A 288,358-nucleotide genomic window follows, 5' to 3' on the forward strand; every position below is an offset into this window, starting at 1 on the left:
CAGTGTCCAGCCAGGCGGAAACACAGGCTGCACAATACTACCTAGACATCAGTGTCCAGCCAGGCGGAAACACCGGCTGCACAATACTACCCAGACATCAGTGTCCAGCCAGGCGGAAACACAGGCTGCACAATACTACCTAGACATCAGTGTCCAGCCAGGCGGAAACACCGGCTGCACAATACTACCCAGACATCAGTGTCCAGCCAGGCGGAAACACAGGCTGCACAATACTACCCAGACATCAGTGTCCAGCCAGGCGGAAACACAGGCTGCACAATACTACCTAGGCATCAGTGTCCAGCCAGGCGGAAACACAGGCTGCACAATACTACCTAGGCATCAGTGTCCAGCCAGGCGGAAACACAGGCTGCACAATACTACCCAGACATCAGTGTCCAGCCAGGCGGAAACACAGGCTGCACAATACTACCCAGACATCAGTGTCCAGCCAGGCGGAAACACAGGCTGCACAATACTACCCAGACATCAGTGTCCAGCCAGGCGGAAATACAGGCTGCACAATACTACCCAGACATCAGTGTCCAGTCAGGCGGAAGCACAGGCTGCACAATACTACCTAGGCATCAGTGTCCAGCCAGGCGGAAACACAGGCTGCATAATACTACCTAGACATCAGTGTCCAGCCAGGCGGAAACACAGGCTGCACAATACTACCCAGACATCAGTGTCCAGCCAGGCGGAAATACAGGCTGCACAATACTACCCAGACATCAGTGTCCAGTCAGGCGGAAGCACAGGCTGCACAATACTACCCAGACATCAGTGTCCAGTCAGGCGGAAGCACAGGCTGCACAATACTACCTAGACATCAGTGTCCAACCAGGCGAAAACACAGGCTGCACAATACTACCTAGACATCAGTGTCCAGCCAGGCGGAAACACAGGCTGCACAATACTACCCAGACATCAGTGTCCAGCCAGGCGGAAATACAGGCTGCACAATACTACCCAGACATCAGTGTCCACTCAGGCGGAAACACAGGCTGCACAATACTACCTAGACATCAGTGTCTAGCCAGTTGGAAACACAGGCTGCACAATACTACCCAGACATCAGTGTCCAGCCAGGCGAAAACACAGGCTGCACAATACTACCTAGACATCAGTGTCCAGCCAGGCGGAAACACAGGCTGCACAATACTACCTAGACATCAGTGTCCAACCAGGCGGAAACACAGGCTGCACAATACTGCCTAGGCATCAGTGTCCAGCCAGGCGGAAACACAGGCTGCACAATACTACCCAGACATCAGTGTCCAGCCAGGCGGAAACACAGGCTGCACAATACTACCTAGACATCAGTGTCTAGCCAGTTGGAAACACAGGCTGCACAATACTACCCAGACATCAGTGTCCAGCCAGGCGAAAACACAGGCTGCACAATACTACCTAGACATCAGTGTCCAGCCAGTCGGAAACACAGGCTGCACAATACTACCCAGACATCAGTGTCCAACCAGGCGGAAACACAGGCTGCACAATACTGCCTAGGCATCAGTGTCCAGCCAGGCGGAAACACAGGCTGCACAATACTACCCAGACATCAGTGTCCAGCCAGGCGGAAACACAGGCTGCACAATACTACCTAGACATCAGTGTCCAGCCAGGCGGAAATACAGGCTGCACAATACTACCCAGACATCAGTGTCCACTCAGGCGGAAACACAGGCTGCACAATACTACCTAGACATCAGTGTCCAACCAGGCGAAAACACAGGCTGCACAATACTACCCAGACATCAGTGTCCACTCAGTCGGAAACACAGGCTGCACAATACTACCTAGACATCAGTGTCCAGCCAGTCGGAAACACAGGCTGCATAATACTGCCTAGACATCAGTGTCCAGCCAGTCGGAAACACAGGCTGCACAATACTACCCAGACATCAGTGTCCAGCCAGTCGGAAACACAGGCTGCACAATACTACCCAGACATCAGTGTCCTGCCAGTCGGAAACACAGGCTGCACAATACTACCCAGACATCAGTGTCCAGCCAGGCGGAAACACAGGCTGCACAATACTACCCAGACATCAGTGTCCAGCCAGTCGGAAACACAGGCTGCACAATACTACCCAGACATCAGTGTCCAGCCAGTCGGAAACACAGGCTGCACAATACTACCCAGACATCAGTGTCCAGCCAGGCGGAAACACAGGCTGCACAATACTAATAAATTATGTTATTCAATAGGATGTGTTGATAAGTAATAATGTTTTATAGTTTATTTGAAATATACAAAAATTAGTTTTCAATCGTTTAATTCAATGATTCATTATGATTCAATGTTCATTATGATTCAGTCTGAGATTATAATTATGATTCATTCTCACAAGTGAATTTTATTGAAGGTACCAAAGAACTAATAAGTTCATTAAGAAAAACTGTTTGGTCTTGTTCACACGGCCATAAGCACAAAATACCATCAACATTCCTAAACCAAACTACATTAGCAGGCATAATCCTAGATAAGATTTTTGTTTCAAAGAACTCCATATTTGTTTTGTTTTGAACAATTTGTATAACTTTAATTTATATAATTGAATTTGTATATTCTAACGCACTGTCACACAAAATAATTAAATCAAAATTAATATAAACTGATATATATGAAAATTCAATATAATCAATGAAATCAGAAACATTGAAATGAAATCGTAACATATTTAGTATAGCATGTGTTGCTCTTATGTTCAACAGATGGCATTGTTTAAAAAAAAACATGTTTTTACCTGTCACAGTTGTGGCATCTATACACATACTCACGAAATGAACGGTATAGTAAACCGCACAGCTCAATTCCAATGCAATGTCACACAAAATAATTAAATCAAAATGCAAATAAATCGAAATTTATACAAATTTCATTTGTCAATGCAATCGGAAACTTTGAAACAGAATCGTAACATATTTAGTATAGCATGTGTTGCTCTTACGTTCAACAGATGGCTTTGTTTCTTAAAAAAATAATGTTTTTATCATTCACAAAATTTCATGCTCTGCCAAAGCTTATATTCACTTGGGGTGAGGTGGAACAAGACGTGATTGAGATGAACAAGTGGATGAATGGCATAATGGGTATTAATAGGACATTAAATCCCTATGTTCTTGCATCTACTGTCTCTGGTTAGGTACGGGGTCTTGAAGTGGGTAGAATGTAATTATGTGTTAACTGGCTGTTGAGTGCTGGTCTTGACTTTTTGATGTGTTGGTCCTCACTGATGATGACCTACACATCAAAAAGTCGAGACCAATGGAGTGCCAGTGGGTACACTGTTGGTCTTATACAAGGCCAGCCAGTGAAGTGCAAGTTTGTTCAGTGTGGGTCCTATACAAGGGCAGTCAGTGGAGTGCCATTGGGTACACTGTGGGTCTTATACAGGGCCAGGCAGTGAGTACACTGTGGGTCTTCTACAAGGCCAGCCAGTGGAGTGCCAGTGGGTACACTGAGGGTCTTACAGAAGGGCCGCCAGTGGATACAAAGAGGGTCGTAAACAGCACCATCGAACATCCTGTGTAACAAGGCGTGAGCTGGTGTGGATTCCGGTATTCACAGTCACTTAAAACTGGTGACGCACTGTACCAGTTGCGTTACAGTTGGCCTGAGTCACGTACCACCCGTAGAAGTCATGGATAATATTGTGGTGATAGAAATGTGGGTCGTGGAGTCGTACACAGAGGTCACATAGAACACGACTTCCACCAACAGTGGAAGGTTGGTAGTGCCGCCTCCACTCCAACATCTTCATGTACTCCTGCAACATAGAACAACCAACATAGATAATATTAATAACCCTCCTCAGTTATTCTCAACGTACTATATGAACTCGGCTGTGAGTACTTTGTTACAACACACAAAGAAATAAATACAGTATTAGTACTAATTAGAAATACAAATAAATAAATATAGTTTACATATAGAGTTTTCACAATAACTTGATGGGTTCTTTTGACCATGTCGTGGCCTAGTTGACTTGGGCGTGTGCCTGGTACCCCCCCCCCCACCTCAGTAAACATTTTCTCGTTTTCAAAATGAGATAAGTACCACATTTAATTGTTTTAATTACGTTTTAAATTATGTTTTATACACGTGTTTTTGAGAAGTTGTAAATACGATTATAAAACGTGAGGTCATAAGGTTTTAATAAAACGTATTTTAATGTTATGATATAACGTTTTAAAATTATGATATAATTATATAACGTATGATAAAACAAAGAGTTTTAAAACGTTAATATAATTTAATAATTATTGAAAATATTAAGCATAATTATTTTTATTGCATTAAAAAAGATAGAGACAGACAAGGAGAAAAGAGGAGAGATGCAGAGACATACAGACAGAAAGAGGTAAAAAAAAAGGGAGAGAGAGACGGAAAGAAATAACTAATAAACAAAGAGAGAGTAAAGAGAGAGAGAGAGAGAGAGAGAGAGAGAGAGAGAGAGAGAGAGAGAGAGAGAGAGAGAGAGAGAGAGAGAGAGAGAGAGAGAGAGAGAGAGAGAGAGAGAGAGAGACAGAGAGAGAGAGAGAGAGGAGGAGAGGGAAAATTTGTGGGATGGGAGGAGTGAGGGAGAGGGGTGCCAGTAGGGGGATGGGGGTGTTTGCTTGTGTGCGTGCGTGCATGTGCGTGTGTGCGTGTGTGTGTGTTTGAAGGGGGAGGCGTGGGAAACTGAGAGGTGGGAGAGGGATGGGGATAGTCACTTCACACCTAGTGAAGGAGGGGGGGGGGGTCATAGGGGAAGGGGTGTTATGGGGGGAGTGTGAGGGCATGGAAAGCACTAGGGGGAGGAAAGTGTGTGTGTTAGAGGGTGATTAGGAGTGAGTGTGTATGAGGGAGTATTCATCTAGTTGCGCTTGCGGGGGTTGAGCTCTGCTCTTTCGGCCCGCCTCTCAACTGTCAATCAATCAATCAATCAACTATTACTACTAACTACTAATTAATTTTTAATTTTTTTCCACACACACACACACACACACACACACACACACCCACACACACACACACACACACACACACACACACACACACACACACACACACACACACACACACACACACACACACACACACACACACACACACACACACACAGGAAGCAGCCCGTAGCAGCTGTCTTACTCCCAGGTAATTATTTACTGTTAGGTAACAGGGGCATCAGGGTGAAGGCTACTCTGCCCATTTGTTTTTCCGGTGGTGCCGGGGGATCGCACCCCGGACCCTAGGTCCATGAGTCTAGAGCACTGTCCACTCAGCCACCACCCACCCAGCGTGTGTGTGTGTTTACTAGTTGTGTTTTTACGGGGGTTGAGCTTTGCTCTTTCGGCCCGCCTCTCAACTGTCAATCAACTGTTTACTAACTACTATTTTTTTTTTCCCCACACCACACACACACACACCCCAGGAAGCAGCCCGTGACAGCTGACTAACTCCCAGGTACCTATTTACTGCTAGGTAACAGGGGCATTCAGGGTGAAAGAAACTTTGACCATTTGTTTCTGCCTCGTGCGGGAATCGAACCCGCGCCACAGAATTACGAATCCTGCGCACTATCCACCAGGCTACGAGGCCCCCGTAGTGTGTGTGTGTGTGTGTGTGTGTACGAGGCCCCCGTAGTGTGTGTGTGTGTGTGTGTGTGTGTGTGTGTGTGTGAGTGTGTGTGGCACTCTATGGTCATCCCCTTGAGTACAAAAATGCCACGAAGCTTTAGGGGTTATTCTTTGACACTCGTTTGTCTTGGTCTCCCCATATCTCTTACCTCCATGTTGAGTGCTCTAAGGCCCTTACACTCCTTCGGGTATTGTCCCATACTTCTTGGGGAGCAGATAGGCTCATACTCTTCGCTTTACATTCCTCTCTAGTTGTGAGGGAATGGAAATTCCCTCGGCTAGTTTTTCTAGTTTTCTAGATTAGGCTAGAGTGTAGGGTGCACTCTAGACAAGAAGTTTTCACAGTACCAGCACTTATGTGGTGTTGGATGGAAGCTTATGCTAAGGACCATCGTTTAAGACTAGCCAGGAGTCTGTGACACTCTGTAGAGAGAGTTGCAGAATTTAGTCTGTTTTCTGGGAAATGGGACTTGGTAGAGTGTGAGGTGCAGGTGGGTACTTCACTAGCCAACGGTTTTTAGAGGTGGGGGGGACAGAGGGGGTGAACGTGGCCTTCCCCACCCTGTGAGGTATGACGTCACACTCCTAGGCCTCACCGCCTAGTGACGTCACTGGACACCTCAGGGTAGGGTCGTCTGTAGTTCGTCTAGGCACCACAGCCTCGTGGTGATATTTAGGCGCGAAAGGCGGAGATTCGTAGCGGCACGATAGGCTGTGCTGGCTTTGTTCTGATTGGTCAAGACAAGGTGGGGGGGAGACGGGCCTTTTCCCTAGCCCACCAAAGGCAGTCTAGAGGCGGCGACCAAGCGGCTGGATGCCCAGGGGTAGGTGTGGCGTGTCTGCCACCTCCACCCACCTTTAATCGTTGTATCATCCTTATTACTCATCACGCACGGTAATCCTGCCATCGTGGATCGTGTCGGGATCCAATTTGCGTGATCTTGGGCAAAGGAGTAAAGAAGGAACTGTGTAAGACTAGACATGTGCTCACCCATACGGCACCAGGCAAGCCTCGTGATGTATCTGGTCGTATAGCTCACATCTGATGAGTTGTCTTGTCTATAATAACTGGCAAGTGGTGGAATTGGGTAGGGCTTCTCAGTGTTCATGGGACCGTAATATTCAGGAGATTACTGGCCCCTGTTGGACTTTGAAATTCCACCTTGCCATGTCCGCCAGTTGTGCCTCCCGCCATTGTCACACCCGGTGTACGAGCGAGCCATGCTCGTGGTGTGGGTGTGAGTGCATCTTCCACCATCGTTGTGTAGGCCTGAGCCCGCCAGCCAGCCTGAGGCAACCCCATGTGCGCGCCGCACCGTTCCGTGGCCAGACACGGGGCCACGAGATGGCCACACCCTTGCCAAGCCGCCTGTGGGCCACTCCAGCCACCTCGCTCGCCATCTCATCCTGGGTAGGGCGCTACGACCACCTCGCGCTACTCCATGGCCACTCCTTAGCGCCACGCTGTGGCCACTCCTTAGGGCCACACAGTGGCCACATGTCTTGGCCACCCCCTTGGGCCACGCTTGACCACATGCCCTGGTCACACCCTAGGGCCACACCTAGTCGACGCACATGGGAGCGAGCTAGGTGTTCTTCTGCAAGTGAGGCTGTGACTGGGGGAATGAAGGTAATGAGAGTGGTAATCGTGAGTACTCATTATATTGTAGTGTATGCAGTGTCTCTGGACTAATGTTAATTCCGGCACCAGCTGTGTTGTTCCATAGCGCCTGCCAGGCGAGGGAAACAGCTGAGAGGCAGCTTTCTGTAGTGATGTCAAGGTGACCGTCTGTGAGGGTGTATATTATACACAGAACCACACATGTAGATGTATATAGATATGTTGTGTGTGAAGACTGACTCGAGTATGTAAACTGGTCAGTGTAGATATTTCTACCATGTAAGTGATCGTTGAACTGTCGATTAAATGTATATATCGTTCAGAGTCAAGATTAATGCCATGTTGCCGCATGTTAATTATATTTACAGAGATAGGCAGGCCAGTGTAGTAGGGTTGTCAGTGGACACCGTGAGGTCTCTATAATTATGTATAATTTCTCTAGTGATATTGTTATTATATGTAAATTTATGTGGATGAATGATAGGTAAGCTATTTGATTTATGATCATTGATTAGTGTGTACCATTTCCATGTGTTTCATTTGCATGTATATTATTACGGTGTTGTGTGGTGAGTCAAAAATTGTGATTGCTGACTGATTGCATAGTGATGTCATTAGCATGTGGGGTATGCTGACAGCATCATTATGTTTGTGTGTTTGGGCAGTGTTGTTGTTTGGTATACGTTATATTACTGCCCTAGCAGCTGTGTTGATGATTTAAGGAGGTCCCTTTAATTACTCAGTGGAATTCACAGTACTTAATGAGAGAGCAAGCAATTGATTGGTTAATCTGCCTAATTAAGAGAATTAGTACCAGCTGTCAGTGTAGCGACAGTGTCTTATATTAACGTAAATTGTTTTGCTAGAGTAGTGATTCCACACAGTAGTTCCTTGCAACTGTTGCAAGATTAGAGGGGGCAGTAATGTAGGTATACTTTAGTTGTTGCCAAACCGTGTGTGTCATTACTGTGTGGGTGCAGTAATATTCGTGTTGCAGAGACGCTGCAATCGTATGTGGGCTGTACATTTGTTTTGTTATGCCACTGTAAGTGTGACCTATGTAACCTGGGGTTACTTTGTGATCTTTATGTTGTGTTGATGACTTAAGGATTCAGTGAGAGTTAATTAAGTGGTAATTAACGACATAAAGGGTTGCACATTACTTAATGAGAGAGAGAGAGCTGTTAAGGGAAATAGTGTTGAGCTTGTTGAGATATGTTTCAGGTGCAATTAATTGCCCGAGTTGACTAATTGACCACTCTAGCTAATTATGTAATTAACATTCTCATCATGAATTTCCATAGTAGGGAGGAACTGTCAAAGTCTGACAGTATTTGTGTTAACGTAATTTGTTTGAGACTAATTACCTTTCTGGGGTATAGCAATTAGTGGCTCATGATAATTAGTGGAGTAATTAACGTCAAAGTTTTTGATGATTCGGTAAAGCGAGGTCATTGAGCTAGCATAACTCGTTATATTAATAATATCCTGTCTGGTGACAGTGGATTAAGATGCTCATGTTAATTAGGGTAATTAACATCTCGTTCGTGAATTCACAGTGTTTGATAAGACCTGCTTAGGCAGTGCGGAGTGAGACGTATTTATGTATGATTAATTATCGGTCCTGGTGACAGTTAATTAATTGCTCGGGGTTAATTAGAGTAATTAACGTTCATTTATGTAAAAGTTTGACATAGACTGTTGAGAAGCTACCAAGATAGTGGTAGGCTTAGTTAACGTAACTCGACTGGGATTTAATTAGTTGTCCGTTTGACATTAATTAGGAATTACTCAGTGAATACTTGAAAGGAGTCAAGTGTGATGTAATTTAAGAGACTTTGAGTTATTGTTAACAAGATGACTTGTGTTAAGAGAGACAAGTGTTGGTGATTAACGTAGAGTACCATCATGTTGTTGTCTGAGGGAGACAAGTGTTGGTGATTAACGTAGAGTACCATCATGTTGTTGTCTGAGGGAGACAAGTGTTGGTGATTAACGTAGAGTACCATCATGTTGTTGTCTGAGGGAGACAAGTGTTGGTGATTAACGTAGAGTACCATCATGTTGTTGTCTGAGGGAGACAAGTGTTTGTGATTAACGTAGAGTACCATCATGTTGTTGTCTGAGGGAGACAAGTGTTGGTGATTAACGTAGAGTACCATCATGTTGTTGTCTGAGGGAGACAAGTGTTGGTGATTAACGTAGAGTACCATCATGTTGTTGTCTGAGGGAGACAAGTGTTGGTGATTAACGTAGAGTACCATCATGTTGTTGTCTGAGGGAGACAAGTGTTGGTGATTAACGTAGAGTACCATCATGTTGTTGTCTATGAGAGACAAGTGTTGGTGATTAACGTAGAGTACCATCATGTTGTTGTCTGAGGGAGACAAGTGTTGGTGATTAACGTAGAGTACCATCATGTTGTTGTCTGAGGGAGACAAGTGTTGGTGATTAACGTAGAGTACCATCATATTGTTGTCTATGAGAGACAAGTGTTGGTGATTAACGTAGAGTACCATCATGTTGTTGTCTGAGGGAGACAAGTGTTGGTGATTAACGTAGAGTACCATCATGTTGTTGTCTATGAGAGACAAGTGTTGGTGATTAACGTAGAGTACCATCATGTTGTTGTCTGAGGGAGACAAGTGTTGGTGATTAACGTAGAGTACCATCATGTTGTTGTCTGAGGGAGACAAGTGTTGGTGATTAACGTAGAGTACCATCATGTTGTTGTCTGAGGGAGACAAGTGTTGGTGATTAACGTAGAGTACCATCATATTGTTGTCTGAGGGAGACAAGTGTTGGTGATTAACGTAGAGTACCATCATGTTGTTGTCTGAGGGAGACAAGTGTTGGTGATTAACGTAGAGTACCATCATGTTGTTGTCTGAGGGAGACAAGTGTTTGTGATTAACGTAGAGTACCATCATATTGTTGTCTGAGGGAGACAAGTGTTGGTGATTAACGTAGAGTACCATCATATTGTTGTCTGAGGGAGACAAGTGTTTGTGATTAACGTAGAGTACCATCATATTGTTGTCTGAGGGAGACAAGTGTTGGTGATTAACGTAGAGTACCATCATGTTGTTGTCTGAGGGAGACAAGTGTTTGTGATTAACGTAAAGTACTTTGTTGCTGACTGCTGTGAATAGTCAATTAACGTAATTAATCACATAATCAATTTTGTAATTAAGGCAATTTCTTTTGTTTATCGTCTGGTGACGAGTAAAGTAACTTGGGGATTCCTGGAGAAGTGTCTCAGAATCCCACCGTGCCTGGCTTTGTTTACTGTTTACATTTGCAACTTCTTGCAGGGAGTTGCAAAGAATGTTCACATTAGGTTGTGATAAGGGGGGTCAGTGTTGGACTACCCGCCTAGTTACGTGGGTATCTCGCCTGGAAGGTTGGAGGACCCATAAGATTGTGATTATAGTATCTGTTCACCGTGAAGCCGTGACAATATTGATAGCAAGCTTGTGTCGTCAGTGGGCATCTTTTTTCAGTTAGTTCAATTAGTCAGCCCGAAGTGTCAGCAAGATGGAGACTGCTGTTATTTCTCGAGGGGCTGTTGAATAGCTGTGTTACAAGTGCCACTGGATGGACATTAACGTAACGATTCACTCACTGTGGTTTAAACTAGGCTTGTGAATTATTTGTTTACAATATTGCGTCGTCAGTGGGCACACCTGTGTTCAGGTTAGTTCAGTATGCAGCCGCACAGCAATGAACCGGAGTCGTTTCTATTTAGCTGTTGTTATAGTGCCATTTGATGGACATTAACGTAGCATTAATTCGATGTTGTAGTAGTTTAGTCTCTTGTAAATAAATTGTTATGTTATAGAAAACGGTCTTTGATGTCAACCTTTCAACCATTCTTTTCCACCCATGTTCTGCTTTATACGAATGTTGCAATGTGATTTTTTTAATGATGGCTGTTCTTGGGAAATTCGAATTCCAATTTATAGCACCACATCAAATACAAATATTTGATTGTGAGAACCCGTCGGTTACCGTTTATTGGTTTTAACGTCCTTTTTTATTAACTAGGAGGAACCAGCGGCCTAAGTGGACAGATTTTCACCCTTGTGGTGGAAGCCTGGCAGTTCGCTCCCGCTTTTCCTTTTTCTATTGGTCTCATGCTTAGAGTAGAAAAATCTGCAGTGTGCAGTTCTTTATGCACTCATCCTGTCTAAGCTCGATTATGGGTGCCCTGCTTACTCGTCTGCTTCTCCTTCTACTCTTCGCCATCTTGATGCTTTGCACCATACTGGGTTGCACCTCAGCTCTGGTGCCTTTCGTTCGACTCCCGTTCTCAGCTTGTATGCTGACACTGGCTTCCTATCTCTCTGGGACCGCCGTGATGGCTACTGTCTTCGCTATCTTGCGCGGTCCTTAGTTAAAGTTAAAGCACGACAGAGGCGAGAGGAACATCTTTCCTCTCGCCTCTGTCGTGCTTTAACTTTTACCCCTCCTGCAGGTCCTGTTCCTCTTCACCACCTCCCTCTTTCTGTCCGGTTATCTCCTTTACACGATTTTCTTTCCGTTCGTATTTTTAATATTTCTCCTCATGTTGTTCCATCTTTGCCCCGTGGAGAGTCCCCCATCCGCTGTTTTGTACATCCTTGACCCGCATCACTAAAACTTTTACCCCTCCTACGGTTCTAAAACGCATTTTCCTTGAGCACTTTTCTTCTCACTCCCGCTCTGTTTCCGTCTTCACCGATGGGTCTAAGTCTGCGGATGGTGTAAGCTACTCTCTTGTTTATCTTGATCGCACTTATATGTGTCGCTTACCTTCGGACACTAGCATCTTCCCAGCGGAGCTTTATCCTATTCTCCATGCTCTTCGTCTCCTGCTTTCTCGTTGTCAATCTTCCTGTGTAGTTGTTGACTCTCGTAGTGCCCTCATGGCTCTCACTCTCAGGTCCTTTAATCTGGTTCATCCAGTGGTTGTCGAGATCCAGCATTGGCTGTTTCTTGTTCTCAATAAATTTAAGTCGGTTGAGTTTTGTTGGGTTCCCAGCCATATTGGTGTGTCTTTAAATGAGCGTGCGGATGCTGCCGCCAAGGAAGCTGTCCGCTCTTGTCCCATCTCTCGTAAAGGTATTCCTTATTCCGACTTTTACCCGGTTATCTATTCCTCCATCCTTACCCGTTGACAGGCTTGTTGATCGTCTGTTACTGGTAACAAACTACATACTCTTAAAAGTTGTGTGTCCTCGTGGCCGTCCTCCTACCACCGTAACCAGCGATGGGAAACGGCTTTGGCGAGGTTGCGTATTGGCCATACTCAGCTTTACTCATGGTCACTTGATGGAGCGCCGCCCTGCTCCTTATTGTCCTAATTGCATTCTCACTCTTACGGTCGTGCCCATCTTTGTTGAATGTCCTGACTTCCGGGACGAACGTGTGTCTTGTTTTCCGACCGTCCCTGGCGGTCGCTTGTCTCTCAATAGTATTCTTGGTGACTCGGATACTTTTGATATCGTTCGTCTTATGCGTTTCTGTTCTTGTATTGGCATCCTTGATGATATTTAGCGCCCTCTGATTATTCTGCACATTTGATGGTGCTACATAGCCTTCCCGGTTTGGTGCCTTCTTTTGATAATTACTTACTTACTTGATGAATGTATTATTTTCTTTTTAAGATGAAAAACTTTAAACTAAGCTAAAAAATGTACACACAAGAAATGATTCCACATTCAGTAACCACCTACTGACTTCGCTGACTAACTGAGACCACATATAGACGGTGTTGATGATTGTGTTATTTCCTTAAAGATGAAAAACTTTAAAATAAACTGGACATGTACACACAAGAAATGATTCCTACATTCAGTAAACACTTACTGACTTGGCTGACTGACTGAGACAACATATATGATTGTCTCAGTCAATATATCTTGATATTGCTTGATGATTGTATTATTTTCTTTTTAAGATGAAAAACTTTAAACTAAACTGGAAATGTTCCCACAAGAAATGATTACCACATTCAGTAAACTCTTCCTGACTGGACTGACTGAGACAACATACAGACCGACTAGACAGATTTACTTTAAAATGGTATTTGGACGAATAAAGTATTAAGAATGGTATATATTCAGTTTTACTGTAGCGAACATAACCTCCCACATTGGGTTATTGTAGGTCTAACCCCTTAATGTCACTGTTAACATGTGAGGGGGGGGGGGGTTAGGAGAGACAACCCCATGATTAGTTGATGATGGCAAATCCTTGACGCCAGGCACTGATGAGACAAATGCCACACAAGGCGCTAAACGTCTCAAGGTTGTCTTGCCCATCATCATCGGTTTCAAGGTCAGACGGTCTGAAACTGTCTGTCTAATAGAGAACATATACGGACTTGATGATCGTATTATTATTATTACTAACTTTCAAAAATGGAAAAAACTTAAAATAAGCTTGATGGTAGAAGCTAATTAAAGAACGCTAAATATCTGATTAGTTCGCTCTACCACTAAGATGATGGAAACGATCATAAGTTCTTATAACTCAGCTAGTGTTGTCTAAAGCACGGACACGCGTGAGAGTGTAAACAGTGAGAGTGTAAACATCGTGATGTGTTGTGTGGTGAGTTTTGCCATACATGGAATATGATCTCCGTTATGATTCAGTAATGTTTGTTCTACTTCAATAAAATAAAAATATTTACCAACATTATGTTATGTTTAGCAGTTATTGAATAAAGTATTAAGAGTGGTGAATATTCTGTTTTCATTGTCCGGCTATGATAACAATAGTCGCTGTTTTTTTGCTTTTTTTTGCTGACCTAATGAGGGTTAATGGCTGGTGAAGCGAGCTGTCATCTCGCGAGAGAGAGTGTATGTCTGAACGTGTGTCGTTAACGAGCTGACAATGACACACAGCACTAAATACCTCAAGGTTGACCTGACGAAATAGTGGCAGAACCCAAATCCTTATTCTCATTCTGGTTGTACATAAAGCTGATATACGCACAGTGATAAACTGACTCAGGTTTTTTTTAAATATGTGTTGATCCTAACAAATTGAAGCTGACTATTACACTAATGTCTCAGCTGGAGAGAAGCAATGTAAATACCTGCTTCAAACTAATGTTGGATGTTACATCGGTTACTGAATACATTTTTGGATAATGTAAACCTTAGAGTGTTCCTTGAACTACAACCAAATAAATGGCTTGTACTCAGTGATAATGAACAAGCTAAATTTAAATATAATATCAAGTCTATGATTTTCACCATTATGTTACATTGTGTATTACAAGGTCTAAAACAGTCACACAGTAATAGAACGAACGAATGATGTTTGCATGTTGGTCACGTTACGTTCCGAGGTGAAAACACACACTAGCATTGATTTGATTTGATTTGTAATAATAAGAAGAATGAAGACTACCTTATAACTGTTGTTGAAGCTACTCTTAGCCTGTTACTGGGAAAGAAGGATGTTTGCATGTTGGTTACGTTACGTTAGGTAGACACACTTTACATCAGCAGAGCTTATTTTCCACATTAAGTTACATTGTGTGTTACAAGGTCTAAACAGTCACACAGTAATAGAACGATGTTTGCATGATGACCCCGTTACGTTACGAAGTGTATAACACACACTAGCATTGATTTGATTTGTTATAAGAAGATTGAAGACTGGTATACGATGAGGCTTGTTACTCTTAAAAGTTATTTGGGGAAAGAACGATGTTTACACATTTAAAAATATTTGTATTATTGTCGTTGTAAATGTCTCAGTGTTTAATAAAGAATAACAATTTATATAAAATGGGTATTTACCCTTAACTACTTATTTGTTCTGAATACAGAGACATGCATGCTAGTGCCAAAACCTGAGGGGTGAGAAGTAAACAGAGCATGCTAAGTGTAAGGGTAGCGGGTAGGCGGGAGCTGCCACTTCCCTTAAGAAGACACGCAAGACCCTCGTCTCGCCGCCTCCACACACCTGGTGATGAACTCCCGTACCTCAGAAGAGGAGATCTCTTGTGACTGATAAGGTGGGCTGACAGGGAACTATGAAAGCTGAGGGGGCGAGAGGGGCGGATACACACACCTCCTTCTTTACTGAGAAAAAACCTAACTAAAACATATATATGGTACTGCCCTCCCGACATCCCTATTTTTTAAACTAACGCAAATAAACAGAATGTGTGTGATCTTATCTTATTATTATTAATATTATTATTCTACTCAATGGTAAGGTGCTGGAGGGAGCGCGCGAGGGGTTATGGTGGGGGCTATTGTCGACATAATACTCCCCTCCCCCCCCCCTCCCACACATTTACCTCAGTCACACGACCGCTATCAAAGGGGTAGGCCGTCTGAACACTCACTCTCTCACCCATGTGGTATGTGGTGTGCCTCAGGGCCTGTGCGGTGTGACATGGGCCATGTGGTAGGTATATGGCACTCCATTCCGGTCTAGGCTGATGGGTAGGGGTGGTGAGGGGGGGGGGGGACCTCCTTTGTTTACAAAAATATTATGAGTGCTTCGATCACAGCTCAGTTGCCAGCGGGACATCCCACTGTGAACACACTCGTGTATGACACGAAATTAATGACTCCTCTTAGACCCAGTGTTGAAGACTTAGGACTAGAGGCTGAGGCGATAGCAGCGGCAGAGACTATGGAGAGAAAATTATACGTTTTTCGTAAAATATACACACTTCACTCTGCCATCTAGCCTTTCCTACATACAACAGACATATTGTTTAAAAAACACGAAAGTGTGAGGCGCACTACCACTCCCAGCCAAGGTTCCTGGGTGGTCCTCTTCTCTCCCTTCACCTCTCCCCTCACCTGCTTCACACGCCCTTCCCTAACCGTACACTTAAATAAACTCTATCTCCTGGATATGCCCCCCATGGGAGGGCCTCCCCTCTTCGCTCTCAACATTTTCTATTTCCTACATACTATATTTAATAACTATATATCTCCACATGGTTAACTCTATGTTACATACTCATACACATTCATCTTACAACTACTACTCCTGCTCACCTGTTCCTATACATACACTTTTACCTCCCACGACACAACCCCCCACGAGACAATGACCTGGCATGCCCAGCCACCCCACCGCATCCCACAAACAATCCACGCGACGACGCACGCGCACCTATGGGCACCCCCCACCCCTGAGACAACGGACGTGTGCAACACCTCTGCAGGGGCCTAATTGACTCACCTGCCCAGGTGATGCACATGGTCAGTCTCAATTTACCCTACTATGGTTGTCCTGTAGTAATCTCGAATCTTTCCTCCCTCCGCAATAAGTTCAGCTTGCAATGTGTCTTTAGTGGTAACCTTCTTTTGCTTCTCGAGGTCGAATATGTCGTCCAATAGGATCTCCGATTTCACTTTCTGGGCCATCTCACTTGGTCTGGACATAATGTGACTATTTATTCCCAGATTTAAGAGAGTGATTTGGTCCTCAGTGCGGTTGATCCCAGCAAGGTTTAAGACGCCATTTCTAGGTCGAGGAACTGCCATAGGTCCTCCGAATAATGTCAGTTTCAGCAAAAGAAGGTTACCACTAAAGAGTATCCAATACTTTTGAATAGTCTGTGTGGTCATGTGGTCAGAATACTCGACTTGCTAGTGGGTTATAAACTCCTGACAGTCTTAGGTTTAAGACCTTTCCCGGGAATGAGTTTTTCTGATTCATTCGGCTTGTTGTTTATGCAAGTTTGTCTGTACAATTGAAGCTCGAGTTTTCCTTTATAGTGAATCATTTGATGAAAATGATTTCTGAAAACGAAAATAAATAATGCAATTATTTGTATTTACAGAATGTGAATGAGGCCCTGAGAGGTTCGATTTGAACAGAGGATGTGAGCGATGCATTGCTCAAGAAAAATTTGAATGTCATCAGTTGTAAATCTTCTGTAAAATATTTGTTATTCATAAACCTGCTTGTCCTCATAAACCAAGGCCAAAGTCCATTCCATGAACCCGCCAAACCCCCTGTTTATGAATGAAAAACGGTTTACACACGACTCACAACTGATGACGTCCGAACACATCCGGAACTAGTGCTTCGCTGACGACTTTTGTTGGAACCACAATGCTATTAATGCTTCACCCACGTACTGCAAATACAAATAATCCTCAATGGAACCTAAACAGCTAACTTAACCAATGCCTAACTATGCACAGTATGCTAGTATATAACAATATTAATTTATCTCTGAGAAAATTCCTATTTTGAATGAACAGCATGTTAAAATTGTTGAATATGTCTTTGGGGTCGACCGCTGGACGGACGAATCGTGAGATTTGACAGAAACGGACATACGTCATTGCCTCCTAATGAAGAAGGAAGTCTGTAGCTCATGATGAAGAAATGGTGAGAGACTTTGTTAACAGCGTATGAAGAAGCTGTTGGAGGACGATGTTTAGTGTATTCTTAGTTATTATGGTAATGACATAGGGGCGACCTGAAGCCTATTGAGTGGTCGTGTCTTTCAGGACCCTAGTGTGTGTAAATCCTTTAAGTGAATAAATTGGGCAGGTGTTTCTGTGTGGCACCTGTTACACGACTTCTCACGCTTAAGTCAAAACGGGCAGGTGCACGTCCAAGAGAAATTTATACACGACCGGGAAGAGCGCTATATTTGGGCGTCATTGAACAGGCGTTGTCGCGACATCCTTTTGTGATATGAGACCAGTATTCTGTCATGTAGAGCTTGTTATAGTTAGATCATGTGCCCAGCGATTTTATAGGACGTTTGTGAATGTAGGTTAGAGAGTTTATGAAAATAATGAGACAATGTGAGGAGTTTGCGATGATTTGTTATTATGGAGGTGGGAGCGACATATGATCACTCAGACGAGTGCAGTGTACGACTGAGGGACTGCACGACTGAGGGGAGGAAGCCTAACTGGGTGGACTCGTCCATTGTGGGGGAGCACACTTTTAGTGTAGATGCGGCAGTTGGACATTGTAGGATGAAATTTAGTTTATATTATTTGTTATTATTTGTTTGATAGAAGAACATGTAATTATTATATTTTAATGGAATTACAGGGTTTGTGTATGGTAAAGTTCGTGTATGGGGAACTTCGTGTATGAGCTTCAAGTCTGGTGAGGTTCGTATCTGGTGAAGTTCATATGGTGCATCTTCAAGTGTATAGTGGAACTTCAATGGTATAGGAGAACTACGTGTATGGTGAAGCCTATGTAGAGGATCTTCAGGTATATGGTGGAACTTCAAGTAGCAGTGGTACTTGGTGGACGTGTTTGGTCATTGTTAGACGCAGTAGTAATATTGAAGAGACTGTAGAAGTTCACACTTAATTTGAGGACCCATTGATGGATTGTACTAGTGGTGGGCCTCAGGACCCAATACATAGAATTATATAGAAATAATTATTGTTTGAGGGAGTTCATGAATTCATGTTATGAATGGCGCAGTGTAAGGTGAGAACGTTAATATTTTCCAGTTTCAGTTAATTTATATGCAAGTTGCCTAACCCTGACGTCGAGGAGGCAGGAGGTTGCGGGCGAAGATTAAGCAGCAGCCTAGCATAGTTTACTTGGTGGAACACTGATATTATATAGGCGTGAAGCTAGTTTGTTGGACCTGATGATACTATGCGGGTATTTATCATTCTTTATATTATTCTAATAAATGTTTGTCTGTAGACAACTTGTTCTGCATTTGTCCTAGTGAGAATTTCTAGAATGAGAGAGAGAGAGAGAAATAACTGTGGCCGGTCGACAGGGTGCATGTGGTGTGCAGCAGGAATAATATCGTAAAGGGGAACTAGAAAGAGGTCATCCCAAAGCAAGGAGAGAGAAGGTAAGTCATGTCGGCTCCGTGGGGTGTGTACTCGTAATAATAGGTTGAGCCGATTCCCCAAACAGTATGACGGTGAGCCTCTTTCTCCATAGTTTAGATCACTAAAGGGTGACTCTCCAGTGTGTATTCACCTAGCTGTGATTGCGGGGGTTGAACTTTGCTCTTTTGGCCCGCCTCTCAACTGTCAATCAACTGTTACTAACTAACTACTCCCCCCCCAACACACATCCAGGAAGCAGCTCCGTAACAGCTGCCTAACTCCAAGGTACCTATTTACTGCTAGGTAACAGGGGCATTCAGGGTAAAAAACTTTGCCAATTAGTTTCTGCCTGGTCCGGGAATCGAGCCCGGGCTACAGAATTATGAGTCCTGCGCACTGCCCACTCATCTACTAGACCCCTATCTGGTAGCTGAGTAGTGTGTGTCTGGGAGTGTGTGTTCCATTGGTGGTGGTGTTAGTAGTAATCATTTGTGGGTTTATTAATATTTTTACCGGGGGTCTCTGATAAAAGTAAGGGCACCCCTGATAATAGTCAGACATTGTTCCAAGTTAGGAAGGGGTTGCTATGTAAAGTTGGGTGTTAGAAAATTAAGAGTATAGGAGGTGTGTGGGTTTGATTATTAGAGGGAAAAGAGAGGGCACAAAATTGTGTTTTGGCCACGAGCGGCAGACATTTCCAATGCATGTTTGAGCCTACCTGAGGGTGATCGGCGAGGTACTTCATTTTGTAAGCCAGTTGTTGGGGTGTGTAGTGCAGGGCGTTGATATAGGAGCCAGGAGGCATCAGGGCGCTGTAGTTGGCCGCCCCAAGCACCACAGGAATTAGTGGATAGTAAAGAAGGTTGTACAGCTTCTCCGTTACATAGTCCGTACATAAGGCGTTTTCAAACGCCATATAAAACAGGTAACTGTCGCCAGCCATCCTCATGCAGGGATCCGTTGCAGGTTTGTATGCGTGCTCAGCATATCGAGAACTTCCACACTTATGGCCGCCGCATCTGCCATACACATCGACCCGGGCGTATTTCTTCAAAGTTCGGATATATTGTAACCTTCCACTGTTGTCCTTACAGTTGGAAACGAACGCCACAGCCAGTTTCCTCCTGGTTTTGTTAGGAAACAGTACCGGATCTTGACGCCAAGATGGAGGCAGGAAGGATGCGTCCCGGCCACGCCCCACAATAAACCCGTGGAGCACTAGGATGTCTGAATCTCTCCGGTGGTGCATCGTGCGGTTGAAGAACCCGTCTAGCAACTTATAATTCGTATGGAAGAGGACGTTAGACTGTAAATGTGTTTCTGGCTCAAACATAACCCAGGGCTGAGAAGGGTCGCGTGGACCTAGGTCCACCAGCACCTTCTCTCTACTTGCCACACTCCGTAAGTGTATCAATACCACGTCTGCCGTCGACACCTGACAAGAGGTGGGAAAATCAGTTAAAATTTAATATTTTGGTCATATAAATAGGCAATTGTAACCATTCACATGATAACAAAAGTAAATATATCAAGCGAGTTATTAAGAGACTAGATAAACCTCTTATGTGCACCATTCTCCGTGGTATGTTTCTTAAAGGCTCAGGAAGAATGTTCCCTGTGATGCTGCTGACTGCTGAACATAGAGCAGCCTTCTTGCTGCTGAATATAGAGCTGCCTGCTGACTGCTGAACATAGAGCAGCCTGCTGACTGCTGAATATAGAGCAACCTGCTGAACTGTCATGATCCCAGGCAGCCGAAAAACGAGTCTCCCCTTTGAGAATTATTCTATCAAGCCTGACCGGACTAGAAGGTCTAGGAAATATAGAGGTGAAGACACAGATGTAAAATAGTTGGTTGGATTTGATAAACAATTTGAGATTATGGGCAGTGATAAGAAATTAGATAAGTGACTGGTTATGAGATGTGGATAATTTGCTGGAGGTGTGAGGCTCGCTTAGAGAGGAGCTTAAGTCACTTGAGTACCAAACATCGCAAGGGGAAGCTGTGCTTCGTTTGGGCTCCCGTTAGAAAGAAACCCCTGTGATATACCTTCAAGAGGAAGGAAGTGTGCAGATGTTCCAGCTGTGGAATCGAGCTGGGTAATGTGTGGTCTCAAGTCCTGGATGGCAAGGAGAGTTTGTTAAGCCGCCCAGAGACATTATCGTGGGCCGTGGGACCGCCCTGATCAGACTCAGTCAGAGGGGAGAGTGCCCTCGACTAGACAAGCTGTGGTAAGCACGATTTAAGCCAGTTTATAGTGATTACTTGTAGTTGGTCGTGTGCCCAGCGACAGTAGCGAATGTTTATGGATAAGTTAGACATGTTTTGGTAAGGCAGGAAGCCTAAATAAGAGGACGGAGATGAGAGAGGCAGCTGGAGGGACGAGCAGCACGTCCTCTCCCATCGACCGCCTAAAGCCAACTGACTGGCAGCGGAGGACAGAGCATGGACCAGCCCAAACGGGGGAGTCAATTCTCACAGTATGTAGAGAGCAGATAGATGTTGGATTCAAACATATTGTGTGCATTATTTCGTCTATGTGTTTATAAGGAAACATTTTTATTGGAGTGTCAATGGGTTGCAGGTTTGTCTTTGGGGAAGAAGTTGCTGAGAACTTCGAAGCCAGCATAGAGTGAGTAGATGATGAGACTTTAAGGTAGTGGAAGAGTAGAACCTCGAGCTGTGAGGTGAAGCAGTGAAGAGGAGTGTCACGTGCTTCTGAAATACCAGTGGCGAAACTCCAGTTCTGTTTGAGGAAACTTCATGGTGTAGCAGCCAGGAGAGCTGTGGAGGACTCTAGTAGAAGTGGTGAAGCACCATAGTTGATCAAGGAAGACTTCATGGTGTAGCAGCCTGGAAGAGCTGCGGAGGATCCTGGTAGATAAGCCCGGAAGGACCTGAAGATGTCAGGGTAGTGAGCTTCCAGATGTGGAAGGGAAGTTCAGGTTGATTACTGGTAGGGAGTTGGTAGAGTGTTTGGTTGTCATTAGCGTGCAAGACGCAGTGAAAGGTGAGCGATTGTTTGCAATTTTTGTGCCGAGGAGTACTTATACTGAAGCATAGAGTTACAGTCGTAGGCTGGATTACCTACAGAGACATACATATGTGTTCTAGGACTCATAGGGTGATCGAATGATCATTGTTGTATATCAAGGAACATTTATACTAACATTTATGTTATGGCAGTCATACGCTGGTCTTCCTTGTACATGTTTATGTTTATATATATATATATATATATATATATATATATATATATATATATATATATATATATATATATATATATATATATATATATATATATATATATATATATATATATATATATGTTTTCTTTCAAACATGTTTCATTGAATATGACCGCATATTCTGTATTTATTATTTTCTGGTTTAGGGCTTCTATCCCTCTAACTATTTTCTTAGCATCAGGGCTTAATTGGAATAGGAGTTCTCCAAAACTCATTTTCGTACTTTTAAGGTGAAGAAAAGAAGTGATTTACTATAGAGTGTATTACACTTATATGTATAATTTGCACGACGTTTCGAACCTCCATGGTTCATTCTCAAGTGAACAGATCTTACAATACTAGTTGATTTTATACCCGCATTAGGTCAGGTGATAATACAATGAAGGTGAAAAACATGGGGGGATACATAAGGGATAAACATAGGGGCAGCAGAAGGCGTATTGGCCCATACGAGGCATCTCCTATCTAAACACAAAGATTAATCCAGTGTAATTGGCCTGTTATGTTGGACATTGTCTTCTGTGTTGGCATCGATATGTTCTTGTCTTGTCCTTACTCTAATGGTGGGTAGAGTAAATAGTTCCGTGATTTGGGTGTTCATGGTAGGTCGCTCTATTCTTATGTGAATTGCCTCAAGAATTTGTAATCTTCTTGAATCTTGGGTTTTGTCTATTATGCAAGTATTCTTGTTCAACATTTCTCTTGTTAGAGTAATGTCATGGGCTTGTCTCATGTGATTCCTAGGGGCACCAGATTGAAGATGGCATGTCAAACGCCTCGTCAGCTTGGTCGACGTCATACCTATGTACTTACATTGAAGGTTACATCCTTCGTGGGGGCAAGTGTACATGTATACAACGCTTGACTGCTGTAGAGGGTTCTCCGTCGGCTTCGGGCTGTTTTTGATAAGGAGTTCGGAAGTCTTCTTGGTTTTGTAGAATATTATCAGGTTTATGTTTTGGTTAGGAGTAGTGCTTTTTACTCCTTTACGGATTATTTCTTTCATTATTCTTTCCTCTTTTATATGTTCACTGTGCATGGTTGATTTGTAATATAATTTTATTGGGGGTGTTGTGGTTTCTGTTCTAGGTTCTGAATTATACCAACGGTCCAAGTGTCTTCTTATAGCAGCGTTTATTTCCGCGTTGCTATATCCGTTGTTCACCAATACCTGAGTTACTCTTTCAAACTCTCTACTCACGTTGCTCCATTCAGAGCAGTGGGTAAGCGCTCGACGAATATAAGCATTGAGAACACTGGTTTTGTATCTTTGGGGGCACTCACTTCTACCGTTCAGGCATAATCCTATGTTGGTGGGCTTGGTATATACGTTGGTGCTTAAAGAGGTTCCTGTTTTTGTTATTAGTACATCCAAGAATTGCAGACTGTTATTTTCACTATTTTCATGTGTAAATCGGAGTACTGACTCTCTCTCTAGGTGTCTTTTTAGGTCAATTAGTTCATCTGAGTCTTTTACTATTACGAATATGTCATCTACATAACGGCAGTATACAGTTGGTTTTTGTCTGCTACTGAAGACCCTATCTTCGATGGTTCCCATATAAAAATTAGCAAAAATAACTCCTAAGGGGGAGCCCATTGCTACTCCGTCTATTTGTAAATACATGTCTCCTTGTGGACTGATGAAAGGGGCTTCCTTTGTACATGCTTCGAGAAGACTTTTCAAGTGTGGCTCAGGTATGTCTAATTTGGGGGTGCTCTCGTCTCTGTATACTCTGTCCAGTATCATTCCTATGGTTGTGTCGACTGGGACGTTGGTAAAAAGGGATTCAACGTCCAGGGAAGCGATGATTCCATCGGGCTGGGTAGATTTGATCAATTCTAGGAAAGAATTGACAAAATCAATTCTTATCTAAACCAAAGATGCATCAAAAACGCCTGGAAATCGAAATGCTTCTGGACGATATCCATAAGCTAGAAGACAACAAAAAAGTCATCACCACTGACACACTTCAAGCTGAACTACTTGCAGAAGCAGGGAAAAAACGAGGAACATATTCATCTACAATCTTAACCCCACGACTCAAAGAAGCAGCGAAACAACTAAAAAATCTGAAAGACGTAACAATAAGAAAAGCCGACAAAACAGCAGCATATGTATTGATTCCTACCCATGAATACATGAACAAAATTAGCGACATCCTAAGTGACGACTCCAAATTTCAACGAATCACGAGGAACCCCGTAGAAGACCTTAAGCGGAAAGTAAACAAAACAATTACAGCAATCAACGCAAAGAAAGGTAGTGTGCATTTCAATAAACTTCAAGGCGACTATGGCTTAGGATATGCCTACGGCAATGTTAAGACGCATAAACCAGGTAACCCACTACGCCCTATAATCAGCCAAATACCAACCCCAACTTATCACGTGGCAAAGAAACTCAATGAACTCCTAACTCCATACACTCCAAGTAAGTTTAGTCTACAATCATCAGCAGATTTCCTAGAATTGATCAAATCTACCCAGCCCGATGGAATCATCGCTTCCCTGGACGTTGAATCCCTTTTTACCAACGTCCCAGTCGACACAACCATAGGAATGATACTGGACAGAGTATACAGAGACGAGAGCACCCCCAAATTAGACATACCTGAGCCACACTTGAAAAGTCTTCTCGATGCATGTACAAAGGAAGCCCCTTTCATCAGTCCACAAGGAGACATGTATTTACAAATAGACGGAGTAGCAATGGGCTCCCCCTTAGGAGTTTTATTTGCTAATTTTTATATGGGAACCATCGAAGATAGGGTCTTCAGTAGCAGACAAAAACCAACTGTATACTGCCGTTATGTAGATGACATATTCGTAATAGTAAAAGACTCAGATGAACTAATTGACCTAAAAAGACACCTAGAGAGAGAGTCAGTACTCCGATTTACACATGAAAATAGTGAAAATAACAGTCTGCCATTCTTGGATGTACTAATAACAAAAACAGGAACCTCTTTAAGCACCAACGTATATACCAAGCCCACCAACATAGGATTATGCCTGAACGGTAGAAGTGAGTGCCCCCAAAGATACAAAACCAGTGTTTTCAATGCTTATATTCGTCGAGCGCTTACCCACTGCTCTGAATGGAGCAACGTGAGTAGAGAGTTTGAAAGAGTAACTCAGGTATTGGTGAACAACGGATATAGCAACGCGGAAATAAACGCTGCTATAAGAAGACACTTGGACCGTTGGTATAATTCAGAACCTAGAACAGAAACCACAACACCCCCAATAAAATTATATTACAAATCAACCATGCACAGTGAACATATAAAAGAGGAAAGAATAATGAAAGAAATAATCCGTAAAGGAGTAAAAAGCACTACTCCTAACCAAAACATAAACCTGATAATATTCTACAAAACCAAGAAGACTTCCGAACTCCTTATCAAAAACAGCCCGAAGCCGACGGAGAACCCTCTACAGCAGTCAAGCGTTGTATACATGTACACTTGCCCCCACGAAGGATGTAACCTTCAATGTAAGTACATAGGTATGACGTCGACCAAGCTGACGAGGCGTTTGACATGCCATCTTCAATCTGGTGCCCCTAGGAATCACATGAGACAAGCCCATGACATTACTCTAACAAGAGAAATGTTGAACAAGAATACTTGCATAATAGACAAAACCCAAGATTCAAGAAGATTACAAATTCTTGAGGCAATTCACATAAGAATAGAGCGACCTACCATGAACACCCAAATCACGGAACTATTTACTCTACCCACCATGAGAGTAAGGACAAGACAAGAACATATCGATGCCAACACAGAAGACAATGTCCAACATAACAGGCCAATTACACTGGATTAATCTTTGTGTTTAGATAGGAGATGCCTCGTATGGGCCAATACGCATTCTGCAGCCCCTATGTTTATCCCTTATGTATCCCCCCATGTTTTTCACCTTCATTGTATTATCACCTGACCTAATGCGGGTATAAAATCAACTAGTATTGTAAGATCTGTTCATTTGAGAAAGAACCATGGAGGTTCGAAACGTCGTGCAAATTATACATATAAGTGTAATACACTCTATAGTAAATCACTTCTTTTCTTCACCTTAAAAGTACGAAAATGAGTTTTGGAGAACTCCTATTCCAATTAAGCCCTGATGCTAAGAAAATAGTTAGAGGGATAGAAGCCCTAAACCAGAAAATAATAAATACAGAATATGCGGTCATATTCAATGAAACATGTTTGAAAGAAAACCTGCTGCCAGTATACACCAATATAAACCCACATGACCCAGCAGTCCGCAATACAGAGTTTACCTATAGGTATAGGCAAGAGCTCATTCGGCATCAACTAAACAAGAAGAAGGAAGCCCTCCAAACCTTTATAGAGCAGGCGGAGCATCTGTTAAACAAATGGACCCAGTACGATATATATATATATATATATATATATAACTGAAAACTCACACCCCAGAAGTGACTCGAACCCATACTCCCAGAAGCAACGCAACTGGTATGTACAAGACGCCTTAATCCACTTGACAATCACGACCGGACATAATGAGGTGATAGCCGAGGCTATATGAACCACCCCACCGCCGGCACTCGGATAGTTATCTTGGGCATAGCATTTTACCAAATCACCTCATTCTTTGGGGCACACGTGAGGAACACAAATGCGAACAAGCCTGAATGGTCCCCAGGACATATGCAACTGAAAACTCACACCCCAGAAGTGACTCGAACCCATACTCCCAGAAACTTTCTGGGAGTATGCCATCCATACTCCCATACTTTCTGGGAGTATGGGTTCGAGTCACTTCTGGGGTGTGAGTTTTCAGTTGCATATGTCCTGGGGACCATTCAGGCTTGTTCGCATATATATATATATATATATATATATATATATATATATATATATATGACTGAAAACTCACACCCCAGAAGTGACTCGAACCCATACTCCCAGGAGCAACGCAACTGGTAACTACAGGGCGCCTTAATCCGCTTGACCATCACGGCCGGACAAAGGAAGTGATAGCCGAAGCTATTTGAACCACTTCCCCGCCGGCAACTCGGATGGTAATCTTGGGCATAGCATTTCACCAAATCACCTCATTCTTTGGGGCACACGTGAGGAACACAAATGCGAACAAGCCTGAATGGTCCCCAGGACTATATGCGACTGAAAACTCACACCCCAGAAGTGACGTGATGGTCAAGCGGATTAAGGCGCCCTGTAGTTACCAGTTGCGTTGCTCCTGGGAGTATGGGTTCGAGTCACTTCTGGGGTGTGAGTTTTCAGTCGCATATAGTCCTGGGGACCATTCAGGCTTGTTCGCATTTGTGTTCCTCACGTGTGCCCCAAAGAATGAGGTGATTTGGTGAAATGCTTTGCCCAAGATTACCATCCGAGTTGCCGGCGGGGAAGTGGTTCAAATAGCTTCGGCTATCACTTCCTTTGTCCGGCCGTGATGGTCAAGCGGATTAAGGTGCCCTGTAGTTACCAGTTGCGTTGCTCCTGGGAGTATGGGATCGAGTCACTTCTGGGGTGTGAGTTTTCAGTCGCATATAGTCCTGGGGACCATTCAGGCTTGTTCGCATATATATATATATATATATTCTCTTGCTGATAGTGCAACATTGTGTTATAAGACTTGTCTTACTTGAGAAGGTTGGTAGTATTAGGTGGTGAATCAGGAGATAGGATACCACTTGATAAGCCGATGATAGAGTTCTGATGATGTTGGAGTGCAACCTGATTGAAATAGTATAGAGTGTAGGGTTTATTATTATTATTATTATATGTGTGTTTGTATTGTGTATGTGCTTTGTCCAGTAAACATATTCAAATTTGCTGGTGTTTGCTCTAGACCTATTGAGGCTTCCCAGGAAGTAGTAAAGAAGGAGCGAGAGAGAGAGAGAGAGAAAGAACCAAGAACCACTGTACCTTACCTCACTAAATTTAGTAATGACCTTACAGGGCAGTGGGGTGGTACCTTACCTCATTAAGGTTAGTGGTGACCTTACAGGGCAGGGGGTCGTACCTTACCTCACTAAGGTTAGTGGTGACCTTACAGGACAGGGGGATGGTACCTTACCTCACTAAGGTTAGAGGTGACCTTACAGGGCAAGGGGGGGGGGGTACCTTACCTCACTAAGGGTAGTGGTGACCTTACAGGACACGACAAGGGAGGGGGGGGGTACCTTACCTCAAAAAGGTAAGTGTTAAATTTGCAAGGCAGGGGGGTGGTACCTTACCTCAATAATGTCAGTGGTGACCATACAGGGCAGGGGTGGTAGTACCTTACCTCACTAAGGTTAGTGGTGACCTTACAGGGTAAGGGTGGTACATTACCTCACTAAGGTTAGTGGGGACCTTACAGGGGAGGGGGGTGTCGTACCTTACCTCACTAAATTAAAAGTGACCATACAAGGCAGGGGGGAGGTACCTTACCTCACTAAGGTTAGTGGAGACCTTACAAGGCTGGGGGGTGGTACCTTACCTCACTAAGGTTAGTGGAGACCTTACAGGGCTGGGGTGTGGTACCTTACCTCAATAAGGTTAGTGGAGACCTTACAGGGCTGGGGGGTGGTACCTTACCTCACTAAAGTTAGTGGTGACATTAAAGGGCAGCGGGGAGGGGGGGGTGGTTCCTTACCTCACTAAGGTTAGTGGAGACCTTACAGGGCTGGGGTGTGGTACCTTACCTCAATAAGGTTAATGGAGACCTTACAGGGCTGGGGGGTGGTACCTTACCTCACTAAAGTTAGTGGTGACATTAAAGGGCAGCGGGGAGGGGGGGGGGTGGTACCTTACCTCACTAAAGTTAGTGGTGACCTTACAAAGCAGTGGGGTGGTACCTTACCTCACTAAGGTTTGTGGTGACCTTACAGGGCAGGGTGGTGGTTCCTTACCTCACTAAGGTTAGTGGTGACCTTACAGGGTAGGGGTGGTGGTACCATACCTCCCTAAGGTTAGTGGTGACCTTACAGGGCAGAGGGGTAGTACCTTACCTCATTTAGGTTAGTGGTGACCTTACAGGGCAGGAGGGTGGTACATTACCTCACTAAAGTCAGTAATGACCTTACAGGGCAGGGGAGTGGTAATTACTTCACTAAGGTTAGTGGTGACCTTACAAGGCAGGGGGGTGGTACCCTACCTCAATAAGGTTAGTTGTGAAATTAGAGGGCAGGGGGGGGGTGGTCCCTTACCTCACTAAGGTTAGTGGTGACCTTGCAGGGTAGGGGGGTGGTTCCTTACCTCACTAAGGTTAGTGGTGACCTTACAGGGTAGGGGTGGTGGTACCATACCTCCCTAAGGTTAGTGGTGACCTTACAGGGCAGGGGAGTGGTACCTTGCCTCACTTAGGTTAGTGGTGACCTTACAGGGCAGGCTGGGTGATACCTTACCTCACTAAGGTTAGTGGTGACCTTACAGGGCAGGGGGTGGTACCTTACCTCACTAAGGTTAGTGGTGACCTTACAGGGCAGGGAAGAGTACCTTACCTCACTAAGGTTAGTGGTGATCTTACAGGGCAGGGAGGGGGTGGTACCTTACGTCGTTAAGGTTAGTGGTGACCTTACAGAGTAGGGGGATGGTACCTTACCTCACTAAGGTTAGTGGAGACCTTACAGGGCGAGAGAGGGGTGGTACCTTACCTCCCTAAAGTTAGTAATGACCTTGCAGGGCAGGGAGGGTGGTACTTTTCCTCACTAACGTCAGTAATGACCTTACAAAGCAGAGGGGTAGTACCTTACCTCACTAAGGTTAGTGATAACCTTTCAGGGCACGGGGTGGTACCTTACCTCACTAAGGTTAGTGGTTACCTTACAGGGCAGGGAAGGTGGTATCTTACCTCACTAAGGTTAGTGGAGACCTTGCAGGGCAGGGCAGGGTGGTACCTTACCTCACTAAGATTAGTGGTGACCTTACAGGACAGGGTGATGGTACCTTACCTCACTAAGGTTTGAGGTGACCTTACAGGGCAAGGGGGGGTACCTTACCTCACTAAGGGTAGTGGTGACCTTACAGGACAGGAAAAGGGGGTGTGGAACCTTACCTCAAAAAGGTAAGTGGTAAATTTGCAGGGCAGGGGGGTGGTACCTTACCTCAATAATGTCAGTGGTGACCATACAGGGCAGGGGTGGTAGTACCTTACCTCACTAAGGTTAGTGGTGACCTTACAGGGTAAGGGTGGTACCTTACCTCACTAAGGTTAGTGGGGACCTTACAGGGCAGCGGTTGTCGTATCTTACCTCACTAAATTAAAAGTGACCTTACAGGGAAGGGGGGTGGTACCATACATCACTAAGGTTAGTAGTGACCATACAGGGCAGGGGGGAGGTACCTTACCTCACTAAGGTTAGTGGAGACCTTACTGGGCTGGGGGGTGGTACCTTACCTCACTAAGGTTAGTGGAGTCCTTACAGGGCTGGGGGGTGGTACCTTACCTCAATAAGGTTAGTGGAGACCTTACAGGGTTGGGGGGTGGTACCTTACCTCACTAAAGTTAGTGGTGACATTTAAGGGCAGCGGGGAGGGGGGGGGGGTTCCTTACCTCACTAAGGTTAGTGGTGGCCTTGCGAGGCAGGGGAGGGTGGTACCTCACCTCATTAAGGTTAGTAGTGACCTTACAGGGCAGTGTGGTGGTACCTTACCTCACTAAAGTTAGTAGTGACCACACAGGGCAGTGTGGTGGTTCCTTACCTCACTAAGGTTTGTTGTGACCACACAGGGCAGGGTGGTGGTTCCTTACCTCACTAAGGTTAGTGGTGACCTTACAGGGTAGAGGTGATGGTACCATATCTCCCTAAGGTTAGTGGTGACCTTACAGGGCAGGGGGGTAGTACCTGACCTCATTTAGGTTAGTGGTGACCTTACAGGGCAGGAGGGTGGTACATTACCTCACTAAAGTCAGTAATGACCTTACAGGGCAGGGGAGTGGCAATTACCTCACTATGGTTAGTGGTGACCTTACAAGGCAGGGGGGTGGTACCCTACATCACTAAGGTTAGTTGTGAAATTAGAGGGCAGGGGGGGTGGTCCCTTACCTCACTAAGGTTAGTGGTGACCTTGCAGGGCAGGTGGGTGGTTCCTTACCTCACTAAGGTTAGTGGTGACCTTACAGGGTAGGGGTGGTGGTACCATACCTCCCTAAGGTTAGTGGTGACCTTACAGGGCAGGGGAGTGGTACCTTGCCTCACTTAGGTTAGTGGTGACCTTACAGGGCAGGGGGGGTGGTACCTTACCTCACTAAGGTTAGTGGTGACCTTACAGGGCAGGGGGTGGTACCTTACCTCACTAAGGTTAGTGGTGACCTTACAGGGCAGGGAAGAGTACCTTACCTCACTAAGGTTAGTGGTGATCTTACAAGGCAGGGAGCGGGTGGTACCTTACGTCGTTAAGGTTAGTGGTGACCTTACAGAGTAGGGGGATGGTACCTTACCTCACTAAGGTTAGTGGAGACCTTGCAGGGCGAGGGAGGGGTGGTACCTTACCTCCCTAAAGTTAGTAATGACCTTGCAGGGCAGGGAGGGTGGTACTTTTCCTCACTAAGGTCAGTAATGACCTTACAAAGCAGAGGGGTGGTACTTACCTCACTATGGTTAGTGATGACCTTTCAGGGCACGGGGTGGTACCTTACCTCACTAAGGTTAGTGGTTACCTTACAGGGCAGGGCAGGTGGTATCTTACCTCACTAAGGTTAGTGGAGACCTTGCAGGGCAAGGCAGGGTGGTACCTTACCTCACTAAGATTAGTGGTGACCTTACAGGGCAGGGTGGTGGTACCTTTCATAAATAAAGTTAGTGGTGACCTTACAGGGCAGGGGGGTAGTACCTTACCTCATTAAGGTTAGTGGTGACTTTACAGGGCAGGGAGGGTGGTACCTTACCTCACTAAGGAAAGTAATGACCTTACAGGGAAGGGGAGTGGTACCTTACCTCACTAAGGTTAGTGGTGACCTTACAGGGCAGGGGGGGTGGTACCTTTCCTCACTAAGGTTAGTGGTGACCTTGCAGGGCAGGGGGTGGTACCTTACCTCACTAAGGTTAGTGGTGACCTTACAGGGTAGGGGGGGTGTTACCTTACCTCACTAAGGTTAGTGGTGACCTTACAGGGCAGGGTAGTAGTACCATACCTCACTACGTATAGTGGTGACCTTACAGGGCAGGAGGGTACCTTACCTCACTAAGGTTAGTGGTGATCTTACAGGGCAGGAGAGTGATACCTTACCTCAGTACGGTTAGTGGTGACCTTCTAGGGCAGGGGGTACCTTACCTCAATAAGGATAGTGGTAACCTTACAGGGTAAGGGGTGGTACCTTACCTTAAGAAGGTCAGTAGTGACCTTACATCGCAGGGGATGGTACCTTACCTCACTAAGGTTAGTGTTGGCCTTACAGGGAAAGGGTGGGTGCCTTACCTCATTAAATTAGTGGTGACCTTACAGGGCACGAATGGGGTGATAACTTACCTCACGAGGGTTAGTGGTGACCTTACAGGTCAGGGGGGTGGTACCTTACCTCACTAAGGTTAGTGGAGACCTTACAGGGCAGTGAGGTGGTACTTTACCTCACTTAGATTAATGGTGACCTTACAGGGCAGGGGAGAATACCTTACTTCACTAAAGGTTAGTGGAGACCTTACAGGGCAGGGGGGTGGTATCTTACCTCACTAAGGTTAGTGGTGACCTTACAGGGCAGGGGGTGGTACCGTACCTCACTAAGGTTAGTGGTGACCTTACAGGGCAGGGAAGAGTACCTTACCTCACTAAGGTTAGTGGTGATCTTACTGGGCAGGGAGGGGGTGGTACCTTACGTCGTTAAGGTTAGTGGTGACCTTACAGAGTAGGGGGATGGTACCTTACCTCACTAAGGTTAGTGGAGACCTTACAAGGCAGGGGGTTTTGGTGTTTACCTCACTAAGGTTAGTGGTGACCTTACAGGGCGAGGGAGGGGTGGTACCTTACCTGCCTAAAGTTAGTAATGACCTTGCAGGGCAGGGAGGGTGGTACTTTTCCTCACTAAGGTCAGTAATGACCTTACAAAGCAGAGGGGTGGTACCTTACCTCACTAAGGTTAGTGATGACCTTTCAGGGCAGGGGGTGGTACCTTACCTCACTAAGGTTAGTGGTTACTTTACAGGGCAGGAAAGGTGGTATCTTACCTCACTAAGGTTAGTGGAGACCTTGCAGGGCAGGGCAGGGTGGTACCTTACCTCACTAAGATTAATGGTGACCTTACAGGGCAGGGGGGTAGTACCTTACCTCATTAAGGTTAGTGGTAATCTTATAGGGCAGGAGCGTGGTACCTTACCTCACTACGGTTAGTGGTGACCTTTTAGGGAAGGGGTGGTGCCTTACCTCACTAAGGTTAATGGTGACCTTACAGGGTAGGGGGGTGTTACCTTACCTCACTAAGGTTAGTGGTGATCTTACAGGGCAGGGTAGTGGTACCTTACCTCACTTCGGTTTGTGGTGACCTTACAGGGCAGGAGGATACCTTACCTCACTAAGGTTAGTGGTGATCGTACAGGGCAGGAGAGTGGTACCTTACCTCACTACGGTTAGTGGTGACCTTTTAGTGCAGGGGTACCTTACTTCACTAAGGATAGTGGTGACCTTACAGGGTAAGGGGTGGTACCTTACCTTAAGAAGGTCAGTTGTGACCTTACATCGCAGGGGATGGTACCTTACCTCACAAAGGTTAGTGGTGGCCTTACAGGGAAAGGGTGGGTACCTTACCTCATTAAATTAGTGGTGACCTTACAGGGCACGAATGGGGTGATACCTTACCTCACATGGGTTAGTGGTGACCTTACAGGTCAGGAGGGGTGGTACCTTACCTCACTAAGGTTAGTGGAGACCTTACAGGGCAGTGAGGTGGTACTTTACCTCACTAAGATTAATGGTGACCTTACAGGGCAGGGGAGAGTACCTTACCTCACTAAGGTTAGTGGTGACCTTACAGGGCAGGGTAGTGGTACCTTACCTCACTACGGTTAGTGGTGACCTTACAGGGCAGGAGGGTACCTTACCTCACTAAGGTTACTGGTGATCTTACAGGGCAGGAGAGTGGTACCTTACCTCACTACGGTTAGTGGTGACCTTTTAGGGCAGGGGGTACTTTACTTCACTAAGGATAGTGGTGACCTTACAGGGTAAGGGGTGGTACCTTACCTTAAATTAAGAAGGTCAGTAGTGACCTTACATCGCAGGGGATGGTACCTTACCTCACTAAGGATAGTGGTGGCCTTACAGGGAAAGGGTGGGTACCTTACCTGATTAAATTAGTGGTGACCTTACAGGGCACGAATGGGGTGATACCTTACCTCACAAGGGTTAGTGGTGACCTTACAGGTCAGGGGGGGGGTGGTACCTTACCTCACTAAGGTTAGTGGAAACCTTACAGGGCAGTGAGGTGGTACTTTACCTCACTAAGATTAAAGGTGACCTTACAGGGCAGGGGAGAGTACCTTACCTCACTAAGGTTAGTGGTGACCTTACAGGTCAGGGGGGTGTGGTACCTTACCTCGTTAAGGTTAGTGGTGACCTTATAGGGTAAGGGGATGGTACCTTACCTCACTAAGGTTAGTGGAGAACTTACAGGGCAGAGGGGTGGTACCTTACCTCACTAAGGTTAGTGGTGACCTTACTGGACAGGGGAGAATACCTTACTTCACTAAGGTTAGTGGTGACCTTACAGGGCAAAGGGGGGGGGGTGTTACCTTACCTCGTTAGAGTTAGTGGTGACCTTAAAGGGCAGAGGGGGGGTGGTTCCTTACCTCACTAAGGTTAGTGGTGGCCTTGTGGGGGGAAGGGGAGGGTGGTACCTTACCTCACTAAGGTTAGTGGTGACCTTACAGGGCAGGGGGGTGGTACCTTACCTCACTAAGGTTAGTGGAGACCTTACAGGGCTGGGGGGTGGTATCCTACCTCACTAAGGTTAGTGGTGACCTTACAGGGCAGGGAGGGGGTGGTACCTTACGGTGATACCTTTACTCACTAAGGTTAGTAAAGACCTTATAGGGAAAGGGGGGTGGTACCTTACCTCACTAAAGTCAGTGGTGACCTTACAGGACAAGGGAGGGGTGGTATCTTGCCTCACTGAGGTTAGTGGTGACCTTTCAGGGCAGAGGTTGTAGTACTTTATCTCACTAAAGTAGGTGGTGACCTTACAGGGCAGGGGGGGTGGTATCTTACCTCATTAAGGTTAGTGATGACCTTACAGGGCAGGGAGGGTGGTACTTTTCCTTATTAAGGTCAGTAATGACCTTACAGGGCAGAGGGGTGGTACCTTACCTCACTAAGGTTAGTGATGACCTGACAGGGCAGGTGGTGGTACCTTACCTCACTAACGTTAGTGGAGACCTTACAGGGCAGGAGGGTGGTACCTTACCTCAATAAGGTTAGTGGTGACCTTACAGGGCAGGGGGGGTGGTACCTTGCCTCACTAAGGTTAGTGGTGACCTTACAGGGCAGGGGAGAGTACCTTACCTCACTAAAGTTAGTGGTGACCTTACAGGGCAGGGACAGGGTGGTACCTTACCTCGTTAAGGTTAGTGGTGACCTTACAGGGAAGGGGGTTGGTACCGTACGTCACTAAGGTTAGTGGAGACATTACAGAGCAGGGGGGTTTGGTGATTACCACACTAAGGTTAGTGGTGACGTTACAGGGCGGGGGAGGGTTGGTACCTTACCTCACTAAAGTCAGTGGTGACCTTACAAGACAGGTGAGGGGTGGTATCTTACCTCACTAAGGTTAGTGGTGACCTTACAGGGCAGGGGTTGTAGTACTTTATCTCACTAAAGTAGGTGGTGACCTTACAGGGCAGGGGGGGGTGGTATCTTACCTCATTAAGGTTATTGATGACCTTACATGGCAGGGAGGGTGGTACTTTTCCTCATTAAGGTCAGTAATGACCTTACAGGGCAGAGGGGTGGTACCTTACCTCACTAATGTTAGTGATGACCTTACAGGGCAGGTGGTGGTACCTTACCTCACTAAGGTTAGTGGTGACCATACAGGGCAGGGAAATGGGTACCTTACCTCAATAAAGTTAGTGGTGGCCTTACAAGGCAGGGGGGTTGTACCTTACCTCACTAAGGTTAGTGTTGACCTTACAGGGCAAGTGGGTGGTACTTTACCTCATTAAGGTTATTGGAGACCTTCTAGGGCAGGGGAAGGTGGTACCTTACTTCACTAAGGTCAGTAGTGATCTTACAGGGCAGGTGGGTACCGTACCTCACTTAGGTTAGTTGTGACCTTACAGGGGCAGGGAGAGGTACCTTACCTCACTAAGGTTAGTGGTGACCTTACAGGGTAAAGGTGGTACCTTATCTCACTAAGGGTAGTGGAGACCTTACAGGGCAGAGGGGTGGTATCTTACCTCACTAAAGTTAGTTGTGACCTTACAGGGCAGGAGGGGGGGACGTTCCATACCTTACTAAGGAACTGAGGTTAGTGGTGACCTTGCAGGGCAGGGGAGGGTGGTACCTTACCTCACTAAGGTTAGTGGTGAACTTACAGGGCAGGGTGGTGGTACCTTACCCTAATAAAGTTAGTAATGACCTTACAGGGCAGTGGGGTGGTACCTTACCTCATTAAGGTTAGTGGTGACATTACAAGGCAGGGGGGGTGTGGTTGTACCTTTCCTCAATAAGGTTATTGGTTACCTTACAGGGCAGGGGGGTGGTACCTCACCTCACTAAGGTTAGTGGTGACCTTACAGGACAGGGCAAGGGGGAGTGCTTCACTAAGGATAGTGGTGACCTTGCAGGGCAGGGGGTGGTACCTTTCCTCAATAAGGTTAGTGGTGACCCTACAGGGCAGGGGTGGTGGCACCTTACCTCACTAAGGTTAGTGGAGACCTTACAGGGCAGAGGGGTGGTACCTTACCTCACTAAGATGAGTAGTGACCTTACAGGGCAGGGGGGGTGGTACCTTGCCTCATTAAGGTTAGTGGTGACCTTACAAGGCAGGGGGGGTTACCTTTCCTCAATAAGGTTATTTGTGACCTTACAGGGCAGGGGGGTGGTACCTCACCTCACTCAGGTTAGTGGTGACCTTACAGGGTAAGGGGGGGGGGTCGTATCTTACCTCACTAAGGTTAGTGGTGATCTTACAGGGCAGGGGGGTGGTCCCTTACCTCACTAAGGTTAGTGGGGAGTTTTCAGGGCAGGGGGGTGTGGTACCTAACCTCACTAAATTAAAGGTGACCTTACAGGGCAGGAGGGTGGTACCGTACCTCACTAAGGTTAGTGGAGACCCTACAGGGCAGACGGGTGGTACCTTACCTCAATAAGGTTAGTGGGGACCTTACAGGGCCGGGGGTGGGACATTTCCACACTAAAGTTAGTGGTGACCTTACAGGGCAGGCGGGTGGTACCTTACCTCACTAAAGTTAGTGGTGATCTTACAGGGCAGGGTGGTGGTACCTTACATCAATAAAGTTAGTGGTGACCTTACAGGGATGGGGGGTAGTACCTTTCCTCATTAAGGTTAGTGGTGACCTTACAGAGCAGGAGGGTGGTACCTTACCTCACTTAAGTTAGTGGTGACCTTACAGGGCAGGGGGTGGTACCTTACCTCACTAACGTTAGTGGAGACCTTACAGGGCAGGAGGGTGGTACCTTACCTCACTAAGGTTAGTGGTTACCTTACAGGGCAGGGGGTGGTACCTTGCCTCACTATGGTTAGTGGTGACCTTACAGGGCAGGGGAGAGTACCTTACCTCACTAAAGTTAGTGGTGACCTTACAGGGCAGGGATGGGGTGGTACCTTACCTCGTTAAGGTTAGTGGTGACCTAACAGGGAAGGGGGATGGTACCGTACATCACTAAGGTTAGTGGAGACATTACAGAGCAGGGGGGTTTGGTGTTTACAACAATAAGGTTAGTGGTGACCTTACAGGGCAGGGGAGGGGTGGTGCCTTACCTCACTAAGGTTAGTGAAGACTTTACAGGGCAGGGAGGGGGGTGGTACCTTACCTCACTAAAGTCAGTGGTGACCTTACAAGACAGGTGAGGGGTATTATCTTACCTCACTAAGGTTAGTGGTGACCTTACAGGGCAGAGGATGTGGTACTTTACCTCACTAAAGTTAGTGGTGACCTTACAGGGCAAGGGGTTTTACCTTACCACAATAAAGTTATTGGTGACCTTACAGGGCAGGGGAGGGGTGGTATCTTACATCATTAAGGTTAGTGGTGACCTTGCAGGGCAGGGAGGGTGGTACTTTTCCTCACTAAGGTCAGTAATGACCTTACAAAGCAGAGGGGTGGTACCTTACCTCACTAAGGTTAGTGATGACCTTTCACGGCAGGGGGTGGTACCTTACCTCAGTAAGGTTAGTGGTTACCTTACTGGGCAGTGAACGGTGTACCTTACCTCAGTAAGGTTAGTGGAGACCTTGCAGGGCAGGGGAGGGTGGTACCTTACCTCACTAAGATTAGTGGTGACCTTACAGGACAGGGTGGTGGTATCTTACATCAATAAAGTTAGTGGTGACCTTACAGGGCAGGGGGATAGTACCTTACCTCATTAAGGTTAGTGGTGACTTTTCAGGGCAGGGAGGGTGGTACCTTACCGTAACAAGGTTAGTGGTGACCTTGCAGGGCAGGGGGGTGGTACCGTACCTCACTAAGGTTAGTGGGGACCTTACCGGTTAGGGGGTGTGTTACCTTACCTCACTAAGGTTAGTGGTGACCTTACAGGGCAGGGTAGTGGTACCTTATCTCACTACGGTTAATGGTGACCTTACAGGGCAGGAGGGTACCTTACCTCACTAAGGTTAGTGGTGATCTTACAGGGCAGGAGAGTGTTACCTTACCTCACTACGGTTAGTGGTGACCTGTTAGGGCAGGGGGGTACCTTACCTCACTAAGGATAGTGGTGACCTTACAGGGTAAGGGGTGGTACCTTACCTTAAGATGGTCAGTATTGACCTTAGATCGCAAGGGATGGTACCTTACCTCACTAAGGTTAGTGGTGGCCTTACAGGGAAAGGGTGGGTATCTTACCTCATTAAATTAGTGGTGACCTTACAGGGCACGGGGGGGTGGTACCTTACCACACGAGGGTTAGTGGTGACCTTACAGGTCAAGGGGTGGGGTGGTACCTTACCTCACTAAGATTAGTTGAGACCTTACAGGGCAGTGAGGTGGTACTTTACCTCACTAAGGTTAATGGTGACCTTACAGGGCAGGGGAGAGTACCTTACTTCACTAAGGTGAGTGATTACCTAACAGGGCAGGGAAGAGTACCTTACCTCACTATGGTTAGTGGTGATCTTACAGGGCTGGAGGGTGGTACCGTACCTCACTAAGGTTAGTGGAGACCCTACAGGGCAGAAGGGTGGTACCTTACCTCAATAAGGTTAGTGGGGACCTTACAGGGCCGGGGGTGGGACATTATCACACTAAAGTTAGTAGTGACCTTTCAGGGCAGGGGGGAAGGGGTGGTTCCTTACTTCACTAAGGTTAGTGGTGACCTTGCGGGGCAGGAGAGGGTGGTACCTCACCTCACTAAGGTTAGTGGTGACCTTACAGGGCAGGGGGGTGGTACCTTTCCTCACTAAGGTTAGTGGTGATCTTACAGGGCAGGGTGGTGGTACCTTACATCAATAAAGTTAGTGGTGACCTTACAGGGATGGGGGTAATACCTTACCTCATTAAGGTTAGTGGTGACCTTACAGAGCAGGAGGGTGATACCTTACCTCACTTAAGTTAGTGGTGCCCTTACAGAGCAGGGGGAGGTACCTTACCTCACTAACGTTAGTGGAGACCTTACAGGGCAGGAGGGTGGTACCTTACCTCAATAAGGTTAGTGGTGACCTTACAGGGCAGGGGGGTGGTACCTTGCCTCACTAAGGTTAGTGGTGACCTTACAGGGGAGGGGAGAGTACCTTACCTCACTAAAGTTAGTGGTGACCTTACAGGGCAGGGACGGGGTGGTACCTTACCTCGTTAAGGTTAGTGGTGACCTTACAGGGAAGGGGGATGGTACGGTACGTCACTAAGGTTAGTGGAGACATTACAGAGCAGGGGGGTTTGGTGTTTACCACACTAAGGTTAGTGGTGACCTTACAGGGCGGAGGAGGGTTGGTACCTTACCTCACTAAGGTTAGTAAAGACTTTACAGGGCAGGGAGTGGGGTGGTACCTTACCTCACTAAAGTCAGTGGTGACCTTACAAGACAGGTGAGGGGTGGTATCTTACCTCACTAAGGTTAGTGGTGACCTTACAGGGCAGGGGTTGTAGTACTTTATCTCACTAAAGTAGGTGGTGACCTTACAGGGCAAGGGGGGGGGGTGGTATCTTACCTCATTAAGGTTATTGATGACCTTACATGGCAGGGAGGGTGGTACTTTTCCTCATTAAGGTCAGTAATGACCTTACAGGGCAGAGGGGTGGTACCTAACCTCACTAAGGTTAGTGATGACCTTACAGGGCAGGTTGTGGTACCTTACCTCACTAAGGTTAGTGGTGACCTTACAGGGCAGGGAAAGGAGTACCTTACCTCAATAAAGTTAGTGGTGACCTTACAAGGCAGGGGGGTTGTACCTTACCTCACTAAGGTTAGTGGTGACCTTACAGGGCAAGTGGGTGGTACTTTACCTCATTAAGGTTATTGGAGACCTTCTAGGGCAGGGGAAGGTGGTACCATACTTCACTAAGGTCAGTAGTGATCTTACAGGGCAGGTGGGTACCGTACCTCACTTAGGTTAGTGGTGACCTTACAGGGGCAGGGAGAGGTACCTTACCTCACTAAGGTTAGTGGTGACCTTACAGGGTAAAGGTGGTACCTTATCTCACTAAGGGTAGTGGAGACCTTACAGGGCAGAGGGGTGGTATATTACCTCACTAAAGTTAGTTGTGACCTTACAGGGTAGGAGGGGGGGACGTTCCATACCTTACTAAGGAACTAAGGTTAGTGGTGACCTTGCAGGGCAGGGGAGGGTGGTACCTTACCTTACTAAGGTTAGTGGTGAACTTACAGGGCAGGGTGGTGGTACCTTACCCTAATAAAGTTAGTAATGACCTTACAGGGCAGTGGGGTGGTACCTTATCTCATTAAGGTTAGTGGTGACATTACAAGGCTGGGGGGTTGGGGTTGTACCTTACCTCAATAAGGTTATTGGTGACCTTACAGGGCAGGGGGTGGTACCTCACCTCACTAAGGTTAGTGGTGACCTTACAGGACAGGGCAAGGGGGAGTACCTCACTAAGGTTAGTGGTGCCTTGCAGGGCAGGGGGTGGTACCTTTCCTCAATAAGGTTAGTGGTGACCCTACAGGGCAGGGGTGTGGTACCTTACCTCACTAAGGTTAGTGGTGACCTTACAGGGAAGCGGGTGGTACCTTACCTCACTAAGATGAGTAGTGACCTTACAGGGCAAGGGGGGTGGTACCTTACCTCATTAAGGTTAGTGGTGACCTTACAAGGCAGGGGGGGTTTACCTTACCTCAATAAGGTTATTGGTGACCTTACAGGGCAGGGGGGTGGTACCTCACCTCACTCAGGTTAGTGGTGACCTTACAGGGTAAGGGGGGGGTCGTATCTTACCTCACTAAGGTTAGTGGTGATCTTACAGGGCAGGGGGGTTGTCTCTTACCTCACTAAGGTTAGTGGGGACCTTTCAGGGCAGGGAGGTGTGGTACCTAACCTCACTAAATTAAAGGTGACCTTATAGGGCAGGAGGGTGGTACCGTACCTCACTAAGGTTAGTGGAGACCCTACAGGGCAGAAGGGTGGTACCTTACCTCAATAAGGTTAGTGGGGAACTTACAGGGCCGGGTGGGACATTACCACACTAAAGTTAGTGGTGACCTTACAGGGCAGGCGGGTGGTACCTTACCTCACTAAAGTTAGTGGTGATCTTACAGGGCAGGGTGGTGGTACCTTACATCAATAAAGTTAGTGGTGACCTTACAGGGATGGGGGGTAGTACCTTACCTCATTAATGTTAGTGGTGACCTTACAGAGCAGGAGGGTGGTACCTTACCTCACTTAAGTTAGTGGTGACTATACAGGGCAGGGGGTGGTACCTTACCTCACTAACGTTAGTGGAGACCTTACAGGGCAGGAGGGTGGTACCTTACCTCACTAAGGTTAGTGGTGACCTTACAGGGCAAGGGGTGGTACCTTGCCTCACTAAGGTTAGTGGTGACCTTACAGGGCAGGGGAGAGTACCTTACCTCACTAAAGTTAGTGGTGACCTTACAGGGCAGGGACGGGGTGGTACCTTACCTCGTTAAGGTTAGTGGTGACCTAACAGGGAAGGGGGATGGTACCGTACGTCACTAAGGTTAGTGGAGACATTACAGAGCAGGGGGGTTTGGTGTTTACAACAATAAGGTTAGTGGTGACCTTACAGGGCGGGGGAGGGGTGGTGCCTTACCTCACTAAGGTTAGTGAAGACTTTACAGGGCAGGGAGGGGGGAGGTACCTTACCTCACTAAAGTCAGTGGTGACCTTACAAGACAGGTGAGGGGTGGTATCTTACCTCACTAACGTTAGTGGTGACCTTACAGGGCAGAGGATGTTGTACTTTACCTCACTAAAGTTAGTGGTGACCTTACAGGACAGGGGGTTTGACCTTACCACAATAAAGTTATTGGTGACCTTACAGGGCAGGGGAGGGGTGGTATCTTACATCATTAAGGTTAGTGGTGACCTTGCAGGGCAGGGAGGGTGGTACGTTTCCTCACTAAGGTCAGTAATGACCTTACAAAGCAGAGGGGTGGTACCTTACCTCACTAAGGTTTGTGATGACCTTTCACGGCAGGGGGTGGTACCTTACCTCAGTAAGGTTAGTGGTTACCTTACTGGGCAGCGAACGGGGTACCTTACCTCAGTAAGGTTAGTGGAGACCTTGCAGGGCAGGGTAGGGTGGTACCTTACCTCACTAAGATTAGTGGTGACCTTACAGTGCAGGGTGGTGGTACCTTACATCAATAAAGTTAGTGTTGACCTTACAGGGCAGGGGGATAGTACCTTACCTCATTAAGGTTAGTGGTGACTTTACAGGGCAGGGAGGGTGGTACCTTACCTCACTAAGGTTAGTGGTGACCTTGCAGGGCAGGGGGGGGTGGTACCTTACCTCACTAAGGTTAGTGGGGACCTTACAGGTTAGGGGGGGGGTGTTACCTTACCTCACTAAGGTTAGTGGTGACCTTACAGGGCAGGTTAGTGGTACCTTACCTCACTACGGTTAATGGTGACCTTACAGGGCAGGAGGGTACCTTACCTCACTAAGGTTAGTGGTGATCTTACAGGGCAGGAGAGTGGTACCTTACCTCACTACGGTTAGTGGTGACCTGTTAGGGCAGGGGGGTACCTTACCTCACTAAGGATAGTGGTGACCTTACAGGGTAAGGGGTGGTACCTTACCTTAAGATGGTCAGTATTGACCTTACATCGCAGGGGATAGTACCTTACCTCACTAAGGTTAGTGGTGGCCTTACAGGGAAAGGGTGGGTATCTTACCTCATTAAATTAGTGGTGACCTTACAGGGCACGGGGGGGTGGTACCTTACCTCACGAGGGTTAGTGGTGACCTTACAGGTCAGGGGGGGGGGTGGTACCTTACCTCACTAAGATTATTGGAGACCTTACAGGGCAGTGAGGTGGTACTTTACCTCCCTAAGGTTAATGGTGACCTTACAGGGCAGGGGAGAGTACCTTACTTCACTAAGGTTAGTGGTGACCTTACAGGGCCCGGGGGGGGGGTGGTACCTTTCCTCACGAGGGTTAGTGGTGACCTTACAGGTCAGGGGGGTGGTACCTTACCTCACTAAGATTAGTGGAGACCTTACAGGGCAGTGAGGTGGTACTTTACCTCACTAAGGTTAGTGGTGACCTTACAGGGCAGGGGAGAGTACCTTACTTCACTAAGGTTAGTGGTGACCTTACAGGGCACGGGGGGGTGGTACCTTACCTCACGAGGGTTAGTGGTGACCTTACAGGTCAACGGGGGGGTGGTACCTTACCTTACTAAGGTTAGTGGAGACTTTACAGGGGACGCGGGTGATAACTTACCTCAATAAAGTTAGTGGTGGCCTTACAGGGCAGGGGGGGTGGTACCTTACTTCACTAAGGTTAGTGGAGACCTTGCAGGGCAGGGTGGTGGTACATTGCCTCACTAAGGTTAGTGGTGACCTTAAAGGGCAGGGTGGTGGTACCTTACTTCATTAAGGTTGGTGGTGACCTTAAAGGGCAGGGGGGGGTGGTACCTTACCTCACTAAGGTTAGTGGTGGCCTTCCAGGGAAATGGGGGGGGGTACCTTACCTCACTATATTAGTGGTGACCTTACAGGGCAGGGGGGGGGTGGTACCTTACCTCACGAGGGTTAGTGGTGACCTTACAGGGCAGGGGGGTACCTTACCTCACTAAAGTTAGTGGATACCTTGCAGGGCAGGGGATGGTGGTACATTACCTCACTAAGGTTAGTGCTGACCTTAAAGGGCAGAGTAATGGTACCTTACTTCATTAAGGTTAGTGGTGACTTTACAGGGCAGGGGTGGTACCTTACCTCACTAAGGTTAGTGGAGACCTTACAGGACAGAGGAGGGGGTACCTTATCTCCGTAAGGTTAATGATGACCTTACAGGGCAGGGGGTGTTACCTTACCTCACTAAGGTTAGTTATGACCTTGTAGGGCATGGGGCCGATGGTACCTTACCTCACTAATGTTTGTGGTGACCTTACAGGTAGGGGTGGTGGTACCTTACCTCCCTAAGGTTAGTAGTGACCTTATAGGGCAGGGGAGTGGTACCTTACATCACTACGGTTAGTGGTGACCTTAGAGGGCAGGAGGGTACTTTACCTCACTAAGGTTAGTGGTGAACTTACAGGGCAGGGGGAGTGGTACCTTACCTCACTACGGTTAGTGGTGACCTTTCAGGGTAGGGGGGTACCTTACCTCACTATATTAGTGGTGACCTTACAGGGAAGGGGTGTTACCTTACCTGAAGAAGGTCAATAGTGACTTTACAGGGCAGGGGATGGTACTTTACCTCACTAAGGTTAGTGGTGACCTTACAGGGAAAGGGGGGTGGTATCTTACCTCACTAAATTAGTGGTGACCTTACAGGGCAGGGGGGTGGTACCTTACCTTACCAGGGTTAGTGGTGACCTTACAGGGCTGGGGGAGAGTACCTTACCTCACTAAGGTTAGTATTGACCTTACAGGACAGGGGGGTGTGGTACCTTGCCTCGTTAAGGTTAGTGGTGACCTTACAGGGGTAGGGGGATGGTACCGTACCTCACTAAGGTTAGTGGAGACCTTACAGGGCAGAGGGGTGGTACCTTACCTCTCTAAGGTTAGTGGTGACTTTACAGGGCAGGGGAGAGTACCTTACTTCACTAAGGTTAGTGGTGACCTTACAGGGCAAAGGGGGGGGGTGGTACCTTACCTCGTTAAAGTTAGTGGTGACCCCACAGTGTAGGGGGATGGTGCCTTACCTCACTAAGGTTAGTGGAGACCTTACAGGGCAGCGGCGTGTTACCTTACCTTACTAAGGTTAGTGGAGACTTTACAGGGCAGGGGGGTGGTAACTTACTTCACTACAGTTAGTGGTGACCTTACAGGGCAAGGGGGTGATACCGTACCTCACTAAGGTTAGTGGAGACCTTGCAGGGCAGGGGATGGTGGTACATTACCTCACTAAGGTTAGTGGTGACCTTATAGGGCAGGGTGGTGGTACCGTACTTCATTGTGGTTAGTGGTGACCTTACAGGGTAGGAGGGTGGTACCTTACCTCACAAAGGTTAGTGGTGATCTTACAGGACAGGGGAGGGGGTACCTTATCTCACTAAGGTTTGTGGTAACATTACAGGGCAGGGGGGTGTTACCTTACCTCACTAAGGTTAGTGGTGACTTTGTAGGGCATGGGGGTGGTACCTTACCTCACTAAGGTTAGTGTTGACTTTACAGGGTTGGGGTTGTGGTACATTACCTCACTAAGGTTAGTGCCGATCTTGCAGGGCAGGAACGGTGGTACTTACCTCACTAAGGTTAGTGGTGACCTTACAGTGTTGATGATGGTACCGGACCTCAAGAAGGTCAGTGGTGACCTTACAGGACAGAGAGGTACCTCACCTCACTAAGGTTAGTGGTGACCTTACAGGTCAGGGTGGTGTGGTTCCTTACCTAGTTAAGGTTAGTGGTGACCTTACAGGGCAAGGGGATGGTACCTTACCTCACTAAGGTTAGTGGAGACCTTACAGGGCAGAGGGGTGGTACCTTACCTCACTAAGGTTAGTGGTGACCTTACAAGGGCTGGGGAGAGTACCTAACTTCACTAAGGTTAGTGGTGACCTTTCAGGGCAGGGGGGGTGGTACCTTACCTTGGTAAAGTTAGTGGTGATCTTACAGTGTAGGGGGATGGTACCTTACCTCACTAAGGTTAGTGGAGACTTTACAGGGCAAGGGGTTGTAACTTACCTCACGAAAGTTAGTGGTGACCTTACTAGGCAGGGGGGTGCTACCTTACCTCACTTAAGTTAGTGGAGACCTTACAGGGCCGCGGCGTATTACCTTACCTTAATAAGGTTGGTGGAGACTTTACAGGGGAGGCGGGTAATAACTTACCTCACTAAAGTTAGTGGTGACCTTACAGGGCAGGTGGGTGGTACCTTACTTAACTAAGGTTAGTGGAGACCTTGCCGGGGAGGGGATGGTGGTACATTACCTCACTAAGGTTAGTGGTGAACTTAAAGGGCAGGGTGGTGATACCTTACTTCATTAAGGTTAGTGGTGACCTTACAGGGCAGGGGGGTAATACCTTACCTCACTAAAGTCAATAGTGACCTTACAGGGCAGGGGATGGTACCTTACCTCACTAAGGTTAGTGGTGGCCTTACAGGGAAAGGGGGGGGCGGTACCTTACCTCACTAAATTAGTGGTGACCTTACAGGGCAGGGGGGGTGGTACCTTACCTCACGAGGGTTAGTGGTGACCTTACAGGGCAGGGGGGGGTGGTACCTTACCTCACTAAGGTTAGTGGAGACCTTGCAGGGCAGGGGATGGTGGTACATTACCTCACTAAGGTTAGTGGTGACCTTAAAGAGCAGGGTGGTGGTACCTTACTTCATTAAGGTTAGTGGTGACCTTACAGGGCAGGGAGGTGTTACATTACCTCACTAAGGTTAGTGAAGACCTTACAGGACAGAGGAAGTGGTACCTTATCTCACTAAGGTTAGTGATGACCTTACAGGTCAGAGGGGTGTTACCTTACCTCACTAAGGTTAGTGGTGACCTTGTAGGGCATAAGGGTGGTACCTTACCTCACGAAGGTTAGTGGTGGCCTTACAGGGTAGAGGTGGTGGTACCTTACCTCACTAATGTTAGTGGTGACCTTATAGGGCAGGGGGAGTGGTACCTTACATCACTACGGTTAGTGATGACCTTACAGGGCAGGAGGGTACTTTACCTCACTAAGGTTAGTGGTGACCTTACAGGGCAGTGGGAGTGGTACCTTACCTCACTACGGTTAGTGGTGACCTTACAGGGCAGGGGTTACCTTACCTCACCAAGGATAGTGGTGACCTTACAGGGTAAGGGGTGGTATCTTCCCTGAAGAAGGTCAATAGTGACCTTACAGGGCAGGGGATGGTACCTTACCTCACTAAGGTTAGTGGTGACCTTACAGGGCAAAAGGGGTGGTACGTTACCTCACTATGGCTAGTAGTAACCTTGCAGGGTAGGGGGATGGTACCTTACCTCACTAAGGTTTGTGGAGACCTTACAGGGCAGGGGGGTGGTACTTTACCTCACTAAGGATAGTGGTGACCTTACAGGGCAAAGGAGTAGTACCTTACCTCACTAATGTTAGTAGTGACCTTACAGGGCAGGGGAGAGTACCTTACCTCACTAAGGTTACTAGTGAACTTACTGGAGAGGGGGGTGGTACCTTACCTCGTTAAGGTTAGTGGTGACCTTACAGGGTAGGGGTATGGTACTAAGGTTAGTGGAGACTTTACAGGGCATTGGGGTGGTACGTTCCCTCATTAAGGTTAGTGGTGACCTTACAGTGCAGGGGGGGTGGTACCTTACCTCACTAAGGTTCCTGGTGACCTTACAGGGCAGGGGAGAGTACCTTACCTCACTAAGGTTAGTGGTGATCTTAGAATGTCGTTCCTTACCTCACTAAGGTTAGTGGAGACCTTGCAGGGTAGGGGGGTGGTACCTTATCCCAATAAAGTTAGTGGTGACCTTACAGGGTAGGGGTAGTGGTACTTTACCTCACTAAGGTTAGTGGAGACCTTACAGTGCAGAGGGGTGGTACCTTACCTCTCTATGGTTAGTGGTGACCTTACGGGGCAGGGGAGAGTACCTTACTTCACTAAGGTTAGTGGTGACCTTACAGGGCACAGGGGGTGGGACCTTACCTCGTTAAAGTTAGTGGTGACCTCACAGTGTAGGGGCATGGTGCCTTACCTCACTAAGGTTAGTGGAGACCTTACAGGGCTGGGGGGTGGTAACTTACCTCACTAAAGTTAGTGTTGAACTTACAAGGCTGGGGGGGGGGTGGTACTTTACCTCACTAAGGTCAGTGGTGACCTTATAAGGCAGGGTGGTGGTACCTTACCTCACTAAGGTTAGTGGTGACCTTGCACGGGAGGGGAGGGTGGTACTTTACCTCACTAATGTTAGTGGTGACCCTACAGGTCAGGGTGGTGGTACCTTACCTCACTAAACTTAGTGGTGACCTTTCAGGGCAAAACGGGTGGTACCTTACCTCACTAAGGTTAGTGGTGACCTTACAGAGCAGAAGGGGGGGTGGTACCGTACCTCACTAAGGTTAGTGGAGACCTTACAGGGCAGGGGGGTGGTACCGTACCTCATTAAAGTTAGTGGTGACCTTTCACGGTAGAGGGGGGGGGGTTGGTTCCTTATATCACTAAGGTTAGTGGATACCTTACAGGACAGGGAGGAGATACCCTGCCTCACTAAGGTTAGTGGTGACCTTACAGGGCAGGGAGGGTGGTACCTTACCTCACTAAGGTCAGTAATGACCTTTCAGGGCAGGGGGGTGGTACCGTACCTCACTAAGGTTAGTGGTGACCTTATAGAGCAGGGGGGTGGTACCTAAGGTCACTAAGGTTAGTGGTGATCTTACATGGCAGGGGGGTGGACGTGTCTTACCTCATTACGGTTAGTGGAGACCTTACAGGGCAGGGGGCGGTGATACTTTACCTCACTAAACTATGGGAGTAACTATGACTTTCGCCCACGGTATCTGCACTCTGACGCTCCTCGCTTCTGACTGTATATACTTCAGAAAGTACGTAGTGCACAGCTATCGTTCGTTTGCGGTAGCTGTGTGAAGTCCCTGGCTGGCCTTCACGAGGCGCTCCTGTTTCCACAAACAGCCAGGGCATCCCCCCCCTACTGCTCCTCTAAGGGGACCTTCCGTCTACCTGCAGTAGGGGCCATTTGTCAGTGACACTTGGTTTGAGCAATCCTGAAGGACGTCTGCCCCTGTCAAGGGTTTTCGCGCCTTGTCACCCATAAACTTTTGTGAGAACCATTACGGAGACGTACTGACCCCTGTCAGCACGATGGGTGACCTACATGACGATCCGGCTATGAATGACCGGTCGCCAGACTGTCCTAATTGTGGCAGATCCTTTCGTGACTATAGAGCTATGCGCGTTCACGTAAGTCGCATGCACAAGGTTCAATATCATCAAGAACTTGAAGAGGCCGCGAGTAGAGCGGGTAGGCCCAAAGCAAGGTGGACCGATGAGGAGAAACGCCTCCTGGCAATGGAAGAGGTAAGGCTGGAGGGTAGACCCCAGGCCGGCCGGGAAGGTATGAACCAGCGGCTGCAACAGCGCTTTCCTTCGCGAACTCTTGAGTCCATTAAGAGCCAAAGGAAGAGGCCCGAGTACAGAGAGTTGGTGGCGGAGTACAGAAACCGAGCGGAGGGCGAGGGCTCAGAGTCATCACTGTCTAACTCAGACAGGGAGGACGAACAGCCTAGCCCGTTGAGGAACCGTGGACGGAGAGGTAACGTTAGGGCGGCGGTGGGCGCCCCCGACGGAGCTGATCCCGACATGCCCCCCCCTGACGGGACCCCCCTGGAAGCTGCTTGGAAGGAAACTATGGTCGAATTCCTTGCAGCTATCGCACCCAGGGGCCAGGAAACCGGATAGGGGGAGGAACTCCTCGACGAGGCAATCACTGACCTGGTCAGTGGTAACGGCCATAACGTGGATAGGATCCTCGAGCGCCATGCTCGGGTGGTTACTACAGCCAAAAGATCTGGTGACCACGCACTGCGCCCCCGCCCTGCGCGTCGGCAGAGACCCCCCCCAATAAACCGTGCCGATCCAACCCAACCTCCGATTGGACGTAAGAGGGAACGAAGGGCACAGTTTGTTCTGTGCCAGAGCCTGTACGAGAAGGATCGTTCAAAAGCTGCTGCGCGCGTCCTTTCCGGAGACTGGAAGGTTACCCCCACGGAGGTGGAACCAGCCCGTCTCTTTCCATTCTGGGAAGTATTATTCTCTAGACCCACATCGCCGGACCGCCGCCCAATTCGCGACCGTGACCCAGTTAATCAGCAACTAGGGAACCCAATAACACCAGAGGAAATCCTTGTTGCTCTCAAGGCAAGTAGCAGTGCTGCTCCTGGCCCAGACGGTATCACTATACGTTTACTTAAAGCTATACCAATCAGAGTGTTTGCAAAACTGTTTAATCTGTGGTTGGTAAACGAATCCCTGCCACATCCGTTTCGCAAGAACAAAACGGTGCTTATACCTAAGAAACCTAACCCAGACTCTCCTTCCCATTATCGCCCCATAACGATGTCATCAACGATAGTAAGGCTGTTCCATAAGATTCTGAGCAGCAGACTCTCTGAGGCAGTCAGGATCGACAGGCGGCAGAAGGCATTCATCCCCGTTGACGGATGCCCTGAAAACCTGGTGATCCTGGATGCCCTCCTTGCTGAGGCTCGTGCGCTTAAACACAACACGCACCTGGCGTTTCTGGATATGGAGAAGGCTTTCGATAGCGTCTCCCATCCGGCCATCCACCGGGCCATGAAACGTAAAGGCATCCCGAAGCCTTTAAGGACATATATCATGTCGGGCTATGACAGGTCCTCAACCATTATAACCAGCCAAGGTGAGAAGTCGAAGGACATCCTGATCACTAGGGGGGTGAAACAGGGTGACCCCCTGTCTCCATTTCTTTTCAACCTGATAATTGATGAGGCAATTACCAGGGCTAAAGACCTGGGGCTAGGGGTTGGTCTGGGCGGCGAAAAGGTATCAGCGCTGGCGTTCGCCGACGACCTGGTTGTGGCAGCGGAAACGGCTGCCGGACTACAGACACTCATAACCAGTATTTGCCGCACGCTGCGCGGCTCTGGTCTCAAAGTAAACGCCGCAAAATGCCGGACGCTGAGCATAGCGATTGATGCGCATCGAAAGACATGGCATGTCCCCACCAGGAAGGCATATTATGTCGGAGACGATGCAATCGGTACTATGAGTGTGGCGGACGAGTACAAGTACTTAGGGATACTGATCGGAGCCGGGGGCAGACGCTTATCCTATGGTTCCCTGTTTGAGGACGGCCTGACCAACATCACCAAGGCGCCGCTCAAACCCCAACAGAGGTTATACCTACTAAAGCACCACCTAATCCCCAAAATGAACCACCGCCTTGTCCTCGGACACGTGGCTAAAACGGAGTTGGCGAGGTTGGACCGGCGGCTGCGACACGCCACTCGTGGCTGGCTGCGGCTGCCCCATGACACCCCCAACGCCTTTATCCACGCCGACGTCAAGGACGGTGGACTAGGGATACCCGACTTTGCCACATCGATCCGGCTACAAAAGAACAAGCGGCTCGGGGCACTGACCGGATCAGCGGACCCAGTGGTGGTGGCAGCGGCTCTCCTACCCGCATTCCAAGCGAGAATGCGCCGGTGGGTAGACCCGACCACGGCCGCTGGAACGCCATCCAGCAGGACGACCGAGTGCGCTAGAAGATGGAAGGCAAAACTGTACAGCATGGTCGACGGCGCCGGCCTCGCTTCCTCTTGTGAGGTCCCATCCTGTCACAAGTGGGTTGCGTCCGGTACCCGTTTGCTAAGCGGGGGAGATTTTGCCCACGCCGTCCAAATTAGGGCAAACGCTGTAGCCACGCCGTCTAGGGCGGCTAGGGGTAGACCCGAGGCTTCTGGTCTCTGTGACGCTTGTCGGAAACCAGGAACCCTGGGCCACATATCCCAGGCCTGCCATAAGACACACGGGGCTCGGGTGAAACGTCACGACGACATCACCCGGTTCGTAGCTGGCCGATTGCGGCAAAGAGGCTTTGAGGTGGAGCGTGAGGTCCGTATACCAGACGGAGGGACCTTCTGCAAGCCAGATATTATAGCTTGCAAAGGTGATGAGGCCTTCATATTAGACACCCAGGTCTCAGCTGATAACTTCCCACTCTCCCGTCCACATCAGAGCAAGTGCGACAAATACGGCACCCCCGAGATCCTGCAGAAGGTCCGGGAGTATACCGGTAAGCCTACAGTATCCACCTCCTCAATAACCCTTAATTGGAGAGGTGGATGGTGCAAGGAGAGTGCGCGTGGTCTACAAGGTATGGGTCTCACCAAGAGCGATCTCGAGATTTGCTCCGTGAAGGCCCTGACCTGGACATATTCTATATACAGAATATGGTCCAAGGCCACGTCAAGGGGCAGGCCCCCCTAGCCCCGGGGTCACTGTGCACAGGGTGCATAAGGGTAACTATAGTCACGCTTAGGTGAACCGCAGCCAAGTCAGCTGGTAGCCAACTATCTAAGCAGTTTCGTCATCTGGAGTACCACTTCTCCTAATGGCGTCTCACAAGAGGGTGGATGACCTGGCAGAGTCCGCGAGTAGATAAGGCGGCGTCCGGAGGGACCCCATGCGCATACATGATAACCCTCCCGCTCCGGGGCCTAGTTAGGAGCATCCACTGTGTCTAGTTTTCCATGTATGCCGACGTCAAATCATCATCCCTGCCGATTGGGCAGCCTGCTGCTTTGGCCTTCAGCGTTTGTTTGTTCTTTTTTACATGTTATACTGTGCACCCCTACCTATGTGTGCTGTGTCCCATATAGAAAAAACCAAATACAAAAGAATTTTCCATTAATGTTTTTGTTTATTTTCAGGTTATTATTATGTATTATTAGTATCATCTTAACTCTTGTGGGTGTGATGAGATCTGCCATATATGTTTATTTTAGTTTGTGTGTGTTAGGGTATTAGGTATGCTTAGGGGTCCGTCTCGCCATGCCCTGTGGCTGGGGGGATCGGGCTCCGAAGCTACATAAAAACCCTATACCCCCCCGAAGTGGCAAGGGGAGTTAGGGGACAAAAAAAAAAAATTAGTGGTGACCATACAGGGCAGGGGAGGGGTGGTATCTTACCTCACTAAGGTTAGTGGTGACCTTTCAGGGCAGGGGGTGTGGTACCCTACCTTACTAAAGTTAGTGGTAACCTTACAGGGCAGGGGGGTGTTACCTTACCTCACTAAGGTTAGTGATGACCTTACAGGGTTGGGGTGGTGGTACCTTTCCTCACTAAAATCAGTGGTGACCTTACGGGTTAGGGTGTTGGTACCTTACCTCACTAAGGTCAGTAGTGACTTTACAGGACAAAGGGGTGGTACCTTACCTCAGTAAGGTCTGAAGTGACATTACAGGGCACGGGGGGGGGGGGTGGTACTTACCTCACTAAGGTCTGTAGTGACATTACAGGGCACGGGGGGGGGGGAAGTGGTACTTTACCTCACTAAGGTTAGTGGTGACCTTACCGGGCAGGGGGGAGGGTGGTACCTTACCTCTCTAAGGTCAGTAGTGACCTTACAGGGCAGGGGGGTGGTACCTTACCTCACTAAGGTCAGTAGTGACCTTACAGAGCAGGGGGTGGTACCTTACCTCACTAAGGTCAGTAGTGACCTTACAGGGTAAGAGGGGTAATAACGTATCTCACTAAGGGCAGTAGTGACCTTACAGGGCAGGGTGTGGTACCTTACCTCACTAAGGACAGTAGTGACCTTACAGGGCAGGGGGGGTATCTTACCTCACTAAGGTTAGTGGTGACCTTACAGGGCCGGGGGGATGTGGTACCTTACCTCACTAAGGCTAGTGGTGGCCTTACAGGGAAAGTGTGGGTACCTTACCTCACTAAATTAGTGGTGACCTTACAGGGCAGGGGGATGGTAGTGTTACGGACCCGGATCCAGCGTCCGAGCACGGAGCAGTGACGACCACGCCATCTGTGGGTCGGCTCCCGAAACCCCCTCCAAATGGACGACGACACCTGGTGAGGACGATGTGTACTGGCCACAAGGGCCAGTTTCCAGTCCTGTTCAGCACACAACACAGCCGTTGCTGACCCTGGTGAGGTGGTGCTCAGACGACAACGCCATCTATGGAGTGGATATGTTGGGCGTTTGTGTCTGAGCCTGTAAGTGAGGTGCTTTAGTGTGTCCCTCTTATTGATGACGTGTTTGCTTACAGAGTCGACCTGGGACTGCTGTGATGGAAGTTGAGTCAGTCTACCCAAGGCAGCCGTCCCCATACCTTGTGCTTTGCTGCAGCAGCTGTGAGTCGACTCTCGGAGGAACACTGTGGTGTTACCCTGCCTGTGAAGCGGCAGTGAAGGATTGTCTTTCCCGGGACCGACTGCTGGAGACGATTGACCACTGGGGTATTGAGGACAGGAGAGTGATTTGTGGTATCACACGAGGCTCCTGACCAGGGCGCTACCCTAGTATCGCTCGTGGAGTGGCCTGACCAGCGTTGCTGATCCGGAACCTGCCAGCTGTTCTGCTGGACTTGTGGTTGACGGCCTCCACGGCGGTGCCCCAGTGGAACTGTGTTTTGGCTGGCCTGTGTCTGGGGTAGACTCAGCTTGATCGAAGGATTCGTCAAGAGACCACGAGAGCACCGAGAGTTTGGCATCTAGAGTCTTCAGGAGAAGACGATTGAATTGTATACAATTCCCTTGTGCAGTGTTAATACCCCTCCCCCTGAGTAACCTTTTATATATTATTTATTTGGTGATGGTAATAATTATAGTATTAAGTTCTTGACTTTATTTTCCTTCCCCTTTAAGTTACTTGCGTCACGGATCTCATCCCTTGAAAGCCACTACTGGCTTGGGGCCGGATACCCTTCCTCTAATAACATCAGAGTACGAACCCAGTTGCGACCCGAGAGGGCCGTAACAGGTAGCTTACCTCACTAAAGTTAGTGGAGACCTTTCATGGCAGGGGTTTGGTACCTTACTTCACTAAGGTTAGTAGTGATGTTACTGGGCGGGGGTGGGGTGGTACCCTACCTCCCTAAAGTTAGTGATGACCTTAAAGGTCAGGGCTAATACCTTACCTCAGTAAGAATAGTGGTGACCTTACAGGGCAGGGAAGGGCTGGTATCTTACCTCACTAAGGTTAGTAGTGACCTTACAGAGCAGAAGGCGGTGATACCTTACCTCACTAAGATTAGTGGTGACCTTACAGAGCAGGGGGCGTTGGTACCTTACCTCACTAAGGTTAGTGGTGACCCTACAGGGCAGGGGGGTAATACCTTTCCTCACTAAGGTTAGTGGTGACCTTGCAGGGCATGGGGGTGGTACCTTACCTTAGTAAGTTTAGTGGTGACCTTACAGGGCAGGGGGGGCGGTGGTACCTTACCTCACTAAGGCTAGCGGTGACCTTACAGGGCGGGGAGGTGGTACCCTACCTCACTATGGTTAGTGGATACCTTACATAGCAGGGGTGGTGGTACCTTACCTCACTAAAGTTAGTGTTGACCTTACAGGGCAACACTAAGGTTAGTGGTGACCTTGCAGGGCATGGGGGTGGTACCTTACCTTAGTAAGTTTAGTGGTGACCTTACAGGGCAGGGGGGGCGGTGGTACCTTACCTCACTAAGGTTAGCGGTGACCTTACAGGGCGGGGAGGTGGTACCCTACCTCACTATGGTTAGTGGATACCTTACATAGCAGGGGTGGTGGTACCTTACCTCACTAAAGTTAGTGTTGACCTTACAGGGCAGGGGGGTGTTACTTTACCACACTAAAGATAGTGGTGACCTTAGAAGGCAGGAGAGAGGTGGTATCTTACCTCACTAAGGTTACTGGTGACCTTACAGGGCAGCGGGTGGTGGTACCTTACCTCACTAAGGTTAGTGGAGACATTACAGGGCAGGGGGTGGTAACTTGCCTCTCTAAGGTTAGTGGTGACCTTACAGGGCAGGGAAGGGGGTACCTTGCCCCACTAAAGTTAGTGGTGACTTTACAGGGCAGGGGGGAGTGGTACCTTACCTCACTTAGGTTAGTGGAGACCTTACAGGGCAGGCGGGTGGTACCTTACCTCACTAAGGTTAGTTGAGACCTTGCAGGGCAGGGGAGGGTGGTACCTTACCTCACTATGGTTAGTGGTGACTTTACAGGGCAGGGTGGTGATACCTTACCTCACTAAAGTTAGTGGTGAACTTACAGGGCAGGGTGGTTGTACCTTACTTCATTAAGATTATTGGTGACCTTACAGGGCAGGGAGGTGGTACCTTACCTTACTAAGGTTAGTGGTGACCTTACAGGGCAGGGAGGGTGGTACCTTACCTCACTAATGTCAGTAATGACCATACAGGGCAGGGGGGGTTGTACTTTACCACACTAAGTTCAGTGGTGACCTTACATGGCAGGGGTGTGGTACTTTACCTCATTAAGGTCAGTGGTGACCTTACAGGGCAGGGTGGTGGTACCTTACCTCACTAAGGCTAGTGGAGACCTTTTAGGGCAGGGGGGGGGTTGGTACTTTACCTCACTAAAGTTAGTGGTGACCTTACAGGGCAGGGGAGGGGTGGTATCTTACATCACTAAGGTTAGTGGTTACCTAACAGGGCAGGGGGGGGGGTGGTACCTTACCTCACTAATGTTAGTGGTGACCTTACAGGGCAGGGGGGTATTACCTTACCTCACTAAATTTAGTGGTGATCTTACAGGGCATGGGAGGGGTGGTCCCATATCTCACTAACGTTAGTGGTGACCTTACAGGGCAGGGGGTGGTGGTACCTTACCTCACTAAGCTTAGTGGTGACCTTACAGGACAGGGCCGGGGTGGTACCTTACCTCACTAAGATTAGTGGTGACCTTACAGGGTAAAATGGTGGTACCTTACCTCACTGTCAGTAGTGACCTTACAGGACACGGAGGTGGTACCTTACCTAAGGTCAGTGGTGACCTTACAGGGCAAGGGGGTTGTACCTTACCTCACTCAGGTTAGTGTTAACTGTACTGGGCAAGGGGTGTGTACCTTACCTCACTAAGGTCAGTAGTGACCTTACACAGTAAGGGGGTGATAACGTAACTCCCTAAGGTCAGTAGTGACCTTACAGGGCCGGGGGGTGGTACCTTACCTCACTAAGGTCAGTAGTGACCTTACAGGGCAGGGTGGGTACCTTACCTCACTAAGGTTAGTGGTGACCTTACAGGGCAGGGGGGTTGGTACCTTACCTCACTAAGGTTAGTGGAGACCTTTCAGGGCAGGGGTTTGGTACCTTACCTCACTAAGGTTAGTAGTGACCTTACTGGTTGGGGGTGGGGTGGTACCTTACCTCCCTATAGTTAGTGATGACCTTACAGGGCAGGGCTAATACCTTACCTCAGTAAGAATAGTGGTGATTTTACAGGGCAGGAAAGGGCTGGTATCTTACCTCACTAAGGTTAGGGTGACCTTACAGGGCAGGGGGCAGTGGTACCTTACCTCACTAAGATTAGCGGTGACCTTACAGGGCAGGGGGCGGTGGTAATTTACCTCACTAAGGTTAGTGAAGACCATACAGGACAGAGGGGGGTGGTACCTTACCTCACTAAAGTTAGTAGTGACCTTACAGGGCAGGGGAGGGGTGGTATCTTACCTCATTAAGGTTAGTGGTGACCTTACAGTGCATGGGTGGTGGTACCTTACCTCACTAAAGTTAGTGGTGACCTTGCAGGGCAGGGGTCTGTTACCTTACCACACTAAAGTTAGTGGTGACCTTACAGGTCAAGACAGGGGTGGTATCTTACCACACTAAATTTAGTGGTGACCTTACAGGGCAGCGGGTGGTGGTACCTTACCTTACTAAGGTCAGTAATGACTTTACAGGGCAGGAGATGGTACCTTACCTCACTAAGGTTAGTGGTGGCCTTACAGGGAAAGTGTGGGTACCTTACCTCACTAAATTAGTGGTGACCTTACAGGGCAGAGGGGGGTGGTGCCTTACCTCACGAGGGTTAGTATTGACCTTACAGGGCAGAGGGGGTGGTACCTTACCTTACTAAGGTTAGTGGAGACCTTGCAGGGCACGGGATGGTGGTACATTACCTCACTAAGGTTAGTGGAGACATTACAGGGCAGGGGGGTGGTAACTTGCCTCTCTAAGGTTAGTGGTGACCTTACAGGGCAGGGAAGGGGGTACCTTGCCCCACTAAAGTTAGTGGTGACTTTACAGGGCAGGGGGGAGTGGTACCTTACTTCACTTAGGTTAGTGGAGACCTTACAGGGCAGGCGGGTGGTACCTTACCTCACTAAGGTTAGTTGAGACCTTGCAGGGCAGGGGAGGGTGGTACCTTACCTCACTATGGTTAGTGGTGACTTTACAGGGCAGGGTGGTGATACCTTACCTCACTAAAGTTAGTGGTGAACTTACAGGGCAGGGTGGTTGTACCTTACTTCATTAAGATTATTGGTGACCTTACAGGGCAGGGAGGTGGTACCTTACCTTACTAAGGTTAGTGGTGACCTTACAGGGCAGGGAGGGTGGTACCTTACCTCACTAATGTCAGTAATGACCATACAGGGCAGGGGGGGTTGTACTTTACCACACTAAGTTCAGTGGTGACCTTACATGGCAGGGGTGTGGTACTTTACCTCATTAAGGTCAGTGGTGACCTTACAGGGCAGGGTGGTGGTACCTTACCTCACTAAGGCTAGTGGAGACCTTTTAGGGCAGGGGGGGGGGTTGGTACTTTACCTCACTAAAGTTAGTGGTGACCTTACAGGGCAGGGGAGGGGTGGTATCTTACATCACTAAGGTTAGTGGTTACCTAACAGGGCAGGGGGGGGGTGGTACCTTACCTCACTAATGTTAGTGGTGACCTTACAGGGCAGGGGGGTATTACCTTACCTCACTAAATTTAGTGGTGATCTTACAGGGCATGGGAGGGGTGGTCCCATATCTCACTAACGTTAGTGGTGACCTTACAGGGCAGGGGGTGGTGGTACCTTACCTCACTAAGCTTAGTGGTGACCTTACAGGACAGGGCCGGGGTGGTACCTTACCTCACTAAGATTAGTGGTGACCTTACAGGGTAAAATGGTGGTACCTTACCTCACTGTCAGTAGTGACCTTACAGGACACGGAGGTGGTACCTTACCTAAGGTCAGTGGTGACCTTACAGGGCAAGGGGGTTGTACCTTACCTCACTCAGGTTAGTGTTAACTGTACTGGGCAAGGGGTGTGTACCTTACCTCACTAAGGTCAGTAGTGACCTTACACAGTAAGGGGGTGATAACGTAACTCCCTAAGGTCAGTAGTGACCTTACAGGGCCGGGGGGTGGTACCTTACCTCACTAAGGTCAGTAGTGACCTTACAGGGCAGGGTGGGTACCTTACCTCACTAAGGTTAGTGGTGACCTTACAGGGCAGGGGGGTTGGTACCTTACCTCACTAAGGTTAGTGGAGACCTTTCAGGGCAGGGGTTTGGTACCTTACCTCACTAAGGTTAGTAGTGACCTTACTGGTTGGGGGTGGGGTGGTACCTTACCTCCCTATAGTTAGTGATGACCTTACAGGGCAGGGCTAATACCTTACCTCAGTAAGAATAGTGGTGATTTTACAGGGCAGGAAAGGGCTGGTATCTTACCTCACTAAGGTTAGGGTGACCTTACAGGGCAGGGGGCAGTGGTACCTTACCTCACTAAGATTAGCGGTGACCTTACAGGGCAGGGGGCGGTGGTAATTTACCTCACTAAGGTTAGTGAAGACCATACAGGACAGAGGGGGGTGGTACCTTACCTCACTAAAGTTAGTAGTGACCTTACAGGGCAGGGGAGGGGTGGTATCTTACCTCATTAAGGTTAGTGGTGACCTTACAGTGCATGGGTGGTGGTACCTTACCTCACTAAAGTTAGTGGTGACCTTGCAGGGCAGGGGTCTGTTACCTTACCACACTAAAGTTAGTGGTGACCTTACAGGTCAAGACAGGGGTGGTATCTTACCACACTAAATTTAGTGGTGACCTTACAGGGCAGCGGGTGGTGGTACCTTACCTTACTAAGGTCAGTAATGACTTTACAGGGCAGGAGATGGTACCTTACCTCACTAAGGTTAGTGGTGGCCTTACAGGGAAAGTGTGGGTACCTTACCTCACTAAATTAGTGGTGACCTTACAGGGCAGAGGGGGGTGGTGCCTTACCTCACGAGGGTTAGTATTGACCTTACAGGGCAGAGGGGGTGGTACCTTACCTTACTAAGGTTAGTGGAGACCTTGCAGGGCACGGGATGGTGGTACATTACCTCACTAAGGTGAGTGGAGACATTACAGGGCAGGGGGTGGTAACTTGCCTCTCTAAGGTTAGTGGTGACCTTACAGGGCAGGGAAGGGGGTACCTTGCCCCACTAAAGTTAGTGGTGACTTTACAGGGCAGGGGGGAGTGGTACCTTACTTCACTTAGGTTAGTGGAGACCTTACAGGGCAGGCGGGTGGTACCTTACCTCACTAAGGTTAGTTGAGACCTTGCAGGGCAGGGGAGGGTGGTACCTTACCTCACTATGGTTAGTGGTGACTTTACAGGGCAGGGTGGTGATACCTTACCTCACTAAAGTTAGTGGTGAACTTACAGGGCAGGGTGGTTGTACCTTACTTCATTAAGATTATTGGTGACCTTACAGGGCAGGGAGGTGGTACCTTACCTTACTAAGGTTAGTGGTGACCTTACAGGGCAGGGAGGGTGGTACCTTACCTCACTAATGTCAGTAATGACCATACAGGGCAGGGGGGGGTTGTACTTTACCACACTAAGTTCAGTGGTGACCTTACATGGCAGGGGTGTGGTACTTTACCTCATTAAGGTCAGTGGTGACCTTACAGGGCAGGGTGGTGGTACCTTACCTCACTAAGGCTAGTGGAGACCTTTTAGGGCAGGGGGGGGGTTGGTACTTTACCTCACTAAAGTTAGTGGTGACCTTACAGGGCAGGGGAGGGGTGGTATCTTACATCACTAAGGTTAGTGGTTACCTAACAGGGCAGGGGGGGGGGTGGTACCTTACCTCACTAATGTTAGTGGTGACCTTACAGGGCAGGGGGGTATTACCTTACCTCACTAAATTTAGTGGTGATCTTACAGGGCATGGGAGGGGTGGTCCCATATCTCACTAACGTTAGTGGTGACCTTACAGGGCAGGGGGTGGTGGTACCTTACCTCACTAAGCTTAGTGGTGACCTTACAGGACAGGGCCGGGGTGGTACCTTACCTCACTAAGATTAGTGGTGACCTTACAGGGTAAAATGGTGGTACCTTACCTCACTGTCAGTAGTGACCTTACAGGACACGGAGGTGGTACCTTACCTAAGGTCAGTGGTGACCTTACAGGGCAAGGGGGTTGTACCTTACCTCACTCAGGTTAGTGTTAACTGTACTGGGCAAGGGGTGTGTACCTTACCTCACTAAGGTCAGTAGTGACCTTACACAGTAAGGGGGTGATAACGTAACTCCCTAAGGTCAGTAGTGACCTTACAGGGCCGGGGGGTGGTACCTTACCTCACTAAGGTCAGTAGTGACCTTACAGGGCAGGGTGGGTACCTTACCTCACTAAGGTTAGTGGTGACCTTACAGGGCAGGGGGGTTGGTACCTTACCTCACTAAGGTTAGTGGAGACCTTTCAGGGCAGGGGTTTGGTACCTTACCTCACTAAGGTTAGTAGTGACCTTACTGGTTGGGGGTGGGGTGGTACCTTACCTCCCTATAGTTAGTGATGACCTTACAGGGCAGGGCTAATACCTTACCTCAGTAAGAATAGTGGTGATTTTACAGGGCAGGAAAGGGCTGGTATCTTACCTCACTAAGGTTAGGGTGACCTTACAGGGCAGGGGGCAGTGGTACCTTACCTCACTAAGATTAGCGGTGACCTTACAGGGCAGGGGGCGGTGGTAATTTACCTCACTAAGGTTAGTGAAGACCATACAGGACAGAGGGGGGTGGTACCTTACCTCACTAAAGTTAGTAGTGACCTTACAGGGCAGGGGAGGGGTGGTATCTTACCTCATTAAGGTTAGTGGTGACCTTACAGTGCATGGGTGGTGGTACCTTACCTCACTAAAGTTAGTGGTGACCTTGCAGGGCAGGGGTCTGTTACCTTACCACACTAAAGTTAGTGGTGACCTTACAGGTCAAGACAGGGGTGGTATCTTACCACACTAAATTTAGTGGTGACCTTACAGGGCAGCGGGTGGTGGTACCTTACCTTACTAAGGTCAGTAATGACTTTACAGGGCAGGAGATGGTACCTTACCTCACTAAGGTTAGTGGTGGCCTTACAGGGAAAGTGTGGGTACCTTACCTCACTAAATTAGTGGTGACCTTACAGGGCAGAGGGGGGTGGTGCCTTACCTCACGAGGGTTAGTATTGACCTTACAGGGCAGAGGGGGTGGTACCTTACCTTACTAAGGTTAGTGGAGACCTTGCAGGCCACGGGATGGTGGTACATTACCTCACTAAGGTTAGTGGTGACCTTAAAGGGCAGGGTGGTGGTACCTTACTTCATTAAGGTTAATGGTGACCTTATAGGGCAGGGGGGTGTTACCATACATCACTACAGTTAATGGTGACCTTGTAGGGCATTAGGGTGGTACCTTACCTCACTAAGGTTAGTGGTGGCCTTGCAGGGTTGGGGTGGTGGTACCTTACCTCACTAAGGTTAGTGGTGACCTTATAGGGCAGGGGAGTGGTACCTTGCATCACTACAGTTAGTGGTGACCTTACAGGGCAGGAGGGTACTTTACCTCATTTAAGGTTAGTGGTGACCTTACAGGGCAGGGGGACTGGTACCTTACCTCACTACGGTTAGTGGTGACCTTTCAGGGCAGGGGGTACCATACCTCACTAAGGATAGTGGTGACCTTACAGGATAAGGGGTGGTACCTTACCTCAAGAAGGTCAATAGTGACCTTATAGGGCACGGGATGGTACCTTACCTCACTAAGGTTAGTCATGACCTTACAGGGAAAGTGGGGGGTACCTTACCTCACTAAATTAGTGGTGACCTTACAGGGCTTGGGGGGGGGGGTGGTACTTTTCCTCACTAACGTTAGTAGTGACCCTACAGGTCAGGGTGGTGGTACCTTACCTCACTAAAGTTAGTGGTGACCTTTCAGGGCAAAAAAGGTGGTACCTTACCTCACTAAGGCTAGTAGTGACCTTACAGGGCAGGGGGGTGGTACCTTACCTCACTAAGGTTAGTGGAGACCTTACAGGGCAGGGTGGTGGTACTTTACCTCACTAAAGATAGTGGTGACCTTACAGGGCAGGGGGGGTGGTACCTTACCTCGTTAAGGTTAGTGGTGACCTTACAGGGTAGGAGTATGGTACCTTTCGATCACTAAGGTTAGTGCAGACCTTACAGTGCAGAGGGGTGGTAGCTTTCCTCACTAAGGTTAGTGGTGACCTTACAGTGCAGGGGGGTGGTACCTTACCTCACTAAGGTTCCTGGTGACCTTACAGGGCAGGGGAGAGTACCTTACCTCACTAAGGTTAGTGGTGACCTTAGAATGTTGTTCCTTACCTCACTAAGGTTAGTGGAGACCTTTCAGGGTAGGGGGGTGGTACCTTACCTTAATAAAGTTAGTGGTGACCTTACAGGGTAGGGGTAGTGGTACTTTACCTCACTAAGGTTAGTGGTGACCTTACAGGGCAGGCGGGTGGTACCTTACATCACTAATGTTTGTGGTGACCTTGCAGGGCATGGCAGGGTGGTACCTTACCTCACTAAGGTTTGTGGTGACCTTGCAGGGCAGGGGAGGGTGGTACCACACCTTACTAAGGTTAGTGGTTACCTTACAGGGCAGGGTGGTGGTACCTTACCTCACTAAGGTTAGTGGTTACCTTACAGGGCAGGGTGGTGGTTCCTCACCCCATAACGTTAGTGGTGACCTTGCAGAGCAGGGGGGGTGGTACCTTACCCCAATAAGGTTAGTGGGACCTTACAGGGTAGGGGTAGTGGTTCCTTACCTCACTAAGGTTAGTGGTGACCTTACAGGGCAGGGGGCGGGGGTGGTACCTTACCTCATTACGGTTAGTGGTGACCTTACAGGGCAGGGGGCGGGGGTGGTACCTTACCTCACTAAGGTTAGTGGTGACCTTACAGGGTAGGGGTGTTACTTTACCTTAAGAAAGTCAGTAGTGACCTTACAGGCAGGGGGTTACCTTACCTCACTTAGGTTAGTGGTGACCTTACAGAACAACGGGTGGTACCATACTTCACTAGGGTAAGTGGTGACCTTATAAGTCAGGGGGGGATGGTACCTTGCCTCACCAAATTAGTGATGACCATACCGGGCAGAGGGGTGGTACCTTACCTCACTAAGGTTAGTGGAGACCTTACAGGGCAGAAGGGGGTGGTTCCTTACCTCACTAAGGTTAGTGGAGACCTTACAGGGCAGGGGGTGGTAACTTACCTCAGTAAAGTTAGTGATGACCTTACAGGGCAGGGGGGGGGGTGGATCCTTACCTTACTAAGGTTAGTAATGACCTTGCAGGGGAGGGGAGGGTGGTACCACATCTTACTAAGGTTAGTGGTCACCTTACAGGGCTGGGAGGGTGGTACCTTACCTCACTAAGGTTAGTCGTGACCTTACAGGGCAGGGGGGGGGGGTACCTAACCTCACTAAGCTTAGTGGTGACCTTAGAATGTGGTTCCTCACCTCACTAAGGTTAGTGGTGACCTTGCAGGGCATGAGGGTGGTACCTTACCCCAATAAGGTTAGTGGTGACCTTAAAGGGTAGGGGTAGTGGTTCCTTACTTCACTAAGGTTAGTGGTGACCTTACAGGGCAGGGGGCGGGGGTGGTACCTTACCTCACTCCGGTTAGTGGTGACCATACAGGGCCGGGGGCGGGGGTGGTACCTTATCTCACTAAGGTTAGTGGTGACCTTACAGGTTAGGGGGTGTTACCTTACCTTAAGAAGGTCAGTAGTGACCTTACAGGCAGGGGGTACCTTACCTCACTTAGGTCAGTGGTGACCTTACAGAACAGGGGGTGGTACCTTACTTCACTAGGGTAAGTGGTGACTTTATAAGTCAGGGGGGATAATACCTTACCTCACTAAATTAGTGATGAACTTACCGGGCAGGGGGGTGGTACCTTACCTCACTAAGGTTAGTGGAGACCTTACAGGGCAGGGGGGGGGGTGGTTCCTTACCTCACTAAGGTTAGTTGAGACCTTACAGGGCAGGGGGTGGTACCTTACCTCATTAAAGTTAGTAATGACCTTACAGAGCAGGGGGGGGGGTGGATCCTTACCTCACTAAGGTTGGTGGTGACCTTGCAGGGGAGGGGAGGGTGGTACCTTACCTCACTAATGTTAGTGGTGACCCTACAGGTCAGGGTGGTGGTACCTTACTTCACTAAACTTAGTGGTGACCTTTCATGGCAAAAGGGGTGGTACCTTACCTCACTAAGGTTAGTGGTGACCTTACAGAGCAGAGGGGGTGGTACCGTACCTCACTAAGGTTAGTGGAGACCTTACAGGGCAGTGGGGTGGTACCTTACCTCATTAAAGTTAGTGGTGACCTTTCACGGTAGAGGGTGGGGGGTTTCCTGATATCACTCAGGTTAGTGGATACCTTACAGGACAGGGAGGAGGTACACTGCCTCACTAAGGTTAGTGGCGACCTTACAGGGCAGAGAGGGTGGTACCTTACTTCACTAGAGTCAGTAATGACCTTTCAGGGCAGGGGGGTGGTACCTTACCTCACTAAGGTTAGTGGTGACCTTACAGAGCAGGGGGGTGGTACCTAAGGTCACTAAGGTTAGTGGTGATCTTACAAGGCAGGGGGGTTTTACCTTACCTCACTAAAGTTAGTGGTGACCTTACAAGGTAGGGGTGGTACCTTACCACACTAAGGTCAGTGGTGACCTTACATTGTAGAGGTGTGGTACTTTACCTCATTAAGGTCAGTGGTGACCTTACAGGGCAGGGGGGGGGGTGGCTTACCTCACTACGGTTAGTGGAGACCTTACAGGGCAGGGGGGGGGGGTGGTACTTTACCTCACTAAAGTTAATGGTGACCATACAGGGCAGGGGAGGGGTGGTATCTTACCTCACTAAGGTTATTGGTGACCTTTCAGGGCAGGGGGTGGTACCTTACCTCACTAAAGTTAGTGGTGACCTTTCAGGGCAGGGGGGTTTTACCTTACCTCACTAAGATTAGTGATGACCTTACAGGGTTGGGGTGGTAGTACCTTTCCTCACTAAAATTAGTGGTGACCTTACGGGGTAGGGTGTTGGTACCTAACCTCACTAAGGTCAGTAGTGACCTTACAGGACAAAGGGGTGGTACCTTACCTCACTAAGGTCAGTAGTGACCTTACAGGGCAAGGGAGTGGTAACTTACCTCACTAAGGTCTGTAATGACATTATAGGGCACGGGGGGGGTGGTACTTTACCTCACTAAAGTTAGTGGTGACCTTACCGGGCAGGGGGGAGGGTGGTACCTTACCTCTCTAAGGTCAGTAGTGACCTTACAGGGCAGGGGGTGGTACCTTATCTCACTAAGGTCAGTAGGTACCTTACTGGGTAAGGGGGGTAATAACGTATCTCACTAAGGGCAGTAGTGACCTTACAGGGCAAGGTGTGGTACCTTACCTCACTAAGGACAGTAGTGACCATACAGGGCTGGGGGGGTATCTTACCTCACTAAGGTTAGTGGTGACCTTACAGGGCAGGGGGGGTGGTACCTTACCTCACTAAGGTTAGTGGTGACCTTACAGGGCAGGGGGATGGTACCTTACCTAACTAAAGTTAGTGGAGACCTTTCATGGCAGGGGTTTGGTAGCTTACTTCACTAAGGTTGGTAGTGACCATACTGGGCGGGGGTGGTGAGGTACCTTACCTTCCTAAAGTTAGTGATGACCTTACAGGGCAGGGCTAATACGTTACCTCAGTAAGAATAGTGGTGACCTTACAGGGCAAGGAAGGGCTGGTATTTTACCTCACTAAGGTTAGTAGTGACCTTACAGAGCAGAAGGCGGTGGTACCTTACCTCACCAAGATTAGTGGTGACCTTACAGAGCAGGGGGCGTTGGTACCTTACCTCACTGAGGTTAGTGGTGACCTTACAGGGCAGGGGGGTAGTACCTTTCCTCACTAAGGTTAGTGGTGACCATGGAGGGCAGGGGTGTGGTACCTTACCTTAGTAAGTTTAGTGGTGACCTTACAGGGCAGGGGGGGGCGGTGGTACCTTACCTCGCTAAGGTTAGCGGTGACCTTACAGGGCAGGGGGGTGTTACTTTACCACAGTAAGGATAGTGGTGACCTTACAGGGCAGGAGAGAGGTGGTATCTTACCTCATTAAGGTCAGTGGTGACCATACAGGGCAGGGGGGTGGTGCTTTACCTCACTAAGGTTAGTGGAGACCTTACAGGGCAGGGGGGGGTGGTACTTTACCTCACTAAAGTTAATGGTGACCATACAGGGCAGGGGAGGGGTGGTATCTTACCTCACTAAGGTTAGAGGTGACCTTTCAGGGCAGGGGGGGTGGTACCCTACCTCACTAAAGTTAGTGGTGACCTTACAGGGCAGGGGGTGTTACCTTACCTCACTAAGGTTAGTGATGACCTTACAGGGTTGGGGTGGTAGTACCTTTCCTTACTAAAATTAGTGGTGACCTTACGGGGTAGGGTGTTGGTACCTAACCTCACTAAGGTCAGTAGTGACCTTACAGGACAAAGGGGTAGTACCTTACCTCACTAACGTCATTAGTGACCTTACAGGGCAATGGGGTGGTAACTTACCTCACTAAGGTCTGTAGTGACATTACAGGGCACGGGGGGGGGTACCTTACCTCTCTAAGGTCAGTAGTGACCTTGCAGGGCAGGGGGTGGTACCTTACCTCACTAAGGTCAGTGGAGACCTTGCAGGGCAAGGGAGGGTGGTACCTTACCTCACTAAAGTTAGTGGTGACCTTACAGGGCAGGGTGGGTTTACCTTACTTCATTAAGATTATTGGTGACCTTACAGGGCAGGGAGGTGGTACCTTACCTTACTAAGGTTAGTGGTGACCTTACAGGGCAGGGAGGGTGGTACCTTACCTCACTAAGGTCAGTAATACCCTTACAGGGCAGGGGGGTTGTACCTTACCACACTAAGTTCAGTGGTGACCTTACAGGGCAGGGGTGTGGTACTTTACCTCATTAAGGTCAGTGGTGACCATACAGCGCAGGGTGGTGGTACCTTACCTCACTAAGGTTAGTGGAGACCTTATAGGGCAGGGGGGGGGGGGTTGGTACTTTACCTCACTAAAGTTAATGGTGACCTTACAGGGCAGGGGAGGGGTGGTATCTTACCTCACTGATGTTAGTGGTGACCTTACAGGGCAGGGGGGTATTACCTTACCTCACTAAATTTAGTGGTGACCTTACAGGGCATGGGAGGGGTGGTCCCTTATCTCACTAAGGTTAGTGGTGACCTTACAGGGCAGGGGGTGGTGGTACCTTACCTCACTAAGCTTAGTGGTGACTTTACAGGACAGGGCCGGGGTGATATCTTGCCTCACTAAGATTAGTGGTGACCTTACAGGGTAGGGTGGTGGTACCTTACCTCACTAAGGTCAGTAGTGACCTTACAGGACACGGAGGTGGTAACTTACCTAAGGTCAGTGGTGACCTTACAGGGCAAGGGGGTTGTACCTTACCTCACTAAGGTTAGTGTTGACTGTACTGGGCAAGGGGTGTGTACCTTACCTCACTAAGGTCAGTAGTGACCTTACACAGTAAGGGGGGTGATAACGTAACTCACTAAGGTCAGTAGTGACCTTACAGGGCAGGGGGTGGTGCCTTACCTCACTAAGGTCAGTAGTGACCTTACAGGGCAGGGAGTTGGTACCTTACCTCACTAAGGTTAGTGGAGACCTTTCAGGGCAGGGGTTTGGTACCTTATCTCACTAAGGTTAGTAGTGATCTTACTGGGCGGGGGTGGGGTGGTACCTTACCTCCCTAAAGTTAGTGAGGACCTTACAGGGCAGGGCTAATACCTTACCTCAGTAAGAATAGTGGTGACCTTACAGAGCAGGGAAGGGCTGGTATCTTACCTCACTAAGGTTAGGGTGACCTTACTGGGCAGGGGGCGGTGGTACCTTACCTCACTAAGATTAGCGGTGACCTTACAGGGCAGGGGGCGGTGGTACCTTACCTCACTAAGGTTAGTGGTGACCTTACAGGGCAGGGGGTGGTACCTTTCCTCACTAAGGTTAGTGGTGAACTTGCAGGGCAGGGGGGTGGTACCTTACCTCAGTAAGTTTAGTGGTGGCCTTAGAGGGCAGGGGGTTGGTACCTTACCTCACTAAAGTTAGTGGTGACCTTACAGGGCAGGGGAGGGGTGGTATCTTACCTCACTAAGGTTAGTGGTGACCTTACAGAGCATGGGTGGTGGTACCTTACCTCACTAAAGTTTAGTGGTGACCTTGCAGGGCAGGGGTCTGTTACCTTACCACACTAAAGTTAGTGGTGACCTTACAGGTCAGGAGAGGGGTGGTATCTTACCACACTAAAGTTAGTGGTGACCTTACAGGGCAGCTGGTGGTGGTACTTTACCTCACTAAGGTTAGTGGTGACCTTACTGGGCAGGGAGGGTGGTACCTTCCCTTACTAAGGTCAGTAATGACATTACAGGGCAAAGGGGTGGTACCTTACCTCACTAAGGTTAGTGGAGACCTTACAGGGTAGGGGGTGGTACCTTACCTCTCTGAGGTTAGTGGTGACCTTACAGTGCAGGGAAGGGGGTACCTTGCCTCACTAAAGTTAGTGGTGACCTTAGAGGGCAGGGGGGAGTGGTACCTTTCCTCACTAAGGTTAGTGGAGACCTTACAAGGCAGGGGGGTGGTACCTTACCTTATTAAGGTTAGTGGAGACCTTGCAGGGCAGGGGAGTGTGGTGCCTTACCTCACTAAGGTTAGTGGTGACCTTACAGGGCAGGGTGGTGGTACCTTATCTCACTAAAGTTAGTGGTGACCTTACAGGGCAGGGGGGTGGTACCTTACCTCATTAAGATTATTGGTGACCTTACAGGGCAGGGAGGTGGTACCTTACCTCACTAAGGTTTGTGGTGACCTTACAGGGCAGGGAGGGTGGTACCTTACCTCACTAAGGTCAGTAATGACCTTACAGGGCAGGGGGGGTGGTACCTTACCTCACTAAGATTAGTGGTGACCTTGCAGAGCAGGGGGGTGGTACTTAAGCTCACTAAGGTTAGTGGTGACCTTACAGAGCAGGGGTGATACCCTACCACACTAAAGTCAGTGGTGACCTTACAGGGCAGGGGTGTGATACTTTACGTCATTAAAGTCAGTGGTGACCTTACAGGGCAGGTGGATGGTACCTTAGCTCACTAAGGTCAGTAGTGACCTTCAGGGTTGGGGGGGTGGTACCTTAGCTCACTAAGGTCAGTAGTGACCTTCAGGGTTGGAGGGGTGGTACCTTACTTCACTAAGGTTAGTAGTGACCTTACAGGGCAGGGGGGTGGTAACGTACCTCACTAAGGTCAGTAGTGACCTTACAGGGCAGGGGACACAGGTTGTGCTCCACGTCCAACATGTGGTACTTAACCCACCCGTTATGGACGAACTGTCGCTCAATGTAAACAAAAGCCTTGGGAGTGGTGCCAGATCTGAACCTGAAAAATGGAGAGAACTAATGTCGCACACATTTACACATTGGAGGAATTTGACCTTACCATTGATGAGGTCAAAAGGAATCTGTTGGAGCTGAATGTGACAAAGGTCCTGATAGAATCTCACTGTGGATACCAAAAGAAGGTGTTGAAGCACTTAGTGTTCCACTCTCTACGGTGTATAACAGCTCACTGGAAATAGGAGACCTACCGGAATGTTGGAAGACAGCTAATCCCAATATACAAAAAGGGAGACAGGCAAGAGGCACCGAACTGCAGGCCAGTTTCCCTGACTTGCATACCATGCATTGCGATGGAAAATCGCAATGCATGATCGTGAGGAAAAGGCTCGTAAAAAATCTGGAGGGAAATATCTTTGTAACACATCACCAGCATGGTTTCAGAGATGGAAAATCGTGCCTCACAGGTTTATTAGAATTCTTTGACCAAGCAACAAAAATTAGGCAAGAAAGAGAAGGGTGGGCGGACTGCATTTTCTTCTGTCTGGACTGGACTGTCAGAAAGCCTTTGACACATTACCCCTTAAAAGGCTGTTACAAAAGTTGGAGCAACAGGCAGGAGTGAAAGGTAAGGTGCTCCAGTGGATAAGGGAGTATCTAAGCAATAGGAAACAGCGAATAACTGTGAGGGGGAAGGTAGACATCAGAGTGGCGAGATGTCACCAGCGAAGTCCAGCAGGGCTCTGTACTAGGACCCATCCATTTTCTAATATATGCAAACGATCTTCCAGAGGGTATAGACTCATTTCTCTCAATGCTTGCTGATGATGTAAAAATTATGAGAAGAATCAAGATAGATGAAGAGAGACAGAGATTACAGGACGAACTGGACAAACTGAAGAAATGGTCTAGATAATAGCTTCTAAAGTTCAATTCCTGAAAGTGTAAAGTAATGAAATTAGGCGAAAGGAGCAGAAGGCTGAACACAAGGAACCATCTGGGAGGTTAAATTCTGCAAGAGTCAAATAGAGAGAAATATCTGGGGGTTGATATCACACCGAACCTGTCCCCAGAGGTTCACAACAAAAGGATGTAATCAGTGGCATATGCTTGATTGGCCAACTGCCTTTAGAAACTTGTCTAAGAAATCGTTCAAGATCTTGCATACCACCTATGTCAGACCAATCCTGAAATATGCAGCTCCAGCCTGGAGTCTATACCTTTATAAACGCAAGACAAGGTTAGAGAAGATTCAGAGGTATGCCACCAGAATAGTCCCGGAACTGAGAGGTATGAGCTACGAGGAAAGGCTAAGGGAGCTGAACCTCACGTCCCTGGAAAACAGAAGAATAGGGGAGACATGATAGTCACCTACAAAATTCTCAGGGGAAATGATAGGGTGGACAAAGACAAACTCTCTAGAAAGGATGGAATACAAACAATGGGACACAGATGGAAACTTAGTATCAAAATGAGCCACAGTGACATTAGAAAGAATTGTTTCAGTGTCAGAGTAGTTAGGAAATGGAAGGCATTAAGCAGTGATGTGGTGGAGGGAGACTCCATACACAGTTTTAAATGTAGATTTGATAGAGCCCAGTAGGCTCAAGAATCTGTACACTAGTTGATTGGCGGGAACAAAGAGTCAGAGCTCAACCCCCGCAAGCACAACTAGGTGAGTACACACATACACACACACACACACACACACACACACACACACACACACACACACACACACACACACACACACATGATCCTGTGGTCCCGGGTTCATTCCCGGGCGTCAGCGAGAAACGATGGGCAGGGTTTCTTTCACACTATGCCCTTGTTACCTAGCAGTAAATAGGTACCTGGGAGTTAGTCAGCTGTCACGGCTGCTTCCTGGTGTGTGTGTGTACTCACCTAGTTGTACTCACCTAGTTGTGTTTGCGGGGGTTGAGCTCTGGCTCTTTGGTCCCGCCTCTCAACCGTCAATCAACAGGTGTACAGATTCATGAGCCTATCGGGCTCTGTCATATCTACACTTGAAACTGTGTATGGAGTCAGCCTCCACCACATCACTTCCTAATGCATTCCATTTGTCAACCACTCTGACACTAAAAAAGTTCTTTCTAATATCTCTGTGGCTCATTTGGGCACTCAGTTTCCACCTGTGTCCCCTTGTGCGTGTTCCCCTTGTGTTAAATAGACTGTCTTTATCTACCCTATCAATCCCCTTCAGAATCTTGAATGTGGTGATCATGTCCCCCCTAACTCTTCTGTCTTCCAGCGAAGTGTGTGTGTGTGTGTGTGTGTGTGTGTATGGTGATAAAAAATAATTGTAGTAGTTGAAACAGTTGATTAACAGTTGAGAGGCGGGCCGAAAGAGAAGAGCTCGACCCCCCGCAAGCACAACTAGGTGAATACACACACACACACACACACACACACACACACACACACACACACACACACACACACACACACACACACACACACACACACACACACACTTGAGAGGCAGGCAGTAGTAAGCGGAAAGGCCCTAGCATGGGTGAGGAACTACCTAACAGAAGGAGCCAGAGGGTAATGGTAAGGGACGAGAAGTCGGACTGGCGAACAGTAACAAGTGGAGTACCTCAAGGATCGGTGCTGGGCCCAATCCTCTTTCTAATTTACGTAAATAATATGTTTACAGGAGTGGAATCATACATGTCAATGTTTGCGGATGACGCAAAATTAATGAGAAGAGTTGTGACAGATGAAGATTGTAGGATCCTCCAAGAGGACTTAAATAGGTTGCAGAGATGGTCAGGGAAATGGCTACTGGAGTTCAACACCAGTAAATGTAAAGTTATGGAAATGGGATCAGATGATAGACGACCAAAAGGACAGTACACAATGAAGGGGAACTGCCTACCTGTAACGATTCGAGAAAGATACCTGGGAGTGGATGTGACACCTAATCTATCTCCTGAGGCACATATAAATAGGATAACGACAGCAGCGTACTCTACACTTGCGAAAATTAGAACTTCATTCAGAAACCTAAGTGAGGAGGCTTTTAGGGCGCTTTACACTGCCTACGTGAGACCAGTCTCTGAGTATGCCGTGCCATCATGGAGCCCCCACCTGAAGAAACACATAAGGAAACTAGTGAAGGTTCAGAGGTTTGCGAAGAGGCTTGTCCCAGATTTACGAGGGATGGGATATGAAGAACGTCTGAGGGAACTGAACCTTACGACACTAGAGAAAATAAGGGAGAGAGGAGATATGATAGGAACATATAAAATACTCAGGGGAATTGACAAAGTGGAAATAGATGAAATGTTCACACGTAATAATAACAGAACGAGGGGACATGGGTGGAAACTGGAAACTCAGAAGAGTCACAGAGATGTTAGGAAGTTTTCCTTTAGCGTGAGAGTAGTGGAAAAATGGAATTCACTTGGGGAACAGGTTGTGGAAGCAAACTCTATTCATAATTTTAAAATTAGGTATGATAGGGAAATGGGACAGGAGTCATTGCTGTAAACAACCGATGGCTGGAAAGGCGGGATCCTAGAGCCAATGCTCGATCCTGCAAGCACAAATAGATGAGTACAAATAGGTGAGTACACACACTCACACACACACACACCCTCATACACACACACAGCAGCAAGATGCACTAGTCAGCTGCTGGAAAGAAAGATCAGTGGTAGCTGTGGGTAATAAGGAGCAGGATGGCTCCAACAGGAAAGAATGGGATGATAAGGACAGAGCAATGGTAAATAAAATACTGAATGGGCTAGAGATGGAGAGGCAAAACATAGCATTGATTTCAGGTTAGGCTGGTACAACAAGGACAAAGACTTTGTGTTAAAGATTGTGTTTGCAAACGAGACAACAAAGGAGAAGATTTTAACAAGGAAGAGCCAACTGCAGTATATGGGAGAATTCAAAAAAGTATTCCTCCAGAGGAACATGACGAGGGAAGAGAGGGCCATGGCGGTAGAAGCAAGGAAGAAGCGCAATGCAAGAGGAGAAAACCAGGAAATCACAACCCCCCAACACAACATCCTCAGAGGTGAGGGGAACCCAAAACCAACAACCCAGTAACACCAGAGGGGAGGGCAACTCCACAGCCCTCGTCTGCATAGAATCCACCCATACCCCCAATCAAATGCTCAGCCAACTCTCCCTCCCCCTCACCCCATTCCCACCATGTCCTGCCTCCCCCCTTTCCCAGTCCACCCTCCCTCTTCATCCCTTACCCTCTCTGTACCCCCTTCACTTGATCCCCCTACCCCTCACTCCAGTATCCTCTGAGACCCTATTATCCACCACACAAATCCTCACACCCATGGAACAGCTCCCTCCATCAGCTGAATGTGCACCAAGAAAGGGAATGAGATGGGACAGAAGAAAGTGAGCTTCAAAGCAATTCACACTAACATAGATGGGATTACAAATAAAACAAGTGAACTCGGAGAATGGGCATTAAAAGAAAACCCAGACATAATAGTACTCACAGGAACAAAGATAACGAAAGCCATAACAAATGCAATGTTTCCACCGGACTACTATGTAGTGAGGAAAGAAAGAGAAGGGAGAGGAGGAGGTGGTGTAGCTTTGCTGATAAGAAAAGGTTGGAGTTTTGAAGAGATGGTTAATCTGAGCTATGAAGGTTTCAGTGACTAATATGAGGCATGATAGCAACTGGAGGACAGAAAATTATAGTAGTAGTCATATATAACCCCCCACCAAACGACAGAAGGCCCAGACAGGAATATGATAGAAACAACATGGTCACCATCAACATAATAGAGAGAGCAGCTTCTGTGGCTAGCAGGAACGGATACATACTACAAATCATAGGAGACTTCAACCACGGGATGATAGATTGGGAGAACAGAGATCCACATGGAAGACCAGACACATGGAGAGCTAAGCTGCTGGACGTGGCAACAAGAAACTTTCTAAGTCAACACGTCAAGGGACCGACAAGAATGAGAGGAGTGGATGAGCCAGCTTTGCTTGATATGATATTTACCCTAAATGAGTCGGATATAAGGGAAGTTAAGTTGGAAGCCCCCTTGGGAATGAGTGATCATAGTGTATTGAGCTTTGAGTACCTGGTTGAGCTAGGAATTATCTCTCCCGAAAAAGAACTGGGAAACAAAGGGCTGGCGTACCGAAAGGGAAACTATGAGGAGATGAATAAATTCCCAAGGGATATACCATGGGACACAGAACTTATAACTAAGTCCGTACAAGACATGATGGACTATATCACCCAAAAGTGTCAGGAGGCGGTAAACAAGTTTATGCCGGCTCGAATGGAAAAAAAAAACAAGAGCAAAAGAAGAATTCATTGTTTAATAGGGAATGTATGAAAGCAAAGTAGCCGAACAAAAGAGCGTGGAGGAACTTCCATAATAACCGAACATCAGAAAGTAGAGATACCAGAGAACCAGGAATGAGTGTGTTAGTGTGAGAAGAGCAGCTGAGAAAAGGTATGAAAATGATATAGCTAATAAAGCCAAGACCGAGTCAAAGCTGCTGCACAGTCACATCAGGAGGAAAACAACAGTGAACAGGTGATGAAACTTAAAATGGGTGAGGACAGGTACACAAAGAATGACAAAGAGGTGTGTGAAGAACTCCACAAGAGATTCCAGGTCTTTACAATAGAACAAGGAGAGGTCACGGCGCTAGGAGAGGTGGCAGCAAACAGGCGACCTTGGAAGGGTTCGAAATTACAAGAAACGAGGTCTAGAGGCACCTATTAGAGCTGGACGTGAGAAAGGCTGATGGGCCGGACGGAATCTCACCATGGGTATTGAAAGAGTGTACAGGAGCACTTTGTTTGCCACTCTCCATAGTGCATAGTAGGTCACTGGAAACGGGAGACCTACCAGAAATATGGAAGACGGCAAATGTAGTCCCAATATACAAAAAGGGCGACAGACAAAAGACACTGAACTAGAGTCCTTAACTTGTATATCATGCAAGGTGATGGAGAAGATCGTGAGAAAAAACCTAGTAACAAAATCTGGAGAGAAGGGACTTCGTGACAACCCATCAACATGGGTTCAGGGAGGGTAAATCTTGCCTTACAGGCTTAATAGAATTCTACGATCAGGTGACAAAGATTAAGCAAGAAAGAGAAGGATGGGCGGACTGCATTTTTCTGGACTGTCGGTAGCCTTTGACATATTACCCCATAAAAGGCTGATGCATAAGCTGGAGAAACAGGCAGGAGTAACTGGTAGGGCGCTCCAGTGGATAAGGGAGTACCTAAGTAATAGGATGCAGAGAGTTACAGTGAGGGGTGAGACCTCAGATTGGCGTGAAGTCACCAGTTGAGTCCCGCAGGGCTCTGTACTCGGACCTATCCTGTTTCTGATATACGTAAATGATCTCCTGGAGGGCATAGACTCATTCCTCTCAATGTTTGCTGACGACGCCAAAATTATGAGAAGAATTAAGACAGAGGAGGACAGCTTGAGGCTTCAAGAAGACCTGGACAAGCTGCAGGAATGGTCGAACAAATGGTTGTTAGAGTTTAACCCAAGCAAATGTAATGTAATCAAGATAGGTGTAGGGAGCAGGAGACCAGATACAACGTATCATTTGGGAGATGAAATACTTCAAGAGTCAGAGAGAAAGACCTGGGGGTTGATATCATTCCAGACCTGTCCCCTGAAGCTCATATCAAGAGAATAATATCAGCGGCATATGCCAGGATGGCTAACATAAGAACGGCCTCTAGAAACTTGTGTAAGGAATCTTTGAGAACATTATATACCACATATGTCAGACCAATCCTGGAGTATGCGACTCCAGCATGGAGTCCATATCTAGTCAAGTAAAAGACTAAACTGGAATTGGCTCAAAGGTTTGCCACCAGACTAGTACCCGAACTGATGGGTATGAGCTACGAGGAATTAAACCTCACATCACTGGGAGACAGAAGAGTTAGAGGGGACATGATCACCACATACAAGATTCTCAGAGGAATTGATAGGGTAGATAAAGAGACTTTTTAACACAAAGGGCACACACACTAGGGGACACAGGTGGAAATTGAGTACCCAAATGAGCCAGAGATGTTATAAAGATTTTTTTCAGTGTCAGAGTAGTAGACAAATGGAATGCATTAGGAAGTGATGTTGTGGAGGCTGACTCCATACACAATTTCAAGTGTAGATATGATAGAGCCCAGTAGGCTCAGGAACCTGTTCATTAGTTGATTGACCATTGAGAGGCGGGACCAAAGAGCCAGAGCTCAACCCCCGCCAGCACAATTAGGTGAGTAGAATTAGGTGAGAACACAGACACATGCATTTCACTCTGAACGACTCCGACATAAGGAAAATCGGTTTCGAGAACCCAATAGGAATGAGCGCCCACAGTGTACTGACGTTTGAGTAACTGGTTGAGGAAGGGTTATTGAACTCGAGGAGGGGAACTGAAAACAAAAGGCTGGCATCCCGAAAGGGAAACTATGAGGAGATAAGAAAATTCCTAACAGATATAACATGGGAATCAGAGCTCAGGGGAAAGACGGCCCAAGACATAATGGACTACATCAAGCAGAAGTGTACGGAGGCAGCAAACAAGTTTGTCACGGTCTAAAAGGAAAACAACGAAATTAAGATGAGCAACTCATGGTTTAATGAGAGATGTAGGCTAGCTAAGCAGCAAAGTAAAAGGGCATGGAGAAACTTAAGAAATAACAGGACACTTGAGAGCAGAGAAAGATACCAGAGTGCCAGGAATGAATATGTCAGGTTGAGAAGAGAGGAAGAAGGGCAATACGAAAACGGCATCGCAAGTAAGGCAAAGACTCAACCTAAATTGCTTCACAGCCACATCAGGAGAAAAACAACAGTAAAGGAAAGGGTAATGAAATTGAGGGTAGGGACAGACAGACTCACCACAAACGACACGGAAGTGTGCCAGAAACTGACCAAGACAGGCGACCTTGGAAGGGTTCGAAAGAACCTTTTCAAGAACCTCCAGGAGGTCTTCATATTAGAGCAAGGAGAAGTTCCTGAGACAAGAGAGGGAAAAGATAGTTAGGAACTACTAGAAGAGTTTGAGATTAGCAGTGGGGATATAAGGAAGCTTTTGCTAGAGTTGGGTGTGACAAAGGATATAGGCCCAGTTAGAATCTCCCCTTTAATACTAAAGGAAGGAACAGAAGCAGTGCCTTCCACTCTCCATAGTGTATAACAAATCACTGGTAACAAGATAACTGCCAAAAATTTGGAAGACGGCTAATGTAGTCCCGATATACAAGAAAGGGGATAGACAGGAGGCACTGAACTACAGGCAAGTGTCTCTAACCTGCATACCATGCAAGCTGATGGAGAAGATTGTGCGATAAAAGCTAGTGGAACATCTGGGGCGAAGGAACTCTTTAACACAGCATCAACGTTGGTTCAGGGATGGCAAGGCCTGCCTCACACGATTTATTGAAATTTATTACCAGGCAACAAAACTCAGGCAAGAAAGAGAAGGGTGGGCAGACTGCATATTTTTGGATTGCCAGAACACCTTTATACAGTACCACACAAGAGTGTAATGAAAAAACTGGAGATGCAGGCAGGAGTGAAAGGGAAGGTTCTCCATTGGATAAGGGAGTACCTAACCAACAGAAGACAGACAACTGTGAGGGATGAGGTCTCATATTGGCGAGACGTCAACAGTGGAGTCCCGCAGGGGTCAGTCCTTGGACCTATACTGTTTCTGATATATATAAATGATTTCCTAGTTGGATATAGAATCGTTTCTCTCATTGTTTGCTGACGATGCAAAAATTATGAGGAGTATTAAAACAGAGGAAGATAGTAGGAGGTTACATGATGACCTAGACAGACTAAATGAATGGCCCAACAAATGGCTACTGAAGCTCAAACTGAGTAAATGCAAGGTAATGAAACTAGGCAGTGGAAACCGAAGGCCAGACACAGGATACAGAATAGGAGATGAAGTACTTCGTGAAACGGACAGAGAGAAAGATCTAGGATGTACACTAAACCACACACTAGAAAGTGAAGGGACGACGACGTTTCGGTCTGTCCCGGACCATTCTCAAGTCGATTGTAACTTCACAATCAACTTGAGAATGGTCCAGGACGGACCGAAACGTCGTCGTCCCTTCATTTTCTAATGTGTGGTTTGGTCAACATATTTCAGCCAGGTTATTGTGACTACTCGTCTGCAAAGATCTAGGAGTTGATATCACACCAAACCTGTCTCCTGAAGCGCACATAAAAAGAATAACGTCTGCGGCATATGCGAGGCTGGCTAACATCAGAATAGCGTTCAGGAACCTGTGTAAGGAATCATTCAGAACCTTGTACACCACATATGTAAGACCAATCCTGGAGTATGCGGCCCCAGCATGGAGCCCGTACCTTGTCAAGCACAACACGAAGCTGGAAAAAGTCCAAAGGTATGCCAATAGACTAGTTCCAGAACTAAGAGGCATGAGTTACTAGGAAAGGCTGCGGGAAATGCACCTTACGACACTGGAGGACAGAAGAGCAAGGGAAGACATGATCACAACCTACAAAATCCTCAGGGGAATCGACCGGGTAAACAAAGAAAAACTATTTAACACTAGTGGTACGCGAACAAGGGGACACAGGTGGAAACTGAGTACCCACATGAGCCACAGGGACGTTAGAAGGAACTTCTTCAGTGTCAGAGTAGTTAACGGATGGAATGCAATAGGCAGTGATGTGGTGGTGGCTGACTCCATACACAGTTTCATATGTAGATATGATAGAGCCCAGTAGGCTCAGTAACCTGTACACCAGTTGATTAACAGTTGAGAGGCGGGAACAAAGAGCCAGAGATGAACCCCCGCAAGCACATATAGGTGAGTACAAATAGGTGAGTACACACACACACACACGCGCGCGCGCGGGAGAGAGCACTCATGGTAGGAAACTTGTCACACACACACACTTACAGGCCTTCCCCTCACACACAGGTCTACCCCCCACACACTTATAATTCTCTAGCACACACACTTACAGGACTTTCCCACACACTTACAGGTCTCCTCCACACACACTTACAGGTCTCCTCCACACACACTTACAGGACTCTCCCACACACACACACTTACAGGTCTCTCCCACACACACTTATAGGTCTCCCACACACACTTACAGGTCTCCCCCACACACTTATAGGTCTCCCCTGCACACACACTTACAGGTCTCTCCCACACACACTTACAGGTATCCCTCACACACTTATAGGTCTCCCCCCCCACACACACTTACAGGTCTCTCCCACACACACTTACAAGACTTCCACACACATTTACAGGTATCCCCCACACACACTTACAGGTATCCCTCACACACACTTACAGGTATCCCCTACACACACTAACAGGTCACCCCCACACACATACTTACAGCTCTTCCCCACACACACTTACAGGTCTCCCCCACATACACACACTTACGTGTCTTTCCCAAACACACTTACAGGTCTCCCACAAACACTTACAAGATTCACACACACACTAAGAGGTATCCCCCCCCACACACTTACAGGTCTCCCCCACACACACTTAAAGGTCTCCCCCAAATACACACACTTACAGGTCTCCCCCACACACACTTACAGGTCTCCCCCACATACACACACTTACGTATCTTTCCCACACACACTTACAGGTCCCCCACAAAAACTTACAGGTCTCCCACACACACACTTACAGGTCTCTCCTACACACACTTACAGGTCTCCCACACACACAGATCTCCCACACACACACACTTACAGGTCTCCCCCACACAGTTACAGGTCACCCCAAAACACACTTACAGGTCTCCCCCCACACACACTTACAGATCCCCCCCACACACTTACAGGTCACCCCCACACACACACTTACAGGTCTTCCACACACACACTTACTGGTCTCCCCCACATACACACACTTACAGGTCTCCCCCACATACACACACTTACGACTCTTTCCCCCACACACTTACAGGTGTCTCCCACACACACTTACAGGACTCCCACACACACTTACAGGTATCCCCCACACACACTTACAGGTCACCCGCACACACACTTACAGGTCACCCGCACACACACTTACAGGTCTTCCCCCACACACACTTACAGGTCTACCCCACATACACACACTTACGTGTCTTTCCCACACACTTACAGGTGTCTCGCGCACACACTTACAGACCTCCCCCACACACTTACAGGTCTCCACCCAAATACACTTACAGGTCTCCTCCACACAATTACAGGTCTCTCCCACAAAAACTTACAGGTCTCCCCCCACACACACTAACAGGTCCCCCCACACACTTACAGGTCACCCCCCCACACACACTTACAGGTCTTCCACACACACACTTACAGGTCTCACCCACATGCACACACTTGCGTGTCTTTCCCACACACACTTACAGGACTCCCATAAACACTTACAGGTCTCCCCCACACACACTTACAGGTCTCCCCCACACACTTACAGGTCACCCCCACACACACACTTACAGGTCTTCCACACACACACTTACAAGTCTCCCCCACATGCACACACTTGCGTGTCTTTCCCACACACACTTACAGGTCTCCCACAAACACTTACAGGTCTCCCACACACACACTTATAGGTCACCCCCACACACACTTACAGGTCTTCCCCACACACACTTACAGGTCTCCCCCACATACACACACTTACGTGTCTTTCCCACACACACTTACAGGTCTCCCACAAACACTTACAGGTCTCCCACACGCACATTTACAGGTCTCCTACACACACAGGTCTCCAACACACACTTACAAGTCTCTCCCACACACACGTACAGGTCTCCCACACACACAGGTCTCCTTCACACACTTACAGGTCTCTCCCACACACACTTATAGGTCTCCCACCCACACATACAGGTCCCCCCCACACACTTATAGGTCTCTCCCAAACGTACTTACAGGTCTCCAACACACACTTACAGGTCACTCCCCACACACTTACATGTCTCCCACAAACACTTACAGGTCTCTCCCTCACACACTTACAGGTCTCCCAAACACACTTACAGGTCTCTCCTCACACACTTACAGGTCTCCCACAAACACTTACAGGACTCTCCCAGACACACTTACAGGTCTCCCACAAACGTTTACAGGTACCCCCCTCACACACTTACAGGTCTCCCACAAACACTTACAGGTCTCCCCCTCACACTTACAGGTCTCCCACACACATATACAGGTCTCCAACACACACTTACAGGTCTCCCACACACTTACAGGTCTCACACACACTTACAGGTCTCACACACACTTACAGGTCTAACACACACTTATAAGTCTCTTCCAAACACACTTACAGGTCTCCCCAAACACACTTACAGGTCTCTCCCAAACACACTTACAGGTCTCTCCCAAACACACTTACAGGTCTCTCCCCCACACTTAAAGGTCTCTCTCACACACACTTACAGGTCTCCCCCAAAGACACTTACAGGTCTCTCCCACACACTTACAGGTCTTCCCCTCACACATTTACAGGTCACTCCCACACACACACAACGGTCTCCCCCACACACTTACAGGTCTCCCCCCACACACACACCTAAAGGTCTCCCCAACACACACTCACAGGTCTCCTCCTCACACACTTACAGGTCTCTCCCACACACACTTACAGGTCTCCCCCCTCACACACTTACAGGTCTCCCCCACACACACTTACAGGTCTCTCCCACACACACTTACAGGTCTCCCCCTCACACACTTACAGGTCCCCCACACACACGTACAGGTCTCTCCCACACACACACCTACATTTCTCTTCCACACACACTTACAAGTCCCCTACACACACTTACAGGTCCCCCGCAAACACTGAAAGGTCTCTCCCACACACACTGACAGGTCTCCTCCAAACACACTTACAGGTCACCCCACACACTTACATATCTCCCAAACACTCTTACAGGTCTCTCCCACACACTTACAGGTCTTCCCCTCACACACTTACAGGTCTCTCCCACACACACACACACAGGTCTCCCCCCACACACTTACAGGTCTCCCCCCCCACACACACACTTAATGGTCTCCCCAACACACACTTACAGATCTCCCCCTCACACACTTACAGGTCTCCCCCACACACACTTACAGGTCTCTCCCACACACACTTTCAGGTCTCGCCCTCACACACTTACAGGTCTCGCCCACACACACACTTACAGGTCTCTCCCACACACACTTACAGGTCTCCCCCTCACACACTTACAGGTCCCCCACAGACACGTACAGGTCTCTCCCACACACACACCTACATATCTCTTCCACACACACTTACAAGTCCCCCCCACACACTTACAGGTCCCCCGCAAACACTTAAAGGTCTCTCCCACACACACTGACAGGTCTCCTCCAAACACACTTACAGGTCACCCCACACACACTTACATATCTCCCAAACACACTTACAGGTCTCTCCCACACACACTTACAGGTCTCCCACACACAATTACAGGTCTCTCCCCCACACACTTACAGGTCTCACACACACTTACAGGTCTCACACACACTTACAGGTCTCCTACACACACTTACACGTCTCCCACACACACACAGGTCTCTCCCACACACACACTTACAGGTCTCACACACACACGTACAGGTCTCCCTCACCCACTTACAGGACTCTCCCCCACACATTTACAGGTGTCACACACATTTACGTGTCTCCTCCAAACACACTTACAGGTCTCTCCCACACACACACACTTACAGGTCTCTCCCCCCACACACTTGCAAGTCTACCCCACACACACTTACAGGTCTCCCCCACACACACTTACAGCTTTCTCCCACACACACTTACAGGTCTCCCCCAAACACACTTACAGGTCTCCCCCACACACTTACAGGTGTCTCCCACACACACTTACAGACCTCCCTCACACACTTACAGGTCTCCACCCAAATACACTTATAGGTCTCCTCAACACAATTACAGGTCTCTCCCACACACACTTACAGGTCTCCACCCAAATACACTTATAGGTCTCCTCAACACAATTACAGGTCTCTCCCGCACACACTTACAGGTCTCCTCCCAAACACACTTACAGGTCCCCCACACACACTTACAGGTCACCCCCATACACACACTTACAGGTCTTCCACACACACACTTACAGGTCTCCCCCACATACACACACTTACGTGTCTTTGCCCCACACACTTACAGGTGTCTCCCACACACACTTACAGGACTCCCACTGTTGGGGTTTACGTCTTACTCTTACTCTGGTGTGAGCAACAGTTATCTTCAAGGTCACTCACCGTAGCCCTGCGGGTCTTCACTCTATCCTCACGGCGCCACTGCACGCCAGGAGGGTATCCCAGTCAATCCCAACCGGCCTCTGATTGAGAAGGAGTGGGAACACAACACGTTCCTTTAACTGTCGTGTGCCCGCCCCAACAATTGGGCTTTACTGTTAACCACAAGGTCGCCAACTGGTGTTTTCGGTGTCCAGTAACACCTCAGTGGACTGGTTGGATTGTGGTAGCCTTGGCAAGGTCACACTCAATAGATCGGGGATCAGGCAGGTACTTACTCTTATCACTCTTTGCTTTCAAGTATAATATAGCCACAAGATAAATGGAGGGGATGATATAAACACAAATGTATTTTGTATTTTACTAAAATTCGTTCAAAGATATCACAAGGTCATCTCAATAAATAATCAGCTGATCCAGGCAGGAGTCGGTCGTTCCCACGTATATCATACACTCACTACGGTGGCAACACTTCCCCCCTCTCGGCAATGTCACGATCAGCTGAGCTCCCCCTCCGCGCGAAAGTTTTATTGCTTGTTTTCCTGGCGTCACGCGCGGTGTTTCTTTAAGTTCTCCACTATTACTAGAATCTCGCACACTCGATATTTGCAACAATAGAACGTATTACTTAGCTACACTGTACTCGGGCTTAAACAGTCGTTTCTATAATCGCTGCGACAATAATTCAGTGTAACGGTTTTACACTGCCCTTCATTCAATGATATCTTATGGATTGTTTAACACTGGAGTTCTCAGTACTTCCTTTCGTGGGCGATAACACAATAAATCACTGCACCCACAAATGGTTATTCAATGCACGAACATAGACATATATAATATAAATAAATCAGACATCAGTAAATGGTAAATAAATAGATACTGGGCACTTAGCCTAACTTCCAAATACTGGCATAATATTATATATAATTTCTCACTATATGTTCACATCAAAGTATCATGAAAGATATTCAAACACAGTAAATTCACCAATTGTTCCTGGTGCCTGTACACACCAATAATAATATATATAAGTATCTTGAGTACTCTTGATAGTACTGTCCTGCACACTGATGCCTTACTGTGACATTGGTGAGCCTTGCTCACGACATACAAAATCCTCAGGCTGAATAATATAGCCGAATAATATAGCTGACTAAGGGGAATGGGGAGGGAAACTAGAACCACCTACTTTCACCTATCCTCCGATGAGAGTTGAGTTGTAGCTCCTGGTCCTGGTGTCGGGAACGCCCCCACACACACGTTGTCGTGTCCTCCAGGAACCACTCGCTGTCCCACTGTTTAGCGCGTCGTCTCCGTGCCTCCTTCCCAGCAGGGTCCGTGCTCCTCCTCGACTTCTTGTAGGGTTGGAGTCGGTCTCCTGGCCGTCGACTTCTCCCAACTACGGCTGTCCGCCTACTTCTCGGCTGCAGTCGTACGGATTCCCAACTAGTCCTCTTCTTCCTCTGCTACCCAGTGGCTCTGTTCAGCCACTACGCCGTCACGAATGGGTGAACTGCCTCAGACGTCGCCTACGTCACTGCACAGACTTCACTTCTTCTTGCACAGTACCTGACTGGAGCACTTGTTGCTCAATAACCGTCGATTCCCTCTCTGGTTCAACACATGAACTAGGGAAGACCTCACAGAGTACTGGCAGACTTCAGGTGACGCGTAAATCCACGGGTGCGGGAAACAACTGTCAAACTGACAGGACCAATCGTCGCACGTCCGACCTCCTTGACGTATTGTGTCTGACTGATGGCGCCAACGCGGCGCGCTTCCCGGACCCCCTTCCTTCGTGACGTCACTTTCGCCACGGGAGGTTTGCATTGGCTCCCTGTGCCACATTGCTGTCGGTGACCAATCCGGTGTCACTGACGTCACACAGTTTTGGCGGGGAATCAGGAGAGCCAGCGCCATCTTGGCTTCCTAAAGGGCCTAAACCACAGGCCAAAATCTTATTGTTTCACAAATTTCTCGGCTCTCCGAGAACACTCCACTCTCTCCCATCTATCAACTTGATGCCTGCGACGTAGAGAACGCTTGGGTAAAGTGGACATGACTCTTACTGCAGGCGTGGGAGAAATATAAGGGGGGGGGAACACCGTCACATACCCCTCCCCTTAAAATAAGAGTCATGTCTGGTTAGTGAATGCGGGACAGGGCATCCGCTACTACGTTATCCTTCCCCTTGATGTGCTTGATTTCCAGCCGGTATTCTTGCAGTAACAACGCCCACCTCGTCAGACGTTGGTTGGAGTTCTTCATTTTATACAGAAAGGTGAGAGGGTTGTGATCTGTGAATACCAGAACAGGTCTTGCCCCTCCTCCCACGTACACATCAAAGTGCTTCAGGGCCATAACTAGCGCCAATGCCTCCTTCTCAACGGTGCTATAGGCCCGCTGGTATTTTACAAACTTCTTCGAGTAGAACGCTACTGGCCTATGTACTTCACTCCTTTCTTGAGCCAACATGGCCCCTATCCCAACGTCGCTGGCGTCCACGTACAGGATAAAACCGGCTGAAAAATCTGGAGATATTAATACCGGGGCCTCCGTCAACAATTTCTTGGTCTTTTCAAAATACTCTTGGCAGGCCTCTCCCCATCTCCATCGTACATTCTTGGAGAGTAGCTCGGTTAGGGGATGCGCTACCGTGGAGAAATTCCTGCAGAACCCACGATAGTACCCTATCATCCCGAGGTACCTTAGCAACTCCTTACGCGTTCTGGGCACGGGATATTCCTTGATGGCTGCTACTTTGTTATCAACAGGAGTGACTTCACCTTGGCCGATGACAAAACCAAGGTACTCTAAGTGAGCTTTCCCAAACTCGCTCTTGGCCAAATTTACAGTCAAGTTAGCTTCCTCTAGCCTTCTGAACAATTCCCCAAATCTCTCCAGATGTGTCTTCCAATCGTCGGCGTACACGACGATGTCATCAATGTAAACTGTGCAGCCTGCGGCACCCCTTAACAGCTCATTCATCATACGCTGGAAGCAGCTGCCGCTGTTTTTCATTCCAAATGGCAATACCTTATACTGGTACAGCCCGTCAGGAGTTGCAAAAGCTGATATCTTCCTGGCCTCAGGAGTCCAAGAGATCTGGTAGTACCCCTTGAGAAGATCGACCTTGGATACGTACCGTGCACTGCCCACCTGGTCAATGCAATCGCTCACTCTCGGCATGGGGTGAGAATCAGCCACTGTGATGGAGTTGACCCTCCTGTAATCTGTACAAAAGCGGTATGTTCCGTCGCTTTTCCTCACCAACAAGCATGGGGAACTCCACTCACTTTTACTGGGCTCCGCAAGGTCGTTCTCAAGGAGATACTCCACCTCCTTTCTCATCAGCTCTCGCTTCTCTGGGCTCACCCTATACGCGCTCTGTTTGACGGGCCTGGCGTCCCTCACCTCTACCTCGTGCGTCACACTCCTGTGTCGTCGGGGCACGTCGGTGAAGAGGGAGGCATTCTCTCTCATTAAGTTCGTCAGGTCCGCTCTCTGTTGCCTTTCCAGATGTAGTAGCTTGTCCTTGATCTTTGGTAGACTCTCAGTGTTGGTGAGACGGGTGCCATCCGCCCTGGACCACTTTCCTTCCTCCTCCGGGAGTTCTTGGTTCACCTGTACGCACAGAACCGTCTTCTGCTGGGGTTCTCGGGTTACCGTTCCGTCCTGCCTGGCGGCTCCTCCTTCCACAGTGAAGAAAGGTTTCAGGCGGTCTACGTGACACACCTGCTTCTTGCGGGGTCTATCCGGCTTCCCAATTTCGTACAACACAAAACCCAACCGCCGCAGCACCTGATATGGTCCCTCGAACCGTGACTCGGTCACCCTACCTTTACCTAGCAGCAAAACCATCACCTTGGATCCGACCTGGAACTCCCTCTGCGTAGCTCTCTTGTCGTACCACTCCGACATCTTACGCTGCGCCTCCTTCAGGTGTTTTGCAGCTAGCTCCTTCGCTAGAGTGAGACGTTCTTTGAACTTCTGGACATATTCATTCACCGTTCCCACGGTCGCTCCTGGTGTCCATTGTTCCCTCAGCATGGACAGAGGACTTCGCACCTCGTGTCCACATACTAGCTGGAATGGTGAGAATCCTAATGATTCTACCACCGCGTTACGTATGGCAAATAACGCGGGGTATACAGCCTCATCCCACTCAGCCCCCTGTTCTGTGCAGAACACTCTCAGCACGGTCTTCAATGTGGAGTGGAATCTTTCGATCGCCCCCTGCGACTGCGGTCGGTAGGGTGACGACCGAATCTGAGTCACTCCCCATCCTGCCACCGTCTGTCGGAACCACTTCGACTGAAATATACTTCCGCAGTCTGTCTGAATTTCTCTGGGCATCCCCACCCAAGAGAAAAATCGTTGTAGTTGGCCGGCTACTCCTTTCGACGTCAAACGTCGCATCGGGATGGCTTCTGGAAATCTGGTGGACGCACACATTATCGTCATTAGGTAGGTGTTCCCTCTCTTCGTCCTTGGCAAAGGACCCACCCCGTCGACTAGCAGACGCTCGAATGCAGGCCCAAACGCTGGAACAGGGATCAATGGGGCCTTCGGTATCGCGGATTGGCTCTTGCCGGCCCTCTGGCACGGTAAGCACGTCTTACAATAGCGCCGCACCTCGGCGTCCATACCTGGCCAGTAAAAGTAATCCCTGATCCTTCGCAGCGTCTTGGTCACCCCCACGGTGACCTGCAGAGTCCACGGAGTGTGATAGGTCCAACACGGCCGCTCTGCACTGGGCCGGCAACACTACCTGGTGCCTCGTACTCAGAGACTCTTCTCCGGCCTCCATCCTCACAGGTCTCCACTGTCTCATCAGCATGCCGTCTTGAAGGTAAAAATGAGTAGCCTTCTCAGGACCAACACGTCCTCCTTTGGCCTCGCTAATCAATTCGGGGAACTCCTCCTGCTGCAACTCACCAAGACGAGTGCGGTCTACCCCTAGAGAACTGGTGAGGGTCACCTGCAACTCACCATCTGGGCTGTCTTCGCCCTCCGCTCGTTCTCCGGGTCCTACGAAGAGGTGATCTATTCCCAGGCTGTCGGACGTCTCCTCAGTCCCATCAGATCCACAACCTCCTTGTTCTTCGCGTTGTCTCGGTATCACAGCACAAACTGGGAACGCCACCGGGGCGATTCCCTTCTCGTCCCCACAGGCGTCTAACACTCCGCCCGTCTCCTTGTAATGTTCTAGGCACTCTTCGCCTTTCACGAGATTCGGAAGGACATATCCTCCACATGCGTCATTTCCCAAGATGACCTGTGCCTCCATCTTGGGCATTGATGTACAGACCCCCACCACAAGGGTCTGGCAGCCATAGTCAGAATTCAAAATTACCTGGTGCAGGGGCATCCTCACTGGGCCTCCCACAGTGGTCACACTTGCCACCCCCACACTGGTACTCTTGTAACCCTCGGGGAACAGGGTTTCACTCACCAGGGTAAAATCGGCCCCAGTGTCTCTTAAGATCTTCACTGGGATGGGGTCTGCGTCCCCCATCCTTACGGTTCCCTGACACACGAATGGGTGAACTTTCTTCTCCCCACTCAGTACGGGTTCATCCCGCACTCTCTCGGCCATCTGGTCCTCGAACCTCACTAAAGCAACGTGTCCCCGCTGCTTAGGGCGTCTGCATTCCCGCGCGACGTGTCCGATTATTCCGCAGTTGTAGCAGCGGACCCTCGGCGGAGACCATCCGCCACCGCTCGCCTTAGCACTGCCTCCAGAGGCCGTTGCTCCCTGTGTCTTTCTCGCACCACTTGTTGACTCCTTCGTTGCAGCAACAGCTCCCGAGCTCTCAGCTTGGTTCTTCTTCATTGGCTCTACAGCACCTTTTGATCCTCGGGTGTCCCAACTCGAGAGGTGGGACTTGGGGGAACTCGCTCCTGCCCTCCATCTATCCGTCCTCCTATAATTCCTACTGCTTCCGGAGTAAACGGGTGATCGGTGTCCCTCTCGGCGTGGGCGTAGGGCTTCTTCTAACATGTCGGCTCGGTTGGCTGCGGCCCTCAGGTCCTTTATGTCCGCCTCCTTTACTCTCACCCTGATCTCAGGAGAGAGCATGGACATAAACTTTTCCATGACCATTAGCTCCTTGACCTCTTCAACCGACCTCGCTCCTTCAGAGTCCAGCCACTTAAGGAACTTTCTTTCCATGTCCCTCGCCGTCTCCGCATAAGACTTTCCTGGTGAACGGGTACATTCCCTGAACCTCTTTCTGTAACACTCCGGTGTGAGCTTGAAGGAATGGAGCACAGCTCGTTAAACCGCATCGTAGTTGGTGCATTCTTGGAAGTCGAGCATAGTGTAGGCTTCACGAGCTTCACCTGTGAGCCTCCCTTGAACCAGCTCCGCCCACTCCGCCCTCGGCCACCTCTTCAAAGCTGCAACCCTTTCAAAGTGGTCAAAGAAACTTTCGGCTTCATTAGGCACAAAGACCGGCAGATCTCGTTCCCTCACTCGTCGGTCTTCCTGTTGCGGCGGAGCAGGTGCACCTAATCCTAGTTCAGCTCGCTTCAGCTCCACCTCCTTGTTGGCTTCTATTTCCTGTTGTCTCATTCTAGCCTCTCGCTCGTGTTCTTCCCTGCGTAGCTGTGCTTCTCGCTCTTGTTCTTCCCTGCGTAGCTGTGCTTCTCGCTCCTCACGCTTCTGCTGTGCTTCTCGCTCCTCACGCTTCAACTGTGCTTCTGCTTCTCGCTCTTCACGCTTCAGCTGTGCTTCTGCTTCTCGCTCTTCTCGCTTCAGTTGTGCTTCCAACTGCAACTTCATTATTTCCAGCTTAACGCTGTGCCTGCTGCCGCTGGATTCCCTGCTGCTTCCACCAATGCTCAGGTGTTCTCCCACACTGGCAGGTGTCTGTGGTCGTTCCTCCCCCAAAGCTTCGTCTCGTGCCCTGAGCTGTGCCATTATCTCTAATCTTCTTTCACCCACTCTGGCAGATCTCAGCTTTATTCCAAAATGATCTGCTATAGCCTGTAACTGTGCCTTGGTTCACTCTTCCAGCACCTGTTCATCTCTCGTGTCAATAAACCTTGTTACTTTATCATCCTCCATCTTGTGCTATGAGTGATAACCTGCACCTGATCTCTAATACCACTGCCAAGTACCACCACTGCAACCTTTATTCCGATCGATATCCTGGCAAGGTCGCCAATGTTGGGGTTTACGTCTTACTCTTACTCTGGTGTGAGCAACAGTTATCTTCAGGGTCACTCACCGTAGCCCTGCGGGTCTTCACTCTATCCTCACGGCGCCACTGCACGCCAGGAGTGTATCCCAGTCAATCCCAACCGGCCTCTGATCGAGAAGGAGTGGGAACACAACACGTTCCTTTAACTGTCGTGTGCCCGCCCCAACAATTGGGCTTTACTGTTAAACACAAGGTCGCCAACTGGTGTTTTCGGTGTCCAGTAACACCTCAGTGGACTGGTTGGATTGTGGTAGCCTTGGCAAGGTCACACTCAATAGATCAGGGATCAGGCAGGTACTTACTCTTATCACTCTTTGCTTTCAAGTATAATATAGCCACAAGATAAATGGAGGGGATGATATAAACACAAATGTATTTTGTATTTTACTAAAATTCGTTCAAAGATATCACAAGGTCATCTCAATAAATAATCAGCTGATCCAGGCAGGAGTCGGTCGTTCCCACGTATATCATACACTCACTACGGTGGCAACACTTCCCCCCTCTCGTCAATGTCACGATCAGCTGAGCTCCCCCTCCGCGCGAAAGTTTTATTGCTTGTTTTCCTGGCGTCACGCACGGTGTTTCTTTAAGTTCTCCACTATTACTAGAATCTCGCACACTCGATATTTGCAACAATAGCACGTATTACTTAGCTACACTGTACTCGGGCTTAAACAGTCGTTTCTATAATCGCTGCGACAATAATTCAGTGTAACGGTTTTATACTGCCCTTCATTCAATGATATCTTATGGATTGTTTAACACTGGAGTTCTCAGTACTTCCTTTCGTGGGCGATAACACAATAAATCACCGCACCCACAAATGGTTATTCAATGCACGAACATAGACATATATAATATAAATAAATCAGACATCAGTAAATGGTAAATAAATAGATACTGGGCACTTATCCTAACTTCCAAATACTGGCATAATATTATATATAATTTCTCACTATATGTTCACATCGAAGTATCATGAAAGATATTCAAACACAGTAAATTCACCAATTGTTCCTGGTGCCTGTACACACCAATAATAATATATATAAGTATCTTGAGTACTCTTGATAGTACTGTCCTGCACACTGGTGCCTTACTGTGACATTGGTGAGCCTTGCTCACGACATACAAAATCCTCAGGCTGAATAATATAGCCGAATAATATAGCTGACTAAGGGGAATGGGGAGGGAAACTAGAACCACCTACTTTCACCTATCCTCCGATGAGAGTTGAGTTGTAGCTCCTGGTCCTGGTGTCGGGAACGCCCCCACACACGTTGTCGTGTCCTCCAGGAACCACTCGCTGTCCTACCGTTTAGCGCGTCGTCTCCGTGCCTCCTTCCCAGCAGGTCCGTGCTCCTCCTCGACTTCTTGTAGGGTTGGAGTCGGTCTCCTGGCCGTCGACTTCTCCCAACTACGGCTGTCCGCCTACTTCTCGGCTGCAGTCGTACGGATTCCCAACTAGTCCTCTTCTTCCTCTGCTACCCAGTAGCTCTGTTCATCCACTACGCCGTCACGAATGGGTGAACTGCCTCAGACGTCGCCTACGTCACTGCACAGACTTCACTTCTTCTTGCACAGTACCTGACTGGAGCACTTGTTGCTCAATAACCGTCGATTCCCTCTCTGGTTCAACACATGAACTAGGGAAGACCTCACAGAGTACTGGCAGACTTCAGGTGACGCGTAAATCCACAGGGGTGCGGGAAACAACTGTCAAACTGACAGGACCAATCGTCGCACGTCCGACCTCCTTGACGTATCGTGTCTGACTGATGGCGCCAACGCGGCGCGCTGCCCGGACCCCCTTCCTTCGTGATGTCACTTTCGCCACGGGAGGTTTTCATTGGCTCCCTGTGCCACATTGCTGTCGGTGACCAATCCGGTGTCACTGACGTCACACAGTTTTGGCGGGGAATCAGGAGAGCCAGCGCCATCTTGGCTTCCTAAAGGGCCTAAACCACAGGCCAAAATCTTATTGTTTCACAAATTTCTCGGCTCTCCGAGAACACTCCACTCTCTCCCATCTATCAACTTGATGCCTGCGACGTAGAGAACGCTTGGGTAAAGTGGACATGACTCTTACTGCAGGCGTGGGAGAAATATAAGGGGGGGGGGAACACCGTCACACAACACACACTTACAGGTCTCGCCCACACACACTTACAGGTCTTCCCCCACACACACTTACAGGTCTACCCCACATACACACACTTACGTGTCTTTCCCCACACACTTACAGGTGTCTCGCGCACACACTTACAGACCTCCCCCACACACTTACAGGTCTCCACCCAAATACACTTACAGGTCTTTTCCACACAATTACAGGTCTCTCCCAAACACACTTACAGGTCTAACCCCACACACACTTTCAGGTCCCCCCACACACTTACAGGTCACCCACACACACACACGCACTTACAGGTCTTCCACACACACACTTACAGGTCTCCCCCACATGCACACACTTACGTGTCTTTCCCACACACACTTACAGGTCTCCTACAAATACTTACAGGTCTCCCACACACACACTTACAGGCCTCCCACACTCACAGGTCTCCTACACACACTTACAGGTCTCCCCCACACACACTTACAGGTCTCTCCCACACATACTTACAGGACTCCCACACACACTTACAGGTATCCCTCACACACACTTACAGGTCACCCCCACACACACTTACAGGTCTTCAACACATACACTTACAGGTCTCCCCCACATACACACACTTACGTGTCTTTCCCACACACACTTACAGGTCTCCCACAAACACTTACAGGTCTCCCACACACACACTTACAGGTCTCCTACACACACAGGTCTCCCACACACACTTACAGGTCTCTTCCTCACACACTTACAGGTCTCCCACACACACAGGCCTCCCACACACACATACAGGTCCCCCACACACACTTACAGGCCTCTCCCAAACATACTTACAGGTCTCCAACACACACTTACAGGTCTCTCTCCACACACTTACAGGTCTCCCACACACACATACCGGTTTTCCTCACACACTTACAGGTCTCCCCCTCACACATTTACAGGTCTCCCACACACATACAGGTCTTTCCCCCACACACTTACAGGTCTCACACACACTTACAGGTCTCACACATAATTACAAGTCTCTTCCAAACACACTTACAGGTCTCCCCAAACACACTTACAGGTCTATCCCGAACACACTTACAGGTCCCTCCCACACACACTTACAGGTCTCTCCCCAACACTCTTACAGGTCTCTCCCACACAAACTTACAGGTCTCCCCCTCACACACTTACAGGTCTTCCCCACACACACTTACAGGTCTACCCCAAACACACTTACAGGTCTCACCCACACACTTACAGATCTCCCCCACACACTTACAGGTCTCCCCCAAGGACACTTACAGGTCTTTCCCACACACTTACAGGTCTTCCCCTCACACATTTACAGGTCACTCCCACACACACACAACGGTCTCCCCCACACACTTACAGGTCTCCCCCCACACACACACTTAAAGGTCTCCCCAACACACACTCACAGGTCTCCCCCTCACACACTTACAGGTCTCTCCCACACACACTTACAGGTCTCCCCCTCACACACTTACAAGTCTTCCCCACACACACTTACAGGTCTCTCACACACACACTTACAGGTCTCCCCCTCACACACTTACAGGTCCCCCACACACACGTACAGGTCTCTCCCACACACACACCTACATATCTCTTCCACACACACTTACAAGTCCCCTACACACACTTACAGGTTCCCCGCAAACACTGAAAGGTCTCTCCCACACACACTGACAGGTCTCCTCCAAACACACTTACAGGTCACCCCACACACTTACATATCTCCCAAACACTCTTACAGGTCTCTCCCACACACTTACAGGTCTTCCCCTCACACACTTACAGGTCTCTCCCACACACACACACACAGGTCTCCCCCACACACTTACAGGTCTCCCCCCACACACACACTTAATGGTCTCCCCAACACACTTACAGATCTCCCCCTCACACACTTACAGGTCTCCCCACACAGCCTTACAGGTCTCTCCCACACACACTTACAGGTCTCCCCCTCACACACTTACAGGTCCCCCACACACACTTAAAGGTCTCTCCCACACACACTGACAGGTCTCCTCCAAACACACTTACAGGTCACCCCACACACACTTACATATCTCCCAAACACAATTACAGGTCTCTCCCAAACACACTTACAGGTCTCCCACACACAATTACAGGTCTCTCCCCCACACACTTACAGGTCTCACACACACTTACAGGTCTCACACACACTTACAGGTCTCCTACACACACTTACAGGTCTCCCACACACACACAGGTCTCTCCCACACACACACTTACAGGTCTCACACACACACGTGCAGGTCTCCCTCACCCACTTACAGAACTCTCCCCCACACATTTACAGGTGTCACACACATTTACGTGTCTCCTCCAAACACACTTACAGGTCTCCCACAAACACACTTACAGGTCTCTCCCACACACACACACTTACAGGTCTCTCCCCCCACACACTTGCAAGTCTACCCCACACACACTTACAGGTCTCCCCCACACACACTTACAGCTTTCTCCCACACACACTGACAGGTCTCCCCCAAACACACTTACAGGTCTCCCCCACACACTTACAGGTGTCTCCCACACACACTTACAGACCTCCCTCACACACTTACAGGTCTCCACCCAAATACCCTTATAGGTCTCCTCAACACAATTACAGGTCTCCCCCACACACACTTACATGTCTCTCCCACACATACTTACAGGACTCCCACACACACTTACAGGTATCCCCCCACACACACTTACAGGTCACCCCCACACACACTTACAGGTCTTCAACACATACACTTACAGGTCTCCCCCCACATACACACACTTACGTGTCTTTCCCACACACACTTACAGGTCTCCCACAAACACTTACAGGTCTCCCACACACACACTTACAGGTCTCATACACACACAGGTCTCCCACACACACTTACAGGTTTCTCCCTCACACACTTGCAGGTCTCCCACACACACAGGCCTCCCACACACACATACAGGTCCCCCACACACACTTACAGGTCTCTCCCAAACATACTTACAGGTCTCCAACACACACTTACAGGTCTCTCCCCACACACTTACAGGTCTCCCACACACACATATACCGGTTTTCCTCACACACTTACAGGTCTCCCCCTCACACGTTTACAGGTCTCCCACACACTTACAGGTCTTTCCCCCACACACTTACAGGTCTCACACACACTTACAGGTCTCACACATAATTACAAGTCTCTTCCAAACACACTTACAGGTCTCCCCAAACACACTTACAGGTCTATCCCGAACACACTTACAGGTCCCTCCCACACACACTTACAGGTCTCTCCCCAAAACTCTTACAGGTCTCTCCCACACAAACTTACAGGTCTCCCCCTCACACACTTACAGGTCTCCCCCACACACACTTACAGGTCTACCCCAAACACACTTACAGGTCTCCCCCACACACTTACAGATCTCCCCCACACACTTACAGGTCTCCCCCAAACACACTTACAGGTCTCTCCCACACACACACCTACAGATCTCTTCCACACACACTTAGAGGTCCCCCTCCACACACTTACAGGTCCCCCTACACACTTAAAAGTCTCTCCCACACACACTTACAGGTCTCCCCCTCACACACTTACAGGTCTCCCCCACACACTTACAAGTCTCCCCCCACACACATACTTAAAGGTCTCTCCCATACATGCTTACAGGTCCCCCACACACACTTACAGGTCTCTCACACACACACCTACATATCTCTTCCACACACACTTAAAGGTCCCCAAAACACACTTACAGGTCCCCCTACACACTTACAGGTCTCTAACACACATTTACAGGTCTCCCACACACTTACAAGTCTCTCCCCCACAAACTTACAGGTCTCACACACACTTACAGGTCTCACACACAATTACAAGTCTCTTGCAAACACACTTACAGGTCTCCCCAAACACACTTCAGGTCTATCCCAAACACACTTACAGGTCTTTCACACACACACTTACAGGTCTCTCCCCAACACTCTTACAGGTCTCCCCCCACACAAACTTACAGGTCTCCCCCTGACACACTTACAGGTCTCCCCCACACACACTTACAGGTCTACCCCAAACACACTTACAGGTCTACCCCCACACACTTACAGATCTCTCCCACACATTTACACGTCTCTTTCACACACACTTACAGGTCTCCCCCACACACTTACAGGTCTCCCCCACACACTTACAGGTCTCCCCCCACACACATACTTAAAGGTCTCTCCCATACACACTTACAGGTCCCGCACACACACTTACAGGTCTCACACACACACACACCTTAATATCTCTTCCACACACACTTATAGGTCCCCAACACACACTTGCAGGTCCCCCGCAAACACTTACAGGTCTCTCCCACACACACTTAAAGGTCTCCCCCAAATACACTTACAGGTCTCTCCCACACACACTTAAAGGTCTCCCCCAAATACACTTACAGGTCACCCCACACACAATTACATATCTCATACACACACTTACAGGTCTCTCCCACACATACTTATAAGACACCCACACACACTTACTGGTATCCCCCCACACACTTACAGGTCACCCCCTCACACACTTACAGGTCACCCCCACACACACTTGCAGGTCTTTCCCACACACACTTAGAGGTCTCCCCCACATACACACACTTACGTGGCTTTCCCACACACATTTACAGGTCTCCCCCAAACACTTACAGGTCTCCCACACACACACTTGCAGGTCTTTCCCACACACACTTACAGGTCTCCCACACACACTTACAGGTCTTTCCATACACACTTACAGGTCTCCCACAAACACTTACAGGTCTCTCCCACATACACTTACAGGTCTCTCACACACACTTACAGGTCTCTCCCCCACACACACTTATAGGTCTCCCACAAACACTTACAGGTCTCCCACACACACTTACAGGTCTACCCCAAATACACTTACAGGCCTCCCCCACACACTTACAAATCTCCACCACACACTTACAGGTCTCCCCCAAACACACTTACAGGTCTCTCCCACACACACCTACAGATCTTTTCCACACACACTTAGAGGTCCCCCTCCACACACTTACAGGTCCCCCTACACACTTAAAAGTCTCTCCCACACACACTTACAGGTCTCCCCCTCACACACTTACAGGTCTCCCCCACACACCTACAGGTCTCCCCCCACACACATACTTAAAGGTCTCTCCCATACACACTTACAGGTCCCCCGCAAACACTTACAGGTCTCTCCCACACACACTTAAAGGTCTCCCCCAAATACACTTACAGGTCACCCCACACACAATTACATATCTCATACACACACTTACAGGTCTCTCCCACACATACTTATAAGACTCCCACACACACTTACAGGTATCCCCCCTCACACTTACAGGTCACCCCCACACACACTTGCAGGTCTTTCCCACACACACTTAGAGGTCTCCCCCACATACACACACTTACGTGGCTTTCCCACACACATTTACAGGTCTCCCCCAAACACTTACAGGTCTCCCACACACACACTTGCAGGTCTCTCCCACACACACTTACAGGTCTCCCACACACACTTACAGGTCTTTCCATACACACTTACAGGTCTCCCACAAACACTTACAGGTCTCTCCCACATACACTTACAGGTCTCCCACACACACTTACAGGTCTCTCCCCCACACACACTTATTGGTCTCCCACAAACACTTACAGGTCTCCCACACACACTTACAGGTCTACCCCAAACACACTTACAGGTCTCCCCCACACACTTACAGATCTCCCCCACACACTTACAGGTCTCCCCCAAACACACTTACAGGTCTCTCCCACGCACACCTACAGATCTCTTCCACACACACTTAGAGGTCCCCCTCCACACACTTACAGGTCCCCCTACACACTTAAAAGTCTCTCCCACACACACTTACAGGTCTCCCCCTCACACACTTACAGGTCTCCCCCACACACTTACAGGTCTCCCCCCACACACATACTTAAAGTTCTCTCCCATATACACTTACAGGTCCCCCACACACACTTACAGGTCTCTCACACACACACCTACATATCTCTTCCACACATACTTAAAGGTCCCCAAAACACACTTACAAGTCCCCCTACACACTTACAGGTCTCCAACACACATTTACAGGTCTCCCACACACTTATAGGCCTCTCCCCCACAAACTTACAGGTCTCACACACATTTACAGGTCTCACACACAATTACAAGTCTCTTCCAAACACACTTACAGGTCTCCCCAAACACACTTACAGGTCTATCCCAAACACACTTACAGGTCTTTCACACACACACTTACAGGTCTCTCCCCAACACTCTTACAGGTCTCCCCCCACACAAACTCACAGGTCTTCCCCTCACACACTTACAGGTCTCCCCCACACACACTTGCAGGTCTACCCCAAACACACTTACAGGCCTACCCCACACACTTACAGATCTCTCCCACACACTTACACGTCTCTTTCACACACACTTACAGGTCTCCCCCACACACTTACAGGTCTCCCCCACACACTTACAGGTCTCCCCCCACACACATACTTAAAGGTCTCTCCCATACACACTTACAGGTCCCGCACACACACTTACAGGTCTCACACACACACACCTACATATCTCTTCCACACACACTTATAGGTCCCCAACACACACTTACAGGTCCCCCGCAAACACTTACAGGTCTTTCCCACACACACTTAAAGGTCTCCCCCAAATACACTTACAGGTCACCCCACACACAATTACATATCTCATACACACACTTACAGGTCTCTCCCACACATACTTATAAGACTCCCACACACACTTACAGGTATCCCCCCACACACTTACAGGTCACCCCCTCACACACTTACAGGTCACCACCACACACACTTGCAGGTCTTTCCCACACACACTTAGAGGTCTCACCCACATAAACACACTTACGTGGGTTTCCAACACATTTGCAGGTCTCCCCCAAACACTTACAGGTCTCCCACACACACACTTGCAGGTCTCTCCCACACACACTTACAGGTCTCCCACACACACTTACAGGTCTCTCCATACACACTTACAGGTCTCCCACAAACACTTACAGGTCTCTCCAACATACACTTACAGGTCTCCCACACACACTTACAGGTCTCTCCCCCACACACACTTATAGGTCTCCCACAAACACTTACAGGTCTCCCCCTCACACTAACAGGTCTCCAACACACATATACAGGTCTCCCCCTCACACACTTACAGGTCTCCCACACACACTTACAGGTCTCCCACACACTTACAAGTCTCTCCCCCACACACTTACAGGTCTCACACACACTTACAAGTCTCTTCCAAGCACACTTACAGGTCTTCCAAAATACACTTACAGGTCAATCCCAAACACACTTACAGGTCTCTCCCACACACACTTACAGGTCTTCCCCTCACATACCTACAGGTCTCACCCACAAATTTCTAAAGGTTTCTCCCACAAACACCTAGAGTTCTCTCCCACACACACTTTCAGTTCTCCCCCCACACACTTACAGGTCACCCGCACACACCTTTAGGTCTCCTTCACACACTTACAGATCTCCCACACACAGTTACAGGTCTTTCACACACACTTACAGGTCTCCCCACACCCTTACAGGTCTCCCACACACCCTTACAGGTCTCTCCCACACACACTTTCAGTTCTCCCACCACACACTTACACGTCTCCCCTCACACACACTTACAGGTCTTCCACATACACACTTACAGGTCTTCCAAACATACTTACATGTCTCCCCCATACACTTACAGGTCTCCCCCACTTACTTACAGGTCTCCCCCACACACACTTACTGGTGTCTCTCACACATACTTACAGGTCTCCCATACACACTTACCGGTCTCCCACACACACTTATAGATCTCTCCCACACACACTTACAGGTCTCCCCCACACACACTTACAGGTCTCCCCCACACACACACTTACAGGTCTCCCCTACACACACTTTTAGGTCTCCTCTCACACACTTGCAGGTCTCCCACACACACTTATAGGTCTCTCTCACACATACTTACAGGTCTCCCACACACACTTACAGGTCTCCCACACACACTTACAGGTCTCCCCCACCCACACTTATAGGTCTCTCCCCCCACACACTTACAGATCTCCCACACACACTTAAAGGTCTCCCACACACACTTACAGGTCTCCCTAAAGCACACACTTGCAGGTTTCCCACACATACACTTCCAGGTCTCTCCCACACACACTTACAGGTCTCCCACACACACACACTTACAGGTCTCCCACAAACACTTACAGGTCTCCCCCAAACACAGACTTGCAGGTCTCCCACACACACACTTACAGGTCTCCCCCCCACACACTTACAGGTCTCCTCCCACACACACTTAAAGGTCTCCTCCATACACATTAACAGGTCCCCCACACACACTTACAGGCCTCTCCCACACACACCTACAGATCTCTTCCACACACACTTACAGGTCACACACACACACTTACAGCTCCCCCTTCAAACACTTACAGGTCTCTCCCACACTCACTGACAGATCTCCCCCAAACACACGTACAGCTCTCCCCCAACACACTTACAGGTCTCCCACACACACACAGGTCTCTCCCACACACTTACAGACCTGCCCAACACACACACTTACAGTTCTCACACACACTTACAGGTCTCTCTCACACACACTTACAGGTCTCCCATACACACTTTCAGGTCTCACACACACTTACAGGTCTCTGCAAACACATTTACAGGTCTCTACCAAACACACTTACAGGTCTCTCCCCCACACACTTACAGGTCTCCCCCACACACACTTACAGGTCTCCCCCACACACACACTTACAGGTTTCTCCCACACACACTTACAGGTCTCCCCCAAACACACTTACAGTTCTCCCCACACACACTTACAGGTCTCTCCCACACACACTTACAGACCTCCCCCACACACTTACATGTCTCCCCCAAACACACTTACAGGTCTCATCCACACAATTGCAGATCTCCCCAACACACACTTACAGGTCTAAACCACACGCGCTTACAGGTCTCCCCCCCCACACACTTACAGGTCTCTCCCCCACACACTTACAGGTCTCCCCCATGCACTTACAGGTCTCCCCCCACACACTTACAGGTCTCTCCCACACACACTTTCAGGTCTCCCCCTCACACTAACAGGTCTCCGCCAAACACACTTACAGGTCTCTCTCATACACACTTGCAGGTCCACCTCACACACTTACAGGTCTCTCTAACCTACACTTACAGGTCTCTCTAACACACACTTACAGGTCCCCCCCACACACTTACAGGTCTTTCCCACACACACTTTCAGTTTCCCACCCCCACACTTACAGGTCTCCCACACACACTTACAGGTCTCCCACACACACTTACAGATCTCCAACACACGCTTAGTGGTTTCCCACACACACTTTCAGTTCTCCCACCACACACTTACAGGTCTCCCCTCACACACACTTACAGGTCTTCCTCACATCCTTACATGTCTCTCCCATACACTTACAGGTCTCCCCCACACACACTTACTGGTGTCTCTCACACATACTTACAGGTCTCCCACACACACTTACGGGTCTCCCACACACACTTATAGATTTCTCCCACACACACTTACAGGTCTCCCTCACACACACTTACAGGTCTCCTCCACACACACACTTACAGGTCTCCCACACACACACTTATAGGTCTCCTCTCACACACTTACAGGTCTCCCACACACACTTATAGGTCTCTCCCATACATACTTACAGGTCTCCCACACACACTTACAGGTCTCCCACACACTTATAGGTCTTCCCTCCACACACTTACAGGTCTCCCCACACACTTACAGGTCTCTCCCCCCACACACTAACAGGTCTTCAACACACACTTACAGGTCTTCCCTCCACACACTTACAGGTCTCCCCACACACTTACAGGTCTCCCCCACACACACTTACAGGTCTCTTCCACACACACTTACAGGTATACCACACACACTTACAGGTCACCCCAACACACACTTACAGGTCTCCCCCCCACACACGTACAGGTCTCTCCCACACACACTCTCAGGTCTCCCACACACACTTATAGGTCTCTCCCACACATACTTACAGGTCTCCCACACACACTTACAGGTCTCCCACACACACCTTCAAGTTTCCCCAACGCACACTTACAGGTCTCCCCCACCCACACTTATAGGTCTCTCCCCCCACACACTTAGAGGTCTCCAACACACACTTACAGGTTTTCCACACACACTTACAGGTCTTCCCTCCACACACTTACAGGTCTCCCCACACACTTACAGGTGTCCCCCACACACACTTACAGGTCTCTCCCACACACACTTACAGGTATACCACACACACTTACAGGTCCCCCTGACACACACTTACAGGTCTCTCCCACACACACTTACAGGTCTCCCACACACACTTACAGGTATCCCCCACACACACTTACAGGTCTCCCACACTCACTTATAGGTATCCCCCACACACACTCACATGTCTCCCACACACACTTACAGGGCTCCCACACACATGTACAGGTCTCCCACGCTTACTTACATGTCTCCCCGCCACACACTTACAGGTCTCCCCACACACACACTTACAGGTCTTTAACACACACAGGTCTTCAACACACACCTACAGGTCTCCCACACACACTTACAGGTCTCCCACATACACTTACCGGTCTACCACACTCACTTATAGATCTCTCCCACACACACTTACAGGTCTCCCCCACACACACTTACAGGTCTCCCCAACACACACACTTACAGGTCTCCCTCACACACACTTATAGGTCTCATCTCACACACTTACAGGTCTCCCACACACACTTATAGGTCTCCCACACACACACTAACAGGTCTCCCACACACACTTACAGGTCTCCCTAACACTCATTTACAGATCCCCCAAACACACTTACAGGTCTCCCCCAAACACACACTTACAGGTTTCCCACACACATTTACAGGTCTCCCACACACACTTACAGGTCTCTCCCACACACACTTACAGGTCTCCCACACACACTTACAGGTCTCTCCGACACACACTTATAGGTCTCTCCGACACACACTTACAGGTCTCCCACACACACATTTACAGGTCTCCCCCACACAATTACAGGTCTCCCACACACACTTACAGGTATCCACCAAACACTCACTTACAGGTCTCCCCCACACACTTACAGGTCTCCCCCACACACACTTACAGGTCCTCCCACATACACATACAGGTCTCCCTAACACTCACACTTACAGGTCTCTCCCACACACATTTCAGGTCTTCCCCACACACACTTTCAGGTCTCTCCCACACACACTTACAGGTCACTCCCACACACACACTTTCAGTTTCCCACCCCCACACTTACAGGTCTCCCACACACACTTACAGGTCTCCCACACACACTTACAGATCTCCAACACACGCTTAGTGGTCTCCCACACACACTTTCAGTTCTCCCACCACACACTTACAGGTCTCCCCTCACACACACTTACAGGTCTTCCTCACATCCTTACATGTCTCCCCCATACACTTACAAGTCTCCCCCAAACACACTTACTGGTGTCTCTCACACATACTTACAGGTCTCCCACACACACTTACGGGTCTCCCACACACACTTATAGATCTCTCCCACACACACTTACAGGTCTCCCTCACACACACTTACAGGTCTCCTCCATACACACACTTACAGGTCTCCCCCACACACACTTATATGTCTCCTCTCATACACTTACAGGTCTCCCACACACACTTATAGGTCTCTCCCATACATACTTACAGGTCTCCCACACACACTTACAGGTCTCCCACACACTTATAGGTCTTCCCTCCACACACTTACAGGTCTCCCCACACACTTACAGGTCTCTCCCCCACACACTTACAGGTCTTCAACACACACTTACAGGTCTCCCACACACACTTACAGGTCTTCCCTCCACACACTTACAGGTCTCCCCACACACTTACAGGTCTCCCCCACACACACTTACAGGTCTTCCCTCCACACACTTACAGGTCTCCCCACACACTTACAGGTCTCTCCCACACACACTTACAGGTATACCACACACACTTACAGGTCACCCCGACACACACTTACAGGTCTCCCGCCCACACACGTACAGGTCTCCCCCACACACACTCTCAGGTCTCCCACACACACTTACAGGTATCCCCCACACACACTTACAGGTCTCCCCCCCACACACTCACAGGTCTCCCACACCCACTTACAAGGCTCCCACGCACACTTACATGTCTCCCCCCCCACACGCTTACAGGTCTCCCCACACACACACTTACAGGTCTTTAACACACACTTACAGGTCGTCAACACACACTTACAGGTCTCCCACACACACTTACAGGTCTTCCCTCCACACACTTACAGGTCTCCCCACACACTTACAGGTCTCCCCCACACACACTTACAGGTCTCCCCAACACACACTTACAGGTCTCCCACACACACTTACAGGTATCCCCCACACACACTTACAGGTCTCCCCCACATACACTCACAGGTCTCCCACACACACTTACAGGTCTCTCCGACACACACTTACAGGTCTCCCACACACACACTTACAGGTCTCCCCCACACACTTACAGGTCTCCCACACACACTTACAGGTCCCACCAAACACTCACTTGCAAGTCTCCCCCACACACTTACAAGTCTCCCCTACTCACTTACAGGTCTCCCCCACACACACACACTTACAGGTCCCCCCACATACACATACAGGTCTCCCTAACACACACACTTACAGGTCTCTCCCACACACACTTTCAGGTCTTCCCCACACACACTTTCAGGTCTCTCTCACACACACTTACAGGCCACTCTCACACACACTTTCAGTTTCCCCCCCCCACACTTACAGGTCTTCCACACACACTTACAGGTCTCCCCCACACATTTACAGGTCTCTCATACACACTTACAGATCTCTCCCACACACAATTTAGATCTCCCCAACACACACCTACAGGTCTCCCCCACACAAACTTTCAGGTCTCTCCCACATACACTTACAGGTATCCCCAACACACACTTTCAGGTCTCCCCCACACACACTTACAGGTCTCCCCCACACACATCTACAGGTCTCACCAACAAATTTCTACAGGTTTCTCCAACAAACACCTACAGTTCTCTCCCACACACACTTTCAGTTCTCCCCCCACACACTTACAGGTCTCCCGCACACACTTATAGGTCTCCCACACACTTACAGGTCTCCCACACACCCTTATAGGTCTCTCCCACACACACGTTCAGTTCGCCCACCACACACTTACAGGTCTCCCCTCACACACACTTACAGGTCTTCCTCATATCCTTACATGTCTCCCCCACACACAGTTACTGGTGTCTCTCACACATACTTACAGGTCTCCCACACACACTTACAGGTCTCCTACACATACTTATAGGTCTTCCCTCCACACACTTACAGGTCTCCCGACACACTTACAGGTCTCTCCCCCCACACACTTACAGGTCTTCCCTCCACACACTTACAGGTCTCCCCACACACTTACAGGTCTTACCCACACACACTTACAGGTCTCTCTCACACACACTTACAGGTATACCACACACACTTACAGGTCACCCCGACACACACTTACAGGTCTCCCCCACACACACTTACAGGTCTCCCCCACACACACTCTCAGGTCTCCCACACACACTTACAGGTATCCCCCACACACACTTATAGGTCTCCCCCACAAACACTCACAGGTCTCCCACACACACTTACAGGGCTCCCACGCACACTTACATGTCTCCCCCCCCACACACTTACAGGTCACCCCACACACACACTTACAGGTCTTTAACACACACTTACAGGTCGTCAACACACACTTACAGGTCTCCTACACACACTTACAGGTCTTCCCTCCACACACTTACAGGTCTCCCCACACACTTACAGGTCTCCCCCAAACACACTTTCAGGTCTCCCCCACACACACTTACAGGTCTCCCACACACACTTTCAGGTATCCCCCACACACACTTACAGGGCTCCCACACACACTTACAGGGCTCCTACACACATTTACAGGTCTCCCACGCACACTGACATGTCTCCCCGCCACACACTTACAGGTCTCCCCACACACACACTTACAGGTCTTTAACACACACAGGTCTTCAACACACACCTACAGGTCTCCCACACACACTTACAGGTCTCCCACACACACTTACCGGTCTCCCACACTCACTTATAGATCTTTCCCACACACACTTACAGGTCTCCCCCACACACACTTACAGTTCTCCCCAAAACACACACTTACAGGTCTCCCTCACACACACTTATAGGTCTCATCTCACACACTTACAGGTCTCCCACACACACTTATAGGTCTCCCACACACACACTAACAGGTCTCCCACACACACTTACATGTCTCCCTAACACTCATTTACAGATCCCCCAAACACACTTACAGGTCTCCCCCAAACACACACTTACAGGTTTCCCACACACATTTACAGGTCTCCCACACAAACTTACAGGTCTCTCCGACACACACTTATAGGTCTCTCCGACACACACTTTCAGGTCTCCCACACACACATTTACAGGTCTCCCCCACACACTTACAGGTCTCCCACAGACACTTACAGGTCTCCACCAAACACTCACTTACAGGTCTCCCCCACACACTTACAGGTCTCCCCCACACACACTTACAGGTCCCCCCACATACACATACAGGTCTCCCTAACACTCACACTTACAGGTCTCTCCCACACACATTTCAGGTCTTCCCCACACACACTTTCAGGTCTCTCCCACACACACTTACAGGTCACTCCCACACACACTTTCAGTTTCCCACCCCCACACTTACAGGTCTCCCACACACACTTACAGGTCTCCCACACACACTTACAGATCTCCTACACACGCTTAGTGGTCTCCCACACACACTTACAGGTCTTCCACACACACTTACAGGTCTCCCCCCACACTTTTACAGGTCTCTCCCACACACTTATAGATCTCTCCCACACATTTACAGATCTCCCCAACACACACCTACAGGTTTCCCCCACACACACTTTCAGGTCTCTCCCACATACACTTACAGGTATCCCCAACACACACTTTCAGGTCTCTCCCACATACACTTACAGGTATCCCCAACACACACTTTCAGGTCTCTCCCCCAAACACTTACAGGTCTCCCACACACACACTTGCAGGTCTCTCCCACACACACTTACAGGTCTCCCACACACACTTACAGGTCTCTCCATACACACTTACAGGTCTCCCACAAACACTTACAGGTCTCTCCAACATACACTTACAGGTCTCCCACACACACTTACAGGTCTCTCCCCCACACACACTTATAGGTCTCCCACAAACACTTACAGGTCTCCCCCTCACACTAACAGGTCTCCAACACACATATACAGGTCTCCCCCTCACACACTTACAGGTCTCCCACACACACTTACAGGTCTCCCACACACTTACAAGTCTCTCCCCCACACACTTACAGGTCTCACACACACTTACAAGTCTCTTCCAAGCACACTTACAGGTCTTCCAAAATACACTTACAGGTCAATCCCAAACACACTTACAGGTCTCTCCCACACACACTTACAGGTCTTCCCCTCACATACCTACAGGTCTCACCCACAAATTTCTAAAGGTTTCTCCCACAAACACCTAGAGTTCTCTCCCACACACACTTTCAGTTCTCCCCCCACACACTTACAGGTCACCCGCACACACCTTTAGGTCTCCTTCACACACTTACAGATCTCCCACACACAGTTACAGGTCTTTCACACACACTTACAGGTCTCCCCACACCCTTACAGGTCTCCCACACACCCTTACAGGTCTCTCCCACACACACTTTCAGTTCTCCCACCACACACTTACACGTCTCCCCTCACACACACTTACAGGTCTTCCACATACACACTTACAGGTCTTCCAAACATACTTACATGTCTCCCCCATACACTTACAGGTCTCCCCCACTTACTTACAGGTCTCCCCCACACACACTTACTGGTGTCTCTCACACATACTTACAGGTCTCCCATACACACTTACCGGTCTCCCACACACACTTATAGATCTCTCCCACACACACTTACAGGTCTCCCCCACACACACTTACAGGTCTCCCCCACACACACACTTACAGGTCTCCCCTACACACACTTTTAGGTCTCCTCTCACACACTTGCAGGTCTCCCACACACACTTATAGGTCTCTCTCACACATACTTACAGGTCTCCCACACACACTTACAGGTCTCCCACACACACTTACAGGTCTCCCCCACCCACACTTATAGGTCTCTCCCCCCACACACTTACAGATCTCCCACACACACTTAAAGGTCTCCCACACACACTTACAGGTCTCCCTAAAGCACACACTTGCAGGTTTCCCACACATACACTTCCAGGTCTCTCCCACACACACTTACAGGTCTCCCACACACACACACTTACAGGTCTCCCACAAACACTTACAGGTCTCCCCCAAACACAGACTTGCAGGTCTCCCACACACACACTTACAGGTCTCCCCCCCCACACACTTACAGGTCTCCTCCCACACACACTTAAAGGTCTCCTCCATACACATTAACAGGTCCCCCACACACACTTACAGGCCTCTCCCACACACACCTACAGATCTCTTCCACACACACTTACAGGTCACACACACACACTTACAGCTCCCCCTTCAAACACTTACAGGTCTCTCCCACACTCACTGACAGATCTCCCCCAAACACACGTACAGCTCTCCCCCAACACACTTACAGGTCTCCCACACACACACAGGTCTCTCCCACACACTTACAGACCTGCCCAACACACACACTTACAGTTCTCACACACACTTACAGGTCTCTCTCACACACACTTACAGGTCTCCCATACACACTTTCAGGTCTCACACACACTTACAGGTCTCTGCAAACACATTTACAGGTCTCTACCAAACACACTTACAGGTCTCTCCCCCACACACTTACAGGTCTCCCCCACACACACTTACAGGTCTCCCCCACACACACACTTACAGGTTTCTCCCACACACACTTACAGGTCTCCCCCAAACACACTTACAGTTCTCCCCACACACACTTACAGGTCTCTCCCACACACACTTACAGACCTCCCCCACACACTTACATGTCTCCCCCAAACACACTTACAGGTCTCATCCACACAATTGCAGATCTCCCCAACACACACTTACAGGTCTAAACCACACGCGCTTACAGGTCTCCCCCCCCACACACTTACAGGTCTCTCCCCCACACACTTACAGGTCTCCCCCATGCACTTACAGGTCTCCCCCCACACACTTACAGGTCTCTCCCACACACACTTTCAGGTCTCCCCCTCACACTAACAGGTCTCCGCCAAACACACTTACAGGTCTCTCTCATACACACTTGCAGGTCCACCTCACACACTTACAGGTCTCTCTAACCTACACTTACAGGTCTCTCTAACACACACTTACAGGTCCCCCCCACACACTTACAGGTCTTTCCCACACACACTTTCAGTTTCCCACCCCCACACTTACAGGTCTCCCACACACACTTACAGGTCTCCCACACACACTTACAGATCTCCAACACACGCTTAGTGGTCTCCCACACACACTTTCAGTTCTCCCACCACACACTTACAGGTCTCCCCTCACACACACTTACAGGTCTTCCTCACATCCTTACATGTCTCTCCCATACACTTACAGGTCTCCCCCACACACACTTACTGGTGTCTCTCACACATACTTACAGGTCTCCCACACACACTTACGGGTCTCCCACACACACTTATAGATTTCTCCCACACACACTTACAGGTCTCCCTCACACACACTTACAGGTCTCCTCCACACACACACTTACAGGTCTCCCACACACACACTTATAGGTCTCCTCTCACACACTTACAGGTCTCCCACACACACTTATAGGTCTCTCCCATACATACTTACAGGTCTCCCACACACACTTACAGGTCTCCCACACACTTATAGGTCTTCCCTCCACACACTTACAGGTCTCCCCACACACTTACAGGTCTCTCCCCCCACACACTAACAGGTCTTCAACACACACTTACAGGTCTTCCCTCCACACACTTACAGGTCTCCCCACACACTTACAGGTCTCCCCCACACACACTTACAGGTCTCTTCCACACACACTTACAGGTATACCACACACACTTACAGGTCACCCCAACACACACTTACAGGTCTCCCCCCCACACACGTACAGGTCTCTCCCACACACACTCTCAGGTCTCCCACACACACTTATAGGTCTCTCCCACACATACTTACAGGTCTCCCACACACACTTACAGGTCTCCCACACACACCTTCAAGTTTCCCCAACGCACACTTACAGGTCTCCCCCACCCACACTTATAGGTCTCTCCCCCCACACACTTAGAGGTCTCCAACACACACTTACAGGTTTTCCACACACACTTACAGGTCTTCCCTCCACACACTTACAGGTCTCCCCACACACTTACAGGTGTCCCCCACACACACTTACAGGTCTCTCCCACACACACTTACAGGTATACCACACACACTTACAGGTCCCCCTGACACACACTTACAGGTCTCTCCCACACACACTTACAGGTCTCCCACACACACTTACAGGTATCCCCCACACACACTTACAGGTCTCCCACACTCACTTATAGGTATCCCCCACACACACTCACATGTCTCCCACACACACTTACAGGGCTCCCACACACATGTACAGGTCTCCCACGCTTACTTACATGTCTCCCCGCCACACACTTACAGGTCTCCCCACACACACACTTACAGGTCTTTAACACACACAGGTCTTCAACACACACCTACAGGTCTCCCACACACACTTACAGGTCTCCCACATACACTTACCGGTCTACCACACTCACTTATAGATCTCTCCCACACACACTTACAGGTCTCCCCCACACACACTTACAGGTCTCCCCAACACACACACTTACAGGTCTCCCTCACACACACTTATAGGTCTCATCTCACACACTTACAGGTCTCCCACACACACTTATAGGTCTCCCACACACACACTAACAGGTCTCCCACACACACTTACAGGTCTCCCTAACACTCATTTACAGATCCCCCAAACACACTTACAGGTCTCCCCCAAACACACACTTACAGGTTTCCCACACACATTTACAGGTCTCCCACACACACTTACAGGTCTCTCCCACACACACTTACAGGTCTCCCACACACACTTACAGGTCTCTCCGACACACACTTATAGGTCTCTCCGACACACACTTACAGGTCTCCCACACACACATTTACAGGTCTCCCCCACACAATTACAGGTCTCCCACACACACTTACAGGTATCCACCAAACACTCACTTACAGGTCTCCCCCACACACTTACAGGTCTCCCCCACACACACTTACAGGTCCTCCCACATACACATACAGGTCTCCCTAACACTCACACTTACAGGTCTCTCCCACACACATTTCAGGTCTTCCCCACACACACTTTCAGGTCTCTCCCACACACACTTACAGGTCACTCCCACACACACACTTTCAGTTTCCCACCCCCACACTTACAGGTCTCCCACACACACTTACAGGTCTCCCACACACACTTACAGATCTCCAACACACGCTTAGTGGTCTCCCACACACACTTTCAGTTCTCCCACCACACACTTACAGGTCTCCCCTCACACACACTTACAGGTCTTCCTCACATCCTTACATGTCTCCCCCATACACTTACAAGTCTCCCCCAAACACACTTACTGGTGTCTCTCACACATACTTACAGGTCTCCCACACACACTTACGGGTCTCCCACACACACTTATAGATCTCTCCCACACACACTTACAGGTCTCCCTCACACACACTTACAGGTCTCCTCCATACACACACTTACAGGTCTCCCCCACACACACTTATATGTCTCCTCTCATACACTTACAGGTCTCCCACACACACTTATAGGTCTCTCCCATACATACTTACAGGTCTCCCACACACACTTACAGGTCTCCCACACACTTATAGGTCTTCCCTCCACACACTTACAGGTCTCCCCACACACTTACAGGTCTCTCCCCCACACACTTACAGGTCTTCAACACACACTTACAGGTCTCCCACACACACTTACAGGTCTTCCCTCCACACACTTACAGGTCTCCCCACACACTTACAGGTCTCCCCCACACACACTTACAGGTCTTCCCTCCACACACTTACAGGTCTCCCCACACACTTACAGGTCTCTCCCACACACACTTACAGGTATACCACACACACTTACAGGTCACCCCGACACACACTTACAGGTCTCCCGCCCACACACGTACAGGTCTCCCCCACACACACTCTCAGGTCTCCCACACACACTTACAGGTATCCCCCACACACACTTACAGGTCTCCCCCCCACACACTCACAGGTCTCCCACACCCACTTACAAGGCTCCCACGCACACTTACATGTCTCCCCCCCCACACGCTTACAGGTCTCCCCACACACACACTTACAGGTCTTTAACACACACTTACAGGTCGTCAACACACACTTACAGGTCTCCCACACACACTTACAGGTCTTCCCTCCACACACTTACAGGTCTCCCCACACACTTACAGGTCTCCCCCACACACACTTACAGGTCTCCCCAACACACACTTACAGGTCTCCCACACACACTTACAGGTATCCCCCACACACACTTACAGGTCTCCCCCACATACACTCACAGGTCTCCCACACACACTTACAGGTCTCTCCGACACACACTTACAGGTCTCCCACACACACACTTACAGGTCTCCCCCACACACTTACAGGTCTCCCACACACACTTACAGGTCCCACCAAACACTCACTTGCAAGTCTCCCCCACACACTTACAAGTCTCCCCTACTCACTTACAGGTCTCCCCCACACACACACACTTACAGGTCCCCCCACATACACATACAGGTCTCCCTAACACACACACTTACAGGTCTCTCCCACACACACTTTCAGGTCTTCCCCACACACACTTTCAGGTCTCTCTCACACACACTTACAGGCCACTCTCACACACACTTTCAGTTTCCCCCCCCCCACACTTACAGGTCTTCCACACACACTTACAGGTCTCCCCCACACATTTACAGGTCTCTCATACACACTTACAGATCTCTCCCACACACAATTTAGATCTCCCCAACACACACCTACAGGTCTCCCCCACACAAACTTTCAGGTCTCTCCCACATACACTTACAGGTATCCCCAACACACACTTTCAGGTCTCCCCCACACACACTTACAGGTCTCCCCCACACACATCTACAGGTCTCACCAACAAATTTCTACAGGTTTCTCCAACAAACACCTACAGTTCTCTCCCACACACACTTTCAGTTCTCCCCCCACACACTTACAGGTCTCCCGCACACACTTATAGGTCTCCCACACACTTACAGGTCTCCCACACACCCTTATAGGTCTCTCCCACACACACGTTCAGTTCGCCCACCACACACTTACAGGTCTCCCCTCACACACACTTACAGGTCTTCCTCATATCCTTACATGTCTCCCCCACACACAGTTACTGGTGTCTCTCACACATACTTACAGGTCTCCCACACACACTTACAGGTCTCCTACACATACTTATAGGTCTTCCCTCCACACACTTACAGGTCTCCCGACACACTTACAGGTCTCTCCCCCCACACACTTACAGGTCTTCCCTCCACACACTTACAGGTCTCCCCACACACTTACAGGTCTTACCCACACACACTTACAGGTCTCTCTCACACACACTTACAGGTATACCACACACACTTACAGGTCACCCCGACACACACTTACAGGTCTCCCCCACACACACTTACAGGTCTCCCCCACACACACTCTCAGGTCTCCCACACACACTTACAGGTATCCCCCACACACACTTATAGGTCTCCCCCACAAACACTCACAGGTCTCCCACACACACTTACAGGGCTCCCACGCACACTTACATGTCTCCCCCCCCACACACTTACAGGTCACCCCACACACACACTTACAGGTCTTTAACACACACTTACAGGTCGTCAACACACACTTACAGGTCTCCTACACACACTTACAGGTCTTCCCTCCACACACTTACAGGTCTCCCCACACACTTACAGGTCTCCCCCAAACACACTTTCAGGTCTCCCCCACACACACTTACAGGTCTCCCACACACACTTTCAGGTATCCCCCACACACACTTACAGGGCTCCCACACACACTTACAGGGCTCCTACACACATTTACAGGTCTCCCACGCACACTGACATGTCTCCCCGCCACACACTTACAGGTCTCCCCACACACACACTTACAGGTCTTTAACACACACAGGTCTTCAACACACACCTACAGGTCTCCCACACACACTTACAGGTCTCCCACACACACTTACCGGTCTCCCACACTCACTTATAGATCTTTCCCACACACACTTACAGGTCTCCCCCACACACACTTACAGTTCTCCCCAAAACACACACTTACAGGTCTCCCTCACACACACTTATAGGTCTCATCTCACACACTTACAGGTCTCCCACACACACTTATAGGTCTCCCACACACACACTAACAGGTCTCCCACACACACTTACATGTCTCCCTAACACTCATTTACAGATCCCCCAAACACACTTACAGGTCTCCCCCAAACACACACTTACAGGTTTCCCACACACATTTACAGGTCTCCCACACAAACTTACAGGTCTCTCCGACACACACTTATAGGTCTCTCCGACACACACTTTCAGGTCTCCCACACACACATTTACAGGTCTCCCCCACACACTTACAGGTCTCCCACAGACACTTACAGGTCTCCACCAAACACTCACTTACAGGTCTCCCCCACACACTTACAGGTCTCCCCCACACACACTTACAGGTCCCCCCACATACACATACAGGTCTCCCTAACACTCACACTTACAGGTCTCTCCCACACACATTTCAGGTCTTCCCCACACACACTTTCAGGTCTCTCCCACACACACTTACAGGTCACTCCCACACACACTTTCAGTTTCCCACCCCCACACTTACAGGTCTCCCACACACACTTACAGGTCTCCCACACACACTTACAGATCTCCTACACACGCTTAGTGGTCTCCCACACACACTTACAGGTCTTCCACACACACTTACAGGTCTCCCCCCACACTTTTACAGGTCTCTCCCACACACTTATAGATCTCTCCCACACATTTACAGATCTCCCCAACACACACCTACAGGTTTCCCCCACACACACTTTCAGGTCTCTCCCACATACACTTACAGGTATCCCCAACACACACTTTCAGGTCTCTCCCACATACACTTACAGGTATCCCCAACACACACTTTCAGGTCTCCCCCACACATACTTACAGGTCTCCCCCACACACACCTACAGGTCTTACCCACAAATTTCTACAGGTTTCTCCCACAAACACCTACAGTTCTCTCCCACACACACTTTCAGTTCTCCCCCACACACTTACAGGTCTCCTGCACACACTTATAGGTCTCCCACACACACTTACAGATCTCCCACAAACAGTTACAGGTCCTTCACACACACTTACAGGTCTCCCCACACCCTTACAGGTCTCCCACACACCCTTACAAGTCTCTCCCACACACACTTTCAGTTCTCCCACCACACACTTACAGGTCTCCCCTCACACACACACACACAGGTCTTCCACATACACACTTACAGGTCTTCCACATATACTTACATGTCTCCCCCATACACTTACAGGTCTCCCACACACACTTACTGGTCTCCCACACACTCTTATAGATCTCTCCCACACACACTTACAGGTCTCCCCCACACACACTTACAGGTCTCCCCCACACGCACACTTACAGGTCTCCCCCACACACACTTAGAGGTCTCCTCTCACACACTTACAGGTCTCCCACACACACTTATAGGTCTCCCACACACACTAACAGGTCTCCCACACACACTTACACGTCTCCCTTACACACACACTTACAGGTTCCCCAAACACACTTACAAGTCTCCCCCAAACACACACTTACAGGTTTCAAACACACACTTACAGGTCTCCCACACACACTTACAGGTCTCTCCGACACACACTTACAGGTCTCCCACACACACACACTTACAGGTCTCACCCACACACTTACAGGTCTCCCACACACACTTACAGGTATCCCCCACACACACTTACAGGTATCCCCCACAAACACTCACAGGTCTCCCACACACACTTACAGGGCTCCCACGCACACTTACATGTCTCCCCCCCACACACTTACAGGTCTCCCCCACACACTTACAGGTCTCCCCCACACACACACACACACTTACAGGTCCCCCCACATACACATACAGGTCTCCCTAACACACACACTTATAGGTCTCTCCCACACACACTTTCAGGTCTTCCCCACACACACTTTCAGGTCTCTCTCACACTCACTTACAGGTCACTCCCACACACACTTTCAGTTTCCCCCCCCCACACTTACAGGTCTTCCACACACACTTACAGGTCTCCCCCACACATTTACAAGTCTCTCACACACACTTTCAGATCTCTCCCAAGCACAATTTAGATCTCCCCAACACACACCTACAGGTCTCCCCCGCACACACTTTCAGGTCTCTCCCACATACACTTACTGGTATCCCCAACACACACTTTCAGGTCTCCCCCACAGACACATACAGGTCTCCCCCACACACATCTACAGGTCTCACCAACAAATTTCTACAGGTTTCTCCCACAAACACCTACAGTTCTCTCCCACACACACTTTCAGTTCTCCCCCCCACACACTTACAGGTCTCCCGCACACACTTATAGGTCTCCCACACACTTACAGGTCTCCCACACACCCTTATAGGTCTCTCCCACACACACTTTTAGTTCTCCCACCACACACTTACAGGTCTCCCCTCACACACACTTACAGGTCTTCCTCACATCCTTACATGTCTCCCCCATACACTTACAGGTCTCCCCCACACACACTTACTGGTGTCTCTCACACATACTTACAGGTCTCCCACACACACCTACGGGTCTCCCACACACACTTATAGATCTCTCCCACACACACTTACAGGTCTCCCTCACACACACTTACAGGTCTCCTCCACACACACACTTACAGGTCTCCCCCACACACACTTATAGGTCTCCTCTCACACACTTACAGGTCTCCCACACACACTTACAGGTCTTCCCTCCACACACTTACAGGTCTCCCCACACACTTACAGGTCTCCCCCACACACACTTACAGGTCTCTCCCACACATACTTACAGGTCTCCCACACACACTTACAGGTCTCCCACACACACTTATAGGTCTTCCCTCCACACACTTACAGGTCTCCCCACACACTTACAGGTCTCTCCCCCCACACACTTACAGGTCTTCAACACACACTTACGGGTCTCCCACACACACTTACAGGTCTTCCCTCCACACACTTACAGGTCTCCCCACACACTTACAGGTCTCCCCAACACACACTTACAGGTCTCTCCCACACACACTTACAGGTATACCACACACACTTACAGGTAACCACGACACACACTTACAGGTCTCCCCCACACACACTTACAGGTCTCCCCCACACACACTCTCAGGTCTCCCACACACACTTACAGGTATCCCCCACACACACTTACAGGTCTCCCCCACACACACTCACAGGTCTCCCACACACACTTACAGGGCTCCCACGCACACTTACATGTCTCCCCCCCACACACTTACAGGTCTCCCCACACACACACTTACAGGTCTTTAACACACACTTACAGGTCGTCAACACACACTTACAGGTCTCCCACACACACTTACAGGTCTTCCCTCCACACACTTACAGGTCTCCCCACACACTTACAGGTCTCCCCCACACACACTTACAGGTCTCCCCCACACACACTTACAGGTCTCCCACACACACTTACAGGTATCCCCCACACACACTTACAGGTTTCCCCCACATACACTCACAGGTCTCCCACACACACTTACAGGTCTCTCCGACACACACTTACAGGTCTCCCACACACACACACTTACAGGTCTCCCCCACACACTTACAGGTCTCCCACACACACTTACAGGTCTCCACCAAACACTCACTTACAAGTCTACCCCACACACTTACAGGTCTCCCCCACACACTTACAGGTCTCCCCCACACACACACACTTACAGGTCCCCCCACATACACATACAGGTCTCCCTAACACACACACTTACAGGTCTCTCCCACACACACTTTCAGGTCTTCCCCACACACACTTTCAGGTCTCTCTCACACACACACTTACAGGTCACTCCCACACACACTTACAGGTATCCCCCACACACACTTACAGGTTTCCCCCACATACACTCACAGGTCTCCCACACACACTTACAGGTCTCTCCGACACACACTTACAGGTCTCCCACACACACACACTTACAGGTCTCCCCCACACACTTACAGGTCTCCCACACACACTTACAGGTCTCCACCAAACACTCACTTACAAGTCTACCCCACACACTTACAGGTCTCCCCCACACACTTACAGGTCTCCCCCACACACACACACTTACAGGTCCCCCCACATACACATACAGGTCTCCCTAACACACACACTTACAGGTCTCTCCCACACACACTTTCAGGTCTTCCCCACACACACTTTCAGGTCTCTCTCACACACACACTTACAGGTCACTCCCACACACACTTTCAGTTTCCCCCCCCCCACACTTACAGGTCTTCCACACACACTTACAGGTCTCCCCCACACATTTACAGGTCTCTCACACACACTTACAGATCTCTCCCACACACAATTTAGATCTCCCCAACACACACCTACAGGTCTCCCCCACACACACTTTCAGGTCTCTCCCACTTACACTTACAGGTATCCCAACACACACTTTCAGGTCTCCCCCACACACACATACAGGTCTCCCCCACACACACATACAGGTCTCCCCCACACACATCTACAGGTTTCACCGACAAATTTCTACAGGTTTCTCCCACAAACACCTACAGTTCTCTCCCACACACACTTTCAGTTCTCCCCCCCCACACACTTACAGGTCTCCCGCACACACTTATAGGTCTCCCACACACTTACAGGTCTCCCACACACCCTTATAGGTCTCTCCCACACACACTTTCAGTTCTCCCACCACACACTTACAGGTCTCCCCTCACACACACTTACAGGTCTTCCTCACATCCTTACATGTCTCCCCCATACACTTACAGGTCTCCCCCACACACACTTACTGGTGTCTCTCACACATACTTACAGGTCTCCCACACACACTTACGGGTCTCCCACACACACTTATAGATCTCTCCCACACACGTACAGGTCTCCCTCACACACACTTACAGGTCTCCTCCACACACACACTTACAGGTCTCCCCCCTACACACTTATAGGTCTCCTCTCACACACTTACAGGTCTCCCTCCACACACTTACAAGTCTCCCCACACACTTACAGGTCTTCAACACACACTTACAGGTCTCCCACACACACGTACAGGTCTTCCCTCCACACACTTACAGGTCTCTCCACACACTTACAGGTCTCCCCCACACACACTTACAGGTCTCTCCCACACACACTTACAGCTATACCACACACACTTACAGGTCACCCCGACACACACTTACAGGTCACCCCCACACACACTTACAGGTCTCCCCCACACACACTCTCAGGTCTCCCACACACACTTACAGGTATCCCCCACACACACTTATAGGTCTCCCCCACACACACTCACAGGTCTCCCGCACACACTTACAGGGCTCCCACGCACACTTACATGTCTCCCTCCCACACACTTACAGGTCTCCCTACACACACACTTACAGGTCTTTAACACACACTTACAGGTCGTCAACACACACTTACAGGTCTTTAACACACACTTACAGGTCGTCAACACACACTTACAGGTCTCCCACACACACTTACAGGTCTTCCCTCCACACACTTACAGGTCTCCCCACACACTTACAGGTCTCCCCCACACACACTTACAGGTCTCCCCCACACACACTTACAGGTCTCCCACACACACTTACAGGGCTCCCACACACATTTACAGGTCTCCCGCACACACTTACAGGTTTCCCTCACACACTTACAGGTCTCCCCACACACACACTTACAGGTCTCCCCCCTACACATTTATAGGTCTCCTCTCACACACTTACAGGTCTCCCACACACACTTATAGGTCTCTCCCACACATACTTAGAGGTCTCCCACACACACTTACAGGTCTCCCACACACACATATAGGTCTTCCCTCCACACACTTACAAGTCTCCCCACACACTTACAGGTCTTCAACACACACTTACAGGTCTCCCACACACACGTACAGGTCTTCCCTCCACACACTTACAGGTCTCTCCACACACTTACAGGTCTCCCCCACACACACTTACAGGTCTCTCCCACACACACTTACAGGTATACCACACACACTTACAGGTCACCCCGACACACACTTACAGGTCACCCCCACACACACTTACAGGTCTCCCCCACACACACTCTCAGGTCTCCCACACACACTTACAGGTATCCCCCACACACACTTATAGGTCTCCCCCACACACACTCACAGGTCTCCCGCACACACTTACAGGGCTCCCACGCACACTTACATGTCTCCCTCCCACACACTTACAGGTCTCCCTACACACACACTTACAGGTCTTTAACACACACTTACAGGTCGTCAACACACACTTACAGGTCTTTAACACACACTTACAGGTCGTCAACACACACTTACAGGTCTCCCACACACACTTACAGGTCTTCCCTCCACACACTTACAGGTCTCCCCACACACTTACAGGTCTCCCCCACACACACTTACAGGTCTCCCCCACACACACTTACAGGTCTCCCACACACACTTACAGGGCTCCCACACACATTTACAGGTCTCCCGCACACACTTACAGGTTTCCCTCACACACTTACAGGTTTCCCCACACACACACTTACAGTTCTTCAACACACACTTACAGGTCTTCAACACACACTTACAGGTCTCTCCCACACACACTTTCAGTTCTCTCCCCACACACTTACAGGTCTCCCACACATGCTTACAGGTCTCCCTCACACACTTACAGGTCTCCTACACACACTGACAGGTCTCCCACACACACTTACAGGTCTTCCCTCTATACACTTACAGATCTCCCGCACACACACTTACAGGTCTCTCACACACACACTTACTGGTCTCCACACACACACTTACTGGTCTCCCACACACACTTACAGGTCTCCCACACACACACTTACAGGTCTCCCCCACACACATCTACAGGTCTCCCTTACATATACCTCTCTCCAACACACACAGTGTCTGTCTTCTCCAACACCTCCCCACCTCCTGTTCCAACCCAAGAAAACCAGCCTCCCAACACACCACCCAAGGCGTTTCTCGACGTACATATCCTCCCTATCATCATCCCACTCACACCCCACAGCATCACAATGTCCTAGCACCCGATCTTCCCCAACACAGTCCCTCCACACACTGCTTAACACCTTCCCACTCTCGCCACATCACTGTAACCATTGTATTTATACACCTTGGTCTTCACTGTAAATATCTTCACATGCTCTCCCTTTGTGTCCACTCAGACCTGCCTTGTCTCCCACACTTGCGCTCTCTCAGTCGTCCCACACAGTCACCCACTCCCAGTCTCCCGCCTGCACATCCCTCTCCCTCCCACACATCCCGCCCATCTCACTCCCACACATCCTGCCTATCTCACTCCCACATATCCTGCCCATCTCCCTCGCACACATCCTGCCCATCTCCCTCCCACACATCCCGCCCATCTCCTTCCCACACATCCTGCCCATCTACCTCCCACACATCCTGCCCATCTCCCTCCCACACATCCTGCCCATCTCCCTCCCACACATCCCGCCCATCTCCCTCCCACACATCCTGCCCATCTCCCTCCCACACATCCTGCCCATCTACCTCCCACACATCCTGCCCATCTCACTCCCACACATCCTGCCCATCTCCCTCCCACACATCCTGCCCATCTACCTCCCACACATCCTGCCCATCTCACTCCCACACATCCTGCCCATCTACCTCCCATACATCCCGCCCATCTCCCTCCCACACATCCCGCCCATCTCCCTCCCACACATCCTGTCCATCTACCTCCGACACATCCTGCCCATCTCACTCCCACATATCCTGCCCATCTCACTCCCACACATCCTGCCCATCTCCCTCCCACACATCCTGCCCATCTACCTCCCACACATCCTGCCCATCTCCCTCCCACACATTCTGCCCATCTACCTCCCACACATCCTGCCCCTCTCCCTCACACACATCCTGCCCATCTCCCTCCCCTCACATCCTGCCAATCTCCCTCCCACATATCCTGCACATCTGCCTCCCACACATCTCCCTCCCTTCACGTCCTGCCCATCTACCTCCGACACAACCTGCCCATCTCACTCCCACATATCCTGCCCATCTCCCTCCCACACATCCTGCCCATCTCCCTCCCACACATCCTGCCCATCTACCTCCCACACATCCTGCCCATCTCCCTCCCACACATTCTGCCCATCTACCTCCCACACATCCTGCCCCTCTCCCTCACACACATCCTGCCCATCTCCCTCCCCTCACATCCTGCCAATCTCCCTCCCACATATCCTGCACATCTGCCTCCCACACATCTCCCTCCCTTCACGTCCTGCCCATCTACCTCCGACACAACCTGCCCATCTCACTCCCACATATCCTGCCCATCTCCCTCCCACACATCCTGCCCATCTCCCTCCCACATATCCTGCCAATCTTCCTCTCCTCACATCCTGCACATCTACCTCCCACACATCCTGCCAATCTTCCTCTCCTCACATCCTGCACATCTACCTCCCACACATCCTGCCAATCTTCCTCCCACATATCATTCGCATCTGCCAACAATGTAATTCTCACCGTTTGCTGCTTTGAACATGGTAATCCTTTTAAGCCATGTCGTGAATCTTTTATTAATATACACTTTTTGAGGGAGAGAGTTATCAGGAGAACGTGCCAAGCTGTTACGACTATAAAGTACTTGGGAGATTAAGGATTTGTGATGGGACGGGAGCTGAATATAAAAGAGATTTGCTGTTATCACAGCAAATATGTAATGTTATAATAATTGGGAGGTAAGTTGATGCCTATCTATCCAACTCTTTAACAACAGGGATCATATTCGCCACTCTCCAGAGCCTTGGGTTAGATGGTCAGTTTGAGTGGTTTGAGGAACCACTGAACCACTAACTCTCCATTGAGGAACCACTGACCCGCTACTTCGCTCTACATTTTATATTTAGTTACTAACTTCTTTTTTTAGTAACTATTAATTTTCTGGTTGTTTTCAATACATCGATACTTTTAATCAAGTGTCTGTGTATTGATGTGTTCTTCTATAGTAAAGGCTGACATTAAATACTCGCTTAGAATATTACCCATTTCATCTTTCTTATATGTTAGCTGGTTTGAAACTTCAGGAAGAACACTCACTTCACAACTCTGCTCGCTTCTTCGGTTTAACATCATCTATACAGTCAGCAAATTAAAAATAAGCCAGGATAAGCACCTTTGAGACGGCACTGGGTAAGACCCTTCAGAAGCCGCCCTGAAGGCGTTCAACTCCCGGGCGAAGAATTCGTCTTTAAAGCCACCAACCACATCTGCAAATCAACAAAATAATCACAGAATGACAATCTGCTGCAGAAGAGACTCTAGCATAGATAAATAACTGAAAACTATTCTGATTATAAATTAAGTTGCACAAAAGGTGAACAAACGTGATGGCTCACCATTCTGTTCATTAAGTAGCATCCAAGATCTCATCCTGGTCTCATCTCAAGATAAACCATCTCATTGTATACTGACTTTTTCCCAAGTGTGAAGATAAATGTAAACATCCTGTGAGTTATCGACAAGTATGTTGTAACATAATGAGACAACCATGATCCTCCTTACTGTAAACCTGAGTGGTTTACAGTCAGAAGGTACAGATCAGGATCCACACCTGAGTAGTCTTCTATCAGAAGATCTGGATCTACACCTGGTAGTAAATGCGGATTAACATGTGATAGTTGGTCCAGGTCGAGGTCCGAGAGCAGCTGATGATCGAAGTCTAACAAGAGGTTAGGATTCCCAGCTAGGAGAAGGTCTTCATCTGCCGTAGAGCCTTCACTAGCCAGAAGCGGCGTCCTCGCCTCCCAGCACCACTCCACCATCACACACACGGAGAACACACTGAAACAAATATATACCAGTCCAGTAACATAATGGTGTCGTAAAACATACTTATCAAGGAGCTTCGAAAGTTTACTGTCGGTCACGAAGCTCTTTGAGTCGAAGCTGACAATGGCGTATAATTACACACATTTTATTAAAGTTATGTGGGAGTGAAACTTCTATAGTTGCTGACCCTATTCCTGCTACATATGCCTCCTGTTACGAACCCGGATCCAGCGTCCGAGCCCGGAGTAGTGACGACCGCGCCATCTGTGGGTCAGCTCCCGAAACCCCCTCCAAACGGACGACGACACCTGGTGAGGACGGCGTGTACTGGCCTCGAGGGCCAGTTTCCAGTCCTGTTCAGCGCTCAACACAACCGCTGCTGACCTCTGGTGAGGTGGTGCTCAGACACCAGCGCCATCTATGGAGTGGATAGGTGGGCGTTTGTGTCTGAGCCTGTAAGTGAGGTGCCTTAGTGTGTCCCAGTTATTGATGACGTGTCTGCTTACAGAGTCGACCTGGGACTGCTGTGATGGAAGTTGAGTCAGTCTACCCAAGGCAGCCGTCTCCATACCTTGTGCTTTGCTGCAGCAGCTGTGAAGTCGTCCCCCGGAAGAACACTGTGGTGTGTTACCCTGCCACTGGAGTGGCAGTAGAAGGATTACCCGGGACCGACTGTTGGAGACGATCATCCACTGGGGTATTGAGGACAGGAGAGTGATTTGTGGTGTCACACGAGGCTCCTGTCTAGGGCGTTCCCCTTATATCGTTCGTGGAGTGGCCTGACCAGCCTTGCTGATCCGGAACCTGCCAGCAGACCAGCTGGACGTGTGGTTGACGGCCTCCACGGCGGTGCCCCCAGTGGACCTGTGTTTTGGCTGACCTGTGGCCAGGGTTGGCTCAACTTCTCAGAGGATTCGTTGTGAGGCCACGAAAGCACCGAGGACTCAGCACCGAGAGAGTTGAATCAGAGTCTTCAGGAGAAGACGATTGTGCGATCCTTCAGTACGAAGATGATTCCCTTGTATAGTGTTAATACCCCTCCCCCGTGTAATCTTTTTATATATTATTTATTGGTGGTGGGCAATATATTATATTAAGTTTTTGCCTTTATTTCCCTTCCCCTTTGAGTTTCTTGCGTCACGGATCACATCCCTTGAAAGCCACTACTGGCTTGGGGTCGGATACAACTTCCTCTAACAACATCAGAGTAAGAACCCCGTTGCGTCCCGAGAGGGCCGTAACACCTCCGGAGCCACATGTGACTACACAACCCCGGGTGGCTGCCCGCCCCAAGCTGCCTCCGGAGCCACATGTGACTACACATCCCCGGGTGGCTGCCCGCCCCAAGCTGCCTCCGGAGCCACATGTGACTACACAACCCCGGGTGGCTGCCCGCCCCAAGCTGCCTCCGGAGCCACATGTGACTACACAACCCCGGGTGGCTGCCCGCCCCAAGCTGCCTCCGGAGCCACATGTGACTACACAACCCCGGGTGGCTGCCCGCCCCAAGCTGCCTCCGGAGCCACATGTGACTACACAACCCCGGGTGGCTGCACGCCCCAAGCTGCCTCCGGAGCCACATGTGACTACACAACCCCGGGTGGCTGCACGCCCCAAGTTGCCTCCGGAGCCACATGTGACTACAGAACCCCGGGTGGCTGCACGCCCCAAGCTGCCTCCGGAGCCACATGTGACTACAGAACCCCGGGTGGCTGCACGCCCCAAGCTGCCTCCGGAGCCACATGTGACTACACAACCCCGGGTGGCTGCACGCCCCAAGCTGCCTCCGGAGCCACATGTGACTACACAACCCCGGGTGGCTGCCCGCCCCAAGCCACCTCCGGAGCCACATGTGACTACACAACCCTGGGTGGCTGCCCGCCCCAAGCCACCTCCGGAGCCACATGTGACTACACAACCCTGGGTGGCTGCCCGCTCCAAGCCACCTCCGGAGCCACATGTGACTACACAACCCTGGGTGGCTGCCCGCCCCAAGCCACCTCCGGAGCCACATGTGACTACACAACCCCGGGTGGCTGCCCGCCCCAAGCCACCTCCGGAGCCACATGTGACTACACAACCCTGGGTGGCTGCCCGCCCCAAGCCACCTCCGGAGCCACATGTGACTACACAACCCCGGGTGGCTGCACGCCCCAAGCCACCTCCGGAGCCACATGTGACTATAAAACCCAGCCTTTTGTATATAAAAGGCTGCCTGTATAAGCAACCCTATACAGACTTTTTGACTGACAATCTTTATGTATACTGGATTTTTTTATTCCATCTTCAACTTTGTCTTTTCCAATTTTGCTGATTTATTTTAAAAATTATTGTTATTATTTTGAATTGATTTAAATATGTAAATAAATACATTGAACTTTAATTAACAAAAAAAAACTTAAAATGTCATGAGTGTTTCATACATATTGTTGAGAGGCACCAACTAACTCACCTGAGGAGGAGGAGGACCGCCCCAGGTCGTCCGCGACGGACCCAAGGCCTCTCACAGGGTCTCATCAGGTAAAGACGGTCTTGCGCTGCAACGGAAAATGTGTTGGAAATGCAATGTTGCTGTTTGTTCTCTCAGGGTGGGAGAGTTATTTGCTTTCAAAAACCGAGCTGTGTGAGAGGGAGCTTTTGGCCTGAAAACACTGAGCTGTGAGAGTAAGAGCTTTTTCGCTTGCAATCACTAAACTGTGAGAGTAAGAACTTTTGACCTGCAAACAGTGAACAGTGAGAGTAAGAGTTTTTGACCCGCAAACAGTGAGGTGTGAGAGTAAGAACTTTTGCCTTGCATTCATTGAACTGTGAGAGTAAGAGCTTTTGGCCTCCAAATACTGAGCTGTGAGAGTAAGAGCTTTTGGCCTCCAAACACTGAGCTGTGAGAGTAAGAGCTTTGAGCCTGATAATACTGAACAGTGGAAGGGAAAGTTCTTGGCCTGCAGACACAGAGCTGTGGAATGGACAACTGATGGTCTGAGAACACTGAGCTGTGGGACGGAGGTGAGGTCCCGAGCAGGGCTGGTATTCTCACCGTAAGTCGTGTACAGTGTTTGTTACGTGTCTCAAGTGTATCTCAGGTCAGGTCAGACGCCCTGAAGTGATCAGCCACACGAGGACCAAGTGTGAAGCTGACAGGTCACCACTGATGGTGACCACCACCACTGATGGTGACCACCACAACTAATGGTGACCATCACCACTGATGGTGACCACCACCACTAATGGTGACCATCACCACTGATGGTGACCACCACCACTAATGGTGATCTTCACCACTGATGGTGACCATCACCACTGATGGTGACCATCACCACTGATGGTGACCATCACCACTGATGGTGATCATCACCACTGATGGTGACCACCACCACTGATGGTGACCATCACCACTGATGGTGACCACCACCACTGATGGTGATCTTCACCACTGATGGTGACCATCACCACTGATGGTGACCACCACCACTGATGGTGACCATCACCACTGATGGTGACCATCACCACTGATGGTGATCTTCACCACTGATGGTGACCATCACCACTGATGGTGACCATCACCACTGATGGTGACCATCACCACTGATGATCATCACCACTGATGGTGACCACCACCACTGATGGTGACCATCACCACTGATGGTGACCACCACCACTGATGGTGATCTTCACCACTGATGGTGACCATCACCACTGATGGTGACCACCACCACTGATGGTGACCACCACCACTGATGGTGACCATCACCACTGATGGTGACCATCACCACTGATGGTGACCATCACCACTGATGGTGACCATCACCACTGATGGTGACCACCACCACTGATGGTGACCATCACCACTGATGGTGACCACCACCACTGATGGTGACCACCACCACTGATGGTGACCATCACCACTGATGGTGACCATCACCACTGATGGTGATCTTCACCACTGATGGTGACCATCACCACTGATGGTGACCATCACCACTGATGGTGATCATCACCACTGATGGTGACCACCACCACTGATGGTGACCATCACCACTGATGGTGACCACCACCACTGATGGTGATCTTCACCACTGATGGTGACCATCACCACTGATGGTGACCACCACCACTGATGGTGACCACCACCACTGATGGTGACCATCACCACTGATGGTGACCATCACCACTGATGGTGATCATCACCACTGATGGTGACCACCACCACTGATGGTGACCATCACCACTGATGGTGACCACCACCACTGATGGTGATCTTCACCACTGATGGTGACCATCACCACTGATGGTGACCACCACCACTGATGGTGACCACCACCACTGATGGTGACCATCACCACTGATGGTGACCATCACCACTGATGGTGACCATCACCACTGATGGTGACCATCACCACTGATGGTGACCATCACCACTGATGGTGACCATCACCACTGATGGTGACCATCACCACTGATGGTGACCACCACCACCACTAATGGTGACCATCACCACTGATGGTGACCACCACCACTGATGGTGATCTTCACCACTGATGGTGACCATCACCACTGATGGTGACCACCACCACTGATGGTGACCATCACCACTGATGGTGACCATCACCACTGATGGTGACCACCACCACTGATGGTGACCACCACCACTGATGGTGACCACCACCACTGATGGTGACCACCACCACTGATGGTGACCACCACCACTGATGGTGACCACCACCACTGATGGTGACCACCACCACTGATGGTGACCACCACCACTGATGGTGACCATCACCACTGATGGTGACCATCACCACTGATGGTGACCATCACCACTGATGGTGACCATCACCACTGATGGTGACCACCACCACTGATGGTGACCACCACCACTGATGGTGACCATCACTACTGATGGTGACCACCACCACTGATGGTGACCATCACCACTGATGGTGATCTTCACCACTGATGGTGACCATCACCACTGATGGTGACCATCACCACTGATGGTGACCATCACCACTGATGGTGATCACCACCACTGATGGTGACCACCACCACTGATGGTGACCATCACCACTGATGGTGACCACCACCACTGATGGTGATCTTCACCACTGATGGTGACCATCACCACTGATGGTGACCATCACCACTGATGGTGATCATCACCACTGATGGTGACCATCACCACTGATGGTGACCACCACCACTGATGGTGACCATCACCACTGATGGTGACCATCACCACTGATGGTGATCTTCACCACTGATGGTGACCATCACCACTGATGGTGACCATCACCACTGATGGTGATCATCACCACTGATGGTGACCACCACCACTGATGGTGACCATCACCACTGATGGTGACCATCACCACTGATGGTGACCACCACCACTGATGGTGACCACCACCACTGATGGTGACCATCACCACTGATGGTGACCATCACCACTGATGGTGACCATCACCACTGATGGTGACCATCACCACTGATGGTGATCTTCACCACTGATGGTGACCATCACCACTGATGGTGACCATCACCACTGATGGTGATCATCACCACTGATGGTGATCTTCACCACTGATGGTGACCATCACCACTGATGGTGACCATCACCACTGATGGTGATCTTCACCACTGATGGTGACCATCACCACTGATGGTGACCATCACCACTGATGGTGACCATCACCACTGATGGTGATCATCACCACTGATGGTGATCTTCACCACTGATGGTGACTATCACCACTGATGGTGACCATCACCACTGATGGTGATCATCACCACTGATGGTGACTATGGATTCATTTTCTCCAATTCCGTGTGTGTTTCTAAAGTACACACTGGTCCGATGGGAACCTCACTGATAGTATATTTCAACAACAGTTAGTTTCTTCTACCTCGAGGATTACGGGTGTCATGATCCCAGGCTGCCTGAGAAACGAGTTAACCCCCCCTGAGAGTTATTCTGCCAGACCTGACCTAACTAAGCGGTCAAGGTAGACTTGGATATATATATATATATATATATATATATATATATATATATATATATATATATATATATATATATATATATAATATATATATATATATATATATATATATATATATATATATATATATATATATATATATATATATATATATATATATATATATTGTCACGTGGGGGGTGGTGGGCCGGGGCTCTGCTAGCACTCGGCTGCTAGGGGCTCAAAAGGCCGAATACTCAGTCCCTCCGACTCCCGGGATTCACCGGAGTCTCCTTGGTCACACAGGAGAGGACCAACAATGCCCACCTCCGCAGGTCTTTGCTTCCACCACAAAAGGGGGTGCCACTGATTTACCCTGGAAGCCCTTCAGTCAAACACGGGGAAACTGCTGTTAACAGTTCCGGCCTAGACCTGTAGAGGAGTGAAGGAAGACTCAGGCTTACCTTATAACAATAACCTCCCTGAGTCTTGCCTGCCAGACAAAAAGGTTGCAGGAACTCCTTTCCTGCCTGTCTTCTCTATCTTCTCCTTAACAAGGTCGCCAGCTGGGTTATTATATCTGCACCCCAGCAATGCAGTTCAGTGGGTGTATTATATATTGTTTGTAGCCAGAAGGTTGCTACTCCCATAGATCTGCTACTAGACTGTCGGCCCCAGGGTACTCTCCCAGAAAGGTCTGTGTGGCTTTACCTCTCTATAGCCACTACGTCAATAGTTGCCACCATTCAGGCACAGATACTGATCGGATGGCTAAGGGTACACTTTTATGTAAGTTTGTGCTGTCTTTACCACTCTCCAGGCAATAAGAACTGCTATAGAGAACGTAGTGTTCCCTAGGTGGTACTATGATAACCTTCGTGTATGCTCATAGAGAAAATATCATAAATGGAGGCACACTTAAACACAGTGATAAAACGTGTGAATTTACTGATGCAAATTACATGAACACACACAAACACAAGTAATACATGAATATGGAAATATGGATAATAAGTCTGGAGATCGTCAGCCTCTTCTCCCACGACCTCCAACACTCCTTCAACTGGGCAGAAAGGCAGGAGTCTCACACTCTCACAGGAGGGCCTCTTCACCACGGCGGCGCCTCTTCTTCATTGTCCTGCCATCAATACACACTGTCCTCTCTGACAGTCCTGGACGCAAGCTGCCTTGCAGCCTATTCTACTATTAAAGTATTAAAGTCCTGCTGCCACATACGTAAGTAAATATTGTGGCCTAACTAGCCTACTCATACAAGGGGTAATGGGAGGGAAAATGATCTACCTTACAGTCCTGGCTCACGACGCTTGTCCCTCGATGGTGTGAGGTTCCCACGCTTCCTGAGTCGATCCTCGACGATCCAGGAACGTTCCACAGGTCCTCAGGTGTCGTGGAGCCTTCGCGTCGTCGCCGTTCCAATTCCTGAGATTCAGCTGCCCCAATCCTGGTTCATCGATGGGCGCTGAGCTACTCACTATTTTTCCCACACTCGCCCCTTCCACAAGGCGTTGCTCCTTGTCCTAGGCACGGTGTCGTCCTTCCAAGACCCTCAGTGGATGTGACCCGGTCACAGCTAGGCTTGCCCGCCACACCTTTTCTGACCCTCAACGTCCAACGTCGCCGCCCTGCGTCGTCGCCAAATATTTTCCAAGTTTGGCCCTCTTTCGCTCAATAAACTTGGTTCCTTTTGCTTCCCAGAAGCGCGGGGTCTCCAATATATCCGATGGGCTGCAATAGCCAGCACCAATCCACTAAGAAAGGCTTGTAGAGCCTCTAATCCTGGAGAGCAGACCGAGGTGCGTCCTGTCGCTTCCAAGGTCGGGTCACTTCTGACGTTGGCGCCGCCCGGGGCACTCGGTGACGTCATAACGGGCCCTGATTTGTCGCCCGCGACCTAAGTCGGCCAATCCGCGATCGGCTAGTGTCCCTTCCAAAAGGTCATATCTGCCTTAGGGGATACTCTTTCATTTTATAACAGGGCGCCAATTTTTCTTTATTTACAACTTATAATATAACTTCCTTCCCTTAACTGGCAGTCGGTCTGGTCGCCACATATATCATTAGACTCCCTGAACCTCAGAGAATCAGTAGGGAGAGCTGATATGACTCTTTAAGCCGGCAAACGAAAGAGATAGGAGAGGGCACCGTAACAATATATATATATATATATATATATATATATATATATAAACACAAAAATTTGTGTTTATTGATTAGTGAGAGGTGGAACAAGAGACCATGAGGTATATGTCATGATCACACAGTTAACAAAAAATATTAGAATATGTAGGTAGTGATCACGTCTCCCCAAACTCTTCTATGCATATTTCACAAAGTCTTTCTTTCTAACTCACCCCTCTTAGTTCGTGGAATAATGGCCCACCTTTGTTTAAAACAAATCTACAAAGCTTCACATTTACAAAAAATTATATTTGGTCATCAGACAGAAAGATGATTTCCACGTTAGGTTACGTAACGATATAATGTGTTACAAGAACTAAACAGGCCTGCGGTAATATTTTATTTGTGTTTGGATGTAATGGCTAAACATGGTTCACATTTTCAATAATGTTATTTGGTCATCCGACAGAAAGTTGATTTCCACATTACGTTACAATGTGTTACAGGGGCTAAAACTGGAAGACACTAATATTTATATGCTGAGAGATGTAATGGAGATGGACTAAGTCTCACTTTTCATTTCAAAATGTTATTTTGGACTGCAGAAAGTTGATGATTTCCACGTTACGTTACAACTGTTACAGGGGGTAAAACTGTAGACAGTAATATTTATATGGAATGAGATGTAATGGAGAAATTGTATTTGGCTAAACGTGGTTCACATTTCAATAATGATATTCGGACATCGGGCAGAAAGTTGATTTCCACGTTACGTTACTAAGTGCCTCACTCACTCCTTCAGTATAAGAGCGTTGAACATTCTGCGACATTGTCTTGCTATGATTTTGCAAGTCTACTGTTGCGCACAGTGCAATACAGTCCTAATGGCATAAGACCAACCTGACGTCATTTTTTAAAAAATGCTATTTGATCACCAGACATAAAGAAGTTTTCCAAGTTACGTAATGATGATATAACGCGATATAAGCGTGTGCTAATATTTTATTGTGTTTAGAATGTAAGGGCTATAGGAGATTGTCTAGACTTGCATACATTTTCAAATGCTATTTATTTAGGCAGCAGAAAGTTTATTACCTTGCATTGACTGTGTGTTACAAGAACTGAGCACTAATGCTGATGTGTGTTACAAGGTCTGCACAGCAATATTTGGTGTTGGATGAAAAGGGGGGATGGAGATTGAGTAGACATGCATACATTTTCAAATGCTATTTATTTGGGCAGCAGAAAGTCGATTTTCCCCATTACGCTCCATTGACTTTGTTACAAGAACTGAAAACTGACATAACCCAGAGCTAACTATTTCACTATCGACTCATCCGGTCTTATTCTCCTCGATTGGTGTTTACATTTGGATAATGTAGGTCTTAGAGACAGCCTTGAACTCGGAGATAATGAACAAGTCAATTTAGTAATAGTATCAAGACTATGTTTTTCCACATTAGTCTTATATATGTTTACTTTGCTTGGAATTTGTATGTGGGGAACATTGCTCACCTATAGGAGAGAGCGCGTTTGACGTATAGCGAGGACTGACCGCGATGTGTTCGTATGTTTGTTTGTTTATTTTACCACTATGAATATGAAGCTACATTATGTTATGTCTACCAGTTGTTGAATAAACGCTACGTTATGTTAGGTGATACAAGAACTAAACAAGCTTGTGCTAATATTTTTATTGTGTTCGGAATATAAGGGCGAAACACGGTTCACATTTCAATATTGTTATTCAGTCATCGGACAGAAAGTTGCTCGTTACTCATAAAATGATATTTGGGCAAAGAACGATGTTACCACGTTTGTCATGTTACGTTAATGCTATTTTGGCAAAGAACGATGTTACCATGTTGCTCACGTTAGGATACAAGGTTACACATAATGCTAAAGGCTTTGCACAGAAAATCGGTGTAGGGAAGGGTGGGGTGATGGTTGATGATAAGGGGGAGGAGAGGCAGGGGGGTGGGGGGGCCTGTTGGAGCGTGAGTTAGGTGAGCGGTGTTGTCTTATTTAGCCCAGTTGTGTGTCAGATTCCCAAGAGGGGGGCCGCCCACAAAGGCTCTCTCCTGCCCAGGCCTGCATTTGGAATTTGTATGTTGAGGTCCTGGCTCACCTTTGAGAAAGAACATTGTCACACTCAATGCTATGTGCCGGTGTGATCTGTGTCAGGAGAGAGTATGGTACGCCGTATTGCTGTCACTCCCAGCCGTGTGGTGGTGGTGTTGGTATGTGGTATGTCCTGCTATGTGGATGGAGGGGGGAGGGGTGGGCATGACTGACTATGGTAGAGGTTGATGATGACATTCACAACAGTTAGGCCTCACTCTTTGAAGAGGTAACCTAATGTGATCATGTGGTGTCACTCCTCAGAGCTATGCGGTAGGTATGGCCCGCATATCCTTAGCGCCCTGGAAGCAGGGAGGGTACATAAAACTGTCATTCTTTAAGAAAAAATAATGACTCAACTTTCACACAAACCCTCCGCCATCTGTTCCCTCCCTTTCCCCTCCCATCTTAAGACCACGGACTCTCATCACACTCCCCTCAACACTTCCTGCCCATGTAGGGGGAACTAATCGTCGTCATTGATCACCACCAACACTGCTGCATTGGCTGAGAAAAGTTAAACGCTTCTTTGTTTGCAAACCCAGCTGTTCCCTCCCTTTCCCCTCCCATCTTAAGAGCCTGCTCCACTCTCAGGTAGGTCTCCCCCCCTCCCTCCTCAACATAACGTACTTACTCCCATACCCATCTTAAGACTCTGCTCTCCTTCCCTCAACATACTCCAATCTATCTACACACAGGATTAACTCTACGGCACATACTCATATATATTCATCTTCTCTTCCTTCTCCCTACATGACCGCATACCATCCACATACCCTCCCACCCCCAACATAACCCTCTCTCAAGTGACGCCTGGCCGGACGCCACACGCCAAAAACATCCGGGGAACCCCCTCTCATACCTTGAGTACTATGTACCTGTGCTCACCTGAGCAGTAGGGCTTAATGAGCTCACCTGCTCAGGTGCCGCGGACGATCGTAGTCCTCAACCTCACTACTAACCCATACGTAATGCTAATCAGAAAATAGGTTTCCTAAACTCTCCGCATGTATTTAAATGGTCATACACCTGACACAAGGACACAAGCACATGTTAGCAAACTCTTTTTAAATTTTTTCTCATAATGTACTTTCAGTCATCATCTTCTCGCAATCAATCATAGAAACAATACAATGCTTCCCGTAACATTATATCCCCACTAACACTCTTAAACCACGTGATTAGACAGCCTTCATAGTCCCTCCGACACATAATTAACTCCTCCTAACACAGATCACAAGACCTGGATAATAACATTGGTAACTCCAATCGTCTACAAACCCAGGAAGAGGCCCATCTATCCCACCATCGCCACTCTCCCTGCTGACCAAAATATACCGCCACCAAAAGCATCAGAAAAATCCAGTCCTCCGTTCATACCAGCTTTGATGAGCACCTCTCGAGATAGGGAGACAATTACCAACACAAAGTAGAGGTCTCTTGAACTTAACACTTGATAAATATATTAAAACCACAATGGATGGAATGACATAGAAGGATATTATTTCTAAATAGAGTTAAGAAAAATTACACTTCTAACAGCCTCGGAAAACAGATAGAATATTATTTAAAACTCACACAATTTAATGCCTAAACATACTTTAATATCCGACACCTGGTTGCATATTTTATGAAGTCCGAAAGTCCTGTTGTTATGTCTTTAAACAGCACACGAGAACCAAACTCATATAAGATCAAACATTGTAGTAATGCCATAATCCAATCATATGATGATGCAAACAAAAGTTTTGCAACATTGGCAAAATTAATGTATAAACACGAAATCCTTTACGCACTTTGACATCACAAACACTTCAATAATTTTCTGCACAACATATATCCCCCCAATCACTAGTTTGTCAATGCAAGATTTAACAAGTCTTTACAGTGACACTGATATTCAAATCATTATGATGGCAAACTTCAATGTTCAACTTCATTCATTCCACCTCAACAACATTAACCAACATGGACAACAACTTCTCCACTATACTTTCAAAAAAGGCTTTCCATTCCCTGATTCAGACTGCTCAATTGTTCTTACACACAGGGGCCTCGTAGCCTGGTGGATAGCGCGCAGGATTCGTAATTCTGTGGCGCGGGTTCGATTCCCGCACGAGGCAGAAACAAATGGGCAAAGTTTCTTTCACCCTGAATGCCCCTGTTACCTAGCAGTAAATAGGTACCTGGGAGTTAGTCAGCTGTCACGGGCTGCTTCCTGGGGTGTGTGTGTGGTGTGGAAAAAAAAAGTAGTTAGTAAACAGTTGATTGACAGTTGAGAGGCGGGCCGAAAGAGCAAAGCTCAACCCCCGTAAAAACACAACTAGTAAACACACGTTGGATCTAATCCTAAACAAAGACCAGGCATACATAAAGGCACTTATCATCAGCATCACAACACCTTGGTATCTCACTCACACATCTATATGACATTACACATAAAGAACAACCCAATATGCTTTCAAACTTACAACATATTTTTTTCAGATAATCTTCTATCTTTAGGTTATCTTGAGATGATTTCGGGGCTTTAGTGTCCCCGCGGCCCGGTCCTCGATCAGGACACCACCCCCAGGAAGCAGCCCGTGACAGCTGACTAACACCCAGGTACCTAATTTACTGCTAGGTAACAGGGGCATAGTTTGAAAGAAACTCTGCCCATTATTTCTCGCCGGCGCCTGGGATCGAACCCAGGACCACAGGATCACAAGTCCAGCGTGCTGTCCGCTCGGCCGACCGGCTCCCTAATTCATCATAATTGATCAAACTGGGACATATTCACACAGATAATAGTTGAACATGATCTAATAATTGCATATAGTGAACAGTCACAGACAGACATCAACTACCAGATACATAAAATACAAACTACAGTAACACAGACAACAGAAACATCGTTCCTCACAACTACACTAAAACGATACTCAGTCGTCGATCAGAGCGTTTCCTATTATGCTGCCATGACTGATTTATTAAAAAACGCAGATATATAACCAAATCTTATTGGGACATAAGAATTAATCATCAAATCGCTTAGGGCGTTTAACATGACGCTTAGGACGAGAGTCCTTAAATACAAGAATATCCCTTGATGAATTGTTTGTCAGGGTATAACTATTTTTTTCTTTATCGTTTGTACGACTTTGCACTTCTTCATTTTCTACACTAATTTGAATCACCTTGAAATAGGCCATATTGCGTGTTATACTATGGTCTCTATTACTAGCTGTTACAATGGTTCCTTTTACACTAATCACTTTATATGGTTTTGTATCATACGGCATATCTACCCAGTGTTCCATGCGGTGTTGCACGGTAGTTCCTGAAAAAAGCATACATAGCTTGTTTCCAGGATCGTCCTTCAGCATAAGCACAGCGTACTGCTTTCATGAGAGGTTGCATGAGTCTCTCAACTTCTCCATTTGCTTGAGGATGTAGTGACATCACACGGCGGTGTTTGAATCCAATATACTCAGCAAAGTTGACGAAGTCTTGTCCATTGAATGGCGGTCCATTGTCCGTCTTAACAACTTCAGGAATTCCAAAATTTTAAAAGATCTTATCGAGTTTCGGGATGACAGCCTTTGCAGATGTGGAAGTGATGATTTCCAATTCTGGATAACGTGAGTGATCATCAATGACTACCATCAAGTACTCTCCAGTTGGTAGCGGTCCGCAGAAGTCCATCGATACTTCCGTCCATGGTGCAGCAGGTAGTGGTGAAGGTTGTAGAGGTGTTGGTCTTGAAGTATCCACTGCAGCTTGGCAAGGGACACATGCATCATGCTTATCCTTTGCTTGACGATCAATGCCAGGAAACCACACCTTTTCTCGTTGCAGCTGTTTGGCCGTAAAAAGACCTTGGTGTCCTTGATGTGCAAGCTTCACAGCATGCTGCTGGAGAACTGATGGAATGACGATACGAGTACCTCGCAGCACGGTGTCGCGTTGTTGTGTAACACTTAATTCTGTCTGGATGCGTTCAAGTGCTTTGAATGCATCTTGGTCAACTCCTGAGGGTGGGATGCGTGGAAACTTTTTTTGGTCAATGCATCCACTGATGCTTGCAGAGTTGGGTCCTCTAGGGTTACAGTACAGATTTCATCAAGAGTGAGAGCCTTAGGGACTGCATCACAGGTTACAGAGTGTACATATTCCTCGGCAACTTGCTGATGCTTGGTGATGGTGAAACTGTTGGCAGGATGTCGACTGATGTAATCAGCAGGATTGCCTGCACCCGGCTTGTATTTCACCGTAAAGTTGTATGGTTGCAGACGAAGAGCCCATCTCTCAATGCGAGCTGGTGGTTTGGACTTTGGATTATTGAAGATGGTCTCCAACGGTTTGTGGTCAGTGACTATCGTGGTGAAGGGTGCACCAAGCAGATACACATTGAAGTGTTCACAGCCCCATACAAGAGCAAGAGCTTCCTTCTCTGTCTGACTGTATCGTTGCTCAACATCTGTGAGAGAACGGCTGGCGTAGGGAATTACTACTCTGGAATCTGCTTCACCAGGTTTGTGTTGGGCTAAAACAGCACCTAAACCCACAGGACTAGCATCACAGTTTGCTCGGTGTTCACTGATGGGTCAAAGTACGCAGCAGTCGCATTCTCTACTAGAGCATCTTTCACAGCATCAAATGCATTTTGCTCGATAGCACTCCAGTACCATGATGCATTTTTCTTCAGGAGCTCACGTAGAGGATTCGTAATGGTAGCAAAATTTGGAATGAAGGGAGAACAGTAGTTTGCCATTCCCAGAAAACTATGTACTTCAGTGGGCGTTGAAGGAGGTGCAGCATTCTTGATATCTGCAACTTTCTTAGGATCTGGAGACAGACCTTTGTCACTAAGAACATGTCCAAAGAATTCAATTTTATCTTGATTGAACTCACACTTTGCTCGGTTTAGCATCAGATTCTTTTCTCGTAGGCGTTGCAATGTTGCACGAAGAGCTTTGTCGTGTTCAGCTTGGGTACGGCCATAAACAATGATGCCATCAGACATGTTGTCAGCATTAGGTATATCTTGCAATACCTGGCTGATGATGTGCTGAATACCTTAGCAGCACTGTTAATACCAAAACTCAGGCGCTTGTACCTATACAGACCTCGATGTGTCGTAAACGTTGTGATGAAGTGACTCTCATCATCAAGTTCAAGCTGATGATAGCCCTTGTTTAAATCTAACTTGCTGAATACAGTTGCACCATTCAAGCCGTTGATCATATCATATACAGTGGGTGTAGGATGGCGTTCACGCATTATTGCCTTGTTGGGAACGCGCATGTCCACACAGATGCGTATCTCATCTGGATTCTTCGGCTTTGGCAGAGTGACAATTGGGCTTACCCATGGTGTTGGGCCTGTTACTGGTTCAATGATATCTAGTTCCATTAGCCTAGCCAGTTCGGCATCGAGTTTCTTGCGAGTATGGAATATCTGTTGGCGATGAGGTTGGGTAACTGGAACTACATCTGGGTTGATATGCAGATGTACTTTGCTATCAGTATAACAACCTATGGATTTAAATCGATCAGAAAATTCAGCAACAATAGCATCAACATTGTTTGCAGATTCCACTGTTACAGCATTAGAAAGCTGAAGTAGCCCCAATTTGGTTGAAGTTTTGTAACTGAGCAGAGACTCCCTTGCATTCCTAACAACATGGAATGTAGTACTGAGCATTGCACTCTTTGACTTCATCTCTGCAGTGAAAGTTCCAATGACTGGCAAGGCTACCTTCGAAACATAGGCAGTGGCTTTGCCATTATAGTTCTCAAGCTTTGGGAACTGTTTTTTAAATTTCTCATAGTGCACTCAGCACTGGTGTCAATGTTTGATCCAGTGTCAATGAGAACTTTGAGACAAATACCAGCAATGTACACTATATCTTTGGGTTGTTTGGAAGATTATTCCATTCTGTGATTGATTGTACTCCATAAGTATAATCACATTCACTGTCATCTGAGACTGGTTGTAATGAAATGTTGTCTTGTACATTATTAACATTCTGGATATGAGGTGCAATATTGCGTTTAAGACCTCGACCCCTATGACCTATCCTCGTACAGTGCTTTTAGTCACTGACTGTGGTTTCTTGAGTGCGGAACAACAAACAGCACCAAAATGACCTAGTTTTTCACACTCATAGCACTTCTTACCTTGAACAGGACAAACATTACCTTGGTGTGGGTAGTCTCCTCCACAATTGTAACATTTATTGTTGACACCCTCTGATGTGGGTCGTTGTGACTGCTTGAGTCTTGTTCCATGACTCCAGTTGTGATGTGGTTCTCGGCTCAATATGCTGTTACGTTTGCCATGATATCTTCTATGATCATGGTGTCCTCCCTGAACTTTACGTACCTCATCACTGTTAGTAAGAGTGGCAGAATCGTTGTTGGCACTGCACTCCATGACACGAGCATCACGTGCAGCATCTTCCATTCGACGAGCAATATCCAGTATCTTGGTAAGGGAACTTTCATCATCAACAAGTTCTAGAGCTCTTCGACGAAGACGTGTAGATGTGCATGTTTCAATTATTTGCTGTTTGATTTCTTTGTCAACATCAGAAAACTCACAATGTGCTGCTAAACCCTTTACACGTGTGTGGTATTGATCCACAGTTTCATTAGAGAGTTGTTTTGCTCTCCTGAAATGCATAATTTACAGAGCAGTGTTTTGTCTAGGTTTGAAATTTTCAGTTAGTTTGGCTTTGGCAATGTCATAATCTTTGTCACCACCAGTGTCTTTCAGTGTGTCAAAGATGCCACAAACTCGATCACCTACATAATGAAGTAGAATGGCACGTTTTCTTTCAGCACTTTTGATGTCTGAAACTATCAACAAATTTTCAAACCTTTTAAGCCATCTGGTCCACCTCTGTGACAGGTTTGTCTGGTCACAGTCAGGATCAAATGCAGGAAACTGAGGTATATTTGCCATTTTTACTGTATAAATATAAACTTATCACTTAAATGTTCCTCAGAATACTAAACACTTACTGCACTGTAATATGTTAATTAAGGATTCACTGTAATTACTTTAATTTTGCAAAGCACACAAGCATTTTAATGCAAAAGTTCACAGCAGTGCACAATACAACTGCAACTGACCTCTTACCTAGCCTTGTGTACATGTGGTGTTGTTCCTACTCACAGCTGCACAGCAGTTGGCACAGCAGTTGGTACAGCAGTTGACACAGTAGTTGTCAGCAGCGTTGTTGTTTGATGAGTTTTCCGCACCGTCAACACAGCAGACAGTTCAAAGCATCACCGTGCTGAAGAATTTTTTAGCACAGAGCATCGTTTCGTACACAAAACATCGGGTTTTGTACACAGCATCAAAGCGTCGTTTCGTACACAGCATCGGCAGTTATTGCTGATTCCTCAGTACACAGCTTCAGTCTGCACATAGCTTCCTTAGCACACAGCTTGTGTAGATTTAGGTTCTTTAGAAAGAACCTAAATTCATTCTTTACCTGCATTTTTTACAGTCTTTTCGTTTTCTTTTCATTCATACTTTTCATTCTTTGCCATTCTTTACCTAAGTTCATTCGTGACGGCGTGTACATGGCTGTCTCAACATCTTAGCTTTTGTATCTCTTTCTCAGTCTTGGTTTTCTGGCAATGTCTTTTTTTCACTGTCTCTCTCTCAGACTATGAGTCCATGTCTTAGTTTGTTATCTTTTCTATCTCCTACCTTCAGGCGGTCCATAGAATTACCGGTCCGTCTAATTACCACAAGAACACAAGTTTCAGAAAGCTTCCTGGCAATACGTTAGTAATGAATAAATATGATATATTTACTCATTATAATATTGGTGCTGAACCTACAACAGGAAAAAACATAATTTTAATCTGAAAAAGTATCTTTTTATAAAGAAATTAGACGAAAATAAAAAGCTGGTGACGCCAAATCAAGTCGACGATCCAAGCTTCGGTTAGGTTAGGTTAGGTTTGGTTTAGTTAAGTTAGGTTAGGTTAGATTAGGTTAGGATAGGTTAGGATAGGTTAGGTTAGGTTAGGTTAGGATAGGTTAGGTCAGCCTAACCTAACATATCATATTTATTCATTACTAACGTATTGCCAGGAAGCTTTCTGAAGCTTGTGTAGCTTGTGGTAGCGTGTGGTAATTAGACGGACCCTAGAATTACCCAAATCGGCCCAAAAGTACACAAATCCTCCTAGTATTACGTAAGTAATGAAGAAATATGGTATATTTACTTACTATAATGTTGGTGCTACACGTAGAACATGATCAAACCTATTTTTACTCTGAAATAATCTAATTTCATAACGAAATTAGACGTAAATATGTGAGAGGTGACGCCATAGGAAGTCAACGGTCCAAGCGACAATTGTGTGGAGCGACTTATCCAAGATATATGGTCGCCTGGAGAGTGTTTGCTGCCATATCAGCCTCCTGTACACAGTGATCCAGTCGTCGCATTTCATGGTTCAAATTGTCGCAAATTTAATTGGTGATATTAAGAAGTAGAATGTGTATTTATAATAATATCTTTCATAAACAGCCACTAAATCTTTAATATTTATTAAACAAAACGTGTCTGGAAGTTAAATCAACTCCACAGGACAATAAATTTGTTATATAGATACTAGCGTTATTCGTTGATTGATGATTGATTGATTGATTGATAAAGATTAAGCCACCCAAGAGGTGGCACGGGCATGAATAGCCCGTAAGTGGTACAATTTTTTTTTCTCGGTATTCTGAGGTTGCATTTAACCATCAAGCTGTTATCGCGGGGTAGGATACTGCTTCACAGTCTTTATGAGGGTGTCCAGCTGCTGGACACCTTCGTTGACCAGGAGAGTGGCTGTGTTGATGGCTTCAGGGTGGCCACTGCATGATTCAGGAACTCTTAAAGCTCTTCTAAGGTCATTGGTTGCTTCACATTCCAGAAGATAGTGAAGTAATGGTTTTTCTGTGACAGTTTGGCAGAAGATGCACTCTCTCTGTCGGGGTTCACCAATCTCCCAGTTGCATCTGTAACCTAGACGTAGTCTATATAACCTAACTGCTATTTCCCTGTGGATTCCTTTTGGGATATTTAACCTTTCTAATTTGGTTGCCTGAAGATACCATGTTGCAGATGGCGAACCCTCAGCTATTCTCTGGTGCAGGTCGGCTTTGTTGAGATGTGAGAGTTTTTTGGTGATGATGTTTTTTATGTTCTCTAGGCTGGGTTGAATTGTTTTATGTATCACTGAATGACGAGTTGCCAATTTAGCAATTTCATCAGCTTTTTCATTTAATGGGATTCCAATATGGGATGGGATCCAGTTTAAAGTTATGTTGAGTCCTTTGCCTTTAGCCACTGCTCCAAGATACAAAATGGTGGTAATTATTTCCACATTATCTTTCCACTGTTTTTGTCCTAGTATTTGAAGTGCAGCTTTTGAGTCTGTGTGTATGATTGCATTTTGAGTGTTTTGTGCAATCACATATGCGAATGCCTGTTGTATGGCAAACAGCTCAGTTTGGGTTGATGATACTAGTCCTCACAGTCTCCAATATGCCTGTACGCTGGTCGTGCAAAGAGCAGCGCCAGCACTCTCATTTTCTGTGTCCACCGATCCGTCTGTGAAGATGTGGGTGGCTCCTGCTACTGCAATGCTATACATTTGCTCTTCTATTATGCGCCTTAGGATTGTCGGATCATAGGCAGCCTTTTTCATTGGAAGACTTTCTATTACTATTTTGAAAGTAGGCTCTTCCCACGGCGCGGAAGAAGTGTAATTTGGGTGTGGATGATCACCCTCTCTATCAAGAATCATGTTTTTTAAATGTAGTCTGTTTAGGACTTTTCCTGCTCTTGCAACCCAAGAGTTTCCATTGTTTTGGCCTAGTCCAACCACCAAGGCCTGCCGTACTGGGATTGGATCAGAAGAAATAATTATCTTACTGATAATTGTAGCTGTCCTTTGTGATATTCTTTCTTGTAGAGAGGGCAAACCCGTCTCCAGTCTAAGAGTTTCAAGTCTGGTCCACATGGGGGCTCCCAGTGCAGCTCTCATAGCATTGTTTTGGGCAACTTCAAGCTTTTTCCACTGTTGGTGTGATAGATTTGTGAGTGCAGGTGCGGCATAATCGATCACTGATCTGACTGCCTGTACATAGTATGTGCGAAGGACTTGCAGATTGGCTCCTCCAGAAAGGGAGGTTAGCGACCTGAGGATTGCCGTTCGGGCCGCAGTTCGCTCTCTCAAGTAAGTGACCTCAGCATTAAAATTCATGTGTGTGTCCAGGATGATTCCTACATACTGATAGGTGTCGACCCATTCTATTGGTTGACCCTGTACTGAGTTGGATGTTGGGCTTCGCTATTTTTATGGGCATGGCCTTTGACTTTGAGGGGTTGAGTTTGATCCCAATCTGTTTTGCCTCTTTACTGATGCAGTCTAAGCATTTGGGTGCAAGGCGCGCCGCATCCCTTCCTTTTATGATGATGGCAAAGTCGTCCGCGTAGTTTAGCAGCCTGCAGTGATGTGGAAGTTTCAACCTCATTATTCTTTCCATTAAACAGTTGAAGAGAAGAGGGCTGAGAATACCTCCTTGCGGTGTCCCATTTTCATGTCTTTTGTACTCAGAGATTGTGCCATGAAGTTTTACTCTTGCTTCTCTGTTTATGAGACAGTTTTTGGTCCAGGAGAGCAGGTTGCCTCTGACCTCTTTGTCAATGAGGCAGCAGAGAATAGCTGGGGCGCTAGCCAGTTCAAAGGCTTTTTCGAGGTCCAGGAATATCAGCATTCCTGGTCTGTCATTCAAGTGGGCTAACAGAGTTGTAATACATTCCACTGTGCCAACTCCTCTTCTATAGGCATAAATATCATGGTGCACTTTAGGCATTTTCCACTCCAGTCTGTTGAGTGACATTCTGTCAGCCGTCTTGGCAGCACAGCTTTGGAGAGAGATGGGCCTGGGATTAGCTGGATCTTTGGGTTTTGGGATCGGCACTATGTCTGCTCTATTCCAAGCAGAAGGTCTAGTTTGAGAAGTCCAGGCTAAATTAATTAACCTTAGGTATGCAGTGTCTCCCTCTGGGCCGAGGTTTCTAATCATTTTATAGGTTATTTTGTCGGCTCCAGGGGATGTATCCTTGGAGTTTTTCTTAGCCCGATTGAGCTCATCCAGTGTGAAGGGGGCATTAGTGTCAGAGACTTCTTCACATGCTGTAAGGATTCTGTGCCACCTTTCTTCCTCTAGTCCGGTCTGTACTGCTAATACATCTGGTGGAAGTTGATTGCTGGCTGCTCTCTCTGCAAACCTGGTTGCCAGTACTTCGGCTTCCTGTTGAGGATCCTTGGGGTGTGGAGCTTTAGGTGTTTTATTCCCTTTGGCCCGGTGAATTTGCTGCCACATCTCTCCGAGAGAGGTGTGTTCATTCAGGTGTGAACACCATTCCAGCCACTTTTGTTCTTTTATTTGTCTGGTCTCTCGATGTACATGCTCCTTGACCTCACAAAGTAAGATCCTGTTGCGGTCACTTGGCTGCTTTTTGTATAGCTTTCTTGTTCTATTGAGTCTATGGTTGAGTTCTTTGACACGTTCGCAATAGTACCAATGATCTTTTTGGTGTCCGGTGGACTGTTTTTTCAGTGGGATTGAGTGGTTGGCTGCACTTTGAATCGCTTTAACAAATTCTTGTTCTGCCTGATTAATGTCTTCGGGAAGATCATAGTTTCTTTGCCACTCTGAAATGAGGTTTTGAAATCGGTCCCAGTTTGCTAAAGCAAAGTTCCAGGCTTCAGATGGAGGCGGAGGTGGGGTGGGTAGGTCTAACTGAAGATCAATTTGGACCCCATAGTGGTCGCTTGTGAGTGTGGGCTCAACCTGAGCTTGTGAGTTATTCGTTGGTATGCGTTCGCTATTTAAACTGCTCATGTCCTTTTCGTTCATAGAACACCGAACCCTACACGCTCTCTGATATATTGTATAATTAACAAATATTCACAAATAAAAATTATATTTGTATATGTTATCAGAAAGGCAGATATAAAATACTTTTTGTTAATGCATCACAGAGATTATACCTTATTAGAGAGGAAAAATATTCATATTTTAAACAAGGCTTCTTGACCGATGCTCTCCCTTTCGATGAGAACTACGACCTTTTGAAGATCAATGTTAATTGAATCTAGATATTGTAAAAAACGAAGTGTTTCATGTCATCAGAAAGACATAAGCTGCATGTTAATACTTTGGCATAAATATAACTGAAGTGAAAGTGAAGATATATGCCTTTTTATAGTTACTTGATGGCTCGCTCAGGGAGTGTGAAGGCCTCCACACAAGCCAATCAATTTTATAATTAATATACATATATGCAAAATAACGTCAAAGGTCTTTATTTCAGAATAAAGACAGATGTAGACGATAATGTAAATACATTTCAAGGAAAACATATCTTAAATGAAAGCAAAGATATGGTCAAATAAATAGCCAATACCACACCATCGCCGGTGTCCGGACACATGAACAACCGCATTAGGTGAAAGGAAATGTACCTAACCATTTCCATTTACGCAACCAGTTTCCGTTCTTATGTTCTTACTTGCAATTATTGAAATTTATCATCATCATCATTTACAGAAATAAATTAACATAAAAATGTAGTAATTTTAATACACAAAACAGAAGTAGATATGTATGTAAATTATGACGCAGGATAGGATCACTATTGCAGAACTATTCGCATACTTTGCGTCATTATATACAGTACTGGAATTTAAAAAAAAAATCGCGGAATATAGAGATAACACCATCATTGGTGTCCAAGAAAAGTGTAAGTACTTCATTTATAATGATGTGCTGCCCAAAATCTTAGCGAAGTATCTAAAATTTGCTTACTGTAAGTAATTCATGCAAATGATTGTAAAGCTGCCGCCCAGTTGGGTGGGTGTGGAGCACATGACTGTTAAGCTGCCCCCCAGTTGGGTGGGTGTGGAGCACATGACTGTTAAGCTGCCGCCCAGTTAGGTGGGTGTAGAGCACATGACTGTTAAGCTGCCGCCCAGTTGGGTGGGTGTGGAGCACATGACTGTTAAGCTGCCGCCCAGTTGGGTGGGTGTGGAGCACATGACTGTTAAGCTGCCGCCCAGTTGGGTGGGTGTAGAGCAAGACTAGTAACTGGACGACTCACCATAGATGTAAAGTGCCTAGTATAGTGACTTCTGAGCCTCTTGTTGAATCACTTGTGATACAAAGATTATTGATGTGTGTATTTGTGTGGGTGATTGAATATGTATGTGAATGTATATGTATGTATATGTATATATGCAATTGACGATCACGAAACAATGATCATTTGTATGCGGAAAATTCCATATTTCATTTCTCTGGATTTTCCGCATATGTATATATATGTACATGTATGTATGATTATGTGTACATGTATATATTACATTAATAATTGTGAAGATTTTTATTTGTCTAAAGATTGTCAAAAGATTGTTATTTGCTTAGCTAAACCAACTAGAGAGTTCAGTTCCTGAACCGATTATGTGCCTCTAACCCTTTACACCACCGCCCACGGGATGGGTATGGGGTGCATAATAAAGAACAAAAATGAAAAATATTAAGAATTTAATTATAAACCACAATATGTTCTATATCATCAGAAATTCTGAAACCTATCATATATTTTCAAATATTTGCAATTAAAGTATTTATTTAGGAAATAAGTATTTTAGTTACCCTAGTTAGCTCTGAGAACACACATTCTTGCAGAAACAATTTCTTCCCACTAATCTTAGAGATGCTAATGACACCAGTCGCGACCCATTGCACAAGTCAGCAACAACAATCAACTACAGCACCATCTATGTCAGAAGATATTCAAAATGTTCTTGATATCATTGAAATTGTCAATACGAGAGCAGAATACATAAGTTGAGTGATGTCAAAGGAATCGTATTGACTGACCGAGCCCCACTGTAAATATGAAGGCCTTGGCATGCTGTGGAAAGGGAGTAGGAGTCTCTGTGCTACGAATGATATACTTGAGTACTCTAAGATCTGTTATTGATTATGCTGCACCAGTCGTCATTTCTTGTTTTGGTAAAGGTAGGATGGGCAAGTTGGAGAAGGTACAAAATGAAGCCATGAGAATTATCTTAGGATGCCCAAGACTATGATTGAGATAATGAGGATGGAGTTGAATCTGCAGAGTATTGGGGATAGAATTGCAGAGATAAATGTAGCCTCTGCCATTAGATTAATGAGAATTGTGGGAGCTAATGAATTAATCCTCTCGGTTCAAAAGGTGGGAAGTAATGAACAATGTATGATGAAGAAAAGAGCATATATGAATACCTTATGTTCTAATGCTATTAATTATGATGTTATTACAGAGTGTATTGCTGTGCCCAAGAGAAAATTCACACCACCATGGGAGGATTGTAATGTAGATGTAGTAATTACTCCCTTGCAAAAGAAAAAAAGTATGTATAAAATAGGAGAGCTGAGGGCAACATATGATTGTATAATTAGGAAATTGCCTACAGAAAACACTCTACATGTATATTGTGATGGGTCAGTAGCTAGGGATGGGAAGGCAGGATGTGGAGTCTTGATCAGGGAGTACACTGACATCGGCACTCTAGATACTGTTATTGGACGCCGCTTAACTAACAATGTCTCTTCAACGCAGGCTGAACTCCAAGGTGTATTAGCAGGATTACAGGAAGTAGTCAAATGTGGTAAAAATGCCTGCTTCTTTATTGACAGCAGAGGAGCGATAGAGTCTTTAAATAGCAGACGCCCAGTATATCAGAATATTGTGATACTCATATACTTGTCCAACCCGTGCTTGAAACAATCGAGGGACCCCACCTCCACAATGTTACGCGGCAATTGGTTCCACAAATCAACAACCCTGTTACTGAACCAGTATTTACCCAAGTCTTTCCTAAATCTAAACTTATCCAATTTATATCCATTGTTTCGTGTTCTGTCCTGTGTTGATACTTTTAATACCCTATTAATATCCCCCCGGTTATGTCCATTCATCCACTTGTAAACCTCTATCATGTCACCCCTAACTCTTCGCCTTTCCAGTGAATGCAACTTAAGCTTTGTTAATCTTTCTTCATATGAAAGATTTCTAATTTGGGGAATTAACTTAGTCATCCTACGCTGGACACGTTCAAGTGAATTTATATCCATTCTATAATATGGCGACCAAAACTGAACTGCATAATCTAAATGGGGCCTAACTAGAGCAAGATATAGCTTGAGAACCACACCAGGTGTCTTGTTACTAACGCTGCGATTAATAAATCCAAGTGTCCGATTTGCCTTATTACGAACATTTATGCATTGATCCTTTAGTTTTAAATTCTTACTAATCATAACTCCCAGATCCCTTTCGCAATCCGACTTCGCAATCACAACACCATCTAGCTCGTATCTTGTAACTCTATCATCATTACCTAACCTCAGAACTTTACATTTATCAGCATTAAACTGCATCTGCCAATCCTTTGACCATTTCAAAACCCTATCTAGATCAACTTGAAGTGATAGTGAGTCCTCCTCCGAATTAATTTCCCTAATTCTTTTCTCCCACGAACACATACTTTTATTACCTCCTTCCTCCAAATCAATTCCCATACCACTATCTACTAACAGTTTAAACCCAAACAAGCACCTCTAACCACTGGTTCCAATGAGTTCGCAACAGCAACAACCCCAGCCCTCGATAGATGCACCCCATCACGAGAATACATTTCATTTCTTCCATAGAAGTGTTCCCAGTTGTCTATGAAAGATATTGCATTTGATTTGCAATATCTTTCCAGCCAGCAATTGACACCAAGTGCCCTAGACATCCATTCATTTCCCACTCCCTTTCTTGGAAGAATGCCACATATGATCGGGATTCCTCCCTTGCTCCTAACTAATTCAATGGCTGTCCTGAATCTCTGTATTAGTTCCTCACTCCTAACTCGCCCAACATCATTACCCCCTGCACTAATACAAATAATGGGTTTGTTCCCATTTCCCGTCATAATATTATTCATGTTTCCAACAATATCACCAATTCCAGCTCCCGGATAGCATACCCTTAATCTGTAATTAGCAAACTTAATTTTAGCAATTAAGTTTAGTAATTAGCAAACCCTTAATACTTAGGAGCTACAAGAATTTTGCCCCAAGAGTGTAACAATTAGATGCTGTGCTTACTATATTAACCTGCAATGTTAAATGGGATTCTTGTAATGTTAATTGTCTATTTGTACTTACTGAATTTGTGCGCCCCTTGAGGTACTTGAAGTAGAGGGGGTAGAAATAGCCTAAGTTACTCTATCCCTTTGAAATGTATTTCTTTCTTGTCTCAATAAACATACTTGAACTTGAACTGTAAATATTTGTGGCTTCCTCTGTTGATCATAAAGTTACCGCCGCAGTCGCGTGTAAGAGACCGGATGTACCCAGTATACAAGCCGCACTAGCTATTAGTTCATATAAGCTGACAACTTACCCAGATAAACATTACTTCCTAATTATATATATATGCAAATAATACAACTGAAATGTTTAAAACGTGATTATATATATGTATCATGTGGACAGTTTTTAATGTAATTTTTTCTCCTGATATTCGGGTTCTTTATTATGCTTCATCTTGAGGAAAAGCCCAATACCTTACGCCATATTGATACTCTGTCCACAGATCATTCTCTCTCTCTCTCAAATCATATACATTGATGGTTTCCTACACCACCACACGGGTGCAGCTGCAAGTGCAGTTGCCTCTACCCATCAAACAGAACTATTTGCCTTGCTTGTTACACTAAAATGTGTAAAAGTGTGTGTGTCTATGTATGTATTAACACGATGTACTGAACGGGGTGAGAATAGCTTGAGCTACCTCATCCCTTTGTGTGTATTTTACCTCAATAAACTTATTTCAATTTCAATTTCAATTCAAGTCTCCAAACTTGATGCATTAATTGTAAGTGATTTTCTACCATCCTGCATTAATTGTAAGTGATTTCTATCATCCTTAATTGAGCGCAATTCTCTAAGACACAATTGTAACATGACCGTGTCTGAAGCTAGACAGAGAAAACACATTATTAGTGATGGTAACATAATCCATTTCATGTGAATTCCATCTTCGTTGACCTCCGAAACTTGAGGAATGGTCCAGAAAATGGCTACTAAAGTTTAAGTCAAGTGTGAAGATACTTTAGTTGATACTTAGATACTTCCAATAAGTGTAAACATAAGTGCTGGCGATGCTACCTTCATCTATTCAGACCCCAACCCAAACGCACTATATAATAATGAAAATAACAGATATAAAAAGTCCACTCATGGATGTAAACTAACAAACTCACATTAAACATAAAAAAGATCAACTACTATTTTTGTTCGGAAGTAAATCCTGAAACCAAATTCAACTTCAGATAGACAATGTTAACATTAGCAATAATGATTATGGAAAGTTTCTTGACCTATACATAGACAAGAAACTGAACTTCAGCATCCACATACAATACATATATGGGTGTTATATGTGGGTGGTGAGAGAGAGAGAGAGAGAGAGAGAGAGAGAGAGAGAGAGAGAGAGAGAGAGAGAGAGAGAGAGAGAGAGAGAGAGAGAGAGAGAGAGAGAGAGAGAGAGAGAGAGAGACAGACAGACAGAGAGAGTGAGAGAGTATTCACCTAGTTGTGCAGGCACGGGTTGAGCTCAGCTCATTCGGCCCGCCTCTCAACTGTCAATCAACTATTACTAACTACTGACTAACTAATTTTTTTTCTCTCGCACACACACACACACACACACACACACACACACACACACACACACACACACAAACAATCGACCGGGTAAACAAGGATAAACTATTCAACACTGGTGGGACGCGAACAAGGGGACACAGGAGGAAACTTAATACCCACATGAGCCACAGAGACGTTAAAAGGAACTTTTTCAGTGTCAGAGTAGTTAACGGATGGAATGCATTAGGCAGTGATGTGGTGAAGGCTAACTCCATACACAGTTTTAAATGTAGATGTGATAGAGCCCAGTAGGCTCAGGAATCTGTACACCAGTTGATTGACAGTTGAGAGGCGGGACCAAAGAGCCAAAGCTCAACCCCCGCAAGCACAAATAGGTGAGAACAAATAGGTGAGTACACACACACCAGGAAGCAACCCGTAGCAGCTGTCTAATTTCCAGGTACCTATTTAACTGCTCGGTGACATCACATTAACATTTACAGAGAGTAGGGAATTAATTAGGTATCTGGGAGCTAGTTAACTGTTGTGGGATGTATATCTTGAGGTACTGTATACAATGTTCACAACAGAGCAATGTATAATCATTTCATTGTATACAACACATTGAGAAAGAATGAAGGTTAGATCCGAAAATTATTGTGTGGCTCTCTCTTGGCTTGTTTCCGACGCGAAGAGTTGTGAATTTACATGAAAATGTACCAACAAAATCTTGTTACATAGCAGTAGGAGTAACATTTACTCCCTAGATCCACGAGTCTAGAGCGCTGTCCACTCGGCCACCACCTCTCTTATGAGAGGGAGAGAGTGAGTGTGTGTGTGTGTGTACTCACCTAATTGTGCTTGGGGAGTTGAGCTCTGGCTCTTTGGTCCCGCCTCTCAACTGTCAATCAACTGATGTACAGATTCCTGAACCTACTGGGCTCTATCATATCTACATTTGAAACTGTGTATGGAGTCAGCCTCCACCACATTACTGCCTAATGCATTACATCTGTTAACTATTTTGACACTGAAAAAGTTCTTTCTGACGTCCCTCTGGCTCATTTGGGTACTAAGTTTCCACCTGTGTCCCCTTTTTTGCGTACCACCCGTGTTAAACAGTTTATCTTTATCTACCATGTTAATTCCTCTGAGAATTTTGTAGGTAGTGATCATGTCTCCCTTACTCTTCTGCCTTCTAGTGTCGTGAGGTGCTTTTCTCGCAGCCTTTCTTCGTAGCTCATGCCTCTTAGTTCTGGGACTAGCCTAGTGCCATATCTCTGAACTTTTTCAAGCTTCGCCTTGTGCTTGACAAGGTACGGACTCCATGCTGGGGCCACATACTCCAGGATTGGTCTTACATATGTGAGAAGAAGGTTCTGAATGATTCCTTACACAGGTTCCTGAAGGCTGTTCTGATGTTAGCCAGTCTCGCATAATCACACACTCACGTGTGTGTGTGTGTGTGTGTGTGTGTGTGTGTGTGTGTGTGTGTGTGTGTGTGTGTGTGTGTGTGTGTGTGTGTGTGTGTAAAATATACACTGAGGACAGGCAGCTTGTGTATGTCTATTCGTTAGGTGTATATCGAGGTCCACCTCCAAGGTCGAACTACTGACCTCCACATTCACCCTGGGCACAAGTAGTCGCGAACCACCAACCCCAGGAGCAGGAGACAGTAGTTCTATTAACTACTTTACCTACAGCATAAAGAATAATTCCAGTAACAAGAAATGGCAGTTGTTAACTGCTTCTGGAATCCTTCCTCGAATGTAGATGTTGCAAGGTTCTTTGATTATGTAAGTTAACAATAAAGAACTAGATACAAATTAAATGTGTGCTATAAAATATGTGTATGTGACATATATTCATATAAGCACAGACGTTGCGGTATTCAGAGTAAGGACAGTTTTTCCTCAGACCCATGCTCACAGTTCCTAGAAACCAGGACAATTTAGTAATCATGCGAAACTGCGGCATCTCTTACTGAGTCCATTTTGAACAAAAGGTAGTGAACAAAAATATCGAGTACATACAAGCAAAATATATATTCAGGCATTAAGTGTGCAACTTCATCATAGTGAACAATAATAATGGTTCTGTCAACTATGGGTTTCACAATAAACTAAAGGTAACAGGATGAGCATGGGTTGCACAAACTATTGGTAACAGGATGGGTATGGGTTGCACAATAAATTACTGCGCTAGGATGAGTGTGTGTGTGTATATTATATATATATATATATATATATATATATATATATATATATATATATATATATATATATATATATATATATATATATATATATATATATATATATATATATATCAGGAGAAAAAATTACATTAAAAACTGTCCACATGATACATATATATAATCACGTTTTAAACATTTCAGTTGTATTATTTGCATATATATATAATTAGGAAGTAATGTTTATTTGGGTAAGTTGTCAGCTTATATGAACTAATAGCTAGTGCGGCTTGTATATGGGTACATCCGGTCTCTTACCCTCGACCGCGGCGGTAACTTTATGGTCAGGAAGCCACGGATATTTACAATGGGGCTCGGTCAGTCAATATGATTCCTTTGACATCACTCAACTTATGTATTCTGTTCTCGTATTGACAATTTCAATGATATCAAGAACATTTTGAATATCTTCTGACATAGATGGTGCTGTAGTTGATTGTTGTTCATGACTTGTCGAATGGGTCGAGACTGGTCTCATTAGCATCTCTCAGATTAGTGGGAAGAAATTCTTGCTGCAAGAATGTGTGTTCTCAGAGCTAACTAGGGTAACTAAAATACTTATTTCCTAAATAAATACTTTAATTGTAAATATTTTAAAATATATGGTATGTTTCAGAATTTCTGATGATATAGAACATATTGTGGTTTATAATTAAGTTCTTAATAGTGATCCTATCCTGCATCATAATTTACATAATATCTACTTCTGTTTTGTATATTAAAATGACTACTTTTTATGTTAATTTCTTTCTGTAAATGATGATGATGATAAAGTTCAGTAAATGTAAGTAAGAACATAAGAATGAAGGTAACTGCAAAAGACTTATTGGCCCATACGAGGCAGCTCCTCGTATGGAGCTGCCTTTGATAAGTAATTACCAAAGAAGGCACCAAGCCGGGAAGGCTGTGTAGCACAATCAAATAAGTCTACTGCTCCTGAAGAGGACGGTATTACTTACAGTTTACTGAGATTAGTCTCACAAGTACCAGGTAATCCACTTTTAGTGTTGTACAGAATGAGTTTAAGTGAAGGAGTATTACCTGATGATTGGACAGTGTCATTGTTCCCATCCCCCAAAGCACACTCAGATAATTATAGACCCATATCTCTAACATAACTTTGTCTATTAGCACAGTTTTCGGCGTGAAGGCATTGAGTAGATCTCGGCAATACAAGAAGTTTCAAGCTAAACTTTCTAATATGCTACACTCACCTGAGGTCCGTAGAAGAGCTAAATCTGATTATGCATTTTGGTTCTACAAGGTAGCCAACTCCATCAAAATATTAAATATGTACCCAACTCAATTAACGATTAATCAACCAATTACTCCATGGGATAAATTGGATCTAGCAGTTGATTTTGTAAATGCACCCAAGAAAGATAATGTACACTCTACATTATTAAAACAGTTAACACTGAAAAGCATCACTGAGAGTACTCAGGGTATGGGTAACGATGTGTATCAGTGTGTTACGGACCCGAGCCCAACGTCCGAGCATGGAGCAGTGTCGACCACGCCATCTGTGGGTCAGCTCCCGAAACCCCCTCCAAATGGACGGCGCCATCGAGTGAGGACAGGAAATGCCAGCCACAAGGGCTAGTTTCCCGTCCTGATCAGCTCATAACACAGCCGCTGCTAACCTCTGGTGAGGTGGCGATTGGACAGCAACGCCATCTATGGAGTGGATAGGTGGGCGTTTGTGTCTAAGCCGGTAAGTAAGGTGTCCTAGTGTGTCCCTGTTACTGATGACGTGTCTGATTACAGAGTCGACCTGGGACTGCTGTAATGAACATTGGACCACTCTACCCAAGGCAGTCGTCTTGTCTCCAAGTGTTTGCTGCAGCAGCTGTGAGTCGCCCCCCCCCCAGATGAACACTGTGGTGTTAGTCTGCCTGTGAAGTGGCAGTTGAGGGATTGTCATACCCGGGACTGACTGGTGGAGACACTTAACCACTGGGGTGTTGTGGCAAGGAGAGTGGTCTGTGGGATCACACGAGGCTCCTGACTAGGGTTCGCGACCTTAGTATCGATCGTGGAGTGGCCTAACCAGCGTCGCTGATTGGAACCTGCCAGCTACCGGCTGGACTTGTGGTTGATGGCCTCCACGACGGTGCCCCCAGTGGAACTGTGGTTTGGCTGGCCTGTGGACAGGGTAGACTCAAGAGGATCGAAGGATTCATAGTGAGGCCCCAAGAGCTTAGCATCGTGAGCACTGTGAACGTCCAGAGTCTTCCAAAGAAGAGAGCGTTGTACATTATAGTGTTTATTCCTCCCCCTTGTGATAATCTTTATATTATTTATGGTGACGGTGTTAATTATATTATTAAGTTTTTGATTTTATTTCCCTTCCCCTTTTATTTTTCTTGCTTTACGGATCACATCCCTTGAAAGCCACTACTAGTTTGGGGCCGGATACCCTACCTCTAACAATATCAGAGAACGAACCCGGTTGCGACCCGAGAGGGCGTAACATAATTGGCATCCCCAGCGGGATCCGACCCCTTGTCAAGTATGTTTGACAGGGGTGGTGAAGTGGCGTAATCCCTGTAAATAATTCCCCCTGTGTGTGACTATTAGGACGTTATACGTCCTGTGCAGTGCTCGGAGTGACGGAGTGACTAAGCGCAATATTGTGTAGTGCGGTGCTCAGAGTGATTCAGTGCAATATTGTAGAGCGAAGTGTTCGCTGTGATCAAGTGCAATATTGTGTAGTGCGGTGCCCGGAGTAATTACGTGCAATATTGGCAAGTGCAGTGTTTGGCGCGATAAAGTGCAATATTGACGTAGAACAATGCTCGGTGCGTTAAGTGCTAAAGTGAAAGCAGTGTGTTAAGTGCTAGTGACAATGGCAGAAAAATCGACCATCGACGATCTGGACGATGTTCAGGCTTTTCTGAACAGGGAGGACTGTCTTGCCAGATTAAAATATCTGGGCAAACAGGAACTCGTACTGGTGAGTGCCTACCTGGAGATCAAGATCCGTGCCAGTGATTCCCGTGTGGAGATCTTGTCCAAGGTTCACTGGCATTTGAAGGCCGAAGAAAAACAAGAAAGTGAGGCGCTAGGTACAAAGGAAAGTGAAGAAGTAGCTTCCACTGAAAAGGAAGATAAAGGCAGTGACATTGACAGTGATGCAGGTGAGCTAAATATAAGTTTACTTCCAGTCAAAATGCGTGCCTTAGAAATAAATCGTGAGATAGAATGGAAGAAGTTAGAAATAGAACGAGAATTAAAAGATAAAGAAATGGAGATGAAAGAAAAGGAAATGGCGATGAGGCGTTTAGAATTAGAAGAAAGGAAAGAAGAGCGAGAGAGAGAAGAGAAACGAGAAAGAGAAGAACGAGAAAGAGAAAGAGAAGAACGAGACAGACAAGAACGACGAGACAGAGAGGAAAGAGAGTGACAACATGAGCTAGAAGTATTGCCGTTAGGCGGTGGTCGGAGGCAAACAACTGGAACAAGTCTTTTCGATCCGGTGAGGAACATCAAAATGGTCCCGAAGTTCAACGAAAAGGAAGTTTCGAAGTTCTTCGCGGCCTTCGAGAAAGTCGCTGCCTCTTTGGAGTGGCCAAGGAAGAATTGGGCCATCATGATACAGTCAGTCTTGACTGGGAAGGCCAAATCGCCTACTCCACGTTGTCCCTTGACGACTCCGGCGATTATGACAAGGTGAAGAAGGTAGTGCTCATGGCGTACCAATTGGTACCTGAGGCTTACAGGCAGAAGTTCAGGAACCTGAAAAAGACCTCAGAGCACACTTTCACCGAATTCGCCACTATCAAGGAGCGACTTTTCCAGGAATGGTGTGCCTCTCGGAAGGTGGAGACCAAAGAAGACCTCGAGCAGCTCATACTGTTAGAGGACTTCAAGGATTGTTTGTCTGGAGACCTGAAGACGTACTTAGAGGAGCAGCAGGTAGAGACCTTGAGTGCGGCAGCCACCATGGCTGAGGAATACATCCTGACGCACAGGCCTTCTGCTAAGTACGTCCCGAGGAATTACCCACGCCGGTTTGACAAACCTGGTCATGACGAAGAGGAGAACCCCGTCCCACAAAGCGCTACGAAGACGCCCCCAAGTAGCCCTCGAAGGACGAGTCCTAGCAGTCCGAAACACCGGAGTCCGAGGAGGAATATGGTGTGCTGGACTTGTGGGCAGAAAGGGCATGTAGCTGCTATGTGCCGAGGCAGAAGAGGTAGCGGCGCACGTAGGGAGGTGATGTTGATGAGCTGTTTGACACTACCAGCAGGAAGCCAGTCTACGACTACGCAGGAAGAACCACGATTGTTTGCCCCTCACACTTCAAGCGGGTATGTATCGAGTAATCATACTGGTAGATCAGTTGTAGTGCTCAGAGATAGTGGAGCAGCCCAGTCCCTGATCGTGAGAGACTCGTTACCCGAGGGAGTAAGAGAAGACGGGAGACAAAAGGTTATCCTGATTGGGTTTCCGAGGACGCAGTACATCGCCCCTTTAGTGCCGATACATCTCGACTCGCCTTACTTCAGCGGCACATGTGCGTTGGCAGTAGTCGATACCCTACCTATAGCTGGGATTGACGTGATACTAGCCAACGACTTGGTGACAGATTGGAGCACCAATCATCCCAAAATTGTGGACGAGTCGGCCGGGACAGCGAGGTCTGAGGTAACAGCGGGCAGTGGTAATGTCCAGGTACAGTCAGACCCGGAATCAGATAAAATGTTTAATCCTTCCTCTCGCCTACAGATTGACAACATCCTAGCAGAGTCTCCTGATTCTTCTCCCAATTAGGAACAGGAGGTTACGATGGCAGAGGCAACTGAGCATGAAGAGAGGTCTCGCGTGCAAGTACCCACGGATACCAAAGAGTCTGGAGCGAAGGCGGATGTGTACTTGCGGTATGGCAAGGTACAGCGTTCATTGAACCGGCCAGAGATTCCCCAGACGTCAGAGGTATGTGAGGTATGTTCGAAAGGTCTAGTGCCCTCTTCGGTCCAAACCAGGCTAATGGTTATAGCCGGCTATGGACGTTTCAAGCTCAGGAAACTTATCCCTAAGTTAACCAAATGTTTCCTAGCGGTATTTTTTGTTCTTATGTGTGTTCTTGGTAAGGACCAGTGGACGACTCGACAGATGATGGCTCCCACGAACATCGCGAGGAGGTCCCAGGGATTGGAGACGTGCACAGTGAGTGTTGCAGTTGAAGAAGGGACCTGGAAGGTGATGGCAGATACAGGAGGTACGAGAGATGATAATATGAGTGACTGTTTCCGACAGGTTGACACCCCCCGCGTGATTGCTGAGCCTAGATGCAGCGTTATACGGAACGTTGGTCGACCTGACGGTGGCAGAGCGAATGCCATCTTCGGAGTACAAGCAGCTCTGTTGGGACTAGGTGTGGGCTTAGTAGAGGAGTATGCTGTGAGTACTGATTTGACTGTCGCTGTCACTCTAAATAATCCAACCCCTGTATTCCAGGTTCCCGTCTCCCTGAAGGACCGCCGGACCGGTACCAGAAATGCCGTCTGTGACCAGCCATCATCGGTGCCACGACACAGGGATGTGTCGATTCACCCCAAATCGCGTCGATGTCGATCCTTACTCGAGACACGTGAGATTATGCTCCGGATTAACATCTCGGTGGAGGTGTGGGAAGTTGCAACAGGCAGGTCATTGCCTTCCATCTGCAAGTTTCATCTGTGCCAGAGTTTCCCGTTCGGACAGTTCTGTGGACAAGACAGCCTCATCACTCCCGTTTATAGTGTACGTGAGTCCATTTGGAGTTGTGTCCCCGTACTAATTTGGTTTGTGTTTCTCTTTATAGAACCCCAAACCAAATTCCTTTTGGTGGGGAGGTGTTACGTTACGGACCCGAGCCCAACGTCCGAGCATGGAGCAGTGTCAACCACGCCATCTGTGGGTCAGCTCCCGAAACCCCCTCCAAATGGACGGCGCCATCGAGTGAGGACAGGAAATACCAGCCACAAGGGCTAGTTTTCCGTCCTGATCAGCTCATAACACAGCCGCTGCTGACCTCTGGTGAGGTGGCGATTGGACAGCAACGTCATCTATGGAGTGGATAGGTGGGCGTTTGTGTCTAAGCCAGTAAGTAAGGTGTCCTAGTGTGTCCCTGTTACTGATGACGTGTCTGATTACAGAGTCGACCTGGGACTGCTGTAATGAACGTTGGATCAGTCTACCCAAGGCAGTCGTCTTGTCTCCAAGTGTTTGCTGCAGCAGCTGTGAGTCGCCCCCCCCCCCCCGGATGAACACTGTTGTGTTAGTCTGCCTATGAAGTGGCAGTTGAGGGATTGTCATACCCGGGACTGACTGGTGGAGACACTTAACCACTGGGGTGTTGTGGCAAGGAGAGTGGTCTGTGGGATCACACGAGGCTCCTGACTAGGGTTCGCGGCCTTAGTCGCTGATTGGAACCTGCCAGCTACCGGCTGGACTTGTGGTTGATGGCCTCCATGACGGTGCCCCCAGTGGAACTGTGATTTGGCTGGCCTGTGGCCAGGGTAGACTCAAGAGGATCGAAGGATTCATAGTGAGGCCACAAGAGCACCAAGAGCTTAGCATCGTGAGCATCGTGAACATCCAGAGTCTTCCGAAGAAGACAACATTGTACATTATAGTGTTTATTCCTCCCCCTTGTGATAATCTTTATATTATTTATGGTGACGGCGTTAATTATATTATTAAGTTTTTGACTTTATTTCCCTTCCCCTTTTATTTTTCTTGCATTACGGATCACATCCCTTGAAAGCCACTACTAGTTTGGGGCCGGATACCCTACCTCTAACAATATCAGAGAACGAACCCGGTTGCGACCCGAGAGGGCCGTAACACAGTGCTATACCGACGGTTCTGTAGAAGAAGGTGGACGATGTACCGGATGCGCATGTAATATATTTGAACAATCTTCTCTCGTACATACAGCAATGAAGCGGGTCAATGATTTAGCAAGTACAACTCAAACCGAACTTGCAGGCATATACCTTGCCACTGAATTTTTAAAAGACAAAGGCAGAGGACTTATATACTGTGATTCGCAGAGTGCACTCCTGGTATTGAACGCACATAGTAGTGACACCCAGAAAATAGTCAGTGATATTCGAATGAATATTTTAGCTGCCAAATAAAAGAGATTTGAAATTAAATTCCTATGGATACCATCACATGTTGGCATCTCAAGGCATGACACTGTTGATATGCTTGCAAAGACAGCCTGTAGAAAACCAGTGGTAGAAATTGATATGGGTGTTTCATTAGCAGTGACAAAGAGAATACTTAAACAAACATCTAATAAAAATCTCACCGACCTAACATATTCACAAAGACCTGAAAGTTGTTGCATTAAATATTATGATAGATATCGTGAGGAGACATTCACATACAGGATTAATGGTACAAGAACCCGGCAATGTGATGTTATAGTGGCCAGAATACGCTTGAGATATAGACGTATCTGGTAGCTTTCTCAAAACCCAAATGTCGAGTACACAATGTGTCAACTTTGTGAAAGAGAAAATATGCACTCCCTTGAACATTATATTGTAGAATGTCCCATACTGACTGACTTTCGCCCTCCTGGGCTAAGGTATGCTGAACTGTGTAATTACTATTTGAGTACTGGAACACTTGATGATATATTGGACTTGTACCCTAGATTGACCATGTAACGTATCAATTATACAATGAATGTATGTGATGTAACTCTATAACCTGAGGTTGTGAAAGCACCTTAATCACCTTCAGTGATTAAGTGCTTAATTGCACACTAGTTTCTCTATCAGTTATCTCACCTTGTCAGAGTAAAAGAGACAAATATATGTGTATATATGTATATGTACGCATATGTCTGTGTGTGTATATGTATGTGTATAAAGTATATGTGGAAGCTGATCAGAATTACATTTCACCTTTGTAAATGCACGTTAATGACACTATGTAAAAGACACATCGAACACTTTATGTAGGGCATACATAAATCTGTGTATTTATGTATTTACGTATGTAGCTTAGCCTAGCATTTTAAAAGCACTACAATCATCTTCTGTGGTTGATTGTTCAATAAATCCCTGAACTATATGTTTAACAAATCTCTAACCCTATCCATGGAGTTAGTTAGTTTAGTTCATATATTATGCACCTCATATACTCATCTTGTGGGCGGTAGTGGAAAGGGTTACAGAGTCCATGGCGGACAGAAGAAAATGTATATATGGTGGTTAGCATTGTTAATGTGTGGCCACGTCTGTGGTAGAAAATAATACAAAAAATCAAATAAAGGTATTATTGAAGCTTTATAGGAAAACATTAAATCCTAAATATATCTTTAATATTATACTTGAAATATTGTATACTTTGCTCTCTCCATCGTACTTCTGCACCTGCTGGCAAGTGGTGCGGTGTGATGTGCAGGTGATGTTCATTACTGGGTGAGCTGGCAGGTGGTGCTCACCTGCCAGCTCACCCAACGAAAATTTGGTTTTTAATACACTTACACATTTATTGGGTCTTTCCTTCACCTTCATTCAAGCACTAGGGTATTACAGTAAGTGTTTTAAATATAATATTTATTAACGTTATTATTTTTAATTTTTATTATTATTAGTATTATTATTAACAGGAGAGGAGTGTGTGTGTGTGGGGGGGGGGGGGGGGAGTAATGGTCCAGATGTCCACATCCCAATGCCCCCCCTTCCAGGACTGGGGGTGCGGGGGTGTACAATAAACTATACCCACCTCCGGCAGCAGCTTGTCGAAGGCGGGAGTGGAGCCTAGACAGTTTGTCATGATAATTAGTGATGGCTCTTATTTTGATTATGGGTCCGTAATCCAGTTAAGCTTTTATTCTTAATTTATATTACAATGCTGGTAAAATACACTTCTTGATGATGAGTATAGAGTACAAATGAACTCATTGTGTACCCAAGTTCAAGTTCAAGTATGTTTATTGAGATAAGCAATAAATACATCTCAAAGGGATAGAGTAGCTTAGGCTATTTCTACCCCCCTCTAATTCAAGTCCCTCAAGGGGCGCACAAATGCTGTGAGTACAAATAGACAAATAACATTACAAGAATCCAAACAAGAATTGTGTATCCTATACTCACAGGATGAGTATAGGGTACACAATAAACTACCACTCACATCATGGGTATGGGTTGCACAAGAAACTATCGCGCAGAGGATGAATATGGAGAGCAAAGTAAACAAAGATTCACACGATGAGAAAGGGTTGCACAATGTCCTATGACTATGACACAATAAACTACAGGTCACAGGATAAGTATGGGTTGCACAATAAATTACAGGTCACAGGATGGGTATGGGCTGCACAAACTACCGGTAACAGGATGAGTATGGGGTGCACAATAAATTACCGCACAGAGGATGAGTATAGGGTGTACTGGTTGGGTACATTTCCTTTCACCTAATGCGACTATTCATGTGTCCGGACACCGACGATGGTGTGGTATTGGCTATTTATTTAACCATAACTTTGCTTTCATTTAATAATTATATTAAGATATGTTTTCTTGAAATGTAGTTACATTATCGTCTACATCTGTCTTTATTCTGACATAAAGACCTTTGACGTTACTTTGCATATATGCAAATTAATTATAAAATTGATTGGCTTGTGTGGAGGCCTTCACACTCCCTGAGCGAGCCATCAAGTAACTATAAAAAGGCATATATCTTCACTTTCACTTCAGTTATATTTATACCAAAGTATTAACATGCAGCTTATATGTCTTTCTGATGACATAAAAAACTTCGTTTTTTACAATATCTAGATTCAATTAACATTGATCTTCAAAAGGTCGTAGTTCCCATCGAAAGGGAGAGCGTCGGCCAAGAAGCCTTGTTTAAAGTATGAATATTTTTCCTCTCTAATAAGGTATAATCTCTGTGATGGATTAACAAAAACTATTTTATATCTGCCTTTCTGATAACATATACAAATATAATCTTTATTTGTGAATATTTGTTAATTATGCAATATATCAGAGAGCGTGTAGGGTTCGGTGTTCTATGAACGAAAAGGACATGAGCAGTTTAAATAGCGAACGCATACCACCGAATAACGCTATTATCTATCTAACAAATTTATTGTCCTGTGGAGTTGATTTAACTTCCAGACACGTTTTGTTTAATAAATATTAAAGATTTAGTGGCTGTTTATGAAAGATATTATTATAAATACACATTCTACTTGTTAATATCACCAATTAAATTTGGGACAATTTGAGCCATGAAATGCGACGACTTGATCACTGTGTACAGGAGGCTGCTATGGCAGCAAACACTCTCCAGGCGACCATATATCTTGGATAAGTCGCTCCACAAAATTGTCGCTTGGACCGTCGACTTCCTATGGCGTCACCTCTCACATATTTACGTCTCATTTCGTGATGAAATTAGATTATTTAAGAGTAAAAATAGGTTTGATCATGTTCTACGTGTAGCACCAACATTATAGTAAGTAAATATACCATATTTCTTTATTACTTACGTAATGCTAGGAGGATTTGGGGTCTTTTGGGCCGATTTGGGTCGATTTGGGTAATTCTATGGACCCCTCTCAGGCTCAGACTTGCTCTTTCTCTTGCTTTCTTTCTCTCTATCTCATCTCTTATCATTGTTTTACCTTTCTCTGTCTGAGTCAGTCTCTTTTCTAGTTTTCTTTCTTTCTCTATATTTCAAGTTTCTTTCAGTCTCTGTCTCTCTTCTACTTTTCTCTGTGCATTTCTTTTTCTCAATCTCAAGTCTTAGCGACTCTGCCTCTTTTATTACATTTTTACTTACATTATTACTAAGATGAAGAATGAATTTATATGAGAAAAAAGTAAAAGAGGAAGGAAAGGGTAAATACAAGGGAATATTAGATTAAGAGAGGAAAGGGAGGTTAGAAGAGAAGGTGGATTTGAATAAAATATTTAAACACAACATATAAAGGGGATAAAATGTTTGAATTCACTTAAACAAAAACAAAAGCTATATCTGTAAGATTGGGTTAAGGATAATATATTTTACAAAATATGTCCAACACAATTAACAAAACAAATAAACTACGTCGGAAAGGTTAGGTTAAGGACAAAGAATAAGAGCAAATTATATTAAACACAATAAATACACGTAGATCTGAAAGAGGTTAGTTAAAGAACAAAGAATAAGAACAAATAATATCCAACATAATATATACAACCTAAGAGATACTTGATGAGCTTTATGTAAAAATTAGTAAAGGGCTTAAAACACTACTTTTAGCAAATATAACCTGAAAATGCTTAAATACACCATCTTTAACCAATATCCCTTGAAAATGCATGAACACTCATCTTTAGCCATTATCACTTGAAATGTAAAAATTACCCAATTTTAACAAAATCTTGGAAAAGTTTAAGCATCCATCTTTAACCAATATCCCCTGATAATGTAACAAATGTAAAAGAAACCTGGATTGACAAACATATGTCCTACAGGAAACATATATTCAACTGATCTAATGCATATAATGGTGAAAATTAAAACCTTAACAGAGGTTATTGAATAAATGGGCTCTATGTTTGGAACTGAAAAATAAAAGTGATGAATGAGAAGAAATAGTATATTAAATGTATTAAGAAAGTATGGAAAGATTAGATGTTGTAAATAGGTTAGGAATGGTTGGGATAGGTTTGGGTTGGGTTAGGTACTGGGAAGCATGCTCAAAGGAAGGGGACTATCAGGGGAAAGCGCCAAGCCATTACGACTATATAGCACTTGGAAGGGGTCAGGATAAGAATATAGGATGGGACGGCGTGGGGATGGGGGTGGGGGGGGAGGAATGATGCCTAGCGACTTGGGGCAGGGTCGGGGATTGAACGCCGACCTGCATGAAGCGAGACCGGCGCTCTACCGTCCAGCCTAAATGGTTGGGAGAGCATGCTCAAGCAACACTTTATATAGAATATTAGAGATTGACAGCAGAACAAACAGAGGGGAATGGTAATAAGAATTGGATAGGTTAAGACACTATAAGTAAAATAGTTGACTGTGCATTTTTGTAATGTTCTGAAATTAGTATCTGTGTAAGAGTTTCTTAAAGTGGCTAAGTGTTTGTGAGAGTTGTGCTAGTTTCTGTATGAGTGCATGTGATCTGTGTTAGTATGTGAATATATGTAAGTATTTACATGTTTGACTAAGTTTATATAATTTGTGTAATTTTGAAAGAATTTGTATATACAGGAAAACTTATGAAAGTTTGAGAAAATGAGTAAGTAAATGAATTGAGAGTATGTGCACATGTGCATGTCTATATTTGGTTTATATTATGTAAGTTTATGCTCAAGTAATGTAAGTTAGGTTAGGTTAGGTCGGGAAAGTTACATTATGTTAGGTAAGATATGTAAGTTAGGTTAGGTAGGGGAGGTTCTTTTACGTTAGGTATGTTATGTAAGTTTGGTTAGAAAGGGATTGTTGTGTTACCTTAGGTAAGTTATGTAAGTTAGGTTAGGTTAGGTAAGTTATGTCAGCTAGGATAGATTATGGAAGTTATGTTAAGGTCCATCAGGTTGGAGAGGTTAGACAAGTTAGGTTGGGTTATCTTGAGATGATTTCGGGGCTTTAGTGTCCCCGCGGGCCGGTCCTCGACCAGGCCTCCACCCCCAGGAAGCAGCCCGTGACAGCTGACTAACACCCAGGTACCTATTTTACTGCTAGGTAACAGTGGCATAGGGTAAAAGAAACTCTGCAAATTGTTTCTCGCCGGCGCGCGGGATCGAACCCGGGACCACAGGATCACAAGCCCAGCGTGCTGTCCACTCGGCCTACCGGCGCTCTAGGTTAGATTAGGTTAAGCAAGGGAAGTTTCACAAAGTAGATTATGTTAGGTAAGTTATGTTAGGTAAGTTATGAAAGTATGGTAGGTGAGGTTAGGTAAGATGGGTTAGGATTGTGAGATTAGGTAACTTGGGTTAGGTAGGTGATGTTAGATAGTTTGGTTAGGTATGTTTGGTTAGGTAGGTGAGGTTAGGTAAGTTGGGTTAGGTAGATGAGGTTAGGTAGGTGAGGTGATGTAAGTTAGGTCATGGAAGTTATTATAACCTACATCAGGTAGGTGAGGATAGGTAAGTTATGTCAGGTAGATTAGATTTATGATGTTATGTTAGTTCCATCTGGAAGGTAAGTTGTGTAAGTTAGGTTAAGGAAGTTATGTTAAGTTACATCATGCAGGTGAGGATAGGTAAGATGGGTTAGGTAGGATAAGACAGGTAGTGGAAGTTATGAAAGTTAGGTAAGTTAAGTCAGGTAGGTAAGAAAAATTACATATACCTTTGTATTAAGTTGATAGAGAGTTTTCCATAAACAAATAGAGAGTTTTCCATGAACAACATTACAAGATATGTCTTTGGAAAAAGTTTGTCTTAACAATATATATATGACAGAAAAATTGCTTAATAGAAGTTACATGATAAGAAATGATTGATATGTTACAGAGAAATGAGGTAATTTTGTGAGTGATATAATAGAGATATGTGATGAAATGTTAATCACACATCTATTCAAAATCACAAATGTGTGATATTAAATGTTATAAACAAGTTTTGACTGTAAATGTCTTAGTGAAACTTACTACATAAAAGTTAGTTATTTGAACTCATTTTTATTTGAAGCATATGTTTATTAATACATAAATGTACGAAATATTATGAAAGGTTGTACAAGTTAACTTGCTATAATACTTAAAGTTGTTTGTGACTGCATAAAGACATGTCTTTGTAAGTTTAACATAAATGATCGATTAAATATGTTACAGAATAATTTATTTAGAACATAAAGAGTAAATGTTACATATGACTTGAAAAAGTTACCCTTGATTAATGAAGGAGGTGCAATTCTTAATTAAGGTGTGTTAATGAGAGATTTCCTGGAAAGAAGCCTTGTTATATAAAAATGTTTTATAGATCATCTTATGATGCATGAAGGTGTCTTGGAGAATACTTTTGATGTCACTGAGTGTATTCATGTTACATAAATACATCACCGATAGTGTCTTTTAATGTGTGAAGATGTCTCGGAGCATATAAATGAAACACAAAGATGTCTCAGAGAGTATCCTTGATGTCTCTGAAAGAATTCTTCGTGCATAAAGAGGGTAAGGAGAGTAACCTTTGTTACATGAAGATACCTTGGGGGAATATGCTTGATGTCTCTGAGAGTATATTTTGATGCATAAAGGTATCTTGGAGATGTTTTGGAGAATATCATTGATGACTTGCAGAGTATCCTTTGATGTGGAAAGATGTTTAAAAGAGTAATTTAGTTTAGAAATGTTATGAAGAAAGTTATACTTGACAATTTTGTTAGTGCAGTGAATCCTTATTTAAGATGAGACATGAAAAGTGCGTCACACTAAATTTATTACTGAATGAAACGTAGTTTTGTTTAAGAACAGTATTAGTAAGATGTATTAAGTTGATAAAGAGAAATGTAGTGAGAGTTTTACAAATAATTTTATAAATGAGCAAAGTTTTGTCGATAAAATCTGGAAATAAATAAAATAATTTGTAAATGACTAAACAATTTGTAATTAAATCAATTGGTAAATAAATAATTTGTTGAGAAATAGTAATGTGGTCGATAGTATGTATCAAAGAAATAGTTATTGTCCAAAGATGTAATTGTACATTTGGTTTAAAGAAACAAACAGAGAACATGTTACAATATGAAAAGAAAACAGAGAACATGCAAAGACGTGAATAGCATAATGAGAACATAAATAACGTGTACAAATTTGTGCAGAGTCAATTTAAGAACATTCTGAGAATATGGTGAGAATATATGAAGTGTACAATGAACATGCTGTGAAAATTAGGAGAACATGGCGAAAACATACAAATGTGGAAAGAACATTTAGAGAGCGTTTAAGAATATGGAGAATGTGTAACAAGAAGTGCAGAAAACGTGTAAGAATATGCAAAGGGCGGAAGAAACAAGTAAGAACGCATAACGAGATGTACGGAGAACATGCTTATATAATATAACAAGATATAATATAACAAGAAATATAACAAGCATATAAGAATATGCTTGTTATATTTCTACCTCCGAGGCTTCTGAGTAAGAATGTTAAGAAGGCTTATTGAATCATTAATTATTATTTGTGGTAAATTTCTCTGAAATTAAATGAAAGGAGGAGAAAGTGAAAGTGTGAGATGCAGGGAGAGCAGAGAGGGTGTAAGGGAAGATATGTACAAGGGGGAACTGTGGGGGAGGGCGTTAGTGAGTGGTGGGGAGGGGGGGGGAGGGAGGGAGGGGAAGGGAGGGGAGAGAGGTAATAATTCATTTCATACGTCCTGTCACTTACCGCAATGATATTGCATGTTATGGTAACCACACTGATATGGCATTCCTGAGTGTTTATTTACCTACACACATATGCACGCGCATGTGTGAGAGGGAGTGCTATTGAAGAAGCGGTAATGGCTCATGTACAGTCATAACTACCATTAGCAACAGTAGCACGCCCTCATCACAACCAACAGTAGCAATAGTAACAAACCCCTATTAAAACTAATGGTAGCAATCCCCCTATCTCAACTACCATAAGAAAGAATAGCGCTCCTCCATCAAAACTAGTAGGCATCCATCAGTCTCAGGAGACAATTGAGTTGTGCTCTGGTTGTCGGTCTGGAGTGGCCTCTCCAGGTCGCAAAGCCAGAGTAGGTTGATACGGAGGAGAAGCTGTCACCCAAGCAGCAGGTCCCACCTCTCCATGGCGCCGAAAGTCTCCAATGGAAAGGCAAACGCCAATACGATTGGTTCCAGTGCCGTCGCAGGAACTGTGAGCTCCGGAGTTGACCTCGAGGTTGGTGAAAGACGGCACAAGGACTCCAAACACGGAGACCGCTGTGGTCGGGACCGGAGAAGAACCACAACTATTACTTGTAGAACCACAACTACAAGTAGCAATAATTGCACTTCCCCATCACAACTACCAGTCGCACCCCCTATCACAACTACCAGTATCACACCCCTATCACAACTACCAGTACCACCCCCCTATCACAGCTACCAGTAGCACACCCCTATCACAACTACCAGTAGCACACCCACATCACAACTACCAGTACCACACCCCTATCACAACTACCAGTACCACACCCTATCACAACTACCAGTACCACACCCCTATCACAACTACCAGTACCACACCCCTATCACAACTACCAGTACCACCCCCTATCAAAACTACCAGTACCACCTCCCTATCACAACTACCAGTACCACACCCCTATCCCAACTACCAGTACCACACCCCTATCACAACTACCAGTACCACCCCCCTATCACAGCTACCAGTAGCACACCCCTATCACAACTACCAGTAGCACACCCACATCACAACTACCAGTACCACACCCCTATCACAACTACCAGTACCACACCCTATCACAACTACCAGTACCACACCCCTATCACAACTACCAGTACCACACCCCTATCACAACTACCAGTACCACACCCTATCACAACTACCAGTACCACCCCCCTATCACAACTACCAGTAGCACACCCACATCACAAATACCAGTACCACCCCCTATTACAACTACCAGTACCACACCCACATCACAACTACCAGTAGCACACCCACATCACAACTACCAGTAGCACACCCACATCACAACTACCAGTAGCACACCCACATCACAACTACCAGTAGCACCTCCACATCACAACGACCAGTAGCACACCCACATCACAACTACCAGTAGTAAACCCACATCACAACTACCAGTAGCACACCCACATCACAACTACCAGTAGCACACCCTACCACAACTACCAGTAGCACACCCACATCACAACTACTAGTAGCACACCCCTATCACAACTACCAGTAGCACACCCACATCACAACTACCAGTAGCACACCCACATCACAACTACCAGTACCACACCCCTATCACAACTACCAGTACCACACCCCTATCACAACTACCAGTAGCACCCCTCTATTACAACTACCAGTACCACCCCCCCTATCACAACTACCAGTACCACCCCCTATCACAACTACCAGTACCACCCCCCTATCACAACTACCAGTAGCACTCCCCTATCACAACTACCAGTACCACCCCCCTATCACAACTACCAGTAGCACACCCCTATCACAACTACCAGTACCACACCCCTATCACAACTACCAGTACCACACCCCTATCACAACTACCAGTACCACACCCTTATCACAACTACCAGTACCACCCCCCTATCACAACTACCAGTACCACCCCCTATCACAACTACCAGTACCACCCCCCTATCACAACTACCAGTAGCACACCCCTATCACAACTACCAGTACCACCTGTCGGAAAATCCGACACCATTTAATAATCATACAGATAATAGCTGTGTTGTATAAACAAGTTACCCATAGAAAACGTACTTGTAGTGGAATTACCGTCTAAAGAAAACGGGATATCATCACCACATACTATTATAATTCACCAGCTATTCTGCTGGGAATTATTCTTAAATACATTAGTCTTTGGACTTTACCATCATAAAAACATCTTTCATAAATTAACTTAATTATCAATATTAAAGTAGAGTAAATGTGACCCTTCTATCACTTTCTGAAATCTGGACAAAGTAGGCCAGGCGTCAGAGTGGAGGAAGGAGGGAGCCATTGTTGTGTCACCTCCGAGACGTGTGGAGCAAATTCGGCTCCTATCATTCTGGACAATGTCGGCCAGTAACGTCAATAGTATGGAGTGTTAAACAGCCATTGTGTATATACGAGACCAGAGGCTCACACGGGAGCAAATTCGGCTCCTGTTAATTTTACTTGGACGTAGTGTTATGGAAACCAAAGGTACCATCTCCAACACGATGTCTACAATTCAAGTTAAGTCTATCCGAAACCCGTTTATCATTCATTTATGGCCATTAATGTCAGGATATAGGGTGACCCGGTTAGATCACATGGAAGCCTCAAACTAAAGGTAATTAAGCCAGGTCTTCATGTTCCATGTACTGTTTTCTCTGATATACTTGTCATATATAGGTATCTGGCTTCACAGCTAGCGCACTTTTGACAGGTCAAGACGAGGATGCAAGATTTGTGCACCAGTTACTGGGTGATATGGAAGCTACCTCAAAGAGGATAATTTGGTGTCTACACCCTAGTTATACCTGGTGGACTAACCTGCTGTACTATAAGATAAGGAACCTCTTTAATGTATGTAGATACTGTAGTTTGATTGGCTGCATATATATTAATTTAATAAACCCCCCTAATGTGTAGAGGATCGATTTGTGAGATTATGAGATTGCAGAAATACAGTCCACTTAACATTATACAAATTGCTATCGAAGTATATAAATTAACGTAAATATAAATTCATATAAATTAAATAAATATAAAACTCACAGGTCGGTTCCCACATTATTTGGTCCTTCGAACCGGATTATTCGGTCCTATGAACCCACATTTGGTCATCTTAGTACCGGATGAACCAGTTAACCAGTGGATTCATTAAATATACTAGTGCAGTGTTATTTAAACAAAGGCCAGCCAGTCAAAGACGGAAGCGTAGCCTCGAGGGAGCTCAGGAGCCTCCCTCAGTTCAGATCTGCCTCATCAGCGGTTTCATGCACACCCACAGATATTTGGTGGCGTGTTATTTCGTGAAATGACAGCGCTAATATTGAAGCCAGCCAAATTAGTGACTGTGTCTTCGCGATATTGTTCACGGATTTCGTGGTGTTACATTTCGCGAGAGATTATCCACGAATTTTGTGGAGTTTATTTCGCGAGGTCACTAATAATATTTAATACTTCTAGATAATATTAGAAGTTTCATAGAGGCTAATTAAGAGGCTATTATCAATAATTGTGTATATTATTTCTCCAAAATAGAGAATTATTTAATATAAATTGCACTAGTGATCACAGTATAATATTTACTAATTGTCAACCCACAACAGGGTAGGATATGACTAGTTGAACTATTATTGCTCATCCTAGTCCCATTATTACCATAGTCAGTTGTACTATATTCAACAACCTAACACCATTAATGAATGGTGCAGACCCTATTTTGGGTGTAATTTTTATCAACTCGAGTTGAGTTGTATATATAATAATTTACTTATGATCATTACACCTTTGAGTGATTAATTAGTGTCAATTCCATCCTAGGGTGATATAGAAGAGCTAACCTAAAGGTACTTCCAGTGACACTGGTTTATCACTCAAATCATTAGTGTGTATGATTGTATATATATAATGTGTATTAATTTTAAGTGCTAACCTCTAGTAGAGGTAGGATTATTGCCTAGTGAGTGCAGAAATTTACCCTAGGCTACCATTAGAGCTTGTTCAGTATTATGAGCAGCCCAAGTACAAGTCCCACAAGGCTTCACCAACTAGCCAGTATGGATAATGCAGGGAGAATGAAAAGAACCCTTGCAGGTCTTAAAGGCCACTTAACAAGACAGATCAAGAAATGTGAAGATTTGTCACAACAATCTCAAGTTGATTATGCTGACCTGGAAAGCTATTATCAAGCAGCTGCAGGTAAATTTGAGCAAATCAAATGTCAAATAACAACATATGTGGCTGAACTTGCCAACACCAATTTATCAGAAACAGAAATAGACGACATTATGGTTGATCTTGCGAATTATGAAGATCACACTCAGGCCACGTTACAGCCTTATGTCAAATTAATTGCCCAGAACAAGGCAACAGCAACAACAACAACAGTTGCACCAAATACGAGTCAAGCAGAAGCTCGACTCCCTCCAATTAATTTACCCACTTTCTCAGGAAAAGATGAGGAAGATTGGGATGAATTTTGGAACAAATTCGTTGACCTTGTAGACTCAAAACAATCTTTACCAAAGAGTAGTAAATTCTCTTATTTGCAAGGCCAATTATCAGGTGAGGCTAAAACAGTAGTATCCCATCTGAGATTAACTAATGACGGCTATGATCTGGCAGTAAAACTCCTCAAGGATAATTATGCTGATCCAGAAGTAAGAACATCACATTTAGTTCATGAGCTGTTGCATTTACCCCCACCGGAGGCTTCAGCTGATTCACTCCAAGTCTTCAAGCTGGAGGTAGAATCATTGATCAATGCCCTCAGCCTGACAGCAGATACAAACGGGGCTGAGTGGGTCTTGAAAATAATTGTCCAGGAGAAAATACCTAGGGACATATTGAGACAAATGAGTGCTCATTACAATAAAAGCATCTTATCCATGAATGAAATATCTGAAGGTTTAAAGTCAGTAGTTCATCAATTACGAACACATGACAAATTAAAACCACCAAGTAAACCCTCAGAAACCAATAATAGTAAACCACAGAGTACCAAAGGTACTCCAAATCAATCTAGACAATATAACTCAACACCAAAGTGGAACAGTGGCAGTGTGGGCGTATATGCAGTGGGACCCTCCAAGCCTATAGTTACTGTGTCACCCAAGAACGTGACACCAAAGGGTACTGGAAGCTATGGAACATGTTTGTTCTGCAATGAGAAACATTCAATGTACCACTGCTCTAATTATCCTGATAGTGACGCCCGTGTTGAGCGACTCAAAGATTTGCAACATTGCACGAGGTGCCTCAGGAAACATAACATCAACGACTGTGAGACCCAATTACACACCTGTAATAGGTGTAACAAAGGTCAGCACCATGCAGCATTGTGCAGAGACACCAAAACAACGTCTCCAAACCCCAAGGTGGAAGATAGCATTCCCACCTCAGTACAGTACTGCAAGGTGCAACCAACAAAGAGTGTCCATTCGGCAAAGTCTAAAGGTAATACGACTTTGCCTACTGCCAAAATTACCATCCTGAATAAGAGGGCCAAGGTCCATACCCGTGGGTTGTTTGACCAAGGATCCCAGAGAACATATATTACTAAAAAGCTGGCAGATGAATTACAATTAAGGCCTGTAGCCCAGATGTCATTCAACATCTCAGGGTTTGTAACAGATGCAGGACCTCAAGTCTACCAGGTGGTACAACCATCAGTACGCTTAGGCAGGTACGTCTGTCGAGTACAAGCCATTGTGGTGGACAAAATACCAGTAGACCTACAAGTTCAAGGTCTGAGAGCAACAGCCAAATTCCTGAGAAATAGAGGAATAAAATTGGCAGATAATATTAAGTCTGATCACCTCACCGACTTCGGTCTCCTTGTAGGGACAGACTATTGTCATCGATTCATCGGTAGCCCTACTAAATATCAGGGTATAACCATGTTAAACTCTGCAGGAGGTAAATTACTCTCAGGCCCAGTATCAAGCCTGAGGAGACCTATGCCTGCAGATAAACAATACCAGTAGAAATCTAAATTTGTCAGCTGATTATATTTCTCCAGTAGCATTATACTAAGGAGATTACAGCTGACTATACCAACAGAGGTTGATGTTAGTATCATCATATAAAGCTGAGGATGAGTTCATGAGGCTTCAGTGGCAAATCAGTGAACAGTAGCCTAAAACAGCTACAAGTCACTGCGACCAATGTCACTGAACCCACTGCAGTCTCAGAACCATACTTTACTTTAATGATGAGCTATTCAATCTTCTGAATCAATTAACTAAATTAAACCCCAATAAATCTGATGACTGATTTGATACATTTATTATTTAATCAAGATGTATTCCATGGGCCTCAGTGTTTATATATCAGTGACCAGTTACCTGAAGAAACTTCAAGTTATATCTGATGTCACTGATCTCACTGCAGTCCCTGAATCATACTTGACTGTAGTACTTGATCACATCCAGTCTTCTGGGTTAAATAATATGTAATAAGGCTTGAATATTAGCCTTTCAAGAGTTGACAGGGAAATGAAATCGCATTAGACTTCTAACCCCTGCAACTCTAGTACGGGACATCCGTCCTGTACGAACAGACGCACAAATGTGTGCTTACTAACTACTAACATCAAATTAATCTAATAATTCGAAGGAGGAGTATCGGTGTTCGTCTGTTCTAAATAGGACTTCGACCCGTGAGCAGCCCCTGGGGAATTATGTCGGAAAATCCGACACCATTTAATAATCATACAGATAATAGCTGTGTTGTATAAACAAGTTACCCATAGAAAACGTACTTGTAGTGGAATTACCGTCTAAAGAAAACGGGATATCATCACCACATACTATTATAATTCACCAGCTATTCTGCTGGGAATTATTCTTAAATACATTAGTCTTTGGACTTTGCCATCATAAAAACATCTTATATAAATTAACTTAATTATCAATATTAAAGTAGAATAAATGTGACCCTTCTATCACTTTCTGAAATCTGGACAAAGTAGGCCAGGCGTCAGAGTGGAGGAAGGAGGGAGCCATTGTTGTGTCACCTCCGAGACGTGTGGAGCAAATTCGGCTCCCTATCATTCTGGACAATGTCGGCCAGTAACGTCAATAGTATGGAGTGTTAAACAGCCATTGTGTATATACGAGACCAGAGGCTCACACGGGAGCAAATTCGGCTCCTGTTAATTTTACTTGGACGTAGTGTTATGGAAACCAAAGGTACCATCTCCAACACGATGTCTACAATTCAAGTTAAGTCTATCCGAAACCCGTTTATCATTCATTTATGGCCATTAATGTCAGGATATAGGGTGACCCGGTTAGATCACATGGAAGCCTCAAACTAAAGGTAATTAAGCCAGGTCTTCATGTTCCATGTACTGTTTTCTCTGATATACTTGTCATATATAGGTATCTGGCTTCACAGCTAGCGCACTTTTGACAGGTCAAGACGAGGATGCAAGATTTGTGCACCAGTTACTGGGTGATATGGAAGCTACCTCAAAGAGGATAATTTGGTGTCTACACCCTAGTTATACCTGGTGGACTAACCTGCTGTACTATAAGATAAGGAACCTCTTTAATGTATGTAGATACTGTAGTTTGATTGGCTGCATATATATTAATTTAATAAACCCCCCTAATGTGTAGAGGATCGATTTGTGAGATTATGAGATTGCAGAAATACAGTCCACTTAACATTATACAAATTGCTATCGAAGTATATAAATTAACGTAAATATAAATTCATATAAATTAAATAAATATAAAACTCACAGGTCGGTTCCCACACCACCCCCCTATCACAACTACCAGTACCACCCCCTATCACAACTACCAGTACCACCCCCCTATCACAACTACCAGTAGCACACCCCTATCACAACTACCAGTAGCACACCCCTATCACAACTACCAGTAGCACACCCACATCACAACTACCAGTAGCACCCTCTATCACAACTACCAGTAGCACACCCACATCACAACTACCAGTAGCACACCCTATCTCAACTACCAGTAGCACACCCACATCACAACTACCAGTAGCACACCCACATCACAACTACCAGTAGCACACCCACATCACAACTACTAGTAGCACACCCACATCACAACTACCAGTAGCACACCCACATCACAACTACCAGTAGCACACCCCTATCACAACTACCAGTAGCATACCCACATCACAACTACCAGTAGCACACCCACATCACAACTACCAGTAGCACACCCACATCACAACTACCAGTAGCACACCCACATCACAACTACCAGTAGCACACCCTCTACACAACTACCAGTAGCACACCCACATCACAACTACCAGTAGCACACCCACATCACAACTACCAGTAGCACACCCACATCACAACTACCAGTAGCACACCCACATCACAACTACCAGTAGCACACCCACATCACAACTACCAGTAGCACACCCTCTACACAACTACCAGTAGCACACCCACATCACAACTACCAGTACCACACCCACATCACAACTACCAGTAGCACACCCACATCACAACTACCAACAGCACACCTACATCACAACTACCAGTAGCCCCCCCCCCCTATCTCAACTACCAGTAGCACACCCGTATCACAACTACAAGTAGCAACAGTAGCTCTCCCAGCAGCTATAGTAGTACATCATAACTACAAGTAGCAATAGTAGCACACCCTCATCACAACTACCAGTAGCACTCCCTCATCACAACTACATGTAGGAATACGCGCACTCCCCCATAATAATTGCAAGCAGAACTCCCCCATAACAACTACAAGTTGCAATAGTAGGACTCCACCATCACAACTACCAGTAGCAGCAATAGCATTTCGGAATCATAATACTAATAGCAATAGTGGCACTCCCATATCACAACTACTAGTAGGAATAGTACCACCCACAATCACAACAACCAGCAGCAACAGTATCACAGAACCACAAGTATTACTTGTAGAACCATAATTACTAGTAGCAATAGTAGCACTCCCTCATCACAACTACCAGTAGCACACCCCCTTCATAATTACCAGAAACAATAGTTGCACCCCCTACCACAACTACCAGTAGTAATAGCAGCACACCCTCATGACAACTACCAGTAGCAATAGCAGCACCCCCCATCACAACTACCAGTCACCATAATAGCACCACCCTCTACCAGAACAATAGTTATAATAGCACTCCTCCATCACATCCAACAGAAGCAATAAATGCCCTCCTCTACAATTATATTCATAAAAAAAACAAAAAGCACGTTATCTAATAACTACACAGTAATATATACAAAGTGCTTAATTACACTGTAAATATTAAACCTTAAACATCTCTTGAAATTTCTTTTCTTTCCTAATTACCTTTAGGTTGAAGTTTTAAATACCATCTGAAAATGATAATACTGAGTCAGTTCAGCAGGAAATGTAATATAAATAAAGAGAAGCAGTAGTCTCTCTAGACTTTCCTCAGAAGCTTACCAGAAGCAGGAGAGAGAAGCACACCCTGTAAGTGTGAGTGTACACTTCAAGCGTGGACGGCCTCGCCCACACCATCCACCGCTTACTACGGGAAGATCTCTATTGACACCTGTTTCCTGCCCCCACTCCCGTGATACCTCCCCCTTCCCCGTGGTTACTGTCCACCCTCCCGTGATACCTCCCCCTTCCCTCTGGTTACTGTCCACCCTCCCTGGTTCATACCTGGTTGATGGGGTTCTGGGAGTTCTTCTACTCCCCAAGCCCGGCCCGGGGCCAGACTTGACTTGTGAGAGTTTGGTCCACCAGGCTGTTGCTTGGAGCGGCCCGCAGGCCGCTCCAAGGGTAACAGCCCTTCCGTCATATCTTCCGCTTCCCTGTGGTTACTGTCCACGCGTGATACCTTCCCCTTTCGTGTGGTTACTGTCCACCTTCCCGTGATACCTTCCCTGTGGTTACTGTCCACCCTCCCGTGAAACCGATCCCTTCCCTATGGTTACTGTCCACCCTTCCGTGATACCTTCCCCTTCCCTGTGGATACTGTCCACCCTTTCGTGATACCTTCCTCTTTCCTGTGGTTACTGTCCACCCTCCCATGAAACCTTCCCCTTCCCTCTGGTTACTGTCCACCCACCCGTGATACCTTGCCCTTCCCTGTGGATACTGTCCACCCTCCCGTGATACATTCCCCTTCCCAGTGGTTACTGTCCACCCTCCCGTGATACCTCCCCCCTCCCTGTGGTTACGGTCCACCCTCCCGTGGAACCTTTAATACCCACCACAGCCCGGTTGGTCTGGCACTCTTTGAAGGAAACAATCTAGTTTCATCTTGAAAATGTCCACGGTTGTTTCTGTAATATTTCTGATGCTCGCTGGGAGGACGTTGAACAACCGTGGACCTCTGATGTTCATACAGTGTTCTCTGATTGTGCCCATGGCACCTCTGCTCTTCACTGGTTCTATTCTGCAATTTCTTCCATGTCGTTCACTTCAGTACGTTGTTATTTTACTGTGGAGATTTGGGACTTGTCCCTCCAGTATTTTATATGTGTATATTATTTGGTATCTCTCTCGTTTCCTTTCTAGTGAGTACATTTGGAGAGCTTTGAGACAAACCCAATGATTTAGGTGCTTTATCTCGTCTATGCGTGCCGTATATGTTCTCTGTATTCCCTCAATTTCAGCAATCTCTCCAGCTCTGATGGGGGAAGTGAGTACTGAGCAGTAATCAAGACGGGACAACACAAGAGATTTGAAGAGTACAACCATTGTAATGGGATCTCTGGACTCCCGTGATACCTTCCCTATGATTACTGTCCACCCCACCCGTGATACCTTCTATTTCCCTGTGGTTACTGTCCACGCTCCCGTGATACCTTCCCCTTTCATGTGGTTACTGTCCACCCTCCCGTGATACCTTCTCCCTTCCTGTGGTTACTGTCCACCCTCCCGTGATACTTCCCCATATCTGTGGTAGCTGTTCACCCTCCCGAGATACTTTCCCATTCCCTGTGGTTACTGTCCGCCCTCCCATGATACCTTCCACTTCACTGTGGTTACTGTCAACCGTGTCATGATATGTCCCGCTTCCCTGTGGTTACTGTCCACCCTCCAGTGATACCGTCCCTGTGTTTACTGTCCACCCTCCTGTGATACCTTCCCTGTGGTTACTGTCCACCCTCCCGTGATACCTTCCCTGTGGTTACTGTCCATCCTCCCGTGATACCTCCCCCTTCCCTGTCGTTATTGTCCACCCTCCCGTGATACCTATCCCTTCCCTGTGGTTACTGTCCACCCTCCCGTGTTACCTTCCCTGTGGTTACTGTCCACCCACCCATGATACCTTCCCTGTGCTTACTGTCCACCCTCCCGTGTTACCTCCCCCTTCCCTGTTGTTGGAAATTTCCAACACTAATAAACTACTATTGTATTATAATACATCATCATCATTATATACTAATTACAGTAGTTATTAATTTCACTAACGGTAGTGTAAACATAAATTAAACCATTTCATCTGCGTATTAGTGCTAGAATTCTTATAAAATCGAGTAGCAAAATTGCGTCAGAAAATGTCTAGATAGACACGTTTATTACCAATGTGTTAGAGAATTGAATGTGGTTCTCTAAAATTATCAGTATTCTGTGTAATAATTACCTACGGATAATATGACTCCCGATAATCTAAAACCGAGAGTTATTAACTGAGATTGTTATCAAGTAGCAGTTTTATCTGTTACTTACGAATGCTATGGAGAGTAAAAATCTTCTCCATTTTCTTGTTTAACACCATTAAAACGAGAATATGATAATATTTAAGTCCCTATTATTGCAATCGAGTTCTCATTAATGTATTACATCCATAATTACGCGGAAAAGAATTATCCGTGATTAATAATTTCTGTGGTGAATGCGAGAGATGGGTTGAGGGAAGGCGGAGACGCCATTGTACACGAGGCATCCCTGGCGTGAAGAGTGGCGAGACACGTAGTAGTGACTGGGGAGTTTTTATCGACAAGAATTACGTTGATACCCGTTTAATAGTCAACAATTACCTATTCACGTGTTCTATAGTGCCCAGCCAGTTAATAACGCGTCAACAATTGAAGCCACGACACGTAATTACGCATACACAGCAGTGGACGTCTGGGACTGGCTGACTGGCTGACGCGGTTTCGGCAGACCTTAGTATATGATACGCTCATGTTAAGTATACCATTCTCGTTTGAAACATCATCCTAGATTGTATATTTGTGGGTAATCTGTCGTTATACAGCATGGATACCTAATACACAACGTTAGTTGAATTTCAACAATTTCTCCGTTTTCATGAATATTTGAAATAAATCGTAGCCTAATCAAATTTCTCTGATTTCAGCATGTATACGAGGAGTCGACAAGTTGTTTCTCATCATTCGTGATATTCACCTCGGGTTCTTTCTTTATTGGGATCCTGTTGCCACGAGGACGAATGACGAAATGGCATTACAGAAATCGTCTTACAAATAAGACATTTATTTCGTACAAATTTATCTAATATTATTACTGATTTCCATATAATTCATATAAGATCTTTACATTGAATAAATTATTGCCAGAAATGATGATTTGGTAATCAATGTGTTTGCTTTGACTGTTGCTCAGTAATTCATAATCTTTAATATTCATAATTTGAGTTATCATATCTTTGAATCTATTGTAGTTTAGATTTAATATGTTACTAACTCAACAATGAACTAGTGACGAACCACACTGGTTCCTAGATATATATGAACTTCTAGAAATACCCCCCCCCCCAAATGTTGATATTTGAGGCTTTGACTTTAATTAATTAACAATACAGTCTATTAATTATTTTCAAGTGATTATTCATTTAATTAGTATCTATAGACACAGGTTCTCTAGTGTTATTCTAATGATCACTTTTATTCGTTTTCCCTCTTTTCTCAAAAGTGGGTGGTCCTTCGATTTATTTAAATACAATAATCAATTGAATATATGAGTCAAGCCCCAGATATCCTACATTATGGTTCTTCAAACCGGATACATACCAATTAACATTACTAATTAGTCATAACTAATCACCGTGTGAAGTAGTCTAGACTAACCACATTTTATTAATTGTGGCTACCGGCAGTGTACCACATAGGTTAGCCTAATTCGCACCAATTTATTTGCTGCTTATACCTCATGTATAAAGTAGCACTCGTGGGACACAGTCAATTACCCACAACACTCAGACCTATACCTCACACTGAGGTAAGAATCTTCAGGTCACCAGGAGCAACAGCTCATAACTTCTATAATAATTCCACATTAACACCTGCGTTAGAGTGGCATCACCATCTAACTATTATTTATCTAAGTGGTAATGACATCCATCCTACACGACACCCAGCTGAGGTAATTAATCACCTTAAAACAATAATTTCCTCAATTAAAATTGTTAGCAGTTCAGTAGTGTTCACATTGGTGGAACCTCGCCAACTGAGCAATAATAATCGTTGGGGAGTGAGTCCAGAATATTACCAAAGAGCTGCCAAATATATAAACTTTAGGCTGAGGAAGAGAGTACGATTGGATGCCACTTACATTCAATTTACAGCCAGACCATACAGGCAAAACCTGGCAAGAGATGGTGTACACCTGTCAGGTGTACTAGGTCACATGTAGTTGACAAATTGATCAACACAATCAAGCACCATAAAAGGCTGTGGCTGGCAAGCCAAATTAATTGTACATAATTGTATTTTCACCTGTGTGTGCAAGTGCACCTTTATATAAACTATAAAATCTAAAAAACCCAAAAACACAGCACAACTATATATTCACATTATTGCACCACAAATTAATCTATGCCAACCTTTATTGGGTAGGAATTTAGGCAGTGATTGTGCTGAATTTGGCACAAATGCAGACTAAATAAATTCGTAGCTTCTTAGGTAGAAATTCTTACAACTAGTCTTGGACTAGTCATGTATTGACTACATTATTCACAAGAATGAATAATGTTTTTTTTTTTTTTTTTTTATTTTTATTTTTACATGCAAGCATGCGTAGAACGTACAAGAAAAACAGAACAAATATAACATAGAACAAAGTACAAAGCACACATATGTACAAGGACAAAGGAACAAATCAATAGAACACCAGCCAGAAGGGCTGACCTCAAAAAAATGCATATACAAACAATACACAATTAGTAACACAGTGTAAAACAAACATAAGGGAAAACCCCAGGACAAAATGCACACAAAACAAGCCTGCTAACACCTCAAATACATACAGAGAGGCGAGAAACATACAAGAATAAGGACAATAACAATAAAGAAAACAGATCCGCCATAACAAACGGAAGGCAAAACAGAAAGAGCACACGCCAACAGCCTGAAGGGCACACAATATGAAAAACAAGTGCACACGACATCCATAACCGAACACACTAACGCATAGGATCCGCACACCCCCCCACGAGCCATACAAAAAAAAAAAACCAAAACAAACCGGAGCACGCAGGAACCGGGAAACAATACCCACCCCACCCACCCACATACACACCCCACAACCAGGCAACACAAAATACATAGAAATCACTTGCGAGGAACCTCGTAAGAAATGTACTTCTCCGGGAACTGCTCACGAGGATATTTCGACTTGTAAGCTTCCCAGACGAGATCTTCAAGGTCGGTAGGGTTTTTGATCCCCCGCGCTCGAGCGGGTATCATAAACTCGGGAACATCTATATCTGGCGGCATCGGCCAAAGCCTAAGGTCACTGACGCAAGTCGCATAACGAGGCTGGGGAGCGCCAACCACGCCCTTCGAGGAAGCAGATGACACCGGAGAAGCGGACGAGGGACGCCGAGCCTGCCACGCCTTCGCCATCGGAGCAGGTGTCGGACGCTGAGACGACAGCACTTCCACGGATACCGCAGGAGACACGGAAGGGACTGCAGGAAACGGAAGAGGCGGCAAGACCGCTGCCGAGGAAACGGGTAACGAGGAAGGGGCCACAGAACATCCAGAGCGAGCATCCTTTCTCAACATCACCACCAGGCCACCCCGCTCACCACCAACTACAGCAGGGGGAACCACCGCCCACGAAGAACCGGAGCCATCCGACGCAGGACCCTCGGACACCGGACCAGAGGTTGAGGCCGAAACGCCGGCACCGGCATCCTCAGGCAAGTGTACCTCCGCCACCACCGTAGCGTGCACCACATCCGGAGCCACGCCACCGTCAACGGAAGGACGACACTCGTCGAAGTCGCCAACATCAGCCCACACAGAAGAACGCCGGGAACGCTTAGGCTCGGGCCGCACATCATCAGACCCGGAGGCAGACTCAGCGACCCGCGCAGCACCAACCGAGCGAACCGACGCACGCCGCAGCACGGCAGCCTCCTCAACCACACGGGGCACCAGGCCAGGCACAGGAGGGAATTCCGGATCCACCTCAGCTCCCAGCACAGCCGGGACAGACGGCGAGGGTGCAGGGACCGGGACAGACACAGCAGAGGAAGAACTGGAAGACGAGGGGACCGAGCAAACGGCAGGCGGAAGAGGCTCAGGGACACCAGCTGGAGCACTAGGCGAGGACACAACCTCCGGAGGAGATGCGGCAACAACAGGGGGCGCAACAGGCGGAGCAACAGATGCTACAGAGGGCACCTCCTCAGCCGAAGAGACGTCCATACCCACCGAATCATCCCCCACAGGAAGGGGCGGGAAATCCTCCTCACTGAAGAGGTTCACTGGTGCAACAGGAGGCGCAGAACAGTCAGCAGCCTGATGGCCCAAAAGACCACAACGATAACACGTCCGCGGCTGACGGGCGTAAAACACCCGAACGTTGAACCCCATAAGGCGCACAGAGGACGGAATATCCGCCCGGAGTCTCATGCCCAGGGTGCGAATGTTAGACCTCACACCCTTAAGAGGACTAGAAGACACCACGTTCACTCTCACACTAACAACTGCGCCAAACCGCCCGAAATACCGCCGTAGCAGAGCCTCTGGAAACTCCAAGGGAGCCCCATGCACACTGATGTAAGTAAGTGCACCACTTCTATCCGAGAGGGTGACAGTGCCCGCACCATCCGGCAGGGGCAGTGTCCGCCCCTCGTATCGCCGGAGAAAATCGCGATACGCCGCCTCCTCTGCAAACTTCACAATGGCCCTACGGGCCGTTACCAACTCTACCCCATAAATCGCAAACACAGGGACAGAGAGCAGTTCACAAGCCAGGGCAATCTCCGGGTAACCAGCCCGCACAGAGAACTCTAGTCCCACAGACTGAGCCCGGACGACTGGGGGTAGAGGGACCCCCATCGTAACGCCACGTCAGCACAGGCGAGCAGACACACACCCGCCCCCAACCGGCCGAAACGGGCAAACAACACCAAACTGCTGGAGCGCCGATTCAACACGTCCGCCCCGCACCGAAGCTAGGGCCAGACTCCACTCTTTTCTCAAAAGTGGGTGGTCCTTCGATTTATTTAAATACAATAATCAATTGAATATATGAGTCAAGCCCCAGATATCCTACATTATGGTTCTTCAAACCGGATACATACCAATTAACATTACTAATTAGTCATAACTAATCACCGTGTGAAGTAGTCTAGACTAACCACATTTTATTAATTGTGGCTACCGGCAGTGTACCACATAGGTTAGCCTAATTCGCACCAATTTATTTGCTGCTTATACCTCATGTATAAAGTAGCACTCGTGGGACACAGTCAATTACCCACAACACTCAGACCTATACCTCACACTGAGGTAAGAATCTTCAGGTCACCAGGAGCAACAGCTCATAACTTCTATAATAATTCCACATTAACACCTGCGTTAGAGTGGCATCACCATCTAACTATTATTTATCTAAGTGGTAATGACATCCATCCTACACGACACCCAGCTGAGGTAATTAATCACCTTAAAACAATAATTTCCTCAATTAAAATTGTTAGCAGTTCAGTAGTGTTCACATTGGTGGAACCTCGCCAACTGAGCAATAATAATCGTTGGGGAGTGAGTCCAGAATATTACCAAAGAGCTGCCAAATATATAAACTTTAGGCTGAGGAAGAGAGTACGATTGGATGCCACTTACATTCAATTTACAGCCAGACCATACAGGCAAAACCTGGCAAGAGATGGTGTACACCTGTCAGGTGTACTAGGTCACATGTAGTTGACAAATTGATCAACACAATCAAGCACCATAAAAGGCTGTGGCTGGCAAGCCAAATTAATTGTACATAATTGTATTTTCACCTGTGTGTGCAAGTGCACCTTTATATAAACTATAAAATCTAAAAAACCCAAAAACACAGCACAACTATATATTCACATTATTGCACCACAAATTAATCTATGCCAACCTTTATTGGGTAGGAATTTAGGCAGTGATTGTGCTGAATTTGGCACAAATGCAGACTAAATAAATTCGTAGCTTCTTAGGTAGAAATTCTTACAACTAGTCTTGGACTAGTCATGTATTGACTACATTATTCACAAGAATGAATAATGTAGTGCATACATTATTCATTCTTGTGCTGACCCTATCAAGGGTGGGATTCAACTTTATAGTAACTCTGATTGGAGTATATCCATATTAATTATTTGTGTACTCATTATTTGTGTGTATGCATTTTGAGTGCTGCTGAATGATCACCATTACATCTAATGGTGATAAAGATGAGCTAGCCGGAAGAAAGTTAATGGTGAAGTTCAAGCAATGCTCAAAATCCTTAGCTACTTATTGTTAGGTAGGTAAATTAACCTCTGAACGAGGTAGTATAGTCTATTCAAATACATTAGGCTATTATATTGATATTGAACTCCATTGAATGAGTCAATGTCCCAGTTACATCAGTAACAACTATTTACTGTTAGACCAGCCCTTACCCAGCAAGATGGAAACGGCTGACAAAATGAAAAGGACCCTTATCGGTCTGAAAGGTCATTTCACCCGACAGATTACCAAGTGTCAAAATCTGTCACAACAGTCACCTGTTGACTACCTTGAATTAGAAGATTTACTTGAAGTTGCTGCAGACAAATTCGCGCATATTAAGCAAGATATGAATCTGTATTTGACAGAACTTTACAAAACTTCAATAGGTGAAACTGAACTTGAGGATATTGTAAATGATTTAGCCCAGTATGAAGATGATGTATGGGGTAAGCTTCTTCCCTTTAAAAGGCAAATTGCTAAAAACAAATTAACAACAGCCTCTACTGCACATCCAGATCCTGATGTCAAATTACCTCAGATCAATATACCCACATTCTCTGGTAACGAGAATGAGAGTTGGGATAATTTCTGGAGTAAATTCGTGGATGCAGTAGACTCTAAAACTAACATCCCTCAAACAACTAAGTTCACTTATTTACAAGGCTTGTTACGAAATGAAGCCTTGAAGGTAATCTCTAACATAACACTGACCAGTGATGGTTACACCCTAGCTGTGCAATTGCTCAAGAACAACTACGATAACAAGGAAAGAACTATTACTATCTTAGTTCAAAAATTGCTGGATTTACCATCTGCTAATAATTCTACAGATTCTCTCCAAACTTTCAGACTAGAGTTAGAATCTTTACTCAAGGCCTTAAGCCTTAAAGTCCAATTTCAGACTGCTGAATGGATGACAAAATTAGTTGTAAGGCGCAAATTACCAAGAGAAACTATAGATAAACTGTGTACTGTGTACAATAAAACCTTTCTGACCTTGAATGAAATTACACAAGGATCACAGAAAACCTTCATCACACAACAATTAGTCGAGCAGTTAAAATTAAAACCTGTCAAAAGTGTGAGACTGAATATTTCTGGGTTCTTGACTAATAGTACATCGTGAATATCAAGTAGTCAAGGTGTTAGTGAGACTTGGATCTTCCACTAGTCCAATACAAGCATTAGTAGTAGATAAACTTCCTTCAGACCTGCAGGTCACAGGACTAGCTCGCACTGCGAGATATCTCAAATGAAACCACATGAGGCTAGCAGATTACAAAATATATTCCGACTGCCTCACTGATGTTGGTATACTTATAGGAACTGACCATTATTATAAATTTATAACGGGATGCACCAGACAACATGGAATGAATTTGTTGTCATCTGCTGGAGGCAAATTACTTACCGGACCGATGCTTTTCCAACAAAACCCAGCGTCAACCAACCAACAATCTAACAATACAATAGTGGCGTGACTAGGCTTGGAACAGTCACCCCTACATTTCAGAGAAATATCTGAAGATAATGAGTCTGATCCACCTGTACATCGTTTGTGGGATTTAGAGACTTTTGGTATTGTCCCTGAACAACCAAGCCCTGATGATATGTGGACTGTCAGACTGTCAGCAATATCTGGACACAGTTGTCTATAAGGACAAACAATACTGGGTGAGATTGCCATGGAAGTTAAATCATCCACAACTTCCAGTTAATTATTTCATGGCAGCCTCTCAATTACAGTCTCCATTAATACGACTGAAGAAACAGCCAGACAAATTGAACATGTATCGTCAATTAATTCAACAAAAACTCAATAGTAAATTTATCGAAGTTGTTGATAATGATGACCGAAAAATAGGTCACTATTTACCCCATCACGCTTTGGTGAAAGATTCATTGACAACGCCAATACGTATTGTCTTCAACGGTAGTGCCAAAGTGAAGGCAAACAGTGTGTCCTTGAATGAATGTCTCCAAACGGGACCTAGCCTAACACAAAGGGTGCATGATGTACTATTACGATTCCGCACTGGTATTTTTGCTTATACTGCTGATATCAGTAAAGCTTTCCTTAGAGTAGGCTTGCAAGAAGAGGATCGTAATTACACCAAATTTCTCTGGATTAAGGACTCACTGGGTCCTGACAGTAACGTCATAACCTACCGGTTTGCCTCTGTGCTATTCGGAGCGACTTCCTCCCCGTTTCTACTTCAAGCCACATTAGATACACATTTGAGGAAGTCAAAATAGCCCTAATAAAACAGAGATCAGTGACAACTTGTATGTCGATAATTTCCAGGGAACTACAAATAACAAATCCAAATTGGTAGAAATTTACCATGAGGCTAACCGTGAGTTATTAGGAGCCAATATGCCTCTACACTCATGGGCCTCAAACAATAAATCATTAAACCAGATAATCGAGAAAGAATTTCCGGGTTATCAGGTGCCTAATCAATTAAAAGTTCTGGACGTGGAATGGAACACAGGTACTGACGAGATGAATGTCAGTACCTGTGATAGATCCTACTTCCCTGTGGTTACTGTCCACCCATCCGTAATACCTTTCCCTTCCCTGTGGTTACTGTCCACCGTCCCGTGATATCTTCCCCTTCCCTGTGGTTACAGTCCACCCTCCCGTGATACCTTCCCTGTGGTTACTGTTGTCATAGTTTATCGGTGAGCGACAGTATAAGTACTTAATCCTGGCGAGGTTGCCAATGTCGGGGTTCACCTCATTAAGAGAGAGGCGAGTAACAGTATACTCTAGGTCACTCACCGTAGCCCTGCGAATCTTCACTCTAATCCTCGCAGCGCCACTGTACGCCAGGAGGGTATCCCAGTCAATCCCAACCGGCCTCTGATCGAGAATGAGTGGGAACACAGCTTGGACTCTTTACAGCTTGTGTGCCCGCCCTGGCACAGGGCTCTACTACTAACCACAAGGTCGCCAACTGGTGTTTCCGGTGTCCAGTAACACGTCAGTGGTTTTGTTGAATTGTGGTAACAGTGGCTAGAGCACACTCAATAAGTCTGATATCAAGCAGGTATTTACTTCTATCACTCTGCTTTCAGGTATTATATAGCCACAAGAAATATGGAGGGGATGATATAAACACCAATGTACTTTGTATTTTACTTAAAAATCATTCAAAGACATCACAAGATTATATGAATAAGCAAACAGCTGTTTCAGGCGGAAGTCGCTCGTTCCCACATATAATCATGAACTCGCCAAGCCGGCAACGCTCCCCCTCACGTCAATGTCAAAATCAGCTGGGCGACTACCACCGCGCGAATGTTACTTTATCTGTTTGCTTGTGGCGTGACGCGCCAGTTTCTTTAAGTTCTCAAAGATCACTAGAAGTTTGAACACACAATATTTGCGACAATAGCACGTAAATACTTCGCTGCACTGATCTTGAGCTCAATCAAACAATTCTATATAAATGGACACAATAACTCACTATCGTGGTATATCACACTGCCCTTCATTTAATGATAACGTGTGCAAGTATATATCACTGGAGTTCTCAGTAATTCCTTTCGTGGGCGATAACACAATTAATCACTGCACACATGAATGATTATTCAATACACAAGCATAGACTTATATATATATATATATATATATATATATATATATATATATATATATATATATATATATATATATATATATGGACGAATCATAGACATCAATAATGGTAAGAACATAGTTACTGGGCACATAGCCTAACTCCAAATACTGGCATATTTATATATATATATACTCTCTCACTAACTGATCATATTAAAGTCTCATGGAAGACATTATAAACACAGTAAATTCATCAATTACTCCGGGAGCCTGCACACACCTATAATAGTAAAAAATATCATGGGTACTCTATGTAGTCCCACTCTGCACACTGGTGCCTTACTGTAACATAGGTGAGCCTTGCTCACGACATACAAAATACTCTGGCTAAATAATATAGCTGACTAAAGGAGAATTGGGAGGGAAACTAGAATCACCTACTTCCACCTATCCTCCAGTGAGAGTTGAGTTGTAGCTCCTGGTCCTGGCTCCTGCCTCGTGTAGGGAACGCCCCCACACACACCCTGTCGTGTCCCCCAGGAACTCAATCAACGTCCCACCATAAGCGCGTCGTCTCCGTGCCTTTTCACTGCAGGTCCATACTCCTCCTCGACTTCTTGTAGGGTTGGAGTCGGTCTCCCGGCCATCAACTTCTCCTCCCAGCTACGGCTGCCTCCCTACGTCTAGGCGGCAGTCGTTCGGATTCCCGAATAGTTTTCTTCTTCCACTGCTTCCCGGTGGCTCGGTCTGGCCACTACGCCGTCACAAACGGGTGAACTGCCTCAGACGTCGCATACGTCACTGCACAGACTTCACTTCTTCTTGCACAGTACCTGTCCTGGAGCACTTGTTGCTCAATATCCCGTCGATTCCCTCTCTGGTCCAACACATGAATGAAGGAAGACCTCACAGAGTACTTGCAGACTTCGGGTGACGCGTAAAATCCACGGGAGCGGGAAACAACTGTCAAACTGACAAGACCAATCTTCGCACGTCCAACCACCTTGACGTGTCGTGTCAGACTGATTCCCTCCGGAGGATTGGCCCAGCCACTACGTCATCACTGTGAAGCTATCAGCCGTCGCATACGTCGCTGCCTAGTCTTCACCTGCACAACACCTGTTCCTGGAGCACTTGTTGCTCAATATTCTGTCAATCCCTTCTCTGGTCCAACACATGAACGAAGGAAGACCCCACAGGTGATGGCAGACCACGGGTGATGCGTAAATCCTCCGGAGTCGGGGTAAACTGTCCAACTGACAGGACCCCCCAGCGCACGTCCGACCTCCTTCACGTGCTGTCTTAGACTGATGGCGCCAGCGCGGCGCGATGACCGGACCCCCCTTCCTTCGTGACGTCATATTCGCCACTGGAGGTTTTCATTGGCTCCCTTTGCCACGTCGCTGTCGGTGACCAATCTGGTGTCACTGACGTCAAACAGATTTGGCCGCAAAACAGAAGAGCCAGTGCCATATTGGCTTCCTAAAGGGCCTAAACCACATCCCAAAATACTCTTCTTTTATAAATTTCTCGGCACTTCGAGAACACTACTTTCTCCGACATATACCAAACTGCTGCCTGCGACATAGAGAACGCTCGGGTAAAGTGGACATGACTCTTACTGCAGGCGTGGGAGAAGTATAAGAGGGGGAACACCGTCACACTGTCCACCCTCCCGTGATAGATCCTACTTCCCTGTGGTTACTGTCCACCCTCCCGTAATTATTCCCTGTGGTTACTGTCCACCCTCCCGTAATTATTCCCTGAGGTTACTGTCCACCCTTCCTTGATACCTCCCACTTCCCTGTGGTTACTGTCCACCCTCCCGTGATACCTTCCCCCTTCCCTGTGGTTAATGTCCACCCTCCCGTGATACCATCCCCTTCCCTGTGGTTACTGTACCCCCTCCCGTGATACCTTCCCCTTCATTGTGGTTACTGTCCACCCACCCGTGATATCTTCCCTGTGGTTAATGTCCACCCTCCTGTAATACCTTCCCCTTCCCTGTGGTTAATGTCCACCCTCCCTTGATACCTTCCCCTTCCCTGTGGTTACTGTCTACCCTCCCGTGATACCTTCCTTGTGGTTACTGTCCACCCTCCAATGACACCTTCCCCTTCTTAGTGGTTACTGTCCACCCTCCAATGACACCTTCCCCTACTCAGTGGTTACTGTCCACCCTCCTGTGATACCTTCCTTGTGGTTACTGTCCACCCCTCCCGTAATACCTTCCCCTTCCCTGTGGTTACTGTCCACCCTCCCGTGACACCTTCCCCTTCCCTGTGGTTAAAGTCCACCCTCCCGTGATACCTTCCCTGTGGTTACTGTCCACCCCTCTGGTGATAACCTGAAAATGCTTAATACACCATCTTTAACCAATATCCCTTGAAAATGCATGCACACTCATCTTTAGCCATTATCACTTGAAATGTAAAAATAACCCAATTTTAACAAAATCTTTGAAAAGTTTAAGAATCCATCTTTAACAAATATCCCCTGATAATGTCACAAATGTAAAAGAAACATGGATTGACAAACATATGTCCTGCAGGAAAAATATATTCAACTGATCTAATGCATATATTGGTGAAAAATAAAACCATAACAGAGGTTATTGAATAAATGGGCTCTATGTTTGGAACTTAAAAATAAAAGTGATGAATGAGAAGAAATAATTTATTAAATGTATTAAGAAAGTATGGAAAGATTAGATGTTGTAAATAGGTTAGGGCTGGTTGGGATAGGTCTGGGTTGCGTTAGGTACTGGGAAGCATGCTCAAAGGAAGGGAACTATCAGGGGAAAGCGCCAAGCCATTACGACTATATAGCACTTGGAAGGGGGTCAGGATAAGGATATAGGATGGGACGGCGTGCGGGTGGGGGTGCGGGGGAAGGAGAGGAATGATGCCCAGCGACTTGGGGCAGGGCCGGGGATTGAACGCCGACCTGCATGAAGCGAGACCGGCGCTCTACCGTCCAGCCTAAATGGTTGGGAGAAGCATGCTCAAGCAACACTTTATATAGAATATTAGAGATTGAAAGCAGAACTAACAGAGGGGAATGGTAATAAGAATTGGAAAGGTTAAGACGCTATAAGTAAAATAGTTGACTGTGCATTTTTGTAATGTTCTGAAATTAGCATCTGTGTAAGAGTTTCTTAAAGTGGCTAAGTGTTTGTGAGAGTTGTGCTAGTTTCTCTATGAGTGCATGTGATCTGTGTTAGTATATGAATATATGTTAGTATTTACATGTTTGACTAAGTTTATATAATTTGTGTAGTTTTGAGAGAATTTGTATAAACAGGAAAACTTATGAAAGTTTGAGAAAATGAGTAAGTAAATGAATTGAGGGTATGTGCAAATGTGCAAGTCTATGTTTGGTTTTGTATTTATATAAGTTTATGCTCAAGTAATGTAAGTTAGGTTAGATTAGGTCGGGAAAGTTACGTTATGTTAGGTAAGATATGTAAGTTAGGTTAGGTAGGGGAGGTTCTTTTACGTTAGGTAAGTTATGTAAGTTAGGTTAAGTTAGGTAAGTTATGTAAGTTAGGTTAAGTTAGGTAAGTTATGTCAGGTAGGATAGATTATGGAAGTTATGTTAAGGTCCATCAGGTTGGAGAGGAAAAGTAAGTTAGGTTGGGTTATCTTGAGATGATTTCGAGGCTTTAGTGTCCCCGCGGCCCGGTCCTCGACCAGGCCTCCATCCCCAGGAAGCAGCCCGTGACAGCTGACTAACACCTAGGTACCTATTTTACTGCTAGGTAACAGGTGCATAGGGTAAAATAAACTCTGCCCATTGTTTCTTGCAGGCACCCGGGATCGAACCCGGGACCACAGGATCACAAGTCCAGCGATAAGTTATGAAAGTAAGGTAGGTGAGGTTAGGTAACATGGGTTAGGATTGTGAGATTAGGTAAGTTGGGTTAAGTAGGTGATGTTAGATAAGTTTGGTTAGGTAGGTGAGGTTAGGTAAGTTGGGTTAGGTAGGTGAGGTTATGTAAGTTAGGTCATGGAAGTTATTATAAGATACATCAGGAAGGTGAGGATAGGTAAGTTGTCAGGTAGATTAGATTAATGATGTTATGTTAGTTACATCTGGAAGGTAAGTTATGTAAGTTAGGTTAAGGAAGTTATGTTAAGTTACATCATGCAGGTGAGGATAGGTAAGATGGGTTAGGTAGGATAAAACAGGTAGTGGAAGTTATGAAAGTTAGGCAAGTTAAGTCAGGTAGGTAAGAAAAGTTACATATACCTTTGTATTAAGTTGATAGAGAGTATTCCTTAAACAAATTGTACAACATTACAAGATATGTCTTTGGAAAAAGTTTGTCTTAACAATATATATATGACAGAAAAACTGCTTAATAGAAGTTACATGATAAGAAATGATTGATATGTTACAGAGAAATGAGGTAATTTTGTGAGTGATATAATAGAGATATGTGATGAAATGTTAATCACATATCTATTCAATATCACAAATGTGTGATATTAAATGTTATTAACAAGTTTTGACTGTAAATGTCTTAGTGAAACTTACTACATAAAAGTTAGTTATTTAAACTCATTTTTAATTGAAGCATATGTTTATTAATACATAAATGTACGAAATATTATGAAAGGTTGCACAAGTTAACTTGATATAATACTTAAAGTTGTTTGTGACTTCATGAAGACATTTAGTAAGTTTAACCGAAATGATCGATTAAATATGTTACAGAATAATTGATTTAGAACGTAAATAGTAAATGTTACATATGACTTGATAAAGTTACCCTTGATTAACGAAGGAGGTGCAATTCTTAATTAAGGTGTGTTAATGACTGAGATTTCCTGGATAGAAGCCTTGTTATATAAAAATGTTTTGTAGATCATCTTATGATGCATGAAGGTGTCTTAGAGAATACTTTTGATGTCACTGAGTTTATCCATGTTACATAAATACATCACCGATAGCGTCTTTTAATGTGTGAAGATGTCTCGGAGCATATAAATGAAACACAAAGATGTCTCAGAGAGTATCCTTGATGTCTCTGAAAGAATTCTTCGTGCATATAGAGGATAAGGAGAGTAACCTTTGTTACAAGAAGATACCTTTGGGAATATGCTTGATGTCTCTGAGAGTATATTTTGATGCATAAAGGTATCTTGGAGATGTTTTGGAGAATATCATTGATGACTTGCAGAGTATCCTTTGATGTGGAAAGATGTCTAAAAGAGTAATTTAGTTTAGAAATATTATGAAGAAAGTTATACTTGACAATTTTGTTAGTGCAGTGAATCCTTATTTAAGATGAGACATGAAAAGTGCGTCACATTAAATTTATTACTGCATGAAACGTAGTTTTGTTTAAGAACAGTATTAGTAAGAGATATTAAGTTGATAAAGAGAAATGCAGTGAGAATTTTACAAATATTTATATAAATGAGCAAAAGTTTTGCCGATAAAATCTGTAACTAAATAAAATAATTAGTAAATGACTAAACAATTTGTAATTGAGTAAATTGGTAAATAAATAATTTGTTGAGAAATAGTAATGTGGTTGGTAGTATGTATCAAAGAACTAGTTATTGTCCAAAGATGTAATAGTACATCTGGTTTAAAGAAACAAACAGAGAACATGTTAGAATATGAAACGAAAACAGAGAACATGCAAAGACGTGAATAACGTAAAGAGAACATAAATAACGTGTACAAAGTTGTGCAGAGACCATATAAGAACACTTTGAGAATATGGAGAGAACACATGAAGTGTGCAAAGAACATGCTGTGAAAATTAGGAGAACATACAAATGTGGAAAGAACATTTAGAGAGCATTTAAGAACATGGAGAATGCGTAACAAGAAGTGAAGAGAACGTATAAGAATATGCAAAATGCGGAAGAAACAAGTAAGAACGCATAACGAGATGTACGGAGAACATGTAAGAATATGCTTGCAATATTTCTACCCCCGAGGCCTCTGAGTATGAATGTAAAGAAGGCTTATTAAATCATTAAGTATTATTATTATTTGTGGTAAATTTCTCTGAAATTAAGTGAAAAAAGGAGAAAATGAGGGTAAGAGATGTGGGGGGGGGGGGCAGAGAGCGTATAAGGGAAGATATGGACAAGGGGGAGCTGGGGGGAGGGGATGAGGGCGGCAGTGAGAGCGGGGGGGGGGGGGGGTAGGAAAGAGATAATGACATTTGTTGCCTCACGTCACATACCACAATAATATGCTATCACTGATTAACCCTTCCTGAGTGATTATTTACCTACACACACATATGCATGCATATGTGTGAGAGGGATTGCTATTGAAGAAGAGGTAATGGCTCATGTAGAGTCATAACTACCATTAGCAACAGTAGCACGCCCTCATCACAACTAACAGTAATAATAGTAACAAAACCCTTATCAAAACTAATGGTAGCACTCCCCCTATCTCAACTACCAGAAGAAAGAATAGCGCTCCCCATCAAAACTAGGAGGCATCCATCAGTCTCAGGAGACTATGGAGTTGTGCTCTGATTGTCGGTCTGGAGTGGCCTCTCCAGGTCGCAAAGCCAGGATAGGTTGATATGGAGGAGAAGCTGTCACCCAAGCAGCAAGTCTCCACGGCGCCGAAAGTCTCCAATGGAAAGGCAAAAGTCAATACGATTGGTTCCAGCGCCGTCGCGGGAACTGTGAGCTCCTGAGTTGACCTCGAGGTTGGTGAAAGACGGCACAGGGACTCCAAACCCGGAGACCGCTGTGGTCGGGACCGGAGAAGAACCACAACTATTACTTGTGGAACCACAACTACAAGTAGCAATAATTGCCGTCCCCCATCAAACTCTACCAGTAACACCCCCATCACAAATACCAGTAGCACATCCACTATACAACTACCAGTAGCACACCCACATCACAACTACCAGTAGCACTCCCACATCACAACTACCAGTAGCACACCCTCTACACAACTACCAGTAGTACACCCTCTACACAACTACCAGTAGCACACCCTCTACACAACTACCAGTAGCACACCCTCTACACAACTACCAGTAGCACACCCACATCACAACTACCAGTAGCACACTCCTATCACAACTACCAGTAGCACTCCCACATCACAACTACCAGTAGCACACCCTATCACAACTACCAGTAGCACTCCCACATCACAACTACCAGTAGCACACCCACATCACAACTACCAGTAGCACACCCACATCACAACTATCAGTAGCACACCCTCTACACAACTACCAGTAGCAACAATAGCATTTCGCAATCATAATACTAATAGCAATAGTGGCACTCCCATATCACAACTACTAGTAGGAATAGTACCACCCACAATCACAACAACCAGCAGCAACAGTATCACAGACCCACAAGTATTACTTGTAGAACCATAACTACTAGTAGCAATAGTAGCACTCCCTCATCACAACTACCAGTAGCACACCCCCTTCATAATTACCAGAAACAATAGTTGCACCCCCTACCACAACTACCAGTAGTAAAAGCAGCACACCCTCATCACAACTACCAGTAGCAATAGGAGTACCCCCCCCCCATCACAACTACCAGTCACCATAATAGCACCACCCTATACCAGAACAATAATTATAATAGCACTCCTCCATCACAACCAACATAAGCCATAAATGCCCTCCTCTACAATTATATTCATAAAAAAATAAAAAGCACGTTATCTAATAACTACACAGTAATATATACAAAGTGCTTAATTACACTGTAAATATTAAACCTTAAACGTCTCTTGAAATTTCTTTTCTTTCCTAATTTCCTTTAGGTTAGCAGGAAATATAATATAAATAAAGAGAAGCAGTAGTCCTTCTAGACTTTCCACAGAAGCTTACCAGGAGAAGCAGGAGAGAGAAGCACACCCGGTAAGTGTGAGTGAACACTTCAAGCGTGGCCGGCCTCGCCCGCACCATCCACCGCTCACTAAGGGAAGATCTCGACTGACACCTGTTTCCTGCCCACACTCCCGTGATACCTCCCCCTTCCCTCTGGTTACTGTCCACCCTCCCTGGTTGATACCTGGTTGATGGGGTTCTGGGAGTTGTTCTACTCCCCAAGCCCAGCCTGGGGCCATACTTGACTTGTGAGAGTTTGGTCAACCAGGCTGTTGCTTGGAGCGGCCCGCAGGCCGCTCCAAGAGTAACAGCCCTTCCGTCATACCTTCCTCTGTGGTTACTGTCCACCCTCCCGTGATACTTTCCCCTTTCGTGTGGTTACTGTCCACCTTCCCGTGATACCTTCCCTGTGGTTACTCTCCACCCTCCCATGAAACCTATCCCTTCCCTATGGTTACAGTCCGCCCTCCCGTGAAACCTTCCCCTTCCCTGTGGATACTGTCCACCCTTCCGTGATACCTTCCCCTTTCCTGTGGTTACTGTCCACCCTCCCATGAAACCTTCCCCTTCCCTGTGGTTACTGTCCACCCTCCCGTGATACCTCCCCCATCCCTGTGGTTACTGTCCACCCTCCCGTGGAACCTTCCCTGTGGTTACTGTCCACCCTCCCGTGGAACCTTTAATACCCAACACAGCCCGGTTAGTCCGGCACTCTTTGAAGGAAACAATCTAGTTTCCTCTTTAAAATGTCCACGGTTGTTTCTGTAATATTTCTGATGCTCGCTGGTAGGACGTTGAACAACCGTGGACCTCTGATGTTCATACAGTGTTCTCTGATTGTGCCCATGGCACCTCTGCTCTTCACTGGTTCTATTCTGCAATTTCTTCCATGTCGTTCACTCCAGTACGTTGTTATTTTTCTGTGGAGATTTGGGACTTGTCCCTCCAGTATTTTCCATGTGTATATTATTTGGTATCTCTCTCGTTTCCTTTCTAGTGAGTACATTTGGAGAGCTTTGAGACGAACCCAATAATTTAGGTGCTTTATCTCGTCTATGCGTGCCGTATATGTTCTCTGTATTCCCTCAATTTCAGCAATCTCTCCTGCTCTGATGGGGGAAGTGAGTACTGAGCAGTACTCAAGTCGGGACAACACAAGAGATTTGAAGAGTACTACCTTTGTAATGGGATCTCTGGACTCCCGTGATACCTTCCCTGTGATTACTGTCCACCCTCCTGTGATACCTTCTATTTCCCTGTGGTTACTGTCCACGCTCCCGTGATTCCTTCCCCTTCCATGTGGTTACTGTCCACCCTCCCGTGATACCTTCTCCCTCCCTGTGGTTACTGCCCACCCTCCCATGATACCTCCACCTTCCCTGTGGTTACTGTCCACCCTCCCGTGATTCCTTCCCTGTGGTTACTGTCCACCCTCCCATGATACTTCCCCATCTCTGTGGTAGCTGTCCACCCTCCCGAGATACCTTCCACTTCACTGTGGTTACTGTCAACCGTGTCATGATATGTCCCCCTTCCCTGTGGTTACTGTCCACCCTCCAGTGATACCGTCCCTGTGTTTACTGTCCACCCTCCTGTGATACCTTCCCTGTGGTTACTGTCCACCCTCCCGTGATACCTTCCCTGTGGTTACTGTCCATTCTCCCGTGATACCTTCCCCTTCCCTGTTGTTATTGTCCACCCTCCCGTGATACCTATCCATTCCCTGTGGTTACTGTCCACCCTCCCATGTTACCTTCCCTGTGGTAACTGTCCACCTTCCCATGATATCTTCCCTGTGCTTACTGTCCACCCACCCGTGGTACCTCCTCCTTCCCTGTTGTTGGAAATTTCCAACACTAATAAACTACTATTGTATTATAATACATCATCATCATTATATACTAATTACAGTAGTTATTAATTTCACTAACGGTAGTGTAAACATAAATTAAACCATTTCATCTGCGTATTAGTGCTAGAATTCTTATAAAATCGAGTAGCAAAATTGCGCAGATAATGTCTAGATAGACACGTTTATTACCAATGTGTTAGATAATTGAATGTGGTTGTCTGAAATTATCAGTATTCTGTGTAATAATTACCTATGGATAATATGACTCCCGATAATCTAAAACCGAGAGTTATTAACTGAAATTGTTATCAAGTAGCAGTTTTATCTGTTACTTACGAATGCTATGGAGAGTAAAAATCTTCTCCATTTTCTTGTTTAACACCATTAAAACGAGAATATGATAATATTTAAGTCCCTATAATTGCAACCCAGTTCTCATTAATGTAGTACATCCATAATTACGCGGAAAAGAGTTATCCGTGATTAATAATTTCTGTGGTGAATGCGAGAGATGGGTTGAGGGAAGGCGGAGACGCCATTGTACACGAGGCATCCCTGGCGTGAAGAGTGGCGAGACACGTAGTTGTGACTGGGGAGTTTTTATCGACAAGAATTACGTTGATACCCGTTTAATAGTCAACAATTACCTATTCACGTGTTCTATAGTGCCCAGCCAGTTAATAATGCGTCAACAATTGAAGCCACGACCCGTAATTACGCATACACAGCAGTGGACGTCTGGGACTGGCTGACGCGGATTCGGCAGACCTTAGTATTTGATACGCTCATGTTAAGTATACCATTCTCGTTTGATGCATCATCCTAGATTGCATATATGTGGGTAGTGTCTCGTTATACAGCATGGATACCTAATACACAACGTTAGTTAAATTTCAACAATTTCTCCGTTTTCATGAATATTTGAAATAAATCGTAGCATAATCAAATACTACTTAAATTTCTCTGATTTCAGCGTGAATACGAAGAGTCGACAAGTTGTTTCTCATCATTCGTGATATTCACCTCGGGTTCTTTCTTTATTGGGATCCTGTGGCCACGAGGACGAATGACGAAATGGCATTACAGAAATCGTCTTACAGATAAGACATTTATTTCGTACAAATTTATCTAATATTATTACTGATTTCCATATAATTCATATAGGATCTTTACATTGAATAAATTATTGCCAGAAATGATGATTTGGTAATCAATGTGTTTGCTTTGACTGTTGCTCAGTAATTCATAATATTTAATATTCATAATTTGAGTTATCATATCTTTGAATCTATTGTAGTTTAGATTTAATATGTTACTAACGCAACAATGAACTAGTGACGAACCACACTGGTTCCTAGATATATATGAACTTCTAGAAACCCCCCCCCCCCAATGTTGATATTAGAGGCTTTGACTTTAATTAATTAATAATACAGTCTATTCATTATTTTCAAGTGATTATTCATTTAATTAGTATCTATAGACACAGGTTCTCTAGTGTTATTCTAATGATCACTTTTATTCGTTTTCCCTCTTTTCTCAAAAGTGGGTGGTCCTTCGATTTATTTAAATACAATAATCAATTAATTGAATATATGAGTCAAGCCCCAGATATCCTACATTATGGTCCTTCGAACCGGATACATACCAATTAACATTACTAATTAGTCATAACTAATCACCGTGTGAAGTAGTCTAGACTAACCACATTTTATTAATTGTGGCTACCGGCAGTGTACCACATAGGTTAGCCTAATTCGCACCAATTTATTTGCTGCTTATACCTCATGTATAAAGTAGCACTCGTGGGACACAGTCAATTGCCCACAACACTCAGACCTATACCTCACACTGAGGTAAGAATCTTCAGGTCACCAGGAGCAACAGCTCATAACTTCTATAATAATTCCACATTAACAGCTGCGTTACAGTGGCATCACCATCTAACTATTATTTATTTAGGTGGTAAAGACATCCATCCTACTCGACACCCAGCTGAGGTAATTAATCACCTTAAAACAATAATTTCCTCATTTAAAATTGTTAGCAGTTCAGTAGTGTTCACATTGGTGGAACCTCGCCAACTGAGCAATAATAATCGTTGGGGAGTGAGTCCAGAATATTACCAAAGAGCTGCCAAATATATAAACTTTAGGCTGAGGAAGAGAGTACGATTGGATGCCACTTACATTCAATTTACAGCCAGACCATACAGGCAAAACCTGGCAAAAGATGGTGTACACCTGTCAGGTGAATCTAGGTCACATGTAGTTGACAAATTGATCAACACAATCAAGCACCATAAAAGGCTGTGGCTGGCAAGCCAAATTAATTGTACATAATTGTATTTTCACCTGTGTGTGCAAGTGCACCTTTATATAAACTATAAAATCTAAAAAAACCCAAAACACAGCACAACTATATATTCACATTATTGCACCACAAATTAATCTATGCCAACCTTTATTGGGTAGGAATTTAGGCAGTGATTGTGCTGAATTTGGCACAAATGCAGACTAAATAAATTAGTAGCTTCTTAGGTAGAAATTCTTACAACTAGTCTTGGACTAGTCATGTATTGACTACATTATTCACAAGAATGAATAATGTAGTGCATACATTATTCATTCTTGTGCTGACCCCATCAAGGGTGGGATTCAACTTTATAGTAACTCTGATTGGAGTATATCCATATTAAATATGTTTACTCATTATTTGTGTGTATGCATTTTGAGTGCTGCTGATTGATCACCATTACATCTAATGGTGATAAAGATGAGCAAGCCGGAAGAAAGTTAATGGTGAAGTTCAAGTACTGCTCAAAATCCTTAGCTACTTATTGTTAGGTAGGTAAATTAACCTCTCAACGAGGTAGTATAGTCTATTCAAATACATTAGGCTATTATATTGATATTGAACTCCATTGAATGAGTCAATGTCCCAGTTACATCAGAAACAACTATTTACTGTTAGACCAGCCCTTACCCAGCAAGATGGAAACGGCTGACAAAATAAAAAGGACCCTTATCGGTCTGAAAGGTCATTTGACCCGACAGATTACCAAGTGTCAAAATCTGTCACAACAGTCACCTGTTGACTACCTTGAATTAGAAGATTTACTTCAAGTTGTTGCAGACAAATTCGCGCATATTAAGCAACATATGAATCTGTATTTGACAGAACTTTACAAAATTTCAATAGGTGAAACTGAACTTGAGGATATTGTAAATGATTTAGCCCAGTATGAAGATGGTGTACGGGCTAAGCTTCAACCCTTTAAAAGGCAAATTGCTAAAAACAAATTAACAACAGCCTCTACTGCACATCTAGATCCTGATGTCAAATTACCTCAGATCAATATACCCACATTCTCTGGTAACGAGAATGAGAGTTGGGATAATTTCTGGAGTAAATTCGTGGATGCAGTAGATTCTAAAACTAACATCCCTCAAACAACCAAGTTCACTTATTTACAAGGCTTTTTACGAAATGAAGCCTTGAAGGTAATCTCTAACATAACACTGACCAGTGATGGTTACGACCTAGCTGTGCAATTGCTCAAGAACAACTACGATAACAAGGAAAGAACTATTACTATCTTAGTTCAAAAATTGCTGGATTTACCATCTGCTAATAATTCAACAGATTCTCTCCAAACTTTCAGACTAGAGTTAGAATCTTTACTCAAGGCCTTAAGCCTTAAAGTCCAAATTCAGACTGCTGAATGGATGACAAAATTAGTTGTAAGGCGCAAATTACCAAGAGAAACTATAGATAAATTGTGTACTATGTACAATAAAACCTTTCTGACCTTGAATGAAATTACACAAGGATCACAGAAAACCTTCATCACACAACAATTAGTCGAGCAGTTAAAATTAAAACCTGTCAAAAGTGTGAGACTGAATATTTCTGGGTTCTTGACTAATAGTGGGCCTCGTGAATACCAAGTAGTCAAGGTGTTAGTGAGACTTGGATCAAACACTAGTACAATACAAGCATTAGTAGTAGATAAACTTCCTTCAGACCTGCAGGTCACAGGACTAGCTCGCACTGCGAGATATCTCAAACGAAACCACATGAGGTTAACAGATTGCAAAATAAATTCTGACTGCCTCACTGATGTTGGTATACTTATAGGCGCTGACCATTATTATAAATTTATAACAGGATGCACCAGACAACATGGAATGAATTTGTTGTCATCTGCTGGAGGCAAATTGCTTACTGGACCGGTGCTCTTCCAACAAAACCCAGCGTCAACCAACCAACAATCTAACAATACAATAGTGGCGTGACTAGGCTTGGAACAGTCACCCCTACATTTCAGAGAAATATCTGAAGATAATGAGTCTGATCCACCTGTACATCGTTTGTGGGATTTAGACACTTTTGGTATTGTCCCTGAACAACCAAGCCCTGATGATATGTGGACTCTCAGACTGTCAGCAATATCTGGACACAGTTGTTTATAAGGACAAACAATACTGGGTGAGACTGCCATGGAAGTTAAATCATCCACAACTTCCAGTTAATTATTTCATGGCAGCCTCTCAATTACAGTCTCAATTAATACGACTGAAGAAACAGCCAGACAAATTGAATATGTATCGTCAATTAATTCAACAAAAACTCAATAGTAAATTTATCGAAGTTGTTGATAATGATGACCGAAAAATAGGTCACTATTTACCCCATCACGCTTTGGTGAAAGATTCATTGACAACGCCAATACGTATTTTCTTCAACGGTAGTGCCGAAGTGAAGGCAAACAGCGTGTCCTTGAATGAATGTCTCCAAACGGGACCTAGCCTATCACAAAGGCTACATGATGTACTATTATGATTCCTCACTGGTATTTTTGCTTATACTGCTGATATCAGTAAAGCTTTCCTTAGAGTAGGCTTGCAAGAAGAGAATCGTAATTACACCAAATTTCTCTGGATTAAGGACTCACTGGATCCTGACAGTTACGTCATAACCTACCGGTTTGCCTCTGTGCTATTCGGAGCGACTTCCTCCCCGTTTCTACTTCAAGCCACATTAGATACACATTTGAGGAAGTCAAAATAACCCTTATAAAACAGAGATCAGTAACAACTTGTATGTCGATAATTTCCAGGGAACTACAAATGACAAATCCAAATTGGTAGAAATTTACCATGAGGCTAACTGTGAGTTATTTGGAGCCAATATGCTTCTACAATCATGGGCCTCAAACAATAAATCATTAAACCAGATAATCGAGAAAGAATTTCCGGGTTATCAGGTGCCTAATCAATTAAAAGTTCTGGACGTGGAATGGAACACATGTACTGACGAGATGAATGTCAGTACCTGTGATAGATCCTACTTCCCTGTGGTTACTGTCCACCCGTCCGTAATACCTTTCCCTTCCCTGTGGTTACTGTTCACCGTCCTGTGATATCTTCCCCTTCCCTGTGGTTACAGTCCACCCTCCCGTGATACCTTCCCTGTGGTTACTGTTGTCGGGGTTTATCGGTGAGTGACAGTATAAGTACTTAATCCTGGCGAGGTTGCCAATGTCGGGGTTCACCTCATTAAGAGAGGGGCGAGTAACAGCATACTCAAGGTCACTCACCGTAGCCCTGCGGGTCTTCACTCTAATCCTCGCAGCGCCACTGTACGCCAGGAGAGTATCCCAGTCAATCCCAACCGGCCTCTGATCGAGAATGAATGGGAACACAGCTTGTACTCTTTACAGCTTGTGTGCCCGCCCTGGCACAGGGCTCTACTACTAACCACAAGGTCGCCAACTGGTGTTTCCGGTGTCCAGTAAAACGTCAGTGGTTTTGTTGAATTGTAGTAACAGTGGCAAGAGCACACTCAATAAGTCTGATATCAGGCAGGTATTTACTTCTATCACTATCTGCTTTCAGGTATTATATAGCCACAAGAAATATGGAGGGGATGATATAAACACCTATGTACTTTGTATTTTACTTAAAAATCATTCAAAGACATCACAAGATTATATCAATAAGCAAACAGCTGTTTCAGGCGGAAGTCGCTCGTTCCCACATATAATCATGAACTCGCCAAGCCGGCAACGCTCCCCCTCACGTCAATGTCAAAATCAGCTCGGCGACTACCACCGCGCGAATGTTACTTTATCTGTTTGCTTGTGGCGTGACACGCCAGTTTCTTTAAGTTCTCAAAGATCACTAGAAGTTCGAACACACAATATTTGCGACGATAGCACGTAAATACTTCGCTGCACTGATCTTGAGCTCAATCAAACATTTCTATATAAATGGACACAATAACTCACTATCGTGGTATATCACACTGCCCTTCATTTAATGATAACGTGTGCAAGTATATATCACTGGAGTTCTCAGTAATTCCTTTCGTGGGCGATAACACAATTAATCACTGCACGCATGAATGATTATTCAATACACAAGCATAGACTTATATATATATATATATATATATATATATATATATATATATATATATATATATATATATATATATATATATATATGGATGAATCATAGACATCAATAATGGTAATAACATAGTTACTGGGCACATAGCCTAACTCCAAATACTGGCATATTTATATATACATACTCTCTCACTAACTGTTCATATTAAAGTCTCATGGAAGACATTATCAACACAGTAAATTCATCAATTACTCTGGGTGCCTGCACACACCAATAATAGTAATAAATATCGTGGGTACTCTATGTAGTCCCACTCTGCACACTGGTGCCTTACTGTGACATAGGTGAGCCTTGCTCACGACATACAAAATACTCTGGCTAAATAATATAGCTGACTAAAGGGGAATTGGGAGGGAAACTAGAATCACCTACTTCCACCTATCCTCCTGTGAGAGTTGAGTTGTAGCTCCTGGTCTTGGCTCCTGCCTCTTGTAGGGAACGCCCCCACACACACCCTGTCATGTCCCCCAGGAACTCAATCAACGTCCCACCATAAGCGCGTCGTCTCCGTGCCTTTTCACTGCAGGTCCGTGCTCCTCCTCGACTTCTTGTAGGGTTGGAGTCGGTCTCCCGGCCGTCGCCACTACGCCGTCACAAACGGGTGAACTGCCTCAGACGTCGCATACGTCACTGCACAGACTTCACTTCTTCTTGCACAGTACCTGTCCTGGAGCACTTGTTGCTCAATATCCCGTCGATTCCCTCTCTGGTCCAACACATGAACGAAGGAAGACCTCACAGAGTACTTGCAGACTTCGGGTGACGCGTAAAATCCACGGGAGCGGGAAACAACTGTCAAACTGACAGGACCAATCTTCGCACGTCCAACCACCTTGACGTGTCGTGTCAGACTGATTCCCTCCGGAGAATTGGCCCAGCCACTATGTCATCACTGTGAAGCTATCAGCCGTCGCATACGTCGCTGCCTAGTCTTCACCTGTACAACACCTGTTCCTGGAGCACTTGTTGCTCAATATTCTGTCAATCCCTTCTCTGGTCCAACACATGAACGAAGGAAGACCCCACAGGTGATGGCAGACCACGGGTGATGCGTAAATCCTCCGGAGTCGGGGTAAACTGTCCAACTGACAGGACCCCCAGCGCACGTCCGACCTCCTTGACGTGCTGTCTTAGACTGATGGCGCCAGCGCAGCGCGATGACCGGACCCCCCTTCCTTTGTGACGTCATATTCGCCACGGGAGGTTTTCATTGGCTCCCTGTGCCACGTCGCTGTCGGTGACCAATCTGGTGTCACTGACGTCACACAGTTTTGGCGACAAAACAGAAGAGCCAGCGCCATATTGGCTTCCTAAAGGGCCTAAACCACAGCCCAAAATACTCTTCTTTTATAAATTTCTCGTCACTTCGAGAACACTACTTTCTCCCACATATATCAAACTGCTGCCTGCGACGTAGAGAACGCTCGGGTAAAGTGGACATGACTCTTACTGCAGGCGTGGGAGAAATATAAGGGGGGGGGGAACACCGTCACACTGTCCACCCTCCCGTGATAGATCCTACTTCCCTGTGGTTATTGTCCACCCTCCCGTAATTATTCCCTGTGGTTACTGTCCACCCTCCCTTGATACCTCCCACTTCCCTGTGGTTACTGTCCACCCTCCCGTGATACCTTCCCCCATCCCTGTGGTTATTGTCCACCCTCCCGTGATACCATCCCCTTCCCTGTGGTTACTGTCCCCCCTCCCGTGATACCTTCCCCTTCCCTGTGGTTACTGTACCCCCTCCCGTGATACCTTCCCCTTCCCTGTGGTTACTGTCCACCCACCCGTGATATCTTCCCTGTGGTTACTGTCCACCCTCCCGTAATACCTTCACCTTCCCTGTGGTTAATGTCCACCCTCCCTTGATACCTTCCCCTTCCCTGTGGTTACTGTCCACCCTTCCAGGATACCTTCCCCCTCCCTGTGGTTACTGTCCACCCTCCCGTGACACCTCAACCTTCCCTGTGGTTACTGTCCACCCTCCCGTGATACCTTCCTTGTGGTTACTGTCCACCCACCAATGACACCTTCCCCTTCTCAGTGGTTACTGTCCACCCTCCAATGACACCTTCCCCTTCTCAGTGGTTACTGTCCACCCTCCTGTGATACCTTCCTTGTGGTTACTGTCCACCCTCCCGTAATACCTTCCCCTTCCCTGTGGTTACTGTCCACCCTCCCGTGACACCTTCCCCTTCCCTGTGGTTACTGTTCACCCTTCCGAGATACCTTCCCTGTGGTTAAAGTCCACCCTCCCGTGATACCTTCCCTATGGTTACTGTCCACCCCTCCGGTGATAACCTGAAAAAGCTTAATACACCATCTTTAACCAATATCCCTTGAAAATGCATGAACACTCATCTTTAGCCATTATCACTTGAAATGTAAAAATAACCCAATTTTAACAAAATCTTTGAAAAGTTTAAGCATCCATCTTTAACAAATATCCCCTGATAATGTAACAAATGTAAAAGAAACATGGATTGACAAACATATGTCCTGCAGGAAACATATATTCAACTGAACTAATGCATATATTGGTGAAAAATAAAACCTTAACAGAGGTTATTGAATAAATGGGCTCTATGTTTGGAACTTAAAAATAAAAGTGATGAATGAGAAGAAATAGCATATTAAATGTATTAAGAAAGTGTGGAAAGATTAGATGTTGTAAATAGGTTAGGAATGGTTGGGATAGGTCTGGGTTGTGTTAGGTACTGGGAAGCATGCTCAAAGGAAGGGAACTATCAGGGGAAAGCGCCAAGCCATTACGACTATATAACACTTGAAAAGGGTCAGGATAAGGATATAGGATGGGACGGCGTGGGAGTGGTGGTTGGTGGGGGGAGGAATGATGCCTAGCGACTTGGGGCAGGGCCGGGGATTCAACGCCGACCTGCATGAAGCGAGACCGGCGCTCTACCGTCCAGCCTAAATGGTTGGGAGAAGCATGCTCAAGCAACACTTATATATAGAATATTAGAGATTGAAAGCAGAACTAACAGAGGGGAATGGTAATAAGAATTGGAAAGGTTAAGACGCTATAAGTAAAATAGTTGACTGTGCATTTTTGTAATTTTCTGAAATTAGTATCTGTGTAAGAGTTTCTTAAAGTGGCTAAGTGTTTGTGAGAGTTGTGCTAGTTTCTCTATGAGTGCATGTGATCTGTGTTAGTATATGAATATATGTAAGTATTTACATGTTTGACTAAGTTTATATAATTTGTGTAGTTTTGAGTGAATTTGTATATACAGGAAAACTTATGAAAGTTTGAGAAAGTGAGTAAGTAAATGAATTGAGAGTATGTGCACATGTGCAAGTCTATGTTTGGTTTATATTATATAAGTTTATGCTCAAGTTATGTAAGTTAGGTTAGGCTAGGTCGGGAAAGTTATGTTATGTTAGGTAAGATATGTAAGTTAGGTTAGGTAGGGGAAGTTCTTTTACGTTAGGTAAGTTATGTAAGTTAAGTTAAGTTAGGTAAGTTATGTCAGGTAGGATAGATTATGGAAGTTATGTTAAGGTCCATCAGGTTGGAGAGGTTAAGTAAGTTAGGTTGGGTTATCTTGAGATGATTTCGGGGCTTTAGTGTCCCCGCGGCCCAGTCCTCGACCAGGCCTCCATCCCCAGGAAGCAGCCCGTGACAGCTGACTAACGCCTAGGTACCTATTTTACTGCTAGGTAACAGGTGCATAGGGTAAAATAAACTCTGCCCATTGTTTCTTGCAGGCGCCCGGGATCGAACCCGGGACCACAGGATCACAAATCCAGCGATAAGTTATGAAAGTAAGGTAGGTGAGGTTAGGTAAGATTGGTTAGGATTGTGAGATTAGGTAAGTTGGGTTAAGTAGGTGATGTTAGATAAGTTTGGTTAGGTAGGTGAGGTTAGGTAAGTTGGGTTAGGTAGGTGAGGTTAGGTAGGTGAGGTTATGTAAGTTAGGTCATGGAAGTTATTGTAAGATACTTCAGGAAGGTGAGGATAGGTAAGTTATGTCAGGTAGATTAGATTAATGATGTTATGTTAGTTCCATCTGGAAGGTAAGTTGTGTAAGTTAGGTTAAGGAAGTTATGTTAAGTTACATCATGCAGGTGAGGATAGGTAAGATGGGTTAGGTAGGATAAGACAGGTAGTGGAAGTTATGAAAGTTTGGTAAGTTAAGTAAGGTAGGTAAGAAAAATTACATATACCTTTGTATTAAGTTGATAGAGAGTATTCCTTAAACAAATTGTACAACATTACAAGATATGTCTTTGGAAAAAGTTTGTCTTAACAATATATATATGACAGAAAAACTGCTTAATAGAAGTTACATGATAAGAAATGATTGATATGTTACAGAGAAATGAGGTAATTTTGTGAGTGATATAATAGAGATATGTGATGAAATGTTAATCACACATCTATTCAATATCACAAATGTGTGATATTAAATGTTATTAACAAGTTTTGACTGTAAATGTCTTAGTGAAACTTACTACATAAAAGTTAGTTATTTAATTTCATTTTTAATTGAAGCATATGTTTATTAATACATAAATGTGCGAAATATTATGGAAGGTTGCACAAGTTAACTTGATATAATACTTAAAGTTGTTTGTGACTTCATAAAGACATTTAGTAAGTTTAACAGAAATGATCGATTAAATATGTTACAGAATAATTGATTTAGAACGTAAATAGTAAATATTACATATGACTTGAAAAAGTTAACCTTGATTAGTGAAGGAGGTGCAATTCTTAATTAAGGTGTGTTAATGACTGAGATTTCCTGGAAAGTAGCCTTGTTATATAAAAATGTTTTGGAGATCATCTTATGATGCATGAAGGTGTCTTAGAGAATACTTTTCATGTCACTGAGTGTATCCATGTTACATAAATATATCACCGATAGTGTCTTTTAATGTGTGAAGATGTCTCGGAGCATATAAATGAAACACAAAGATGTCTCAGAGAGTATCCTTGATGTCTCTGAAAGAATTCTTCGTGCATAAAGTGGATAAGGAGAGCAACCTTTGTTACAAGAAGATACCTTGGGGGAATATGATTGATGTCTCTGAGAGTATATTTTGATGTATAAAGATATCTTGGAGATGTTTTGGAGAATATCATTGATGACTTGCAGAGTATCCTTTGATGTGGAAAGATGTTTAAAAGAGTAATTTAGTTTAGAAATATTTTGAAGAAAGTTATACTGGACTGGTTATACTGGATTGTTAGTGCAGTGAATCCTTATTTAAGATGAGACATGAAAAGTGCGTCATACTAAATTTATTACTGCATGAAACGTAGTTTTGTTTAAAAGCAGTATTAGTAAGAGATATTAAGTTGATAAAGAGAAATGCAGTGAGAATTTTACAAATATTTATATAAATGAGTAAAAGTTTTGCCGATAAAATCTGTAAGTAAATAAGATAATTAATAAATGACTGAACAATTTGTAATTAAATAAATTGGTAAATAAATAATTTGTTGAGAAATAGTAATGTGGTTGATAGTATGTTTCAAAGAACTAGTTATTGTCCAAAGATGTAATAGTACATCTGGTTTAAAGAAACAGAGAACATGTTAGAATATGAAATGAAAACAGAGAACATGCAAAGACGTGAATAACGTAAAGAGAACATAAATAACGTGTACAAAGTTATGCAAAGATCATATAAGAACATTTTGAAAATATGGAGAGAACATATGAAGTGTGCAAAGAACATGCTGTGAAAATTAGGAGAACATGGCGAGAACATACAAATGTGGGAAGAACATTTAGAGAGCATTTAAGAACATGGAGAATGCGTAACAAGAAGTGAAGAGAACGTATAAGAATATGCAAAATGCGGAAGAAACAAGTAAGAACGCATAACGAGATGTACGGAGAACATGTAAGAATATGCTTGTAATATTTCTACCCCCCGAGGCCTCTGAGTATGAATGTAAAGAAGGCTTATTAAATCATTAAGTATTATTATTATTTGTGGTAAATTTCTCAGAAATTAAGTGAAAGGAGGAGAAAATGAGGGTATGAGATGTGGGGGAACAGAGAGGGTGTAAGGGAAGATATGGACAAGGGGGAGCTGTGGGGGAGGGGGTGTGGGCGGCAGTGAGAGCGGGGGGGGGGCATACAACAACCTTCCTTAGTCAACACCTGTGGGAGAGTCAACAACACCTGTGGAAGAGTCAACAACACCTGTGGTAGAGTCAACCTGATTAACCCTTCCTGAGTGTTTATTTACCCACACACATATGCACGCACATGTGTGAGAGGGAGTGCTATTGAAGAAGAGGTAATAGCTTATGTAGAGTCATAACTACCATTAGCAACAATAGCACGCCCTCATCACAACTAACAGTAATAATAGTAACAAAACCCGTATCAAAACTAATGGTAGCACTCCCCCTATCTCAACTACCAGAAGAAAGAACAGCGCTCCCCCATCAAAACTAGTAGGCATCCATCAGTCTCAGGAGACTATGGAGTTGTGCTGTGATTGTCGGTCTGGAGTGGCCTCTCCAGGTCGCAAAGCCAGGGTAGGTTGATATGGGGGAAAAGCTGTCACCCAAGCAGCAAGTCTCCACGCCGCCGAAAGTCTCCAATGGAAAGGCAAACGTCAATACGATTGGTTCCAGTGCCGTCGCGGGAACTGTGAGCTCCGGAGTTGACCTCGAGGTTGGTGAAAGACGGCACAGGGACTCCAAACCCGGAGACCGCTGTGGTCGGGACCGGAGAAGAACCACAACTATTACTTGTAGAACCACAACTACAAGTAGCATTAATTGCACTCCCCCATCACAACTACCAGTAGCAATAGTAGCACACCCTCTACACAACTACCAGTAGCACCCTCTACACAACTACCAGTAGCACACCCCTATCACAACTACTAGTAGCACCCCCCAAATCACAACTACCAATAGCACACCCCTATCACAACTACCAGTAGAACACCCTCTACACAACTACCAGTAGCACACTCTACACAACTACCAGTAGCACACCCTCTACACAACTACCTGTAGCACACCCACATCACAACAACCAGTAGCACACCCTATCACAACTACCAGTACCACACCCACATCACAACTACCAGAAGCACACCCACATCACAACTACCAGTAGCACACCCTATCACAACTACCAGCAGCACACCCCTATCACAACTACCAGTAGCACACCCACATCACAACTACCAGTAGCACACCCACATCACAACTACCAGTAGCACACCCACATCACAACTACCAGTAGCACACCCTCTATACAACTACCAGTAGCACTCCCACATCACAACTACCAGTAGCACACCCACATCACAACTACCAGTAGCACACCCACATCACAACTACCAGTAGCACACCCACATAACAACTACCAGTAGCACACCCTCATCACAACTAGCAGTACCACACCCACATCACAACTACCAGTAGCACACCCTCTACACAACTACCAGTAGCACAACCTCTACACAACTACCAGTAGCACACCCTCTACACAACTACCAGTAACACACCCACATCACAACTACCAGTATCACACCCACATCACAACTACCAGTATCACACCCACATCACAACTACCAGTAGCACACCCTCTACACAACTACCAGTAGCACACCCACATCACAACCACCAGTAGCACACCCACATCACAACTACCAGTATCACACCCACATCACAACTACCAGTAGCACACCCTCTACACAACTACCATTACCACACCCACATCACAACTACCAGTAGCACACCCTCTACACAACTACCAGTAGCACACCCTCTACACAACTACCAGTAGCACACCCTATCACAACTACCAGTAGCACACCCTCTACACAACTACCAGTAGCACACCCTCTACACAACTACCAGTAGCACCCACATCACAACTACCAGTATCACACCCACATCACAACTACCAGTATCACACCTACATCACAACTACCAGTAGCACACCCTCTACACAACTACCAGTAGCACACCCACATCACAACTACCAGTAGCACACCCACATCACAACTACCAGTATCACACCCACATCACAACTACCAGTAGCACACCCTCTACACAACTACCAGTAGCACACCCACATTACAACTACCCGTAGCACACCCTCTACTCAACTACCAGTACCACACCCACATCACAACTACCAGTAGCACACCCTCTACACAACTACCAGTAGCACACCCTCTACACAACTACCAGTAGCACACCCTCTACACAACTACCAGTAGCACACATTCTACACAACTACCATTAGCACACCCACATCACAACTACCAGTAGCACACCCACATCACAACTACCAGTAGCACACCCTCTACACAACTACCAGTATCACACCCCTATCACAACTACCAGTAGCACACCCACATCACAACTACCAGTAGCACACCCTCTACACAACTACCAGTATCACACCCACATCACAACTACCAGTAGCACACCCATATCACAACTACCAGTAGCACACCCTCTACACAACTACCAGTAGCACAACCTCTACACAACTACCAGTAGCACACCCTCTACACAACTACCAGTAACACACCCACATCACAACTACCAGTATCACACCCACATCACAACTACCAGTATCACACCCACATCACAACTACCAGTAGCACACCCTCTACACAACTACCAGTGGCACACCCACATCACAACTACCAGTAGAACACCCACATCACAACTACCAGTATCACACCCACATCACAACTACCAGTAGCACACCCTCTACACAACTACCATTACCACACCCACATCACAACTACCAGTAGCACAACCTCTACACAACTACCAGTAGCACACCCTCTACACAACTACCAGTAGCACACCCTATCACAACTACCAGTAGCACACCCTCTACACAACTACCAGTAGCACACCCTCTACACAACTACCAGTAGCACACCCACATCACAATTATCAGTATCACACCCACATCACAACTACCAGTATCACACCTACATCACAACTACCAGTAGCACACCCTCTACACAACTACCAGTAGCACACCCACATCACAACTACCAGTAGCACACCCACAACACAACTACCAGTATCACACCCACATCACAACTACCAGTAGCACACCCTCTACACAACTACCAGTAGCACACCCACATCACAACTACCCGTAGCACACCCTCTACACAACTACCAGTACCACACCCACATCACAACTACCAGTAGCACACCCTCTACACAACTACCAGTAGCACACCCTCTACACAACTACCAGTAGCACACCCTCTACACAACTACCAGTAGCACACATTCTACCCAACTACCATTAGCACACCCACATCACAACTACCAGTAGCACACCCACATCACAACTACCAGTAGCACACCCTCTACACAACTACCAGTATCACACCCCTATCACAACTACCAGTAGCACACCCACATCACAACTACCAGTAGCACACCCTCTACACAACTACCAGTATCACACCCACATCACAACTACCAGTAGCACACCCATATCACAACTACCAGTAGCACACCCTCTACACAACTACCAGTAGCACAACCTCTACACAACTACCAGTAGCACACCCTCTACACAACTACCAGTAACACACCCACATCACAACTACCAGTATCACACCCACATCACAACTACCAGTATCACACCCACATCACAACTACCAGTAGCACACCCTCTACACAACTACCAGTGGCACACCCACATCACAACTACCAGTAGCACACCCACATCACAGCTACCAGTATCACACCCACATCACAACTACGAGTAGCACACCCTCTACACAACTACCATTACCACACCCACATCACAACTACCAGTAGCACACCCTCTACACAACTACCAGTAGCACACCCTCTACACAACTACCAGTAGCACACCCTATCACAACTACCAGTAGCACACCCTCTACACAACTACCAGTAGCACACCCTCTACACAACTACCAGTAGCACACCCACATCACAACTACCAGTATCACACCCACATCACAACTACCAGTATCACACCTACATCACAACTACCAGTAGCACACCCTCTACACAACTACCAGTAGCACACCCACATCACAACTACCAGTAGCACACCCACATCACAACTACCAGTATCACATCCACATCACAACTACCAGTAGCACACCCTCTACACAACTACCACTAGCACACCCACATCACAACTACCAGTAGCACACCCTCTACACAACTACCAGTACCACACCCACATCACAACTACCTGTAGCACACCCTCTACACAACTACCAGTAGCACACCCTCTACACAACTACCAGTAGCACACCCTCTACACAACTACCAGTAGCACACATTCTACACAACTACAATTAGCACACCCACATCACAACTACCAGTAGCACACCCACATCACAACTACCAGTAGCACACCCTCTACACAACTACCAGTATCACACCCCTATCACAACTACCAGTAGCACACCCACATCACAACTACCAGTAGCACACCCTCTACACAACTACCAGTACCACACCCACATCACAACTACCTGTAGCACACCCTCTACACAACTACCAGTAGCACACCCTCTACACAACTACCAGTAGCACACCCTCTACACAACTACCAGTAGCACACATTCTACACAACTACAATTAGCACACCCACATCACAACTACCAGTAGCACACCCACATCACAACTACCAGTAGCACACCCTCTACACAACTACCAGTATCACACCCCTATCACAACTACCAGTAGCACACCCACATCACAACTACCAGTAGCACACCCTCTACACAACTACCAGTATCACACCCACATCACAACTACCAGTAGCACACCCACATCACAACTACTAGTAGCACACCCACATCACAACTACCAGTAGCACACCCTCTACACAACTACCAGTAGCACACCCACATCACAACTACCAGTAGCACACCCACATCACAACTACCAGTAGCACACCCACATCACAACTACCAGTAGCACACCCTCTACACAACTACCAGTAGCACACCCACATCACAACTACCAGTAGCACACCCTCTACACAACTACCAGTAGCACACCCACATCACAACTACCAGTAGCACACCCTCTACACAACTACCAGTAGCAACAATAGCATTTCGCAATCATAATACTAATAGCAATAGTGGCACTCCCATATCACAACTACTAGTAGGAATAGTACCACCCACAATCACAACAACCAGCAGCAACAGTATCACAGAACCACAAGTGTTACCTGTAGAACCATAACTACTAGTAGCAATAGCAGCACTCCCTCATCACAACTACCAGTAGCACTCCCTCATCACAACTACCAGTAGCACTCCCTCATCACAACTACCAGTAGCACACCCCCTTCATAATTACCAGAAACAATAGTTGCACCCCCTACCACAACTACCAGTAGCAATAGCAGCACCCCCTCATCACAACTACCAGTAGCAATAGTAGCACTCCCCCCATAACAACTACATGTAGCACTCCCCAATCATAACTACCAGTGTCAATAGCAGCACCCCCCCATCACAACTACCAGTCACGATAATAGCACCACCCTCTACCAGAACAATAGTTATAATAACACTTCTCCATCACAACCAACAGAAGCAATAAATGCCCTCCTCTACAATTATATTCATAAAAAAACAAAAAGCACGTTATCTAATAACTACACAGTAATATATACAAAGTGCTTAATTACACTGTAAATATTAAACCTTAAACATCTCTTGAAATTTCTTTTCTTTCCTAATTACCTTTAGGTTAGCAGGAAATATAATATAAATAAAGAGAAGCAGTAGTCTTTCTAGACTTTCCACAGAAGCTTACCAGGAGAAGCAGGAGAGAGAAGCACACCCGGTAAGTGTGAGTGAACACTTCAAGCGCGGCCGGCCTCGCCCGCACCATCCACCGCTCACTAAGGGAAGATCTCGACTGACACCTGTTTCCTGCCCACACTCCCGTGATACCTCCCCCTTCCCCGTGGTTACTGTCCACCCTCCCATGATACCTCCCCCTTCCCTCTGGTTACTGTCCACCCTCCCTGGTTGATACCTGGTTGATACCTGGTTGATGCGGTTCTGGGAGTTGTTCTACTCCCCAAGCCCAGCCTGGGGCCAGACTTGACTTGTGAGAGTTTGGTCAACCAGGCTGTTGCTTGGAGCGGCCCGCAGGCCGCTCCAAGGGTAACAGCCCTTCCGTCATACCTTCCTCTGTGGTTACTGTCCACCCTCCCGTGATACTTTCCCCTTTCATGTGGTTACTGTCCACCTTCCCGTGATACCTTCCCTGTGGTTACTGTCCACCATCCCGTGAAACCTATCCCTTCCCTATGGTTACTGTCCACCCTCCCGTGATACCTTCCCCTTCCCTGTGGATACTGTCCACCCTTCCGTGATACCTTCCCCTTTCCTGTGGTTACTGTCCACCCTCTCGTGAAACCTTCCCCTTCCCTGTGGTTACTGTCCACCCTCCCGTGATACCTCCCCCATCCCTGTGGTTACTGTCCACCCTCCCGTGGAACCTTCCCTGTGGTTACTGTCCACCCTCCCATGGAACCTTCCCTGTGGTTACTGTCCACCCTCCCGTGGAACCTTCCCTGTGGTTACTGTCCACCCTCCCATGGAACCTTTAATACCCACCACAGCCCGGTTGGTCCAGCACTCTTTGAAGGAAACAATCTAGTTTCCTCTTTAAAATGTCCACGGTTGTTCCTGTAATATTTCTGATGCTCGCTGGTAGGACGTTGAACAACCGTGGACCTCTGATGTTCATACAGTGTTCTCTGATTGTGCCCATGGCACCTCTGCTCTTCACTGGTTCTATTCTACAATTTCTTCCATGTCGTTCACTCCAGTACGTTGTTATTTTACTGTGGAGATTTGGGACTTGTCCCTCCAGTATTTTCCATGTGTAAATTATTTGGTATCTCTCTCGTTTCCTTTCTAGTGAGTACATTTGGAGAGCTTTGAGACGAACCCAATAATTTAGGTGCTTTATCTCGTCTATGCGTGCCGTATATGTTCTCTGTATTTCCTCAATTTCAGCAATCTCTCCTGCTCTGATGGGGGAAGTGAGTACTGAGCAGTACTCAAGACGGGACAACACAAGAGATTTGAAGAGTACAACCATTGTAATGGGATCTCTGGACTCCCGTGATACCTTCCCTGTGATTACTGTCCACCCTCCCGTGATACCTTCTATTTCCCTGTGGTTACTGTCCACGCTCGCGTGATACCTTCCCCTTCCATGTGGTTACTGTCCACCCTCCCGTGATTCCTTCCCTGTGGTTACTGTCCACCCTCCCATGATACTTCCCCATCTCTGTGGTAGCTGTTCACCCTCCCGAGATACCTTCCCCTTCCCTGTGGTTACTGTCCGCCCTCTCATGATACCTTCCACTTCACTGTGGAAGTGGAAGTGTCAACCGTGTCATGATATGTCCCCCTTCCCTGTGGTTACTGTCCACCCTCCAGTGATACCGTCCCTGTGTTTACTGTCCACCCTCCTGTGATACCTTCCCTGTGGTTACTGTCCACCCTCCCGTGATACCTTCCCTGTGGTTACTGTCCATCCTCCCGTGATAACTCCCCCTTCCCTGTCGTTATTGTCCACCCTCCCGTGATACCTATCCCTTCCCTGTGGTTACTGTCCACCCTCCCGTGTTACCTTCCCTGTGGTTACTGTCCACCCTCCCATGATACCTTCCCTGTGCTTACTGTCCACCCTCCCGTGATACCTATCCCTTCCCTGTGGTTACTGTCCACCCTCCCGTGTTACCTTCCCTGTGGTTACTGTCCACCCTCCCATGATACCTTCCCTGTGCTTACTGTCCACCCTCCCGTGGTACCTCCCCCTTCCCTGTTGTTGGAAATTTCCAACACTAATAAACTACTATTGTATTATAATACATCATCATCATTATATACTAATTACAGTAGTTATTAATTTCACTAACGGTAGTGTAAACATAAATTAAACCATTTCATCTGCGTATTAGTGCTAGAATTCTTATAAAATCGAGTAGCAAAATTGCGTCAGATAATGTCTAGACACGTTTATTACCAATGTGTTAGAGAATTGAATGTGGTTCTCTAAAATTATCAGTATTCTGTGTAATAATTACCTACGGATAATATGACTCCCGATAATCTAAAACCGAGAGTTATTAACTGAAATTGTTATCAAGTAGCAGTTTTATCTGTTACTTACGAATGCTATGGAGAGTAAAAATCTTCTCCATTTTCTTGTTTAACACCATTAAAACGAGAATATGATAATATTTAAGTCCCTATAATTGCAACCCAGTTCTCATTAATGTATTACATCCATAATTACGCGGAAAAGAATTATCCGTGATTAATAATTTCTGTGGTGAATGCGAGAGATGGGTTGAGGGAAGGCGGAGACGCCATTGTACACGAGGCATCCCTGGCGTGAAGAGTGGCGAGACACGTAGTAGTGACTGGGGAGTTTTTATCGACAAGAATTACGTTGATACCCGTTTAATAGTCAACAATTACCTATTCGCGTGTTCTATAGTGCCCAGCCAGTTAATAATGCGTCAACAATTGAAGCCACGACCCGTAATTACGCATACACAGCAGTGGACGTCTGGGACTGGCTTACGCGGTTTCGGCAGACCTTAGTATTTGATACGCTCATGTTAAGCATACCATTCTCGTTTGATGCATCATCCTAGATTGTATATTTGTGGGTAGTCTGTCGTTATACAGCATGGATACCTAATACACAACGTTAGTTGAATTGCAACAATTTCTCCGTTTTCATGAATATTTGAAATAAATCGTAGCCTAATCAAATGCTACTTAAATTTCTCTGATTTCAGCGTGTATACGAGGAGTCGACAAGTTGTTTCTCATCATTCGTGATATTCACCTCGGGTTCTTTCTTTATTGGGATCCTGTGGCCACGAGGACGAATGACGAAATGGCATTACAGAAATCGTCTTACAGATAAGACATTTATTTCGTACAAATTTATCTAATATTATTACTGATTTCCATATAATTCATATAGGATCTTTACATTGAATAAATTATTGCCAGAAATGATGATTTGGTAATCAATGTGTTTGCTTTGACTGTTGGTCAGTAATTCATAATCTTTAATATTCATAATTTGAGTTATCATATCTTTGAATCTATTGTAGTTTAGATTTAATATGTTACTAACTCAACAATGAACTAGTGACGAACCACACTGGTTCCTAGATATATATGAACTTCTAGAAATACCCCCCCCCCCCCAAATGTTGATATTTGAGGCTTTGACTTTAATTAATTAATAATACAGTCTATTCATTATTTTCAAGTGATTATTCATTTAATTAGTATCTATAGACACAGGTTCTCTAGTGTTATTCTAATGATCACTTTTATTCGTTTTCCCTCTTTTCTCAAAAGTGGGTGGTCCTTCGATTAATTTAAATACAATAGTCAATTAATTGAATATATGAGTCAAGCCCCAGATATCCTACATTATGGTCCTTCGAACCGGATACATACCAATTAACATTACTAATTAGTCATAACTAAATACCGTGTGAAGTAGTCTAGACTAACCACATTTTATTAATTGTGGCTACTGGCAGTGTACCACATAGGTTAGCCTAATTCGCACCAATTTATTTGCTGCTTATACCTTATGTATAAAGTAGCACTCGTGGGACACAGTCAATTGCCCACAACACTCAGACCTATACCTCACACTGAGGTAAGAATCTTCAGGTCACCAGGAGCAACAGCTCATAACTTCTATAATAATTCCACATTAACACCTGCGTTAGAGTGGCATCACCATCTAACTATTATTTATTTAGGTGGTAATGACATCCATCCTACTCGACACCCAGCTGAGGTAATTAATCACCTTAAAACAATAATTTCTTCATTTAAAATTGTTAGCAGTGTCAGTAGTGTTCACATTGGTGGAACCTCGCCAACTGAGCAATAATAATCGTTGGGGAGTGAGTCCAGAATATTACCAAAGAGCTGCCAAATATATAAACTTTAGGCTGAGGAAGAGAGTACGATTGGATGCCACTTACATTCAATTTACAGCCAGACCATACAGGCAAAACCTGGCAAGAGATGGTGTACACCTGTCAGGTGAATCTAGGTCACATGTAGTTGACAAATTGATCTACACAATCAAGCACCATAAAAGGCTGTGGCTGGCAAGCCAAATTAATTGTACATAATTGTATTTTCACCTGTGTGTGCAAGTGCACCTTTATATAAACTATAAAATCTAAAAAACCCAAAAACACAGCACAACTATATATTCACATTATTGCACCACAAATTAATCTATGCCAACCTTTATTGGGTAGGAATTTAGGCAGTGATTGTGCTGAATTTGGCACAAATGCAGACTAAATAAATTCGTAGCTTCTTAGGTAGAAATTCTTACAACTAGTCTTGGACTAGTCATGTATTGACTACATTATTCACAAGAATGAATAATGTAGTGCATACATTATTCATTCTTGTGCTGACCCTATCAAGGGTGGGATTCAACTTTATAGTAACTCTGATTGGAGTATATCCATATTAATTATTTGTGTACTCATTATTTGTGTGTATGCATTTTGAGTGCTGCTGAATGATCACCATTACATCTAATGGTAATAAAGATGAGCTAGCCGGAAGAAAGTTAATGGTGAAGTTCAAGCACTGCTCAAAATCCTTAGCTACTTATTGTTAGGTAGGTAAATTAACCTCTGAACGAGGTAGTATAGTCTATTCAAATACATTAGGCTATTATATTGATATTGAACTCCATTGAATGAGTCAATGTCCCATTTACATCAGTAACAACTATTTACTGTTAGACCAGCCCTTACCCAGCAAGATGGAAACGGCTGACAAAATGAAAAGGACCCTTATCGGTCTGAATGGTCATTTCACCCGACAGATTACCAAGTGTCAAAATCTGTCACAACAGTCACCTGTTGACTACCTTGAATTAGAAGATTTACTTCAAGTTGCTGCAGACAAATTCGCGCATATTAAGCAACATATGAATCTGTATTTGACAGAACTTTACAAAACTTCAATAGGTGAAACTGAACTTGAAGATATTGTAAATGATTTAGCCCAGTATGAAGATGATGTACGGGCTAAGCTTCAACCCTTTAAAAGGCAAATTGCTAAAAACAAATTACCAACAGCCTCTACTGCACATCCAGATCCTGATGTCAAATTACCTCAGATCAATATACCCACATTCTCTGGTAACGAGAATGAGAGTTGGGATAATTTCTGGAGTAAATTCGTGGATGCAGTAGACTCTAAAACTAACATCCCTCAAACAACCAAGTTCACTTATTTACCAATCATTGTAAATACTTATTTACTTATCATTGTTACGAAATGAAGCCTTGAAGGTAATCTCTAACATAACACTGACCAGTGATGGTTACGACCTAGCTGTGCAATTGCTCAAGAACAACTACGATAACAAGGAAAGAACTATTACTATCTTAGTACAAAAATTGCTGGATTTACCATCTGCTAATAATTCTACAGATTCTCTCCAAACTTTCAGACTAGAGTTAGAATCTTTACTCAAGGTCTTAAGCCTTAAAGTCCAAATTCAGACTGCTGAATGGATGACAAAATTAGTTGTAAGGCGCAAATTACCAAGAGAAACTATAGATAAATTGTGTACTATGTACAATAAAACCTTTCTGACCTTGAATGAAATTACACAAGGATCACAGAAAACCTTCATCACACAACAATTAGTCGAGCAGTTAAAATTAAAACCTGTCAAAAGTGTGAGACTGAATATTTCTGGGTTCTTGACTAATAGTGGGCCTCGTGAATACCAAGTAGTCAAGGTGTTAGTGAGACTTGGATCAAACACTAGTACAATACAAGCATTAGTAGTAGATAAACTTCCTTCAGACCTGCAGGTCACAGGACTAGCTCGCACTGCGAGATATCTCAAACGAAACCACATGAGGTTAGCAGATTACAAAATAAATTCTGACTGCCTCACTGATGTTGGTATACTTATTGGCGCTGACCATTATTATAAATTTATAACAGGATGCACCAGACAACATGGAATGAATTTGTTGTCATCTGCTGGAGGCAAATTGCTTACTGGACCGGTGCTCTTCCAACAAAACCCAGCGTCAACCAACCAACAATCTAACAATACAATAGTGGCGTGACTAGGTTTGGAACAGTCACCCCTACATTTCAGAGAAATATCTGAAGATAATGAGTCTGATCCACCTGTACATCGTTTGTGGGATTTAGTCACTTTTGGTATTGTCCCTGAACAACCAAGCCCTGATGATATGTGGACTGTCAGATTGTCAGCAATATCTGGACACAGTTGTCTATAAGGACAAACAATACTGGGTGAGACTGCCATGGAAGTTAAATCATCCACAACTTCCAGTTAATTATTTCATGGCAGCCTCTCAGCCTCTAGTATATGAATATATGTAAGTATTTACATGTTTGACTAAGTTTATATAATTTGTGTAGTTTTGAGAGAATTTGTATATACAGGAAAACTTATGAAAGTTTGAGAAAGTGAGTAAGTAAATGAATTGAGAGTATGTGCACATGTGCAAGTCTATGTTTGGTTTATATTATATAAGTTTATGCTCAAGTTATTTAAGTTAGGTTAGGCTAGGTCGGGAAAGTTATGTTATGTTAGGTAAGATATGTAAGTTAGGTTAGGTAGGGGAGGTTCTTTTACGTTAGGTAAGTTATGTAAGTTAGGTTAAGTTAGGTAAGTTATGTCAGGTAGGATAGATTATGGAAGTTATGTTAAGGTCCATCAGGTTGGAGAGGTTAAGTAAGTTAGGTTGGGTTATCTTGAGATGATTTCGGGGCTTTAGTGTCCCCGCGGCCCAGTCCTCGACCAGACCTCCATCCCTAGGAAGCAGCCCGTGACAGCTGACTAACACCTAGGTACCTATTTTACTGCTAGGTAACAGGTGCATACGGTAAAATAAACTCTGCCCATTGTTTCTTGCAGGCGCCCGGGATCGAACCCGGGACCACAGGATCACAAGTCCAGCTATAAGTTATGAAAGTAAGGTAGGTGAGGTTAGGTAACATGGGTTAGGATTGTGAGATTAGGTAAGTTGGGTTAAGTAGGTGATGTTAGATAAGTTTGGTTAGGTAGGTGAGGTTAGGTAAGTTGGGTTAGGTAGGTGAGGTTAGGTAGCTGAGGTTATGTAAGTTAGGTCATGGAAGTTATTGTAAGATACTTCAGGAAGGTGAGGATAGGTAAGTTATGTCAGGTAGATTAGATTAATGATGTTATGTTAGTTCCATCTGGAAGGTAAGTTATGTAAGTTAGGTTAAGGAAGTTATGTTAAGTTACATCATGCAGGTGAGGATAGGTAAGATGGGTTAGGTAGGATAAGACAGGTAGTGGAAGTTATGAAAGTTAGGTAAGTTAAGTAAGGTAGGTAAGAAAAATTACATATACCTTTGTATTAAGTTGATAGAGAGTATTCCTTAAACAAATTGTACAACATTACAAGATATGTCTTTGGAAAAAGTTTGTCTTAACAATATATATATGACAGAAAAACTGCTTAATAGAAGTTACATGATAAGAAATGATTGATATGTTACAGAGAAATGAGGTAATTTTGTGAGTGATATAATTGAGATATGTGATGAAATGTTAATCACACATCTATTCAATATCACAAATGTGTGATATTAAATGTTAATAACAAGTTTTCACTGTAAATGTCTTAGTGAAACTTACTACATAAAAGTTTGTTATTTAAATTTATTTTTAATTGAATCATATGTTTATTAATACATAAATGTATGAAATATTATGAAAGGTTGCACAAGTTAACTTGATATAATACTTAAAGTTGTTTGTGACTTCATAAAGACATTTAGTAAGTTTAACAGAAATGATCGATTAAATATGTTATAGAATAATTTACTTAGAACGTAAATAGTAAATGTTACATATGACTTGATAAAGTTACCCTTGATTAATGAAGGAGGTGCAATTCTTAATTAAGGTGTGTTAATGAGTGAGATTTCCTGGATAGAAGCCTTGTTATATAAAAATGTTTTGTAGATCATCTTATGATGCATGAAGGTGTCTTAGAGAATACTTTTGATGTCACTGAGTGTATCCATGTTACATAAATACATCACCGATAGCGTCTTTTAATGTGTGAAGATGTTTCGGAGCATATAAATGAAGCACAAAGATGTCTCAGAGAGTATCCTTGATGTCGCTGAAAGAATTCTTCGTGCATATAGAGGATAAGGAGAGTAACCTTTGTTACAAGAAGATACCTTGGGGGAATATGCTTGATGTCTCTGAGAGTATATTTTGATGCATAAAGGTATCTTGGAGATGTTTTGGAGAATATCATTGATGACTTGCAGAGTATCCTTTGATGTGGAAAGATGTTTAAAAGAGTTATTTAGTTTAGAAATATTATGAAGAAAGTTATACTTGACAATTTTGTTAGTGCAGTGAATCCTTATTTAAGATGACACATGAAAAGTGCATCATACTAAATTTATTACTGCATGAAACGTAGTTTTGTTTAAGAACAGTATTAGTAAGAGATATTAAGTTGATAAAGAGAAATGCAGTTAGAATTTTACAAATATTTATATAAATGAGCAAAAAAAGTTTGCCGATAAAATCTGTAACTAAATAAAATAATTAGTAAATGACTAAACAATTTGTAATTAAATAAATTGGTAAATAAATAATTTGTTGAGAAATAGTAATGTGGTTGATAGTATGTATCAAAGAACTAGTTATTGTCCAAAGATGTAATAGTACATCTGGTTTAAAGAAACAAACAGAGAACATGTTAGAATATGAAATGAAAACAGAGAACATGCAAAGACGTGAATAACGTAAAGAGAACATAAATAACGTGTACAAAGTTGTGCAGAGACCATTTAAGAACATTCTGAGAATATGGAGAGAACATATGAAGTGTGCAAAGAACATGCTGTGAAAATTAGGAGAACATGGCGAGAACATACAAATGTGGAAAGAACATTTAGAGAGCATTTAAGAACATGGAGAATGCGTAACAATAAGTGAAGAGAATGTATAAGAATATGCAAAATGCGGAAGAAACAAGTAAGAACGCATAACGAGATGTACGGAGAACATTTAAGAATATGCTTGTAATATTTCTACCCCCGAGGCCTCTGAGTATGAATGTAAAGAAGGCTTATTAAATCATTAAGCATTATTATTATTTGTGGTAAATTTCTCAGAAATTAAGTGAAAGGAGAAAGTGAGGGTATGAAATGTGGGGGAGCAGAGAGGGTGTAAGGGAAGATATGGACAAGGGGGAGCTGTGGGGGAGGGGGTGAGGGCGGCAGTGAGTGCGGAGGGTGGAGGGGGGGTTAGGAAAGGGATAATGACATTTGCCTCACGTCACATACCACAACCTTCCTTAGTCAACAACACCTGTGGAAGAGTCAACGACACCTGTGGTAGAGTCAACCTGATTAATCCTTCCTGAGTGTTTATTTACTCACACACATATGCACGCACATGTGTGAGAGGGAGTGCTATTGAAGAAGAGGTAATAGCTCATGTAGAGTAATAACTACCATTAGCAACAATAGCACGCCCTCATCACAACTAACAGTAATAATAGTAACAAAACCCGTATCAAAACTAATGGTAGCACTTCCCCTATCTCAACTAACAGAAGAAAGAATAGCGCTCCCCCCATCAAAACTAGTAGGCATCCATCAGTCTCAGGAGGCTATGGAGTTGTGCTCTGATTGTCGGTCTGGAGTGGGTCTCCAGGTCGCAAAGCCAGGGTAGGTTGATATGGAGGAGAAGCTGTCACCCAAGCAGCAAGTCTCCTCGGCGCCGAAAGTCTCCAATGGAAAGGCAAACGTCAATACGATTGGTTCCAGTGCCGTCGCGGGAACTGTGAGCTCCGGAGTTGACCTCGAGGTTGGTGAAAGACGGCACAGGGACTCCAAACCCGGAGACCGCTGTGGTCGGGACCGGAGAAGAACCACAACTATTACTTGTGGAACCACAACTACAAGTTGCAATAATTGCACTCCCCCATCACAACTACCAGTAGCACCCTCTACACAACTGCCAGTAGCACACCCACTACACAGCTACCTATAGCACACCCTCTACACAACTACCAGTAGCACACCCACATCACAACTACCAGTAGCACACCCACATCACAACTACCAGTAGCACACCCTCTACACAACTACCAGTAGCACACCCACATCACAACTACCAGTAGCACACCCTCTACACAACTACCAGTAGCACACCCTCTACACAACTACCAGTAGCACACCCTATCACAACTACCAGTAGCACACCCACACCACAATTACCAGTAGCACACCCACATCACAACTACCAGTAGCACACCCTCTACACAACTACCAGTAGCACACATTCTACACAACTACCAGTAGCACACCCCTCTACACAACTACCAGTAGCACACCCTCTACACAACTACCAGTAGCACACCCTCTACACAACTACCAGTAGCACACCCTCTACACAACTACCAGTAGCACACCCACATCACAACTACCAGTAGCACACCCACATCACAACTACCAGTAGCACACCCTCTACACAACTACCAGTAGCACACCCACATCACAACTACCAGTAGCACACCCACACCACAATTACCAGTAGCACATCTACATCACAACTACCAGCAGCACACCCACTATACAACTACCAGTAGCACACCCACATCACAACTACCAGTAGCACACCTACTACACAACTACCAGTAGCACACCCTCTACACAACGACCAGTAGCACACCCTCTACACAACTACCAGTAGCACACCCTCTACACAACTACCAGTAGCACACCCTATCACAACTACCAGTAGCACACCCACACCAATATTACCAGTAGCACACCCACATCACAACTACCAGTAGCACACCCACTACACAACTACCAGTAGCACACCCACACCACAACTACCAGTAGCACATCCTCTACACAACTACCAGTAGCACACCCTATCACAACTACCAGTAGCACACCCACATCACAACTACCAGTAGCACACCCTATCACAACTACCAGTAGCACACCCTATCACAACTACCAGTAGCACACCCACATCACAACTACCAGTAGCACACCCACATCACAACTACCAGTAGCACACCCACATCACAACTACTAGTAGCACACCCACATCACAACTACCAGTAGCACTCCCACATCACAACTACCAGTAGCACACCCACATCACAACAACCAGTAGCACACCCACATCACAACTACCAGTAGCACACCCACATCACAACTACCAGTAGCACACCCACATCACAACTACCAGTAGCACACCCACATCACAACTACCAGTAGCACACCCACATCACAACTACCAGTAGCACACCCACATCACAACTACCAGTAGCACACCCTCTACACAACTACCAGTAGCAACAATAGCATTTCGCAATCATAATATTAATAGCAATAGTGGCACTCCCATATCACAACTACTAGTAGGAATAGTACCACCCACAATTACAACAACCAGCAGCAACAGTATCACAGAACCACAAGTGTTACCTGTAGAACCATAACTACTAGTAGCAATAGTAGCACTCCCTCATCACAACTACCAGTAGCACACCCACTTCATAATTACCAGAAACAATAGTTGCACCCCCTACCACAACTACCAGTAGTAATAGCAGCACACCCTCATCACAACTACCAGTAGCAATAGCAGCACCCCCATCACAACTACCAGTCACCATAATAGCACCACCCTCTACCAGAACAATAGTTATAATAGCACTCCTCCATCACAACCAACAGAAGCAATAAATGCCCTCCTCTACAATTATATTCATAAAAAAACAAAAAGCACGTTATCTAATAACTACACAGTAATATTTACAAAGTGCTTAATTACACTGTAAATATTAAACCTTAAACATCTCTTGAAATTTCTTTTCTTTCCTAATTACCTTTAGGTTGAAGTTTTAAATACCATCTGAAAATGATAATACTGAGTCAGTTCAGCAGGAAATGTAATATAAATAAAGAGAAGCAGTAGTCTCTCTAGACTTTCCCCAGAAGCTTACCAGGAGAAGCAGGAGAGAGAAGCACACCCGGTAAGTGTGAGTGTACACTTCAAGCGTGGCCGGCCTCGCCCGCACCATCCACCGCTCACTACGGGATGATCTCTACTGACACCTGTTTCCTGCCCCCACTCCCGTGATACCTCCCCCTTCCCCGTGGTTACTGTCCACCCTCCCGTGATACCTCCCCCTTCCCTCTGGTTACTGTCCACCCTCCCTGGTTGATACCTGGTTGATACCTGGTTGATGGGGTTCTGGGAGTTCTTCTACTCCCCAAGCCCGGCCTGGGGCCAGACTTGACTTGTGAGAGTTTGGTCCACCAGGCTGTTGCTTGGAGCGGCCCGCAGCCTGCTCCAAGGGTAACAGCCCTTCCGTCATACCTTCCTCTTCCCTGTGGTTACTGTCCACCCTCCCGTGATACCTTCCCCTTACGTGTGGTTACTGTCCACCTTCCCGTGATACCTTCCCTGTGGTTACTGTCCACCCTCCCGTGAAACCTATCCCTTCCCTATGGTTACTGTCCACCCTCCCGTGATACCTTCCCCTTCCCTGTGGATACTGTCCACCCTTCCGTGATACCTTCCCCTTTCCTGTGGTTACTGTCCACCCTCCCGTGGAACTTCCCTGTGGTTACTGTCCACCCTCCCGTGGAACCTTCCCTGTGGTTATTGTCCACCCTCCCGTGGAACCTTCCCTGTGGTTACTGTCCACCCTCCCGTGGAACCTTTAATACCTACCACATCCCGGTTGGTCCGGCACTCCTTGAAGGAAACAATCTAGTTTCCTCTTTAAAATGTCCACGGTTGTTCCTGTAATATTTCTGATGCTCGCTGGTAGGACGTTGAACAACCGTGGACCTCTGATGTTCTTACAGTGTTCTCTGATTGTGCCCATGGCACCTCTGCTCTTCACTGGTTCTATTCTGCAATTTCTTCCATGTCGTTCACTCCAGTACGTTGTTATTTTACTGTGGAGATTTGGGACTTGTCCCTCCAGTATTTTCCATGTGTATATTATTTGGTATCTCTCTCGTTTCCTTTCTAGTGAGTACATTTGGAGAGCTTTGAGACGAACCCAATAATTTAGGTGCTTTATCTCGTCTATGCGTGCCGTATATGTTCTCTGTATTCCCTCAATTTCAGCAATCTCTCCTGCTCTGATGGGGGAAGTGAGTACTGAGCAGTACTCAAGACGGGACAACACAAGGGATTTGAAGAGTACAACCTTTGTAATGGGATCTCTGGACTCCCGTGATACCTTCCCTGTGATTACTGTCCACCCTCCCGTGATACCTTCTATTTCCCTGTGGTTACTGTCCACGCTCCCGTGATACCTTCCCCTTCCATGTGGTTACTGTCCACCCTCCCGTGATTCCTTCCCTGTGGTTACTGTCCACGCTCCCGTGATACCTTCCCCTTCCCTGTGATTACTGTCCACCCTCCCGTGATACCCCCACCTTCCCTGTGATTACTGTCCACCCTCCTGTGATTCCTTCCCTGTGGTTACTGTCCACCCTCCCATGATACCTCCACCTTCCCTGTGGTTACTGTCCACCCTCGCGTGATACCTCCACCTTCCCTGTGGTTACTGTCCACCCTCTCGTGATACCTCCACCTTCCCTGTGGTTACTGTCCACCCTCCCATGATACCTCCACCTTCCCTGTGGTTACTGTCCACCCTCTCGTGATACCTCCACCTTCCCTGTGGTTACTGTCCACCCTCCCGTGATACCTCCACCTTCCCTGTGATTACTGTCCACCCTCCCATGATACCTCCACCTTCCCTGTGGTTACTATCCACCCTCCCGTGATACCTCCACCTTCCCTGTGATTACTGTCCACCCTCCCGTGATACCTTTCCTGTGGTTACTGTCCACCCTCCCGTGATACCTTCCCTGTGGTTACTGTCCACCCTCCCGTGAAACTTTCCTTCTGGTTAGTGTCCACTCTCCCATGATACCTTCCCTCTGGATACTGTCCACCCTCCCGTGATACCTTCCCTGTAGTTACTGTCCAACCTCCTGTGATACCTTCCCTGTGGTTACTGTCCACCCTCCCGTGATACCTTCCCTGTGGTTACTGTCCACCCTCCCGTGATACCTTCCCTGTGGTGACTGTTCACCCTCCTGTGATACCTTCCCTGTGGTTACTGTCCACCCTCCCGTGATACCTTCCCTGTGGTTACTGTCCACACTCCCGTGATACCTTCCCTGTGGTTTCTGTCCACCCTCCCGTGATACCTTCCCAGTGGTTACTGTCCACCCTCCCGTGATACCTTCCCTGTGGTTACTGTCCACCCTCCCGTGATACCTTCCCTGTGGTTACTGTCCACCCTCCCGTGATACCTTCCCTGTGGTTACTGTCCACCCTCCCGTGATACCTTCCCTGTGGTTACTGTCCACCCTCCCGTGATACCTTCCCTGTGGTTACTGTCCACCCTCCCGTGATACCTTCCCTGTGGTTACTGTCCACCCTCCCGTGATACCTTCTCTGTGGTTACTGTCCACCCTCCCGTTATACCATCCCCTTCCCTGTGGTTACTGTCCACCCTCCCGTGATACCTCCCCCTTCCCTGTGGTTACTGTCCACCCTCCCATGATACCTTCCCTGTGGTTACTGTCCACCCTCCCGTGATACCTTCCCTGTGGTTACTGTCCACCCTCCCGTGATACCTTCTCTGTGGTTACTGTCCACCCTCCCGTTATACCATCCCCTTCCCTGTGGTTACTGTCCACCCTCCCGTGATACCTCCCCCTTCCCTGTGGTTACTGTCCACCCTCCCGTTATACCATCCCCTTCCCCGTGGTTACTGTCCACCCTCCCGTGATACCTCCCCCTTCCCTGTGGTTACTCTCCACCCTCCCATGATACCTTCCCTGTGGTTACTGTCCACCCTCCCGTGATACCTTCCCTGTGGTTACTGTCCACCTTCCCGTGATACCTTTCCTGTGGTTACTGTCCACCCTCCCGTTATACCATCCCCTTCCCTGTGGTTACTGTCCGCCCTCCCGTGATACCTTTCCTTTCCCTGTGGTTACTTTCCACCCTCCCGTTATTCCTTCCCTGTGGTTACTGTCCACCCTCCCGTGATATCTTTACTGTGGTTACTGTCCACCCGCCCCTGATACTTCCCTTTTGTTACTGTCCACCCTCCCGTGATACCTCCCCTGTGGTTACTGTCCACCTCCCCGTGATACCTTCCCCTTCCCTGTGGTTACTGTCCACCCTCCCGTGATACCTCCCCCTTCCCCGTGGTTACTGTCCACCATCCCGTGATACCGCCCCCTTCCGTGTGGTTACTGTCCACCCTCCTGTGATACCTTCCCTGTGGTTACTGTCCACCCTTCCGTGATACCTTCCCTGTGATTACTGTCCACCCTCCCGTGATACCTTCCCTGTGGTTACTGTCCACCCTTCCGTGATACCTTCCCTGTGATTACTGTCCACCCTCCCGTGATACCTTCCCTGTGGTTACTGTCCACCCTCCCGTGATACCTCCACCTTCCTACACACATTAACAGGTCTAGAAGAATTTTTTTTCTTGGTATTCGCCTGTGGGTGACAAATGCTAATTAGCTGTGAGCAACACAAAGGTTAAGGGGCCCGATGACGTAGAGTATTTTTCAAAATACGAACAATAATGATAATTTTTAAACATATCTCCGGTTATTTGCCATCAGCGTCGTGGAATTTTTATCCCAGAATGTTAAGAAATTATATTTTATAATTTTTTTTTCAATAAATGCATGCGAGACTGGGGGCAACTGGTACTGATAATAACGATAACACCATCTATTTCCTGGTAATCAGAGATAGAGATATGCAAGCACCTGTCCGACACACCCAGGACACCGGTAGTAGTAAGGAGGGTCTACATTGTGGATATTCAGCTGGTGCCACAAGGAGGGCCAGATTTCACACAATAATAATGAGTTGGTATGTTGTTATGCTCTTTTTTATTATATATCATACAAATACATTGCCCCAATGGCAGTATTTCTTATGTCCTGCTGTAAGAAAAGATGACAATTACTTCTGGTTTTTCCTTGTTAAATGGATTTGCGTGTACTGTAACTTCCACATCCTGGAGAATGCATATCCGTCACTAAGCATGTGAAGTTGGAATGAAATTTGTCAACATTTTATTTAGCCACAGGTGGCAGAAGTTGTGACTTTTTTTTTTTTGGGGGGGGGGGGGGGGGTGAGGGGGGGGGGGTGAGGGGGGGGGGGGGATCGAGCTATATACTCTGTGGCTCGGTCATAGAAACTCAGTAAATTCGATACACAGGATCTTCCAGATCGAAAACCATACTGTCTGTCTGATATTATATCTTTTTCTCCAGGTGTTCTACCCATTTAAATTTAATTATTTTTTTCCAATATTTTGGCGACAATTGTCAATGATACAGGTCTTTAATTAAGGGGGTCTTCCCTGCTGCCACTTTTGTAGATTGGAACTAAGGTAAGGTAATTATCAAAAGAAGGCACCAAACCGGGAAGGCTATGTAGCACCAGATTGGAACTATGTTAGCCATTTTCCACACATCAGCTACAACTTATGTAAATAGGGATGCCTAAAAAATCAATTAAAGTGGAATGCTGCACTCAGGTGCACATTCTCTCAGAAGCCATTGTAAAACTCCTTCTGGACCAACTGCTTTGTTCTTATTTGGCCCTTGAGCATTCTTTCCACTTCGTCTCTAGACACCTCTATGTGCTCTATGTTGTTCTCTGAAATTCTTATTGTGTCTGGTTCCCTGAAGATTTCATTTTGTACGAACACACTTTGGAACTTTTCATTTAATGTTTCATACATTTCCTTTTCGTTTTCCATGAATCTATTTCCCATTTTCAACCTCTGAATATTATCCTTTACCTGCAATTTGTTTATGAATTTATAGAATAAACCTGGTTCTGTTTTACATTTGTCTGCAATCCCCTTTTCAAAATTTCTTTCTGCCTCTCTCCTCACTGCCGTGTAGCTGTTTTTCGCATCTTTGTATCGCTGGTATGTTTGGGGGTTTGGCCTCTTCCTGTATTGATTCCATTTTTGTGCCTTTTGGTCTCTAGCCCTCTCGCAATTTCTATTGAACCAATCCTGTTTCCTAGTTCTGCATCTCTGTTTTGGTATAAAATTGTTTGTGCCTTTTTCACATATTTCACAAAACTTGACATACATCTCATTCACTTCCTTGCCTAGCAACAAGTCTGTCCAATTATACTCACTAAAAAATTTTCAGAGGTCGCTATAATGTCCTCCCATGAAGTCAAGTTTTTCAACTGTTTCAACCTCCTTATTTTCTTGCAGCTTATAATGCATTGCATACTTTATTCCCAAAAAGACATGGTTACTTTTACCCAAATGAGGCAGGTATTGAATGTCAAATATTTCTTCCTCCTTTCTGGTAAATGTCAAATCTAGCATGGAGGGGACGTCCCCTTCCCTCATCCTCGTAGCTTGTTTAACATGTTGATAAAAGAATGTTTCCAAGATGAGGTGTACAAATTTTCAGGTCCAAAAATCCTCTGTTCTAGCTTCATATGTTTCCCAGTCTATGGATTTCAAGTTGAAATCCCCGACAATCAACAGTCGTGATCTATCTTCATCCGTTCTCGCTATAATCTCTCTCGTTATTGTTAAAAGACCCTCTCGTTTACTATCTAGCTCCTTCTTTGTCCATGTGTTGCTTGGCGGTGGACTATATGCATTTATGATCGTTAGTTTATCATCCTCATGGCAGATCGTAAGTGCTATTACGTCAACTTCTCGTGGATTGGCAATCATTATTTCGTTCACCTTTAGGTGTTTTTTCACCAGCACAGCAACGCCATCGCCTTGCCTAATTTTTCAGTCCCGTCTCCAAATTGAGTAGCCCCTTGGGAATATGACAACATTTAAAATAACACCTTCAAGTTTTGTCTCCGTGAGTGTAACAATGTCTGGTGTCTGCAGCTGTATTACATCACTTAACTCCAGTATCTTCGATCTTGGGGAGCCGGTCGGCCGAGCGGACAGCACGCTGGACTTGTGATCCTGTGGTCCTGGGTTCGATCCCAGGCGCCAGCGAGAAACAATGAGCAGAGTTTCTTTCACCCTATGCCCCTGTTACCTAGCAGTAAAATAGGTACCTGGGTGTTAGTCAGCTGTCACGGGCTGCTTCCTGGTAGTGGAGGACTGGTCGAGGACCGGGCCAACAAACTTGTTTGTTGCTTCCTTGCACTTCTGCCTGATGTAATCCATCATGTAACCACAGGGAAGGGAAAGGTATCACGGGAGGGTGGACAGTAACCACAGGGAAGGGAAAGGTATCACAGGAGGGTGTCAGTAACCATAGGGAAGGGAAAGGTATCACGGGAGGGTGGACAGTAACCACAGGGAAGGGAAAGGTATCACGGGAGGGTGGACAGTAACCACAGGGAAGGTATCACGGGAGGGTGGACAGTAACCACAGGGAAGGTATCACGGGAGGGTGGACAGTAACCACAGGTAAGGTATCACGGGAGGATGGACAGTAACCACAGGGATGGTATCACGGGAGGGTGGACAGTAACCACAGGGAAGGTATCACGGGAGGGTGGACAGTAACCACAGGGAAGGTATCACGGGAGGATGGACAGTAACCACAGGGAAGGTATCACGGGAGGGTGGACAGTAACCACCGGGAAGGTTATCTTGAGGTTATCTTGAAATCATCTCAAGATAACCTCAAGATAACCTTCCCGGTGGTTACTGTCCACCCTCCCGTGATACCTTCCCTGTGGTTACTGTCCATCCTCCCGTGATACCTTCCCTGTGGTTACTGTCCACCCTCCCGTGATACCTTCCCTGTGGTTACTGTCCACCCTCCCGTGATACCATCCCTGTGGTTACTGTCCATCCTCCCGTGATACCTTACCTGTGGTTACTGTCCACCCTCCCGTGATACCTTCCCTGTGGTTACTGTCCACCCTCCCGTGATACCTTCCCTGTGGTTACTGTCCACCCTCCCGTGATACCTTTCCCTTCCCTGTGGTTACTGTCCACCCTCCCGTGATACCTTTCCCTTCCCTATGGTTACTGACACCCTCCTGTGATACCTTTCCCTTCCCTGTGGTTACTGTCCACCCTCCCGTGATACCTTTCCCTTCCCTGTGGTTACATGATGGATTACATCAGGCAGAAGTGCAAGGAAGCAACAAACAAGTTTGTCCCAGTCCAAAAGGAAAACAGTGAAATGAAGATGAGAAACCCATGGTTTAATCAGAGATGTAGGCTAGCTAAGCAGCAAAGTAAAAGGGCGTGGAGAAATTATAGGAATATCAGGACACTTGAGAACAGAGAAATATACCAGGTTACCTGTAATGAATTTGTCAGGTTGAGAAGAGAGGCAGAAAGACAATACGAAAATGTGCAAAGACTCAGCCTAAATTGCTGCACAGCCATATCAGGAGAAAAAAAACAGTAAAAGAACAGGTTATGAAATTAAGGATAGGGATAGAAGGATTCACTGCAAACGACAAGGAAGTGTATGAGGAACTGAATAAGAAATTCCAGGAGGTCTTCACCTTAGAGCAAGGAGAAATTCCAGAGATAAGAGAGGGAATAGTTAACCAGAAACCACTGGAAGAGTTTGAGATTACCAACGGGGAAGTAACGAAGTGTTTACTAGAGTTGGATGTGACAAAGGATATAGGCCCAGATGGAATCTCCCCTTGGATACTAAAGGAAGGAGCAGAAGAAATGTGCCTGCCACTCTCCATAGTGTATAACAAATCGCTGGCAAAAGGGGAACTGCAAGAAATTTGGAAAGCAGCTAATGTAGTCCCGATATACAAGAAAGGGGATAGACAGGAGGCACTGAACTGCAGGCCAGTGTCCTTAACCTGCATACCATGCAAGCTGATGAAGAAGATTGTGTGAAGAAAGCTAGTGGAACATCTGGAGCGAAAGAATATTGTAACACAGCATCAACATGGGTTCAGGGATGGCAAGTCATACCTCACAGGGTTACTTGAATTCTACAACCAGGCAATAAAAATTAGGCAAGAAAGAGAAGGGTGGGCAGACTGCATACTTTTGGATTGCCAGAAAGCCTTTGATACAATGCCACACAAGAGGCTAGTGAAACAGCTGGAGATGCAGACTGGAGTGAAAGGGAAGGTACTCCATTGGATAAAGGAGTACCTAAGCAACAGGAGACATTGAGTCAGTGTTAGGGGTGAGGTCTCAGATTGGCGAGACGTTACGAGCGGAGATATATGTAAATTATCTCCCAGAGGGTATAGGCTCGTTTCTCAATGTTTGCTGATGATGCAAAAATTATGAGGAGGATTAAAACAGAGGATGATAGTTGGAGGCTGGAAGATAACCTAGACAGACTGAGTGAATGGTCCAACAAATGGATATTGAAGTTCAACCCGAGTAAATGCAAAGTAATGAAACTAGGCGGTGGAAACGGGAGGCCAGACACAAGATACAGAATAGGAGATGAAGTACTTAATGAAACGGACAGAGAGAAAGATCTAGGAGTTGATATCACACCAAACCTGTCTCCTGAAGCCCACATAAAAAGAATAATGTCGGCGGCATATGCGAGGCTGGTTAACATCAGAACAGCCTTCAGGAACCTGTGTAAGGAATCGTTCAGAATCTTGTATACCACATCTGTAAGACCAATCCTGGAGTATGCGGGCCCCAGCATGGAGCCCGTACCTTGTCAAGCACAAGACGAAGCTGGAAAAAGTTCAAAGGTATGCCACTAGATTAGTTCCAGAACTAAGAGGAATGAGTTATGAGGAAAGGCTCCGGGAAATGCACCTTACGACACTAGAAGACAGAAGAGTAAGGGGAGACATGATCACAGCCTACAAAATCCTTAGGGGAAACGACCGGGTAGACAAGGAAAAAAACTATTCAACACTGGTGTTACGGGAACAAGGGGTCACAGGTGGAAACTGAGTACCCACATGAGTCACAGGGACATTAGAAGGAACTTTTTCAGTGTCAGAGTAGTTAATGGATGGAATGCGTTAGGCAGTGATGTGGTGGAGGCTGACTCCATACACAGTTTTGAATCTAGATATGATAGAGTCCAGTAGGCTCAGTAATCTAAACACCAGTTGAGAGGCAGGACCAAAGAGCCAAAGCTCAACCCCCGCAAGCACAAATAGGTGAGTACACACACACACACACACTCAAACAAATGGAATGCATTAGGAAGCAATGTGGTGGAGGCTGACTCCATACACAGTTTCAAGTGTAGATATGATAGAGCCCAATAGGCTCAGGAACCTGTACACCTGTTGATTGACGGTTGAGAGGCGGGACCAAAGAGCTAGAGCTCAACCCCCGCAAGCACAACTAGGTGAGTAGACACACACACACAGGGCACATATCAGCACACAGTGGGTGAGCGTTCGGGAGGGCTGACCGTTTGATCGGTCTTGTGTTTTTGAAAGTATAGTTTGTCTTATCTCACAACAGGCAGAACTTAAACATTACTGAATGAGGGAAACATTTTACATGCTAAAAGGTGTCTACTAGTCTTCAATTTTCTTTCTATCAAATCAAATCAGTGTCAACATCTAAATAGCATTTAGCATCACTCAGTAAACTCAGTCAATATCAGTGGCTGCGGAGAGCGAGTCTTGGAGCGGTACACCTCTTGATGTCTGTCGTGTGACTGGGTTAATGACCACAATACCCCAAACCATACCAGCTCCTGCATACCCCTCCCCCCTACACTTAGCTTGCTCCGTTTACTTCTCACTCCTCAGGTTGACACTTACACGCTTTTCTCGGTATACAGAACAACAGCAATAAGTAGTTGTTACGGACCCGAGCCTAACGTCCGAGCACGGAGCAGTGACGGCCACGCCATCTGTGGGTCAGCTCCCGAAACCCCCTCCAAATGGACGGCGCCATCAAGTGAGGACAGGAAATACCAGCCACAAGGTCTAGTTTCCCGTCCTGATCAGCTCATAACACAGCCACTGCTGACCTCTGGTGAGGTGGAGCTTAGACAGCAATGCCATCTATGGAGTGGATACGTCGGGCGTTTGTGTCTAAGCCTGTAAGTAAGGTGCCCTAGTGTGTCCCTATTACTGATGACGTGTTTGATTACAGAGTCGACCTGGGACTGCTGTAATGGAAGTTTGATCAGTCTACCCAAGGCAGTCGTCTTGTCTGCAAGTGTTTGCTGCAGCAGCTGTGAGTCACCCCCCGGATGAACACTGTGGTGTTACCCTGCCTGTGACGTGGCAGTTGAGGGATTGTAGTACCCGGGACTGACTGGTGGAGACGCTTAACCACTGGGGTGTTGTGGCAAGGAGAGTGGTCTGTGGGATCACACGAGGCTCCTGACTAGGGTTCGCGACATTAGTATTGATCGTGGAGTGACCTAACCAGTGTCACTGATTGGAACCTGCCAGCTACCGGCTGGACTTGTGGTTGATGGCCTCCACGACGGTGCCCCCAGTGGAACTGTGATTTGGCTGGCCTGTGGCCAGGGTAGATTCCAGAGGATCGAAGGATTCATAGTGAGGCCACAAGACCACCAAGAGCTTAGCATCGTGAGCACCGTGAACATCTAGAGTCTTCAGAGGAAGACTACGTAGTGTATTCTAGTGTTTATACCCCCCCCCCCCCCGTGTAATCTTTATATTATTTATGGTGACGGTGTTAATTATATTATTAAGTTTTTTACTTTATTTCCCTTCCCCTTTTACTTTTCTTGCGTTACGGATCACATCCCTTGAAAGCCACTACTAGCTTGGGGCCGGATACCCTACCTCTAACAACATCAGAGAAAGAACCCGGTTGCGACCCGAGAGGGCCGTAACATAATTGGCATCCCCAGCGGGATCCGACCCCTTGTCAAGTATGTTTGACAGGGGTGGTGAAGTGGCATGATCCCTGTAAATAATTCCCCCTGTGTGTGACTATAAGGACGTTATACGTCCCGTGCGGTGCTCGGAGTGACTAAGTGCAATATTGTTCAGTGCGGTGCTCGCTGTGATTAAGTGCAATATTGTGTAGTGCGATGCTCGGTGTGATTCAGTGCAATATTGTAGAGCGAAGTGCTCGCTGTGATTAAGTGCAATATTGTGTAGTGCGGTGCTTGGTGTGATTCAGTGCAATATTGAAGAGCGATGTGCTCGCTGTGATTAAGTGCAATATTGTGTAGTGCGGTGCCTGGAGTAATTACGTGCAATATTGGCAAGTGCAGTGTTTGGTGCGATAAAGTGCAATATTGACGTAGAACAGTGCTCGGTGTGTTAAGTGCTAAAGTGAAGCGGTGTGTTAAGTGCTAAGTGTTCCATCTGTGACAATGGCAGAAAAAGCGACCATCGACGATCTGGACGATGTTCAGGCTTTTCTGAACAGGGAGGACTGTCTTGCCAGATTAAAATATCTGGGCAAACAAAAACTCGTACTGGTGAGTGCCTACCTGGAGATCAATATCCGCGCCAGTGATTCCCGTGTGGAGAACTTGTCCAAGGTTCACAAGCATTTGAAGGCCAAGGAGAAACAGGAAGGCGAGGTACATAGTATAAAAGAAGGTGAGGAGATAGCTTCCACTGAAAAGGAAGGCAAGGGTAGTGGTGTCGAAAGTGATGAGAGTGAACTAAATATAAGTTTACTTACTGTGAAAATGCGTGAACTAGAGATCCACCGTGAGATAGAATGGAAAAAGCTAGAAATCGCTAAAGAGAGAGAAGAGAAAGCGAGAGAGAGAGAAGATAAGAAATTAGAAATGGAAAGAGAGAGATTAGGAAAGGAATTAGAGATGAGGCATTTAGAATTAGAACGAGAAGAAAGAAGAGAAGAGCGAGAAAGAGCAGAGAAACGAGAAAGAGAAGAGCGAGAAAGAGCAGAGAAACGAGAAAGAGAAGAGCGAGAAAAAGAAGAGAAACGAGAAAGAGAAGAGCGAGAGAGAGAAGAAAAAGAAAAAGAGAGACAACATGAGCTAGAAGTTTTGCGATTAGGCGGTGGGAGACAAACAACGGACACCAGTAGTTTCGATCCGGTAAGGAACATCAAAATGGTCCCGAAGTTCAACGAGAAGGAAGTTTCGAAGTTCTTCGCAGCCTTCGAGAAAGTCGCAGCCTCTTTGGAGTGGCCAAAGGAGAATTGGGCCATCCTGATACAGTCCGTCTTGACTGGGAAGGCCCAAGTCGCCTACTCCACGTTGTCCCTTGATGACTCGGGCGACTATGACAAGGTGAAGAAGGTAGTGCTCATGGCGTACCAATTGGTTCCTGAGGCTTACAGGCAAAAGTTTAGAAACCTGAAGAAGACCTCAGAGCACACTTTCACCAAATTCGCGACCATCAAGGAGCGACTTTTCCAGGAATGGTGTGCCTCTCGGAAGGTGGAGACCAAAGAAGACCTCGAGCAGCTCATACTGTTAGAGGACTTCAAGGATTGTTTGTCTGGAGACCTGAAGACGTACTTAGAGGAGCAGCAGGTGGAGACCTTGAGTGCGGCAGCCACCATGGCTGAGGAATACATCCTAACGCATAGGCCTTCTGCTAAGTACGTCCCGAGGAATTACCCCCGCCGGTTTGACAAACCTCATCAGGAAGAGGAGAGACCCGTCCCACGAAGCGCTGAGAAGACGCCCCCAAGTAGCCCTCGAAGGACCAGTCCTAGCAGTCCGAAACACCGGAGTCCGAGGAGGAATGTGGTGTGCTGGACTTGTGGGCAGAAAGGGCATGTAGCTGCTATGTGCCGAGGCAGAAGAGGTAGCGGCGCACGTAGGGAGGTGATGTTGATGAGCTGTGTAACACCACCATCAGGAAGCCAGTCTACGATTACGCAGGAAGAACCCAGATTGTTTTCCCCTCACACTTCAAGCGGGTATGTATCGAATGGTCATACTGGTAGATCTGTTGTAGTGCTCAGAGATAGTGGAGCAGCCCAGTCCCTGATCGTGAAAAACTCGTTACCCGAGGGAGTGAGTGTGGAAGGCACATGTGCATTGGCAGTAGTCGATGCCTTGCCTATAGCTGGGATTGACGTGGTACTAGCCAACGACTTGGTGACAGATTGGAGCAACAATCTTCGCAAGGTCGCGGACGAGTCAGCCGGAACAGCAAGGTCTGAGGTAACAGCAGGCAGTGGTAATGTCCAGGTACAGTCAGACCCGGAATCAGGTAATATGTTTAATTTGTCCTCTCACCCACAGATCGACAGCATTATAGCAGAGTCTCCTGATTCTTCTTCCAAAAAGGAACATGAGGTTACGATTGCAGAGACAACTGAGCATGGAGAGAGGTCTCGTGTGCAAGCGCCCACGGATACCAAAGAGTCTGGAGCGAAGGCGGATGAGTACTTGCGGTATGGCAAGGTACAGCATCCATTGAACCGGCCAGAGATTCCCCAGACGTCGGAGGTATGTGAGGTATGTGCGAAGATTATAGTGCCCTCTTCGGTCCAAACCAGGCTAAATGATGTAGCCGGCTATGGACATTACAAGCTCGGGAAGCTTATCCCCCAGTTAACCAAATGTTTCTTGGCGGTATTTTGTTTTATTCTCGTGTGTGCTCTCAGTAAGGACCAGTGGACGACCCGACAGATGATGGCTCCCATGAACATCGTGAAGAGATCCCAGGGATTGGAGATTTGCACTGCGAGCGATGCAGTCAAAGGGGGGACCTGGAAGGTGATGGTAGATACAGGAGGTACGAGATGTGATATTATGAGTGACTGTTTCCGACAGGTTGACACCCCCCGCGTGATTGCTGAGCCTAGATGCAGCGTTATACGGAACGTTGGTCGACCTGACGGCGGCAGAGCGAATGCCATCCTCGATGTACGAGCAGCCCTGTTGGAACTAGGAGTGAGCCTAGTAGAGGCGTATGCTGTGAGTACCGATTTAACTGTCACTGTGACTCTAAATAATCCGACCACTGTATTCCAGGTTCCCGTGTCCCTGAAGGACTACCGGACCGGTACTAGAAATGCCGTCTGTGATCAGCCGTCATCGGTGTCACGACACAGGGAAGTGTCGAGTCGACCCAGATCGTGTCGATACCAATCCTTACTCGAGAGATGTGAGAATATGCCCCTGCTTGACATCGCAGTGGAGATGTGGACGATTACATCAGGCAGGGCATTGTCTGCCATCTGCAAGTTTCCTTCATGCCAGAGTTCCCCAGTAGAACAGTTCTGTGGACAAGACAGCCTCATCACTCCAGTTCATAGTGTACGTGAGTCCGTGTGGAGTTGTATCCACATACTAATTTGGTTTGTGTTTTTCTTTATAGAAACCCAAACCAAATTTTTTTTGGTGGGGAGGTGTTACGGGCCCGAGCCCAACGTCCGAGCACGGAGCAGTGACGGCCACGCCATCTGTGGGTCAGCTCCCGAAACCCCCTCCAAATGGACGGCGCCATCAAGTGAGGACAGGAAATACCAGCCACAAGGGCAAGTTTCCTGTCCTGATCAGCTCATAACACAGCCGCTGCTGACCTCTGATGAGGTGGAGCTTAGACAGCAACGCCATCTATGGAGTGGATACGTCGGGCGTTTGTGTCTAAGCCTGTAAGTAAGGTGCCCTAGTGTGTCCCTATTACTGATGGCGTGTTTGATTACAGAGTCGACCTGGGACTGCTGTAATGGAAGTTGGATCAGTCTACCCAAGGCAGTCGTCTTGTCTCCATGTGTTTGCTGCAGCAGCTGTGAGTCGCCCCCCGGATGAACACAGTGGTGTTACCCTGCCTGTGACGTGGCAGTTAAGGGATTGTAGTATCCGGGACTGACTGGTAGAGACGCTTAACCACTAGGGTGTTGTGGCAAGGAGAGTGGTCTGTGGGATCACACGAGGCTCCTGACTAGGGTTCGCGACCGTAGTATCGATCGTGGAGTGACCTAACCAGCGTCGCTGATTGGAACCTGCCAGCTACCGGCTGGACTTGTGGTTGATGGCCTCCACGACGGTGCCCCCAGTGGAACTGTGATTTGGCTGGCTTGTGGCCAGGGTAGACTCCAGTGGATCGAAGGATTCATAGTGAGGCCACAAGAGCACCAAGAGCTTAGCATCGTGAGCACCGTGAACATCTAGAGTCTCCAGAGGAAGACTACGTAGTGTATTCTAGTGTTTATACCCCCCCCCCTCCCCGTGTAATCTTTATATTATTTATGGTGACGGTGTTAATTATATTATTAAGTTTTTGACTTTATTTCCCTTCCCCTTTTACTTTTCTTGCGTTACGGATCACATCCCTTGAAAGTCACTACTAGCTTGGGGCCGGATACCCTACCTCTAACAACATCAGAGAAAGAACCCGGTTGCGACCCGAGAGGGCCGTAACAGTAGTTAAAGGCTTTAACCCTTTATATATCATTTTTATTCTTTATTAAACACTTAAGAGTAATGTCCGTCCGTCGTAAGCTAGGCTTCAATATTTTTTGGTTTGCTTTTAAAAATCTTGTGAGAAGCATTTCTTAATCCGAATAGAATTTAAAGCAAAGTAGAGTTTTGGGTTAGGGCATTTACATTTATATCACTAATCTAATAATATTATTACGCGTTTTTCATCATCATCACAGTTAAAGTTTTCCACTTTCAAGCTAGCTTAGTTTAAAGGTCCTACGTACATCACAAAAGCAGTCAGTCACTCAGCCAAGTTATCCTTGATGGAACTGTTCACAGCGTATTCTATTCTTCCCCAAATAACTTAAAGAGTAACGAGCCTCGTCATAAGACAGTTTTCAGCCCTCTAATAACAAAATCAAATCAATGCTACAGTATGTTTTCACCTCGTATCGTAACGGGACCAACATGCGAACACCATTCTATTACTGTGTGACTGTTTTTCAGTTCTTGTAACACATTCATTGTAACGTAATGCGGAAAATAAACTTTCTGTTCCATTACATCTCTAACCACCAGGGGGCCTCGTAGCCTGGTGGATAGCGCGCAGGACTCGTAATTCTGTGGCGCGGGTTCGATTCCCGCACGAGGCAGAAACAAACGAGCAAAGTTTCCTTCACCCCTGAATGCCCCTGTTACCTAGCAGTAAATAGGTACCTGGGAGTTAGTCAGCTGTCACGGGCTGCTTCCTGGGGGTGGAGGCCTGGTCGAGGACCGGGCCGCGGGGACACTAAAAGCCCCGAAATCATCTCAAGATAACCTCAAGATAACCATATAAATATAGTCCTTGTAACACAATGTAACGTAACGTGAAAATCATCTTTTCTTCTGTCATGGTTCATTTGGGCCCTCTATTTTCATTTGTGTCCCCTAGTGCATGAGCCACTTTTGTTAAAAAGTCCGCCTGTATCTACCCTATCAATTCCTCTGAGAATCTGAGGAACTGAAAATTCCTCTGAGTATGTGCTGATCATGTCTTCTAACTCTTCTGTCTCCCAGTGACGTGAGGTTTAATTGCCGTAGTCTCTCCTCGTAGCTCTTACCCCTCAGTTCGGATAATAGTCTGGTGGCAAACCTTTGAACCTTTTCCAGTTTAATCTTATGCTTGACTAGATATGGACTCCATGCTGGAGCCGCATACTCCTGGATTGGTCTGACATATGTGGTATATAATGTTCTGAAAGATTCCTTACACAAGCTTCTAAACGCCGTTCTTATGTTAGCCAACCTGGCATATGCCGCTGATGTTATCCTCTTGCTATGAGCTTCAAGGGACAGGTCTGGCGTGATATCAACTCCCAGGTCTTTCTCTCTGTCTGACTCCTGAAGTATTTCATCTCCCAAATGATACCTTGTATCTGGTCTCCTGCTCCCTACACCTATCTTCATTACATTACATTTCCTTGGGTTAAACTCTAACAACCATTTGTTTGACCATTCCTGCAGCTTGTCTAGTTCTTCATGAAGCCTCAAGCTGTCCTCCTCTGTCTTAATCCTTCTCATAATTTTGGCGTCGTCTGCAAACATTGAGAGAAATGAGTCTATACCCTCCAGGAGATCATTTACATATATCAGAAACAGGATAGGTCCGAGTACAGAGCCCTGTGGGACTCCACTGGTGACTTCACGCCAATCTGATGTCTCACCCCTCACTGTAACTCTCTGCTTCCTATTGCTTAGGTACTCCCTTATTCACCGGAGCGCCCTACCAGTTACTCCTGCCTGTTTCTCCGGCTTATGCATGAGCCTTTTATAGGGGTACTTTGTCAAAGGCTTTGTATACACCCTACATGGTATACATGTTAAGGTCACTGACCTGTAGTTTAGTGCCTCTTGTATGTCACCTTTTTGTATATTGAGACCACATGAGCCGTCTTTCATATTTCTGGCAGGTCTCCGGTTTCTGTGTATGTGTGTGAACTCCCCTAATTGTACTCACTTAATTGTGCTTGCGGGGGTTGAGCTTTGGCTCTTTGGTCCCGCCTCTCAACTGTCAATCAACTGGTGTACAAATTCCTGAGCCTACTGGGCTCTATCATATCTACATTTGAAACTGTGTATGGAGTCAGCCTTCACCACATCACTTCCTAGTGCATTCCATTTATTAACTACTCTGACACTGAAAAAATTCTTTCTAACGTCTCTGTGGCTCATCTGTGGCACAGTTTCCACCTGTGTCCCCTTGTGCTGAAGAGTTTGTCTTTGTCCACCCTGTCAATTCCCCTGAGAATTTTGTAGGTGGTTATCATGTCTCCCCTTACTCTTCTGTTTTCCAGGGATGTGAGGTTCAGCTCCTTTAGCCTTTCCTCGTAGCTCATTCCTCTCAGTTCCGGGACGAGCCTTGTGGCATACCGCTGAATCTTCTCTAACTTTGTCTTGTGTTTAACTAGGTATGGACTCCAGGATGGAGCTGCATACTCCAGGATGGAGCTGCATACTCTAGGATGGAGCTGCATACTCCAGGATTTTTCTTACATAAGTGGCATACAGGGTTCTGAAAGATTCCTTACCCAAGTTTCTAAAGGCAGTTCTTATGTTAGCCAGTCTAGCATATGTCGTTGATGATATTCTTTTGATGTGGGCCTCTGGGGACAGGTTCGGTGTGATATCAACCCCCAAATCTTTCTCTAAATTTGATTCTTGCAGGATTTCTCCTCCCAGATGAGACCTTGTGTTCAGCCTCCTGCTCCCTTCGCCTAATGCCATCACCTTACACTTTCCTAAGTTGAACTTTAGCAGCCATTTTCTTACCAATCCTCCAGTTTATCCAGGTCATCCTGTAGTCTCTGTCTATCTTCATCCGTCTTGATTCTTCTCACAATTTTTGCATCATCAGCAAACATTGAGAGGAATGAGTCTATACCCTCCGGAAGATCGTTTACATATATTAGAAACAGGATGGGTCCAAGTACTGAGCCCTGTGGGACTCCGCTGGTGACATCTCGCCACTCTGATGTCTCCCCCCTCACAGTTACTCGCTATTTCCTGTTGCTTAAGTACTCCCTTATCCACTGGAGCACCTTCCCTTTTACTCCTGCCTGTTGCTCCAACTTTTTTAACAGCCTTTTATGGGGTACTGTGTCAAAGGCTTTCTGACAGTCCAGGAAAATGCAGTCGGCCCACCCTTCTCTTTCCCGCCTAATTTTTGTTGCCTGGTCATAAAATTCTATTAAACCTGTGAGGCACGATTATCGTATTATTTCACGTATCCCTGAACCCATGTTGGTGGTGCGTTACAAAGTTATTTCCCCCCAGATGCTCTACGAGCCTTTTCCTCACGATCTTCTCCATCACCTTGCATGGTCTACAAGTTAAGGAAACTGGCCTGTAGTTCAGTGTCTCTTGCCTGTCACCCTTCTTGTATATTGGGACCAGGTTAGCTGTCTTCCAACTTTCTGGTAAGTCTCCTGTTTACAGTGACCTATTATACACCATAGAGAGTGGCACACTTAGTGCTTCTGCACCTTCCTTTAGTATCCATGGTGAGATTCTGTCAGGCCCAACAGCCTTTGTCACATACAGCTCCAGCAGACACCTTTTGACCTCATTATTGGTGAGGTCAAATTCCTCCAAGGTTGCTTAGTTTGCCACCTCATTTAGTGCAGGGGCTGCTCCTTGTTCTATTGTGAAGACCTTCTGGAATCTCTTATTGAGTTCTTCACACACCTCCTTGTCATTCTCTGTGTATCTGTTCTCCCCTCTTCGCAGCTTCATCACTTGTTCCTTCACTGCTGTTTTCCTCCTGACGTGGCTGTGGAGCAGCTTTGGTTGGGTCTTGGCTTTACTCGCTATGTCATTTTCAAATTATCTCTCTGCTTCCCTCCTCACTCTGAGGTACTCATTTCTGACCCTTTGGTATCTCTCCCTGCTCTCTGCTGTTCTGTTATTTCTGTAGTTTCTCCATGTTCTTTTACTCAGTTGCTTCGCTACCTTGCATTCCTGGTTGAACCATGGGTTTTCTGTTGTTTTTCGTTTTTCCCCTTTTGGACGGGGATAAACATATCTGCAGCTTCTTGGCACTTCTGGGTGACAAAATCCATCATGGACTGCACATTCTTGTCTTTAAGTTCTGTTTCCCATGGTATTCCCCTGAGGAAGTTCCTCATCTCGTCATATTTTCCTCTTCGGTAATTCAGTCTTTTTCCCTCCGATCCCATCCTTGGATAGGTTATCCCTACCTCCACCAAGTACTCAAAGGTCATTACACTGTGGTCACTCATTCCTATGGGGGGCTTCAACTTTGACTTCCCTTATTTCTGAATCATTCAGGGTGAATATCAAGTCGAGTCTAGCTGGTTCATCATTGCCTCTCATTCTTGTGGGTTCCTTGACATGCTGGCTCAGAAAGTTCCTTGTTGCCACTTCCAAGAGTTTAGCTCTCCACGTATCTGCACCACCATGTGGGTCCCCATTCTCCCAGTCTATCTTTCCATGGTGTAAATCGCACATGATGTGTGTGTGTGTGTACTCACCTATTTGTGCTTGCAGGATCGAGCATTGACTCTTGGATCCTGCCTTTCCAGCTATCGGTTGATTACAGCAATGACTGCAATTACTGTTGTGTGTGTGTGTGTGTGTGTGTGTGTGTGTGTGTGTGTGTGTGTGTGTGTGTGTGTGTGTGTGTGTGTGTGTGTGTGTGTGTGTGTGTGTGTGTGTGTGTGTGCGTGTGTGTGTGTACTCACCTAATTGTGCTTGTGGGGGTTGAGCTCTGCTTCTTTGGTCCCGCCTCTCAACTGTCAATCAACTGATGTACAGATTCCTGAGCCTACTGGGCTCTATCATATCTACATTTGAAACTGTGTATGGAGTCAGCCTCCACCACATCACTGCCTAATGTAGTCCATCTGTCAACTACTCTGACACTGAAAAGTTCTTTCTAACGTCCCTGTGGCTCATTTGGGTACTCAGTTTCCACCTGTGTCCCCTGTTCCCACCTGTGTTCGCGTACCACTCGTGTTAAACAGTTTATCTTTATCAACCCTGTCAATTCCTCTGAGAATTTTGTAGGTAGTGATCATGTCTCCCGTTACTCTTCTGTCTTCTAGTGGCGTGAAATGCATTTCTCCCAGCCTTTCTTCGTAACTCATGCCTCTTAGTTCTGGGACTAGCCTAGTGACATATCTCTAAAACTTTTCCAGCTTCGTCTTGTGCTTGACAAGGTACGGGCTCCATGCTGGGGCCGCATACTCCTGGATTGGTCTTACGTATGTGGTATACAAGATTCTGAATGATTCTTTACACAGGTTGCAGAAGGCTGTTCTGATGTTAGCCAGCCTCGCATATGCCGCAGACGTAATTCTTTTTTATGTGGGCTTCAGGAGACAGGTTTGGTGTGATATCAATTCCTAAATCTTTCTCTCTGTCCGTTTCATTAAGTACTTTATCTCCTATTCTGTATCCTGTGTCTGGCCTCCTGTTTCCACCGCCTAGTTTCATTACTTTGCAATTACTCAGTTAAAATTTTAGCAGCAATTTGTTGGACCATTCATTCAGTAAGTCTAGATTGTCCTGTAGTCTCCTACTATCATCCTCTGTTTTAATCCTCCTCATAATTTTTGCATCGTCAGCAAACATTGAGAGAAACGATTCTATACCCTCTGGGAGATTTACTCATTTACATATATCAGAAACAGTATAGGTCCATATACTGACCCCTGCGGGACTCCACTTGTGACGTCACTCCAATCTGAGACCTCACCCCTCACAGAGACTCGTTGTCTTCTGTTGCTTAGGTACTCCCTTATCCAACGGAGTACCTTCCCTTTCACTCCAGCCTGCATCTCCAGCTTTTCCACTAGCCTCTTGTGTGGTACTGTATCAAAGTTTTTCTGGCGATCCAATAATATGGAGTCTGCCCACCCCTCGCTTTCTTGCCTGATTTTTGTTGCCTGGTTGTAGAATTCAATTAGCCCTGTGAGGCAGGACTTGCCATCCCTGAACCCATGTTGATGCTGTGTTACAAAGTTCAGTGGAGAATGGCAGGCACAGTGCTTCTGCTCCTTCCTTTATTATCCAAGGAAAGATTCCATCTGGGCCTATGGCCTTTGTCACATCCAACTCTATTAAACACTTCCTTACATCCCCGCTGGCAATCTCAAAGTCTTCCAGTGGTTCCTGGTTAACTATTCCCTCTCTTATCTCTGGAATTTCTCCTTGCTCTAAGGTGAAGACCTCCTGGAATTTCTTATTCAGTTTCGCACACTTCCTTGTAGTTTGTAGTGAATCCTTCTGCCCCTATCCTTATTTTCATTACACTGTTCCTTTACTGTTGTTTTTCTTCTGATGTGGCTATGCAGTAATTTAGGTTGTCTTTGCCTTGCTTGCGATGTCTTTTTCGTATTTTTTTTTTTTTGTGCCTCTCTACTCATCCTGACATATTCATTCCTGGCACTCTGGTATCTTTCTCTGCTCTCAAGTATCCTGTTATTCCTATAGTTTCTCCACGCCCTTTTACTTTGGTGCTTAGCTAGCCTACATCTCTGATTAAACCATGGGTTTCTCATCTTCACTTCATTGTTTTCCTTTTAGACAGGGACAAACTTGTTTGCTGCTTCCTTGCACTTCTGCGTGATGAAGTCCATCATGTCTTGGGCTGTCTTTCCCCTGAGCTCTGTTTCCCATGTTATTTCTGTTAGGAATTTTCTTATCTCTTCATAGTTTCCCTTTTGGAATGCTAGCCTTTTGTTTTTAGTACTCCTCCTCGAGTTCGATAACCCTTCGTCAACCAGATACTCAAACGTCAGTACACTGTGGTCGCTCATTCCTACTGGGGCCTCAAATCCGCTTTTCCCTTATGTCTAAGTCGTTCAGAGTGAAGACTAGGTCGAGTCTCGCTGGTTCATCGTTTCCTCTCATCCTAGTGAGTTCACTGACATGTTGGCTTAGAAAGTTTCTTGTCGCCACCTCCATTAGTTTGGCTCTCCATGTATCCTCTCCTCCATGCGGTTCCTTGTTCTCCCAGTCTGTCCTTCCGTGATTGAAGTCCCACATGATGAGCAGATGGGATCTATTTCAACAGGTAGATAAGGTAGAGGATAGATAAGGTCACTAGTCACTTAGGTGTTAAAGGCCCTATGTGGGTAGTGTGTGTGTGTATGTGAGGGGTGGGGGGGGGGAAGAGGGAGAATAGTAGAGTGGTGTGGTCCTGTTGATCCATCTGCCTTACGCACCAGAGCCACAGGGATATGTATCCTATCCTCCATACTTTGGATTCTAAATACCTCAGATAATATATTTCAAATTAAATATTTTAAATCACTCTGTACACATATCGATGACCTTAGAGAGGAGGGGGTACTTACCATCACCTCACCCCAAGCAAGCACAGTACTTGGTGAGTTTGAGGTGGTGATCATATGCTGAGGTTTGGGTCGACAGTCCTCTCCTGCTGCTCCTCGTCAATGTTGTCCCCACGTGGCCTGATTATGCTATTCTTCCTGTACTTCTCACTGACCTTCAATCAACATGTACAATGTAACATACCTTTAACAAGGTGTGCACACTCTTGGAGATTGATCACCATGATTGCTATATTTCCACTTCCCAAAACACTTTACTAGCCAAGTCGTCCGACCTGCTTGAACTCTCCCACGGTATGACTTTGTTGCCGCCACTCAACCTTATTTTGTCCTTAACTGATCTAACGCTATAGGAGCTCACTATACACTTGATCACTGCGTTTGTGTACACTCCTGTGTAACATTTCAATGTCTTGAGATAATTGACGTTAGTCGCTGACGCCCTGCTGACACATGTGTCCCTCACCACTCTCCTCTCACCATTCTGAGGTGTGAAGATCTGTGAGTTGGTTAACAGGGTCTCAGAGGATGCTGGAGTAAGGGGGAGGGGGTCATCGGATGGGGGGACAGGGAGTGTATGGGGTAAGGAGGGAGGGAGGACAGAGAAGATATAGGGTGAAGGGGGGGAGGGGGACAGGGAGGGTATTGGATGAAGGAGGAGGAGGAGGAGCATGGTGGGAATGGGGAAGTGGGGGGGGGGGAGGAGGGATGTTATGGACCCATTTATACCATGTATGGTTGGTGTATGATGTGATCATACCTTAGTATAGAATACCTGGTTGATACCTGGTTGATGGGGTTCTGTGAGTTCTTCTACTCCCCAAGCCCGGCCCGAGGCCAGGCTTGACTTGTGAGAGTTTGGTCCACCAGGCTGTTGCTTGGAGCGGCCCGCAGGCCCACATACCCACCACAGCCCGGTTGGTTCGGCACTCCTTGGAGGAATAAATCTAGTTTCCTCTTGAAAATGTCCACGGTTGTTCCGGCAATATTTCTTATGCTTGCTGGGAGGACGTTGAACAACCGCGGACCTCTGATGTTTATACAGTGTTCTCTGATTGTGCCTATGGCACCTCTGCTCTTCATTGGTTCTATTCTACATTTCCTTCCATATCGTTCACTCCAGTACGTTGTTATTTTACTGTGTAGATTTGGTACTTGGCCCTCCAGTATCTTCGAGGTGTATATTATTTGATATCTCTCTCGTCTTCTTTCTAGTGAGTACATTTGGAGGGCTTTGAGACGATCCCAATAATTTAGGTGCTTTATTGCATCTATGCGTGCCGTATATGTTCTCTGTATTCCCTCTATTTCAGCAATCTCTCCTGCTCTGAAGGGGGAAGTGAGTACTGAACAGTACTCAAGACGGGACAAAACAAGTGACTTGAAGAGTACAACCATTGTGATGGGATCCCTGGATTTGAAAGTTCTCGTAATCCATCCTATCATTTTTCTGGCTGTCGCAATATTTGCTTGGTTATGCTCCTTAAACGTTAGGTCGTCAGACATTATTATTCCCAAATCCTTTACATGCTGTTTTCCTACTATGGGTAATAGGTAGTGTAGCCTAACCTACTGTTTCTTAAAGATATGATTAAATGTATCTGTTCTTAAATTCTACGTTCTACTGTATATAACATAATATATTTTTATGTACCTTGCGTACATTAATATACCTGATGTATTATGCCAGTAATACGTATGTATTATGATATATTTCCCAGCTGAGTAATGAGAAAGCCTATGGTCACTATGCATTGATAGTACTTAGTACTTGACATACTTGTTTTATGAGAACATATACCAATAGTCAGTGTTGTTGCTAGGTTGTATATATTACATTTATATTATTGTATAATGATGTATTAGAGCTGGACCGGTAAAGTTCTAGAATCCTCCCTTAACGCCTCCCCTTCCCAGCCCGTCCTCCCCTTCCCCTTGTGTACCGGCTGCAGTCAGTGATGCCATGTCTCGTAGATATGAACTCTTATTTGATCTTTGAATATATAAATAGATTATCACTTGTGTGTATGACAAAATGCTTTGATACTTTCTTGGGAAATGTATTGTACTATACTATTTATATGTATGTTTAAGGATTTATTGCTTGTAAATGTCACGTTCTGAAATAGAGACATATGAAAGAATAGTGACGGGTATGTTGCAGAGTTGGATAAAGTGTCTCTCGGGGCTCTCTCGGCCGCCGCAAGCTCACTGCTCAGTTGGATGTTCAGAAGAGAGGTCGCACTGCGTCGCGCTCATTTGTGTGGCTTTATGTAGGGCCCTATGCGCTTGTAACATATAATATGTACCTTTATTGATATGTCACGGATCAGTCTGCCAATGTTCACCATTTTGTCTGGGTCGTAGATAATATTTATGTATGATTTATGTGGTGGAATTCTAAGGGCATTCAGTGACTGGATGATATTGCCTTTTCACCCCACTAGTGATATTTTGTGACACCACCATTCTGTAATCCTGTAGATTACTTTGATTTTAAGGAAGCTAGAGCTAGTGTACTACCGCACTAGGATAGAGCCTAGTGGCAGCTAGCTCAGAGGGTGTGCAGTACAGTGCATGATGATTCCAGATAGTTTGCAGTACAGTGTATGATGATGATTCCAAAGAGTTTGTCGTACAGTGCATGATGACTGATGATCTCGCAGAGTTGAGTTAGAGTTTATTGTCATGAAATAGTATCAGTTGTAGAGTTGTCTTTTTCTTTTTTTATTTCCGATGCCTTATTTTACATGCCCCAGTAAACTGGTTCGTCTTTAGTGATTTTGTTTACTTCCCCTAGGCACGTATAGAAGGCTAGGTGGTCTTACTGAGTTGTTGATCACATTATTATTACCAGCGATGCTGTGGAGCATGAGGGCACGACAGGGGACATGCGGGAATGGGGGAGGGGTGAAAGAGTGGGTTTGGTGTGTTTGGGGGGGGGGGAGGTTTGACTGAGTATTTGAGTGGGGGACAAAGAGAGTTCCGGGTAGGGAGGGTTTTCTCTGCGGAGGAGGGTGGTGGTTCTGCCCTCCCCCTCTGGTGTTGCTGTGTGTGTGTGTGTGTGTGTGTGTGTGTGTGTGTGTGTGTGTGTGTGTGTGTGTATTCACCTAGTTGGGCTTGCAAGGTTTGAGCTCTACTCTTCGGCCCACCTCTCAACTGTTACTAACTTGTAACTTTTTTTTTCTTCACACACACACACACACACACACACACAGGAAGCAACCCATAACAGCTGTCCAACACATAGGTACATATATACTGCTAGGTAACAGGGATATCAGGGTAAAAGAAACTCTGCCTATTGTTTCCTGCCGGCGCCGGGAATCGAACCCTGGACCACAGGATTACGTGTGCAACGTGCTGTCTACTCAGCCACTGGACCCCTGCACTTAGCCAATGGTCCCCAGTGTGTGGGTGTACTCACCTATTTGTACTCACTTATTTGTGCTTGCAGAGGTGGAGCTTTGGTTCTTTTGTCCCCTCTCTCAACTTTCAATCAACTGGTGTACAGATTCCTGAGCCTACTGGGCTCTATCATATCTACATTTAAAACTGTGTATGGAGTCAGCCTCCACCACATCATTGCCTAATGTAGTCCATCCGTTAACTACTCTGACACTGAAAAAGTTCCTTCTAACGTCCCTGTGGCTCATGTGGGTACCCAGTTTCCACCTTTGTCCCCTTGTTCGCATCCCACTAGTGTTGAATAGTTTATCCTTGTTTACCCGGTCGATTCCCCTGAGGATTTTATAGGTTGTGATCATGTCTCCTCTTACTCTTCTGTCTTCCAGTGCCGTAAGGTGCATTTCCCGCAGCCTTTCCTCGTAACTCATGCCTCTTAGTGCTGGGACTAGTCTAGTAGCATACCTTTGGACTTTTTCCAGCTTCGTCTTGCGCTTGACAAGGTACAAGCTCCATGCTGGGGCCGCATACTCCAGGATTGGTCTTACATATGTGGTGTACAAGATTCTGAATGATTTCCTACACAGGTTCCTGAACGCTGTTCTGAGGTTAGCCAGCCTCGCATATGCCGCAGACGTTATTCTTTTAATGTGGGCTTCAGGAGAGAGGTTTGGTGTGATATCAACTCCTAGATCTTTCTCTCTGTCCATTTCATTAAGTACTTCATCTCCAATTCTGTATGCTGTGTCTGGCCTCCTGTTTCCACTGCCTATTTTCATTACTTTGCATTTACTCGGGTTGAACTTTAACATCCATTTGTTGAACCATTCACTCAGTCTGTCTAGGTCATCTTGTAGCCTCCTACTTTCATCCTCTGTTTCAATCCTCCTCATAATTTTTGCATCGTCGGCAAACATTGAGATACACGATTCTATACCCTCTGGGAGATCATTTACATATATCAGAAACAGTATAGATCCAAGGACTGACCCCTGCGGGACTCTACTTGTAACGTCTCACCAATTTGAGACCTCACCCCTCACATTGACTCATTGTCTCCTATTGCTTAGGTACTCCTTTATCCAATGGAGTACCTTCCCGTTCACTCCAGCCTGCATCTCCAGCTTTTTCACTAGCCTCTTGTGTGGTACTGTATCAAAGGCTTTCTGACAATCCAATAATATGCAGTCTGCCCATCCCTCTCTTTCTTGCCTTATTTTTGTTGCCTGGTCATAGATTTCAAGTAACCCTGTGAGGCAGGACCTCCCATCCCTGAACCCATGTTGATGCTGTGTTACAAAGATCTTTCACGCCAGATGCTCCACTAGCTTTCTTCGCACAATCTTCTCCATCAGCTTGCATGGTATGCTGGTTAGGGACACTGGCCAGTAGTTCAGTGCCTCCTGTCTATCCCCTTTCTTGTATATCGGGACTACGTTAGTTGCTTTCCAAATATCTGGCAGTTCCCTTGTTGCCAGTGATTTGTTATACACTATGGAGAGTGGTAGGCACAGTTCTTCTTTCCTTTAGTATCCAAGGGGAGATTTCATCTAGGCCTATAGCCTTTGTCACATCCAACTCTAGTAAACACTTCCTTACTTCCCCGCAGGTAATCTCAAGCTCTTCCAGTGGTTCCTGGTTAGCTATTCCCTCTCTTATCTCTGGAGTTTCTCCTTGCTCTAAGGTGAAGACCTCCTGGAATTTCTTATTCAGTTCCTCACACACTTCCTGGTCGTTTGTGGTGTGAATATGCATGTATTCACCTAGTTGTTCTTGCGGTGGTTGAGCTCTGCTCTTTCGGCAGCCTCTCAACTGTCAATGAATCAACTGTAACTAACTAATGTTCCCCCCCCACCCCACCACACACACAACCAGGAAGCAGCTCCGTAACAGCTGTCTAACTCCCAGGTATCTATTTACTGCTAGGTAACAGGATCATCAGGGTGAAAGAAACTTTGCCCTGCACACTGTCCGCTCAGCTACCAGACCCCTAAACCCCCAGACTCTGTCACATGTGTGTGACGGAGTGTCTGGGAAAGAGAGAGTGTTATCATGTTATAACCATAACTTATTCCTATGTCAACTCTGGCTGCCGATCCCCTAACAAATATTTCAAACCAAAACAGTCTACCCTGCATATTTTCAACACAGGAAAACAGTTGTGTTATATATTATTTTGGACTAAACATTTACATGTATCATGAGCATTTGTCATAGAAACATATTTAAAGACAACTCAATAACAAATGTTCCAGAAATTAATAAATATTCCATTACAAATTATCCTTTACAGAAATGTTAGCCAAATATCCTTAGATTGCTAACTATAGGTAGTAAATGTGGGTGATTGTAACCTTTCCACAGCCGCCCTCTGCACGAGGGTGTGGAGTTGCGTGTATGATAAGTAAATCATATTATGAAACAATCTCCTCACATTTGTAAGCTGCTTAGTTTACGTAACGTTACTTGTATTCATTCTTGAATCCATTGTTGATATAATAATTCATTACACAGAGCAAGTAGCTTATGGAAACTGTAATTTGTTTACCTAAATGAAATTTTGGGCTTTGTTTTCACCTCATCCACCTCACCCAAATGTAGATATAAAATCGAAGATGTGTAAAGCTCTATTCAGTTTCAGTTGTGTGTTTGTAAACTAAAGTCTTTGAAAATGTAATAAGTTTTACGAAACGCGCTCAAGTGTCGCGTCAGACTAGAAATAAAAATGAATTTTGGAGAATTGATCTTTGACTTACCATCAACAGTGAAAAGAAACGTAAGAAAGATAGAGAAAATTCGTGTTAGAATTATTAATCTTACTTTTTTGGTCATATTTAATAATATATATATATATATATATATATATATATATATATATATATATATATATATATATATATATATATATATATATATATATATATATATATTGGTGTATACTGGCAGCAGGTTTTCTTTCAAACATGTTTCATTGAATATGACCGCATATTCTGTATTTATTATTTTCTGGTTTAGGGCTTCTATCCCTCTAACTATTTTCTTAGCATCAGGGCTTAATTGAAATAGGAGTTCTCCAAAACTCATTTTCGTACTTTTAAGGTGAAGAAAAGAAGTGATTTACTATAGAGTGTATTACGCTTATTTGTATAATTTGCACGACGTTTCGAACCTCCATGGTTCATTCTCAAGTGAACAGATCTTACAATACTAGTTGATTTTATACCCGCATTAGGTCAGGTGATAATACAATGAAGGTGAAAACATGGGGGGATACATAAGGGATAAACATAGGGGCTGCAGAAGGCTTATTGGCCCATACGAGGCATCTCCTATCTAAACACAAAGATTAATCCAGTGTAATTGGCCTGTTATGTTGGACATTGTCTTCTGTGTTGGCATCGATATGTTCTTGTCTTGTCCTTACTCTCATGGTAGGTAGAGTAAATAGTTCCGTGATTTGGGTGTTCATGGTAGGTCGCTCTATTCTTATGTGAATTGCCTCAAGAATTTGTAATCTTCTTGAATCTTGGGTTTTGTCTATTATGCAAGTATTCTTGTTCAACATTTCTCTTGTTAGAGTAATGTCATGGGCTTGTCTCATGTGATTCCTAGGGGCACCAGATTGAAGATGGCATGTCAAACGCCTCGTCAGCTTGGTCGACGTCATACCTATGTACTTACATTGAAGGTTACATCCTTCGTGGGGGCAAGTGTACATGTATACAACGCTTGACTGCTGTAGAGGGTTCTCCGTCGGCTTCGGACTGTTTTTGATAAGGAGTTCGGAAGTCTTCTTGGTTTTGTAGAATATTATCAGGTTTATGTTTTGGTTAGGAGTAGTGCTTTTTACTCCTTTACGAATTATTTCTTTCATTATTCTTTCCTCTTTTATATGTTCACTGTGCATGGTTGATTTGTAATATAATTTTATTGGGGGTGTTGTGGTTTCTGTTCTAGGTTCTGAATTATACCAACGGTCCAAGTGTCTTCTTATAGCAGCGTTTATTTCCGCGTTGCTATATCCGTTGTTCACCAATACCTGAGTTACTCTTTCAAACTCTCTACTCACGTTGCTCCATTCAGAGCAGTGGGTAAGCGCTCGACGAATATAAGCATTGAGAACACTGGCTTTGTATCTTTGGGGGCACTCACTTCTACCGTTCAGGCATAATCCTATGTTGGTGGGCTTGGTATATACGTTGGTGCTTAAAGAGGTTCCTGTTTTTGTTATTAGTACATCCAAGAATGGCAGACTGTTATTTTCACTATTTTCATGTGTAAATCGGAGTACTGACTCTCTCTCTAGGTGTCTTTTTATGTCAATTAGTTCATCTGAGTCTTTTACTATTACGAATATGTCATCTACATAACGGCAGTATACAGTTGGTTTTTGTCTGCTACTGAAGACCCTATCTTCGATGGTTCCCATATAAAAATTAGCAAATAAAACTCCTAAGGGGGAGCCCATTGCTACTCCGTCTATTTGTAAATACATGTCTCCTTGTGGACTGATGAAAACGTATATACCAAGCCCACCAACATAGGATTATGCCTGAACGGTAGAAGTGAGTGCCCCCAAAGATACAAAGCCAGTGTTCTCAATGCTTATATTCGTCGAGCGCTTACCCACTGCTCTGAATGGAGCAACGTGAGTAGAGAGTTTGAAAGAGTAACTCAGGTATTGGTGAACAACGGATATAGCAACGCGGAAATAAACGCTGCTATAAGAAGACACTTGGACCGTTGGTATAATTCAGAACCTAGAACAGAAACCACAACACCCCCAATAAAATTATATTACAAATCAACCATGCACAGTGAACATATAAAAGAGGAAAGAATAATGAAAGAAATAATTCGTAAAGGAGTAAAAAGCACTACTCCTAACCAAAACATAAACCTGATAATATTCTACAAAACCAAGAAGACTTCCGAACTCCTTATCAAAAACAGTCCGAAGCCGACGGAGAACCCTCTACAGCAGTCAAGCGTTGTATACATGTACACTTGCCCCCACGAAGGATGTAACCTTCAATGTAAGTACATAGGTATGACGTCGACCAAGCTGACGAGGCGTTTGACATGCCATCTTCAATCTGGTGCCCCTAGGAATCACATGAGACAAGCCCATGACATTACTCTAACAAGAGAAATGTTGAACAAGAATACTTGCATAATAGACAAAACCCAAGATTCAAGAAGATTACAAATTCTTGAGGCAATTCACATAAGAATAGAGCGACCTACCATGAACACCCAAATCACGGAACTATTTACTCTACCTACCATGAGAGTAAGGACAAGACAAGAACATATCGATGCCAACACAGAAGACAATGTCCAACATAACAGGCCAATTACACTGGATTAATCTTTGTGTTTAGATAGGAGATGCCTCGTATGGGCCAATAAGCCTTCTGCAGCCCCTATGTTTATCCCTTATGTATCCCCCCATGTTTTCACCTTCATTGTATTATCACCTGACCTAATGCGGGTATAAAATCAACTAGTATTGTAAGATCTGTTCACTTGAGAATGAACCATGGAGGTTCGAAACGTCGTGCAAATTATACAAATAAGCGTAATACACTCTATAGTAAATCACTTCTTTTCTTCACCTTAAAAGTACGAAAATGAGTTTTGGAGAACTCCTATTTCAATTAAGCCCTGATGCTAAGAAAATAGTTAGAGGGATAGAAGCCCTAAACCAGAAAATAATAAATACAGAATATGCGGTCATATTCAATGAAATATATATATATATATATATATATATACATATATATATATATATATATATATATATATATATATATATATATATATATATATATATATATATATATATATATATTTATATATAGACAGGTACAAGAGGACTGTTGTTAACGCTTATGTCGACCGTGCTCTCAGCCATAGCTCAGGATCGAAGCAAGTTGATGAAGAACTCTGTAGGGTAAGGCATGTCCTAGTCAACAACGGCTTCTCCAATGGTTTCGTTGAAGACATCATAAGAAGGAAGGTGAAACGCCATGCAACCTCTGAAGAGACAACTAACACAACGCCTATACCCCCTATTAGACTATTTTACAGGAACTTCTTTTCCACAGCTCATATAACGGAGGAAAGGGTCCTCAATGATATTGTTAATAGGAACGTTATCCCTACAGACAAAAATCAGAAGATACAATTGACGATTTACTATAAAACCAAAAAAGCGGCCAACCTACTCATGAGAAACTCTCGAGACACAAAGCACAAAGCTTTAAAAGAGACCAACGTCGTCTATGCCTTCAAATGCCCACTTGGGGACTGTAAGCCTCAAAGAACTCAGTATATAGGCTAGACAACAACATCACTTTCCAGGCGATTAACGATGCATAAGCAACAGGGCTCCATTAAGGAACATATAATCTCTTCCCACAATCAGACCATCACCAGAGAAGTCTTAACAAGCAATGCAGAAATCATCGATAGATACAGCGGTAGCAGGCGGCTTGACATCTGGGAGGCACTACACATCAAGAAGTCAACACCAGCAATCAACAGCCAATTAATGCACAACTATATTCTACCCACTTCAAGACTCCGCACCAATATAGAAGCATCAAGAAATATGGGCCAATAGGCCCTTTGCAGTTATTTCCATTCTTCCCTTTAATTTATCCAATTTATACCCATTGCACCGTGTTCTGTCATGTGTTGAAAGTTTGCTCTGTCTTGTGTTGAAAGTTTTGTTCACCTCATCCAAAACTGTTGTAACATATCACCTCACCCAAATGCGAGTACATAAGACAAAAGCAGTTTAAATGATAGCATAGTAAAACTCTGTTTAGTGTTTGCAGGTTATAGTCCAGCCACAGCACAGTATGGAAGCAAGTCGATGAAGGCTGTAGGGTAAGGCAGGTCCTAGTCAACAACGGCTTCTTCAATGGTTTCGTTGAAGACATCATAAGAAGGAAGGTGAAACGCCATGCAACCTCTGAAGAGACAACTAACACAACACCTATACCCCCTATTAGACTATTTTACAGGACCTTCTTTTCCACAGCTCATAAAACGGAGGAAAGGGTCCTGAAAGATATTGTTGATAGGAACGTTATCCCTACAGACAAAAATCAGAAGATACAATTGACGATTTACTATAAAACCAAAAAACGGCCAACCTACTCATGAGAAACTCTCCAGACACAAAGCAGAACGCTTTAAAAGAGACCAACGTCGTCTATGCCTTCAAATGCCCACTTGGGGACTGTAAGCCTCAAAGAACTCAGTATATAGGCAAGACAACAACATCTCTTTCCAGGCGATTAACGATGCATAAGCAACAGGGCTCCATTAAGAAACATATAATCTCTTCCCACAACCAGACCATCACCAGAGAAATCTTAACAAACAACACAGAAATCATCGATAGATACAGCGATAGCAGGCGGCTTGACATCTGGGAGGCACTACACATCAAGAAGTCAACACCAGCAATCAACAGCAAATTAATGCACAACTATATTCTTCCCACTTCAAGACTCCGCACCAATATAGAAGCTTCAAGAAATATGGGCCAATAAGCCCTTTGCAGTTACTTCCATCCTTCCCTTTAATTTACCCAATTTATACCCATTGTTTCGTGTTCTATCTTGTGTTGAAAGTTTTGTTCACCTCATCCAAAACTGTTGTAACATATCACCTCACCCAAATGCAGGTATATAAGATGAAAGTTGTTTAAAATTATAGCATAGAATAACTCTGTTTAGTGTTTGCAGGTTATAGTTGTGTGTGTGTAAACTAAAGTCTTTGAAAATGTAATGAGTTATTATCTTACAAAGCTAATATCGCTAATCTCCGAAAGTTCTCCACCAATTGTTTTGAAATTTTCACACAACGTTCCATTCACATCCCAGTGGGTTTTTATATACATATTATAAAGATGTCATATCTGTGATGGGAAAAGACATGTTTTGTTTAAAAACTGCGTTCTTCATGTGAGGGGAAATCTTTGAAACCTCTTTATTGAATGCTTTGAAATTTTGACAGTGTTGCATTCGAATAGGTGCATGTTTTTATATACCAACTACATACATGGTGGCTCACCTGTGACAGGAAAAAACATGTTTTTTTGACAAACAATGCCATCTGTTGGACGTAAGAGCAACACATGCTGAAATCTCTGAAAGTTCTTCACCGATTGCTTTGAAATTTTGATACACCGTTCCATTCGAATACACACGTGTTTTCATATGCCTACTATATAGATGCCACACCTGTGACAAGTAAAAACTTTTTTTAAAAAAAGCACCATCTGTTGCACGTAATAGTAACACACGCTATACTAAATATGTTTCGATTCCATTTCAGTGTTTCCAATTGCATTGATAAATTGAATTTTCATAGATTTCGAGTTATTTTCATTTTGATTTAATTATTTTGTGTGATATTGTTTTGGAATTGAGCTGTGTTGTTTACCATACGGTTCATTTTATGAGTATAGTTTATTTTTTTTTATTTTTATTTTTTCATTTCGTTTTTTAAATATTTTTCTGATATTTCAGTGATGGGAACATTAGATCATTTGGGAATGCATCAGACGAGGGAGTGGTGAATGGTTGGGGGGACAAGGGGACAGGGGAGAGGGTAATGGTGGGGAGGACGACAGGACAGGGGAGTTGGGGAGGGTGAGGACGATGGGACAAGGGAGTGGGTAATGGTGGGGAGTACATGTGGATGGGGAAAGGGGGAAATGGTAGGGAGGACAAGGGGACAGGGTAATGGGAGATGTTGGTGAGGACGAGGGGACAGTGGAGTGGGGGATGGCGTGGAGGACAAAGGGATGGGAGAATGGTGGGGCAGGACGAAAGAATGAGGGGAGTGGGGGATTGGTTAGTAAGACGAGGGGATGGGGGAGTGAGGAATGGTTGGTAGGACAAGAGGATGAGTGAGTGGGGGTATGGTGGGGAGGGCTGGGAGACCGGGAAAGGTTACTGTTGCTCAGCAACTCACATGTGTTGCTGAGCCACAGCAAGGCGTGGCCGGGTACAGCTAGTCTATATAAATAAAAATGGAAATGTTCATTTGTTCAAAACCGCTAATCTCCAAAAGTTCTTCATAGATTGCTTTGAAATTTTCATATAACGTTTCATTCGCATCTGAGCAGATTTTTATATACATACTACATAGATGTCATGTCTGTGACGGAAAAAACACACTTTTTCATAAAACTGTGTTTTTCATGTGAAGGAAATCTTCGAAACCTCTTTACCGATTGCTTTGAAATTTTGGCACAATGTTGCATTCGAATAGGTGTATGTTTTTATATACCTACTATATACATGCCTCACCTGTGACAGGAAAAAAAAAAGTTTTGTTAAAAAATAGGGCCATCGGTTGGACGTAGGAGCAACATACACTTTAATCTCCAAAAGTTCTTCACCGATTGCTTTGAAATTTTGACTCAACACTCCATTCGAATACACATGTGTTTTTATATACCTACTTTATTGATGCCACACCTGTGACAGGTAAAAAACTTTTTTTTAAAGAGCACTATCTGTTGCATGTAATTGCAACACATGCTATACTAAATATGTTATGATTCCATTTCAATGTTTCCAATTGCATTGATAAATTGAATGGAGTTGTGTAAAACCTTGGTTTGTGTCTCGGAGAGGCTGCGGTATCCAGTAAGTTTAGTAGAACTTCGGTTTCAATTCTTTTAACTCTGTCGTAGCTCAGTCGATTAAGGCAGTGTCTAGGATGCTCCCGGACACAGGTTCGAATCCTCATCATGGCTCTTGTGGATTTGTTCATTTGATAAATTGAATTTTCAAACATTTCGATTTATTTTCATTTTGATGTAATTATTTTGTGTGACATTGCATTGGAATTGAGCTGTATTGTTTATCATTCCATTCATTTCGTCAATATAAGTATAGATGCCACACTTGTGACTGGAAAAAAACATTTTTTTTTTAGAAACAGTGTCATCTGTTGGTCGTAAGAGCAACACATGGTATACTAATATGTTACGATTCCTTTTCAATATTCCAACTTCATTGATAAATAGAATTTTCATAGATTTTTATTTATTTTTATTTTGGTTTAATTGTTTTGTGTGACATCGCATTGGAATTCAGCTGTATTGTTCACCATACCATTCATTTTGTGAGTATGGTTTATTTTACTATTATGTCATTTTTTAATTTTTTTTTATTATTTTTTTTATTATTTTTCTGTGATGGGGAACATCAGATCATTTGATGCTCCCAATTTTCTGATGGGAACATGAGATCATTTTGGGAATGCATTGAACGAGGGAGTGGGGAATGGAGGGGAGGACGAGGGGACGAGTGGGTAATGGTGGGAAGAACGAGTGGGTAATGGTGGGGAGGACGAGAGGACCAGGGAGTTGGGGATGGTGGGGACGAGGGGACAGGGGAATAGAAAATGGTGGGGAGGACAAGAAGACATGGGAATGGAGGATAAGTGGAAGGGAGAGGGGAGGGGGGGGGGGAATGGTAGGGAGGATGAGGGGATGGGTGAGTAGGAGATGGTAAGGGGGGGGACGAGTGGGACAGTGGAGTGGGGGAATGGTTTGGAGGACGAGGGGACACTGGAGTAGGGGTTGGTAGGGAGGACAAAGAGATGGGGGAAGGGGGTAATGGTGGGAGGACTTGGAGACAGGGGAAAGATTGCTCAGCAATGCTCATGTGTTGCTGAGCCACAGCAACACGTAGCTGGGTACAGCTAGTTTTTAAATACAAATTTAAATATTTGTTTTGTTAAAAATTGCTAATCGCCTAAGATTTTTCACCGACTGCTTTGAAACTTTGACACAATGTTCCATTCGAATACATGCGTGTTTTATATACCTACTATAGAGATGTCATGTTTGTGACTGGTAAAAACATTAATTTTTAAATTGTGTTTTACATTTGAGTTTCCTTGTGATAAAAATCTATGAAACTTTTATACCGATTGCTTTTGAAATTTTGACACAACGTTGCATTCGAATATGCGCGTGTTTTTACATGCCTGCTATATACATGCCAAACCTATGACAGGTGAAAACATGTTTTTTTTTTAATAACAGCGCCATCTGTTGGACATAAAAACAACATACTTTATACTAAATAATTTTACAATTCCATTTCAATGTTTCCAATTGCATTGTTAAATTTAATTGTCATATATTTCTATTTATTTTCATTTTCATTTAATTATTTGGTGTAACATTGCGTTGAAATTGAGCTGTGTCGTTTATCATAGCATTTGTTTTGTGAGTATAGTTTATTTTTTCATTATTTTTCATTCGTTTTTTTTATCTGTTCGTCTTATTTTTTCTGTGATAAGAACATCAAATCATTTGATGTTCCCATTTTTCTGATGGGAACATCTGACAATTTGGAAACACATCGGACGGGGGAGCAGAGAATGGTGGGGAGGACGAGTGGACGGGAAAGTGGTGGATGGTGGGGAAGACGAGGAGATGGGGGGAGTGGAGAATGGTGGGGGGGTTGAGAGAATAGGGGAGTGGGGGATGGTGGGGAGGACAAGGGGACGGGAGAATAGGGAAATTGTGGGGAGGACGAGGGGACGGAGGAGTGGGGGAGGACGAGGGGACGGGGAGGCGGGAATGATAGGGAAGACGAGGGGACAGGGAAGTAGGGGATGGTTGGGAGGACGAGGGGATGGGTTTGGGGGGAATGGTGGGGAGGACGGGAGGACGGAGGAGGGTTTGTTTATTATTTAGAAGATCACCCTGATATGTGTCTGGTTCTGGGAGAGGGGATTCAGCGTTACCTTTATTCAGGGGATGCAGCTCACACTGCCTAGTTGTCATGAGTACACATTCGCTCCTGAGCTGCCGTGACTCTCCACACTCTCCTTACTGTGGGATGATCTCTCAATGTCCCATAGTTAGTTATTGTTCACTATCACCCAAGTTATAACCATGTCTTTCTCTCTCTCTTTCTAGCTAGGAAGCCTCACAGGACAAAAACAAAAGCCAGCTGACGAATCTAACATTTAATACTCAAACACATACAATATACATATTCAAGAATAGTGATAAAACAATGTCGACTCTTAGGCTGCTACCAACTGATTACACTCCAATATCATCTCATGTCTCCAACCTATAACTGTATCAGGCTGCTGCTTATACTTCAGCTTACAACCTTCTGTTCCCTTCACTGCTCTAGGCTGCAATATATGGCACATACTATATTCACAAATTTCCTTCTCTACAAAAGGTATCAATCTCTCACCTTACACTGCGCCTTTCATGCCAAAATGTTATCAAGGACTCCTGTAAACATCAAGGTCCATATGATCCTCTGTTCCATTACTCGAGGTCCCTACTACAATCATCATCTGGGTCCTCATAATATCCTGTAAGGTACTCCTGCAGTTCCTGCAATCAGCTGCACACCAAGTCCTCCGTACATGTAAGTGAAGCTCTCTCCATACGCTTCACACAAGTGACGTGTAGCTCCCTACACTATTCGAAGATTCACTATGTTTCTGGAGTTTCTCTCCTCAATTTGAAGTCCTGCACCACCTTGCAGTTCAGCTCGTATTCCTCCTCTGGTACGAAGTTCTCTCACTAACATCTCCCACACAAAACTTTGCAGTTCTCCCACACAAACGTTGCAGTTCTCCCACACAAACGTTGCAGTTCTCCCACACAAACGTTGCAGTTCTCCCACACAAACGTTGCAGTTCTCCCACACAAACGTTACAGTTCTCCCACACAAAACTTTGCAGTTCTCCCACACAAAACTTTGCAGTTCTCCCACACAAACGTTGCAGTTCTCCCACACAAAACTTTGCAGTTCTCCCACACAAAACTTTGCAGTTCTCCCACACAAAACTTTGCAGTTCTCCCACACAAACGTTACAGTTCTCCCACACAAACGTTACAGTTCTCCCACACAAACGTTACAGTTTTCCCACACAAACGTTACAGTTCTCCCACACAAACGTTGCAGTTCTCCCATACAAACGTTGCAGTTCTCCCACACAAACGTTTCAGTTCTCCCACACAAACGTTACAGTTCTCCCACACAAACGTTGCAGTTCTCCCACACAAACGTTGCAGTTCTCCCACACAAACGTTGCAGTTCTCCCACACAAACGTTGCAGTTCTCCCACACAAACGTTGCAGTTCTCCCACACAAACGTTGCAGTTCTCCCACACAAACGTTGCAGTTCTCCCACACAAACGTTGCAGTTCTCCCACACAAACGTTGCAGTTCTCCCACACAAACCTGCAAATCCATGATCATGCATTAATAAATGCTTTCCTAACAAAACACAATTAAATGTATTCACATAAAATAAAACTCCTCCATCCGACATCTCTCTAAACACTAATGGGTCGCCGCGATGGTCCTCCCCCATCCTGGGCGAGTCCACACTGGGAACATGTCTTGACACGTCGCTTGGCCGCTGCCCATGTTGCGAGGCTGGGGAGCTTCCCCCCTCAGTCAGCACTTGACCTACGACGAGGGAGGATGTACCACTCCTCCCTCCAGCATGTTCTTTTATTTCTAACTTCTCATTTTAGTCCACTGCCACAATAAAAATATATAGTGGTCACACAGGCAACCACTATAACAACTGCTACATGAGCTTACCTCAGAACTTGTATCTCGATGACAATCAACTGTGGTGCTCCAAGATGTTGTCTTCTAAGACATCCAACAAGGTTTCTTTAAGACTGCCTCACAGCTCTTCTGCTCCTGACATGAGTACATTAAGTCGCCCCAACAGGTTTCACACACATAAACGCCTGCGTGATTCCCTCCTCTTGAAGAAGCACACAGTTAAAGTTCTACCTACTGCCATAAATATATCTTTCCTCTGACCTCTCAATCTGGTCTCGAGAGCAGAATAACTCTCACAAGGGTAGACTTGTTTCACTCAGACTACATGGGGTCATAACACAGTGTAGGTAGATTTTTTGATTGGTGGCAGAGTTGGTAGATGATTGTGGTTGGTGGCAGTGTTGGTAGATGGTTGTGGTTGTCGGCAGTGTCGAAAGATGATTGTGGGTATTGTCATTGTCAGAAGATAGCTGTGGGTGGTGGCAGTGTTGGAAGATTGTTGAAGTTGGTTGCAGTGCTAGTAGAAAGTTGTGGTTGGTGGCATTGTTGTAAGAAGGTAGTGATTGGTGGCAGTGTTGGTAGATGGCTGGTGTTTGTGGAAGTGTTGGTAGATGGTTGTGGCTGGTGGCAGCGTTGGACGATGTTTGTGGTTTGTCACAATGATGGTAGAATGATTTCGTTGGTGGTATTGGAAGAAGATGGTTGTGGTGTTGATGGCAGTGTTAGAAGATGGTTTTGGTTGGGAGCAGTGTCGGTAGATGGTTGTGGTTGGGAGCAGTGTCGGTAGATGGTTGTGGTTGGTGGCAGTGTCGGTAGATGGTTGTGGTTGGTGGCAGTGTCGGTAGATGGTTGTGGTTGGTGGCAGTGTCGGTAGATGGTTATGGTTGGTGGCAGTGTCGGTAGATGGTTGTGGTTGGTGGCAGTGTCGGTAGATGGTTATGGTTGGTGGCAGTGTCGGTAGATGGTTGTGGTTGGTGGCAGTGGTGGTAGATTTTGAAGTTGGTTTCATTGTTGGTATAGGCTGTTGTTTGTGGCAATTTGGTTAGATGTTTGTTGATGGTGGCAGTGTCGGTAGATGGTTGTGGTTGGTGGCAGTGTCGGTAGACGGTTGTATGTGGTGAAAGTGTTGGTAGATTGTTGTGGGTGGTGGCAGTGTTAGTAGATTTTTGTGGTTGGTAGCAGCGTCGAAAGATTGTTGCTGTTAGCGGCATTGCCGGTAGAGAGCTGTTCATGGTGGCAATGTTGGAGGATGTTTGTAGTTGGTGGCGGCATTTGTAGTTGTGGTTGTGATTTGTGGGAGTGGTGGTAGATAGTTGAAGTGGGTGGTAGAAGTTTGTAGTAGTTGGTGGCAGTGTCGGTAAATGGCTGTGGGTGGTGACAGTGTTCGTAGAAGTTTGATGTTAATGGCAATAATGGTAGATGGTTGTGGTTTGAGGCAGTATTGTTATAGTGTATAAGGTTGTTGGAAGTGTTGGTAGATAAATGTTGTGGGTGGCCGGTGTTTGTATTTGGTAACAGTGTCGGTAAATTAATGGGTGGTGACAGTGCTGGTAGAATGTTATGATTAGTTGTAATGTTGGTAGATAGGTATGGTTAGTGATAATGTTGGTTGATGTTGAGGTTGGTGGCAGTGGTAGTAATTGGATGTGGTTGGTAGTAGTGCTGGTAGATTGTTTAAGTTGGTAGCATTGGTGGAAGAGGGATGTTGTATGTGGCAATGTTGGTAGATTTCTGAGGTTGTGGCAGTGTTATTAGATAGTTGAGGTTGATGGCAGTGTCGAACGTTGGTTAAGGTTAGTGGCATTGCCAAAAGATAGCTGTGAGTGATGGAGGTGTTTAAAGTTGGTTGTAGATAGTGGAAGTATTGGTAGATGGCTCTGAGTAGTGTAAATGGAGACGTAGACTGTGTGCAAGCTCTGCAACAGGTGTGCACCTGTTGCAGGGCTTACACACGGTCGGCACCCTAGTAGCATATATAGTAGCTCCTGGCAGTATGGGTTCGAGTCACTTCTGGGGGGTGAGTTTTCAGTTGCATATATGCCTGGGAACCATTTATGCTTGTTTGCATATATATATATATATATATATATATATATATATATATATATATATATATATATATATATATGTCGTACCTAGTAGCCAGAACGCACTTCTCAGCCTACTATGCAAGGCCCGATTTGCCTAATAAGCCAAGTTTTCATGAATTAATGTTTTTTCGACTACCTAACCTACCTAACCTAACCTAACCTAACTTTTTCGGCTACCTAACCTAACCTAACCTATAAAGATAGGTTAGGTTAGGTTTGGTAGGGTTGATTAGGTTCGGTCATATATCTACGTTAATTTTAACTCCAATAAAAAAAATTGACCTCGTACATAATGAAATGGGTTGCTCTATCATTTCATAAGAAAAAATTAGAGAAAATATTTTAATTCGGGAAAACTTGGCTTATTTGGCAAATCGGGCCTTGCATAGTAGGCTGAGAAGTGCGTTCTGGCTACTAGGTACGACATTATATATATATATATATATATATATATATATATATATATATATATATATATATATATATATATATATATATATATATATATATATTTTATATATATATATATATATATATATATATATATATATATTTTATATATATATATATATATATATATATATATATATATATATATATATATATATATATATTAGTATATTTTGGTATCAGTAACTGCAAAGTTCACTCAATGCTTGCACTAAAGAGGCACCCTTCTTGAGCCCAGATGGGTGCCATGTACAAGCAAGTAGATGGGGTCGCCATGGGCTCTCCCCTTGCTGACCTGTTTGCGAACTTCTAAGTGGGTACCTTTGAAGAGAGGGTCTTAGTTGACTTGGACTTGAAACCCTCTGTATACTGCAGGTATGTTGACGATATTTTTGTGCAGGAACTTGATGTCAGACGTCTGCAGGAGCTGAAGGAGGCATTTGAGCGGAATTCTGTGTTGAGTTTCACCTATGAGATGGAGAAGGATGCGAAGCTACCCTTTCTAGATGTAACAGTCATGGAAAAAAGCGGAGGCTTCCACACTGCATTCTACACTAAGGAAACAAACATTGGAATGTGCCTCAATGCCAACAGTGAATGCCCAGACAGGTACACGAGGAGTGTTGTCAATGCTTACGTCAACCGTGCTCTCAGCCACAGCTCAGGATGGAAGCAAGTCGATGAAGAACACTGTAAGGTAAGGCAGGTCCTAGTCGACAACGGCTTCTCCAATGGTTTCGTTGAAGACATCATAAGAAGGAAGGTGAAACGCCATGCAACCTCTGAAGAGACAATTAACAAAATACCTGTATCCCCTATTAGACTATTTTACAGGAACTTCTTTTCCACAGCTCATAAAACGGAGGAAAGGGTCCTGAAAGATATTGTTAATAGAAACGTTATCCCTACAGACAAAAATCAGAAGATACAATTGACGATCTACTATAAAACCAAGAAAACGGCCAACCTACTCATGAGAAACTCTCCAGACACAAAGCAGAACGCTTTGAAAGAGACCAATGTCGTCTATGCCTTCAAATGCCCACTTGGGGACTGTTAGCCTCAAAGAATTCAGTATATAGGCAAGACAACAACATCTCTTTCCAGGCGATTAACGATGCATAAACAACAGGGCTCCATTAAGGAACATATAATCTCTTCCCACAACCAGACCATTTCCAGAGAAGGCTTAACAAAAAACACGGAAATCATAGATAGATACAGCGATAACAGGCGGCTTGATATCTGCGAGGCACTACACATTAAGAAGTCGACACCAGCAATCAACAGCCAATTAATGCACAACTATATTCTACCCACTTCAAGACTCCGCACCAATATAGAAGCATCAAGAAATAAGGGCCAATAGGCCCTTTGCAGTTACTTCCATTCTTCCCTTTAACTTACAAAATATTATACCCATTGTTTCGTGTTCTGTCTTGTGTTGAAAGTTTGTTTTTACCTCATCCAAAACTGTTGTAACATATCACCTCACCCAAGTGCAGATATAAAATCGAAGCTGTTTAAACTCTGTTTAGTTATAGTTGTGTGTGTGTAAACTAAAGTCTTTGAAAATGTAATAAGTTATTACGATACACGTTCAAGTGTCGCGTCAGACTAGAAATAAAAATGAATTTTGGAGCATTGATTTTTCAGTTACCATCAACAGTGAAAAGAAATATAAGAAGTATTGAGAAAATTCGTGTTAAAATTATTAATCTTACTTTTTCGGTCATATTTAACAATATATATATATATAAATATATATATATATATATATATATATATATATATATATATATATATATATATATATATATATATATATATATATATATATATATGTCGTACCTAGTAGCCAGAACGCACTTCTCAGCCTACTGTGCAAGGCCAGATTTGCCTAATAAGTCAAGTTTTCCTGAATTAATATATTTTCTCTAATTTTTTTCTTATGAAATGATAAAGCTACCCATTTCATTACGTATGAGGTAAATTTTTTTTTATTGGAGTTAAATTTAACGAAGATATATGACCGAACCTAACCAACCCTACCTAACCTACCCTAACCTATCTCTATAGGTTAGGTTCGGTTAGGTAGCCTAAAAAGTTAGGTTAGGTTAGGTTAGGTAGGTTAGGTTGTCGAAAAACAATTAATTCATGAAAACTTGGCTTATTAGGCAAATTGGGCCTTGCATAGTAGGCTGAGAAGTGCATTCTGGCTACTAGGTACGACATATATATATATATATATATATATATATATATATATATATATATATATATATATATATATATATATATATATATATATATATATATATATATATATATGTATATATATATATATATATATATATATATATATATATATATGTATATATATATATATATATATATATATATATATATATATATATATATATATATATATATATGTATATATATATATATATATATATATATATATATATATATATATATATATATATATATGTATATATATATGTTCCAGCGCCTCAGTGTCGCTGTTCAGAGGGGAAATGCGTGCTGTATCTTGGGTACGCACCCGACCCCCGAGGAACTGGACGAGGTCTTCGAACACTGATTGGTATATTGTTATATTGTTATATAAGTGTGTGTTTTCTGTAAACTGTAGCATTGCAATAAAATAAAATAAAAATAATAGGGATGGTAGGAGAGGATAAAATTAAAGTATTCAGTGAGAATCCACAAGGTCTTCTCTAAACACTATTTATTTTCTTCTTCGAGGATGTGTGTCCCTTTAATTAAACCAGTGGTGGTACCCCTATATATATATATGTCGTACCTAGTAGCTAGAACGCACTTCTCAGCCTACTATGCAAGGCCCGATTTGCCTAATAAGCCAAGTTTTCATGAATTAATGTTTTTTCGACTACCTAACCTACCTAACCTAACCTAACCTAACTTTTTCGGCTACTTAACCTAACCTAACCTATAAAGACAGGTTAGGTTAGGTCAGGTAGGGTTGGTTAGGTTCGGTCATATATCTACGTTAATTTTAACTCCAATAAAAAAAAATTGACCTCATACATAATGAAATGGGTAGCTTTATCACTTCATAAGAATAAAATTAGAGAAAATATATTAATTCAGGAAAACTTGGCTTATTATGCAAATCGGGCCTAGAATAGTAGGCCGAGAAGTGCGTTCTGGCTACTAGGTACGACACACACACACACATATATATACATATATATATATATATATATATATATATATATATATATATATATATATATATATATATATATATATATATATATATGTCGTACCTAGTAGCCAGAACTCACTTCTCAGCCTACTATGCAAGGCCCGATTTGCCTAATAAGCCTAGTTTTCATGAATTAATGTTTTTTTGCCAATCTAACCTACCTAACCTAACCTAACCTAACGTTTTCGGCTACCTAACCTAACCTAACCTATAAAGATTGGTTTGGTTAGGTGAGGTAGGGTTGGTTAGGTTCGGTCATATATCTACGTTAATTTGAACTCCAATAAAAAAAAATTGACCTCATACATAATGAAATGGGTAGCTTTATCATTTCATAAGAAAAAAATTAGAAAAAATATATTAATTTAGTAAAACTTGTCTTATTAGGCAAATCGGGCCTTGCATAGTAGGCTGAGAAGTGAGTTCTGGCTACTAGGTACGACATATATATATATATATATATATATATATATATATATATATATATATATATATATGTCGTACCTAGTAGCCAGAACTCTCTTCTTAGCCTACTATTCAAGGCCCGATTTGCCTAATAAGCCAAGTTTTCCTGAATTAATATATTTACTATAGTTTTTTTCTTATGAAATGATAAAGCAACCCTTTTCTCTATGTATGAGGTCAATTTTTTTTTATTGGAGTTAAAATTAACGTGGTTATATGACCGAACCTAACCAACCCTACCTAACCTAACCTAACCTATATTTATAGGTAAGGTTAGGTTAGGTAGCCAAAAAAAGCTAGGTTAGGTTAGGTTAGGTAGGTTAGGTAGACGAAAAAACATTAATTCATGAAAACTTGGCTTATTAGGCAAATCGGGCCTTGAATAGTAGGCTGAGAAGTGCGTTCTTGGCTATTAGGTACGACATATATATATATATATATATATATATATATATATATATATATATATATATATATATATATATATATATATATGTCGTACCTAGTAGCCAGAACGCACTTCTCAGCCTACTATGCAAGGCCAGATTTGCCTAATAAGCCAAGTTTTCATGAATTAATGTTTTTTCGACTACCTAACCTACCTAACCTAACCTAACCTAACTTTTTCTGCTACCTAACCTAACCTAACCTATAAAGATAGGTTAGGTTAGGTTAGGTAGGGTTGGTTAGGTTCGGTCATATATCTACCTTAATTTTAACTCCAATAAAAAAAATTTACCTCATACATAATGAAATGGGTAGCTTTATCATTTCATGAGAAAAAATTAGAGAAAATATATTAATTCAGGAAAACTTGACTTATTAGGCAAATCTGGCCTTGCACAGTAGGCTGAGAAGTGCGTTCTGGCTACTAGGTACGACATATATATATATATATATATATATATATATATATATATATATATATATATATATATATATATATATATATACATACATATATATATATATATATATATATATATATATATATATATATATATATATGCGAACAAGCCAGAATGGTCCCCTGGACAATATGCAACTGAAAACTCACACCCCAGAAGTGACTCGAACCCATACTCCCAGAAGCAATGCAACTGGTATGTACAAGACGCCTTAATCCACTTGACCATCAGTTATATATATATATATATATATATGTCGTACCTAATAGCCTGAACGCACTTCTCAGCCTACTATGCAAGGCTCGATTTGCCTAATAAGCCAAGTTTTCTTGAATTAATATATTTTTTCTAATTTTTTTCTTATGAAATGATAAAGCTACCTATTTCATTATGTATGAGGTCAATTTTTTTTTATTGGAGTTAAAATTAACGTAGATATATGACCGAAACTAACCAACCCTACCTAACCTAACCTAACCTATCTCTATCGGTTAGGTTAGGTTAGGTAGCAGAAAAAGTTAGGTTAGGTTAGGTTGGGTAGGTTAGGTAGTCAAAAAAACATTAATTCATGAAAACTTGGCTTATTAGGCAAATTGGGCCATTCATAGTTGGCTGAGAAGTGCGTTCTGGCTATTAGGTACGACATATATATATATATATATATATATATATATATATATATATATATATATATATATATATATATATATATATATATATATATATATATATATATATATATATATTTATATATATATATATATATATATATATATATATATATATATATATATATATATATATATGTCGTACCTAGTAGCCAGAACACACTTCTCAGCCTACTATGCAAGGCCCGATTTGCCTAATAAGCCAAGTTTTCTTGAATTAATATATTTTCTCAATTTTTGTTCTTAGGAAATGATAAAACTACCCATTTCATTATGTATGAGGTAAAAAAATTTTTATTGGAGTTAAAATTAACGTAGATATATGACTGAACATAACCAACCCTACCTAACCTAACCTAACCTATCTTTATAGGTTAGGTTAGGTTAGGTTGCCGAAAAAGTTAGGTTAGGTTCGGTTAGGTAGGTTAGGTAGTCGAAAAATAATTAATTCATGAAAACTTGGCTTATTAGGCAAATCTGGCCTTGCATAGTAGGCTGAGAAGTGCGTTCTGGCTACTAGGTACGACATATATAAATATATATATATATAAAATATATATAAAAAAAAATTAAACCAATTTTTTTCGTCTTCTAAACATGTTAATTTGTGTCCCCTGAGCACGGAAAAAAATAAAAAAAATCGTAGGTTACATATTTTGGGCGCAATTGACCGAGGAAGTCTGGCAAAAAGTGGGCGATGACAGAGCGGTCGTCAGACCCGGTCAGCGTCACCCGCGCTGACAGATGGGAGTTGCCACAAAGATATTATTACCTAATTGTTTCAATGACTCCGATTGACTTTTTCTTATTTTTTTTTGCAGTAATATTATTCAATAGTGTGTTTTGTAATATATTTATATAATAAAAGTGGTGAATAATCGCTATACTCAAAAGTATGATGTGCATATTAGTGATTCAATTATTATGTTTATAAAACAATAAACAAATAGTTTTGCTGCTATTACACTCTATACACAGGTTATATATAAGTATCTGCATGTTTTGGTCACCATAACGAACCACTAAGTTGGTATTGAAAGTCGAAAAGCAACGAAGAGTTACCGCCACACACCAGCCAGCCACTCGCTGCCACTCCCTCAACACACGCACTAAACTTTCTTCCCCAACAATACCATTTGTGGTGTTATTACACTATATACAGACGTTATATATAAGTGTGTATATATTTTGTTCACCACAACTGTACAGCTAAGCTGATATAGTTAGTTCAGGCACTAAGAGTCGTCGCTATACACAGATGGCAGCTGGCGGCTCCCTCACTCTTTCAAGGTCACACGCACTAAACTTTCTCCCCCAACAATACCTTTTGCAGTGTTATTACCCTATATACACATATTATATATAAATATCTACATGTTTTATGCACCGTAACTGTACACCTAAGCTTGTAGTGCGCCCAAAGAGCATAGTGGCCACCCTCTAAACAGCTAGACAAATCGTGCAGACGACGTCACCTCCGTCACCCATATGGCTCCTCCCAGCATAATCCTTTTGCTGTTATTACACTAATACACACATTATATATAAGTATCTACATTCACCATAGAGAACCACTGACCTGGTATGGTGAATGCAAACAATAACAGCTAGCCACACAGTCAGTAAACGATGCTGGCTCCCTCCGTCTCTCAGCATCACTCCTCCCACAGCGCTAATTATTACAACAGTCCTACTATTATCACAACCCTGATTATTTCTATCACAGTCATGGTTCATCTGTAATACTGTCATCGCTAAATAATAACAATTATATATTTATTTTGACATTTTTCGTCGATGCTGTGGTCACAAGCTGAACAGCAATGCTGTTCGCTCATGCTGCGTACGCCGGCCTTGGTTGCTCAAACAATACTGTGCCTCTCACACCTGAGAAAATTGCCCATGATTTTTTTTTTAAATGGCATCTGTTTACAAGAGCCCTGAGGAAGCTACTGTGAACCCCGTGTAGCCGCGGGCCATTTGAATCAGGCCTGGCACCCTATGGCGTATATATACGCCATGCGCACCATGGGACATGTTACTCAGGGCGTATATATACGCCATGCGCACCATGGGACATGTTACTCAGGGCGTATATATACGCCATGCGCAGTTTAAGGGTTAATGACGTATCTGATTGCAGAGTCGACCTGAGACTGCTGTATTGGACGATGGATCAGTCTACCCAAGGCAGCCAAGGTCTCCTCACCAGTCTGCCTTGAAGAAGCTGTGAGTCACCCCCGGACAAACTCTGTTGAGGGTATTAGCCTGCCTGTGGTGTGGCAGTGTTGGGAATCGCCTTATCCGGGGCTGGCTGGAGGAAGAGACTAGCCACTGTGGAGCTTAGTGAGGAGAGTGATCAGCGGGATCACACTAGGCTCCTGCCTAGGGCTCGCAACCCTAGTATCGGTTGTGGAGTGGCCTACACAGCGGAGCTGATCGGTACCTGCCAACTACAGGCTGGATTGTGGTTGAAGGCCTCCGCAACGAAGCACCCAGAGGGACTGTGATTTGGCTGGCCTGTGGCCAGGGTAGATTCGTAATAGTCATAGTGGATTCATCGTGGGCCACGGAAGAAGGAACCAGGGCTACCCAGAGTGAGCACCGTCGAGCATCCAGTGTCTTCGGAGGAAGACGAACCTGTACATAATAGTGTAGTTATAAACCCCGTGTGTGACTGATATTTATTTTTGGTGGTGGTGAATATATATATATATAAATTGGAACATTTGTATCCCTCCCCCTTTAATTTAACTTGCGTTATGGAGCACACCTCTTGAAAGCCTCTACTAACTTGGGGCCGGATTCCCAAACTCTATTGCCATCAGAGGAGAACCCGGTTGCATCCCAGTAGCATATATAACAATATATATATATATATATATATATATATATATATATATATATATATATATATATATATATAAAGGTTACAAAACATACAAGACAAATGCCTAAAGGTTATGGATCTCTTGAAGCTCCTCCGCTTCTGGACAGGAACCAAGGATGCAACTAGCATTTCCCCTCTGGATCGCCAAACTGAAACGCTGAAACAAAAAACTGGAAGCCCTTGGGTCTCTGGTGACGTCAATGAGCTTGGAACCCAATACCTTGAGAAATCCCAAGGCACTCTTGCCCCAGGGGCCATGCGTCTCAGACACTATGGGAACAAAGAGGTATTGACCTTCCAGTCGCCTGTACTTGAGTGATTTAGCTGTTTCCCTGTGGTTGGCCGCCCCACCTGCTTGATCAGCTCCGAAGTGTACATAGGTGTCAGCCAGGGAGGATACACATGTGTAGTCCCACACCAACTGTCTACCCTCCTTCCATGAGTATATGGTGATGCCATCAGGGCGAAGTGCAGGGAAATCCGGGTTTTGGACCCCTAGGATGCGAGGTTCTCTCTCTGCTGGGCACCTAGCTGAGACGAGGCTTCCCTTGATATATATATATATATATATATATATATATATATATATATATATATATATATATATATATATATATATATATATATATATACTTAAAAAAAAGAATATATATACTTAAAAAAAAGAATATATATATATATATATATATTTATATATATATATATATATATATATATATGTATATATATATATATATACATATATTTCCCTGAATGCTCTGTGTTCCCTTCTCTGAGGCTGTGGGTCCCTATAATTGCACCAGTGGTGGTACCCCCCTATATATATATATATATATATATATATATATATATATATATATATATATATATATATATATATATATATATATATATATATACATATATATATATATATATATATATATATATATATATATATATATATATATTATATATATATATATATATTATTAAATATGACCGAAAAAGTAAGATTAATAATTCTAACACGAATTTTCTCAATCTTTCGTACATTACGCTTCACTGTTGGAGGTAAATCAAAAATCACTTCTCCAAAATTCATTTTTATTTCTAGTCTGACGCGACACGGGCGCGTTTCGTAAAACTTATTACATTTTCAAAGACTTCACAAATACACAACTGATTAGAACGTATCTCTGATTTTATATCTACATTTGAGTGAGGTGGGAAGGGTGATGTGGCATTAACACAAGACAGAACAGGAGGGGATATTAATAGGGTATTAAAAGTATCAACACAAGACAGAACAGAAACAATGGGTATTGAATAGAAGTGTTTGTAGAAAGCCTATTGGTCCATATTTCTTGATGCTTCTATATTGGAGCGGAGTCTTGAGGTGGGTAGAATATAGTTGTGCAATAATTGGCTGTTGATTGCTGGTGTTGACTTCTTGATGTGTAGTGCCTCGCAAACGTCAAGCCGCCTGCTATCGCTGTATCTATCGATGATTTCTGTGTTGTTTACTAGGATTTCTCTGGCGATGGTTTGGTTATGGGAAGAGATTATATGTTCCTTAATGGAGCCCTGTTGCTTATGCATCGTTAAACGCCTAGAAAGAGATGTTGTTGTCTTGCCTATATACTGGGTTTTTTGGAGCTTACAGTCCCCAAGTGGGCATACTCTCTGACCAAACTAAGTTCCAAAGGGTAACGAAGGACACTACAGCCGAATTAAAAGCAAAGGTCAACAAACTGATCGAAGCTGTAAACGCCAAGAAATCCGGACTCCACCTGCCAAAGATCATTGGGGAATATAAACCTGGATATGCGTATGGAAATGTCAAGACGCACAAGCCTGGAAACCCACTTCGACCAATCATTAGCCAGATACCCACACCCACGTACAGACTGGCAAAGCGACTCAACGGCCTGCTGACTCCTTATGTTCCTTGCGCCTTCAGCCTGAAGTCTCCAAAGGAATTTGTGGACTTACTGCGGGGCACACAGGCCACAGGGATAAGAGCCTCGTTGGACGTAGAATCGCTGTTTACCAACGTACCTGTGGACGAGACAATCGGAATGATAGCCGACAGAGTGTATCGTGATCCAGCCTGTACTCCTCTTGACATGCCAGAAAGTATTCTGAGGAAACTACTCCAAGCTTGTACTAAAGAGGCACCCTTCTTGAGCCCGGATGGGCACATGTATAAGCAAGTAGATGGGGTCGCCATGGGTTCTCCCCTAGGTGTCCTGTTTGCAAACTTCTACATGGGTACCATCGAGCAAAAAGTCTTAGTTGACATGAACTTGAAACCGGCCATATACTGCAGGTATGTTGACAACATTTTTACACAGGTACCTGATGTCAGACATCTGCAGAAGCTGAAGGAGGCATTTGAGCAGAGTTCCGTGCTGCGTTTCACTTACGAGACGGAAAAGGATGGGAAGCTGCCTTTTCTAGATGTAACAGTCATGGAAAAGGGCGGAGGTTTCCACACTGCAGTCTACACTAAGGAAACAAACTTAGGAATGTGCCTAAATGCCAACAGCGACTGCCCTGACAGGTACAAGAGGAGTGTTGTTAACGCATACGTCGACCGTGCTCTCAGCCACAGCTCAGAATGGAAGCAAGTCGACGAAGAACTCTGTAGGGTAAGGCAGGTCCTAGTCAATAACGGCTTCTCCAATGGTTTCATCGAAGACATCATAAGAAGGAAAGTGAAAAGCCATGCAACCTCTGAAGAGACAACTAACACAACACCTATACCCCCTATTAGACTATTTTACACGAACTTCTTTTCCACAGCTCATAAAACTGACGAAAGGGTCCTGAAAGATATTGTTAATAGAAACGTTATCCCTACAGACAAAAATCAGAGGATACAACTGACGATTTACTATAAAACCAGAAAAACGGCCAGCCTACTCATGAGAAACTCTCCAGACACAAAACAGAACGCTTTAAAAGAGACTAATGTCGTCTATGCCTTCAAATGCCCACTTGGGGACTGTAAGCTCCAAAAAACCCAGTATATAGGCAAGACAACAACATCTCTTTCTAGGCGTTTAACGATGCATAAGCAACAGGGCTCCATTAAGGAACATATAATCTCTTCCCATAACCAAACCATCGCCAGAGAAATCCTAGTAAACAACACAGAAATCATCGATAGATACAGCGATAGCAGGCGGCTTGACGTTTGCGAGGCACTACACATCAAGAAGTCAAGACCAGCAATCAACAGCCAATTATTGCACAACTATATTCTACCCACCTCAAGACTCCGCTCCAATATAGAAGCA

The 288,358-nt window shown here is 45.5% G+C and overlaps 1 protein-coding gene across 3 annotated transcripts; it reads right to left on the reverse strand.

Annotated features, from left to right (window-relative positions):
* Positions 1-2,234: 2,234 nt before the first annotated feature.
* LOC138349600 (3-galactosyl-N-acetylglucosaminide 4-alpha-L-fucosyltransferase FUT3-like) lies at positions 2,235-234,771 on the reverse strand. 3 transcript variants are annotated; one of them, XM_069326916.1, is made up of 7 exons: positions 234,689-234,771; positions 129,927-130,011; positions 127,257-127,486; positions 126,819-126,912; positions 71,087-71,228; positions 19,772-20,488; positions 2,235-3,779 (listed from the first exon to the last, which is right to left on the reverse strand). In XM_069326916.1, exons 2-7 carry the CDS (start codon positions 129,989-129,991, stop codon positions 3,585-3,587), a joined length of 1,443 nt encoding a protein of 480 aa, XP_069183017.1. In that variant the 5' UTR covers positions 129,992-130,011; positions 234,689-234,771; the 3' UTR covers positions 2,235-3,584. The 3 variants fall into 3 exon arrangements, with proteins under 3 accessions (XP_069183017.1, XP_069183016.1, XP_069183015.1); XM_069326915.1 differs by lacking the exon at positions 234,689-234,771 and adding an exon at positions 222,382-222,463; XM_069326914.1 differs by lacking the exon at positions 234,689-234,771 and adding an exon at positions 202,242-202,342.
* Positions 234,772-288,358: the final 53,587 nt, after the last annotated feature.

Source organism: Procambarus clarkii, chromosome 19 (assembly GCF_040958095.1).
Source record: "Procambarus clarkii isolate CNS0578487 chromosome 19, FALCON_Pclarkii_2.0, whole genome shotgun sequence".
Classification (NCBI taxonomy): Eukaryota; Metazoa; Arthropoda; class Malacostraca; order Decapoda; family Cambaridae; genus Procambarus; species Procambarus clarkii.

What these genes read in the sequence shown, in the direction of transcription:
- LOC138349600 (XM_069326916.1), bottom strand. Translation starts at nt 129,991, where the DNA reads ATGAGACCCTGTGAGAGGCCTTGGGTCCGTCGCGGACGACCTGGGGCG. An exon ending in TACCCAGTGCCGTCTCAAAG is followed by an intron (nt 71,229 to 126,818) that starts GTGCTTATCCTG and finishes TCCATTTTTCAG; the next exon opens with GTTCAGATCTGGCACCACTC. An exon ending in TCACTACTGACCTTAGTGAG is followed by an intron (nt 20,489 to 71,086) that starts GTACGTTACCAC and finishes ACCTCTTGTCAG; the next exon opens with GTGTCGACGGCAGACGTGGT.